The sequence below is a fragment of the Somniosus microcephalus genome, chromosome 16 (genome assembly GCF_052327205.1).
Source record: "Somniosus microcephalus isolate GS21.2 chromosome 16, FLI_Smic_1.0, whole genome shotgun sequence".
In the NCBI taxonomy this organism is placed as follows: Eukaryota; Metazoa; Chordata; class Chondrichthyes; order Squaliformes; family Somniosidae; genus Somniosus; species Somniosus microcephalus.
In genome coordinates, this window is record NC_141002.1 from 88,548,406 (window position 1) to 88,836,763 (window position 288,358).

Below are 288,358 nucleotides of genomic sequence, written 5' to 3' on the forward strand. Positions count from 1 at the left end.
AATGTAGCCGGGCAGGTGGTAGAAGTGTCTGTAGGAGAGCATTTTGGCGATAGTGACCACAATTCGGTGAGATTTAAGGTGGTCATGGAAAAAGACAAAGACGGCCCGGAAATCAGGGTTCTAAATTGGGGGAAGGCCGATTTTAATAAGATAAGACAGGATCTGGCAAAAGTGGACTGGGAGCAGCTACTTATAGGAAAATCCACATCAAAACAGTGGGAGGCTTTCAGAAGGGAAATAGAGAGAGTACAACACCAACATGTTCCTGTAAAGGTCAAGGGTGGGACCAACAAGCAAAGGGAACCATGGATGACAAAGGATATACAAAAATGCATTAGGAAAAAAAGGGGGGCTTTTGGCAGTTACAAAAGACAAAAGATGGTGGAAGCCCTAGAGGAGTATAAGAGGTGCAGGGGCATACTTAAAAAGGAAATTAGGAGGGCGAGGAGGGGCCATGAAATAACACTGGCGAGCAAAATAAAGGAAAATCCTAAGATGTTTTATAAGTATATTAAGGGCAAGAGGATAACCAGGGAAAGGGTAGGGCCCATTAGGGACCAAAGTGGCAAGCTGTGTGTAGAGCCAGATGAAGTAGGTGGGGTTTTAAATGAATTTTTTGCCTCAGTGTTTACTATGGAGAAAGACGATGTAGACATAGAAGTCGGGCAAGGGGACTGTGACATACTTGAACATATTAGCATCGAGAGGGAGGAGGTACTAGCGGTTTTAGCAGGCCAAAAAGTGGATAAATCCCCAGGCCCGGACGAGATGTATCCCAGGCTGTTGTGTGAGGCAAAGGAGGAGATTGCAGGGGCTCTGACACAAATTTTCAGAACCTCTCTGGCCACAGGGGATGTACCAGAGGACTGGAGAACAGCTAACGTAGTACCATTATTCAAGAAGGGTAGCAGGGATAAACCAGGGAATTACAGGCCAGTGAGCCTAACATCTGTGGTAGGAAATTATTGGAAAAAATTCTGAGGGACAAAATTAGTCTCCACTTGGAGAGGCAAGGATTAATCGGGGATAGTCAGCATGGCTTTGTCAAGGGTAAATCATGTCTGACCAATCTGATTGAATTTTTCGAGGGGGTGACTAGGTGTGTGGATGAGGGAAATGCTGTGGATGTGGTTTACATGGACTTCAGTAAAGCTTTTGACAAGGTCCCGCATAGGAGACTGGTCAAGAAGGTAAGAGCCCATGGGATCCAGGGGGCCTTGGCGCGTTGGATCCTAAACTGGCTGAGTGGCAGGAGGCAGAGGGTGATGGTCGAAGGTTGCTTTTGTGACTGGAAGCCTGTGTCCAGTGGGGTACCTCAGGGATCGGTGCTGGGTCCCTTGCTGTTTGTGATCTACATTAATGATTTGGATGAGAATGTAAAGGGTATGATCAGTAAGTTCGCGGATGACACGAAAATTGGTGGGGTGGTAAATTGCGAGGAGAAAAGCCTCAGGCTACAGGACGATATTAACGGGTTGGTCAGATGGGCGGAAAAGTGGCAAATGGAATTTAACCCGGAAAAGTGCGAGGTGATGCATTTTGGACGGACAAATAAGGCAAGGGAGTACACAATGAGTGGTAGGACCCTAGGAAGTACAGAGGGTCAGAGGGGCCTTGGTGTACATGTACATAGATCCCTGAAGACAGCGGAACAGGTAGATAAGGTGGTTAAAAAGGCTTATGGGATACTTGCCTTCATTAGCAGAGGCATAGAATATAAGAGCAGGGAGGTTATGATGGAGCTGTACAAAACGCTGGTGAGGCCACAGCTGGAGTACTGTGTGCAGTTCTGGTCGCCTCACTATAGGAAGGATGTGATTGCTTTGGAGAGGGTGCAGAGAAGATTCACCAGGATGTTACCTGGGATGGAGCGCCTCAGCTATGAAGAAAGACTCAACAGGCTGGGGTTGTTTTCCTTGGAGCAAAGGAGGCTGAGGGGGGACCTGATTGAGGTGTACAAAATGATGAGGGGCATAGATAGGGTAGACAAAGAGGAACTTTTCCCCTTAGTAGGGGGGTCAATAACAAGGGGGCACAGATTCAGGGTAAGGGGCAGGAGATTTAGGGGGGATTTGAGGAGGAACTTTTTCACCCAGAGGGTGGTTGGAATGTGGAACTCACTGCCTGAAAGGGTGGTAGAGGCAGGAACCCTCACAACATTCAAGAAGCATTTGGATGAGCACTTGAAATGCCATTGCATACAAGGCTATGGACCAAATGCTGGAAAATGGGATTAGATTGGACAGGGATGGATAGGCGGCGCAGACACGATGGGCCGAAGGGCCTCTTTCTGTGCTGTAAAACTCTGACTCTATGACTCTAAGACCATGCGTCTGAAGTGCCTTTTTAAAAATGGTGGTCCTGGTGGAACATTAGACACAGAAGCCATGGGAGATTCAACAAAGTCTCTTCAGCACTGCACCGTCAGCTGTAGGACCCAGGAAGAAAAGCAGCTCACCAGGACCTCTGCCATTCAGGGAATTGGTTAAACACTTGAAGGGAAAACATTTACAGGGCTACGGGGACAAAACCGGGGAGTGGGACACAGGCACGATGGGCTGAATGGCCTCCTTTTGTGCTGTATCATTGTATGATTCCCCCTTGCATTTCTTCAAGCTAGCTTTTGGTCACCTCGCCTTGCCTGGCTCAGTAGCTACTTTCTTCAAGCCTAGTTTTGAAGCCCCCAGGAACCTCAGTCTGCAGGACGATATAGACGGGTTGGTCAGATGGGCGGAACAGTGGCAAATGGAATTTAACCCTGAAAAGTGTGAGGTGATGCATTTTGGGAGGACTAACAAGGCAAAGGAATACACAATGAATGGTAAGACCCTAGGAAAGACAGAGGATCAGAGGGACCTTGGTGTGCATGTACATAGATCCCTGAAGGCAGCAGAACAGATGGATAAGGTGGTTAAAAAGGCATATGGGATACTTGCCTTCATTAGCCGAGGCATAGAATATAAGAGCAGGGAGGTTATGATGGAGCTGTACAAAATGCTAGTTAGGCCACAGCTGGAATACTGTGTGCAGTTCTGGTCGCCACACTATAGGAAGGATGTGATTGCTTTGGAGAGGGTGCAGAGGAGATTCACCAGGATGTTACCTGGGCTGGAGTGCTTCAGCTATGAAGAGAGACTGGACAGGCTGGGGTTGTTTTCCTTACAGCAGAGAAGGCTGAGGGGGGACCTGATTGAGGTGTACAAAATTATGAGGGGCATAGATAGGGTAGATAGAAAGGAACTTTTCCCCTTACTAGAGGGGTCAATAACCAGGGGGCATAGATTCAAGGTAAGGGGCAGGAGGTTTAGAGGGGATTTGAGGAAGAACTTTTTCACCCAGAGGGTGGTTGGAATCTGGAACTCACTGCCTGAAAGGGTGGTAGAGGCAGGAACCCTCACAACATTCAAGAAGCATTTGGATGAGCACTTGAAACGCCATAGCATACAAGGCTACGGACCAAATGCTGGAAAATGGGATTAGATTAGACAGGGCTTGATGGCCGGCGCGGACACGATGGGCCGAAGGGCCTCTTTCTGTGCTGTATGACTCTATTTCTTTGCATTAAGGTTTGTTACGGAAATACAAGACGCTGTTATGTAACAACATTGAGAAGGTGTCTTCTGAGGTTAGGAAATGGCACTCCTGATTGGTCAGTACTATCAGGAGTATTTGCAGTGTTCTTTACAGAGCAATTTCGCTGCTGAAGTTCAATGAAGAAAATAAAATTGGTTATTGAAACTAAATTAAATAAAATCTTAAGGTAGGGAAAAATGAAATAAGATGTTGCATTTCATGAAGGATTGGCCAGCTCTCAGCTTGTGTGATTATGCAAGTGATTCATTGTTGCATTTTGCAAGCCTTGCGCAAATATCAATCACATGTTCCATCCCATCACTTTTTGAGAATAGTCTGTTTTTTTCTTGTAAGGCCACTGAAACTCGCCATCAGGAAGCCCTGGGGCTCAAACTCAAGTCAATTTGCATTTGAAGCCAGAACCGGCATCGTCGAGCTACAAGAACAGCCAACACCTTTTCTTTTCTTTATTTCCTCTCTTCATTTTCCTCCTTTGCGGAATTCTGGTATCCGCTGGCCAGAAGACCATGTCAGTCTTGAGCCACGGGCTTGTACCAATGATCACTATCAATGTCACTGGCCTTGACGTTCGGTGGCAGGCCTCCCTGCCCCCACTGGAAAATTCAGTTCACTTGGGAGTTGGGACCAATACTGCCAACAGAGAAAGAGGAAAATTTCAACCCAGCACTCTGGACTGAATTCAAACCTATGTTGCGGAGGTAAATGCATAGTGCGCCTCCCAGACCTGCATTTACATTTCTTTAATAAAACACAATTTACAAGATGCAGATAACATACGTGCACTTTTTACACTAAGTGCATACTTCATAGTTTGCCAGGAGTTAAATGTGTCACTTAACAGTATATTGGAGCACTTTACACAACCTTACATAATCAGATTGTCCAGCCAGGCAAATAGCTTTCTATGAATAACTTTGCCAAATGTAATTAACTTCAGTATCAGATAACTCTCTTTGGAAAAGCAATTATTGACATTAAACCAACTATTTGTCTTGTGAACAAATTGTCTGCCATGTTTGCCTGCAGTGTCCACAGTTCAAAAATATCCTATTGCTTGTAAAGCACTTTGGGATGTCCTGAGAACATGATACACTGTTAGGCACATGCAAGTTCTTTTCTTCTATACCTCTGGGCTTCATTTTATAATTCACTGAATTATTGTTAGTATAAATGTAAGAAGGTAGGTCATTATTAATTCTTTTTTGAAACATGCAATCAAAACTCGCTGGATTTTTTGGACCTGAAAATCATGTTTCTCAATATCACATTCCTAAGTATCTTGTTTTGAAAATGCTGTCACACAGGGCTCTATGAGCTTCACTTTCATTGCAGTATTTGTGTGTTCATAGGTTTCAACGTTCATAAACAAAACGCTGAAATATAGGTTATTTTCCGCTTTCTAGTCACACTATGGTTCTTTTTGCCTCGACTCTGCCCTGTATGTTGGCTGAGAGAATAATCTGGGCTGTAGACATCTCTATGGGTGCCATCAATGCTGTTCTGTATCCGCTGATACAGGTATGACGTGCAGGGGAAGACCAATTTTCTGAATACTTTGCCTACTTACAGGGTAGATCACTCTCACTGTGAGATACTGAGGCTAATTTTTCCAAGTGTGTGCTTGGAAGTGGAGAATCATGTCCACTGCCAGGCCGAATTGGAAAATCATGGGAAACCCATCCACAATTTTCCGACGGGCGTTAGCAGCTGGTGAGGGCTTCTGCCACAAGAGCATGCTCATAAAATGAGCCCTGCTGTGCCTTACAGCATGTGCAATAAATAAGTGGTGAAACATGCTCATGATTGGTAGTAGAGCTTGTCCCATTCCAACACATTGGCCCAGAAATTCGGGTCCCCACGGGTGAGTACGCTCTGGGTACTCTCGCGTAGGCCCAACGAAAGTGCCAGTCTCATGTGTGCACTGCGCATGCGCGGGAATGCGGAACTTCTACGATAGCAAAATACTGCAGATGTTGGAAATCCGAAATAACAACAGAAAATGCTGGAAAAACTCAGCAGGTCAGGCAACATCCGTGGAGAGAAATTTGAGTTGACGTTTCGGGTTTGACCCTTCTTCAAAACTGGAGAGAAAAGGAACTAGATCGAAGGCAGGGCTGCGATCGGACAAAAGAATAAAAGAACCAAAAGAAGTAAAAGAGATTAGAAGCTAGACGAGATGGTAATAGGCTGGGATTAGGTGTAAAGTGTACTGGCAGGGCAAAAGATAGCTGCCAGGTGTGAGAGAGAAACAAAAGGAAAGGGGGGGGGGAGGAAAGGAGTGGAAAAATATAAGTAAAAATGAAATAGGGGCCGAGGTTATGATCTGAAATTGTTGAACTCGATATTGAGACCGGAAGGCTGCAGAGTGCCTAATCGGAAGATGAGGTGCTGTTCCTCAAGTTTACGTTGAGCTTCCGTGGAACAGTACAAGAGGCCAAGGACGGTGAGGTCCGAGTGGGAATGGAGCGGTGAATTGAAATGACAGGCGACCGGAAGCTCGGGGTCACCCTTACGGGCTGAACGGAGGTGTATTGTATTTTGTATACTGTATTCGCTGCTCACGATGCGGTCTCCTCTACATTGGGGAGACCAAACGCAGATTGGGTGACCGCTTTGCGGAACACCTCCGTTCAGCCCGTAAGGGTGACCCCGAGCTTCCGGTCGCCTGTCATTTCAATTCACCGCTCCATTCCCACTCGGACCTCACCGTCCTTGGCCTCTTGTACTGTTCCACGGAAGCTCAACGTAAACTCGAGGAACAGCACCTCATCTTCCGATTAGGCACTCTGCAGCCTTCCGGTCTCAATATCGAGTTCAACAATTTCAGATCATAACCTCGGCCCCTATTTCATTTTTACTTATATTTTTCCACTCCTTTCCTCCCCCCCCCACTTTCCTTTTGTTTCTCTCTCACACCTGGCAGCTATCTTTTGCCCTGCCAGTACACTTTACACCTAATCCCAGCCTATTACCATCTCGTCTAGCTTCTAATCTCTTTTACTTCTTTTGGTTCTTTTATTCTTTTGTCCGATCGCAGCCCTGCCTTCGATCTAGTTCCTTTTCTCTCCAGTTTTGAAGAAGGGTCAAACCCGAAACGTCAACTCAAATTTCTCTCCACGGATGTTGCCTGACCTGCTGAGTTTTTCCAGCATTTTCTGTTGTTAATCCGGAACTTCTGTTCCCTTATAGGAAGGGGTTGACAGGTGGAACGCGCGTGCCGGAGAGGCAGCGCGTGCACATCGAACTTACGTTTTTTTTGCAGCTTTCTCCGGGAAGGTAAGTCTCCAGGAGTTACACTTTTAAAAAGCAGTCGCAAGGCCTGCTTTTAACAAGGTAAGTGGTAAATTAAGTTAAATTAAAACATTTTTTCCACAAGTTTATTATTTTTAAATACTTTAAAGAAAGGTAAGTTTATTTTTAGCCCCGTTAGAAGCTGTAATTAATTTTTTCAAAAATGTAATTTATTGTTTAAATTAGTTATTTTATGTAATTTATAGTTATTTTAAAAATGTGATATTTAAAAAAAAATGTATTTGAAGATTTAGTGATGTTTTGGGGCTCAATTATATTCATAGATTTGACAGCTCTTCCTGTCAAATCTATGAATACAGATTCCCTGCTACCATTGGCTCTCCGTGGCCCACGTGATCCCAGGGGACGCTTCGAACTAACTGCGCCCCTGGGATACGCAAGCACTGCGCGCCGGCAGTTGGAGGAGGCCCAGGATCGGAATCCCACGCGGGCCCACAGCTCAATGGCCAGCCCGCTCGGTAAGTGCAGGTCGGAGGCTTGCACCCGCGGGAAGCCCCCAACCCGAATTTCTGGACCAATGTTTACAAGGCTAACCTAGATCTTATTTAGCTTAATGTGCAGGTGCCTTTGTGATGATGTCAGCCGTGGTTCAGCGGCAGCATTCCCACCTATGCGTTAGAATGGTTGTGGGTTCAAGTCCAACTTCATGAGACTTGAGTACAAAATCTAGGCTGACTCCTCAGTGCAGTACTGAGGGAGTCCTGCATTATTGGAGGTGCTGTCTTTCAGATGAGATGTTAAGCAGTGGGCCCTATTTCAAAAAAGAGCTGGGGAGTTCTTCCTGGTGTTCTGATCAATATCTATCCCTCAACTAACATCACTAAAACCAGATTATCTGGTCATTATTTCTTTGCTGTTTGTAGGACCTTGCTGTGTGCAATTAACTGCCGTGTTTCCAACATTACAACAGTGACTACAATTCAAAAGTACTTAATGAGACACTCTGGTCCACTCTTCAATCACCCCCAACACCTGCTCCCCTTGCAAGCACAGGAGATGCAACACCTGCCCTTTCACCTCCTCCCTTCCCACTGTTCATGGCCCCAAACACTCCTTCCAAGTGAAACAGATTTATTTGTGCTTCTTTCAATTTAGTATACTGTATTTGCTCTCACGATACAGTCTCCTCTACTTTGGGGAGACCCAACGCAGATTGGGTGACCGCTTTGCAGAACACCTCCGTTCAGTCCGCAAGCGTGACCCCGAGCTTCCGTTTGCTTGCCATTTTAATTCTCCTCCCCACTCCCACTCTGACTTCTCTGGCCTCGACCTCTTACACTGTTCCAATGAAGCTCAACATAAGCTCAAGGAACAGCACCTCATCTTTTGATTAGGCGCTTTACAACCTTCTGGACTCAACATTGAGTTCAATAACTTCAGACCATAACCACAGCACCTATTTTTTCGGACAGCAGCTGTTGTTGATGATTCTGCTGCTGCCATTTACACCCATCATTTGTTTCTTTACTTTTCCCATTACCACACCCTTTTGCCTTGCGCCATCATCCCTTTTGTCATTTAATCTCTTCTGCCTTCCATCGTATCACAGACCTTCCCTTTTGTTGTTTCCTCCCCTCCCCCCTTTTCCTGCCTCTGCACTTGCTTAAAATCTGTGTCTTTTGCCAGTTCTGAGGAAAGGTCATCGACCTGAAACGTTAACTCTGTTTCTCTCTCCACAGATGCTGCCTGACCTGCTGAGTGTTTCCAGCATTTTCTGTTTTTATTTCAGATTTCCAGCATCCGCAGTATTCTGCTTTTGCTAGGATAGTCACTATGCTGCATTCATTACACTATTGGATTTATCTAGAGCTACAAGAAGCAGGCTTCATGAACAAATAATTGGTAAACCATCCTTATTACTTCTTTCAAACAAAAGGAGAAAATAACTTGAGTCGTGTCAAAACGCATCATTGTGTCGTTTGTGATGCACGGCATTTTTTAAAAACAAGAGACATTGCCAAGCCTTTTTTCTTTTCATTTCATTGCAGAAGTACCAATCTGGGCCGCCTCTGCTTCCCACATGAGCTCATCCACATAAAATTGAAAAGACATTTTATTGCACAAGGGTATTAGAATAGCTACATTCTCAACTGAGTCGAATCCAGGCTAAATAGACCTCTGGCACCATGAAGAAAGTAGAACAAGTAAGTACTCAGTTTCTCATTCTTTGGGAAAAGGCAGCTGGTGCCTAAGATCATAAGAAAAGTGAGGAAAGGGCATTCGATCCAATGAAGCTCATCTCACTAATGTATTAGGGATGATTTTCTTGATCCTTGCCCTCGGGGATCATCCATTGCCCTGGGCACAGAGTTCATGAAAAAGGGGAAGAGAACTATTTCTCTAGGTCTCCAACCCTTTTTTTTGACAGGGAGTGAGCCTTTGGCGCAGTGTTAACATTCCCACCGCTGGGCCAGAAGGTGCAGGGTTCGAACCCCACTCCAGACAGTCCCGGCGATGGAGTTGGAGCTCTGGCTTTTCATTCTGGGTTGACATCCAGCGGGATACTTGCGTCCAGTGGGTGGGTGTGGGTGGCCCACTCCCCCCCTCATTGTATGTGTTGTGGGAGCCCATAAAACCCTCTCGCCGTATAGCACTAACCGCCCTATTGGCTGGTATAAAGATGGTAAGGGCCATGGAAGGAGGGTTAACCTGGCAAATCAGACTGTTAATCAGCCTGTGACTCCTTCCACTACTTCACACTGATCCCCAAAGGGAACAGCAAAAAGAAGATGACCCTTTTACATTGCTCTGGCATTTAGGAAGCTTTCCTAGGGCAGCAGAGCTGGGCCTGAGCCTGCACTAGGCACAAGCCAGATCATCCCATTCAAATAAGACAGGAGGGGGTGTTCCCAGCCTCCCACTTCATTTTTCTTGCCCTATAAGGGTGCAGTTAGTTGCCTGCCTTCAGACCCTTTGCTGACCAGAGGACCTTCCCAGGGTCCCAGCGAGGAAGCGTTCTTTAACACCCCCCGCACCCCCCCCCCCCACCCCTGCTCTGCTGACAACACCTCAGGCCACTCTTCATCAGCAAGGCCCTGTTTTTGGAGTCCCAAAATGCAGCTAAATCATTTTCCAGCTCCTTCTGCCAGTGCTAGAACTTGGCCTGTTAATGATCCAGGATAGAAACTCCTTGTGCTCCCGGGCCCAGACACAAGCAATGTACTTTGGGTGTACTGTTCCTGTCTAGTGCTGGGATGGGACAGGACGGGAGGGGGAGGCAGGGGATGGAGGGGAGTAAAACTGCCCTATTAACTGCCCCATCATGGCATATTATAATATTTTCAATAACTAGGTTGGTTTTGCCTCTATTATCTTGCTTGGTAGGCAAGGATTGACTTTCAGAATGCACACTCCCAGTACAGAACCTCGTCAGAAATGCGTATCGAGAAATCATGGGTACACTCACTGCATGCAATACCCCATTTGTGAAGTGGGGGGTCTCAGAAAGGTTTGCCCATATTTTACTGCTCTTATTAGCTTTTTAAATTGCTTTATCACATTGTCTAAGCATTCAAAGTCTTACTATACGTGTCAGCCATGGCTTAGTTGGAAGCACCCTCAACTCTGAGTCAGAATGGTTGTGGATTCAAGTCCCACTCCAGAGACTTGAGCACAAAAATCTAGGCTGCCAGTCTGACTGAGGGAATGCTGCACTGTCAGGGTTGCCTTCTTTTAGGTGAGATGTTAAACTGAGGCCCCGTCTGCTCTCTCAGGTGGACATAAAAGATCCCCTGGCACTATTACAAAGAACAGCAGGGGAGTTCTCCCCGGTGTCCTGGCCAATATTTATCCCTCAATCAACATCACTAAAACAGATTATCTGGTCATTATCACATTGCTGTTTGTGGGAGCTTGCTGTGCGCAAATTGGCTGCCGTGTTTCCTACATTACAACAGTGACCCCATTTCAAAAAGTACTTCATTGGCTGTAACTCTCTTTGGGATATCTGGTGGTTGTGAAAAATGCTATATCAATGCAAGTCTTTCTTTCTTTTACTGCCAGCAGTAGATGTTAGCTCAATTAATCATTTTAAATCGCTAGATTTTTGCTAGATTAAGAGATATGGGGGGGAAAATTCAGTTGTTTGTGACTCCCGTTAGCACCTTAAGAGGGCGCTAATGGGGCGCAAAGCAACTAGGGCGCGGCGAAGTTTGCGCCGCTCACGAAATTAACTAGACATTTTGCGGCGGCGCTAAACACTACCGCCACAGATTGTGACGTCAGTCGAGTGCGCAACGCCCCGTTAGCGCCCCGGACCGGATATTGAGTGGCGCCCCCTGTCTTACCGCCTGCCGCTAGCAACGACAGGTTGAGGGGGCGTTTTGCAGTCAGAAAGGGACTGGGGGGGCGCTATTTAAAGGCGACCGCTTCCTGACTTTTTTTGGCGGTGACATTTTTGCACCACACATTCTGAGAGAGAGAGAGAGAGACTTCTGGAGAGATTCAACGCTGTGTGAAGGAGTTTTGAGTACTGAGCAGCACTTTGCAGGTTTATTTTGATTTGCCCTTCCTTGCTTCGCCAGCGCTCTGAGGTAGCGCCTCGCTCCTCGGCCTTTGTGCCTTAGGACAGGTGTGAAGCGCCTGATTTAGTGCTCCAATCACCTCCAGGGGCGATAAAAGCCAAGTTTGCTGTCGGAGGCGATAATTAGTGCCAGGCGCTAAACTTTGCGCACGGCTGATAATGGTGCCCCAAACGGGGCGATACTGAATTTTTCCCCCATGGGGTGCTAACTTCGCCGGGGTTAGCGCCCTGCCTCCCTCTTGGAGCGCCACAAGGGAATATCGCGACGCTACATGCCGCAGGTACTGCAGGCCTTCCTCCCCTTCTTAAAGGGGAGGGGCTTTGAGTAGCACGTCCCAGCGCCCAGCTGGGCCACCAGGGATCGGAGTGCCGGCAAAAGAGCACAGCACTGAAGAGAAGTGCCGGGCTCATGGAGCGCAGGTGGCACTCCATGGGGGGGCTGCAGAGGAGGCAGAGGACGGCAACGGGGTCAGGTGCTGGCAGGCGGCCGGCAACAAAAATGGCCGCCCGGCACCTCGCCTTTAATTAGCGCCGCCCCGGCCGCAGGTAGGCCCCCCTGACCCCGTCGGACATAGCATCCGGCGGTAAGTCGGGGGCGCTACTGAAGATCGCGGCCGGGGCACGAGTGGGGTGCTGCGCATGGCAATGATGTCATCGCCGGCGGCGCAGCGCCACGGAGCGCTAACGGTTATCACCGCCACTAACCTCCCGCTGAATTTCGCGGGAGGCGTTGGCGGCGCCGCATCCGGGCGCTAGTTGCTTTGTGCCCCATTAGCAACCGAATTTTATCCCCCATGGAGTCAAAGCGGGCAGATGGAGTTAAGATACAGATCAGCCATGATCTCACTGAATGGCAGAACAGGCTCGAGGGGCTGAATGGCCTACTCCTGTTCCTATGCTCCTATGTTTTCTAATTCCTTCCATACAAATGCAATTCCATTAATTGTACATTTTTGTCCCATATTTTTGCAGTCTAAGTGTAATATTTTTAATTTACCTCTGTTAAATTCCATTAGGCCTGTACTTGTACTTAATAGTATTACCTCTATATTACTGAAATGCTATTCCAATGTCTGTATCATGTAATCAGCATACATGTTTCCTGTTTAAATTTCATTTTTATTTTATTTTAAATAAATGTCACTCAAAACACACGTTAATACCTTTATTACACCAGAATTTGTTTAAAACATCATAAATGGGTTTCAAGCAATTGTTGCCAGAGAGACAGCTAGGGTTAAAATTACATTGAATTCTGCAATTAGGTTTGTTGGAATAAATCTCATCATTTTCACGAAATACTAGTGGGAAGCCTAGATTCCCAGAGTGCTTTTTAATTATGTTTTTTCAACAGAAGAGCTTTTAGTCTCAAGGAACATGAGAGTAGATTTGAATGCGTGCATCTTTGCACATTTCATCTTCTGGGAGTGAGGGATGGACCTTGTGTTACTTTCCAAGAGTCAGTTTATTTAAATAATAATCCGAAAGCAAAATACTGCGGATGCTGTAAATCTGAAAAAACAGAAAATGCTGGAAGCACTCAGCAGGCCAGGCGGCATCTGTGGAGCGAGGAACGGAGTCAGTGTTGCAGGTCACTTCAATTCAGGTCTAGCTTCTTATCCATTTATCTGCAGCATAAATGTTGGCTCGAAGGAGTCATTTTCACAACTTTGAGCTCTTGGCTGGACTCATGTATCAGAAATTCGGGTGCACGCCCGACTTTTCCAAATGCAATCCTTCCAGGTGAGGCTCCGTGTTGGGAGCGCAAAGCTGGAAAGTTACCACAACACCACTGTCACCATGTCACAGGAACAGTTTGGATGCACATAACTGAATTCAGAAGTAAAATCAAATTATATCCAAGGGTTGTCTCGCAAGTTCTCACTCCTACTTCAAGTACAGAACATTGTGTTCGTTGGTGGGAGGCTGTGATCCCAATTTCATTCAGGGCTTGTAAGTGAAGGAGCGTTTTCTGTGTTTTATTTTCGTACAGTGCACTTGTATAATTACCAACAGGCATCACAGATTCAAAATATCATGCGACTGATTCTCAGGAATTTTGCAATGTTTGCTTATTTGTCTGGATCTGGTGGTTACAATCTGCTGTGAACATAACCCTCAATTCAAAAGGTTCTGCTAATTGAAAAGCATCAATGGGAAGCGTCTGTCAAAGGAGACCTATCTTCATGAAGAAGGTTTTGCAAACCTTTTTTGGTTGTTAACAAACGTGATGTAAATTACATTGAAAGGCATCAATGCCTCACTTAATTATCACACTATGATGATGGAAAGAATAAACAGCTCTTCCTCCCCGCCAAACAAATATCGTCCCATGATGGTAGTGTTTTGTTTCAATGTCTAGCTTTTACATTACATTAAAAGGTAACTCTTGCAAGGATCTGCTCCAGGAGTGAAGCCTCACTCAATGGGAGCACAGGTCAGACAATTGTGGGTCCCCGATTTGCTGTGCATCTGATTTACAACTTGCATTTATATAGCACCTTTAAAGTAGTAAAACGTCCCAAGGCGCTTCACAGGAGCGTTATGAATCAAAATTTGACACCGAGCCACACAAGGGGATATTAGGGCAGATGACCAAAAGCTTGATCAAAGAGTTAGGTTTTAAGGAGTGTCTTAAAGGAGGAAAGAGAGGTAGCGAGGCGGAGAGGTTTAGGGAGGGAATTCCAGAGCTTATGGCCTTGGCAGCTGAAGGCACAGCCGCCAATGGTGGAGCGATTAAAATCGGGGATGCTCCAGAGGCCAGAATTAGAGGAGCCCAGATATCTCGGAGGGTTGTAGGGCTGGAGGAGATTACAGTGATAGGGAGGGGCGAGGTCTGCAGGACTCCAGGATACTGTTCATAAACAACCAGCCAACCTGACTCACTAATGGACACTAGAAGGGTAGGCCTGTCACTGGGGACTGAGATTCTTTCCACTCTGCTTCAGACAACACTGCAAGCCAAAGCTGCGATGGGTAGGGCAGTCCTAGTTGAACATACAACAGGAAGACTACCAGTGACCTGCTCTGGTTAAACCCCAACAAAACTTGTGCGCATACTTTGGGAACCCTAAACCAATCTACAAAGAAGTTCAAAAGCAAAATACTGTGAATGCTGGAAATCTGAAATAAAAACAGAAAATGCTAGAAATACTCAGCAGGTCAGGCAGCATCTGTGGAGTTCTGACGAAAGGTCATTGACCTGAAACGTTAACTCTGTTTCTCTCTCCACAGATGCTGCCGGACCGGCTGAGTATTTCTAACATTTTCTGTTTTTAACAAGAAACGAAAGACTTGCATTTATATGGTGCCTTTCACGACCACTGGACGTCTCAAAACACTTTACAGCCAGTGCAGTACTGTCACAATGTGGCAGCCAATTTGCACACAGTAAGCTCCCACAAACAGCAATGTGATAATGACCAGATAATCTGTTTCAGTGATGTTGGTTGAGGGATAAATATTGGCCAGGACACCAGGGATAACTCCGCTGCTCTTCTTCGAAATAATACCATGGGATCTTTTACATCCACCTGAGAGAGCCTCAGTTTAACATCTCATCCGAAAGATGGCACCTCTGACAGTGCCGCACTCCCCTGGAGTGTCAGCCTAGCTTTTATGTGCTTAAAGTCCCTGGAGTGGGACTTTGAACCCACAACCTTCTGATGTCAGAGGCAAGTGTGCTACCCACTGAGCCACAGCTCACACTACAAATAAGTTCTCTGGACTTGAGTAAGTAAGATGTGCTTCTACGGGGAGAACATTCTGCACTCCACATTGAGAAAGTAGAAACCCTACTGGTGGATGTCGATTTCTCAATAGTTTGAGTTGCAAAGTTTTAAAAGTGGTGATGGATTTTCAGCTGACAAAAAAAAATCAGATCTGTTGTTGCATTCCTCGTATGTAGTTTAGGTCTGGAGCATAATTGTGATATTTAGTTGTGTTTTTTTTTAATATTCATTCTCGGGATGTGGGCATCACTGGCAAGGCTGGCATGTATTGCCCATCCCGAGTTTGATACAACTGAGTGGGTTGCTAGGCCACGTCAGAGGGCACTTAAGACTCAACCACAGTGGTGTGAGACTGGAGTCACAGGTAGGCCAGACTGGGTAAGGACAGCATATATCCTGGCCTAAAACACATTAGTGAACCAGTTGGGTTTTTATGACAATCCAGCAGGAATCCCGCCCCAACCGCGGTTTTGCCATGCGTGGATTTCAAGAATACACGGTTTCCTCTCTGCGAGAGCTTTTGCCAACCGCGGCAGTGAATTTTGCGTATACGCGATTTTTAATTTAGGAGTAAAGTAAATCATAGCCCAGAAATTTGGGTCAGGGGCTTCCCGCGGGTGCAAGCCTCTGACCTGCACTTACCTAGCGCGCCGGCCGTTGAGCTGTGGGCCCGCGTGGGATTCCGATCCTGGGCCTGCTCCAACTGCCGGCACACAGTGCTTGCGTATCCCAGGGGCGCAGTTAGTTCGAAGCATCCCCTGGGATCACGTGGGCCATGGAGAGCCAATGGTAGCAGGGAATCTGTATTCATAGATTTGACAGGAAGACCTGTCAAATCTATGAATACAATTCAGCCCCAAAACATAACTAAAACTTCAAATACATTTTTTTTTAAATCACATTTTAAAAATAACTATAAATTACATAAAATAACTATTTTAAACAATAATTTAAATTTTTGAAAAAATTAATTACAGTTTCTAACGGGGCTAAAAATAAACTTACCTTTCTTTAAAGTATTTAAAAATAATAAACCTGTGGAAAAAATGTTTTAATTTTACTTAATTCACCACTTACCTTGTTAAAAGCAGGCCTTGCGACTGCTTTTTAGAAGCGTAGCTCCTGGAGACTTACCCTCCCGGAGAAACCTGCAAAGAAAACAGAAGTTCCAGGCGTATGCGCTGCCTCTCCGACGCACGCGTTCGACCTGTGAACCCCTTCCCGTAAGGGAACGGAAGTTCCGGTTTCCCCCGCACGCACAGTGCATGCACGAAACTGGCACTTTCGTTGGGCCTACGCGTGAGTACCCAGAGCGCACTCACCCGTGGGGACCCGAAGTTCTGGCCCTATATATAAATATAATATGATTTTATTGCTTTTAATATAGTTTTTTATTGTGTTATTTGAACATTTATACTGTATTTGCCAACCGCGGTTTTACTAACCACAGGGGTCTTCAGGGACGTATCCCCCGCAGTTGGGGAGGGATTACTGTACCAGCTTTTTAGTTCCAGATTTCTTAAACTGAATTAAAATTCTCAAACTGCCATGGCATTATTTGAACTCACATGTTCCAGATTATTAGCCCAGACCTCTGGATTACTAGTTCAGTAACATAACTGGCCTGTCCCTTGGAGGACATTGCAAGAATACAGTTAGTTGTAGCTGCTTATACATTTCTAGGGCGAATTAAAGGTCTGTAAATTGGCTGTAAACCTCAGCGTTTAGGTCAGAAGAACTCAGGCTATCAGGTGTCATCTGTGGCTCAGTGGGCAGCACTCTTGTCTTTGGGTTAGAAGGTTGTGGGTTCAAGTCCTACTCCAGAGACTTGAGCCCATAATCTAGGCTGATACTCCAGTACAGTGCCGAGCATTTGATGCACTGTCGGAGGTTGCAGTCTTTCAGATGAGACAGTAAACTTAGGCTCTGACTGGGGGATGTAAAAGATCCCATGGCACTATTTCGAAGAGCAGGAGAGCTCTCTTAATGTCATACCCAACATTAATGCCTCAATCAACATCGAAAACAGAAAGAGGGCTAAATTTGGTTGATTTGTGCCTCCCATTAGTGCCCTAAATCAACTAGCGCCTGGGCGCGGCGCTGCTAACGCCTCCCACGAAATTCAGCAGGAGGTTAGCGACGACGCTAACCATTAGCGTCGCGCTGCGCTGCTGGTGATGATGTCATCGCCGCTCACGCCCCGGCTGTAATATTGGGTGGGGCCCCCCCGACTTACCGCCGGACGCTATGTCAGGGGGGGCCTGCCTGCGGCCGGGGCGGCGCTAGTTAAAGGGGAGGTGCCGGACGGCCATTTTTGTTGCTGGCCGCCTGCCAGCACCTGCCCCCGTTGCTGTCCCCGGCCCCCGTGAAGCCCCCACTCGCGCGGTGCCGGCTGCTCTCTGTGAGCCCGGCACTCCTCTTGAGTGCCGGGCTCATTTGCCGGCACTCCCGATCCCTGGTGACCCAGCTGGGCACCGGGACATGCTGCGCCAAGCCCCTCCCCTTTAATAAGGGGAGGAAGGCCTGCAGTACCGCGGCCCAAAAGGGGGCACTACCCAATTTTTACCCCATAATCTGGAAATCTATTTGTTTGTGCGAGCTTGTTGTGCACAAATTAGCTGCCTACATTACAACAGTGCTTCAAAAGTAATTCATTGGCTGTAAAGTGCTTTGGGACATCCTGAGACCATAAAAGGTGCTATATAAATGCAAATCTTTCTCTTTTCTTTTTCAAGATGAAATGTTTGGCTTTCTTTTCCTGTTTTATGTAACAAAAGGTGACATTTGCAGTGTGACAGGGGAAAGCTAGACCCAAGACCCCAAACCTTTATACAGATAGATATATGGGCAGGATATTTAAGTTGAAAAAAATTTCACAAAGTAATTTCATGCGCTTGGAGGGTATTTAGCATTGGCTGAAAGCCAAGAAAAAGGAACAGAAGTTATAAAAGAAACAAACCCATTCTGAAGTTGATCGCGCCACTTTAGTTTGTTAACTGACCATGTAATGGAATTTACTTTGAGACCTTCGTCTCAAAGTGAAACTATTTAATTAATTTATTATTTGACTTTAGTAGCCAATAGATGTAAAATAAAACAGAATTTCACTCCAAGGCTCCACATTTTAATCCAATCAGTGAGATTTGGAACAAAATATAATTGATTAATACGTCTTTCCATTTACTCCTGAGTCACAATAATCAAGAAAGTAAAATCAAACTCCATAAGTCAAGCTGAGATGAAGAAATTAAGCACGAGTGTGCAGACTCTGTATCGAATCAGTGAAAATAAATTGCTTCCACAGTTGATTGATTACTTTAAATTATTCATTTATTAATCCATATTTATATAGATTATACTGATTTCGGATATGTGACCCTTACTTAGTGAGTCGTGCTTACGGTTCATAAATTTAATTGGACCTAGTATTTAAATGATGTTATAAAAATAGCCATAGACTTCTTTGAATTTCGAGGAAGATCGCTCAAAACCGATACCAAACACTCTACATTTGGCCGAAAAGTAAGACTTTTTGAGATAAGCTCGTACTCTGTACTTGTTGTTTTAACTCCTGGAGAAAAACCATCACAGATACACAGCTAAAGTAGTGATTGAATGTATTTCATCAAATATTTAACATGTGTACAAGACAATCTAAAGTTCCATCAACATGTCAAATTCTTTATCTAAAATGAGGCTTACATAATGGGGTAGAATAATAAAAGTTCAGAGTGTGATTACAAAGGAGTGTACAGTTGATTTCACAAATGTGCAACCACTTTTGCATGTAAACCAGGGGCCAACACCTCGGTTAGAAATGCATTCCTGACTTGGTATAGTTCTACTCTTCTCTTGTCATTAATATTCCAGAAATAACTGGTCCATTCTCAATGGGCAGAAATGAATGTGTGATGTAGCATTGTATGAAGTGTGTCAAGTAGAACAATCAACCATGCCAACAAGATGACAACAGGACAGTTTGACTGAGAAAATGGCTACAATCATTTATTTTGCCTTTATGCATGGGCTATTTTATAAGCACTTGGGAAGTGTGCATAGGACAGCAGGAAGTGAATATACCTTTTTGGAGACCTTTCTTTCACCATATCTTGGTTACCTTTCGTAACAAAGACCAATCTGAGAAAAGGAGCAGGCTATGACTTGAATATTCTTATCCTTGCTGTCCCTATTTTGAGCTTTTGCTTACTATCTTCTTGATTGAGATCTTTATGATTACTTAATTCCAAATATATAAATGCAAGTTCTTTCTCTTCTAATATGAAACAAACTTTTAAGGGCTGGATTTTTTCAATGGAGACGTGTTGGAGGCGGGACTGCTGCTTGCCTGGTTTCAGTCCCACCTCCATCAGCCTCTGGCCAACCAGCAGGGTCTTTCCCTGATTGAACTTGTTAAGCCCGCCCGACGGGCTCAGCAGGCCAATTAGGGGGAAGTCAGTGATAGAGCACGTCAACGTCTGACGTGTCATCTGTCAAGAATTTTTGAAAGAAGAAATGTCATCGTTTGACAGCTCTGTGAAGCTGTCAAACACTGACATTCTGTGCAGTTTGATGAGTCCTTGTGTTGAGGACTCATCAAACCTTTCTACTTTGTAGAAATCAGATGACTGTTGGATCGGAGAATCCAACAGCCAGTCTGTGATCTCTACAATAGAGATGTTGGGGATTCTGGCTCCACAGCAGCTGAAGGCTGTAGGTAGAAACAAAGGTAAGTGAACATTTTCTAACACTTTACACTCATCTCACATACTTACCACTCCACACTTGCACCCATCACTCACCTCTACATCGCACTTTCAGACCCCTCCGACCCCCGCAGACCTCCTACTCGGCTCCTACACCCTGGCGGGGTTTCCCCAGGTCGGGAAGCCTGCACTTCGGAACGAAAGATGGGGATAATCCTATTTTCTGCCTGTTAACTACCTGTTAACAGGCAGTTAATAGGCTTTAATCCCTTTCCTGCTATGAGGAGATGGGACCCGGGGTAGGACAGCTTCCCGCCTCCTGGCAAGAGGGCACGGAGACGGGTTGGGGACTGGTTTGCCACCCGCCCCCAAATTCTGCAACTTTCCCGGCAGTCCCGCCTCGATACCCGCCTCCTCGAGGCTGAGAAAATCCAGCCCTTAGTCTTTATATTGGGCTAAATAGCTTTTTCTTGTTCCTGTTCTCTTTTGTTTTATGTTTGCTGCTCTGATTGCTGTTGTCATCTCTCATTCATACCTAAGTGACCAAAATGTAAAGATACATTTAATAACCATTGGTTTGTGGCGGAGCCACTGAATGACTCTGGGCAACTGTACATAATTCCCTTTAACGATGTTCTAACACCAGCCTAAGCCTGTACCATTGTGTTAGACATTACTTTGTTTTGTATATAGTATTTGTATGCACGGGGCGTGGCCTCTTTAAGAGAGCAGGAAAACGCGGGCAAACGCGATGACGTCACGTCGCAAACCACGTGACTGCCCAGGCAGTCCTCGTGGAATCTCCATCTTGTTAAGACCTGTTTTCGTGGCTCTCCTGTATCGATCTCATCAAACTGTTTGAACTCATTTAGTTTTACATTAAAGACCTGTTTGATTGATCTCCTGAGTTGACCTCAGTTATTAGTTAGGAATTCCTACATTGTTGACCCCGTTTTTTGTGAACGTTTTTCACAAAAAGGACACAGCATGGAGGCCAGCGCTGTTTCGCTGAAGCTACCGCAGTTCTGGGAGCAGCAAGTGACCTCGTGGTTCATTCAGGTCGAGGCCCAATTCGCCCTGAGGGACATCGCTGCGGATCAGACCAAATATCTCTATGTGGTCTCCGCACTCGACAGCTCTACCGCCTCGCGGATCGTCAGCCTCCTCGAGAACCCTCCAACGGAGCGCAAGTATGAAACCGTCAAGGTGCGGTTGCTGCAAGTTTGTCGGGCTCACTAAAGCGGAGCGCGCCCGTCGATTGCTCGCTATGCCCGGGCTCGGGGACTCCAAGCCTTCGGAGTTAATGAGCCAAATGATCACACTCCTTGGCTCCGAACCGGAATGTTTTCCTATTCCGTGAAATATTCCTCAGCCAGCTACCGGAACAGGTGCAAGCCGCCCTGGCCAGATCCGAAGTTGAGGACTGTGCAGCACTCGCGGCAGAGGCGAACAAAATTTTCGCGGTTTCTCAGCATTACTGTGCCGCCACAAGGCGCCCATCCCCCACAGACGCCACCCCAGCTCGTCAGCCTGCTGGGCTGTGTTTCTACCACGCGCAGTTTGGCGTGAAAGCGAGATGTTGCCGCCCTCCCTGCAGCTTCCCCCAAATAAAAACAACTACGACCACCAAGGAACGGGTCTAACGGGCGGCCGCGATGGCGATTGGCAACGCGGGCAAGTTGCTGTTTATCACCGATACTCTCTCCAGTCGTTGTTTTCTGTGTGACACTGGAGCGCAGTGCAGCATATTACCTGTGTCCGCCCTCGATGTGCAGACCAGGATTCACGGCCTCGCCCTTGAAGCGGCCAATGGCGGAGCGATTCGGACCTTCGGCAGACGGCGGGTGCAGTTGTGTTCGGGGGCCAACGTTTTTACTGGGAGTTTGTGACGGCCAAGGGTTCGCAACCCATTCTCGGCGTGGATTCCCTGTGCGCCAACAGCTTCCTGGTTGACGTGAGGAACCGGCGGTTGATCAACGCAGCAACTTTTCATTCTATCCCTTGTTACCGCAGTAACACTAGGTCGCGCACCGTTCCCTGTGCTTTTCAGGCTCCGGATGAGTTTGCTCGCCTGCTCGACGAATTCCCCGACCTGACCAGACCCACGTTCTCCTCCACAGCCACGAAACATGGTGTGGAACACCACATCACCACCAACGGCCCCCCGGTCTACGCGCGGGCCCGGCGCCTGGAACCTGGCAAGCTGGCAGTCGCAAAAGCGGATTTCGCGACCATGGAACGGTTAGGGATTATTCACCGGTCAAATAGTCCCTGGTCTTCACCCCTCCACATCATCCTGAAGCTTGGCGGCGGATGGCGGCCATGCGGCGGCTATCGACGCCTAAATGACGCCACCACTCCTGATCGGTACCCGATCGCCCACATACAGGATTTCTCCGCCCAGTTGGCAGGGAACACTGTCTTCTCAAAAGTCGAACTCGTCCAGGGCTACCACCAGGTCCCCGTTCATCCCCAAGACGTCCAGAAGACTGCAGTCATCACCCCATTCGGCCTTTTCGAGTTTTTAAGAATGCCGTTTGGGTTAAAGAACGCCGCCCAGGCTTTCCAACGCCTGATGGGCTCCGTGCTGCGGGACCTCAAGTTCCTCTTCGTCTACCTCGACGATATTCTCATTGCCAGTCCCACTAAAGAAGAACACATCTGTCACCTTCGCTCCCTTTTTCGACGTCTCAGCCAACACGGCCTGATTATCAACCTGGCCAAGTGTCAGTTTGGCCTGCACCAAATTGATTTCTTGGGGCATCACATCACTTCAGAGGGAGCGGTTCCTTTACAAGCAAAGGTAGAGGCGGTGACGTCCTTTCTATGCCCGCAAACCATTATTGCCCTGCAGGAATTCCTAGGCATGGTAAACTTTTACCACCGTTTCGTGCCAAAGGCAGCACTACTCATGCAGCCCCTGTATGAGGCCCTCAAGGGCAAGACTGGCAAAGATACGGTAGACTGGACGGTTGACATGGCCCGGGCTTTCGCCGACACCATAAGCACCTTGGCCAATGCGACTATGCTGGCGCACCTGCTGCCAGGAGCCACCATCGCCCTCACCACCGACGCGTCAGACTACACAATCGGTGCCGTGCAAGAGCAGTGGGTGAACGGGACGTGGCAGCCGTTGGCATTCTTCAGCCATCAACTACAGCGGAACGAGAGAGCGTATAGCACGTTCGACCGGGAGTTGCTCGCTCTTTTTCTGGCCATCCGCCATTTTCGCTTCCTCCTGGAAGGACATCCCTTCACTGCCTTCGTGGCCCATAAGCCACTCACCTTCGCCATGGCCAAGACCGCCGAACCGTGGTCATCCCGACAGCAGCGTCAACTGAACTACATATCCGAGTTCACCACGGATATACAGCACGTGGCCGGTAAGGACAACCTGGTGGCCGACTGCCTCTCCCGCGCGACTGTCAATACGGTTCATTTAGGCATTGATTACGCCCTCATGGCAGCGGATCAAGCCTCGGACCCAGAAGTCCAGGCCTACAGAACCACCATCACTGGCCTCCAGTTGGCCGACGTCAAGTTCCATGCGGCAGGTACCATGCTCTTGTGTGACGTATCCGTACGGGACCCTCGCCCTGTCGTACCGGCCGTCTGGCGCCACAAAGTGTTCGACACCATACATGGGTTGTCACACCCAGGAATGAAGGCCTCTCAGAAGCTGATGTCAGCGAAATTCGTATGGCACGGCATGCACAAGGATGTCCGCGAATGGACCAACACCTGCGTGGTCTACCAAAAAGCCAAAGTACAGCGTCACATCAAAGCTCCATTGGCCACCTTCACAGTTCCGGAGCGACGGTTTGACCATGTCAATGTGGACCTGGTGGGTCCACTCCCACCCTCCCATGGTTTTTCACACATCCTGGCCATGGTTGACCGCACCACCAGATGGCCAGACGCGGTTCCCCTATCATCCACTACTTCGGCGGACGTGGCCAGGGCATTCATTTCCACCTGGGTCGCCCGTTTCGGAGTGCCCGCTGATATTTCTTCAGACAGGGGACCACAGTTTTCCCCTGAACTCTGGAATGCAGTGGCCCAAGGACTCGGTGTCAAATTACACTGCACCACAGCCTACCACCCACAGGTGAATGGTCTCTGTGAACGTTTCCACCGGTCACTGAAAGCCGCCCTGAGGGCCAGCCTCCAGGACGCTGGATGGGCCAACAAGCTACTGTGGGTCCTGTTGGGCCTTCGCACGGCCCCCAAAGAAGACCTTCACTCGTCATCCGCGGAGCTGGTGTACGGTCAACCACTGCGAGTCCCAGGGGATTTCCTACCAGAATCGACGAAGCCTTGGTCCGCGTCTGACCAGCTTACAAGTCACCAAGAGGCGGCCAGATGTTTCGCGCCGGTGCCCACTTCGCACCACGGGCTGCAGAGTTCGCACATTCCAACGGAGCTTCGCAAGGCAGAATATGTCTTTATTCGCCACGATGCTCATAGAGATCCACTCAAGGCCCCAAATACTGGTCCCTTCCGTGTGTTGGAGGCAGGCGACAAAACCTTCAAGGTAGATGTCGGTGGTAAATCGGACCACATTTCAGTCGATCGATTAAAGCCGGCACATCTGGACCTCGACCGCCCCGTTGAGACAGCACAACCACCGAGACGAGGTCGGCCACCCATTGCCTTTACGGCACATCAAGCGCAACCGCCCGCCAGACCGCCAGCCGCCCAGCAGCCTCCACCTCAGGAGTACAGGAGTCATTCCGACAGGCTCGTCAGACCCCCTCACCGTTTGGCTTTGTCCATTAAAGCAAATTCTGGGGGGGGCGCATGTGGCGGAGCCACTGAATGACTCTGGGCAACTGTATATAATTCCCTTTAACGATGTTCTAACACCAGCCTAAGCCTGTACCATTGTGTTAGACATTACTTTGTTTTGTATATAGTGTTTGTATGCACAGGGCGTGGCCCCTTTAAGAGAGCGGGAAAACGCGGGCAAACACGATGACGTCACATCACAAACCACGTGACTGCCCAGGCAGTCCTCGTGGAATCTCCATCTTGTTAAGACCTGTTTTCGTGGCTCTCCTGTATCGATCTCATCAAACTGTTTGAACTCGTTTAGTTTTACATTAAGGACCTGTTTGATTGATCTCCTGAGTCGACCTCAGTTATTAGTTAGGAATTCGTCAATTCCTACAGGTTCACCGTTTATTGATGTTCACAGTGAACTCTTATTTTGAACATTTTCTTTTAAAACTGACTGATGCAATGTTAGGGTGAGAACTCCACATAAGTGCACTTTGTAATTGAGAAAATAGATGAATATTATTCGAGGTGCAAATTAATGAGTTGCACTGACATCAGAATGTGCAAAAACACAGGACAGAATAGGGTAATTGAAAAGAAAAAAAGAAAGGTGAAAAGAAAGGAAGAAAGAGTGGATTTAGTATGCTTGTGCATTTTTATTTTTTTTAATGTTTTTTTATTCATTCATGGGGTGTGGGCGTCGCTGGCAAGGCCAGCATTTATTGCCCATCCCTAACTGAGAAGGTGGTGAGCCGCCTTCTTGAACCGCTGCAGTCCGTGTGGTGAAGGTACTCCCACATTGCTGTTAGGGAGGGAGTTCCAGGATTTTGACCCAGCGACGATGAAGGATCGGCGATATACTTCCAAGTCAGGATGGTGTGTGACTTGGAGGGGAACTTGGAGGTGGTGGTGTTCCCATGCGCCTGCTGCCCTTGTCCTTCTAGGTGGAAGAGGTTGCGGGTGTCTTTATTTGAACCAGTACCGAAATGCACAATTTAATTCAGGCTACAGGAAATAAAGAGACAGAATGGAACAACAGATTAAAAATGGAAGAGAGTGAGAATTAGGCCTTCCAAAAAATGAGTTTTGGGAACAGTCCTTCATAGAAAAGAAACATAGAAATTGCTAGACTACAAAAGACCAAGGTCCATCTAGTTTGCCTTCTACCATTCTGGTAGTTGCGTGCTACAACGATGATGGAGCTGTTGACTAATCACAGCAATCAATCTCCATCAGTTAGTCTACAACAAACCCAGGCATGAGGTGCTGAAAGCCCTCAGTGTTGGAGAGCTTTGGGGAATCACGTCTCCAAAGTCGCCTGTTCCTCCCAAGCATGTTATGTCTCAAATTTTTCGTATACTGTATCCCAAAATGTTACTTTCTGAAAGAAAACACAGTGGGCTTTTAAAAAAAAAAGACACACTGTGGAAGGGTTGGGCATTAAAGAAAAAGTGAGAAAAGAAAACCCTGGACAGAATGGGGTCATTGAAAAGAAAGAAATGAAAGAAGAAAGAAAAGAGAGAAAAGAAAGTAAAAGAACTTGCATTTCTATAGCGCCTTTCATGACCTCAGGACGTCCCAAAGCACTTTACAGTCAATGAAGCACTTTTGAATTGTAGTCACTGTTGTAATGTAGGAAACGTGGCAGGTAATTTGTGCACAGCAAGCTCCCACAAACAGCAATGAAATAAATGACCAGATCATCTGTTCTTTGTACGATAGCAAAATACTGCAGATGTTGGAAATCCGAAATAACAACAGAAAATGCTGGAAAAACTCAGCAAGTCAGGCAACATCCGTGGAGAGAAATTTGAGTTGACGTTTCGGGTTTGACCCTTCTTCTTTGTGTTGCTTGAAGAATAACTGTTGGCCAGGATACTGGGAGAACTTTCCTGCTCTTCTTTGAATAGTGCCGTGGGATCTTTTACGTCCACCTGAGAGGGTAGATGGGGCCTTGGTTTAACGTCTCATCCAAAAGACTGCATCTACAACAGTGCAGAAGTCCCTCAGTACTGCACTGGAGTGCCAGCCTACATTATGTGCTCAAGTCCCAAGAGTGGGGCTTGAACCCATAACCTCCTGACTCAAGCAAGAGTTCCATCACTGAGCCAAGCCTGACACCATAGGAACAGAGTCATTAAAAAGTACAGCAAGCGGCAGCGGGCAGGTAGCCTAGAACATGCGTGGAAAATGGCTCCACCCTGGGAAAACCAGAAGTGTTGAGAGTGACTGGGAAAATAGGAAGACTAAAAATATGGGGATGAGCGGACATTCTGAGCCACAGGTAGCAAATGAACAATTGTCAGGAAGCCAGAACCTCAAACATGGGGAAAAGCAAGGGAACAAATGAAAAGAAAAACGTTCAGTGAACAATGGCCTGTAATTTGCGGTTAGTGGCGAAGCAAAGGCGCTCACTGCTGGCCCCGAAGAAAGCTGCCCATCTCGCCATCTCTGTGGCGAGAAGTTTGCCTTTTTCGACGTTCAAATTTCAGCGCTCTGTAATGGGAATTCCTAGTGCGATGCTGCAGTCACAGCAACAAGCTGCCTAAGCAGCCAATCACATTGCAGAATTCTCAGACAGGAAACCAGGAAATGAGAAGCTGCTTTTATCTGGACTTTTTAAAAATGTTAGAGAGCGAAACAAAGGTTGGGGCTCTCACATGGGGGTAAGGTAGAAGCTGAAATATCATGAACAAACTTTAAAAACATTTTTAATTTTTATAAAATTGTAATTTTTATCAAAATGGAGAAATTTGACACTCCACAAATATAAAAAAAGTTTTCCAGGGCCAGAACATTTGTTTACCAGTCAATAGGCTGTTAAAACCCCAGTTACACCTATTCCAACAAGGCTTAACATTTAATGGAGTATTTAACAGCGATATTACCGAGGAAAAGGCCAAGTTTTCGCCAGTTTCACTGATTTCCCTGATTACACTCATTGCCAGCTATGGAGGGTGGGTGGAGGGGGTTCCACAGCGCAGCCTGTGTCGGAGCAGTGAATGACTGACCGCAACTTCAGGAATTCTACGTTTAGATGCGCATGCGCTACCTCCTGAAGTTACGGTCAGTTTCAGAGGGGTAATAATGGCGAACGCTGTTAGTTCATCATTATTACCCACCGCATATTCTGGGCCAATGTATTTATTACATTATTTACATAATAACTAGATTTAGATACACTTATTTAGATATGGTTGTCGACCACCACAGGGAAACTTCAATGAAGCTGGGAGCTGGACATAGGAAGACTGAGGAGCGGCTTTGTGGGTGTGGGGGTTAAAAGTTTCTCTTTTGTGCTCCTGGCACATATTGTGAAATTGTGCACACCCAGTCCGTGACTGCCCATTAAAGAAGTGCAGAAGTGGAATTTTCATCCCTTGGTTATGTAGACAGAAGAGAAGTGAAGATTCTAAAGAGGTTGCAAAAGAGATTGATTTATAGGGTGAGAAGAGGGATAACATTTACTGTTGACACAGAACCATGACTCAAAATTGTGACCGAGGAAATTAAGTGTGAAATGGAGAAAAAGCACTTGCTCTACACAAGACTTTTAATATATTATGTAAAGAAAGAACTTGCACTTATATACAGTGCCTTTCATGTCCCAAAGAACTTCATAGCCAATGAATCACTTTTGAAATATAGTCACTGTTATACAGGCAACCGCACCAGCCAAACTGCTCACATCAAGGTCACACAAACAACAATGAGATAAATTACCAGATAATCTGTTTTGATGATTCTTTTTGAGGGCTAAAGATTGGCCAGGACGCCTCCAGGGACCCTCAAATAATGCCATGGAACTTTTTACATTCATCTGAACAGGTAGAAAGGGCTTCAGTTTAACATCCGATGTGAAAGACAACAGCTCTGAGAATTCAATGCTCCCGCAGTACGCTACTGAAGTGGAAGCCTAGATTACATGCTCAAATCCTGGAGTAAGACTTGAATCAATGACCATCAGACTCAGAAGTGAAAGTGCTACCTCCCAAGTCAAACTTAAGATTAAAGGTATAACAGTGTATATTTGGCTTAGTTTTAGCACTAGAATTACACCAGGGATGAGGGACTTTAGTTATGTGGAGAGACTAGAGAAACCGGGATTGTTCTCCTTAGAGCAGAGAAGGTTAAGGGGAGATTTAATTGAAGTGTTCAACATGCCAAAGGGTTTAGATTGAGTAAATAAGGAGAAACTGTTTCCACTAGCTGGAGGGTTGGTAACATAGAAACATAGAAGATAGGAGCAGGAATAGGCCATTCGGCCCCTCGAGCCTGTTCCGCCATTTAATGAGATCATGGCTGATCATCCAAACTCAGTACCCTGTCCCTGCTTTCTCCCCATATCCCTTGATCCCTTTAGCCTTAAGTACCCAGAGGACACAGATTTAAGATCATTTGCAAAAGAACCAGAGGGGAGATGAGAATTTTTTTTACTCAACGAGTTGTTCTGATCTGGAATGCACTACCTGAAAGGGCAGTGGAAGCAGATTCAATGGCAAAGTTCTAAAGGGAATTGGATATATACTTGAAAATGAAAACATTTGAATGACTATGGAGAAAGAGCAGGGGAGTGGGACTAATTGGATAGCTCTTGCAAAGAGCCAGCACAAGCACGATGGGCTGAACGCCCGTCTTCTTTGCTGTATGATTCTATGTCCTGCACATCATTTCATTTGCTGCTTGTGGGATCTTGCTGGGTTGACCTACATAACAACAGCCAGGACACTTGGAAAGTGGATTAATTGGATGTGAAGTGTTATGGGGTGTCTTGAAGCGACACGGCTGTAAATAACAGCACGCTCTCAGATGCTTGTGCACACAAATGAATCTGTCACTTAAAGTGTAATAAATTGACGTTTTCCAATGATGTGTTTGTGCACAGGGCTGCCTGGTTTGGGCTGGGGCTGGGGCAACATTTGTGTGTTCCCCTTAATCTGTGGCATTCTTGTGCTTGAAACATTGAAGGCAGGAGGAGGGGATGGTGGGGGACACAAATAAGAAGTAAAAAAAATAGTGCCGGGTTGCCGAGACAGCCATCATCCTAGCGTCACCGCTTCTCTAAGCACTGATCAAATCAATCAGGGTAGCGGAAAAAAGGGCACACACGCGGAAAAGGGACGGCGGCTGACATCACCGCTCATCGTCTTTCTGCGGCTCAGGTAAGGGCTGGGAATAGGGAGCAGGCTTGGGCAGCAGTGGTATAGGGAGGGAGGGAGAGAGAGCAGGGGGCGACACTGTCAGGCTCTGTAGGTCACCATGGGTTCCCCCAACTGCTTGCAATATCAATGAAGGTCGAGGGGGCAGCGCCACAGCCTAGCCGGAGCATCAGTGCTGGGGCGGGGGGTGGAATCTCTCGCATCTTTGTTTTAGCAAACCTGTTTTATGGTGGGAGGAATATCCTGACATTAGGTCCCGAGGGGGGTGAAGAGGGGGGATAATTAACCATTGCCAGTGACATACGATTGATGATTCGGTCTGTGTTACATACAGAGACCTTGAGAGCATCTGCAGGTTAGTATTTCCCCAGCTCCAGATTAATTATTCAAACTGTGTGTGTGTGAGATGAGCACAATGTCTATTTCATTGGGTCGGCTGTGTGAGAGCTCAGGTTACATCTATATATATATATATATATATGTATATGGAGAAGCCCCCTGATGCTGTGATACATTGGAAAGTGTTACAATTTCCTTCCCCCACCCAGCCGGTGTGTGTGTGTGTGGTGTTTGGGAATGAATGGACGGGGCGGAGCCCGCTTTGTACAAGAGTGTGCATTCGCTGCCAGCCCAGAGCGTCAGAGTGGGACGGGCTGCAGCCCGGAGATCTGGGGTGTCGGTCCTGGATGAGATCATGTGGCTCTGTTTTCCCTTTCCCTGGTGTTTCTCCATCCTCTCATCTCACAGCCCCACCAGCCTGGCTGAGCAGATAGACGCCTTGCTGTTTTTTTTAATGGGGACTGGCGGAGCTTTACAAATTATGCTTAAAATGTGTAATATAAATAGCAGTGTAAAAAAAAAATACATAGCTCCATCTTTTCAGATAACTTACGTGTGGTGTTTCTTGTATGTGAGTTGTCCCCCACCCAACGGCACTTTAATAAAAAAATAATACCACTGTTAACTGTGAATTCTATCCCACCTGTTCTTCCATTGACCCAGTTTTTCTAGTGTCGGTAACAATGTACTTTGTTGACAATGATGACTTGGTTGTACTTTCCCGTGTCTTCCACCCAACAGCAAATTGCAAAATCTGTTAACTATGAGCTGCTGCAACCCCTGAACCACAGCAACAACTTGCATTATATAGCGCATTTAACGGAGTAAAACATCCCAAAGCGTTTCACAGGAGCAATTATCAAACACAATTTGACACAAGGAAATATTAGGGCAGATGACCAAAAGCTCTGCATCCTCCTCACAGCACACACGCCCACCCATCTGCAAACTTGGAGATATTACATCTAGTTCCCTCGTCTAGATCATCATTAATATATATTGTGAATAACTGGGGTCCTAACACCGATCCATGTGGTACCCCACGAGTCACTGCCTTCCACTCGGAAAAAGACCCGTTTATTCCAACTCTTTGCTTCCTGTCTGCCAACCAGTTTTCTATCCAAGTCAGTACCTTACCCCCAATCCCATGTGCTTTAACTTTGCACGATAGTCTCTAATGCCGGACCTTATCGAAAGCCTTCTGAAAGTCCAAATACACCACATCCACTGGTTCTCCCTTATCTATTCTACCAGTTACATCCTCAAAAAATTCTAGTAGATTAGTCAAGCATGATTTACCTTTTGTAAATCCATGTTGACTTTGTCCGATCCTGTCACTGTTTTCCAAGTGCTCTGCTATTACATCTTTTATAATGGACTCTAGCATTTTCCCCACGACCGATGTCAGGCTTACCGGTCTGTAATTCCCCATTTTCTCTACCACCTTTTTTAAATAGTGGGGTTCCATTAGCTACCCTCCAATCCATGGGAACTGTTCCAGAGTCAATAGAATTTTGGAAGATGACCAGCAATGCATCTGCTATTTCTAGCGCCACTTACTTAAGTACCCTAGGATATAGATTATCAGGCCCTGGGGATTTATAGTAACATAAACATAGAAGATAGGAGCAGGAGTAGGAAATTCCGCCCCTCGAGCCTGCTCTGCCATTCAATGAGATCATGGCTGATCATCCAAATTCAGTACCCTGTCCCTGCCTTCTCCCCATATCCCTTGATCCCTTTAGTCTTAAGAAATATATCTAACTCCTTCTTGAATATATTTAATGAATTGGCCTCAACTGCCTTCTGTGGTAGGGAATTCCACAGGTTCACCACTCTCTGGGTGAAGAAATTCCTCCTCATCTCTGTCCTAAATGGTTTACCCCTTATCCTTAGACTGTAACACCTGGTTCTGGACTCCCCGGCCATCGGGAACATCCTTCCTGCATCTAGTCTGTCTAGTCCTGTTAGAATGTTATAAGTTTCAATGAAATCCCCTCTCATTCTTCTAAACTCCAGTGAGTATAAGCCCAATCGACCAAATCTCTCCTCATATGTCATTCCTGCCATCCCAGGTATCAGTCTGGTGAATCTTCGCTGCACTCCCTCCATGGCAAGAACATCTTTCCTCAGATAAGGCAACCAAAATCGCACACAATACTCAAGGTGTGGTCTCACCAAGGCCCTGTACAACTGCAGCAAGACATCCTTGTTCCTGTACTCGAACCCTCTCGCTACGAAGGCCAACATACCATTTGCCTTCTTAACCGCCTGCTGCACCTGCATGCTTACCTTCAGCGACTGGTGCACAAGGACACCCAGGTCTCGTTGCACTTCCCCTTCTCCCAATCTATTGCTGTTCAGATAATAATCTGCCTTCCTCTTTTTGCCACCAAAGTGGATAACCTCGCATTTATCCACATTATACTACATCTGCCATGCATCTGCCCAATCACCCAACCTGTCCAAATCATACTGGAGTTTCTCGGCATCCTCCTCACAGCACACACGCCCACCCAGCTTTGTGTCGTCTGCAAACTTGGAGATATTACATCCAGTTCCCTCGTCTAGATCATTAATATAGATTGTGAATAGCTGGGGTCCTAGGACCGATCCCTGCGTACCCCACTAGTCACTGCCCGCCACTCGGAAAAAGACCCGTTTATTCCAACTCTTTGCTTCCTGTCTGCCAACCAGTTCTCTATCCAAGTCAGTACCTTGCCCCCAATCCCATGTGCCTTAACTTTACATGCTAATCTCTTATGCGGGACCTTATCGAAAGCCTTCTGAAAGTCCAAATACACCACATCCACTGGTTCTCCCTTATCTATTTTACCAGTTACATCCTCAAAAAATTCCAGTAGATTAGTCAAGCACACTTTACCTTTTGTAAATCCATGTTGACTTTGTCCGATCCTGTCACTGTTTTCCAAGTGCTCTGCTTTTCCATCTTTTATAATGGACTCTAGCATTTTCCCCACTATTGATGTCAGACTTACCGGTCTATAATTCCCCATTTTCTCTCTACCACCTTTTTTGAATAGTGGGGTAACATTAGCTATCCTCTAATCCATGGTAATTGTTCCAGAGTGCATAGAATTTTGGAAGATGACCAGCAATGTATCTATTATTTCTAGGGCCACTTCCTTAAGTACCCTGGGATGTAGATTATCCGGCCCTGGGGATTTATCGGCCTTTAATCCTGTCAATTTCTCCAACACCATTTCCCTACAAATACTAATTTCTTTCAGTTCATCCCTCTCATTAGACCCTATGTTCCCCGACATCTCTGGGAGGTTATTTGTGTCCTCCTTTGTGAAGACAGAACCAAAGTATGTATTTAATTGGTCTGCCATTTTTTTGTTCCCCATTATAAATTCCCCTGATTCTGACTGCAAGGGACCTACTCTTGACTTCACCAATCTTTTTCTCTTCACATATCTATAGAAGCTTTTACATTCAGTTTTTATGTTCCCTGCAAGCTTACTCTCATACTCTATTTTCGCCCTCTTAATTAATCCCTTTGTCCTCCTTTGTTGAATCCTAAACTGCTCCCAATCCTCAGGTTTGCTGCTTTTTCTGGCCAATTTATATGTCCTCTCCTTGGATCTTATGCTATCCCTAATTTCCCTTGTTAGCCACGGTTGATTCACCTTTTTTGTTTTTTTTTATGCCAAACAGGGATGAACAAATTCTGTAGTTCATCCATGCGATTTTTAAATGTTTGCCATTGCCTATCCACCATCAACCCTTTGAGTAACATTCCCCAATCAATCCTACCCAACTCGCGCATCATACCATCGTAGTTTCCTTTATTTAAATTCAGGACCCTAGTCTCTGAGTCAAATACTTCACTCTCCATCTTAATGAAGAATTCTATTAAATTATGATCGCTCCGCCCCAAGGGGCCTCGCACAACAAGATTGCTAATTAATCCTTTCTCATTACATAATACCCAGTCTAAGATGGCCTGATCTCTAGTTGGTTCCTTGACATATTGGTCCAGGAAACCATCCAGTATACACTCCAGGAATTTCTCCTCCACAGTATTGTTACTAATTTGGTTAGCCCAATCTATATGTAGATTAAAGTCACCCATGATAACTGCTGTGCCCTTATTGCACGCATCTCTAATTTCCCGTTTAATGCCATCCCCAACATCCGCATTACTGTTTGGGGGTCTGTATACAAGTCCCACTAATGTTTTCTGCCCCTTGGTGTTTCTCAGCTCTACCCATACAGATTCCACATCATCAGAGATAATATCCTTCCTTACTATTGTGTTAATCTCCTCTTTAGCCAGCAGTGCTATCCCACCACCTTTTCCTTTTTGCCTGTCCTTCCTGAATATTGAATACCCCTGGATGTTGAATTCCCAGCCTTGTTCAACCTGGAGCCATGTCTCCGTAATCCTATTTATATCATATCCGTTTACATCTATTTGCGCAGCGAATTCATCCACCTTATTACGAATGCTCCTCGCATTAAGACACAAAGCCTTCAGGCTTGTTTTTTTAACACTCTTAGACCTTTTAGAATTATTGTTTACTGCGGCCATGTTTGATTTACACCCTTGATTTCTCTGACTTCCAGTTTTGCTTTTCTCCTTCCTGTCTTTTGCTTCTATCCTTGCTTCCCTTTCCTCTGTCTCCCTGCACAGGTTCCCAACCCCCTGCCATTTTAGTTTAAACCCTCCCCAACAGCACTAGCAAGCACTCCCCCTAGGACATCGGTCCCGGTCCTGCCCAGGTTCAAACCGTCCAGTTTGTACTGGTCCCACCTCCCCCAGAACCGATTCCAATGTCCCAGGAATTTGAATCCCTCCCCCTTGCACCATTCCTCTAGCCACGTATTCAGCTGAAATATCCTTCTATTTCTACTCTGACTAGCACGTGGCACTGGTAGCAATCCTGAGATTACTAACTTTGAGGTCCTACTTTTTAATTTACCTCCTAACTCCCTATATTCAGCTTTTAGGACCTCATCCCGTTTTTTACCTATATCTTTGGTACCTATATGCACCACGACAACTGGCTGTTCACCCTCTCCCTCCAGAATACCCTGCAGCCGCTCTGATACATCCTTGACCCTTGCACCAGGGAGGCAACATACCATCCTGGAGTTTCATTTGCGGCCGCAGAAACGCCTATCTATTCCCCTTACAATGGAATCCCCTATCACTATAGCTCCCGTGTAGCAGCACCTCCCATGGTGCCAGGAAGTTGGTTGCTGCTGCCTTCCCCCGATAAGCCATCCTCTCCAACAATATCCAAAGCGGTATATCTGTTTGAGAGGGGGATGGCCACAGGGGGCCCCTGCACTACCTGCCCGTGCCTACTACTCTGCCTGGTGGTCACCCATTCCCTTCCTGCCTGTGCAGCCTTTACCTGCCGTTTGACCAACTGATTAAGCGTGATATTCACGATGTCCTCAGCATCACGAATGCTCCAGTATGTATCCATTCGCAGCTCCAGCGCTGCAATGCAGTCTGCCAGTAGCTGCAGCTGGATACGCTTCCCGCACACATGGTTGTCAGGGACACAAGAAGTATCCCTGATTTCCCACATAGTGCAGGCGGAGCATGCCACGGGGCCGAGCTTTGCTGCCATGACTTACCCTTTAATTAATTTAAATTAAATCAATACCACCAATTATACTACAATTAAATGATATATTCAAGGGCCCTTGTTTCCTAGCACTCCCCGCTACTCAGCAGAGACCTTAGAAACTATAACCACAAAATTAAGTGTTTCCCCCCCTTGCCACAGTACCGAAACGGTTCTCATCAAAGTCACAAATGACATCCTTTGTGACTGTGACAAAGGTAAATTATCCCTCCTCTTCCTTCTTGACCTGTCTGCAGCTTTTGACACGGTTGAACGCTCCATCCTTCTCCAACGCCTCCCCACCGTCATCCAGCTGGGCGGGACTGCACTCGCCTGGTTCCATTCTTAACTATCCAATTGTAGCCAGAGAATCACCTGCAATGGCCTCTCTTCCCACTCCCGCATCATTACCTCTGGAGGCCCCCAAGGATCTATCCTTGGCCCCCTCCTATTTCTTATCTACATGCTGCCCCTTGGCGACATCATCTGAAAACACAGCGTCAGTTTCCATATGTACGCTGATGACACCCAGCTCTACCTCACCACGACTTCTCTCGACCCCTCCACGGTCTCTAAATTGTCAGACTGCTTGTCCGACATCCAATTCTGGATGAGCAGAAATTTTCTCCAATTAAATATTGGGAAGACCAAAGTCATTGTTTTCGGTCCCTGCCTCAAACTCCGTTCCCTAGCCACTGACTCCATCCCTCTCCCTAACATCTGTCTGAGGCTGAACCACACTGTTCGCAACCTTGGTGTTATATTTGACCCTGAAATGAGCTTCCGACCACATATCCGCAGCATGATTAAGACCGCCTATTTCCGCCTCCGCAACATCGCCCATCTCCGCTCTTGCCTTAGCTCATCTGCTGCTGAAACCCTCATCCATGCCTTTGTTACCTCTAGACTTGACTATTCCAACGCACTCCTGGCTGGCCTCCCACGTTCTACCCTACGTAAACTTGAGGTCATCCAAAACTCGGCTGCCCGTGTCCTAACTCGCACCAAGTCCCGTTCACCCATCACCCCTGTGCTCACTGACCTACATTGGCTCCTGGTTAAGTAACGCCTTGATTTCAAAATTCTCATCCTTGTTTTCAAATCCCTCCATGGCCTCTCCCCTTCCTATCTCTGTAATCTACTTCTGCCCCCCCACCGAGATATCTGCGCTCCTCTAATTCTGCCCTCTTGAGCATCCCTGATTATAATCACTCAACCATTGGTGGCCGTGCCTTCTGTTGCCTGGGCCCTAAGCTCTGGAATTCCCTTCCTAAACCTCTCCGCCTCGCTACCTCTCTTTCCTCCTTTAAGACACTCCTTAAAACCTGCCTCTTTGACCAAGCTTTTGGTCACCTGCCTAATTTCTCCTTATGTGGCCTGGTGTCAAACTCTTGTCTTAATAATACTCCCACGAAGCGCTTTGGGACGTTTTACGATGTCAAAAGCGCTATATAATTACAAGTTGTTGTTGTTTCAGCTCGATGACCTTTCGTCAGAACTGGAAAAGGTTTACTTGTTGGTTTGTGTTGGTGTTTGATTTCTGTGTAAATGTGGCATTGATTGGCATTCATCCAGTTTAAATGTTTCAGATGATTGGATAAACAGGTTGCGTATTTTAAAGCAAAGTACTTACCTTTAAAGGAAATGGTTTTCCATCAGGGTGATTGGAAAGTTGCAGGCTGTGGGGCTCTTACTGCCCACTGACAGTGCAGCTCTGTGATTGGTCAGAGCGTTCGATAGAATGTACTGGTCTGTGGGCCGGGTGATCCTGCTAGTTTTTATTTTGGTTTAGAAATGTTTGTTATCAACAAGTACATAACTAACAAAAATACAACTGTTTTAGAACATTACCAAAGAAGGACAATACAGATGATATAAAAAAAACCTGATTATTATTTGTAAGTAATGTAGTAAAGAAAGAAAGACTTGCATTTATATAGCACCTTTCACGACCTTCGGATGTCCCAGAGTGCTTTACAGGCAATGTTTTGAAGTGTAATCACTGCTGCATTGTGGGAAATGTGGCAACAAATTTGCGCACGGCAAACTGCAATGTGATAATGACCAGATAATCTGTTACAGCAATGTTGGTTGGAGGATGGATAAATATTGGCCAGGTAGGATTTAATCAGCTGAAGGCACTGCCGCCAATTTGAGGGTGGATGGGGCGGTGGGTGGTGTTGCAGGAAGTGGGGGATGCAAAAGAGACCCGAGTAGGAGGAACGCAGAGTGCTTGGAAGGTTGTAGGGCTGGGAGAGGTTACATAGCTAGGGACGGGTGAGGCCGTGGAAGGATTTGAGCATGAGGATGAGATATCTCGGTGGGGGGTGGGGCAGGGGTTGTGGGGTTGGAGGAGATTACAGAGATAGGAAGGGACGAGGACATGGAGGGATTTGAGCATGAGGATGAGATATCTCGGGGGGGTGGGGGGGTGGGGGTTGTGGGGCTGGAGGAGATTACAGAGGTAGGAAGGGACGAGGACATGGAGGGATTTGAGCATGAGGATGAGATATCTCGGGAGGGTGGGGGGCAGGGGTTGTGGGGTTGGAGGAGATTACAGAGATAGGAAGGGACGAGGACATGGAGGGATTTGAGCATGAGGATGAGATATCTCGGGAGGGTGGGGGGCAGGGGTTGTGGGGTTGGAGGAGATTACAGAGATAGGAAGGGACGAGGACATGGAGGGATTTGAGCATGAGGATGAGATATCTCGGGAGGGTGGGGGGGCGGGGGTTGTGGGGCTGGAGGAGATTACAGAGATAGGAAGGGATGAGGACATGGAGGGATTTGAGTATGAGGATGAGATATCTTGGGGGGGGTTGTGGGACTGAAGGAGATTACAGAGATAGGAAGGGGCGAGGACATGGGATTTGAGCATGAGGATGAGATATCTCGGGGGGGTGGGGGGGCGGGGGTTGTGGGGCTGGAGGAGATTACAGAGATAGGAAGGGACGAGGACATGGAGGGATTTGAGCATGAGGATGAGATATCTCGGGGGGTGGGGTGTTGTGGGACTGAAGGAGATTACAGAGATAGGAAGGGGCGAGGACATGGAGAGATTTGAGCATGAGGATGAGATATCTCGGGGGGTGTGGTGTTGTGGGGCTGGAGGAGATTACAGAGATAGGAAGGGATGAGGACATGGAGGGATTTGAGCATGAGGATGAGATATCTCGGGGGGTGTGGTGTTGTGGGGCTGGAGGAGATTACAGAGATAGGAAGGGGCGAGGACATGGGATTTGAGCATGAGGATGAGATATCTTGGGGGGGTGGGGGGGCGGGGGTTGTGGGGCTGGAGGAGATTACAGAGATAGGAAGGGACGAGGACATGGAGGGATTTGAGCATGAGGATGAGATATCTCGGGGGGTGGGGTGTTGTGGGGCTGGAGGAGATTACAGAGATAGGAAGGGACGAGGACATGGAGGGATTTGAGCATGAGGATGAGATATCTCGGGGGGTGTGGTTGTGGGACTGAAGGAGATTACAGAGATAGGAAGGGGCGAGGACATGGAGAGATTTGAAAACAAGGATGAGAATTTTGAAATCAAGGCATTTCTTAACCGTGAACCAATGTAGGTCAGTGAGCACAGGGGTGATGGGTGAATGGGATTTGGTGCGAGTTAGGACACGGGCAGCCAAGATTTGGATGACCTCAAAAGAAAGACTTGCATTTCTATAGCACCTTTCATGACCTCAGGACGTCCCAAAGTGCTTTACAGCCAATGAAGTACTTTTGGAAGTGGAGTCACTGTTGTAATGTGGGAAACGTGGCAGCCAATTTGTGCACAGCAAGCTCCCGCAAACAGCAATGTGATAATGACCAGATAATCTGTTTTAGTGATGTTGATTGAGGGATTGTATATGTACCACACTGCCACTGTATTAATGTGAATATCATGCTTCTAATATACTAGTTTCCTGAAAAGATGCTGGGTTTTCTTACTAGATCTGTTTTGTTAATTTTTCTATGCCAGCTGTCGCTGTTGCTGCATACTGGTAATATGCTGTTGGGTGACCAGGATGGCTATATGCATAATACACTCTCTGTACCACACTGTGGTAATGCACATAGTCTTAAAACAAATATGTGGCCAGGTGTCTTCAGTAGTCAGTACAGTAAAAAGGATGTGAATTCCTTCATAATGAAAATGATTGTACAAATATTGTAGGCTTCACTTGCAGAAACGTGTGCTGTTTTCCAGTGCATGTATTGTGTTGGTCTGAGTCACTTTATGCAAAGTGCAGATTTAGTCAGAGTCGGGCAGTGTCGCTCCACCCTCACTCACCCTCCCTATACCACTGCTACCCAAGCTTGCTCCGTATTCCCTTACCTGAGCCGCGAAAGGAAGATGACCAGTGACGTCAGCCTCCATCCCTTTTCCGTGTGTGTGCCCTTTTTTTCACTACCCTGATTGATTTGATCAAGGCTTAGAGAAGCTTTGACGCTAGGATGACGGCTGTCTCGGCAACCCGGCACTATTTTTTTCTTATTTGTGTTCCGCGCATCATCCCTTCCTCCTCCTTCCTTTTCGACAACAACAACAACTTGTATTTATATAGCACCTTTAATGTAGTAAAACGTCCCAAAGCGCTTCACAGCAGTATTTTAAGACAAAAAATTGACACCGAGCCACATAAGAAATTAGGGCAGGTGACCAAAAGCTCGGTCAAAGAGGTAGGTTTTAGGGAGCGTCTTAAAGGAGGAAAGCGAGGTAGCGAGGCGGAGAGGTTTCGGGAGGGAATTCCAGAGCTTAGGGCCTAGGCAACAGAAGGCACAGCCACCAATGGTTGAGCGATTATAATCAGGGATGCTCAAGAGGGCAGAGTTAGAGGAGCGCAGATATCTCGAGGGGTTGTGGGGCTGAAGGAGATTACAGAGATAGGGAGGGGCCATGGAGGGATTTGAAAAAAAGGATGAGAATTTTAAAATCGAGGCGTGGTTTGACCGGGAGCCAATGTAGGTCAGCGAGCACAGGGGTGATGGGTGAACGGGACTTGGTGCGAGTCAAGACACAGGCAGCTGAGTTTTGGATGACCTCAAGTTTACCTAGGGTGGAATGTGGGAGGCCAGCCAGGAGTGCGTTGGAATAGTCAGCAGCAGATGAGCTGAGGCAGGGGTGGAGACGGGCAATGTTACGGCGGTGGAAATAGGTGGTCTTAGTTATGCCACATATATGTGATCGGAAGCTCATTTCAGGGTCAAATACGACACCAAGGTTGCGAACAGTCTTGATCAGTCTCAGACAGAAGTTAGGGAGAGGGATGGAGTCGGTGGCTAGTGAACGGAGTTTGTGGCGAACCCGAAGACAATGGCTTTGGTCTTTCCAATATTTAATTGGAGAAAATTTCTGCTCATCCAGTACTGGATGTTGGACAAAGCAGTCTGACAATTATAGACCGTGGAGGGGTCGAGAGAAGTGATGGTGAGGTAGAGCTGGGTGTCGTCAGTGTACATGTGAAAACTGATGCTGTGTTTTCGGATGATGTCGCCAAGGGGCAGCATTTAGATGAGAAATAGGAGGGGGCCAAGGATAGATCTTTGGGGGACACCAGAGGTAACGATGCAGGAGCGGGAAGAGAAGCTGTTGCAGGTGATTCTCTGGCTACGATTAGATAGCTAAGAATGGAACCAGGCGAGTGCAGTCCCACCCAGCTGGACGATGGTGGAGAGGCGTTGGAGAAGGATGGAGTGGTCAACCGTATCAAAGACTGCAGACAGGTCGAGAAGGACGAGGAGGGATAGTTTACCTTTGTCACAGTCACAAAGGATATCATTTGTGACTTTGACGAGAGCCGTTTCGTTACTGTGGCAGAGGCTGAAAGCGGATTGCAAGGATTAAAACATGGAGTTCTGGGAAAGATGGGCACGGATTTGGGAGGTGACGACACGTTCAAGGATTTTGGAGAGGATGGTCTCCATCTTAGAGACAAAGAAGTCCATGTGCTCCTCACACTTGTTGGAGGTGAGTGTGGAGGAGACAGGGGAGAGGGTTTAAGAAGACGGCTAGCAGTAGAAAATAGTGGCTGGGGGTTATCTTTGCATTCCAGAATGATCCTGGAATTGTGAACAGTTTTTGCAGACAAGAGCAGGGCCCGATAGTGCTTTATGTGGCCCAGCCAGATCTGGCGGTGAATGGCTAAACCAGTTGTCCGCCATATCTGTTCAAGTCTGCATCCCTTGGACTTGAGGGAGCAAGGATGTGGGCAGAACCACGGGGAACGGCCAGGGTGAGAGAGAGTAATGGGTTTATTAGGGACTAGGGCATCAAAGGATGTGGTGAGGGTGTGGTTGAGCAGATCGGTAGCTGCAGAAATGTCGTGGTGAATGGAGGGCCAAAGGCTGGACAGTTGGGATTTTGTAAGTGCAGTTGTAAGAGAGTTGGGAGAGTGTTTTTTCCAGGGGCGGACACAAAAGGAAGTAGGGTTGGGTGGGGAAGGGGGATGTAGGTGGAAAACGATACAAGGAAGTGGTCAGAGATGGCCTTTTTTCTAGAATCTGGCTTCATTGTTTTAAGTACAAGAATGCCATAGATTAAGGAGAACACACAAATATTGCCCAACCCCAGCCCAAACAAGGAGCTCTGTGCACAAACCTGCCAATGCACCAAACGTTTCATTGTGCATATCCATCAGCGTTCTTCTGTAGGTCGCCCCATTGAAGTCCTCATCTGAGTCCTCTGCAAAACTCGTGTGCTTGTAGATTTATATGTAATTTGAGACACTTAACAAAATTAGTACTGCTGTCACAAATTTCAGAGCCATTAATCCAACCAGAGGCTCAATGGAAGAAAGCACTGTCAGATTTCCACTTCATTCTTTCCAGGTATTACGGCGTCTCGGGGTATGAATCTCCTCTGGGACCTCGCTCAGTCTAGTGATTAAATGTAAGTTTCTATCTGGCACTTTTCCCAAAGTCATTGAATCACACGCCTGTCAGGTTCTTTTAGTGCAGTACATCATGTTCAACTGCTCACACATCTTCTGTGAAGTCATTAAAAAAGGGTTCTGCACTCTGGTAACTTCTTAATAGCACACAAGATGGAAGCCTCCTCCTCAGCATCCCCTTCTGCTCCTTGAATATTGTGTCCATTGACTTCTTGGATACACTCATCTATTTCTACCGCCTTATGCAAATTTGAACTCTGTTGCATCGCTTAAGAACATAAATGTTGAGTCTGTGTGTCCCAGTTGTGTTTAGGATCAATCACTGGACACAGACAACAAGAATAACTTTTAACAGGTCTTTACTATTCGGAGGTCAGGGCTGAACTGCCCAGCAAATCCTTACACAACACTTATATACCGGTGTGGTCACCACCGGTATTACAGTATACAGCAGCCAAGAGAAAGTAGTACATCTCTTAAAGTAGTTCTCTTAAGGTGGAACAGGTTACATACACCACAATCCTCCCTTTTTAGCTTAACAGTTATATCCCCATTTAACATAACATAATAACATATATACAACTTCATGCAAAACAGTTCAAAGATTCAGTCTCTGAGGAGGCCTCCTGATTCGAGTTGGATAACGCCTTTCAGGGGTCTCTGATTCTCGTTGTTGGGGTGACTCATCTAGTTGGTCTCTTATGGATTGGACATCATCATCAGGTACATTCACTTCTGAGGTAGATGCTTCAGGTTCACTAACTTCTTCCACGGTTGTCTCTGCCGTAACCATGGGTTCGACCCTTGTTCTCGATTCTGTGGTGTATGTGCCTTTAAGAGCAATTGTGGTGTATGTGCCTTTAAGAGCCCCAGGTGTACGTAATGCCGGTAATTGCCACTTGGGCTATATAAGCCTGTGTATTGTGTATATCCTTTAGAACCCCCCCCCTCCAGACTTGCTTAGTAAATACCTATGAACCAACTCCTGTCTTCAGTGTCTTTATCTACACACGGACACTACAGTGGCGACGAGGATGGGATTCGAACCCACGCGTGCAAGCTGGTGGCAGGTACTGCGCTAATCCTTCCTGGGCGTCAGGCTGGGGCTCCAGCGTCGGGCTCTACAGCTGAGACAGGCAGCGAAATCGGAGGCAAGCAATAACGGACTGGGAGGGTGCACTCGGGAGACGGCCGGCGCGGCAAGCAGGTCAGCGTTTAGACCTCCGTCGGGAACGCATCTCCAACAGTGAATAAACGGAAACCACAGTAAAACAGCGTTGTTATCGGTAGCAACGGCGGGAAAGCGCAGGAAGCGCCATATCGTTGCTACAGAGAGAAAAAAAAAAGCGCGGGAAGTGCCATATCTTTTTTGAAATGCCTAAGTCTGGCAATATTGATGCTTTTGATAACGAAACAGAGCCTAACTTTGGCAATATTGATGTTTTTGATAACAAGATAGAGGATTGGACCACACATGTAGAAAGAGTGGAGGTGTTTTGCACCGCAAATGGAATAGAAGATGAAAAAAAAGCTTCAGTGCTTCTGGATCTAATGGGCGCAGAAACATACAAGCTGTTACGCAACTTAATCACTCCAGCCGAACCGATGGACAAGAATTTTGAGGAGATTGTTGATACCCTACACTGCCAATTCGAGGCAGGACTGGCAGATTCTCTGCAAGACAAATTCATCTGCGATCCCCTAAGTGTAGAAACACAAAAAAAGGTATCTTCTGGAAAAGATTTAACACTGGACAAGGCTTTCAGTGCAATAGGAGCGGCAAAGATACAGCAAAGGCCACAGGACTTCGGCACCCATGAAATGACACGGGGTTTCGAGAGATGTTATCGCTGCGGCAGATCCAACCATGACCAGAGGGATTGCTGGTTCAAAGAAAAAGCATGCAGGCGATGCGGGAAGATGGGACACATTCCACGTGTATGCCGATCTGAAAATAAAAAATCCACTAACGGGAAAAGAATCAATAAGGAAAAGCACAGAAAGGTACAAATGATGACGGACCATAGCTCCAAAGACCAGAAGAGCGATAGCGACTCCGGGAACAAGAGACTAAGCTCTCTCAAATTACATAATGTAATTGCCAATGAAGATTACCAGACCATTTGGGTTACCCTCATAATAGCAGGGTCCCCAGTTAAAATGGAGCTAGATACAGGATCAGCTCTAACCGTAATAAATCGACGAGATTACGAGAGGCTATTTTCGCATATACCTCTAAAAGACACATCCATTATCTTAAAAACATATACGGGGCAGAAAGTATACCCCAAAGGAAAAATAAAGGTGCCTGTGGTATACAACGGCAAAGAAATACAAAAGTTGTATTTATACATTCTACAAGATGGTGGTCCACCGTTGTTGGGACGTGAATGGATAAGGAAGATACGTTTAGACTGGCACTCCATTCAGGCACTGACGGTGACCAGTAAGGAAAAAAACAATGATGACATCATACCTGAACGATTAAAAGACATCTTGGCCAACGCCAAAGAAGTGTTTCAAGAGAAACTAGGAACCTTGAAAGGCATCACCGCCTCAATAAAAGTGGAAGATGCAGCAATTCCAAAATTTTTTAAGGCAAGACCGGTGCCATACGCAATACGTCCGGCAGTCGAAGCAGAGCTGGAGAATTTGGAAAAGGCAGGCGTATTATCCAAAATAGATTGGAGCGAATGGGCAACACCCATCGTTCCAGTCATGAAAAAAGCATTGAAAAATAACTCTGAGGAACAGAGAAAAACTCGCATCTGTGGGGACTTTAAGGTGACTGTAAACCCGGTCCTTCACACGGTACAGTATCCTCTTCCGAGGATAGAAGATATTTTCGCCTCACTATCCGGAGGAAAACGTTTCACAAAAATTGACTTGGCACAGGCATATCTACAGATGGAGGTTGAGGAGACCTCTAAAAAGTTTCTCACAATAAACACACACAAAGGCCTGTACCAGTACAATCGACTGGTTTTTGGAGTAGCATCAGCTCCAGCTATCTGGCAAAGAGCTATGGAGCAAGTCCTGCAAGGGATTCCGGGGATTCAGTGTTACCTAGACGACATCCTTATAACAGGAGAAAACGACAACGAGCACCTTGCCAATTTGGAGCAGGTGCTCACTAGGCTGAAAGAACGGGGCCTACGAGCAAATCGCCCCAAGTGCGAATTTTTCCAAAATCAGATATCATATTGTGGCCACATAATTAATAAGGAAGGGTTGCATAAGTCACCTGAAAAAATTGAAGCAGTTATAAAAGCCCCAGCACCTGAAAATGTTTCACAATTGAGGTCATTCCTGGGATTAATAAATTACTATCATAAATTTTTACCGAACTTATCAACTATTCTACACCCTCTTAATGATCTTCTACACACAGGAGTGATTTGGAAATGGAACGAAGACTGTAAACGTGCCTTCCATAAATGTAAAGACTTAATCACATCCGAGAAAGTTTTGGCTCATTACAACCCACCACTACCAATCAGACTGGCGTGCGATGCATCCCCTTACGGCATAGGAGCAGTATTGTCCCATAGATTCCCTGATGGCTCGGAACGGCCGATAGCTTTTGCGTCACGCTCATTGAACTCAGCTGAGCGTAACTATTCCCAGATAGACAGGGAAGCACTCAGCCTGGTATGGGGAGTGAAGAAATTCAACCATTACCTACACGGACAAAAATTTACCTTGCTGACTGACCATCAACCCCTCATCTCCATATTCAACCCTAAAAAAGGTGCCCCCATTATGACGGCACAAAGACTACAGAGGTGGTCCCTTTTTCTAGGGGCACACCAATACAACATTGAATACAAAGGGTCAAAACAGCATGGGAATGCTGACGGTTTATCGCGCCTGCCGTTGCCAACGATAGAAGAGGCACCTACAGTAGACCCAGTAGAGATATTCCACGCTACCATAGTGGAATGTCTACCGGTGACAAATTCTGCCATTGAAAGGGAGACCAGAAATGACCCTACTCTCTCACGGGTCTATGATTTAACAATGAAGGGATGGCCAGCACATGGCGAACCACTGTTGCCAGCATTCTCGCAAAGAAGAGAACAGCTGTCAGTGTGCCGAGGAACCTTGATGTGTGGATCCAGAGTGGTGATTCCACCCAAACTCCAGGATAAAGTGCTAAAGGAGCTTCACGAGGGGCATCTGGGTGGAGTGAAAATGAAGAACCTAGCTAGGGCGTTTGTATGGTGGCCAGGTATCGATGGAGACATCGAAGACATGACCAAGAGCTGCCTAGGATGCCAGAAGGTCCAAAATGCTCCGCCACAGGCCCCTCTACATCCATGGGAGTGGCCCTCATCTCCCTGGCAAAGGGTGCACATCGACTTTGCTGGTCCATTTATGGACTCAATGTTCTTAATCGCAGTTGATGCACACTCCAAGTGGCCGGAGGTAATAAAGATGTCCTCCACCACCACGGAAAAAACCATCACAGTATTAAGGACCATATTTGCCAGGAATGGGCTGCCGGAACAGATATGTTCTGATAATGGACCGCAATTTGTGTCCGAAGAATTCAGAAAGTTCTTAAAGAACAATGGGGTAAAGCACTACACGTCCGCCCCATACCATCCCGCCACCAATGGATTGGCTGAAAGGTTTGTCCAGACCTTTAAGAAGGCCATAAAGGCCATGGGTAATGAAGACATAAAACTTCAGCACAAGGTGGATAACTTCTTATTTGCATATAGGAATGCAACACATATGGTTACAAACCAGACTCCCGCCATGATGTTGTACAATAGAAACCTAAGGTGCCGGCTGGATTTGGTCAAGCCCAACATCCGAAGTGACGTGGAGAACCGGCAGTTTCAGGGCATGAATGAAAGGCCAACTAGGGCCTTCCAGATAGGCCAACCGGTTTTGGCCCGGGACTACCGTACCGAGAAATGGCAGCCTGGAACTATCTGCACACGACTAGGACCACTGATGTATACCGTGGACATCGGAGAAAGCATAATAAGGCACCATGCTGACCAAATCATCAAGTCATCCGAAAAGGGACAACCTACACCACCACGCTATACATCTAACGATGAAGTAGAGATACCCATATCTACCTCCGATCCGGTGATACTGGAACCCAATGAACCTGACACTGGCCTTCAAGCCGAATCAGCCTTGCCAGAAGAACCTACTACACCACCAGAAACTACTACACCCCCGAGGCGTTATCCGGACCGAGTCAGGAAGCCTCCTGAGAGACTAACTTATAATTAATTAATACAGCAATGTATATTATTTTGCATATAACATGTAATTAATAATTACTTAAAATATGATGTACTAGTTAGCTAGAAGGGGAGGAATTGTGGTGTATGTGCCTTTAAGAGCCCCAGGTGTGTGTAATGCCGGTAATTGCCACTTGGGCTATATAAGCCTGTGTATTGTGTATATCCTTTAGAACCCCCCCCCTCCAGACTTGCTTAGTAAATACCTATGAACCAACTCCTGTCTTCAGTGTCTTTATCTACACACGGACACTACAGATTCTACCAGTTGGTCAGCATGACGCCGTATTACATTTTCACCAACATCTACCGTGTACATCAGGGGTCCTTGTCTGGCCCGAATTGTTCCAGATTGCCATTTCTCGTTTTTATAATCCCGGGCTAACACTGGTTGTCCTATTTCGAAACTCCGAGTGGTCTTGTTATTTATATGCTGGAACTGTTTGTTTTCAACTTCCCTCCGCACATTTGGTTTTAACAAGTCCAACCTGGACCGCAACCTCCTGTTATAGAACATCATGGCAGGACTTTGGTTTGTCACTGCATGGGTGGCGTTTCGATATGCCAGTAGGAATTTGTCCACCTTGTGTTGTAGTGGAATCTGATCTTCGCTCATGGCCTTTATCGCTTTTTTGAACGTTTGTACAAATCTCTCGGCCAACCCGTTTGTAGCCGGATGATATGGGGCAGAGGTATAATGTTTCACCCCATTCTTCTTCATGAATCTCTGGAATTCTTCTGACACGAACTGCGGTCCATTGTCTGAACATATTTGTTCTGGCAATCCATTTCTTGCAAATATCGTTCTTAACACCGCGATCATCTTTTCCGAGGTAGTGGTAGTCATCTTAATCACTTCTGGCCATTTAGAATGTGCGTCCACCGCAATTAAAAACATGGAGTCCATGAAAGGACCAGCAAAGTCAATATGTACACGTTGCCATGGGGTTGAAGGCCATTCCCATGGATGCAGCGGTGCAATCGGAGGTGCATTTTGCACTTTTTGGCACCCTGAGCAGCTTTTCGTCAGCTCCTCTATCTGTTGGTCGATACCCGGCCACCACACAAAAGCCCTAGCAAGGCTTTTCATCTTGACTCCCCCCAGATGACCTTCATGCAGTTCCTTTAGAACTCTCTCTCTTAACTGAGGAGGAATAATCACCCTTGTTCCATACATCAATGTTCCTTGACAGATGGACAGCTGTTCTCGTCTTGCTGAGAATGCCGGTAACAGTGGATCACCATGTGCTGGCCATCCCTTCACTGTCACTTCGTAGACCCTGGACAGTGTCGGGTCGTCCCTGGTTTCTCTTTCAATACTTGCATTGGTGACTGGTAAACATTCGATGATGGTCGAGTGAAATAACTCAACAGGGTCAACCGTCGGTGCCTCCTCCTCTGTAGGTAGTGGCAGGCGCGACAGCCCATCAGCATTACCATGCTGCTTTGTACCTTTGAATTCTATCTGATATTGATGTGCCCCTAGGAAAAGGGACCATCTCTGGAGTCTCTGTGCTGTCATCACCGAAACACCCTTCTTAGGGTTAAAAATGGATACCAACGGCTGGTGGTCTGTCAGAAGCGTAAACTTTTGGCCCTGCAGGTAATGATTAAACTTCTTTACTCCCCACACAAGGCTGAGAGCCTCCCTATCTATCTGAGCATAGTTGCGCTCAGCGGAGGTCAATGATCTGGATGCGAACGCAACTGGCCTCTCCTGGCCATTTGGCAACTTGTGTGAGAGCACTGCTCCAATACCATATGGAGAAGCATCACAAGCCAAACGAATAGGCAGCGTTGGGTTGAAGTGAGCCAACACTTCCTCTGAGGTGATCAATGCCTTGCTTTCGCGAAAGGCCCTCTTACAGTCCTCGCTCCACTTCCATGGTACTCCCTTCTGCAAAAGAGCGTTCAGCGGGTGCAGCACCGTGGATAAATTTGGCAGAAACTTATGGTAATAGTTAATCAACCCTAGAAACGACCTCAATTGGGATACATTATCCGGAGCGGGAGCCTTCACAACAGCTTCGATCTTGTCAGGAGACTTATGAAGCCCCTCCTGGTCAATGACATGACCACAGTACGAGATCCGCTTCTGAAAGAATTCACATTTCTGGCGATTAACTCGAAAACCATATTCTTTCAATCTGGTGAGCACCAGTTCCAAGTTTGCAAGGTGTTCCTCGTCATCATCTCCTGTAATCAGAATATCGTCCAAGTAACATTGTGTACCTGGAATTCCCTGTAATACCTGCTCCATGGCCCTCTGCCAAATTGCCGGAGCCGATGCCACTCCAAAAACCAGTCTATTATACTGGTACAAGCCTCTATGCGTGTTGATCGTGAGATACTGGCGTGACTCTTCCTCAACTTCCATCTGTAAGTACGCCTGCGCCAGGTCTATCTTGGTGAAGTGTTTCCCGCCAGACAACGAAGCGAAGATATCCTCAATCCGCGGAAGCGGATACTGCACCGTGTGAAGCACCGGATTAACAGTGATCTTGAAATCTGCACAGATGCGAACCTTCCCCGGTTCCCCCGGCTTGTTGCTCGATGAATGCTTCATGACGGGGACAATGGGCGTGGCCCACTCACTCCAGTCTACCTTAGACAGTACTCCTGAATGTTCTAGCCCTTCCAGCTCAGCTTCCACAGCAGGTCATATTGCATAAGGTACCGGTCTGGCTTTGAAAAATTTCGGGTTTGCATGTTCTTCAACCTTGATGTTTGCTGTAATTCCTCTCAGTGTTCCCAGTCCCTGTTGGAACACCTCTTTAGCATCGTCCAATATTCTGGACAATCGTTTAGGTTTGACATCTTTTGTACCGGAATCTACCGTTAGTGCTTTTAAGGAATGCCAGTCCATATTCATTTTCCTAATCCACTCCCGTCCCAGTAGTGGTGGACCTCCCTCAGGTAGCACATATAAGTCCATTCCTCGGCTTTCTTTGCCCTTGTGGACCACCTTTACCTCTATCTTCCCGATGGGGTATACTCTTTGCCCCGTGTATGTTTTCAATACAATCTCCGTATCCCGTAGGGGAATATGTGGGAATAACCTTTTGTAATCTTTCTTATTCATGACCGTCAATGCCGATCCAGTGTCCAATTCCATCTTCACTTGGACTCCTGCTATCTGAAGTGTGACCCAAATTGTTTGGAGGTCTGCTTCCTTACCAACATTGTGTACTCTTAGACTACCCAGTTCATTACTGCTGGAGTCTGAATCTGACTTCTGTTCGTTCGAACTGTTCTCTGTCACCTTGTGTACCTTTCTGTACTTTTCCTGCGGTGACTTTTTGTTGCTGGTCTTCTTTCCTGACCGGCATACTTTAGCTATGTGACCAAGCCTGCCACATTTTCTGCATTCCTGATTTTTGAACCAGCACTGGTTCTGATCGTGCGTTGTCTAACCACAATGATAACATTTTACTGTACTCAAGACCATTTGATTGGTGCTGAGTTCCGGTGACCGTAGCTGCATTTCCGCAGTGCCTCTCGCTGCGGCTTCGTGCGATGCTGCAATAGTGACAGCTTTATCAAGCGTAAGCTCACTCTCCTCAAGCAGTCGCTTTTGTGTTCCTTTTAACAATCCACACACAAATTTATCTCTCAGCGCATCTGCTAGTCCCGTTCCAAACTGACAGTACTTTGCTAGCTTACGCAGTTCAATTAAAAATTCAGCGTTGCTTTCGTCTTTCAGCTGTGTTCTTCTGTAAAATTTAAATCGTTCCGCTATCATCAGCGGCGTGGGGTTTAAATGATCTTTCAGGACAGTAACAATATTCGTGAAAGTCTGATCCGCCGGTTTATTTGGTGATAGAAGGTGCTTCAATAGCCCGTATGTTTTCGCACCCATTGAGCTTAATAAGGTTAGTGCTTTCTCATCATTTGGTACCTTATTTGCTTTACAATACACTTCCATGCGTTCTACATACGTGGTCCAATCTTCGATATCGCTATCAAAGGTATTAATGCTCCCATGTTTAGGCATCCTTGCAATTTTTTTAATTTTTTTTTCTTTTTCTCAAAATGGCGGCGTCCCGCGCTTGTCTTCTTCCCCCGCCTACTAAAATGGCGGCTTCCCGCACTTGGCGGTCTTTCCCGCGCTCGTCTTCTTCCCCCGCCGACTACAATGGCGGATTCCCGCGTTTGCCTTCTTCCCCCGCTGGCTGCAATGGTGATTGCCTTGCTGCTGCCGTTCTTGCCTCCCCAGCGGTTCTCACTCCCCGACGCTGCTTTGCCTCGCAGCCCCGCTTGCAGCCCGGTCCTTTACACCGGCTGCGTTTGAATTCTCCGTGGCTCTCGAGCCTTAAGCTGCCCCAGTCGCTGCGCCTCTCGGCCTCGATTGCAGCCCGGCCCTTTCTACCGGCCGTGGTCGATCTCTCCGCCCTTATTCCTCCGTTTTCCCTCCCCTACTCCACAGCCAACGCGGCCGACTTTCTGCTCGTGTCGCTGATCGGCTTACCCACCACCGTGGTAGAAGGGATGATCACTGCCTGTCGCTGATGGAGGGCTTCGTGGTCAGGATTCTTTTTCTTTTTAACCCGGGTTCTCGATGCCTCCCGTGCGATGGTGCTCAGCAGGATGATGAGGGCGGATGCCTCTTCTCGACGCCCGTTCTGAGGACGAAGCTGCCTTGGATGTAAAACTGCCGCAGGGTAAGATCGGACTCGTCGCTACTGTTGAGTCTGTGTGTCCCAGTTGTGTTTAGGATCAATCACTGGACACAGACAATAAGAATAACTTTTAACAGGTCTTTACTATTCGGAGGTCAGGGCTGAACTGCCCAGCAAATCCTTACACAACACTTATATACCGGTGTGGTCACCACTGGTATTACAGTATACAGCAGCCAAGAGAAAGTAGTACACCTCTTAAAGTAGTTCTCTTAAGGTGGAACAGGTTACATACACCACAATAAGAACATAAGAAATAGGAGCAGGAGTAGGCCAATCGGCCCCTCGAGCCTGCTCCGCCATTTAATAAGATCATGGCTGATCTGATGCTAACCGCCAATCTACTATCACAGAACCATCTCCTGAATCTAACAGAATTAGACACACGAAATAGGAGCAGGATCAGGCTACACAGCCCCTGGGCCCGCTCCGCTACCCACAGGGCCATGTCCGATCCGAACCTAGACTCATGTCCAAATTCCTGCCTGCTCCCCATAACCCTTAATTCCCTTTACTTCTAGGAAACTGTCTATTTCTGTTTTAAATTTATGTAATGATGTAGCTTCTACAGCTTTTTGGGGCAGCATATTCCATGGACCTACCACCCTCTGAGTGAAGTAGTTCCTCCTCATCTCAGTTTTGAAAGAGCAGCCCCTTATTCTAAGACTATGCCCCCTAGTTCTAGTTTCACCCATCATCGGGAACATCCTCCCCGCATCCACCCGATCCAACCCCTTCACAATCTTATATGTTTCAATAAGATCGCCTCTCATTCTTCTGAACTCCAATGAGTAGAGTCCCAATCTACTCAACCTCTCCTCATATGTCCATCCCCTCATCCCCGGGATTAACCGAGTGAACCTTCTTTGTACTGACTCGAGAGCAAGTATGTCTTTTCTTAAGTATGGACACCAAAACTGTATGCAGTATTCCAGGTGCGGTCTCACCAATACCTTGTACAACTGAAGCAATACCTCCCTATTTTTATATTCTATCCCCCTAGCAATGAAAGCCAACATTCCATTGGCCTTCTTAATCACTTGCTGCACCTGCACACTAACCTTTTGAGTTTCGTGCACCAGGACCCCCAGATCCATTTGTACTTCAGTACTTTCCAGTTTCTTGCCATTAAGATAATAACTTGCTCTACGATTTTTCCTGCCAAAGTGCATAACCTCACACTTTCCAGTATTGTATTCCATCTGCCAAATCTCTGCCCACTTACTTAGCCTGTCTATGTCCCCTTGCAGGTTTTTTATGTCCTCCTCACTCACTACTTTCCCTCCCATCTTAGTATCATCTGCAAACTTTGATATGTTACACTCGGTCCCCTCCTCCAAATCGTTAATATAGATTGTAAAGAGTTGGGGACCCAGCACTGACCCCTGCGGAACACCACTAGTTACTGATTGCCAGTCTGAGAATGAACCATTTATCCCAACTCTCTGCCTTCTGTTAGACAGCCAATCCTCCATCCATGCCAGAATATTACCCCCAATCCCGTGATTTTTTATCTTAAGCAATAATCTTTTGTGTGGCACCTTGTCAAATGCCTTTTGGAAGTCTAAATACACTAGGTCCACTGGTTCCCCTTTATCCACCCTATATGTTACTTCCTCAAAGGACTCCAGCAAATTTCTCAAACATGACTTCCCCTTCATAAAAGCATGCTGACTTTGTCCTATTAAATTATGATTATCCAAATGTCCTGTTACTGTCTCCTTAATAATGGACTCCAAAATTTTACCTACCACAGATGTTAGGCTAACCGGTCTATAGTTTCCAGCCTTCTGTCTACTGCCCTTTTTAAATAAGGGTGTTACATTAGCAGTTTTCCAGTTTGTCGGGACCTTTGCTGAGTCCAGGGAGTTTTGGAAAATTATTACTAATGCATCCACAATCCCTACCGCCACTTCCCTCAAGACCCTAGGATGTAAGCCATCAGGTCCAGGTGATTTATCCCCCTTGAGTCCCATTATTTTACCAAGTACCACTTCCTTAGTGATTTTGATCGTGTTTAGCTCCTCCCCCCCTATAGCCCCCTGTTTGTCCAGTGTTGGGATATTCTTAGTGTCCTCTACTGTAAAGACTGATACAAAATATTCATTCAGTGTTTTTGCCATCTCCATATTTCCCACCATTAATTTCCCGGTCTCATCCTCTAAGGGACCAACATTTACTTTAGCCACCCTTTTTCTTTTTATATAACTATAAAAACTCTTACTATCTGTTTTGATATTTTTTGCTAATTTACTTTCATAATCTATCTTCCCTTTCTTAATCAATCTTTTTGTTATTTTTTGCTGTCTTTTAAAGTTTCCCCAATCCTCTATCCTCCCACTAGATTTGGCTACCTTATATGCCCTTGTTTTTAGTCGAATACTATCCTTAATTTCTTTACTTAGCCACGGATGGCTGTCTTTTCTTTTACACCCTTTTCTTCTCAGTGGAATATATATTTTTTGGAAGTTGTAAAATAACTCCTTAAATGTACACCACTGATCATGTATCGTCTTATCCTTTAATCTATTTTCCCAATCCACTCTACTCAATTCCGCTCTCATACCTTCATAGTCTCCTTTATTCAAGCTTAGCACGCTTGTTTGAGATCCAACCTTCTCACCCTCTAATTGAATATGGAATTCATCCATGTTATGGTCACTCATTCCAAGGGGATCCTTTACTAGGACATTTTTAATTAATCCTGTCTCGTTACACAGGACCAGATCTAAGGTTGCTTGCCCCTGGTCGGTTCAGTTACATACTGCTCAAGAAACCCATCCCTAATACACTCAATGAACTCATCCTCAAGGCAGCCCTGCCCAATTTGATTTGTCCAATTAATATGATAGTTAAAATCCCCCATAATTATAGATGTTCCCTTATTACAAGCCTCAACTATTTCCTGATTGATACTCCGTCCAACAGAGTTGCCACTGTTTGGAGGCCTATAGACTACGCCCACTAGTGTTTTTTCCCCCTTATTATTCCTTACCTCCACCCAAACTGTTTCATTATCCTAATCTTTTGACCCAATATCATTTCTCTGTATCACAGTGATTCCTTCCTTTATTGACATAGCCACCCCACCTCCCCTTCCTTCCTGCCTGTCCTTCCTGATCGTTAAATAACCTGGTATGTTTAATTCCCAGGCATTGTCACCCATGTTTCTGTAATGGCCACAAGATCATACCCATATGTAGTTATTTGTGCCATTAACTCATCTATTTTGTTACGAATGCTATGTGCATTCAGATAGAGAACTTTCAAATATGTTTTGTGACACTTAGTTCCTGCTTTTGCCCTTTTTATTACTTTACCTTTTACTCCATACCTTCTGCCCCTTCCTGAGACGCTCTGGTTTTTAATTTCCCCACTGCTACCTAAGTCTATGACCTTCTCTGTTGTCATTTTTATTATTTGCTCTCTAGGAACCTCCCCCCCACTAGTTAGTTTAAAGCCCTCTCTACAGCCCTTGTTATATGATCCACCAGGACTCTAGTCGCAGCGCTGGCCAAGTGAAGCCTGTCCCAATGGAACAGCTCCCTCCTGCCCCAGTACTGGTGCCAGTGTCCCAGGAAGCAAAACCCATTTCTCCCACACCAGTCTTTGAGCCACGCATTTAACTCTCTAATTTTATTTGTCCTAGCCAAATTCGCTCGTGGCTCAGGTAATAATCCATTATTACCCTTGAGGTTCTGTTTTTTCATTTGACCCCTAGCTGCTCATACTCCTTTAACAGAACCGGCTTCCTAGTCCTATCTACGTCGTTTGTACCAACATGGACCACGACAACTGGATCCACCCCCTCCCACTGCAAGTTTCTTTCCAGCCCAGAGGAGATGTCCTTAACCCTGGCACCGGGTAGGCAACACAGCCTTCGGGACTCTCGCTCTCAGCTGCAGAGAACTCTATCTATCCCCCGAATAATACTATCCCCTACCACTACAACATTTCTATTTACTCCCCCCACTTGAATGGCCCCCCGTTCCACGGTGCTGTGGTCAGGTTGCTCATCTTCCCTGCAGTCCCTGCTCCTGTCCCCACAGGGAGTAAGAACCTCGAACCTGTTGGACAAGAGCAAGGGCTGCGGCTCCTCCAGCTCTACCTCCTGGATCCCCGTACCTGCCTCACTCGTAGTCACACCGTCCTGTCCCTGACCATGGGCTACATCTGAATTAATTAACTTCATAGGTGTGACCACCTCCTGATACACAGAGTCCAGGTACTTCTCCCCCTCCCTGATGTGTCGCAGTGTCTGAAGCTCAGACTCCAGCTCATCAACACGGAGCTGGAGTTCCTGTAGCAGCAGACACTTGTCACAGACATAATCACCGTGAGCCTCAATGGGGTCCACCGGCTCCCACATCTCGCAACAGTAACACATCACCTGCTCCATTCTATGTAATTAATTAAATTTTTTATTGTTAGTTATGGACACCCTCTGCCCGATTTTAGATGCTAGTATCCCCTTTAATTAATTGGATTTAAATTAAATCAATCCCTCTAATTACACCAGTTAAATGGTTTACCAACAGTCACTCTGCACCAGAAAGGCCTTATTAACTGCAACCCACAGAGTTAAAGTTTGAAAAGAGCACCTAACACCCCACTTACCCTAACTCACACTTACCCAAACTCACAGCACTCTCTGCTGACTCGCACTCAGATATAAGACCATAAAGATCTTTAGAAACATAGAAGATAGGCGCAGGAGTAGGCCATTCGGCCCCTCGAGCCTGCTCCGCCATTTAATGCCATCATGGCTGATCATCCAATTAGGAATAAGAAAAGGCCCAAATATGAATGGGCTTTCTCATTCATAGATTGAGCCCCCTCCTGGTCTTTCACCATATCCCTCATTGTCTTCCCTCTCCGAAAATGATCCGCATGAAAATTATTTCAACATCGGAGTGACTGCTGCCAATGACTGGAAGCTGCGCAGAGGCGCCCTGTGTATTAATCTGGAACTGGAAGCATGATGTTTCTATTTTTTTTTTTACAGGAGCCCGCTCCCTCCCCGGCATTTTCAATTTTTTTTAACCAGCCCGCTCCCGTAACGAGCCAGGAGCGCACACGCGCAGAACGCTTCTACGCGGCTTCCGGTTCGCTGGCAGCAGTCGCGTCCTTTAAACATTGTGTTCTACATTTTGGATTCATTGATTACTAGCCAGGCATCAAATTTAAATTAGCTGACATCACGACCTAAACATAGAAACATAGAAACATAGAAGATAGGAGCAGGAGTAGGCCATTCGGCCCCTCGAGCCTGCTCCGTCATTCAATGAGATCATGACTGATCATCCAAATTCAGTACCCTGTCCCTGCTTTCTCCCCATATCCCTTGATCCCTTTAGCCTTAAGAAATATATCTAACTCCTTCTTGAATATATTTAATGAATTGGCCTCAACTGCCTTCTGTGGTAGAGAATTCCACAGGTTCACCACTCTCTGGGTGAAGAAATTCCTCCTCATCTCTGTCCTAAATAGCTTACCCCTTATCCTTAGACTGTGACCCCTGGTTCTGGACAACCCCTGCCATCGGGAACATCCTTCCTGCATCTATTCTGTCTAGTCCTGTTAGAATGTTATAAGTTTCAATGAGATCCTCTCTCATTCTTCTAAACTCCGGCGAGTACAAGCCCAATCGACCCAATCTCTCCTCATACGTCATTCCTGCCATCCCAGGTATCAGTCTGGTGAATCTTCGCTGCACTCCCTCCATGGCAAGAACATCCTTCCTCAGATAAGGCGACCAAAACTGCACACAATACTCAAGATGTGGTCTCACCAAGGCCCTGTACAACTGCAGCAAGATATCCTTGTTCCTGTACTCAAACCCTCTCGCTACGAAGGCCAACATACCATTTGCCTTCTTAACCGCCTGCTGCACCTGCATGCTTACCTTCAGTGACTGGTGCACAAGGACATCCAGGTCTCGCTGCACTACCCCTTCTCCCAATCTATTGCCGTTCAGATAATAATCTGCCTTCCTGTTTTTGCCACCAAAGTGGATAACCTCGCATTTATCCACATTATACTGCATCTGCCATGCATCTGCCCAATCACCCAACCTGTCCAAATCATATTGGAGTTTCTCGGCATCCTCCTCACAGCACACACGCCCACCCAGCTTTGTGTCGTCTGCAAAGCAGGAAGCCCATTGATTAAAGAGTCCGCTCTGTGGCTGTGGCAGGGAAATCGGAATTAGTTCAACCGTTTTGACATAGTCCGCAATATAGCATCCATTTGACTGGCTAAGCATATTTATAGTAAAGGTTCTAATTTCATCATAGGTACATTTTATAGAAGATATGCTTTGTAAGTACAGCATCATTTCAACGCAAGTGATTTGCACTAAGTGGGACTAAATTGAGTTATTAATGTCTAAAAATATTTACATTGCAAAGAAGTAAGTGATTCAATTAGTTTTCTAAAACGGCTGTTATCAGCTGCTATGTGCGTGATTAAACTGAAACATTGTTCGCAAATAAGTAGAATAGGAATGTTACAACCAGGCTGATACTAAACAAACACGGTTATGTGTTGTATTACATGAGGACACTGTGGAACGAGTGTTGGCACTGTTATTGGTGATCACACAGCTGTAAAACCTTGATATAGTCTCCAGAGCATTGATTACAGAATTCATCCTGTAACTACAGTATAGAATTCTCTAAAGAAAGAACGTGCATTTATATAGCAACATCAGGACGCCCCAAAGTACTTGACAGCCAATCAAGTGCTTTTACAGTGTAGTCACTGTTGTAATGTAGGCAAACGCGACGGCCAATTTGCGCACAGCAAGACCCCACACACAGCAGTGAAATAAACAACCTGATAATCTGTTTTAGTGATGTTGAAGGATAAATGTTGGCCAGAAACTAGGTCAACTCCCATGCTCTTCTTCAAATAGCACCGTGGGATCTTTTATGGGCACCTTAGAGGGTAGACGAGGGCCTCGGCTTAAGGTCTCATCTGGAAGACTGCACCTCAGTGCTGCACTGAAGTGTTAGCCCAGATTATGTGCTCAAGTCTCTGGGCTTGAACTCACGACCTTCTGCCTTAGAGACGAGAGTGTTACTATTGAGCCAAGGCTGACAGCTGCTATGGAGTAAATTGGCTTAACCCACACTTGCAGTGGGATGCTATGCTCAAAGGGAGTGTAGGTTGGACAATCAGCGTTGCAGCATTGTAGCCCTGTCTCTGACCTGCCCTTCCTTCAAATGTATCTAGCTGCTGGGGGTGCAGAATTGGGGAATTTACCCTTTTATATTTACTACGACGCAAGTTTTGACATGTGAGTTTAAAAAAAAATTGTGGACAAGCTATTTGTTAATGGATGGGGAGTATCACAGTTAGGACAGATCCTGCCCACACATCAGGGTCACTGGCTGATTTTAACCTCCCTTAGCCTGAGGCCAGTTTTAATGCCAACTCCAAGCATAGAACAGAACTGAGATCACACTGAGTGCATTTACTCGTTGAACGATTGGGGAAGCTCCTCCCTCTACCACTGGAAAGTGATTTTTTTTGTGATATGTGAATTTGGATCGTATCAACGCCCTTCGGCCCCAGTTTCAGTATACTTACTCTATTTATATTATTATGTGGATATAACTTCCACTGTTTACAGAACCAAAGCCATGATAAAGAAAGAAAGAAAGATTTGCATTTACACAGAACCTTTCACGATTGCAGGACGTCCCAAAGCGCTTTACAGCCAATTGAGTACTTTTGAAGTGTCGTCACTGTTGCAGTGCAGAAATTGTGGCAGCAAATAGGCGCACAGCAAGATCTCACAAACAGCAATGTGATAATCACCAGATAATCTGCTATAGTAATGTTGGTTGAGGGATAAATATTGGCCAGGACACTGGGGAGAACTCCCCTGTTCTTCTTTGAATAGTGCCGTGGGATCTTTTACATCCACCCGAGAGGGCAGACAGGGCCTCGTTTTGATGTCTCATCCAAAAGGTACCTCCGACCATGCAGCACTCCCTCAGCACTCCATTGAAGTGTCAGCCTTGATTATGCGCTCACGTCTCTGGAGTGGGACTTGAACCAACGATCTTCTGACTCAGAGATGTGAGCGCTACCCACTGAGCTATAGTTGATACTAATTAATGCTTAGCATCATCATGCAATGTTTTATAATCACTGGAAGATAGACTTAAGGTTCTGCCAAGAGTTGCACACACATAAATAATCAATATCTAATTAGTGGTAAGTGCTAGGTCCTCTTTACCTTGTGTGAAAACCATCACAATTCACTCATGACTGCACCTTGTGTCAGACTTTCAAAGGATCTGTTGCATTACATTATCGATGGTGAACTACCTATGGTAGATCAGAGATCTGTCTTGTTTAGATTCATAAAAGGCTCTGGGGATGAAAATCCCGTGATGAAACGGGCACCGGCGACCTCTGCTCCTGATCCAGCTGGAGTGTCCAGGGTCGGGGCGAGGTCACGTCAATGTTTGGCTTCGGCCTCTTGGGCACTCGCAGAGGAGGGGAGAGTAGAAAGTACAGGACCAGATGGCCATGTGGAGTGGCAGTAGGAGGACCCCCCCCCACCGCAAGTGCAGGCATCGCGCCTCATCGGATCAGGAGGACCAATCCGGGCAGTTACACCCATGATTCCTGGAGTTTTGTGCAGGTCATGATCTCGGCCTGGCAACTGCGGTGGCCTCATTTATGCCTTTGGCAGCCACTGAGTGGTAGAGAGGCCAGCGCCAAGAAAATTGCTAGAGGGGGAATTACCCCTCCATCCTACCCCTTATGACATCGTGGGCAATGTTTAGGCCAGACACAGGTTTGACCTACCTCAGATCCTTTAGGGAATTGGCCGCAAGTGGGATTCTAAGTGGAGATCGGGGGGTGGTTACTGGGTTCTGCCAGAGATCCTGTCCTCACTGGGCTTGTTACAGCAACTTGTGCCATGAATTCGCCTTTGTGGCTGAGGATATTGGGCCCCTCTATTTCTTTATGGGAATTTGTAGAAATGACAGCACAGGGAATGGATTCAGCCCCTCGTCCTCTGCCAGTTTATGTCTGGTTTGTATGGTGATCGGTTCATTTTGATTACTGCTTACAGGAAACAACATGCCCGTGTGTACATGAGATACATATTATCTGCCTGATGTGCTGAAGCCACTTCAATGGGCAGATAAATCGCCTCTGTGAACCTGAACTGATTGGGTGTTAGATGCAAGGTTCATCCAGGTGTTAAAAATAGCTAATATTAATCACCGGACCATTAATCTGACCCCAGCCTTTGCAATAAAAACAGAAAATGCTGAAAATACTCAGCAGGTCAGGCAGCATCTGTGGAGAGAGAAACAGGGTCAACGTTTCAGGTCGATGACCTTTCGTTAGAACTGGAAGCAGTTTGAGATGTACAGAGGCAGGGAAAGCGGGGAGGGGAGGAAAGAACAAAAGGGAAGGTCTGCGATAGGATGGAAGGCAGGAAAGACTAAATGGCAAAAGGGATGATGGTGCGAGGCAAAAGGAGATGGCAATGGGGCAAGTAAAGAAACAATAGATGAGTCTAGAGGAGCTGTAATTGGGTAGCTCTTTCAGAGAGCCGGCACAGGCACGATGGGCCGAATGGCCTCCTTCTGTGGCTGTTTTCAAATCCCTCCATGGCCTCGCCCCTCCCTATCTCTGTAATCTCCTTCAACCCCACAACCCCCCGAGATATCTGCGCTCCTCTAATTCTGCCCTCTTGAGCATCCCTGATTCTAATCGCTCCACCATTGGCGGCTGTGCCTTCCGTTGCCGAGGCCCTAAGCTCTGGAATTCCCTCCCTCCGCCTCTCTACCTCTCTTTCCTCCTTTAAGACACTCCTTAAAACCTACCTCTTTGACCAAGCTTTTTGTCACCTGCCCTAATTTCTCCTTATGTGGCTCGGTGTCAAATCTTATGTCTTAAAATAATCCTGTGCAGCACCTTGGGACGTTTTACTACGTTAAAGGCGCTATATGAATACAAGTTGTTGTTGTGGCTGCGTAGGTGGAACTTCTCTCGGTATCGGGCCCACTGATGATGCTGAAGCACACCTTTGTCGTGTATACCGATATACATAGGATTAGCATTTGGGTTAATCTCATATGATTAAAGGTTTTTGATTTCTTTTTACTGAATGAAATGGTTAAAGTTGTTCATTCCCAAGATGCTTTAGAATTTGATGTGTCAAGGAGCTATTTTAGCTGACACTGTGTTTCAATTGTTTACTGAATCACAAAGATGTAAGATTCGTGACTTGTTTTATGGCCACTTAAGAGTTACCCGTGGTATGAAACAATCATTAACAGGATATAAACATGCGGCATCTATTGTTTTTGAAGGAAATATATCCCTTCTAGGAGTCTCGGTCAATAACACCAGTCATTGATGATTGCTTGTTACTGGCATTGTTTCGTGAGAATCCCACTATAAAGATTCCCAGCTTTGTGGAGAAAATCAGTATGGAAAGGAACAACAATGAGTTCTCTACCCAGGGAAAGATTACACGGGTGTGTTTTATTACTCTGTACGTCGAATGTTTAAATATATTGTGTTTATTTGGACTTGGTCTCATACAATAAAAGTATTTTTGCATCAACAACCTGGGGTTAGATATCGACCTTGTTGCAACACACCCCATGATAAGAAGGAAAGACAGACAAACATTTCTATAGCGCTTTTCATGACCTCAGGATGCCCCAAAGTGCTTTACAGCCAATGAAGTACTTTTTGGAGTGTAGTCACTGTTGTAAATGCAGGAAATGCAGCAGCCAATTTGCGCACAGCAAGGTCCCACAAACAGCAATGTGATAATGTCTAGATAATCTGTTTTAGTGATGTTGATTGAGGGATAAATATTGGCCGGGACACCGGGGAGAACTAGTGCCATGGGGTCTTTTACATCCACCTGAGAGAGCAGACGGGGCCTCGGTTTAACGTCTCATCCGAAAGACCACACCTCCGACACTGCAGCACTCAACATTAACGACTTGCTTCAATGTGCTAGGAGACGTGCACCAGACAGCCATGAGTGAGGGACTCGGAGACATTGTGACTGTAGTGTATGTGCCTTTAAGTCAGAACTACTTTTACAGCTCCTGTATACTGTAGTACCGGCAGTGACCACACTGGTATATAAGCTTTGCGCATGCCTCTGTACCCCCAGTCTAGAGACTACCCTCCTCCAGTAAAGACCTGTTTATTGTTAATGAACAGCATCTGTGTGATTATTTAATAATAGCATATCCACTGAACCACGGATCCAACAGTGGCGACGAGTGTCGATTCGAACCTACCTGCAACATAAAAAAAAAATAGTCGAGGCCAGGAACATGGGCGTCGACCACGAGCAACCGCCCAGCAGTCAGGCAGAGATTCAACTTTGCAGGGGAGGCTGTGGAGAGCCGGGCTTGGTTCCCCAGCCACGACGAGCAGTAAGAGACTGACGACAGGTCCAGCGCAGACCCTTCCCTAGCAGCGGCGGCTGGAGCCGACCGACGGCGGAGAGAAAGTCGAGCAGCGTCGACGGGGTAAGACAGAGGGTGAAGAGCGCAGGGCGCAGCCGGGGGTTGAACATCGAGCGGCGTCGAGAAAAAGAAAACAAACTGGAGCGAGAGAGGGTAAAGAAACAGCCGGGTTCTAGACTGAGCGGCGTCGAAAAATATAAAAAGAAGAACACGCAGAGCACAGCCAGGGCTCACGGGCTGAACAGGGTCCGCGGGGTGAAGAAAGGGGAGACGCCATTGAGCCGCGGAGAAGAAGGAAGAGCGCGGGAGGCGCCATTTTTAGAAGCCGCAGCGGAGAAGAAGGGCGAGCGCGGGAAGGAAGGAAAGCGCGGGAGATGCCATTTTGTCCCAGCGGAGAAGAAGGGGAAGCGCGGGAGGCGCCATTTGTGACAGTTAACTCACACCCTAGGATGCCGAAGAGTGGCAGTATCTCTATGTTCGACAATGAAGTCGAAGATTGGGCGACATATGTGGAACGTATTTGTAGTGTCCGTGTGTTGATAAAGACACTGAAGACAGGAGTTGGTTCATAGGTATTTACTAAGCAAAGTCTGGGGGGGGGTTCTAACGGATATATACAATATACAGGCTTATATAGCCCGAGTGGCAATTACCGGCATTACAGCACACCTGGGGCTCTTAACGGCACATACACCACAATTCCTCCCCTTTTAGCTAACCAGTACATCATATTTTAAGTAATTATTAATTACATGTTATAAGCAAAATAATATACATTGCTGTAGTTAATTAATTATAAGTTAGTCTCTCAGGAGGCTTCCTGACTCGGTCCGGATAACGCCTCGGGGGTGTAGTAGTTTCTGGTGGTGTAGTAGGTTCTTCTGGCAAGGCTGATTCGGCTTGAAGGCCAGTGTCGGGTTCATTGGGTTCCAGTATCACCGGATCGGAGGTAGATATGGGTATCTCTACTTCATCGTTAGATGTATAGAGTTGTGGTGTAGGTTGTCCCTTTTCGGATGACTTTATGATTTGGTCAGCATGGCGCCTTATTATGCTTTCTCCGATGTCCACGGTATACATCAGTGGTCCTAGTCGTGTGCAGATAGTTCCAGGCTGCCATTTCTCGGTACGGTAGTCCCGGGCCAAAACTTGTTGACCTATCTGGAAGGTTCTAGTTGGCCTTTCATTCATGCCTTGAAACTGCTGGTTCTCCACGTCCCTTCTGATGTTGGGCTTGACCAAATCCAGCCGGCATCTTAGGTTTCTATTGAAGAACATCATGGCGGGAGTTTGGTTGGTAACCATATGTGTTGCATTCCTGTATGCGAATAAGAAGTTATCCACCTTGTGCTGAAGTTTTATGTCTTCATTACCCATGGCCTTTATGGCCTTCTTGAAGGTCTGGACAAACCTTTCAGCCAATCCATTGGTGGCGGGATGGTATGGGGCGGACGTGTAGTGCTTAACCCCATTGTTTTTTAAGAACTTTCTGAATCCTTCGGACACAAATTGTGGTCCATTATCAGAACATATCTGTTCCGGCAGCCCATTCCTGGCAAATATGGTCCTTAATACTGTGATGGTTTTTTCCGTGGTGGTGGAGGACATCTTTATTACCTCCCGCCACTTGGAGTGTGCATCAACCGCGATTAAGAACATTGAGTCCATAAATGGACCAGCAAAGTCGATGTGCACCCTTTGCCAGGGAGATGAGGGCCACTCCCATGGATGTAGAGGGGCTTGTGGTGGAGCGTTTTGGACCTTCTGGCATCCTAGGCAGCTCTTGGTCATTTCTTCGATGTCTCCATCGATACCTGGCCACCATACAAACGCCCCAGCTACGTTCTTCATTTTCACTCCACCCAGATGCCCCTCGTGAAGCTCCTTTAGCACTTTATCCTGGAGTTTGGGTGGAATCACCACTCTGGATCCACACATCAAGGTTCCTCGGCACACTGACAGCTGTTCTCTTCTTTGCGAGAATGCTGGCAACAGTGGTTCGCCATGTGCTGGCCATCCCTTCACTGTTAAATCGTAGACCCGTGAGAGAGTCGGGTCATTTCTCGTCTCCCTTTCAATGGCAGAATTTGTCACTGGTAGACATTCCACTATGGTAGAGTGGAACATCTCTACTGGGTCTACTGTAGGTGCCTCTTCTACCGTTGGCAACGGTAGGCGCGATAAACCGTCAGCATTCCCATGCTGTTTTGACCCTTTGTATTCTATGTTGTATTGGTGTGCCCCTGGAAAAAGGGACCACCTCTGTAGCCTTTGCACTGTCATAATGGGAACACCTTTTTTAGGGTTGAATATGGAGATGAGGGGTTGATGGTCAGTCAACAAGGTAAATTTTTGTCCGTGTAGGTAATGGTTGAATTTCTTCACTCCCCATACCAGGCTGAGTGCTTCCCTGTCGATTTGGGCATAGTTACGCTCAGCTGAGTTTAATGAGCGTGACGCTAAAGCTATTGGCCATTCTGAGCCATCAGGGAATTTATGGGATAATACTGCTCCTATGCCGTAAGGGGATGCATCGCATGCCAGTCTGATTGGCAGTGATGGGTTGTAATGAGCCAAAACTTCTTCGGATGTGATTAAGTCTTTGCATTTATGGAAGGCACGTTTACAGTCTTCGTTCCATTTCGAAATCACTCCTGTTTGTAGAAGTTCATTAAGAGGGTGTAGAAGAGTTGATAAGTTCGGTAAAAATTTATGATAGTAATTTATTAATCCCAGGAACGACCTTAATTGTGAAACATTTTCAGGTGCTGGGGCTTTTATAACCGCTTCAATTTTTTCAGGTGACTTATGCAACCCTTCATTATTAATTATGTGGCCACAATATGATATCTGATTTTGGAAAAATTCGCACTTGGGGCGATTTGCTCGTAGGCCCCGTTCTTTCAGCCTAGTGAGCACCTGCTCCAAATTGGCAAGGTGCTCGTTGTCGTTTTCTCCTGTTACAAGGATGTCGTCTAGGTAGCATTGAGTCCCTGGAATCCCTTGCAGGACTTGCTCCATAGCTCTTTGCCAGATAGCTGGAGCTGATGCTACTCCAAAAACCAGTCGATTGTACTGGTACAGGCCTTTGTGTGTGTTTATCGTGAGATACTTTTTAGAGGCCTCCTCAACCTCCATCTGTAGATATGCCTGTGCCAAGTCAATTTTGGTGAAACGTTTCCCTCCGGATAGTGAGGCGAAAATATCTTCTATCCTCGGAAGAGGATACTGTACTGTGTGAAGGACCGGGTTTACAGTCACCTTGAAGTCACCACAGATGCAAATTTTTCGCTGTTCTTCAGATTTATCTTTATTCAATGATTTTTTCATGACTGGAACAATGGGTGTTGCCCATTCGCTCCAATCTATTTTGGATAATACGCCTGCTTTTTCCAAATTCTCCAGCTCTGCCTCGACTGCTGGACGTATTGCGTATGGCACCGGTCTTGCCTTAAAAAATTTGGGAATTGCTGCATCTTCCACTTTTATTGAGGCGGTGATGCCTTTCAAGGTTCCTAGTTTCTCTTGAAACACTTCTTTGGCGTTGGCCAAGATGTCTTTTAATCGTTCAGGTATGATGTCATCATTGTTTTTTTCCTTACTGGTCACCGTCGGTGCCTGAATGGAGTGCCAGTCTAAACGTACCTTCCTTTTCCATTCACATCCCAACAACGGTGGACCACCATCTTGTAGAATGTATAAATACAACTTTTGTATTTCTTTGCCATTGTACACAACAGGCACCCTTATTTTTCCTTTGGGGTATACTTTTTGCCCCGTATATGTTTTTAAGATAATGGATGTGGTATATGCGAAAATAGCCTCTCGTAATCTCGTCGATTTATTACGGTTAGAGCTGATCCTGTATCTAGCTCCATTTTAACTGGGGACCCTGCTATTGTGAGGGTAACCCAAATGGTTTGGTAATCATCTTTGGCAAATACATTATGTAATTTGAGACAGCTTAGTCTCTTGTTTTCGAAGTCGCTATCGCTCTTCTGATCTTCGGAGCTACTGTCCGTCGTCATTTGTACCTTCCTGTACTTTTCTTTATTGATTTTTTTTTTTCTGTCAGTGGGTTTATTTTGTCCAGATCGGCATACCCGTGCAATGTGTCCAATCTTTCCGCATTGCCTGCATGCTTTGTCCTTGAACCAGCAGTCCCTCTGGTTATGGGTGGATCTGCCGCAGCAATAACATCTTTCGAAACCCTGTGTCATTTCATGGGTGCCGAAGTCCTGTGTCTTTTGTTCTATCTCTGCAGCTCCTTTTGCTGCTGCTTCGTATGATACAGCCATACTGAAAGCTTTGTCCAATGTTAAATCTTTTTCAGAAAGCAGTCTTTTTTGTGTTCCTTCACTTAAGAGACCACAAACGAATTTGTCTCGAAGATAATCTGATAGTCCTGCCCTGAATTGGCAGTACTTTGATAGCTTTCTTAATTCGGTTAGGTAATCAGCGTTACTTTCATTCTTGTGTTGATTTCTCTTGAAGAACTTGAATCGTTCCGCTATTAGCAGCGGTGTTGGGTTTAAGTGCTCCTGCAGGGTATCAACAATTTCTTTAAAATTCTTGTCCTTTGGTTTGGCTGGAGTGATTAAATTTCGTAACAGCCCGTATGTCTTTGCGCCCATTAAGTTCAGAAGTACTGAAGCTTTTTTTTCATCTTCTATTCCATTTGCAGTGCAATATACCTCTACTCTTTCCATGTATGTGGTCCAATCCTCTATTTCGCTATCAAAAGCATCAATATTGCCAGACTTAGGCATTTCAGAAAAGATATGGCGCTTCCCGCGCTTTTTTTTCCTTTTCTGTAGCAAAGATATGGCGCTTCCCGCGCTTTCCTGCTGCTGCTGCCGATAACAATGCTGTTTACTGCGGTTTCCGTTCTCTTTTTTTAAAATTTACTGTTGGAGACTCGTTCCCGCCGGAGGTCTGAACGCTGACCTGCTTGCCGCGCCGGCCGTCTCCCGAGTGCTCCCTGCCAGTCCGTTATTGCTTGCCTCCGATTTCGCTGCCTGTCTCAGCTGTAGAGCCAGCCGCTGGAGCCCCAGCCTGACGCCCAGGAAGGATTAGCGCAGTACCTGCCACCAGCTTGGCCAGCTGGTGAAACCACAGCTACTCTCACTTCCTTGAGTCTTCTGGACGCCCGAGGAATCGATGTCCTTGAGGTGCTGCCGAATTGCAGGTAAGTCCGTTTCCACTTCGTCGCCACTGTAGTGTCCGTGTGTTGATAAAGACACTGAAGACAGGAGTTGGTTCATAGGTATTTACTAAGCAAAGTCTGGGGGGGGTTCTAACGGATATATACAATATACAGGCTTATATAGCCCAAGTGGCAATTACCGGCATTACAGCACACCTGGGGCTGTTAAAGGCACATACACCACAGTATTGAGGTGTACTGCAGGGCGAATTAAGTGCCAGATGCTAATAAAGCACTGGTTCTGTTAAATTCCATGGGTGCAAAAACTTATGGGTTACTGCGAAATCTAATAACCCCAGAGAAACCGGTAAACAAGAATTTTGAAAGCATAGTAGAAATCCTACAGGACCACTTAAACCCCACACCGCTGCTGATAGCAGAATGATTTAAGTTCCATAAAAGGAAAAAGGAACAAACACAAAGACGAAAGCAATGCTGAGTACCTAACGGAACTGCGCAAGCTATCGAAATGCTGCCAGTTTGGAGCGGGACTAGCAGATACGTTAAGGGACAAGTTTGTGTGTGGGCTACAAAGTGAAGGAACCCAGAAACGGCTTCTATCAGAAAAGGACCTTACGCTGGACAAAGCTTTCAGTATGGCAGTATCACACGAAGCAGCCGCAAGGGGCGCTGCAGAGATACAACGGAGACCGCAAGAATATGGCACCACCGAAATGTCCTATGGAACAGGGAAGTGCTATCGCTGTGGCAGAACAACACATGACCAGAAAGATTGTTGGTTCAAGGACCAAGTGTGCAGACAGTGTGGGAAAGCAGGACACATAGCAAGAGTCTGCAGGTCTGGGAAGAAAACCAACAGTAAGAAATCTCCACAGGAGAAGTACAAAAAGGTACACCAGGTGATGGACAGTGGTTCAGACGAACAGAAAAGTGACACAGACTCCGGAAGCAAGGCGCTGGGTTGTCTGAAACTACATAAGCTAACAGAAATGGAGGATCACCAGACTATCTGGATTACACTCAAGATAGACGGAGTTCAAGTGAAAATGGAATTGGACACAGGGTCAGCTCTAACAGTCATAAATCAAAGAGACTACAAGCGGCTATTTTCGCACATACCCTTGAAAGCTACAGAGATTGTCTTGAAGATGTATACGGGGCAAAAAGTCTACCCCAAAGGAAAAATAAGGGTGAAAGTGACATATAAAGGCCAGGAAATACCTAAAATGGATATATATGTATTGCCAAATGGAGGACCACCACTGCTAGGACGTGAATGGATCCGGAAGATACAATTAGATTGACATTCCATACAGGCACTGAAGGTTGAGGCCAAAAAGGATGACAACGTCACACCTGGACGACTGTCAAAAATGCTAACTGATGCAAAAGAAGTGTTCCAGGAGGGACTAGGAACACTAAAAGGAATAACAGCAACGATTAAAATAGAGGAAAATGCAAGCCCAAAGTTTCTGAAGGCCAGACCAGTGCCTTACGCGATCAGACCAGCTGTTGAAGCAGAGCTGGAAGGGTTGGAACGTTCAGGAGTACTGTCCAAAGTGGACTGGAGCGAGTGGGCTACACCCATCGTTCCTGTAATGAAGAGGTCGTTGAGTAATACGCCTGGGGAACCAAAGAAGGTCCGCATCTGTGGGGATTTTAAGGTGACAGTGAACCCAGTCCTTCACACGGTGCAATATCCGCTTCCACGAATTGAGGATATTTTCGCCTCGCTATCTGGAGGTAAATGCTTCACCAAAATTGATCTAGCCCAGGCGTACTTGCAAATGGAGGTAGAAGAAGCTTCGAAACATTACCTTACGATCAACACTCATAAAGGTCTCTATCAATGCAACCGGCTGGTGTTTGGAGTAGCCTCGGCTCCGGCTATCTGGCAAAGGGCGATGGAGCAGGTCCTGCAAGGGATTCCAGGGACCCAGTGTTATTTGGACGACATCTTGGTCACGGGCGAAAATGACGGTGATCACCTCGCCAACTTGGAGAAGGTGCTCACCAGATTAAAGGAGTATGGGCTACGAGCTAATCGCCACAAGTGCGAGTTTTTCCAGAAACAGATCTCGTATTGTGGCCACGTCATTGATGAAGAGGGGTTACATAAGTCCCCTGACAAGATTGAGGCAGTAGTCAAGGCTCCAGCACCGGAAAATGTGTCACAACTGAGGTCGTTCCTCAGGCTGGTAAACTACTACCACAAGTTCTTACCAAATTTGTCTACAGTATTACACCCGCTGAACACCCTACTGCAAACAGGGGTACCATGGAAGTGGGATGACAAACGTAGATGAGCTTTCCAGAAGTGTAAAGAATTGATCACATCAAAAGAGGTGTTGGCCCATTTCAACCCAGCACTACCAATTCGTTTGGCATGTGATGCATCACCCTATGGTATTGGAGTGGTGCTGTCGCACAAATTCCCAGATGGGTTGGAGAGGCCAGTAGCCTTTGCGTCTCGGTCACTAACCTCAGCCGAGCGCAACTACGCCCAGATTGACAGGGAGGCCCCCAGCCTAGTATGGGGAGTAAAAAAATTCAACCACTATCTGCATGGGCAGAAGTTCACCTTGCTGACTGACCACCAACCACTTGTCTCCATCTTTAATCCTAAGAAGGGCGTTCCAGTGATGACTGCACAGCGGTTACAAAGATGGTCCCTGTTTCTAGGGGCGAATCAATATGAAATAGAATATAAAGGCACAAAACAGCATGGGAACGCTGATGGGCTATCGCGGCTGCCACTGCCTACTGTGGAGGAAGCACCAGCAGTGGACCCTATCGAGATATTTTATTCGTCAATAATTGAACGATTGCCAGCAACAAACGCGGATATAGAGAAGGAGACCCGCAATGATCCGACGCTGTCGCGGGTATATGAATTGACGTTGAGGGGATGGCCAACACATGGCGACTCACTGTTGCCAGCATTCTTATCCAGAAGAGAACAGCTCTCAGTATGCCAGGGGACAGTGATGTGTGGATCCAGAGTGGTGATTCCACCCAAGTTAAGGGAGAGAGTGCTAAATGAGCTACATGAAGGTCATCTGGGGGGGAGTGAAAATGAAAAGCCTTGCTAGGGCTTAGGGCTTATGTGTGGTGGCCGGGAATCGATCAACAAATCGAAGACCTAACTAAGAGCTGCTTCGGATGCCAGAAGGTCCAAAATGCACCACCACATGCCCCTCTACACCCATGGGAGTGGCCCTCCTCTCCATGGCAACGGGTGCATATTGATTTTGCTGGTCCATTCATGGACTCAATGTTCTTAATAGCAGTGGATGCTCATTCAAAGTGGCCTGAGGTGATAAAAATGTCTTCAACCACTACAGAGAAAATGATTGCAGTCCTACGGACCATATTTGCCAGAAACGGTTTGCCAGAGCAGATTTGCTCTGATAATGGACCACAGTTTGTGTCCGACGAGTTCCAAAAATTTATGAGAAGGAATGGGGTAAGGCATTACACATCCGCCCCGTATCATCCAGCCACAAATGGATTGGCTGAGAGGTTCGTACAAACCTTTAAGAAGGCGATAAAGGCCATGTGCGACGATGAAATTCCACTACAGCATAAGATCGACAATTTCTTATTAGCCTACCGAAACGCGACACATGCAGTTAACAACCAGACCCCGGCCATGATGTTCTTTAACCGAAGGTTGAGATCTCGTCTGGACTTGCTCAGACCAAATGTGCGAAGAAATGTTGAGGACAAACAATTCCAGCACATCAATGAGAAGCCGACAAGGAACTTCAATGTAGGGCAACCAGTCTTGGCCCATGACGATCGAACAGAGAAATGGCAACCCGGAACGATATGTACAAGGCAGGGGCCATTAATGTACACAGTGGATGTCGGGGAGAACATTGTGAGACGCCACGTCGATCAGATCTTAGCGTCACAGGAACGCGTCAACCCCATGTCTCGAGTACCTGGGGATGAACCCGACATACCGGTAGCATCTACTTCAGACCCAGTAGCAGTTGAACCCGATGAACTACCCAATGAAAAGGGGTCAGAATCGCCTCTGCACCAAGAACAAGAACCTCCGGAAAGGCGCTATCCCGAAAGGGTCAGGAAGCCGCCCCAAAGACTGAATCTATAAATGGACTTTTGTTGTTTAATGTACATGTTGAAATGTTAATTGTTATTTGAATATTAGGGGTATTACTAATCTAAAAGGGGAGGAATTGTAGTGTATGTGCCTTTAAGTCAGAACTACTTTTACAGCTCCTGTATACTGTAGTACCGGCAGTGACCACACCGGTATATAAGCTTTGCGCATGCCTCTGTACCCCCAGTCTAGAGATTACCCTCCTCCAGTAAAGACCTGTTTATTGTTAATGTACAGCATCCGTGTGATTATTTAATAATAGCATATCCACTGAACCACGGATCCAACAGTGACAGTGCCGTGATCTCTATTATAACATGATGACAATGCACGACATGAGGACGCAGCCTTCAACAGAGGCAGGTGACCCGAAGCGCAGGAACGAGATGTCATGTCACTGCCAATCTCTTGTCTGCTGCTGTGTCAGGGTACCTGTTCATGTCCGTGAAGTAGCCTCCTGGCACCGGGAGGTCAGAATTACACAGTCACTTCATAGGGCCCTTGGCCTCCACTCAGCAGCAAGCTTCCACCTCTTGCTCCTTCCACAGCTGTGTCAGGTTATTTACCCTGTAATTCCTCCCTTCAATCTTTAAAACTCTCTGGCAGCTTATCTCTGGGCTGGTGTTTGTTTTTTGGCAGCCAGTTTCAACTGGTGAGTGCTGTGATAAGGCATGTTGGCAAGAGAGTCTGGCTTGCTGCTCTTGGCTTTATGGAATAGCGGTGACAAAAAGAAAGGGGCAGATAAATCAATATGCTAAGAATGCTGGAACAACAGTAGGCCATTCAGCCTCTCGAGCCTGTTCCGCCATTCAGTTAGATCATGCCTGATCTATATCTCAACTCCATCTAACCGCCTTGGTTCCATCTTCCTTAATACCCTTGTCTAACAAAAATCTGTCAATCTCAGTCTTGAAATGTTCAATTGACCCCCCAGCCTCAACAGCTTTTTGGGGGAGAGAGTTCCAGATTTCCACTACACTTTGTGTGAAGAAGTGCTTCCTGACATCACTCCTGAACGGCCTGGCTCTAATTTTAAGGTTGTGCCCCCTTGTTCTGGACTCTCCCACCAGAGGAACTAGTTTCTCTGTATCTACCCTATCAAATCTTAAAACAACTCATGTTAGGCACATTGTTGCTGCATTGACCGCACATGGAATATTTTTGCAGCATACCTTCGGGACCATGTTTGCACAGAGAAGATATGCGATGCTAATGTAGGTTTATACAACAAACAGAACTCATGACCGAAACTACAGCAAAGTCTCCCGATGAAAGCAGGCCCATTTCTCCAGCAAGATGCAGTGAGTGTGTTAGAACCGTGATTCTGAGAGTATGATGTTTTCCAATAACTACACGGAGGCTGTAACTTAACAATCAACAGGTGTTTACTGGAGTAGGGTAGTCTCAAGACTGGGGGTACAGAGGCATGCTCAAGGCTTATATACAGGTGTGGTCACTGCCGGTACTACAGTATACAGGAGCTGTAAAAGAAGTTCTCTCTTAAAGGTACATACACTACAATTCCTCCCCTTTTAGATTAGTAGTACCCATAATATTCAAATAACAATTAACACTTTAACATGCACATTAAACAAAAATAGTCCATTTATAGGTTCAGTCTTTGGGGCGGCTTCCTGATGCTTTCTGGATAGCGCCTTTCCTGAGGTTCTTGTTCTTGGTGCGGAGGCGATTCTGGCCCCTTTTCGTCGGTTAGTTCATCAGTTTCCACTGCTACTGGTTCTGAGGTATGTCGGGTTCATCCCCAGGTACTCGAGACATGGGGTTGACTCGTTCCTGTGACACAAACTGTGGTCCATTATCAGAGCAAATCTGCTCTGGCAAGCCATTCCTGGCAAATATGGTCCGTAGGACTGCAATCGTTTTCTCTGTAGTGGTTGAGGACATTTTTATCACCTCAGGCCATTTCGAGTGAGCATCCACTGCTATTAAGAACATTGAGTCCATGAATGGACCAGCAAAATCAATATGCACCCGTTGCCATGGAGAGGACGGCCACTCCCATGGGTGTAGAGGGGCATGTGGTGGTGCATTTTAGACCTTCTGGCATCCTGAGCAGCTCTTGGTTAGGTCCTCGATTTGTTGATCGAGCCCCGGCCACCACACATAAGCCCTAGCAAGGATTTTCATTTTCACCCCTCCCAGATGACCTTCATGAAGCTCATTTAGCATTCTCACCCTTAACTTGGGTGGAATCACCACTCTGGATCCACACATCACTGTCCCCTGGCATACTGACAGCTGTTCTCTTCTGGATGAGAATGCTGGCAACAGTGAGTCGCCATGTGTTGGCCATCCTCTCACCGTCAAATCATATACCCGAGACAGCGTCGGATCATTGCGGGTCTCCTTCTCTATATCCGTGTTAGTTACTGGCAATCGTTCAATTATTGATGAATAAAATATCTCGATAGGGTCCACTGCTGGTGCTTCCTCCACAGTAGGCAGTGGCAAGCGTGATAGCCCATCAGCGTTTCCATGCTGTTTCGTGCCTTTATATTCTATTTCATATTGGTTCGCCCCTAGAAAAAGGGACCATCTTTGTAACCGTTGTGCAGTCATCACCGGAACGCCCTTCTTTGGATTAAAGATGGAGACAAGTGGTTGGTGGTCAGTCAGCAAGGTGAACTTCTGCCCATGCAGATAGTGGTTGAATTTTTTTACTCCCCATACTAGGCTGAGGGCCTCCCTGTCAATCTGGGCATAGTTGCACTCGGCTGAGGTTAGTGACCGAGACACAAAGGCTACTGGCCTCTCCAACCTGTCTGGGAATTTGTGCGACAGCACCGCTCCAATACCGTAGGGTGATGCATCACATGCCAAACGAATTGGTAGTGCTGCGTTGAAATGAGCCAACACCTCTTTTGATGTGATCAATTCTTTGCACTTCTGGAAAGCTCATCTACGTTCGTCATTCCACTTCCATGGTACCCCTGTTTGCAGTAGGGTGTTCAGTGGGTGTAATACCGTAGACAAATTTGGCAAGAACTTATGGTAGTAGTTTACCAGCCGGAGGAACGACCTCAGTTGTGACACATTTTCCGGTGCTGGAGCCTTGACTACTGCCTCAATCTTTTCAGGGGACTTATGTAACCCCTCTTCATCAATAACGTGGCCACAATACGAGATCTGCTTCTGGAAAAACTCGCACTTGTGGCGATTAGCTCGTAGCCCATATTCCTTTAATCAAGTGAGCACCTTCTCCAGGTTGGCGAGGTGATCACTGTCATTTTCGCCCGTGACCAGGATGTCGTCCAAATAACACTGGGTCCCTGGAATCCCTTGCAGGACTTGATCCATCGCCCTTTGCCAAATAGCCGGAGCCGATGCTACCCCGAACACCAGCCGGTTGTATTGGTAGAGACCTTTATGAGTGTTGATCGTGAGGTATTGTTTCGAGGCTTCTTCTACCTCCATTTGCAAGTACGCCTGGGCTAGATCAATTTTGGTGAAGCGTTTACCTCCAGATAGCGAGGCGAAAATATCCTCAATTCGTGGAAGTGGATATTGTACCGTGTGAAGAACTGGGTTCACTGTCACCTTAAAATCCCCACAGATGCGGACCTTCTTTGGTTCCCCAGGCGTATTACTCAACGAGCTCTTCATTACAGGAATGATGGGTGTAGCCCACTCGCTCCAGTCTACTTTGGACAGTACTCCTGAACGTTCCAACCCGTCCAGCTCTGCTTCGACGGCTGGTCTGATCACATAAGGCACTGGTCTGGCTTGCATTTTCCTCTATTTTAATCATTGCTGTTATGCCTTTTAGTGTTCCTAGTCCCTCCTGGAACACTTCTTTTGCGTCAGTTAGCATTTTTGACAGTCGTCCAGGTGTGACGTCGTCATCCCTTTTGGCCTCAACCTTCAGTGCCTGTATGGAATGCCAATCTAATTGTATCTTCCGGATCCATTCATGTCCTAGTAGTGGTGGTCCTCCATCTGGCAATACATATAGGTCCATTTTAGGTATTTCCTGGCCTTTGTATATCACTTTCACCCTTATTTTTCCTTTGGGGTAGACTTTTTGCCCCATGTACGTCTTCAAGACAATCTCTGTAGCTTTCAAGGGTATGTGTGAAAATAGCCGCTTGTAGTCCCTTTGGTTTATGACTGTTAGGGCTGATCCTGTGTCCAATTCCATTTTCACTTGGACTCCGTCTATCTTGAGTGTGACCCAGATAGTCTGGTGATCCTCCATTTTGGTTACCTTATGTAGTTTCAGACAACCCAGCTCCTTGCTTCCGGAGTCTGTATCACTTTTCTGTTCGTCTGAACTTCTGTCCATCACCTTATGTACCTTTTTGTACTTCTCCTGTGGAGATTTCTTGCTGTTGGTTTTCTTCCCTGACCTGCAGACTCTTGCCATGTGTCCTGCTTTTCCACACTGTCTGCACACTTGGTCCTTGAACCAACAATCCTTCTGGTCGTGTGTTGTTCTGCCGCAGCGATAACACTTCCCTGTTGCATATGACATTTCATTGGTGCCATATTCTTGTGGTCTCCGTTGTATCTCTGCAGCGCCCCTTGTGGCTGCTTCATGTGATACTGCCATGCTGAAAGCCTTGTCCAGCGTAAGGTCCTTTTCTGATAGAAGCCGTTTCTGGGTTCCTTCACTTTGAAGCCCACACACAAACTTGTCCCTTAACGTACCTGCTAGTCCCACTCCAAACTGACAGTGTTTCGATAGCTTGCGCAGTTCCTTTAAGTACTCAGCATTACTTTCGTCTTTATGCTGGTTCCTTTTGTGGAACTTAAATCTTTCTGCTATCAGCAGCGGTGTGGGGTTTAAGTGGCCCTGTAGGATTTCTACTATGCTTTCGAAATTCTTATTCACGGGCTTCTCTGGGGTTATTGGGTTTTGCAGTAAGCCATACGTTTTTGCACCCATGGAATTTAACAAAACCAGTGCTTTCCTAGCATCTGGCACTTCATTCGCCCTGCAGTACTCCTCAATACGTTCCACATATGTCGCCCAATCTTCGACTTCATTGTCGAACCTAGAGATACTGCCACTCTTCGGCATCCCTGGGTGTGATTTAACTGTCAACAATGGTGTCTCCCGCGCTTCCCTTTCTTCCCGCGCTCGCCCTTCTTCTCCGCTGCGGCTTCTAAAAATGGCGTCTCCCGCGCTCTTCCTTCTCCGCAGCTCAATGGCGTCTCCCGTGCTCTCCCTTCTTCTCCCCGTGGACACTGTTCAGCCCTTGAGCCCTGGCTGTGCTCTGTGCATTTTTTTTTTGTGCGCCTTCCCCGTTTCCGCCGCTCGGTCCTGAACCCGGCTGCTGCTTTACCCTCTTTATCTCCGTTTTGTTTTTCCTCGACGCCGCTCGGTTTTCAACCCCCGGCTGCGCCCTGTGCGCTTCACCCTCTCTCTTACCCCGTCGACGCTGCTCGGCTTTTTCTCTGCCGTCGGTCGGCTCTAGCCGCCGCTGTCCGGGAAGGGTCTGCGCTGTACCTGTTGTCAGTCTGTTGCTGGATCGTCGTGGCTGGGGAACCAAGCCCGGCTCTCAACAGCCTCCCCTACGATGTTCACTCTCTGCCGGACGACTGGGCGGTTGCTCGTGGTTGACGCCCGTGCTTCTGGCCTCGACTTTCTTCCACCGCCCTCCCGGAGCGAATCCTTGAAGGGAAATGCAGAGTTGCAGGTAGATTCGAATCGACACTCGTCGCCACTGTTAGATCCGTGATTCTGAGAATATGATGTTTTCAAATAACTACACGGATGCTGTAACTTAACAATCAACAGGTGTGTACTGGAGTAGGGTAGTCTCAAGACTGGGGGTACAGAGGCATGCTCAAGGCTTATATACAGGTGTGGTCACTGCCGGTACTACATTATACAGGAGCTGTAAAAGTAGTTCTCTCTTAAAGGTACATACACTACAGAGTGGAGGATAGTTACATAATGCCAAGTATGCGCGTAAAGCCAATCCCAGTCACTTACAGCAGTGCGGTCTGCGGGCGTGATTGACGGAGTAATTACCTAATCATCTCCACACGGGGCTGTCACTACACGCAGCCTTATATTTTAGCAAAAGCATTTGTTGGGGAGGGGAGAGGGCTTGGTGTTGAAGCAAGAGTCAAACCAATGGGAAAAATGTTTTCAGGTAGACGTGCAGGTTAAAACAAAGTGGAAGTTGGGAAGATGAATGACTTGCTGTTTCCCTGCTTTGTGCATTTAATGCTGATACACCAGAAGCACTAATGGTGCAAGTTGAATTTAAATTCCACAAACATTCGTTGGCAACACTGAAACCATGAGTTCAGGCACAGCTTTTCGCAACTGCCTGAAAAGGGAACATAGATGACTTCATTTTTCATCATACAGAATTTGTTTAAAAATTGAAGCCATAATACTGCAATGTTCAAAGTTCAGGAGAGCTGTGCTTTTGGTTCTAAACTCTATCAGTAGAGTGAATAACATTGAGATCCTGTGCTCAGAAGTGCGCTTATCGGCAGCCACAAAAATATCACGAGGCTGGTGTTGCAGTCATATGTTTGTGGAAACGGTCATGAGATTTACAGTAAAGAAACTTTACAGGCTGTAATATTTAATTACAAGGTCACAAGATATTCGGATAAAGATTTGATAAAGGCCCATTTGATCTCATCCTTTCACTTTACCAACTCTATCATCTCCCCATTACAGCACAAATGAGCCCCATGTGCGGGTCTCAGCTAATTACCCTCTTTGTAAAAAAAAACTCCTCATGTCTGTCTTAAACTTACTCTTCACATCACTGAACTTGTAGCCTCTTAGGGGCAGGTTGAGAAAGCGGTTAAAAAGGCATACGGGATACTGGGCTTCATAAATAGAAGCATAGGGCTGGATTTTGATACTGGAGGCGTGTAGGAGGCGGGACTACAACTTTGGGCTTGTAGTCCCGCCTCCATCGAGTTGTGGCCTACCCACTCGATTTTCACTTGATTGACCTTGTTGAGCCTGCCCAGCGGGCTCTGCAGGTCAATTAAGGGCCACCCGGCAACAGGTGACGTCACAGATTGACATTTCATCTGTCAAGAGCTTTTGATAGATGAAATACCAGCGTTTGACAGCTCTTCGAAGCTGTCAAACACTGACAATCTGTACACAAAGTTAATTCCTTCCTCTCAGGCTGATTTAGAGATCTCTCCAGAACAGAAAGCTGAATGTTGCAACTTTTGACAGCTTGCGGCCATTCTGCTTTCTGTGCCGGTGAGATGAAGGACTCCCGAGACCTGAAGGAAGGAAGGCTGTAAAGGTAAGTAAAGGTAAGTAAAACTTCTTTAAACACTTTACACACACCAAACACACTTACCTCTGCACTCATGCACCCATCACTCGCCTGAACACCGGACATCTCGAACCCTTCAGCCCGACGGTCCGCCTCGCTAACTAGGCGTGGTTGGTAGCTGTCGGGAATCCCACACTTCAGGAATAAAAATAGGGATTAGGCTAAAAACTGCCTGTTAACTGCCTGTTAACAGGCAGTTAATTGGCACTAGTCCCCTTCCCACCTCGGGGAGGCGGCTCCCAGCACAGGTCGGGTACCCGCCTCCTTTGAAACAGGCATGGAGGCGGGATGGGGGCAGGATGGGTTCGTGCCCCCCGATTTCGTGATTTTAACCCCCCACACGCCTCCAATCCCGCCTCGACGGCCCAATGAAAATCCTGCCCATAGAGTACGAAAGCAAAGAAGATATGATGAACCTTTATGAAACACTGGTTCAGCCTCAACTGCGTATTGTGTCTAATTCTGGGCACCGCACTTTAGGAAGGATGTGAAGGCCTTAAAGAGGGTGCGGAAAAGATTTATGAGAATGATTCCAGGAATGAGGGACTTCAGTTACGTGGATAGACTGGAGAGCTGGGGATGTTCTCCTTAGAGCAGAGAAGGTTGAGGGAGATTTGATAAGGGAGTTCAAAATCATGAGGGGCCTAGACAGAGTAGATAGAGAGAAACTGTTCCTATTGGCAGAAGGGTTGAGAACCAGAGGACACAGATTTAAGGTGATTGGCAAAAGAACCAAAGGTGACATGAGGAAAAACTTTTTTACGCAGCGAGTGGTTAGGATCCGGAATGCACTGCCTGAAAGGGTGGTGGAGGCAGATTCAATTGTGGCTTTCAAAGGGGAATTGGATAAGTACCTGAAAGAAAAAAAATTGCAGGGCTAAATGGAAAGGGAGGGTGGGGGAGTGGGACTAGCTGAATGGCCTCCTTCTGTGCTGTAACCATTCTATGATTCTATATTTTATCCTGCTGCTTTTGTATGTCTGAAAGCATTGTTCCTGGTTTACTTTCTCTATCCTATTAACTATCTTAATTACCTCTATGAGGACTCCACTGAACTATCTCATTTCAAGGTTGAAGAGTCCTAGGGTGAGAAATTCCGTATTGCCCTGTTTGGGGGCTGTAACTTTTGAAAGCTGGGAAACTTAGTGTCCAGCGCTATTGATTCCCAGCATATAAAAAATTGGGTTTTAATGCTCCAGGAAGGAAGATCAAGCGCTCCACTTCCTTCCTGGAGTGCAACAGGCAGCAGGCGAGGCGAGGCAGCAATGGGCCATGCAGCGCTGCCGCGTTCAAAGGCTTCCTCCCTCCCTTAAAGGGAAGGGCCATCGCTGCAGGCTCTGCAAGGGGAAAAACTTGCCTAGTCCCCGCCGGCACCCGTGATCCGGCCCGATCAGCCCCAAGCACTGCAGCAGAAGACAAAAAAAGAGAAAGAGCATTTCAGATTTTTTTTTACTTACCTCGGCCACCTCGGCCTTTAAGTATCGCCCCCCCCCCCCCAGAAGCGCCCGGCCTCCTGATGAATGCCTCCTGCAGCTGTCGTGTCATCGCCCTGTGATGCTGCAGGGGGCAGAACCGAAGTTCGGGTCCGGGGCACTACCAGTGCGCAGGAGACCTTGGTGCTAGGGGTTACCGCCACTGCAAACTGCCAGGTGAATTTCGCGGGCAGCGGTAACATCGCCGCGCCTGGGCGGTAAGTCATTAGTGCCCCGTTATCACCCCCCGGATGCGCTAACAGGAGGCGCTATCCAGCCAAATTTCTCCCCCCTAGTTTAGGTAGGCATTCCTTGTAATGCATCCTTTTTAACTTCAAAGATAAGCCTTGTTGCTCTCGACACTATCCTTCATCTCTGGGTAGCCCTCCTCCCGCCCCCTCCCCCCCAACTTATGCTATAGTAATCAGAACTGTCCACAATTCTCCAGAGCACTGTACAACTTCAGTATAACTTCTGAGGATGTGAACTCAATTGATTTGATAATATAGCCCATCATCTTGTTCTCTGTTTATTGCCAACCTGTATTATGAATGACAAATCAACCAATGCCTTTAGGATCTTTGAACTTACCCTTTGGCTAGTTCTATCACACACATAAAGCTCATATGTATTTTTACTTCCCAATATCCGTTGCCTTGTACTTGTCCGTGTTGGTCATCAATTGCCACCGATTAGCCCAGTGCTACCAAACAGTTTGTTTGGCTGCTTCCTCTGAATATGCAGCTCCTACCCCCAACTTGGTGTCATCTGTTTATTTAAGCTACCTTGTGCTGAGACTGTGACTACAGACCATTTAGGTCGACTAGGAATAGCATGAGTCTCTGAGTCACCCCTTAATATTTCTTCCTCCCACCACCCCAATTTGACATAGCTCCACTTACCTATCATCTTAATAACAACAGAAAATGCTGGAAAAACTCAGCAGGCCAGGCAACATCCGTGGAGAGAAATTAGAGTTGACGTTTCGGGTTGAAACCCTTTTTCAAAACTGGAAAGGAAATAAAATAGATCGAAGGCAGGGCTGCGATAGAACAAAAGAAGTAAAAGAGACATTAAGAGGTATTCAAAACCAGACGAGATGGTAATAGGACAAGTGGAGACAAAAGACGGCTGAGATTAGGTGTGAAGTGTTCTGGCAGGATGAGTGACAGCTGCCATGTGGGAGAGAGAAAAAAAAGGAAAGGGGGGGGGGAGAGAAGGGAAGACCCAAAACAAAGGACCGCTTAATGTCTCTTTTACTTCTTTTGTTCTATCGCAGCCCTGCCTTCGATCTATTTTATTTCCTTTCCAGTTTTGAAAAAGGGTTTCGACCCGAAACGTCAACGCTAATTTCTCTCCACAGATGTTGCCTGGCCTGCTGAGTTTTTCCAGCATTTTCTGTTGTTATTTCAGATTTCCAGCATCTGCAGTATTTTGCTATCATACACCTATCATCTTCCTCCTTTTGTTTACCCAGTGATTTCTCCATCCCAATATCTACTGCTGTTGAATCTCTATTTATTCGATTACATTCATACAGCTGCACTTTCATCCTACTTAGTTGCCAGCTATTGAGGTCCAGCTATTGGGTCTGTACTTTTTAGGTATGGCCCTGTTGCCTTTCTTGAATATATGAGCTATACTTGTCCATTTCCAGTCTGTCGGAACCTACCCACTCTTCACTAACTCCCTTAACATGACCGTCAGTACTTTATAAATCTCCGTGCTTGTCTCCCTCAGTACCCTGGGTGTAGTTAATCCACTCTGGGGAATTAATTGACCTTCAGTCACCAGAACTTATCTGGAACATCTGTTTTGCTTATATGAAGGGTCACAGGACAGGTGTTTGATATGGACTGGTATATTGTTAACGGAATTTCTTGTCCCTGCTAAAGTTCTTCCCTCACCTATTTTCCTGACAGCATTGAACCTTTGGAAGGGTACGCAGTTATGTGTACCAGCTGCCCTCTGGCACGTGACCTCGGCCATTATTCATGTGTGATTTGGCAGATTCTAAATGTTCTTTGAAACAGAATAGCAACATGGAAGTTTATGAATTTATGAGCTAATAGATGTTTATCAGTGTGAAGTACAAAGTCAGGGTCAACTGGTGCAGGGTCACCTAGTTCAGTGCTTGTAGTACCGGTTTTGGCAAACTGATATATGATGAATTTGAATTGCTTAAAATGGGATGATCAGGTCAGTTTGCGAGATGAGAATCGGGTGCAGTTGGAGTACCAGCTTCTAACACACTGTAGACCTTGTATACCTGCATTTATTGTTTATACAGAGAATTCAAACAGCAAGGGGTTAACGAGTGCAATTTATGCTTGTAAATCCCTTTTTGACTAAAGCCTTACAGAATTAGGTCTAATATGTACATTTTCCAACATCAAGTGTCTCAGTGACATTCTAGCACCACCTATTTCTGTGGAAAGCCAAGTCTCAGATATTACCTTGCTGCTTCCCTGAATATAATGTAAGGCAGAAATGAAGATTGACTTTGTCGGGAGCTAATCCTGTTGCATACCTTGATATGTACGCTTGAAGGTACGATTTTTTTATTGGCTTGTTGTTGACTAGCTGGTGCTATTCCATCATAAAATGTAGCAACGAGGACAGAACCACCTGACAGCAATTTAGTCGCATGCTGCCACCTCTGTATAAAGGACTATTGAAGGTTAGGAATGAATGATTGTGTTAGTTGGCATGTGACTGTATGAGAGTTGCCAAGTGCCAGAAAAATGTCACCGAGATTAGCAGCCAACGTCAGCCAAGAAAACCCCACCCCTTACTCTTCGAAAAATGTCAAGAGGTCAAGTGCTAGGTTTTAGTTTAAATGCTTCCTCTGGGACAGGGCAATGCCATTTCAAAGGTTCTGACGATTTGCAAAACAGAACACTATGATTATGGTGTTGTGTGCTGAAGTATAAAGTTACTGCATCATTAACAGATTTGGAAAAGATTTCAGAAAACGCTGCATTAGGGTTAGAGTTAGCAAATCCATCAGCATTTGAAAACTGATGAGACAGGTTACTGTTTCGGGTGCAGATCCTTCAACACCTGAAACATTAAACTGTTTCTGTTTTCCCTTTTCAGATGCTGACAAACCTGCTGTGCAGTCCCAGAATTTTCTGTCTTCATTTCAAACCGGCAGCATTTGCAGTCTATCTTTATTTGAGATTTCAACTACTTTCAGTGGAAGTTGTGGGAGTACGTCACCAAGGGGTCGATTTTAACTCTGGGTGCGGGAATTGTCGGGTTCCCTGAATTTGGTGTTTCCCACACGAATCTAAATGGGTGTGTGAGATTGATGCAATTTTAACTGAATTGGCCAATTGATTTCCAACGTGTGGGAACCCTTGGCAAATGAGTATTTCCAGTCAGAAAGTCACAGAATATGACGTCATTATTGCTGCTGCATTTAGGGTCTGCAACAAGCCTTGCTTCTTCTGCAGGTTGCCAACCTTTTGGCATTTGCTGATACACTGAGCTGGAAGCAGAATGGCCAGAGAAAGACCGAGGTCTGCACCCTGTTTTGACGACATTGCCCTGCAGGCTTTAGTGGAGGGAGCAAGAGCTCACAAGGAGGTGCTCTCCCCTTCATCAGGGAGGAAGAAGCCTCCCCAGCAGATAAAGGCTGCGTGGCTGCAAGTGGCAGAGGAGGTCAACTCCTTATTGGCTACCCGCAGAACCTGGATACAGTGCAGGAAGAGATTTCATGACCTTCAGCACACTGGAAAAGTGAGTATGAATTTCCCATCACTCTCAATCTGATCTTCATTGCCTCTCCTCACCAGCACTCAGCTTTAGCAATCTCTTCCTCCACATCCCACTTGACACTGACCTCCATGCACCCTTACCCATTCCCTCTCTCTCTATGGTCACATTCACCTAACTATTCGACTATGCAGCCCTCACACTCCCTATCACTCTGATGCTATGAAAACAACTGACAACACACAGGGACGACCCTTGGTCTTGCCACCTCACTCCATCTTTGTCACCTTCTAAGCATCTATGCTATGGATTCTCTACACTCACTCCTTCATTCTCACTCAAACTCCACTTGTCTCCCTCATGGCAGGAAAAGAGAGCTCACAATAAAAGAGAACGAGCGAGGACAGGAGGAGGGCCACCATCAGTAGCCCACCTCACCCCCTGGGAGGAGGCGGTCCTGGAGATCGTAAGACTGGAGGATGAGGCGCAAGTGGGGGACGGACAGACGGGTGCATCACAGCAAGCTGGTGACAGAATAGTTTTCCATCTCATTGACATTGCATGAGTCGCTGATAATGATTCTGAAGCTATAACAGATGGACCTATGATCATCTGCAATATGCAATGTGCATGTAACCTTGACCTCACATCTCTAACTCTTTCCTTTATTCCCCCACAGGACCATCGAGAGCCCCCGTCCCCACTGTCCAGGAGGAAGAGCCTGAGCTTCCAGACTCCTCAGAGGAATCTGCAACCTCTGAGGGCGTAGCGTCAGCAGAATTCAGTGCACCCAGCCCCAGCGCAGACACTCACACCTCGGTGGGACCTTCGGGACATAGAGTAGTATTGTCACCTGGTGTATCACAGCTCACAAGTGAGCATCAGCAGATTGTGGAGACAGAGACAGCAGTGGAGAGTGCTAGTCGGAGGGCGCAGGACTCTGCCAGCTCGGCTCAGCTGCATGTCGACCCTCTGCCTCTGGGTCCATCCATAAGATCAGCGGGGCTGGAATCCAGGAACAGATGCAGGAGTCTCTGGCAGGTTTTGTCTCCAGGGTCGATGTGAGTGTGGAGCGAATGGAGGAGTCCATAGCGAACATGAGCAGAACCTTTGTGGAATCATTGGCGCATGAACGCATCACCATGGAAAGGATGGCAACCTCCATGGAGGAGATAAGTCGCCAGGGTATGGAAAACATGGTGAGTGTTCATAATAGAATGACATCTCTTGAGGAGCGATGGGCATCTATTGAACAGAGAAACCAGACCTTCATGGAAGTCATTCTGAGTAGGACTGCTGTATTGATTTCTTTGTGGGTTCAATGACGAGACATTTATGAAAGCGAATGTCTTTTAATCTAAAGCTTGTTCAACTATGTTAACAGCATTACAGGAGACACCATCTTAGAGATCCATCTAAAACGAAACTAAAACGAAACTGCTTGCCTCTCACATGCCCTCTGCTGGTCAGGCATAAATAATCAGGCAAATATGCTGGTAAGGCATAAATAATCAAACAGGCAAATACCATCACTATTTGCTGATATCATTACATCTCCCTTTCTTAAAACAAAAGTATTTTACTTTTATCTAACAACATGTTTTCTTTGTATTACTCTGCATTTTAACTGTAACACTTAATGAACTTACATTATCATTATCATGATCAAGGTTTTTTAACCTTGTTTTGTGAGTTCACATGAAATATATAAATACCTAGAACTTGAAAAGAGAATAAGATAACATTACTTCCTTCTATAACAATAGTCCTTAAATTTGCTCAATGAGTCTCTCAGGAGGCTTCACGCGTCTTGAGGATTTTCTGATTGATTGCCCTTGAATCTGAGTTGTTGCCTCAGATGATGATTTCTCAGCTGTGTGATCAGGTTGTTCAACAGTATCAGTCTTTTGACCTGCTGTGTGATCAGGTTGTTCAACAGTATCAGTCTTTTGACCTGCTGTGGCTGGTCCCATGAGAAGATCCCGACGATTTCTTCTCAGAACAGCACCCTCATCTGTCTGAATGGTGTATGATCTTGGTTGGACTTCACTCAGGACAGTTCCCTTCTGAGTCCATATGTTTGTTTTGTCTTTGAACCTTACTTGGTCACCAGTGTGGAGTTCAGGTAGGTTTTGTGTTCCTCTGTCATAGTAGTACTTTTGCTTTTCTTTCTGTTGTTCTTTGAACTTCCTCACTTTCTCCCCCTCTTTTGTTTTCAGGAGGTTCTCCAGGATGGGTAGGTTTGACCTTAGCAGACGTCCCATAAGGAGTTGGGCTGGTGACATACCACACTCGAGCGGCGTTGTGCGGTATACAAGCATGCTCTGGTAGAAGTCAGTTCCACTGTCTTTTGCCTTGTACATCAGTCTTTTCACTGTCTGGACCGATTTTTCCACTAGTCCATTGGACTGTGGAAAGTGAGGACTTGACATTGTGTGGACAAAGTCCCACTTTTTGGCAAAGTGTCGGAAACTTGCATTGTAAAACTGGGGTCCGTTGTCTGTGAAGACCTCGCTTGCCACGCCATGTCTGGAGAATATGGCTTTCATACATGTTATCACAGCATCTGCAGTGGTGGTGTACAGTCTACAAACCTCTGGATACAGGGAGTAATAGTCTGTGACTACAAGATAGTCCTTCCCTTGACATACGAATAGGTCAGCGCCTACCTTCTGGTAAGGTCTGTCTGGCCCTGGGTGTGGCTTTAGTGGTTCTACCGGATTGCTCGCTCGATATTTCAGGCATATTGTGCAGTTTGACACCTCATTTATCATATCTTGGTTGATTCGTGGCCAGTACACCACCTCTCGTGCTCTTTTCTTACACTTTTCGATTCCCAGATGTCCTCCATGGATCCTTTTTAGCATCTCTTTTCTCAGACTCTTTGGGATAACTATTTTACTTCCTTTGTAGATGATGTCTTCGACCACTGATAGTTCCGCCCTGCAGTTCCAGTACTCTGCCATGTCAGGTGAGCAGTCTTGCTTCATGTTGGGCCATCCATCCAAGATGCTTTTCCTCAGTCGTCTCATTGTTTCTTTTTTGTTTTCAGACACGACATCCACATAGAACTCCTCTATCTCGCTTTCATCTACTGTATGGACCTTGCTTTGTTGCGCTTGGTTCTTACAGCAATGGGCATAATGTTTGTTTTTGTTGCAACTATTGCATGTTTTACCATATGCTGGACACTTTTTTGGTGGATGCTGTGTACCGCATCGACTACGTGACTTTCGATTGCTCCTTTCATTTTTGTTCGCTGGCCACGCCTCTTTTTTCACATTGGCGCTCTTTTTGTTAAACGGTTTGTGTCCGTTCTTTCTCACTGCATCCATGTTGCAGCTACTGTCACTGAACAGCTCCTTTGCCTGCAACTTCACAGTCTCTGTAGCCCTATACAGTGCTATGGCTTTTCCCAGGCCTAGATTTTGCTCTCTTAGCAGTCTTTCCCTTAGACCATTATCTGGAATACCACACACCAGTCTGTCTTTTATCAGCGAGTCTGTCAGTCCCCCAAATTCACATGTTTTGCTTCGGTTTCTCAGTTCAGTCACATACTGATCAATAGTCTCACCCGTTTTCTGTACACGTGAAAAATCTGTGCCTCTCAAACGTCACGTTACGTTTAGGTATGCAGTAGGCCTCAAACTGTTCCATTATATTATCCAGCTTCATTTTGTCTCCATCAGCAGCGAATGTGAAGTTATTATACACCTCCAGCGCTTCATCACCCACGACATGTAAGAACACTGACGCTTTCATTTTATCACTTTTCTCGTCAGCTCCGATTGCCGCTAAATACAACTCCAAACATTGTTTGAACCTCCTCCAATTTTCAGCCACATTACCTGTCAACTGAAGTTTCGCCGGTGGGTGTAATCCTTCCATTTTTTCACTTCGTTAGCTATTCTCCAATGGTAAGTAACGATGTTATCTTTTGGCTTGCTAATATGTGGAGAGCTGATTTAACTTCAGATTTTTCCTCTTCATCTCTTTCAATCACTTCTGACACCATGTATTGATTTCTTTGTGGGTTCAATGACGAGACATTTATGAAAGAGAATGTCTTTTAATCTAAAGCTTGTTCAACTATGTTAACAGCATTACAGGAGACACCATCTTAGAGATCCATCTAAAATGAAACTAAAACTAAACTGCTTGTCTCTCACATGCCCTCTGCTGGTCAGGCATAAATAATCAATCAGGCAAATATGCTGGTAAGGCATAAATAATCAAACAGGCAAATACCATCACTATTTGCTGATATCATTACAACTGCCAGTGCAGATACGGGTCCCCATGGCCCCCTGATGTGCAGCAAGGTGCTCTCAAGGCACTTCCAAGCGCTGGCCCCTTCTGGCCTGTGCAGCTTCAGGTGGGTGAGCAGCAGCCTGGCACTCCTGTTGCTGCTGCTGCTGTTTCTGGTTCTGCTGGTGCCGCGGCTGGTGTTCGAGCTCATCTAATGCCCAGAAGGGAAGGAAATAAATGGCTCCCATGCTTCTGGTATATGCCTCCGTTGAGGAAGTGCTGAGTGAAGGTGGCGAGCGGGGTTTCCCAGGAGTTCACACTGGAGATGTGTGTGAGGCTCCAACCTTCCACAGGTGTGGTTAAGCCTGGTAAAAGTTGCCCCAGGCCTGAAACAACAAAGTCCTGCCACCTGCAAATGATGACTGATCAAATCTCCTCTTTAACGGTTGACCTGCATCTGATAGTCAGCAAGCCAATAGTGCTCCCGCCAGGTTTCACAGGCGTGATCCCCACCAGGTGTGTTTTACGTGGGAAAAGGGTTAAAAATGCAAGGGCCTGTTAAAATGGCATTATAAAGGCCAATTATTGCTGATTAAGGGCCTTAAAGACCAGTCCCGCCTGTTGGAGGCGGGACTGATTCGGGACCATCAGACACGCCTGGGTTAAAATGGCTCGGGGTCGGGAACCAGGCGGGGGGGGCGGGGTGTCCCGACCCCCAATTTTTGCGATTTTAAACCCCCACACGCCTCAAAGCCCACCTCACAGCTGAGTTAAAATCAACCTCCAAGTACCTGTGAAGTTTGGCGTGTCTGCTGTCACGCACGTGGGCTTGTAATATTTTTGCAAAGTCACAGTTAAGTAACCTTTAATGAACGGTGACTACTGCGACTGGCTTTTACCTGAAGGCATTTTGAACTGCCGGAAGGTGATCCTACATCTGTCATCGTCAGCATTGTGGTTGCGATCATCCAGATTGCACATACAGCAACGATCTGGCTCAATGTTGTTCCAGTTCTGTGGAGCTGGCCGTTGCAGACAGACTTTGTTGTGACAGCACGCAACAGGCAATGAGAGCCTGACAGTCACGAGAATTGCACCTTATCTACTCGCATGCACATTGGTGACATTGAGCGAATGATGAAGTGAATCCTTTAGAAAACTGGAGAAAAATACATTTACTTGAGAATTCTCTATTCTTGGTAAGTCATTCCGTGTGATTCCGACTTAATGACTATTTTTAAACTCTTAATAATCTAAGAGTATTTTTCTTACAGATTTCTTTATTATTTTACCTCTCCATGACAAAGCTGGAGTGAGACCAGAAAGACATGTGTTTGCGTTACTGATCTAAAGCGGTACTGCTTTTTTGTGGAAACAGTCTTTATATACAAATGTGCTCGATCTGATGACGTAAATTGTATTGAAATATATAAAAATCACCGCTGTGATGAAAAAGACTCTCTCCCTCCAAACGCCATTCCCTTCCCAAATTAATTGCACGCTAAAGATTTTTTTCATGAATGCAGCGCTCCTTGAAATCATTAGGAATTACTCTAAAGCTCCAATTTCACCCTCATGCACCCAGAAACAATGGGCCGTGTTCGGGGCAGATGCCCAATTTACCCTCCTCCTCTTCTTCTTCTTATGCAGTCCCTCGGAACCGAGGATGACTTGCTTCCACATTAAAAATGAGTTCTCGAGTGACTGATGAGTCCAATGCGGGACCTACAGTCTCTGTCACAGGTGGGGCAGACGGTGGTTGAAGGGGCGGGTGGGTGGGGTGTTTGGGTTGACGTGCGCTCCTTGCGCTGCCTGCGCTTGGCTTCCGCTTGCTCCCGGCGAAGAGACTCGAGGTGTTCGGTGCCTTCCCGGATGCTTCTCCTCCACTTTGTGCGGTCTTGGGCCAGGGATTCCCAGGTGTCGGTGGGGATGTTACACTTTTTCAAGGAGGCTTTGAGGGTGTCCTTGAAGCGTTTCCTCCGCCCGCCTGGGGCTCTCTTGCCGTGCCGGAGCTCCGAATAGAGCGCTTGTTTTGGGAGTCTCGTATCGGGCATGCGGACAATGTGACCCGCCCATCGGAGCTGATTGAGCATGGTCAGAGCTTCGATGCTGGGGATGTTGGCCTGAGCAAGAACACGGACGTTGCGCCACCCTCCTCTGAACGCAATGGAGCCAAACATTCGAGCGGGCTGTAAATAGGCCTTCCGACCTGAACCTGGCCCATTCCCGATGGCCGGGTCAGGTTAAGATCGGGGCTTTATAAGATTCCCGTGAGACAAAGACAATGCCGGTAGGTAGAGGTTATGTAATGTTCAGCAGAAATGAGAAACCTCTCCCCTCTTGTGCGTCAGATCCTGAGCAGTCCACTCCCAGGCGAGTCTCAGTCAAACACACCCACCTGTCACATTTCAGTCACCACGAAGCATTCAATGTATATTACATGTGTAAGGCAGTTCTTATTCTGCTGCTGACGTGGAACTGTATTCCTTTAAGGCTCGAGTCGAGTTGCTGCTAAATAAACAGGGGCTTAATTCAGTAAGAATTAAATGGCTGTTGGGTCAGGGAACTTTGCCGATTGACACGTGCTTGTCAGTTTTAGGCTGCAGTTCAGAAGTCACCAGCATTTTAAGATTGAAGCAGAGCAGCCGGGGAAAAAAAACTATTAGACATACCGGCCTAGAAATTGGACATGGCCTGAAAACCGGCAGTTTCATGGGCCAGCGCTATTTGGCTGCGTCCGTCCTGTGCAGTTTTGGTCGCCTTATCTGAGGAAGGATGTTCTTGCCATGGAGGGAGTGCAGCGAAGATTCACCAGGCTGATACCTGGGATGGCAGGAATGACGTATGAGGAGAGATTGGGTCGATTAGGCTTATACTCACTGGAGTTTAGAAGAATGAGAGGGGATCTCATTGAAACTTATAAAATTCTAACAGGACTAGACAGACTAGATGCAGGAAGGATGTTCCCGATGGCGGGGGAGTCCAGAACCAGGGGTCACAATCTAAAGATAAGGGGTAAGCCATTTAGGACTGAGATGAGGAGGAATTTCTTCACCCAGAGAGTGGTGAACCTGTGGAATTCTCTACCACAGAAGGCAGTTGAGGCCAATTCATTAAATATATTCAAGAAGGAGTTAGATATATTTCTTAAGGCTAAGGGGATCAAAGGATATGGGGAGAAAGCAGGGACAGGGTACTGAATTTGGATGATCTCATTAAATGGCAGAGCAGGTTTGAGGGGCCGAATGGCCTACTCCTGCTCCTATCTTCTATGTTTCTATGTTTAATGACCTCACACGGCAGGTCAAGGTGAGTGAAGGCTTCAGCAAATGCCACATCCCACCATCTGCACCACAAGCCTCACACACTGCTCAATGCACCACACCCACATCACTCACCTACCAACAATCTCTACCTATCACCACTCATACCTTTACCACTGCTGCAACACTCTCAGCCACATCTCACACCTTGCACACACTGACAGCTATTCAACTATGGCAGGCACGTTACCCAAACAAATTGCACTACACTCACTGACACACTTCCCTTTCTTTTGCAGGCCAAGGTGGCTCACAACCGCCGGGAGCAATGGGAGGCAGCCAAGCCACTTTAGAGACCTTGAGCCAACTGGAGGAGACAGTGCTCAACATCATTGGAGGGAGAAACGATAGCTCAGGGGCCAGCTCCATGCATGGAGGAGTCTGTCTCCAATTTTGGACAGTGGTTTGTGCATAGCTTGAAGCCCATGATTTCCAGGCTGGTAATGATGGATAACTCCAGGAGAGACCTTGTGGACCCAACCATGACACTGTGTGTGATGGGCGATGTCGCGGCTTCCATTGCAGCACAGGCGGAAATGACCCAAAGTCTCAGTGCTGCAGTGGAAGCACAGACTGCTCTCCTGCCGGCTCAGCTTGCTGCCATCCAAGCTCAGACTGCTGCCATCATGGCTGGGTTTACCAGTGTGGAATGGGGCTTGCAGGGTGTTGCAGCAGGCCAGCAATCTGTCCTCCAACAAATTGCTAGGAATGCTGAGGCGCCGCTCCGGGAGAGTGGCAGTGGGTCTGTGGAGCAGAAATCTGCTGTCCTCTTTTAGGATGACAGCATTCCTATTCCCATCACTGCCACTCCACCATTGCCTTTGCAGTTGCCTGTTAGCCAGCCAGCCCAGACTGCTGCTGTCTATGCCGAGGTGGTGCAGTCGAGGTCGTCCTGCAAGGCTATCTGGAGTCTCCCCCACAGAAACTCAACAGCCTTCCACCAACCACGCTACAGCCAATGGGAGAACACTGCTTCGGAGCACTAGTCTGGGAAAAGGCACACGACTGACAGGTACTAAGGGATTGCACAAGGGTGATTAGTTCATACTGTAATGTAAATTGAATGCATATAAATTTATTAATTTTGTTTGGAAGGTTTGTTTTGTGGTGGCTTTCATTTCAGCTTTATGCCCAGGAGGACTCTGTGATGTTTGGTGACAGAGGGATGGTATGATGGGGATGTGGTGAGCAACGGGGATCTGGGGCTTTATTCACTCAAATCGGAGTCTGATGAAGCATTCACAACAGCCTGTCTGGAACGGGGATTCCTGCCTCCTCCCTTCTTCCTCTTCCTCCTCTTCCTCTTGCTCCTTCTCCTTTCCCTCATCCTCCTCCTGAGGTGGTCCCGCAATCCCTGCTGGCAAGGGCTATGCCCTCATGATGGCCAAGTTGTGAAACATGTAGCAGACCACCACGAAATGGAACACCCGCTCCGGCTTGTACTGGAGGGCTCCTCCTGAACGGTCAAGGCAGCGGAACCGTTGCTTCAGTAGGCCGATGGTCTGCTTGATGATGTTCCTGGTGACAGCATGGCTCTCTTTATATGAGTGCTGGGCAGGAGTGGTGGGGTTACGGAGGGGAGTAATCGGCCAGGTGCAGAGCGGATAGCTCTTGTCTCTCAGCAGCCACACTCAGATTTGACATGGTGGCTGGAAGAGTGCTGGCACACCGGACTGGCGCAGGATGAACGCATCATGGCTGCTGCCAGGATAACAGGCATTGACATTGAGGATTTGCTGTGCGTGGTCGCACACCAGCTGCGCATTAAGTGAATGGTCGCCTTTGCGGTTACAGAACATCTCAGGATTGGTATATGGCACCTGCAAATCCAAGTGTGTGCAGTCGATGGCGCCCTGCACCATGGGGAAGCCCGCTATCCTGGCAACGGCACATTCATGCTCGTGCTGCTTCTCTCTGTTCACAGAGAAGACAATGTAGTCCCTTCTCCTGGTGTAGAAAGCCTCTATGACCTCCCAGATGCAGCGATGGACGGTGAACTGGGAGATGTTAATATGTCTCCTGCTGCACACTGGAAGGATCTGCTGGCGAAGAAATTGAGGGCCACGGTGACCCCGAGAGCTACTGGGAGAGCTGTGGTCACCCTGCTCTCAGGCTGCAGGTCTGGTTGCAGGAGGTGGCAGAGTTCTGTGACCACCTCCTAATACACTGCTCCTCGGTTAAGTGAAGATAATGGAAGTGCTTTTGGAATACCCTAGGTGGGTAAAGCCCCCTGTTGAGAGCACCCCCGGACCTCCTCCTCCCTCTGTGTGCATCTTCTCCTCTCAGTCACTGTTTCCACTCCCTTTCCTCAATCACGAGGTGGACTGCAAGTAGAGTCCCTATGACTGTGAGCAAGTGTTATGAGCAGAATCCTTTAAATAAGAATGAAGGTGTTCTCCACTTGTACTAACACTCCCAGTCACCTTAGGAACGTGAAACAAGTTTAGAAAGCTGCAAGACTGGCAAAAGATTTCCTAGAACAGTATGTAATGGAACCAACCAGGGAGTAGGCTACCTTGGATTTGGTACTGTGTAATGAGACAGAATTAATAAATGATTTCATAGTAAAGGATCCTCTAGGAAAGAGTGATCATAGTATGGTTGAATTTCAAATTCAGTTGGAGGGTGAGAAAGATGTATCTCAAACCAGTGTCCTGATCTTAAACAAAGGCAATTACAATGGCATGAGGGCAGAACTGGCTAAAGTGGACTGGAAAAATAAATTAAAGGGTAAGACAGTTGAAATGCAGTGGCAGACATTTAAGGAGATATTTCATAACTCTCAACAAAAATATATTCCAGTGAGAAAGAAAGATTTTAAGAGAAGGGAGCACCATCTGTGGCTAACTAAGGACGTAAAGGATGGTATCAAATTGAAAATGAAGGCATACAATGCTGCCAACATTGGTGGGAGACCAGAGGATTGGGAAATTTTTAAAAACCTGCAAAGGATGACTAAAAAAATAAAGAGAGAGAAGATGAATTATGAGTGAAAACTGGCAAGAGACATTAAAACAGAGAGTAAGAGCTTCTACAGGTATATAAAAAGGAAGAGGGTAGCTGTGGAAGACTGTCTGTGTGGAGTTTGCACGTTCTCCCCGTGTTTGCGTGGGTTTCCTCCGGGTGCTCCGGTTTCCTCCCACAGTCCAAAGATCTGCGGGTTAGGTTGATTGGCTGTGATAAATTGACCCTTAGTGTTAGGGGGATTAAATACGTGGGGTTACGGGGATAGGGTGGGCTATGTGTTGGTATAGGGGTTACGGGGATCGGGTGGGATATGTGTCGGTGCAGGCTTGATGGGCCGAAATGGCCTCTATCTGCACTGTGGGGTTTCTGTGATTTCTGTGATAAAGTAAACATTGGTCACTTAGAGGATGAGACTGGGGAATTAATGGAGAATGGAGAATTGGCAGAAACTCTGAACAAATATTTTGTATCTGTCTTCATGGTAGAAGATACTAACAACATCCCAAAAATGGATAATCAAGGGGCCACAGGGAGGGTGGAACTAAAGACAATCACAATCACTAGGGAAATAGTACCTGGTAAAATAATGGGACTAAAAGACGACAAGTCCCCTGGACCTGATGGCCTGCATCCCAGGGTCTTAAAAGAAGTGGCTGCAGAGATAGTGGATGCATTGGTTGCAATATACCAAAATTCCCTGGACACTGGAGAGATCACAGTGGATTGGAAAACTGCAAATGTAACACCCCTATTTAAGAAAGGAGGGAGACAGCAGGAAACTATAGACCAGTTAGCCTAACATCTGTCATTGGGAAAATGCTGGAGTCCTTCATTAAGGAAGCAGTAGCAGGGCATTTGGAAAATCATAATGCAGTCAAGCAGAGTCAGCATGGTTTTATGAGAGGGAAATCATGTTTAACAAATTTGCTGGAGTTCTTTGAGGATGTAACGAGCAGGGTGGACAAAGGTGAACCAGTAGATGTGGTATATTTGGATTTCCAGAAGGCATTCGATAAGGTGCCACATAAAAGGTTACTGCATAACCTCATGGAATTGGGGGTAATATATTAGCATGGATAGAGAATTGGCTAACTAACACAAAGCAGAGAGTCGGGATAAATGGGTCATTTTCCGGTTGGCAAACGGTAACTAGTGGGGTGCCACAGGGATCGGTGCTGGGGCCTCAACTATTTACAATCTACATTAATAAGTTGGATGAAGGGACCGAGTGTAATGTAGCCAAGTTTGCGGATGATACAAAGATGGGTGGGGAAGCAAGTTGTGCAGAGGACTCAAAGAATCTGCAAAGGGATATAGACAGGCTAAGTGAGTGGGCAAACATTTGGCAGATGGAGTATAATGTGGGAAAGTGTGAGGTTATCCACTTTGGCAGGAAAAATAAAAAAGCAAATTATTATTTAAATGGAGAGAGATTACAAAATGCTACAGTTCAGAGGGACCTGGGGGTCCTTGTGCATGAAACACAAAAAGTTAGCATGCAGGTACAGCAGGTAATCAAAAAGGGAAATGGAATGTTGGCCTTTATTTCCAAGGGGATTGGAGTCTAAAAGCAGGGAAGTCCTGCTACAACTGTACAGGGTATTGGTGAGACCACACCTTGAGTACTGCGTACAGTTTTGGTCTCCTTATTTAAGGAAGGATATACTTGGATTGGAGGCAGTTCAGAGACGATTCACTAGGTTAACTCCAGAGATGAGGGGGTCGACTTATGAGATAAGGTTCAGCAGGCTGGGCCTACACTCATTGGAATTTAGAAGAATGAGAGGTGATCTTATCGAAACATATAAGATACTGAGGGGGCTCGACAAGGTAGATGCAGAGAGGATGTTTCCCCTTGTGGAGAAATCTAGAACTCGGGGGCACAGTTTTAGAATAAAGGGTTGCCCTTTTAGAACTGAGATGAGGAGGAATTTCTTCTCTCAGAGGGTCGTAAATCTGTGGAATTCTCTGCCCCAAAGAGCTGTGGAGGCTGGGTCATTAAATACATTTAAGGTGGAGATAGACAGATTTTTGCATGATAAGGGAGTGAAGGGTTATGGGGAGCAGGCAGGGAAGTGGCTTTGAGCCCAAGATCAGCCATGATCTTATTCAATGGCGGAGCAGGCTCGTGGGGCCAAGTGGCCTATTCCTGCTCCTATTTCTTATGTTCTTATGTAAGGTTACACAGAACAAGTCAAAGTGAAAGGCTGTCTTAACTACAAGTTGTTGCTGATGATCCCGTTAAATAACGCTGCCGGTGGCTCCTTCCTGGTCAGCTGGTCGTGATTAACACAGGCTGGTAAGTTGAGCGGCGAGCTCCTAAATGGCATATCGGGCATCAGGTGTGCGTTGCACACTCACTGATGTCACGATTTGCATAATCTACATATCCCTAGCGAGCGCGGACATCGGCAGCGCTGCTGCCTAGCCAAAAATGGCAGCCGCCGAGGGACCCACTGGCAGCGGGCGGAAGCGAGGCGGTCACCATTTTCTTTTGCCAAAACGGGCCTTAACGGCCAGCGCTATCAGCTCCAATTTCTAGACAGATGTCTACCAAACTTTGTGCTGAGGGCATCACACTTCAGAGATGATTCTGTGATGCTGTGGCGGTATCACCGGGTGTCCCTTACTTATAATACATAATTCCCTTTAACTTAACGATATATATTGCTTATCTGTTTGGGCCGTTGCCCCTTTAAGAACGCGTACTAACGCACTGACGTCACGTCGCGTGTCACATGACTCACCTAGATGCGAGCCGGCCCAGCTCGGCCTTCCACTCCCACGACGGCCGCCGGCACAGCTTGGCCTCCCGCTCCTGCGGTGGCTGCCGGCCTGGTTCGGCCTCCCGCGCCCGCGACTTCAGCCGCAACGGCCAGCTACAGTGCCGTGTAGACGTGCCGACGTCACAACGTGGGTCACGTGACCGCCCAAGCGCGGGCAAACGCGCTGACGTCACGACGTGGTCACGTGACCACCCAAGCTAGGGAAAACACGGCCGAGCATGTTGACGTCATCACGCAATCCACAGGACTGCGGACTCAGTCCTTGTGGCGTCCCTGTTGGGTTAAGACCTACCTACTGGCTCTCCTGCATCCATCTATATTGTCGCTGTATTTCATCTGTTTCCTGCATTAAAGAACTTCTTGATTGTTCTCCTGAAGTCGAACTCGATTATTTAGTAGGCATTCGTCCCATACCTACTTAGGTGAACCCAAATACCTACAATTGGTGACCCAACGACGTGAGTACGGGAGCTCATCAATACCTACATTGGTGACCCCGTATCCGTGAACGATTTTCACGGAAGAAACGCGCAGCCTGAACCTGGTCTTCACAGAAGACGACCGACGATCAGCCGACGAACACCAGTTCCCACATTGGCGACTCCGCCTTTGCGAACGTATTCGCAAAGGAAGCGCAGCCTGGAGGTGAGCCCGTTTTTCACAAACGAAACGCAGCCGGACCCCGATTTTTGTGAACGATTTTCACAAAAGCACACCATGGAAGCATCAGCTGTTTCGCTGTCGCTACGGCACTTCAGGGAGCAGCAACCGCCCTCGTGCTTTCTTCAGGTAGAAGCCCTGTTCACCGAGAACATCGATGCGGCGCAGACCACGCACCTGCTTACGGTCTCCGTATTCGACATTTCTACCGCCACTCGGATCGTCCGCCTCCATGACAGCTCCCAACGCAACAGCAAGTATACATCCCTCCAAGCGCGGGTTCCGCAGGTTTTCGGGCCCTCAAGATCTGAACGTGCCCCCGCGGAGATGCCACGAGGACTTGCTCCTCACGAATCACGAGGACGCGCTCCTCACGAATCACGAGGACGCGCTCCTCGCGACCCACGAGGACCCGCTCCTCGCGACCCACGAGGACCCATCCCTCGCGAACCACGAGGACCCATCCCTCGCGAACCACGAGGACCCATCCCTCGCGAACCACGAGGACCCATCCCTCGCGAACCACGAGGACCCATCCCTCGCGAACCACGAGGACCCATCCCTCGCGAACCACGAGGACCCATCCCTCGCGAACCACGAGGACCCATCCCTCGTGAACCACGAGGACCCATCCCTCGCCGACGACGCACCAGCCCGTCAGCCTGCTGGTTGTGTTACCTACCACGCTTTTCGGCGAGACAGAGAAGCGTCGCCGCCCTCCCGGCAGTTTTCTCTCCATCGAAATCAACAACAACTCGAAGCATTGCCGCCCTCCCGGCAGTGTTCTACTTAAAGCAACAACAACTCGAAGCGTTACCGCCCTCTCTACAGTGTTCCCCTCAACAAACGCTAACATCTACTGACGCTGCAAACATCGACGACGGGTCCAACGGGCATTCCGCGGCCGCGATCGGCTACGCGAAAGTTGCTGTCATCACCGATCACTGATCAATGCAGCAACGGTTCGCTCACCTGTCGGCGAGTTCACCGACCTCGCCTGCCAATTCCTCCTGGATCGCCCGTTCGGTGTTCCTACAGATTTCGTCAGACTGGGGACTTTTTCCAACATCAACAGAGCCATGGTCCGCGTATACCCAACCTGCCAGTCAGCTGTTTCGCCCTGGCGCCCGCTTCGAACCACGGGCTGCAGAGGTCACACGTCGCCACGGTCTTTCGCATGGCTGAATGCGTTTTGTTCGCCATGACACCACGATCCTTCGCACGGCTGGATACGTATTATTCGCCACGACGCACACAAGGATCCGCTCACAACCAGCACCTTTTGAGCTCGCCCGCCAAGTCCAGACAGCACGACCGCCGAGACCACCGATCGTCGTTGCAGCACATCAGTTACGATCGTCCGCCTGACCACCGGCCACCCAACAGTCTCCGTCTCGAGACTGCAGGAGTCGTTCGGGCTGGCTCGTCGGACTGCCTCACCTTTGTCGTTCATTAAAGCAAATTCTGGGGGGGCATATGTGGCGGTACCACCGGGTGTCCCTTACTTATAATACATAATTCCCTTTAACTTAACTATGTGTATATATATTGCGTACCTGTTCGGGCCGTTGCCCCTTTAAGAACGCATACTTACGCACTGACGTCACGTTGCGTGTCACGTGACTCACCTAGATGCGAGCCGGCCCAGCTCAGCCTTCCACTCCTGCGACGGCCGCCGGCACAGCTTGGCCTCCTGCTCCTGCGGTGGCCGCCGGCCCGGTTCGGCCTCCCGCTCCCGCGATGGCTGCCGGCCCGGTTCGGCCTCCCGCGATGGCCGCCGGCCCGGTTCGGCCTCCCGCTCCCGCGATGGCCGCCGGCCCGGTTCGGCCTCCCGCTCTCGCGACTTCGGCCGCAACGGCCAGCTACAGTGCCGGGCAAACGCGCTGACGTCACGACGCGGTCACGTGACCACCCAAGCGTGGGAAAACGCGGCCGAGCGTGATGACGTCATCACGCCATCCACAGGACTGCGGACTCAGTCCTCATGGCGTCCCCGCTGGGTTAAGACCTACCTACTGGCTCTCCTGCATTCATCTATATTGTCGCTGTATTTCATCTGTTTCCTGCATTAAAAAACTTCTTGATTGTTCTCCTGAAGTCAAACTCGATTATTTAGTAGGCATTCGTCCCATACCTACTTAGGTGAACCCGAATACCTAGAATGCATACGAATTTATTTGTGACAATTTTTAAAAAAGTATTGAAAGAAAAAGCTTGTCTAACTGCTAATTAATCTGAAGATCCATTAAGATCAATTAGCCTGCAATTGACTTAAAGAAGACATAGTAATTACGCCTAGTGGCTATAAAGAAAAATCTATTTGCACACAGTTGCACTTTAGCACAATGATACATTGTGCATTATATGGTCTAATGCGCCTGTCCTTATAAAACAGTGTAGCCGCTAACTTACCATGAGCAGTACCATTGGAGATCTGCTCCACCATAGGTGGCATGAGAAGAATTAATCCGTAACAACGGTTTAGTGACTGGCATCTGGCAAGCTCCATTTTATTTTGAATCTGTTCAGTACCTGTCCAACTATCTCTTAATCTGTCCTGATTGTTTAATGTTGGCTTTGGGCACTCAAAGTAGTGCCTGTGCTTTTTTTCTTTACACACTTTTGGGCCGTGTGTGCTTTGAAACGTGCTACAATGAGCACTCGTTAAACGGCAAATCTTACAACAAAGGCCTGAATAGTTGCTGCTATTTTATAAATGTCCCCCCCCCCATGTGTTATCAGAATGACAGATGGAGCCAGTCATGCTGTAAATGGCTCGCTACACAGGGCAGAAAATGAAAATGAAATTGCAGGTGGAAGGGAGGAGATGAGAAATGGGAATAGCTGTTGTCAAAGTGAAGGTTTGTTTATCTATATGTGTGGGTGTGCGAAGGCCATATCCTATCCTGGTAATCCGCGAGGGGATGCCACGGGGTGGCGAGGCCATCAGATTTCTGTCCGTGTGGGGCCAGGTATTTTTCCAGTCTTCATTGACTTACGAGCACATTCCTGCTTCTGTAAACTAATATACAGTGAGATTACTGGTTTCCTCTGGGAAACTAATGCTGTCTTTGAGAAGTTGGGACAGGGGAATACCTGGGAATGTGTCAATATTTGCAGGGATTCGCCCACTCTGCCCAGTTGGAAAGCCATCAACTGGTGATTATCAGGTAATGCTATGAATGTAAGATAAAAGGGCTATGTCCTTTCTTGGTAATCAAGCACTGATCATCACTTGAGTGTTTATGTCCCAATTCTTAATTCTTCAGCCTAGATGTGATTGCACATTAATGACATGGCATTAATTATCTGTTAGTAAAAAGTAAATGACCTTACACTGATTAATGTATCTAATAAAGTTCCAAATCTTATATGCCCTGTCATGTTTTTAAAACTATCATGTTATATTTGGGTTCAGGTGACAGCTATAATTACTTTTATTAATATCTGGTAATCATGCCCAGGTATCTAGGATTCTCCATGTAACACACAGTAGTTTCTTCTTTATCCCTCAATGTTGTGTGAAATTCTTCCAGGGCATTTTGATTCAATACCTCATATTGTCTTCAGTTTTCCAACAGTACTGCCAGATTCAGTATCTCTATTGTCTCTCACTATACATAAGCATTTCTGCATGGCGTGTTATCCTATTTGGTTTCATTGTAAATGTGTTGCAAATTATTGGTCCTAAATATGGCATGAAGGTACTTTCATACAGGATGTCTTTTGGACTAATGGTGCTGGCTGTCACCTTGTTAGTCCTTGAGCATATATAAAATCACTCGTCTTCATCATAATCTGTCATTGATGCCTTTCGTAAGATCAACAAAAATGCAGTGCTGTATTGCCTCATGATATCAAGATGCAATATTCAATAAAGTGTAGATTTTTTTTTAGAGCTTTATGTTGTATTGTGAGTCCGGCCCAGATGTACAACACAACGTAAAGCTCTAAGAATTCTAGACTTTATTGAATATTGCATCTTGAGATCATGAGGCAATCTAAAGTAAAATCCCTACAGAGAAAAGAAGTTGAGACAGTCCGAGGGAGATGGAATGGACTGCAAAGGTGTGAGGTCAAAGTGGGGCCATGGGGTATTACCCATTAGACCATTGCTGCCTGTCACTTAAGACAAGAAAATAGCATGAGACCAAAAATAGAGACTAATATAGGCATTGCCAGGATTGTTCCTTCTCAGCAACTAAGCACCTGCCTGTTCTTCTTTCTGAGGCAGTCATGGAAAACTCGCTGAAGGCACAACCTAGATGCCATAACAAACTAGAGGAGCAAAACTAGATCGCCACTGAAGAGGATTGAACTTTGATCCAATGATGCAATGGTTTCCAAAGGAAGAGGTCATGAGACTTTCTTTTATTAATCTAAGACCTGAATAGAAATCATTGATTGCTCTTGGTTATGCTTCCATCCAAGCTATAAAAAAGACTACACGTGAGATCATTTTCTGACTTCACGTTGTGCTGGTAGCTCATATTGGAAATTTGGGCAAGTAACTTTAATTGAAAGTAACTTCAGTGGGAAATCGGGAGAACTCCTGCAGAAACTTTACTCCGACGTGTTTTGCATTGGTGTGACATAGTTTCAGCTTCACAACGACGCTAAACCTATATATAACTTGGGTGTGAGGGCCTGAACTGACTTGGAACCAAACTGACTCCTCCAGGGACTATTGCTCTGATACAGTATCGGGTCAGGCCCCGACTCTGGATTCAGGCAGCATCGAAACTGTAACTGCAGCCTTGGTTGTACCAGTGCTCATAGAGTCATAGGGCAGGATTTTCATTGTGCCGTGGAGTCGGGATTGGAGGCGTGTGGGGGGTTAAAATCCCAAAATCAGGGGTCCCGACCCCATCCCGCACCCAAAACTCACCTCCGTGTAAGTTTCAAAGGAGGCGGGTACCCGCCTCACACTGGGACCCGCCTACCCGAGGCGGGAAGGGATTAGTGCCAATTAATTGCCTGTTAACAGGTAGTTAACAGGCAGTTTTTAGCCTAATCCCTATTTTTAAGGCTGAAGTGTGGGATTCCCGATGGCTCCAATCCACGCCAAGTTAGAGGAGGCGGGCCGTCGGGTTGAAGGACTTGGAGGGGTCGAGATGTTGGTGTTCAGGTGAGTGATGTGTGCATGAGTGCAAAGGTAAGTGTGTTTGGTGTGTCTAAAGTGATTAATGAAGTTTAAATTACCTTTGCTTACCCTTTCAGCCTTCCTTCCTTTAGGTCCCAGGAGTCCCTCATCTCACTGGCACAGAAAGCAGAATGGCTGCGAAATGTCAAAAGTGACAGCCTGCAGCTTTCTGTGCAGGAGAGATTTCTAACTGAGTCTGTGGAGAAGGACTCAGGTTAGAAGTAAGACTGTCAGTGTTTGGTAGCTTTGAAATGCTGATATTTCATCTGTCAAAAGCTCTTGACAGATGAAATTTCAGTCTGTGACATCACCTGTTGCCGGGTGGCCCTTAATTGGCCTGCTGAGCCCGCTGGGTGGGCTCAACAAGGTCAATCAAGTTAAAATCATGTGGATTGGCCGCATCTCGATGGAGGCGGAACTACAACCCCGAAAGTTGTAGTCCCGCCTCCAACCCGACTACTGAGCCCATAGAGTTATACAGCACAGAAAGAGGCCCTTCGGCCCATCGTGTCCGCACCGGCCATCAAGCCCTGTCTATTCTAATCCCATTTTCCAGCACTTGGTCCGTAGCCTTGTATGCTATGGCGTTTCAAGTGCTCATCTAAATGCTTCTTGAATGTTGTGAGGGTTGCTGCCTCTGCCACCCTTTCAGGCAGTGAGTTCCAGATTCCAGCCACCCTCTGGGTGAAAAGGTTTCTCCTCAAATCCCCTCTAAACCTCCTGCCCCTTACCTTGAAACTATGCCCCCTGGTTATTGACCCCTCTACTAAGGGGAAAAGTTCCTTTCTATCTACGCCCCTCAATTTTGTACACCTCAATCAGGTCCCCCCTCAGCCTTCTCTGCTCTAAGGAAAACAACCCCAGCCTGTCCAGTCCCTTTTTAAAGCTGAAGCACTCCAGCCCAGGTAACATCCTGGTGAATCTCCTCTGCACACTCTCCAATGCAATCACATCCTTCCTATAGTGTGGCGACCAGAACTGCACACAGTATTCCAGCTGTGGCCTAACTAGCATTTTGTACAGCTCCATCATAACCTCCTTGCTCTTATATTCTATGCCTCGGCTAATGAAGGCAAGTATCCCATATGCCTTTTTAACCACCTTATCTACCTGTCCTGCTGCCTTCAGGGATCTATGTATATGTACACCAAGGTCCCTCTGATCCTCTGTCCTTCCTAGGGTCCTACCATTCATTGTGTATTCCCTTGCCTGGTTAGTCCTCCCAAACTGTATCACCTCACAGTTTTCAGGGTTAAATTCAATTTGCCACTGTTCTGCCCATCCAACCAACACGTCTATATTTAAAGCACATGGGATTGGGGGCAAGGTACTGACTTGGATAGAGAACTGGCTGGCAGACAGGAAGCAAAGAGTTGGAATAAACGGCTCTTTTTCCGAGTGGCAGGCTGTGACTAGTGGGGTACCGCAGGAATCGGTGCTAGGACCCCAGCTATTCACAATATATATTAATGATCCAGACGAAGGAACTAGATGTAATATCTCCAAGTTTGCAGACAACACAAAGCTGGGTGGGCATGTGTGCTGGGAGGAGGATGCCGAGAAACTCCAGTATAATTTGGACAGGTTGGGTGATTGGGCAGATGTATCACAGATGCAGTATAATGTGGATAAATGCAAGGTTATCCACTTTGGTGGCAAAAACAGGAAGGCAGATTATTATCTGAACGGCAATAGATTGGGAGAAGGGGAAGTGCAACGAGACCTGGGTGTCCTTGTGCACCAGTCGCTGAAGGAAGCATGCAGGTGCAGCAGGCAGTTAAGAAGGCAAATGGTATGTTGGCCTTCGTAGCGAGAGGATTCGAGTACAGGAACAAGGATGTCTTGCTGCAGTTGTACAGGGCCTTGGTGAGACCACATCTTGAGTATTGTGTGCAGTTTTGGTCGCCATCTGAGGAAGGATGTTCTTGCCATGGAGGGAGTGCAGTGAAGATTCACCAGACTGATACCTGGGATGGCAGGAATGACGTATGAGGAGAGATTGGGTCGATTGGGCTTATACTCGCTGGAGTTAAGAAGAATGAGAGAGGATCTCATTGAAACTTATAAAATTCTAACAGGACTAGACAGACTAGATACAGGAAGGATGTTCCCGATGGCGGGGGAGTGCAGAACCAGGGGTCACAGTCTAAAGATAAGGGGTAAGCCATTTAGGACAGAGATGAGGAGGAATTTTTTCACCCAGAGAGTGGTGAACCTGTGGAATTCTCTACCACAGAAGGCAGTTGAGGCCAATTCATTAAATATATTCAAGAAGGAGTTGGATATATTTCTTAAGGCTAAAGGGATCAAGGGATATGGGGAGAAGGCAGGGACAGGGTACTGAGTTTGGATGATCAGCCATGATCTCATTGAATGGCGGAGCATACTCGAGGGGCCGAATGGCCTACTCCTGCACCTATCTTGTATGTCTCTAGATCATCCTGTAGCCTGAGGCGTCCCTCCTCACTATTTACCACTCCACCAATTTTCATTTCATCTGCAAACTTACTGATCATATCTCGTACATTCATATCTAAATCATTAATGTACACTACAAACAGCAAAGGACCCAGCACCAATCCTTGCGGTACACCACTGGACATAGGCTTCCAGTCACAAAAAGAACCTTCGACCATCACCCTCTGCCTCCTGCCACTAAGCCAATTTTGGATCCAACGTGCCAAGTTGACCTGGATCCCATGGGCTCGTACCTTCTTGACCAGTTTCCCATGCGGGACTTTGTCAAAAGCCTTATTGAAGTCCGTGTAGACCACATCAACTGCACTACCCTCATCCACACACCTAGTCAACCCCTCAAAAAATTCAATCAAATTGGTCAGATATGATCTCCCCCTGACAAAGCTATGCTGACTATCCTCGATTAATTCTTGCCTCTCCAAGTGGAGACTAATTCTGTCCCGCAGAATTTTTTACAATAATTTCCCTGTCACTGATGTTAGGCTCACTGGCCTGTAATTCCCTGGCTTATCCCTACTACTCTTCTTGAATAATGATACTACATTAGCTGTCCTCTGGCACCTCCCCTGTGGCCAGAAAGGTTCTGAAAATTTGTGTCAGAGCCCCTGCAATCTCCTCCCTTGCCTCACACAGCAGCCTGGGATACATCTCATCTGGGCCTGGGGATTTATCCACTTTTAAGCCTGCTAAAACCACTAGTACCTCCTCCCTCTCAATACTAATTTGTTCAAGTATATCACAATCCCCCAGTCTGATTTCTATGCCTACATTGTCCTTCTCCATAGTGAACACAGATGCAAAGTATTAATTTAAAACCTCACCGACAACTTCCGGCTCTACACACAGATTGCCACTGGTCCCTAATGGGCCCACTCTTTCCCTGGTTATCTTCTTGCCCTTAATATACTTATAAAGCACCTTGGGATTTTCCTTTATTTTGCCCGCCAGTGTTTGTCATGACCCCGCTTTGCTCTCCTAATTTCTTTTTTAGTACCCCCCTGCACTTTCTATACTCCTCTAGGGCTTCCACTGTTTTTAGTCTTTTGTATCTGCCAAAAGCCTCCCTTTTTTTCCTAATCCATTCTTGTATATCTCTTGACATCCAGGCTTCCCTGGGCTTGTTGGTCCCACCCTTGACCTTTACAGGAACATGTTGGCGCTGTATTCTCTCTATTTCTCTTCTGAAAGATTCCCACGACTCTAATGTGGATTTTCCTACAAGTAGCTAATCCCAGTCCACTTTTGCCAGATCCTGCCTTATCATATTAAAATCGGCCTTCCTCCATCTTTGTCCTGTTCCATGACTACCTTAAATCTCACCGAATTATGGTCAATGCCACCAAAATGCTCTCCTACTGACACTTCTACCACTTGCCCGGCTACATTCCCTAGAATTAGGTCCAGTACCGCCCCCTCTCTTGTAGGACTGTCTACATACTGGCTCAAAAAGTCCACCTGGATGCACTTTAAGAATTCTGCACCCTCTAAACCTTTCACACTCTGACTATCCCAGTTAATATTGGGAAAGTTGAAATCCCCTACTATTATTACCCTATTATTTCTACACTTGTGAGATTTGCCTACATATCTGTTCCTCTACCTCCCCCTGACTGCTTGGGGGCCTATAGTACACTCCCAGCAAAGTGCCTGCCCCCTTTTTGTTTTTAAGTTCTACCCATATGGCCTCATTAGAGGAACCTGCTAAGATATCATCCCTCCTTACAGCAGTAATTAACTCCTTGATTAATATTGAGACACCCCTCCTCTTTTACACTCCCCTCTGTCTCACCTGAAGATTCTATACCCCAGAATATTGAGCTGCCAGTCCTGCCCCTCCCTCAGCCATGTCTCTGTGATAGCAACAATATCATACTCCCATGTGTTCATCAACACCTTCAATTCATCTGCCTTACTCGCAAGACCCCTTGCATTAAAATAAATGCCATCCAGCCTTGCCATACTCCCTTGTGCCGTTACATCACCCCCTACTATAGCTCCACTCCGTATCCCAGCCCCCTGCCAAGTTAGTTTAACCACCCCCCCCCCCGCACTACCTTCCTGGTTCTTTTACTCTGTCTGGCAGTCACCCATTTCCTGTCTGATTGTGCATTCTTTACTTGTGGCGTGACCACCTCGTTAAACGTGCTATCCACAAAGATCTCCGCTTCACAGATGCTCCACAGTGACTCCAGCCGCAGCTCCAGCTCCAGAACGCAGATTTCGAGTAGCTGCAGCAGGAGACATTTCCTGCACAGGTGTTCGCCCTGGACACCTAAAGCGTCCCTGACTTCCAACATAGCACAGGAGGCACACTCCACGCTGCCGAGCTGCCCTGCCATGTCCTACCCTTAATTTACTCCCTTTAAATTAAAGATTAAATACACTCGGGACTTTACTTCCCTTTAAAAACTACTTACTCTAAACTAGAGACCTTAATGACCGGAATGTAGAAATACTGACCGCTGGTTCTCTGTCCCCTCTTGTGCAGCTTTTTAGCTCCTGCTCTCCTGGAAGCTGAAAAAGTCACTCACCTTGCAGCTTAACACTCTGTTCCAATCTGCACTCTAGCCCCCCTTAATTATACTGCTGAGATTTAAATAAGTGAGCTCTCTGGCAGTTACAGAACCAGATTAGACCAGTTAATTAATTAATTACTCTCACCTGCTCTCCAGCACAGAGCTTGCTTAGCCCTGCCCAAGCCTAGAAGAAACTTAAAACTTGAAACTTTAAATTTAAGTTAAATGCTAATTGCAAGCACACAAGACTAGATTTTATTTAAAAAAAAGAGATTAACCTTTAAGATTCACTCCCTCACTCACCAAATTCGCAGCTTAACACTCCGTTCCGATCTGCACTCTGTGACCTGTTGGTTGTAGTGCAAATTCACCCTTAATTTGGATCAGGAATTTAAATTTCTGGTCTTATTGGAAATTGGGCCCAAGATTGGACCAGTTAATTAATTAATTGGGTCTAAAGGCGGAAGTCACACCCCCATCCACATCAATGGGGCTGTGGTGGAAAGGGTGGACAGCTTTAAGTTCCTCGGAGTCCACATCACGGAAGACCTCTCCTGGTCCCTCAATACCTCCTCTCTGGTGAAGAAGGCCCAGCAGCGCCTATATTTCCTAAGGAGGCTGAAGGGATGTAACCTGTCACCCCTGATCCTCTCTAACTTTTACCGCTGCACAATAGAGAGCATCCTGACAAACTGTATCACAGTATGGTATGGCAGCTGTAGCTACTATGACCGGAAAGCCCTGCAGCGGGTAGTCAAAACTGCCCAACGCATTACCGGCACCCGGCTACCGACCATAGAGCACATATATCAGAAACGCTGTTTACGGAGGTCACGGTCCATCATCAAAGACTCTACCCACCCCAGCCAAAGTCTGTTCGCCCTCCTGCCATCTGGGAGACGCTACAGATGCATTCGTACCCGTACGACCAGATTTAGGAACAGCTTCTTTCCCAGGGCTGTCATCCTACTGAACTCTACAAATAAACTCTAAAGCCTGCACATCTGCCAATGCACTTTATTATGGTTATGTTTATGTTAATGTATTACAAGCCAAATGTATGTTGAATGTTTAAATGTCTTAATCTAAATGTACACTCTCGGGAGCCGCAAGCCTACATTTCGTTGTACTGCACTTGTGCACTAACAATGACAATAATATCTTCGGGTAAGCATTCTCCAAGGCAGCCTTCGAGACACACGACAACGCAAAATCGTCGAGCAGAAACTGATAGCCAAGTTCCGCACCCATGAGGACGGCCTCAACCGAGATCTTGGGTTCATGTCACGCTACATGTAACCCCACCTGACGCAGGGTCATCCAGACTCGAGTCGACATTGGCTTGTTCTCTCTACACAGATGCGGCCGGACCTGCTGTGATTTCCAGCCAAAAAAAATGTTTTTTGTCTGTTTTTTTGTTTTTCATACAGACCCCAGCATCTGCAATATTTGACCCCTTGTGACCCCACCTCATTGTTCTTTGATGTAATGTTTCCCTGACTGACCTGTTTGGACACCATTCACACCTTTGACTGCTGTGATTATCTCTCTGCCGAGGTGTGATAAATGGCAGTTGGAAAGGTTACCTGTAAACATCTGACATGATTCACTGACTATATAAGCTGTGTCTTTATGCATTTCTCCACTTCACCTGAAGAAGGAGCAGCGCTCCGAAAGCCTGTGATTTCAAATAAAGCTGTTGGACTATAACCTGGTGTTGTGTGACTTCTTACAAATGACAATAAAAGTTGATTTGATTTGATTTTGATTTGATACATAATAATTTTTCCTACACTTGGTAAAGATCATGAAGTGTGGTCAGAAAATGAGTGCGTCCATTTGGATTCATATTTCTGAAGCACAAACTTGTGTCTTAATTTAATGGAAGCCTTCCTTTAAATCTGCTGTGCACATTCTCAGCCAGTGCAGGGATGGGTCTGTGGATACTGGTGAAAACACAAAGGACTTCGGGAAATGCAATACAAAGGGAGCAAGCATTATTTGGTCCTCAGCAGCAGTTGCTGCAGGAACATTGTAAATTGTAAATCTAATATAATTTAATATCCAGTGGTAACTTGAAGCCTTTGATGTGATTGACTAACTGTTACTGGATTTGGCGTTTGAAAAGTGCCGATGGCTAGAAAGTGAGAGCAGCAATTACATTCATTGGCACAATTAGTGCTTAACTTGGAGAAGTGCAACTTCAGCTGCTTCTGAGGCAAGTTAGAGAACATTTGCCTGCAGACTGTAAATCTCTCAAAGCTGGATGTGTTTGACTATTATAGATCTTAGGCAATGCCGGATAATCTTCAGGAATGGCTCCAAAGCACAGCTGTGACAGTACCATTGCAATCTTAACTACATTACAACAATGACTAATATTTATACTGGCCATTGAAGGAATAATAAGGTGCAGCAAATTGACATTTCACCCACCAAGTTACAAACAGAATTGCAGTTCAGCAATAATGGGTAGCTATGCTATACCTTGAAGTGATAAGTGGCAGGTAACATTTGCACCACAGAAGTGCAGGCAATGACTATCTTCAACAAGCAAGAGTCTAACCAATGCCCCTTTGACATTCAACGACATTACCATCGCCGAATCCCTCACCATCAATATCCTGAGGGTCACTATTGACCAGAAATGTAACTGGACCAGCCACATAAATATTGTGACAACAAGAGCTGGTCAGAGGCTAGGTATTCTGCGGCGAGTGTCTCACCTCCGACTCCCGAAAGCCTTTCCACCATCTACAAGGCACAAGTAAGGAGTGTGATGGAATACTCTCCACTTGCCTGGATGAGTGCAGCTCCAACAACACTCAAGAAGCTCGACACCATCCAGGACAAAGCAGCCCGCTTGATTGGCACCCCATCCACCACCTTAAACATTCACACCCTCCACCACTGGTGTACCGTGGCTGCAGTGTGTACCATCTACAAGATGCACTGCAGCAACTCGTCAAGGCTTCTTTGGCAGCACCTCCCAAACCCGCGACCTCTTCCACCTTCCCAGGACAAGGGCAGCAGGCGCATGGGAATACCATCACCTATAAATTTCCCTCCAAGTCACACACCATCCTGACTTGGAAGTATATCACCGATCTTTCATCGTCGCTGGGTCAAAATCCTGGAACTCCCTCCCTAACAGCACTGTGGGAGTACCTTCACCACTCAGACTGCAGCGGTTCAAGAAGGCGGCTCACCACCACCTTCTCAAGGGCAATTAGGGTTGGGCAATAAATGCTGGCCTTGCCAGCGATGCCCACATCCCATAAACGAATTTAAAAAAAAAGTGAAACGTGTGGTATAACTCCAGTGCTAGTTAGCCAAGTCGGATTTCACTATTGTCCGGATTTTGCGGTTGTAATGATGGCGAAATTGTTAGCGTTCACCGTCATTACTCTGTGAAACTGACAGCAACTCCTAGAATCCGCATACACGCAGTTAAATGTGGAAGTCCCACAGATGGTACTCTAATAGAAATCACTGAATTGGCGAGAACCTCCCCTTTTACGCTGTAATATCGCTGTAAAAAAAAGTTAAGCCTCTTTGAATGAGCTGCAACTGGGTTTTTAACGGTGTACTAAATCATAATTACAGCTGAACAACCTCTCTGGCCCTGAAAAACTAATTTTATATTTGTGGAATGTCAAATTTCTTCATTATGATAAACAGTACATGATTTTTAAAATAAAATACATTAAAAAAAAATTGTTTATAATATTTCAGCTTCTACCATAATCCCATGTGCATGTCCCAATCTTTATTTTGCTCTCTGTAAAATGATAAAAAATGTGAAGGAAAATCAGTGCTTTTTACTTCCTGGTTTGCTGGCTGTGAGAATTCTTCAATGTGATTGGCTGCTTAGCCTGCTAGATGACATCACTGTTGCTGGACGTTGAGTTGGCGCCATAATCAAATCAACATCGGGAAAGGTGAAATTGGTGCCACGGAGATCGTTGGATCTTTTGGACAGCTTTCTTCGAGGTCAGCGGCGAGTGCCACCACTTAGCCGCTGACCACAAAATCTGGGCCTTTATGTTTGCGTGATGTGAAGCTGAAATTGATATGCAGCAAACTTTTTAATAGTTTCCCGGGGCATTTTTGCAAACATTGAAATTTTGTCTGCTGTTTGAACAGTAATGGGAAGAGTTCTGTACGTGCATGCTCTACATTGTTCTAAACAAGTACCTGATGCCAAATCCATTGTGCAGTAAGGTGCTTTACATACATATATACATACATAAACACTTTTTTTATTCGTTCATGGGATGTGGACATCACTGGCAAGGCCAGCATTTATTGCCCATCCGTGGTTGCCCTTGAGAAGGTGGTGGTGAGCCGCCTTCTTGAACCGCTGCAGTCCGTGTGGTGAAGGTACTCCCACAGTGCTGTTAGGTAGGGAGTTCCAGGATTTTGACCCAGCGACGATGAAGGATTGACGGTATACTTCCAAGTCAGGATAGTATGTGACTTGGAGGGGAACTTGGAAGTGGTGGTGTTCCCATGCGCCTGCTGCCCTTGTCCTTCTAGGTGGAAGAGGTTGCGGGTTTGGGAGGTGCTGCCGAAGAAGCCTTGGTGAGTTGCTGCAGTGAATCTTGTAGATGGTGCACACTGCAGCCACGGTACGCCGGTGGTGGAGGGAGTGAATGTTTAATGTGGTGGATGGAGTGCCAATCAAATGGGCTGCTTTGTCCTGGATGGTGTCGAGCTTCTTGAGTGTAGTATATACATACATAATCACACACATACATTTATATACATATATGCACAAAGTAGATGCCAGTGCACTACTGCAAAATACAATACATCCTGTAATTGACAATACAAAGCTACTAGCGCACAAATAAATAATACTGGGCTCCCAAAAGGTTCAGCACTGTTATTTTGACTTTGAAATAACTTTAATAAGCCTCACCTCATGGCTTTGAATTAAAAGTCAAACTTATTGGTAAATGATTTCTCAGCCTCTTTGTAATTAACGTTGGGTGTGGTTATTGCAGCATCATGCTAAGCCCTTTGTGTCAGTCAATAAAAAATGATTACCTGCCAGGTAGTTTTCATTGGTCGATGCAGATACACCCCCAGCAGTTTCACCTCTTCAATCCTATGCACAAATGGCTTCTCTAATTATTGCTTTCAGGATAGAATTATTGTACTTTTACAAAACTGACTGGCATGTTTCCCGAGAATGAAATTGGATGTCCTTCAGGAACCGAGAGTCAGATCTGAACAGATTCGAGGGCATTAATTGCCTTCTCCGATTTTAAGTGACTGCAGCATTTGTTTTGATTCCGCTTATCTTTGCTGTGCATGAAAAAATAAAACCAGCTCTGCGTAACAAGCTGCAATCTAATCTGTGATCACGTTATACAGTAGATAGTTACTCAAAGCTGCGGTTTACACAGGAATTGTCTCTCCACCTGCTTGCTCGCTACCCCACTCCCACCTGTGCACAGCTTCCTCAAAAGCTACTTTCGCGACTCCAGCTTTGGCCCCCCTCCCTATTTCTTCTCCTGCTACCACTCAGCACCTGTTCCACCTCTGTGAATCAAATTGGGGCGTTTACTACGTTGAGGCACTGTACGAACACAGGAAGCTGGAGTGCAACACACCAGGATCCAGAGAAGCTGGGGTCGGCAGGTTTTCAAAGAAAAAGTCAGTCTGTTCAAATAGTCGGAGTTTTTCTTGCTGCATTGCGCCATTATTTGTATTGAACTTGTATTTGTAAATGTATATTTCACAACATATAGTTTGTGTACAGGGTAATTAGCACAGAAAAGATCTGTTGAAAGAATCTGATATGTTCTATATTACATTCAGATATTTGCTGCTGTACTGCACTGGCCTTTTATCGCCATTGTTTGAAAGAGGCAAACTCTCAGTTTTATCCTATCTGTGTCGTAATTCAAAAAAATTAGCTCACCTTACGAAATGGGGCAAATAAATGACATTTAGTTAAGAAATATTACCCGGTGTATTTCTGCTTAAAAATAAATTTTTGGCTGCCGAGGCAACTTATTTAGTAACTGGACCGTATAATAGTATGTGTACTAAGCTACAAAGACCAGGAAAGTTTCAGACTGGATCCCCACTCAGTCAGTTGATCTCAGCTGAAATGGTGGTGGGGGCGTTACAGTAGTCTTCAGTGTTCTCTGGACTAGTGGGGGTATATCTAGAGAACTAGAATACAAGGGGGGGGGGTGGGTAGAAGTTATCCTACAGCTATACAATGCCCTGCAGGACCACACCTGGAGTACTGTGTTCAGTTCTGGGCACCACACCTTAGGAGGGATATATTGACCCTTGAGGGAGTGCAGCATAGATGTACCAGAATGATACCTGGACTCCAAGGGATAAATTAGGAGGAGAGATTACACAACCTAGGGTTGTATTCCCTGGAATTTAGAAGGTTAAGGGGTGATTTGATTGAAGTTTTTCAGATATTAAGGGGAACTGAGGGTAGATAGAGAGAAACTATTTCTGCTGGTTGGGGAGTCTAGGACTAGGGGACATAGCCTAAAAATTAGAGCCAAACCTTTCAGGAGTGAAGTTAGGGAGTACTTCTACACACAAAGGCTAGTAGAAGTTTGGAACTCTCTTCCCCAAATAGCAATTGATGCTAGGCCAATTATTAATTTTAAATCTGAGATTGATAGATTTTTGTAAACCAAAGTTATAAAGGGATATGGGGCAAAGGCGGGGATATGGAGTTAGGTCACAGATCAGCCATGAATGGCAGAAGAACCTCTGAGGGGCTAAATGGCTTGCGTTATGGGGTAAAAAATAACAGTTGACCCCATTCGGAAAAATATGCCGTGTGGATGTGGCTGTGATCCCTCCTTTTCGTTTGGGCTTGCATTGATTGAGATGGCATCTGTGGAAGTATATAGCCCAGGAGGAGTCACTACCTTCAGGAAAAGGAGGAGACAAATCAAGCAGAGGAGGACGAAATGCAGTTTATTTGCATCGGCAAAATCTGTAACATTTCAAGTTTTGAGCGCAGCGATGGTTTGAGCCAAGTAAAACAATGTTGTCATGTCCGTGCAGTGGCACGTTTGACTCCCAAGGTGAATTCTGGCTCCTGCAGGATTGTCGGAGAACAAACTGCAGCGAGACCTTGAACATTACTGAGGAAGGTCACCTCTAGCAGGGCTTGATATCATTTGGCAACATGCAATTTTGTTAATGAGCACAAGCAGACAGCTGGTGACTGTAGAATATTCATAAGTGTGTGTGGGGTAATGAGATCAGCCAGAGCTGTATTGATTGGAGCCTCATGGAAATGAATGTGCTATTGCATTAAAACAATGTGTTGTCTTTTCTCCACTGGGCTTTCTCTCTGGCTGACCTTGCGACTAAGTTACTGTTCTGTCCTATCGAGTGTTAGATCACAGTTTATATTGAAACTCCAGCACATGTCACTCGGCTATGTGTCTTTATTTAACTTTGAAGTGAAAATCACACGTGTGTAAAGGTTTCATCTCAAGCCCCATTGCTCTAATTTACCTGGAGCTAAAAACGAGAGATTAAATTGTTTACCCAAAGCACTGATCAGTCCGAACAGGGCTGGTTTAAAGTGGCTGGCACTGCAGTTTTTATTCCTGTTGGATTTTCTCTTTAGGATCTCCTAAAGCCGTGGTCACAGTTTAATTTTTAGGACTGATTTCTTGAATGGGCCAAGATGTTGAGAATGCAATTACTTCAATGATTTAAGCCATGACATGTACGGTAAGATTATCCCTCGACTGACGTTTTACAACTCCTCCTACTCTGTGTGTGTTTATATTGAACTATGCTAAGCAGAAAATACCAGTCTGCTTTTCATGTTGTTATTATACTCCCTGCATTTAAACAGCATCAGATCAAGTATACAGTTAATAACACTTAACAAAAAAACTACCCCGGAAAAGGCTAATTCAAGGAAGCTTCTTGAACTTCTAGAAGTGCACACAGGTTTGACTTATAGACATGCTAATCAGGATTTAGTTTAACATTTTCTTTAATTACAATGTTAAAAAAAACTTTTTTTTTCACTTCTTCCAGTTGACCAAGAACAAGAAGAAGTCTAAGATGCCACCACCAAAACCACCCCCGGAATATGTTCCCCCAGACGGTGGTTGGGGATGGGCTGTGGTCGTTGGAGCTTTCGTCTCGATTGGATTTTCTTATGCTTTTCCCAAGGCCATAACTGTGTTCTTTAAGGAGATTCAGGGGGTCTTTGACACCTCATACAGCCAGATTGCATGGATCTCTTCAATGACGCTGGCTGTTATGTATGCTGGAGGTAGGATGATAAACTTCTACTACATTAAATGTTGCAATTATTTTGCACCAAGTGTTTCCACCATGAAAGGGAAAACTACTTGATATATGTGTAGCTGAAATACATATATGCATGTTCTGACATTCAACGACAACTTGCATTTATATAGCACCTTTAACGTAGTAATTCATTTAAAAAACAGAAAATAACACGGAGTGCATTTGAGCAAAGATAACGCCAATTATAACGCCCATCTTTGACGTGGATACAGTATATGTAGTTTTAAAGCAATTTTACATTTTGAGCATATTTAGCATTAATGATTGCAGAATGCTACTCCTGTGAGATTGGTCTAGGTTGTCCTTCATGCGTAATTAGTATCAGTATGAACCTGCAGCTTGTGTGACGAGAATGAGGGTAAGTGTGGGCACCTCTTCCATTTCCAAAGAGATTATCTGATTGCTTGGTTCAAGTTGATGCTTTCTGAATCACGAGTGCAATGACTTTTCGAATTGTACGGTGCATACGTTTTTGTTGGGCAACATTTTTCTGTTAGTTATCCCAGTAACTAATAATGTTGCTCTTGATCTGATTCACCTGACATTAATTCTGCATTTTGCTTTACTGCGTTGTCACCGGCAGCAGCCTAGACTCTGGTATGAGCAACATTGGGTAAATAAAGCAGCGTGGAGAACTTTCTCAGGAGGTGGCATTTATCCTGGCCACTGACGGCAACAAAGCTGGAGCTGGCATCACCAGCGGCTTGTCTCTCTGGTCATCACCAGCCTCTTGTCTCTCTGGCATCACCAGCAGCTTGTCTCTCTGGCCATCACCAGCGGCTTGTCTCACTGGCATCACCAGCAGCTTGTCCCACTGGCATCACCAGCAGCTTGTCTCTCTGGTCATCACCAGCGGCTTGTCTCTCTGGCCATCACCAGCAGCTTGTCCCACTGGCATCACCAGCAGCTTGTCTCTCTGGTCATCACCAGCAGCTTGTCTCTCTGGCCATCACCAGCGGCTTGTCCCACTGGCATCACCAGCAGCTTGTCCCACTGGCATCACCAGCGGCTTGTCCCACTGGCATCACCAGCAGCTTGTCCCACTGGCATCACCAGCAGCTTGTCCCACTGGCATCACCAGCGGCTTGTCCCACTGGCATCACCAGCGGCTTGTCCCACTGGCATCACCAGCGGCTTGTCTCTCTGGCCATCACCAGCGGCTTGTCTCTCTGGCCATCACCAGCGGCTTGTCTCTCTGGCCATCACCAGCGGCTTGTCTCTCTGGCGATCACCAGCCTCTTGTCTCTCTGGCCATCACCAGCGGCTTGTCTCTCTGGCCATCACCAGCGGCTTGTCTCTCTGGCCATCACCAGCGGCTTGTCTCTCTGGCCATCACCAGCGGCTTGTCTCTCTGGCCATCACCAGCGGCTTGTCTCTCTGGCCATCACCAGCGGCTTGTCTCTCTGGCCATCACCAGCCTCTTGTCTCTCTGGCCATCACCAGTGGCTTGTCTCACTGGCCATCACCAGCGGCTTGTCTCTCTGGCCATCACCAGCGGCTTGTCTCTCTGGCCATCACCAGTGGCTTGTCTCTCTGGTCATCACCAGCCTCTTGTCTCTCTGGCCATCACCAGCGGTTTGTCTCTCTGGCCATCACCAGTGGCTTGTCTCACTGGCCATCACCAGCGGCTTGTCTCTCTGGCCATCACCAGCAGCTTGTCTCTCTGGCCATCACCAGTGGCTTGTCTCACTGGCCATCACCAGCAGCTTGTCTCTCTGGCCATCACCAGCCTCTTGTCTCTCTGGTCATCACCAGCGGCTTGTCTCTCTGGCCATCACCAGCCTCTTGTCTCTCTGGCCATCACCAGTGGCTTGTCTCTCTGGCCATCACCAGCAGCTTGTCTCTCTGGCCATCACCAGCCTCTTGTCTCTCTGGCTATCACCAGCCTCTTGTCTCTCTGGCCATCACCAGCGACTTGTCTCTCTGGCCATCACCAGCCTCTTGTCTCTCTGGCTATCACCAGCCTCTTGTCTCTCTGGCCATCACCAGCCTCTTGTCTCTCTGGCCATCACCAGCGGCTTGTCTCTCTGGCCATCACCAGCCTCTTGTCTCTCTGGCCATCACCAGCCTCTTGTCTCTCTGGCCATCACCAGCGGCTTGTCTCTCTGGCCATCACCAGCGGCTTGTCTCTCTGGCCATCACCAGCGGCTTGTCTCTCTGGCCATCACCAGCGGCTTGTCTCACTGGCCATCACCAGTGACTTGTCTCTCTGGCTGTTACTTTTCCCAGCCCCGGCCAGGCTGAGTCTCCGTCCTAGCTGTCCAGGTACATTGTGGAGCTTTCACATTTCTGGCCTGCGTGGATCTTTCCCTGGCATCATGGCAAGTTTACAGAAGTTGCCAGAATTGTGCAATACCAATTGCCATGCTTGCTGCCTTTTTCAGAATATAGTCACTAGTGGGACACATGCCTCAATATACATTATCTTTCTAACCACACCTCGGGGATTGATTCCATTCAATATGCAACTGGAAACTATCTTGATGGTAAAAGCTGGGGTCTCTTAAACATGTCTTTTCCCCAAGGCCTATTTATTGTGCTCCCATTACATATAGCTACTCAGTGCAAAGATGCTATTATTTATCAGGCATTCTGTAATCATAGATGCATTTAAGGGGAAGCTAGATAAACACATGAGGGAGAAAGGAATAGAAGGTTATGTTGATGGGGTGAGATGAAGAGGGGTGGGAGGAGGCTCATGTGGAGCATAAACGCTGGCATAGACCAATTGGGCCGAATGGCCTGTTTCTGTGCTGTACATTCTATGTCTTTTTTTTTCCACAACATGGGAAGGAATTTCTGTCAGCTATCAGTTATATATAACCAGAGAAGAAAGGATTTAATTGACCCAGTTTTACTGCTGGCTTATGCGATGTGCGTTGGCGCTTTATTTGGTGCATGGGTTACATTTGAACTTGGGTGAAGTGTTTGCCAAGTCCATTCTTAAATTACCCATGGTGTCCAACTTTACCTGGCCCAGCTTTACATTTGTTCACAAGCCTACATCTACTGGTTGGATCCTGGGCAGAAGTGGGAAATAGTGGCAAGTGTATAATTAAACTTGTTTAATTTAGAGCCGAGTGCTGTAAACGCACAGCACAGTTTGAGAGGAGAGATCGGGAGTGGAGCACAGCTCGGAGATTATTTTTTTATGTGACACAGCTGGGAACACAGGCAGGAAAAGGGGTTGATTTGGGAATGCCGGCAGGTAAATCGGAAGTCCGCCGTTGTTGCAACATTTACATTGAGTAATGAATTCCCCATGGGTTAAATCCATTGCTATTTGTCCTTTATGACAGTGGCTCTCAAACTTTTTTGGTTGAAGAACCCTTTTCCAAATGGATAAGTAATCACGGACACCCCCCCCCCAACTAAATTAGAATACTGTATAATACTCATAATATGAAAATGCTCCTTGTAAAGAGTGTTTTAATAATGCTTTTAAGAAAACAGGTATTTACTTACAGATATCAGTGAGATGGGTGTGCCGTATGTCTATTTTGGGCTGTTGCTTGACTAGGCTGTGGTATAGCTCTCCCAAATGGTCACCAGTCCCAGATGTTAATAAGGAGAACTTTGCAGGGTTGACTGGGGTGAGAGATTGCCTAAGTCTTGTTTGATTTTGTTTCTTCCCCTCCTTACTTTTGAATCCGTTTGAATTGCTCACAACTGAGAGGTTGCTAGGCTGCTTCAAAGAGGGAGTGTGGGACTGGAGTCATGTGTAGGCCAGATCAGGCAGGTTCCCTTCCCTTGAAGGACATTAGTTGGGTTTTTACTACCATTCATAAGCTTTTGTTGTTATTTTTCCTGGTGCTAGTCCAGAAATGACCAGATTTATTAAATCATAATTCCATGGTGAGACTTGAGCTTACAACCGCCATCATACCATGCATAATAAATTACATAAAATAACAACAGAAACCCCACAGTGCAGATAGAGGCCATTTCTTTTAGCACTGTTGCCTCACAGCGCCAGGGACCCGGGTTCGAATCCGGCCTCGGGTGACTGTCTGTGTGGAGTTTGCACATTCTCCCCGTGTTTGCGTGGGTTTCCTCCGGGTGCTCCGGTTTCCTCCCACAGTCCAAAGATGTGCGGGTTAGGTTGATTGGCTCTGATTAATTGACCCTTAGTGTTAGGGGGATTTAATACGTGGGGTTACGGGGATAGGGTGGGATATGTGTTGGTGTAGGGGTTACGGGGATCGGGTAGGATATGTGTCGGTGCAGGCTCGATGGGCCGAAATGGCCTCTATCTGCACTGTGGGGTTTCTGTGATTCTGTGATTCTGTGAAAACGCTGGAAAAACTCAGCAGGTCAGGCAGCATCCGTGGAGAGAGAAACAGAGTTAACGTTTTGTCATGAATCTTATCATGACTCATGAAGTAACACTGGGCGGCCAGCTGGTGGTGCCTCCAAGGAGTATAAATACTCGGGCGTGGGCCCAGCTTGCTCAACATGTTTCTGTAACTAGGAACTAGTGCTGTAACTAGAATCTCATGGTTTTGAAACAGTTGGTTAAAGCCTTGTTTCAAACCAAGCGCTCAGTAGTCTGTTTACATCAGGTTTCAGGTCTGGGACCCTTCACCAGAACTAGAAAAAGATGGAGATGTAACAGATATTAAGCAGGTGCAGAGAACATACTATGTTCCTTCAATTCCTTCCTGTTATCTGTTACATCTCCAGCTTTTTCCAGTTCTGATGAAGGGTCTCAGACCTGAAACGTTAACTCTGTTTCTCTCTCCAAGGATGTTGCCTGGCCTGCTGAGTTTTTCCAGCGTTTTCTGTTGTTATTTCAGATTTCCAGCATCCGCAGTATTTTGCTATTATAATAAATTACATGCCTTTTCCGAAAGGGAAAGTGCGCCAAAACATCTGGAAAATCATATTTTTAAAAAATAGATATGGCTGAAAAACAGTTAATAAAATCTATTCATTATGAAATGTAAGTAAACGCCATTTACAGCGGTTCTGTTCTAACCTGTATTTTATCTGTTGTCTGCAGAACTTGATATGCATCTTTAGGACTTTTTCTGCAGGACATAAAGGAGTGGATTTTCAACTTGCCACCTGGGCATGTGAATGAAAAGCAGGCAGTTTCTATAACGGGCGGCTGCTCTTGCCAGGACAGCTGTACACCCGGGTGACTAAGTTGAAAATCTACCCCAAAGTATATTTGTCAGCCATGGCTCAGTGGGAAGCACCCTCACCTCTGAGTCATGAATGTTGTGGGTTCAAGTCCCACTCCAGAGACTCGAGCACAAAAGTCTAGGCTGACACTTCCACTCCAGTGCAGTGCTGAGGGAATGCTGCACTGTCAGAGGTGCCGTCTTTCAGGTGAGACGTAAAAGATCACTTGGCCCGATTTTGAAAATGAGCAGGGGTGTTATCCCTGGTGTCCTGGCCAGTATTGATCCCCCAATCAACGTCACTAAAAACAGACTATCTAATCATTATCACTGTTGCTGTTTGTGGGGGTTTGCTGTATGCAAAGTGGTTGCTGTGTTTCCTTCGTTTAAACAGTGACTACAATTCAAAAAATATTTCATTGGCTGTAAAGTGCTTTGTTATGTCTAGTGGTAGTGAAAGGTGCTATATAAATGTAAGTCTTTTTCTTAGTATGTTTTGAAGACGTCTGCACAAGAGCTATCTAGCTTTTATTTTGTAGGCTGTGTTTTCTTTTCTTTCTATATCTAAGCATTATAATAAACAACATGCCTTTTCCCAGAGTGTTTTTCTTTTAGAATTTGACTTTGAGCCTTTTAAAGTTGTATACAAATGACATTGTTAGGAATTCATTACATTTTGGAAGAGATTTCAGAGCAGAATTTTCTGTTCCAATTGCCTCTTTACATCCTAGCAGAACTACAGACCGAGAAGACCATGTCCCCCCAGCAAGCGCTATAGAATACAAACGCTACTTAGTGCTTCCATCGAGCTCCGCAGATTGCTTTCCTTTTGAGGTATTTTTCCAGAGAGCAATTGCAAAAGCAATAACGAGCTGAAGTTCTGCATGAATCAAATGCAAGGGGTAAACGGCAGAATTCAGTCTGTCAAGCACAGATTAGTCTGGAGACATTTGCCACCTTAAAAGTATAGGTGGTTGGCCAGGAGCTGGGATTCCTGCACAGTCCTACAGTCTTTCAATGCGCCTTGTTGGTAACAGACTGATGCTGGAAAATGAAAAGAAATAACTTGCATTTTTACAGCGCCTTTCATGAGCTCAGGATGTCCCTTAGCACTTTACAATCAATTAACTCATTTTTGAAGTGTTGTAATGTAGGAAACCCGGCAGCCAATTTGTGCACAGCAAGCTCCCACAAACAGCAATGTGATAATGACCACGTAATCTGTTTTAGTGGTGTTGATGGTTGATGGATACATATTGGCCCAGGACACTGGGGAGAACTCCCCAGCTCTTCAAAATGCTGCAATGGGACTTTTTACATCCATCCACCTGAGAGGGCAGACGGGGCCTCGGTTTAACGTCTTTTCCGAAAGGTGGCACCTCCGACAGTGCAGCACTCCCTCAGCACTGCACTGAAGTGCCTGCCGAGATTTTGTGCTCAAGTCTCTGAAGTGGAGCTTGAACCCACAACCTTCCGATCCAAGTGAGGTGAGAGTGCTTGCATTGAGCCACAGCTGACACCTGGACCTGGACTGATGTGACATTACAAACTAATATCAGAACCTGAAAGACTGCTTAAGGCTTGCCTGATTGGCTTTAAGGGGTTGGGGAGGAATTTCTGACAGAGGATTCCTGAATTGACTACAGGTCTCGTTACTTTTTTCCGCCGCTCCCAGAAGGTTGAGGGAAAGGGTGGACGGGCAGGTAAATGGGGATGAGTCTAGCCAGAAAATGGGGTGAGCACAGATGGGACTGATGACCTTTACTTGTCTTGGGCAGATAACACGATGGTCTAGATATACCTGCACTGGAATAGACAAACCTACACTGCAAATGACTTAAGTGTGCTTGGTGTCAAAGCATGGGGAAAATAATCCTATGGAATGGCGTTTGATAATCCTCATTTTAAACAAAAATCACCAAACTGTATTGCTCACATTTGCCGCTGCCTGAATATTTCTCAGCAATATCGAAGAATTGATTGACAGGAATTGCTAACTGTTTGTATTTGCTCCTTACCCTTGTCATTGACTCAATCAATGTCGGCTAAAAAAATGGTCAGGAAAAGCAAAGTGTCAGGGATTGAACTTTGAGCAAAACACTTGTGTCTGACTGATAGACAGCTTAGCTTCATCTGCTAGGTAATTCAGCTGCTCAGGGTCATTTCTTGATCAATTGATACATTTCCTGTGTGCTTAATTTCACCCCTGCCAATCTTCAAGAGCTGTTTCTTGTCTTCTGCAACAGGACTCATTACTCTCGTCACCATGGGATCCCCAGGTCAGACATTTTTAACCCTTGGTTTGTACGGCTGTTTACTATATAACGGACAGAACTTTAAGGTTCGGAGGCATAAAACGGGCAGTAGCAGATCGGCCGCCTGTTATCCACATCGCCCGATTTCCTTTTGATTGAAGTCAATGGAATTAGAGCTAGGATATTGAGGAGTGAAATCAGGAATCACTTTGTTTAACACAAAGGAGAGTGGAAGTCCAGAATTCTCTCACCCAAAGGGCTATGGAGGTTGGGTCAATTGAAATTTTCAAGAGTGTGATCGACAGATTTTTATTAATTAAGGGTATCAAGGGCTAGGGAGCAAAGGCGGTGAAATGGAGTTGAGATACAGATTCACCATGATCTAATTGAATGGCACAACAGGCTTGAGAGGCTGAATGGCCTTCTCCTGTTCCTATCTTCCTACGTTGCCTGCTATTCTTTTGGTCCATGTATTCATTCAACGTTCCGAGTTTGTCTCCTGTTGCTTGATTCACTAATTGATTGAGACAATTGCCAGATTTTGTTGTAGCAGTGCATCTAACAGCGTACTTACCTAATATTTACATGAATATCACTCCAAGTATCATCACCATGTTCACAATCATCTTGGTACACCATTACAACCTACTGTGCCTGGTATGCCGGTAGTTGGAAAAGTCCTCGCATGTTTAGATTTTTAAATTTTATGCGTGGTAAGTTGTTGAAAGTGTGAGCTGACAATGGAACAGTGAGGGAAACAGGGCAAGCAACTGTTTATCTCCTTAACCTAATCAGATTGAAGGATTGTGAAATAAACAGCACGAGGACTGAGAAGGAAGTGTAAAATGGAGTGGGTGAATTCAATGTCAAGTATAGAAGGAGAAATGGAGGGAAAGAAAGATTGGATTAAGAGAGAAAGGGAGTTCTCCCCGGTGTCCTGGCCAATATTTATCCCTCAACCAACATCACTAAATCAGATTATCTGGCCATTATCACATTGCTGTTTGTGGAACTTTGGAGTATGCAAATTGGCTGCCGCATTACAACAGTGACTATATTTCAAAAGTGAGTCATTGACTGTAAATAGAAACATAGAAACATAGAAGATAGGAGCAGGAGTAGGCCATTCGGCCCCTCGAGCCTACTCCGCCATTCAATGAGATCATGGCTGATCATCCAAATTCAGTACCCTGTCCCTGCCTTCTCCCCATATCCCTTGATCCCTTTAGCCTTAAGAAATATATCTAACTCCTTCTTGAATATATTTAATGAATTGGCCTCCACTGCCTTTTGTGGTAGAGAATTCCACAGGTTCACCACTCTCTGGGTGAAGAAATTCCTCCTCATCTCTGTCCTAAATGGCTTACCCCTTATCTTTAGACTGTGACCCCTGGTTTTGGACTCCCCGGCCATCGGGAACATCCTTCCTGCATCTAGTCTGTCTAGTCCTGTTAGAATTTTATAAGTTTCAATGAGATCCCCTCTCATCTAAACTCCAGCGAATATAAGCCCAATCGACCCAATCTCTCCTCATACGTCATTCCTGCCATCCCAGGTATCAGTCTGGTGAATCTTCGCTGCACTCCCTCCATGGCAAGAACATCCTTCCTCAGATACAGCGACCAAAACAGCACACAATACTCAAGGTGTAGTCTCACCAAGGCCCTGTACAACTGCAGCAAAACATCCTTGCTCCTGTACTCGAATCTTCTCGCTATGAAGGCCAACATACCATTTGCCTTCTTAACCGCCTGCTGCACCTGCATGCTTAACTTCAGCGACTGGTGCACAAGGACACCCAGGTCTCATTGCACTTCCCCTTCTCCCAATCTATTGCCGTTCAGATAATAATCTGCCTTCCTGTTTTTGCCACCAAAGTAGATAACCTCGCATTTATCCACATTATACTGCATCTGCCATGCATCTGCCCAATCACCCAACCTGTCCAAATCATACTGAAGATTCTCGGCATCCTCCTCACAGCACACACGCCCATCCAGCTTGGTGTTGTCTGCAAACTTGGTGATATTACATCTAGTTCCCTCGTCTAGATCATTAATATATATTGTGAATAGCTGGCGTCCTAGCACCGATCCTTGCGGTACCCCACTAGTCACTGCCTGCCACTCGGAAAAAGAGCCGTTTATTCCAACTCTTTGCGTCCTGTCTGCCAACCAGTTCTCTATCCAAGTCAGTACCTTACCCCCAATCCCATGTGCTTTAACTTTACACGCTAATCTCTTTTGCGGGACCTTATCGAAAGCCTTCTGAAAGTCCAAATACACTACATCCACTGGTTCTCCCTTATCTATTCTGCCAATTACATCCTCAAAAATTCCAGTAGATTAGTCAAGCACGATTTACCTTTTGTAAATCCATGTTGACTTTGCCCGATCCTGTCACTGTTTTCCAAGGGCTCTGCTATTACATCTTTTATAATGGACTCAAGCATTTTCCCCACTACCGATGTCAGGCTTACCGGTCTATAATTCCCCGTTTTCTCTCTACCACCTTTTTTGAATAGTGGGGTTACATTAGCTACCCTCCAATCCATGGTAACTGTTCCAGAGTCTATAGAATTTTGGAAGATGACCAGCAATGCATCTCCTATTTCTAGGGCTGCTTCCTTAAGTACCCTAGGATGTAGATTATCAGGCCCTGGGGATTTATCGGCCTTCAATCCCGTCAATTTCGCTAACACCATTTCCCTGCAAATACTGATTTCATTCAATTCCTCCCTTACATTAGACCCTATGTTCCCCGACATCTCTGGAAGGTTATTAGTGTCCTCCTTTGTGAAGACAGAACCAAAGCATGTATTTAATTGGTCTGCCATTTCTTTGTTCCCCATTATATATTCCCCTGATTCTGACTGCAAGGGACCTACTCTTGACTTCACCAATCTTTTTCTCCACATATCTATAGAAGCTTTTACAGTCAGTTTTTATGTTCCCCGCAAGCTTACTCTCATACTCTATTTTCCCCCTCTTGATTAATCCCTTTGTCCTCCTTTGCTGATTCCTAAACTGCTCCCAATCCTCAGATTTGCTGCTTTTTCTGGCCAATTTATATGTCCTCTCCTTGGATCTTATGCTATTCCCTAATTTCCCCTGTTAGCCACGGTTGAGTCACCTTCTTTGTTTTATTTTTATGCCAAACAGGGATGAACAAATTCTGTAGTTCATCCATGCGATCTTTAAATGTTTGCCATTGCCTATCCACCGTCAACCTTTAAGTAACATTCCCCAATCCATCCTAGCCAACTTGCGCCTCATACCATCGTAGTTTCCTTTATTTAAATTCAGGACCCTAGTCTCTGAGTGAAATACTTCACTCTCCTTAATGAAGAATTCTATCATATTATGATCGCTCCGCCCAAGGGGCCTCACACAACAAGATTGCTAATTAATCCTTTCTCATTACATAATAACCAGTCTAAGATGGCCTGATCTCTAGTTGGTTCCTCGACATATTGGTCCAGGAAACCATCCCGTATACACTCCAGGAATTCCTCCTCCACAGTATTGTTACTAATTTGGTTAGCCCAATCTATATGTAGATTAAAGTCACCCATGATAACTGCTGTGCCCTTATTGCACACGTCTCTAATTTCCCATTTAGTGCCATCCCCAACCTCAGCATTACTGTTTGGGGGTCTGTATACAACTCCCACTAACGTTTTCTGCCCCTTGGTATTTCTCAGCTCTACCCATACAGATTCCACATCATCAGAGCTAATATCCTTCCTTACTATTGTGTTAATCTCCTCTTTAACTAGCAATGCTACCCCACTCCTTTTATAGGACATCCTGAGGTCATGAAAGGCGCTATTTAAGTGCACTTCTTTTTTTCTTCTTAACCCAGCAAAATTAAAACCACTTTGAAGGGCTATGGGGAAAAAGCAGAGGAATTGGAGAGCTCTTTCAAAGAGCTGGCACAGGCATGATGGCCTCCTTCTGTGCTGTATGTCCTGCAGATCTTGAGGACATCATCTCATTTGCTCTTTGTGGGATCTTGCTGTGTTGACCTACATAATAACAGAGAGGACATTCAGAAAGTGGATTCATTGGATGTGAAGTACTATGGGGTGCTTGAGGATGTGATAAAAGTTTGAAAGAGCTACCCAATTAGTCCCACTCCCCTACTCGTTCCCCATAGCCCTTCAAATGTTTCCCTTCTCAAGTATATATCCAATTCCCTTTTGAAAGTTACTATTGATGTTCAGAGAAAAGAGAATTCTACTAACTAGCCAAAGCCATATCCGTTCTCTTCCAGGTTTAAGTCTGCAGCTCAGTTTAATATCCTTGGAGTAACTTGTTGTCTTCATTGCTTCCAGTAAAGACCTTTACACACTGCACATGTACATTGGAAATTCGGGTCTCCTTCCTCGAGATGTTCTGTCCATCGAATTTAATAGAATGTACAGCATTTGACCCAACTGGTCCACACCGGTGTTTATGCTCCACACGAGCCACCTCTCTTCATCTAAATCTATCAGCATATTCCGAGAATTGTGATGTGCATGCCCAAGTTCCTGAAACAAGCTCCCAGCACATGAAACCCTGAGCTCGGGACACCGATGGTGAAAATGTACCCCGGATTTGGTCCACTCTGCTCACAATCACAATCTCCCTGTCAGGACCAGTACAGGAAACTTCGCGATATCCGGCACCGACGGGACCAAGCTGCTGCCGATCTATCAAAACTTCTGGATAGACCAGCGCTAATGTTGAAGGATACGGAGGTTTTCATCTCCGTATCTGACAACAAACACTGTTGCTTAGCAACAGCTTGTAAACACTCGGCCCGTACCTTGGAAGCGTCTCTGAAGCTGTTGCTAAGCTGCAGAGACGCTTTCCAGAGCCTGACTGTTAAAAAAAATGCTAGGAGAAGAAAAAAAACCTAACCAAAACGGCTGCTGATTTCTGCCGTTAGATCAAGGTTTCCGGACATACAACCTCCGGATAAACCAAAGTTTCCTGTAGCAGGATATGAAAGAGCAGTTTATGCTTCTTGAGGTCAAAAGAGGGGGACGAATGGCGAAATTAGAGAGGGCAGAGAAGAGATTTAATAACAGATTTTATTTGGAAAGTGGCAAGTTAGGAACAGGGCACTTGCTGCAATTTGTCGTTCCAGACATGATACCTGCTGGAATGGAAAGCTTGGGTTTGCTACAAAACCTGAAGGATGAAAGATTGAAAAATCTCCTAATGTCACCTTCTCAGCTATGTATAGAGCTATGTATAGAACTTTTAGTTTATTTTCTCCTTTCATATTACAAATTTAGGAGCAAACTTTGAAATCTGAAAGAGATCTGAGTGCCTTGATTGAAAGTAAATTGAAGCTATCACAAAAATGGCCGGTGGCAGTGAGTAAAGCAAATCGGATGTTGGGAAGAATTAAAAGGTCAATGTTGAGCCGAAATCATTGGTGCAACTGCCCTTGAAATATGGTGTATGGCTCTGGTCGCCACAATACGCCTCCAAGTCACACACCATCCTGACTTGGAGATATATCACCGTGACCTTCATCATCGCTGGGTCAAAATCCTGGAACTCCCATCCTAACACTGTGTGGGAGTACCTTCACTATACGGACTGCAGCAGTTCAAGGAGGTGGCTCACCACCACCTTCTCAAGGGCAATTAGGGACGGGCAATAAATGCTGGTCTTGCCAGTGACGCCCACATCCCGTGAATGAATAAGAAAAAAACTAAAAGTATATTGCTGCTATTGAAAGGACACAGAAGAGGTCAGCCATTTGATTGAGGGGATGGAGGAATTGGATTATTATGAGCGATTATGTATTGGGCATGTTCTCACTGGGAAAGAGAAGGATGAGATGTGATATGATTGCTATTTTTAGGACACTAAAGCAGTTAGATAATGTAGACCATGACAAGCTATTTCACCTTGTTCAGCACAGTAGAACTGGGGACATGGCCTGCGCTTGAAGGGGGCAAAGTTGTGGAAACAATACTTCAGTGAGCGACTGGTCAATCTTTGGAACAGACTCCCTCGGGAGACAGTGGAAGCAGTTAGTATTGATTCATTAAAATGCAAATTAGATGGATTTCTTTCAGAAAATAACATTGTGGGATACAGTATACAAGTAATTTGTGACATGACATGCTTAGGAGGAAAAAGGTGACTTTGGACCTATGGGCCTAGAAATCCAGTTGCGTGCGCCAGCCGTTAGCGCCTTAAGAGGAGTAGACTTTGAGCGCTAGGCACTTAGCGGCCGGGCGCAGCGCGATCTGCGCCTACGCCCAACTTCAGTAGACATTTAGCGCCGGCGCAAAGTGTTTGCGCGCGCTCAGCTGCGCGTGCAGCTTATGACGTCATTTTGTCGTGCAACGCCCTTTGTGCGCCCCAAACCGGAACTTCAGTCACGCCCGCCCAATGTGGGCGTGGCGGTGCTAAGAACTGTGAAGTGGAACGCAGCAGAGGCCCTGCGGGCCTCGGGGAGCGCTAATTAAAGGGCACTTACACTGAACTATAAAGGCCAGCCATTTTGCTGCAATGACTTTTGTGCAACGGATTTCTGGACAGAGACCAAGGAAGAGACCTTACTGATTTGGCCCAACATAGGAGAGGTATTTTTGGCTTCTGGCCAGAGCTTGGCAATTTGCCTCATTGTGATTTCATTGTTTGCCAGTATATTATGGGGGCTGCATGGGGTGCCAACCCTCAGTTCCAGCATTATGTGCGAAGGGCTCGCAGACGCTGTGTGAGAGGGGCAGCCATGCCTAGACGCAGAGGGGGCATCAGGCGTCGGCAACGTAGGCCTTACCCACTCAGGGAATACCGCCAGCAGGTGTCCTATCTCACCATGACTGCCGCGCAGTGTGTTAAGAGGCTGCGCTTCAGAAGGGAGGTGGTTGCAGAGATCTGCCAGCTGCTTCACAGAGATCTGCGTCCACAGCTGATGTGCAGGACGTCTCTGTCGATGGAAGTGAAGGTCACGGTGGCTCTGAACTTTTATGCAAGCGGCTCCTCCCAAGCCGCTGCTGGGGACATAGCTAACATATCCCAGTTCGCCGTGCATCGCTGCATCCGGCAGGTCACCGATGCCCTTTTCACAAGGAGACACCAATTCATCTCCTTCCCCATGACCCTGGAGAGGCAGGAGCAGCGTGCAGTCGGATTTGCGAGGATCGCGGACTTCCCCATGGTGCAGGGCGCCATTGACTGCACGCATGTGGCTTTGTGGGCACCTATCGACAATGCCGAGGATTACCGCAACCGGAAGGGCTACCATTCCCTCAATGTACAGCTGGTGTGTGACAACAGGCAGCGCATCCTAGCTGTCAATGCCCGCTTTCCAGGCAGCAGCCATGATGCATTTATCCTGCGCCAGACTACTGTGGCTGACATGTTCCAGGCACAGCCTCCCCCAAGAGGATGGCTTATCGGGGACAAAGGCTATCCTTTGTGTACATGGCTCATGACCCCGCTCCGCGCGCCCAGGACCCCTGCTGAGGAGGCATACAACGAAAGCCATCAAGCCACAAGGAACATCATAGAGCAAACGATTGGCGTCCTCAAGCAACGGTTCCGCTGCCTGGATCGCTCCGGCGGATCTCTGCAGTATTCGCCGGATAGAGTCTCCCAGTTCGTCGTCGTTTGCTGCATGCTGCACAACCTGGCTATCCGCAGGACTCAGGCACTGCCACCTCACGTTGGACCACCACCTCAGGAGGAGGAGCAGGAGGACCATGAGGAGGAGGAGGAGGAGGAGTACCAGCCCAGGAGGGAGCCACAAGGTCCAAGGGCCGTCTGTCGGCGGCTTATTGAACGACACTTCTAGGCCCCCTGTCAGGGAATGGCTTGTGGCAATGAAGGGACATGAATGCAGCCGCTCCGCAAGCCCTCAGCCGGTTAACGCAACAACCACTTCAAACATCAAACATGGACAAGCTGAATAAAGAAAAAGCTTTATTGAACAAACTCAGGGCCCTTCCCACATGAAACCCAAAAACAGACAACACCCCCAAAAAACAGTCAAACACATGACTCACTCCCACAACCTGGGGAGGAATAACAAAACTTTTCCATCCAAATGGCCTTCATCCTCGGCCTTACCAAAACAACCACCCCCATAGACAACACAACCACCCCCATATAAAAAAACATTTGGCAACACCCTCTACTTTGTGTGCCGAGAGGGCGAGTCCTTGTCCAGCCTTTTCCGGCCCCTGGCCGACCTGCTGCTCCACCTCAACCTGGGCCCTGTGGGTGCTGCAAGGCTGGGGGAAGGCTCCTGAGGGGCACATGGCGTGACGGCAGATGCCCTTGGGGGTCGGCCTAGACGAGCTCTGGCCCTCGAGGGGCCAGCTGCTGACTGCTGCAGCTGTGGCTGGGCAGCATCAGTCTCTCCAGCAGCTCGTGGCAGCTTCACTGGGGGAGTGGCAGTGGCGGCTGCAGCAATGGGGGTAAGCTGGCTGATGCCAGGCGCTCGCTGCTCGCCTGAGACACTGGCACTCGGCCGGGCTGGCACTGCAGCATGCGCAGCAATCTGCTGAAGGCCAGACCGCTGTGCTGCTGCAGCGCGGCGGGTGCCCTGGCGATGCCTGGCTGACACAGCGAGTGTGGCAGCAGTGAGTGCCCGTACTGCCCTGGTCTGTGCCCGCATCAGACCAGCCAGTGACTGCACGGCACCACTGATCAACTGGCCACTCGCTGCCTGTGCTGCCCTGAAGTCGTCCCGACTCGCGTCCTGTGCTGCCCTGAATTCGGCCCGACTCGCGTCCTGTGCTGCCCCGAATTGCTCGAAACCCCTGGCCTGTGCTGCCCCGAGTTGCTCGAAACCCCTGGCCTGTGAGGCCCCGAAATCGGACACACTATGAGCCAGGGACTCGATGGCCTCAGGCAACCGTGCCACAACCCCCATGAACTCGGTGTGCCGGCGATCCGAGTCTGCGGACATTTGATCGAGGAGGCGCACCTCCTGGGCGAGGACCGTCTCCGGACTGGAGGCCGGACTCTCCCTCTGGGGAGAAGGCCGCCGAGCTGCCCGACCCTTCCCGCGTGGCTGGACGCCACTGGGCCCAGCAACTACACTCCCCTGCAACACTTCCCCCCTCTGGGGAGAAGGCCGCCGAGCTGGCTGACCCTTCCTGCGTTGCTGGACGCCACTGGGCACAGGAGCTACACCCCCCTCCGACACTTCCCCCTGGCTCTCCTCCAGGGAAGACGTGTCCCCTCCATTGCCATCCCCTGGCGTGGATGAGGGTTCCCCCGATGGGCCGCCTTCCTCTTGCTCCTCCTCGTCCTCCTCTTCCGAGGGACTGTCACTGGCAGCTTCAGGGACCTCCTCCTCACCAGCTGAAAGCAGGAAGGCACAAGAGTAGCTTTAGAGTGAGGACAGGGCGTCAGCGAGGGAGGCATGAGTGGTGGCATTCAGCGCATTGGTCGGACAGTGGCAAAGGATGTAGATCTGAAGCGCAAGGGGAACGAGAGAGGTCCAAAAGGTGATGTCCTTACCATTGGGGCCCAGCACAGGGTCAGCATCTCCACATGCAACGGGGCCAATCAGCCGGCCACCCATGAGTCGACCCACGCACTCCTCCAGGTCACTGAGCTGCTGGAACTGGGGACGGCCTCCCCCGGTGTCAGTCCGGCTCCTCAGATTCTGGGCCAGCTTGGCCTGCAAGAGAAAGGACGGCCTCTAAGTACAGTGTGGTGCCCTGTTGTTGTGTGCACTGCCTCCCATGGTCGAATAGCTTGGCCAGTGTGGTGCCCTGTTGCTGTATGCACTGCTTCCCATGGTCGAATAGCTTGGCCAGTGTGGTGCCCTGTTGCTGTATGCACTGCCTCCCATGGTCGAATAGCTTGGCCAGTGTGGTGCCCTGTTGCTGTATGCACTGCCTCCCATGGTCGAATAGCTTGGCCAGTGTGTAAAGTGCAGAAAGTGCAATTGATGTTCATGCCAGTGCCATAGCTGCTGGATGAGGGCTGGCCATTAGGGCTTTGAGGTCCCTTTGCCCATAATGTGAGGTGCACATGCAAGAATGAGGAGGACACTGGAAAGGGTACTCACCCTGACAATCCGAGTGAGGTCGTTAAACTTTTTCCGGCATTGGACACCAGTCCTGGGGACATCGCAGGTGGCTGTGACCCTCTGGGCGATATCCCTCCAGGCTCTCCTGTACACCCTGGTGGCAGGCTTCTTGCCACTGTCCGGGAACAAGATATGGCGTCTCCTCTCCAAAGCCCTAACCAGCACCTTTAAATCATGGGCAGAGAAGCGCTGTGCTCGCTCACGGGCCCTCTGCATCCTTCCTGGCGCTATTTCTCTCCAGCAGCAGTGTTTAGGCCTAGCTGGAGGGCTGCAGTATCCAGGGCGTGGCAGCAGACGAACTCGACCCTTCCCCCTTTAAGAGCTGGCCGGCGCCAGGGTGTCTGCTGTCAATCAAGAAATGACCGCACCTGCACTGCGCCCGGCCTCGGCGGTATCACTCTGCACCGCCGGCTTAGCGCCTAAAGATAGCCGTGCATCGCCAGTTTTAGCGCTCGAGCAAACTCCTTGGCCAAAGCTACTGAATATCGGCGAAGTGGCCTCCACTTTGCGCCGGGCGCAAACTTTAGCGGCCGCCCGACTTTACCGCCCCAAAAGTGGCTATACTGAATTTCTAGGCCACGGTTCCCAAAGCTCTCCACCACTGGGGTTTTCCTTGCGTCATGTCTGGGTCTGTTGTAGACTGATTGATAGAGACTGATTCCTATGATTAGTCAACAACTCCATTACAACAAGTGACTACACTTCAAAGGGTACTTCATTGTCTGTAAAGCGCTTTGGGATGTCCGGTGGTCAAGAAAGACGCTATATAAATGCAATTCTTTCTTAACATTGTATCATGCAACTACCAGGATGATAGAAGGCAAACTAGATGAACCTTGGTCTTTTTTTGTCTAGCTATGTTCCTGTGACCTCAGTGTTATTTACAGCACAATTGTAAAGCAAATGGATTGAGTATTAACCAATGTTCCCCCTATTTTTTTTGCATGCGCGGCCCCTTTAAGGGGCTGCACGGCCCATTAACAGTTCTGCACATTGAAAGAGCTGGCCCCGGGACCATTGGTATTAACCTATCTGTTTACTTGTATAAATGAGGTGGTGGAACACAAGGTAAACTGAGTTGAATTTAGCCACCATTTGATGGCTAAATAATTGCCACAGTTAATATACCATTTCAGCATCTACTAGTCTGTAATCTCCCACCTGTGGCACCAACCATTCCATGAGGGTGACGGGTGGTTAGTGCATCTCCCAACTCCTCCCTAAAATATTACACTTGGGTGTGGTGTGTGCGCATGGAAGTGTGTGTGTGTGTGTGTGTGTGTGTGTGTGTGGCGGGGGGGGTTTGGAGGTGGGGGTGGGGTGGGGGGCGGTGTCCTTCTTGGCAGCAGATCGGGCCTCGGGTGAGCAAGATGGAGGCGAGTGGAGGGGGCCATGCTGAGTCAGAACCAGAATTAGAGGGCTGGAGGGAGAGGGAGGCCTGGGCTGTGAAATTAGAGGGAGGGAGGGAGAGGAAGGCCTGGGCTGTGAAATTAGAGGGAGGGAGGGAGATTTACGCATCAGGATGCACGAGTTGACTTCGCCACAATGATTATTGGCGCCCTCTCTTCCCATTTGTTCACCGGTTCCCTTCGTACTCTTTTCTTTGACCTTGCTTTATTATAATGAAAGATCACCACGGACAAGAAAATAAAACACATTGCGTATGTGCGAAGAGCCGGTTGCCCTGGTAACACGCTGGTTTTGTTAGGCACGTACAGCTGTGCCCCACCTGTCAAAAAGGTCACCAGCCACCACTACTTTCTGCATTCCGATGTTGTTAGGGCCTCAACCATTTGGGATATTTGGGAGGGAGGTAATGGTGCAAGTTCTCCATTGACAGGAGGAGTAGAGCCCCTTAGGAAGGCCATATGCAATTCGCATTAACTTTCTAAATCGCACAGTACAGTTACAGTACTTTTTTCCATGCCTTTGCTACCTCAAGTCTTGACTATTCCAACGCACTCATGGCCGGCCTCCCATGTTCTACTCTACGTAAACTTGAGGTCATCCAAAACTCAGCTGCCTGTGTCCTAACTCGCACCAAGTCCCGTTCGCCCATCGCCCCTGTGCTCACTGACCTACACTGGCTCCCGGTTAAGCAATGCCTTGATTTTAAAATTCTCATCCTTGTTTTCAAATCCCTCCATGGCCTCACCTCTCCCTATCTCTGTAATCTCCTCCAGCCCCACAACCCACCAAGATATCTGAACTCCTCTAATTCTGCCCTCTTGAGCATCCCTGACTATAATCGCTCAACCATTGGTGGCCGTGCCTTCAGCTGCCTAGGCCCTAAGCTCTGGAATTCCCTCCCTAAACCTCGCTGCCTCGCTACCTCTCTTTCCTCCTTTAAGACGCTCCTTAAAACTTACCTCTTTGACCAAGCTTTTGTTCATCTGCCCTAATTTTTTATGTGGCTTGGTGTCAAATTTTTGTTTGATAACACTCCTGTGAAGCACCTTGAGACGTTTTACTACGTCAGCGGCGGCGGCGGGAAACGCGAGCGGCGAGGCTTTAAAAGGCCCCCAGAGACCAGGTAGGCCTCATAGCGTCAGCGGCAGCGGCGGCGGGGGGAAACGCGAGCGGCGAGGCTTTAAAAGGCCCCCAGAGACCAGGTAGGCCTCAGTGCGGCACGAGCGGCAGCGGGAAACGCGAGCGGCGAGGCTTTAAAAGGCCCCCAGAGACCAGGTAGGCCTCAGTGCGGCACGAGCGGTGGCGGGAAACGCGAGCGGCGAGGCTATAAAAGGCGGCTGAGAGCAGGTAGGCTTACCAATCTCAGAGAGGGAGAGAAGTAAAAAGTAATCGAAGTGTGACGTCACCAGAAAGCAGGTAAGTGATTGGTTGGTGAGTATTTCTTTCTTTTTAAACTCTAACTCTGTGGTTTATAGTTTCTAGGGTCTCTGTGGTGTAGCGGGGACTGTTGGTAAACCAGGGCCCTAAAATATATCATTTATCTGTAGTGTAATTGGTGGGATTGATTTGATTTAATTTAATTTCAATTAATTAAAGGGTAAATCATGGCAGGACAGCCCGGCCCCGTGGTATGCTCCTCCTGCGCTATGTGGGAACTCAGGGACACTTCCTGTGTCCCTGACAACTACGTGTGCAGGAAGTGTGTCCAGCTACAGCTACTGGCAGACTGCATTGCAGTGCTGGAGCAGCGATTGGATACATACTGGACCATTCACGATGCTGAGGACGTTGTGAAAAGCACGTTTAATCAGTTGGTCACACCGCAGATAAAGGTGGCACAGGCAGAAAGGGAACGGGTGACCAACAGGCAGAGTAGTAGGCGCAGGCAGGTAGTGCAGGGGTCCGCTGTGGCCATCCCCCTCTCAAACAGATATACCGCTTTCTGGCACCAGGGGTGGCTCTGCTGCACAGGACGGGAGGAAAAAGAGGGGGAGAGCTATAGTAATAGGGGATTCTATTGTAAGGGGAATAGATAGGCATTTCTGCGGCCGTAAACGAGACTCCCGAATGGTGTGTTGCCTCCCTGGTGCAAGGGTCAAGGATGTCTTGGAGCGGCTGCAAGGCATTCTGGAGGGGGAGGGTGAACAGCCAGTTGTCGTGGTGCATATAGGTACCAACGATATAGGTAAAAACCGGGATGAAGTCCTAAAAGCTGAATATAGGGAGTTAGGAGGTAAATTAAAAAATAGGACCTCAAAGGTAGTAATCTCAGGATTGCTACCAGTGTCACGTGCTAGTCAGAGTAGAAATAGAAGGATATTTCAGATGAATACGTGGCTAGAGGAATGGTGCCAGGGGGAGGGATTCAAATTCCTGTGACATTGGAACCAGTTCTGGGGGAGGTGGAACCAGTTCAAACTGGACGGTTTGCACCTGGGCAGGGCCGGGACCGATGTCCTAGGGGGAGTGTTTGCTAGTGCTCTGGGGGAGGGTTTAAGCTAAAATGGTAGGGGGTTGGGAACCTGAGTGGGCAAACAGAGGAAAGGGAAACAAGGATAAAAGCAAAAGACAGGAAGGAGAGAAACAAAAGTGACAGGCAGAGAAATCAAGGGTTTAAATCAAACATGGCCACAGTAAATAATAATTCTAAAAGATCTAAGAGCATTAAAAAAACAAGCCTGAAGGCTTTGTGTCTTAATACGAGGAGAATTCATAATAAGGTGGATGAATTAGCTGCACAAATAGAGGCAAGCAAATATGATATGATTGGGATTACGGAAACATGGCTCCAGGGTGGCCAAGGCTGGGAACTCAACATCCAGGGGTATTCAATATTCAGGAAAGATAGGCAGAAAGGAAAAGGAGGTGGGGTAGCATTGAAACATAGAAACATAGAAGCAGGAGTAGGCCATTCGGCCCTTCGAGCCTGCTCCGCCATTCAACGAGATCATGGCTGATCATCCAAACCCTAGCACCTGGTCCCTACACCGACAGCCATCCCACCCAAGCCCTATCCCCGTAACCCCGTAACCCCACGTATTTAATCCCCCCTAACACTAAGGGCCAATTTTTATCATGGCCAAGCAACCTAACCCGCACATCTTTGGACTGTGGGAGGAAACCGGAGCACCCGGAGAAAACCCACGCAAACACGGGGAGAATGTGCAAACTCCACACAGACAGTCACCCGAGGCCGGATTTGAACCTGGGTCCCTGGCGCTGTGAGACAACAGTGCTAACCACTATGCCACCGTTAAAGAGGGGACTAACACAATTGAAAGGAATGATATTAGCTCTGATGATGTGGAATCTGTATGGGTAGAACTGAGAAATACCAAGGGGCAGAAAACGTTAGTGGGAGTGGTATATAGACCTCCAAACAGTAATGTGGAGGTCGGGGATGGCATTAAACGGGAAATTAGAGAAGCGTGCAATAAGGGCACAGCAGTTATCATGGGTGACTTTAATCTACATATAGATTGGGCTAACCAAATTAGTAACAATACTGTGGAGGAGGAATTCCTGGAGTGTATACGGAATGGTTTCCTAGACCAATATGTCGAGGAACCAACTAGAGATCAGGCCATCTTAGACTGGTTATTATGTAATGAGAAAGGATTAATTAGCAATCTTGTTGTGCGAGGCCCCTTGGGTTGGAGCAATCATAATATGATCGAATTCTTCATTAAGATGGAGAGTGAAATAGTTGACTCAGAGACTACAGTCCTGAATTTAAATAAAGGAGACTACGATGGTATGAGGTGCGAGTTGGGTAGGATTGATTGGGGAATGTCACTCAAAGGGTTGACGGTGGATGGGCAATGGCAAACATTCAAAGATCGCATGGATGAACTACAGAATTTGTTCATCCCAGTTTGGCATAAAAATAAAACAAAAAAGATGACTCAACCGTGGCTAACAAGGGAAATTAAGGATAGCATAAGATCCAAGGAGAGGACATATAAATTGGCCAGAAAAAGCAGTAAACCTGAGGATTGGGAGCAGTTTAGGATCCAACAAAGGAGGACAAAGGGATTAATTAAGAGGGGGGAAATAGAGTGAGAGTAAGCTTGCAGGGAACATACAAACTGACTGTAAAAGCTTTTATAGATATGTGAAGAGAAAAAGATTGGTGAAGTCAAGCGTAGGTCCCTTGCAGTCAGAATCAGGGGAATTTATAATGGGGAACAAAGAAATGGAAGACCAATTAAATACATAATTTGGTTCTGTCTTCACAAAGGAGGACACAAATAACCTCCCAAAGATGTCGGGGAACATAGGGTCTAATGAGAGGGGGGAACTGATAGAAATCAGTATTTGTAGGGAAATGGTGTTAGGGAAATTGATGGGATTGAGGGCCGATAAATCCCCAGGGCCTGATAATCTACATCCTAGGCTACTTAAGGAAGTGGCCCTAGAAATAGTAGATGCATTGCTGGTCATCTTCCAAAATTCGATAGACTCTGGAACAGTACCCATGGATTGGCGGGTAGCTAATGTTACCCCATTGTTCAGAAAGGGTGGTAGAGAGAAAACGGGGAATTACAGACCAGTAAGCCTGACATCGGTAGTGGGGAAAATGCGAGAGTCCATTATAAAGGATGTAATAGCAGAGCACTTGGAAAAAAGTGACCGGATCAGACAAAGTCAACATGGATTTACAAAAGGTAAATCGTGCTTGACTAATCTACTGGAATTTTTTGAGGATGTAACTGGTAAAATAGATAAGGGAGAACCAGTGGATGTGGTGTATTTGGATTTTCAAAAGGCTTTCGATAAGGTCCCGCATAAGAGATTAGCGTGTAAAATTAAGGCACATGGGATTGGGGGCAAGGTATTGACTTGGATAGAGAACTGGTTGGCAGACAGAAAGCAAAGAGTTGGAATAAACGGCTCTTTTTCCGAGTGGCAGGCAGTGACTAGTGGGGTACCGCAGGGATCAGTCCTTGTACCCCAGCTATTCACAATATATATTAATGATCTGGACGAGGGAACTAGATGTAATATCTCCAAGTTTGCAGATGACACAAAGCTGGATGGGCATGTGTGCTGTGAGGAGGATGCCAAGAAACTCCAGTATGATTTGGACAGGTTGGGTGATTGGGCAGAAGCATGGCAGATGCAATATAATGCGAGGTTATCCACTTTGGTGTCAAAAACAGGAAGGCAGATTATTATCTAAATGGCAATAGATTGGGAGAAGGGGAAGTGCAACGAGACCTGGGCGTCCTTGTGCATCAGTCGCTGAAAGTAAGCATGCAGGTGCAGCAGGCAGTTAAGAAGGCAAATGGTATGTTGGCCTTCGTAGCGAGAGGGTTTGAGTACAGGAACAAGGATGTCTTGCTGCAGTTGTACAGGGCCTTGGTGAGGCCACATCTTGAGTATTGTGTGCAGTTTTGTTCGCCTTATCTGAGGAAGGATGTACTTGCCATGGAAGGAGTGCAGCGAAGATTCACCAGGCTGATACCTGGGATGGCAGGAATGACATATGAGGAGAGATTGGGTCGATTGGGCTTGTACTCGCTGGAGTTTAGAAGAATGAGAGGGGATTTCATTGAAACTTATAAAATTCTAACAGGACTAGACAGACTAGATGCTGGAAGGATGTTCCCGATGGTCGGGGAGTCCAGAACCAGGGGTCACATTCTAAGGATAAGGGGTAAGACATTTAGGACAGAGATGAGGAGGAATTTCTTCACCCAGAGAGTGGTGAACCTGTGGAATTCTCTGCCAAAGAAGGCAGTAGAGGCCAATTCATTAAATATATTCAAGAAGGAGTTGGATATATTTCTTAAGGCTAAAGGGATCAAGGGATATGGAGAGAAGGCGGGAACAGGGTACTGAATTTGGATGATCAGCCATGATCTCATTGAATGGCGGAGCAGGCTTGAGGGGCCGAATGGCCTACTCCAGCTCCTATCTTCTATGTTTCTATGTTAAAGGCGCTATATAAATACAAGTTGTTGTTGTTTCACTTTTGCCTTGTTTTTGCTTCTTCCAATGTCCTAACAATGAGTTATTCATGTAATGATGCAGTGGGGCGGGTGGGGTGGAGGAACAACAAATGGCCACATTATCGGCACATTTCATGTTCTCCTGCAACCTTGTTCACCGAAGTACTGAAGTTTGTGCCAGAAGTCACTGTCAATTATTGAGGTTATACAGTGTCCAGATTCACTGGTGAGGTTTCACTAATTGATACTTTAAAGGCCCTTCTTTTTTATATATATATATATACACATACAGTATATATTATATATATATATATGTTGAGGCCTGCAGTAAAATCCCAGTTTGTATTTTCTTCCTCCTGTTTTAGGTGACTGTCAGACTCTAAGTTGGATTTTCTGGGACACACAGTCTCGATGGGTGTGCTTACTTGTGGAGTTGTATTAACTTATATTTTACAAGCTGTCTTGATCTCTCTCAGCAGATGTGTTGGGATCCTAGTTTAAATTATTATGCTCACAGTTTAAAAGTACGCCGTGTCTGCACGAGAAACCTGATTTTATCTACTTCAGGCCCACAGGATAGATTGTTTTCAGCAAATTTACACTTTGTATTTTTTCGTCTGGCAAAGTCTGCATTGTAAGCTAATTTTTTAAAGGGGCAATGATCTCTTGGGGGGAAAAAACTGCCTGGCAAACTTTTTCTTGTTTGACAAGTGAGAAGAGCCAGCCAAGTGGAGCGCCATTTACATCATCACGTCACATAGTGAGTGCCAGCTGTGGCTCAGTTGGCAGCACGTTCGCCTCTAAGGCAGAAGGTTGTTGATTCAATTCCCACTCCAGAGACTTGAACACATGATCCCAAGCTGACACTCCAGAGCATGTACTGAGGGAGTGCTGCACTATCAGAGGCGCCGTCTTTCGGTTGAGATGTTAAAGCGAGGCCCCGTCTGTCTTCTGAAGGGGACTTAAAAGATCCCATGGCACTATTAGAAGAAGAGCAGGTGAGTTCTCCCCAGTACGATAGCAAAATACTGCAGATGCTGGAAATCCGAAATAACAACAGAAAATGCTGGAAAAACTCAGCAGGCCAGGCAACATCCGTGGAGAGAAATTAGAGTCAACGTTTCGGGTCAAAACCCTTTATCAAGACTCCCCAGTGTCCTGGCCAACATCACTGATACAGATTATCTGGTCATTATCACATTACTGTTTGTGGCAGCTTGCTGTGCGCAAATTGGTTGCTGCATTTCTTACATTACAACAGTGACTACACTTCAAAAGTACTGCATTGGCTGTGAAGCACTTTGAGACGTCCTGAGGTGGTAAAAGGTGTTATATAAATGCAAGTCTTTTGTGTGACTATGTGTTTCAATATTTTTTATATCATTGCATTTTACTTTGTAAGGTTTCTGAAACACTTATTCATGGAGATGTTGTTGTTTAATTATGCTGTGAAAGTTGAGCTGGGTGGCACGATGTGTGAGCACACTATCCTTTCACCGTAGTGACCTGCCACTTATTGTTTTGAGTTAAGCTCAACTTGACAGTGTAGATGCAGAGAGGATGTTTCCCCTCGTGGGGGAATCTAGAACTGGGGGGCATAGTTTCAGAATAAGGGGTCGCCCATTTAAGACGGAGATGAGGAGGAATTTCTTCTCTCAGAGGGTCGTGAATCTTTGGAATTCTCTACCCCAGAGAGCTGTGGAGGCGGAGTCATTGAATATATTCAAGGCGGAGATGGACAGACGTTTGAGCTACAGGGGAGTCGAGGGTTATGGGGAGAGAGCAGGAAAGTGGAGTTGAGGCCAAGATCAGATCAGCCCTGATCTTATTGAATGGCGGAGCAGGCTCGAGGAGCTACTCCTGCTCTTGTTTCTTATGTTCTTATGCTGAGGTGAATTTCATTTTCATATTGTGAATTGCTTCCGTTGACAATGGCTCTGTGATAGGTAAGTTATCCTTGCTGCTGAAGTCTGCCTCATCTCTACCCTAATGGCATGTTGCAGGCATGGATCCTGTGCTTGCAACAGTTGACGATATTTGCGACTTCAGGTTTGCCGGGTCTAGTCACAGACCATCCCTGATGCCAGGGAAAGGTCCTTGCAGGCCAGCAATCTTGAGATTGTTGTTCTTGACCTGCGCAATCTGTTTATGGGGCAACATAAGACGGCGGATCCTACCTTACTGTCAACCACCCCTGTGGTCAGAAGCACCCTGGGACATCCCATCTTAAGGGGCTTCTGATCGCACGTGCCTGGCCACATGTACAGTGTAGAGTTGCCTCTGATGGACCTAAATGGGGTCCCCAGTGAAATGAGCTGAGGCACTTTCTGCTCGTCTTCGAGTGAGTATAAGACCACAAAAGTAAAAATAATAGCAATAACATAAAGTGTCAGCTATGGCTCCAAGTTTTGGTAAATTTAAATGGGTGTCAATTTTCACTGGAGGTTTTATAAATAGATTTTTAAATAGCAGACAATACCATTAGAGACTAACAAGCTATTATTCATTGTGAACACCCTCAATATACATAGCTCTCTTAATCCTTGGAAGCCTAATTGGTTTTGAGAGTTTGGACATTGAATAAAATCTTGCAGGCAGTACTTATCAAGTCAATGTTTGCTATTTATAAATATTGTTGCTATTGTACTGCGTTTGGTTGTACTAGAACTATTTCATGTAAAACTTGTGAGCATGGCACCGAGTAGATGAGCAATACCGTTAATCCCTAATAAAAACAGAAAAAGCAGGTCAGGCAGCATCTGTGGAGAGAGAAACAGAGTTAACGTTTCAGGTCGATGACCCTTCATCAAAACTGGAAAAAGTTGGAGATGGAACAGGTTTAAGCAAGTGTAGGGGCAGGGAGAGGGGGGAGGGGAGGAAAGAACAAAAGAGAAGGTCTGTGATAGGATGGAAGGCAGGAGAGATTAAGAGACAAAAGGGATGATGGTGCAAGGCAAAAGGAGATGATAATAGGACAAGTTAAGAAACAAAAGATGACTTTAGATGGTGTAAATGGCAATGGCAGGATGATCAATAGCTGCCATGTGAGAGAGAGAGAAAAAGATAGGGGCAGAGGTTATGGTCTGAAATTGTTGAACTCGACATTGAGTCCAACCATTAATCCCTATCCTGGAATAATAATGGCCCAGATTTTCCTGCAGTAGTGAGATTTAGACTGCGGTTTAGACTGTAAAATTAGCCGTCTGGCACACCGATCTCAGGACACGGTGGATGTCTTGAAGAATCTGTATAGGAAAAAACTTGTCAACCTCCTAGTTGCTATTTCAGCTGCCTCCCTGAAGAACAATGAATTAATTTGTTCAGTGTGGTGTTGTGAGATATTTCATTTCAATGTCAGCTTTAGTGAATCTTCTTCCCATATGGCGAAGACCATGACAGCACTAAATCTGACATATTTCAGTGCCGATGGGCACTAATTGGATCATGTGAGTATGGGAAATATCAGTGCCACACTGGCGAGTGATGCTCCCCTGAAGCTGGGGTTTACGCATATGTATTAGGGCAGTCCTTGCTCTTTGCGCTCACCAGTGTATAGTTGACCAGCGATTGCCTGATATTGCCATTCAACAGAGGAAAAAATGTTCCTTTTCTTCATTTCCATCCTACTTCACCTCGTCCCATCCAGAAAGCTATCATTGTGCCAAGTTGTTTCCATAATGAGATGTGACTTTTATTATGTCAGCAACAGAACACTAGGACCACGTCAGGTTACCAGGCTAAAGAGATCATTAACAATACTGCTCACTTGAGATGTGATGTAACAGCAAATTCTACACTAAATATCTATTGCCCGCCATTCTTTAATCAGCAGTTTTAAATCATAGAACCAGGGAATGAGGGAGGCCCAAGAGGCTGCCTATAACATAGAAACATAGAAACATAGAAGATAGGAGCAGGAGTAGGCCATTCGGCCCTTCGAGCCTGCTCCGCCATTCAATGAGATCACGGCTGATCATCCAAATTCAGTACCTTTAGGATTGTCTGTCAATTCAGAACCCTGCAATTCCCTTTGAATTTTTTGAGGAAGGAACAAAGTCTGAGTTGTCGAAGCACTTGCTTAGCAGTAATTCCACAATTGTGGTGTCAGCCTTGGCTGTAGTGAGCAGTACTCTTGCTTCTGAGTCAGAAGGTCGTGGGTTCACAGTCCCACTCCAGGGACCTGAGCACAAAATCGAGGCTGACACTCCAGTGCAGTGCTGAGGGAGTGCTGCACTGTCGAAGGTGCCATCTTTCGGATGAGACGTTAAACCGAGGGCCTGTCTGTCCTCTCAGGTGGATGCGAAAGATCCTATAGCACTATTTGGAAGCGGAGCAGGGATGTTGGTCTGGTGTCCTGGCCAATATTGATCCCTCAAACAGATTATCTGGACATTTTCTCATTGCTGTTTGTGGGACCTTGCTGTGCGCAATTGATTGCCACGGCCCTACATTACAACACTTCAAAAGAACTTCATTTGCTGTAAAGTGCTTTGGGACGTCCTGAGGTTATGAAAGGCACTTATATAAATGCAAATACTTTCTTAATCGCATTAGCTGCATTTATAAAGACCCCCTGCAGATAGTTGCCTTGGCAACTGGTGTATGTGTGCCTACAGATATATTAAACATTACTTCACATATCTAATTCTTAATATTCATAAATGCAATGCCTCAATCCTGTAGGTACTAAAATGAACTGTAATTGTCCTCAAATAATATACATTGTTTTACATTGCTTGTACATATTAGGGATAGCATTATTTTTTACAATGGGTCAACTTCATTTTTGAAACTGTAATTGTTTTATAATCTTATGATTATTCTTGCCGTTAAATGAATAAAACTGCATCAATATTTATAGGCTTTCAGATTCTGTTGTTTATAGTGCACAGAACACATAATTGCTTCTGATGTTGTCGAAGCAATTTATTTTTTAATAGTGTAGCACTTAACTCTATTCATTACAACAAAATTCACTTGACAGAATAAGTAGCAATATAGTTCTGCAATCCCTCCTGTTTACAGCCAACTTTATTTAGTAACTGCACTTGAAGAACTGAATACTGCTCTTCCTTGACTAATGAAGTACATTGTAATATAGGCACACACATGCAGGACCCACTATTTTAGATTGAAAAGCACGTGTGTCGAATCAGCGAGCTTTCCTCAGCAAGTTGACGTTGAGCAATAAATCGTGGACACTGATAATAGCAGCCCTAAGCGCAGTCCATTCAATGGGTCGCTTTTCAGAACACTGCCACATCAAGGCTTTGTCAGACAGTGTACTCTTCCAACTAGCGGCTATTTCAAAAACTTGGCTGGGTTGGTGGAAAAACCAGCAGGTGTCAGTCCTATGTATAGCCAGCAGTACCTGTTTAGCTTGGTTTTCGCTGGCAGGTGCTGTCAGAGACACCCAGTGAAACTCCCGTAAATCTCTCACAGCCATGGGCAATTGATTAGAATTGATTTTATCAATTGATGCTACCTGTATTTTTACAGTGTTTAGACCCTGTTAAAAAAAAAAGATATCCACCTAAATTCTTCAGTGTATATGCAGAGTATATTGTAGTTCTGCCACCAAAGTGAGCTCCAACAGGTGCGTACCCCAAAGGGCGCCTCTGGTGGCAAAAACCTGTTAACTGCAGTATTATTGCATGGTTCTTTTTGGTTCTTGAAGGCTTCCTTGTAAAATTGCTGGGGACTTTAAAGTTTTGAATGTACTGGTGTACCACAAATGCATTTTCTTGATCGCTGAATGTATTTGGCTGAAATTTATTCACGTGATACAGATTCACAGCTACGTCTTACTGACCCAAGTGGAAAAAAGCTAAAATCTTCAGGAAATTGTGATGTCAAATCGTAATAATGGAGTAAACAAGAAATGTTACTATGTAGTGACTGTTGGCCTGAGGTAGACATGAGCCTAAACTTGCTTCAGATTTTCATGCCTATTTGACCAGAGTTGGATGTAATCTGTCCAGCCTGAAGGCAGTTCTCATCAAAGTGAGATTGAAGAGTTGAACTCAATTATGCAGACGAAACCTTGGCTGAGCTTCATGCTTTTGTTGTTGTTTGATGTGAGTTTATATTTCTTGATGAACAATGTAGTTAAAGCCAAACTAATTGAAGACCTCATCTGTGGGCCTGAACCAACTGAAAGGACTATCTTTGAATGGGTTCTTGATTTCATCCCAACACTGCACTCACCCTTAATCTTTGGCATTGCAGCGAAGATTATTGCAGGCAGACGCACTCATTGACCTGCTTTATGTTGTGTGGCTGAAACACTGGAGCAAACTTTAATTATAGTTGCCGAGAGCCTAGGCCCGCAGCATTAATTTCATATACTCCCTTGACAAAATATATGGAGCAATGTCATTACTTTAAGAGGCACAGAATTTTGCACTGGTAGTAATAAATCGCTGGATTTACTTACAAGCATATCTTTCTCATGGGTACACTAAAATTGGGAATATAGCAAAGCTTGTGTGATGCTCTGCTTGTTTTATGGATATTTATTTTGTGCGACAAATGATTTTAAAAAATATAAATGTTGCTGATTCAGGGCAAAAGCCCACACCGCCCATGCATGATGTGGCCTGAACATAGCCACATTTATATTGATTGCCTATTGTGCTGCCTCTCCCTCTAACTTAACCTCACTGTATGTATTTAACTTACTTATATATGTATAACCTACCTGTTGGGGCCGTTGCCCCTTTAACTTACCTTTTAGGGCCATTGCCCCTTTAAGACGCGCCTTAGCGTGCTGACGTCACGTCACGTACGACGTAGCGTGCTGACGTCACGGCACGTACGACGTGACGTGCGTGAGGCGGCTGCCGGCCCGACTCGGCCTTCCAGAAAGGCCGCCGGCACAGCCCGGCCTAGCGTCTTCGGCCGCATCTACCAGCCGCCGGGAGCGACGCGATCTTCCGCTCCCGCGGCAAGCACCGGCTCAGCCTGGCCTCCAGCTCCCGCTCCCGACTTTGGCCTCAACGGCCAGAAACGCGACCACGCGCATCACGTGACGCCCCAAGCGCGGACAACGCGACCGAGTGTGATGAGGTCATCACGCTCCCCACAGGACTGCTACGTAGTCCTCGTGGAGTCCTCGCTGGGACACAGACCTACACCACGATGCTCCTACAGCAGCACAGGCTCCGGGCAGTTGTATTGTCCCGATGCTTGAGTCTTGGAAATTGTTTGTCTGTAAGTATTTTAGAATGCTATAGATGATTAGTGTGCACTGCATGTTGTAGAAAATGTTTAGTTGTAACTTTTCTCTGTCTAGCTGGTTAACTAGTAGCTGTATTTTGATACACCATGTACAGGGCTAATTTAAAGAGAATGCCTCCCAGTTTGCTAAATGTATATTTACAGTAAGCTGTGTTTCCACGCGTTTGGTAATTTACATGCTAAATGTACTGTGTTGCTCAGGCGTACCTAAATTTGTGTATACATATCAGTTATGCGCTTGTATACTAATGTGTGCTTCCATTTCTGTGTTGTATTTCAGTTTTACAATAATAAGAATCTTTCAGTAAAGCGTTACAAGAAAAGTCAAGCCTTGTGATTTATTGGAAGATATCAAGTTGTTCGCTATCTGTCTAGCTCTGCATAGGATCGCGTTGCGAGGGCAGAATACCTATCATTCTGATCATGTCTCTGGGGTGTTGCATGTGTTAGTTCATATTTTAACTTGTGCAAAGTATTATTTTGGGCAACTGTGGAAAATAACACTCAAATGATCCTTTGTGGTACGTGACTCCTAAGTTGCAATATTTGTAGTTAAGACACAATGTTCAATTCAATTCAATTTTATTTGCCATATGTAACTAGTACTAGTACAAGTACAATGGAATGCTTGCTCCCCGTAGGGACACGTCAGCTATTCTTACAGCGCCGTGTTCAGAAAGTCAATTCAATGGCATCCAGTGGCAGTGGGAGCACGATGTCCCTCAGACGCTCCATCCTCCTCGTCACCGCGGCCTCCTCCTCACTGTTGCCGGCTCCACGTGTGGTGGCCTGCTTCTCCCGCTCACAATCCGACCTCTGGCCACCATGCCCGGCTCTCCCCTCCTCCCAGTCGGACTGCGAGCTTCCCGCCAAGGAGCTGCCAGCCGACGTGCTGTAGCGGGTCGTCGTGGCTGCTGCTGCTGCTCATTGCGCTGCGCTGCCTCCGCCTGACTCGCCGAACACATCATCGGGATGTAAATGCTCCGGTCGCCGCGGCCTCCTCCTCACCGTCGCCGGCTCCACGGTCCGACGGCCCGGGACCTGCTTCTCCCGCTTACGTGCGAAGGTGTCAATGGTAAGATTTAGCAGAATTCTGGCAAGTTTACTAAAGCGTTAAATGTTAGTGTCATGATTGCTGCGCCCTCGTGCAACTCTTATTTATGGAAACAAACTCCTGTTCATACATTGAGTGCTAACATTGGCACCATGATGAGCTGGAGCAGGGTTGCCAACTATGCAGAACCAGGACAGACTCCCACATATCGTCGACTGACTATCACAAGACTAGTTTTTTCTACTTTACCTTTCAGCAAATGCTGACTCTTGTTAGCCTAAATTAGAATGCCCTTGAAATGAAGTTCAAGTTGGCGTGACCGTTTCTAAAACAAATAAACAATAGGTCAGTTATGTTGCACTGTTATCAGCTCTTTAGAGCTCATTATATATCAGATTGCTAGTTCGTGCTTTAAAAATGAACGTAACTGTTTTTAATAAAGCTGTGTCTATTTCTTATCTGCTTGAATTTTAAAACATTCCTTTTAATTGATCTAGACACCGAAAAGGATTATATATTTTTAGGCTCAGTTGTGGAAGTGGCTAATGTAGATATTCTGCTGCCTTTAGCTCTTCCAAAGCACAGTTTACACATAAACTGAAAGAAAGACTTGCATTTATATAGCGCCTTAAATGGCCACCAGACATCTCAAAGCACTTTACAGCCAATGAAGTAGAGTCACTGTTGTAATGTGGGAAATATGGCAGCCAATTTGCACACAGCAAGCTTCCACAAACAGCAATGTGCTAATGACCAAATCATCTGTTTTTGTTATGGTGGTTGAGGGATAAATATTGGCCTGGACATCAGGGATAACTCCCCTGCTCTTCTTTGAAATAGTGCCATGGCATCACCTGAGAGAGCAGATGGGGCCTCGGTTTAACATCTCATCCGAAAGACAGCACCTCCGACAGTGCAGCACTCCCTCAGCACTGCACTGGAGTGTCAGCCTAACTTTTATGTGCTCAGGTCGCTGGAGTGGGACTTGAACCCACAACCTTCTGACCCAAAGGTGAGTGTGCTGCCCACTGAGCCACAGCTGAAGTTACATGAAGTATTTTAATCAAGGAGGATGGGATTATTTCTATCTGTCAAACTTAAAAATCAAATGTACTTCTGACAATGCTTGAAGACAGTCAAGCAGTCAAGGTAATAAAAGCAAAAGAAGGGAAGGCTAAGTGGGTTGCAAAATCTCAGCATTCGGTGCACTGGAAGAAAGACTTTCATTTATATAGCGCCTTTCACGACCTCAAGACGTCCCAAAGCGCTTTACAGCCAATGAAGTTCTTTTGAAGTGTAGTCATTGCTGTAGGAAACGCGGCAGCCAATTCGTGCACAGCAAGCTCCTGTTTAGGACACCTCTCCTAAATTGGACTGCACTGAACGGAGCACAATCCGGGCCTGCTTCGCTTAGGATTCTTCAGTGGTCAATGCAGCTTAAGCAGCAGGCGCCAGCAAAAAAAAAGAAGTAATTTCTCAGTTTGATGTGGAGTCACGAGAGGCACAACAGGCCCCGGCAGCTCGCCCAAATTATTAAATTGAGGCCCGAGGTCCAATTTAGGGTGAGTCTCGGGCCTCCCCGTTCAGACGCACGCTGTCTGACCCACAGGCCATAACCAGTTTCTACCCCTGTATCTCGAGCAAACCATCTGTATTTCTCAGCAGCATTGTTTTGGGGGTCTTTTGAGCGTGACGATGAGGTAGCGGGAGCAGTTACAGGGGAAGAGAGCTTGGCGAAGGACCAAGAAGACGGTGGAGCAAGCCGAAAGCAAGGTGTAGGAATAAACCGGCAACATGCGGAATGGGAACCCGTGAAGAGCCTTGGGCAGTAACTGCACAATGGAGCCAACACCGGGCATGAACAGGGTTGGACATTGTGGAGATGTATATCACGGAGCCAGCTTTAGTGACTGAGCCAGAGTCAAGTTTGGATTCTTGTTAGGGGGTGTGTATGATGTGTTGCCAACTAGGGGGGGTAGGATTGTCAAGGTGAGTGGTATGGGTGGGGAGGGTAGCTAATTTGAAGCACATCCTATTGTGCTTTATGGGAGATGTACGCATGGTGGCAGAAGCAGAGATTGGAGCTTGTTAAGAATGCCGTGCAGCATCATATGGAGCAGATAAACAGTGGTAATCTAAAAGGACAGTGTAACTGAGCTTGTGAAGGAGGGAGGGAAGGGAAGTTGGATTGACGATTGGCATGAAAATCTGCAAACTGACGTCAGACTTTGGGGGACACAATTCTTTCCTGGTGCGGACAAAGAGGACCGATCTGAAATAAAAACAGAAAATGCTGGAAGGACTCAGCCGGTCAGGCGGCATCTGTGGAGCGAGAAACCGGAGTTAACGTTTCAGGTCGAAGGCCTTTCGTCAGAGTCGAGGTTGAACATCCAATCTGAGGTTGGATATGGTGTTACATGTTATAGTTAGAGCATGCACAGGCTTCATTTGATTGCTTTGTGGGAGGCAACGTCAGTGGAGGCATGCTACCGAAAGCTGCTGAATGGTGTCTGAATGCAGAGATGTGGAAGTGTGAAGTGCATGTGTTGGGGGCAGGGATCAGCATAATGTATTTGTACAACCCTTTACCCTGGATAACCTTTAAATCGGCTATATATTTGCCTCTTCTGAGATACAGAGGGATTCTCGCTCCCTATTTTAAGATATTTGTCAAAGGGATGGTGAAGATACTGAATGAAGAACTTTAATCTCATAGGCCTAGAAATTCAGTTAAGGCCCGCCAGCAGGCTAACGCCCAAAAGTTAGCGCTGCGCGCGGAGCCAGGTGCGCCCGTCCGATATTCGGCTTTTGCGCCCCAAGTCGGAACCGGGCGCTATTCCAGGGTGTGCCCGCCCCCGCTTGGGGTGCTGAAACTGAATTTCTGCGCTGTAGGCCCCGCTGCGCCACCCGCTCCGGAGCGGCAGGCTGCGGTACTGCAGGCCTCCTCTTTCTCTTAAGGGGGAGGTGCCTGCAACAGCGAGATCGCCGCTGGATTGTGCCGGCAAATGAGCCCGGCACCACGGAGAAGTGCCGGGCTCGTGGAAAGCAGCCGGCAATGTCGCGGGGGGGGGGTGGAGGAGGCCGGGGAAGGAGGTGCGGGCAGGCGGCCGCCGAAAAAGCGGCCGGCCGCACCTCCACCTTAAAGCGCCCCAGTAGCGCAGCAGTACGGCCCCGTTTTTCAATCGCTGTTTGCGGCCGCTGCAGAAGAGGCGGCCGCAACTAAATATGGGGTTTGGGCCGGAAGCGGGGCGGAACCGGGGCACTGCGCACACCGATGACGTCATCGGTGTCGGCGCAGCGCTACCGGCTACCGCCGCCATTACCGCAGTGCTGAATATCAGCGCACCCTCTTACACTGGCGCAGAAACCCTATTTGGGCGGTAACTGGGCGCAAAGCCCACTGAATTTCTAGCCCATAGAGTCATAGAACTTTATCATACAATAGAAGGCCATTTAGCACATTGTGCTTGGGCCGACTCTTAGAAAGCACTATCAATTTAGTCCCATTCCCCTGCCCTTTTCCTACATCCTTTATTTTTTTTGGAACATTTATCCACTTCCCTTTTAAAAGCTGAGAGATTGTGCTGTCACCACACCCTAACAGCTTTTTGTGTAAACAGTAAATTCTCCTAATTTCTCCCTTTGTTCTTTTGGTGATGAACTAAAATTTATGCCCTCTACTTACCGATTCACTGACTGATGGAAATTCCGAAGAATTTATCAGAACTCTTGATTTTGAACATCTCTATTGAATCTCCTCTTAACCTTTGTTCCAATGAGTTGCTCCCGGTAGATGTACTGCAAAATGGTGGGCGTACCTTGAAGGATAGTTTGTTCTACAAGTTGCTTTCCCACCTTCCTTCCTCCCGCCATATGGATCTAGTGGGAATGGACTCCACCCTCAAGATGAGTAATCGCATTTTTTTCCCCTGAATCCAAAGTTTGGATCGCTTACATGGCTTTCTAGCCCATGGAGGGGGCTGGAATGACCCATTCTCACGTATCCGGCAGTGGACACCTGAAGACTAGCTTTGGCAGTTGCTTGTGCTTTCAGGGCATTCCGCAAGGCTCACGGAGATGAGCAGAACATGGGAAGAAGAATTTTAAAAAAAGAATGGATAAAGTAAAACTGTGGACTTACCAATTAAGCTGCTGAATGGTTTTGGATAGCACATAACTGGGGTTAAACGATATTTCTCTCTGTAAATTGGACTGTGCTGTGAACAGCTTTAGCTGAAATTGCGGTGTTGGTGTTTAATTTGTTGCTGCACAACAGGGCTGATATATGGGACTTTATAAAGGTCACTGTAATTGAATTGTATTCCAATAACTGCAATCATTGATTTGTGAGGTATTACATTACAAGCATTCTAAGTACACTTGCATTTTCGTAGAAAGTGATCTTCCTTCTTAGGCAGTCCCTCGGAACCGAGGATGACTTGCTTCCACATTAAAAATGAGTTCTCAGGTGACTGATGAGTCCAATGCGGGACCTACAGTCTCTGTCACAGGTGGGGCAGACGGTGGTTGAAGGGGCGGGTGGGTGGGGTGCTTGGGTTGATGTGTGCTCCTTGCGCTGCCTGCGCTTGGCTTCCGCTTGCTCCCGGCGAAGAGACTCGAGGTGTTTGGCGCCTTCCCGGATGCTTCTCCTCCACTTTGTGCGGTCTTGGGCCAGGGATTCCCAGATGTCAGTGGGGATGTTACACTTTTTCAAGGAGGCTTTGAGGGTATCCTTGAAGTGTTTCCTCTGCCCACCTGGGGCTCTCTTGCCGTGTCGGAGCTCCGAGTAGAGCGCTTGTTTTGGGAGTCTCGTATCGGGCATGCGGACAATGTGACCCGTCCATCAGAGCTCATCAAGCGTGGTCAAAGCTTCGATGCTGGGGATGTTGGCCTGAGCAAGAACACAGACGTTGGTGCGCCTATCCTGCCAATGGATTTGCAGAAGCTTGTGGAGGCAGCGTTGGTGGTACCTCGCCAGTGCTTTGATCACATTAAATGTGGCAGGTATGAAATGTTCTCTCGTGACTTGCTCTGCTGTTTCACAGTTCCTTAGACTGTGCAGGTGTGTATGCTGTCATGGCAACTGGGACTGACAGTGAGGTGTACTTCGCATTAGGGATTTGTACTTTGAATCGTGTTAACTCAGAACTTTGAGAATGGTTCATAGCCTAGAACAGTTTATGTGATGGTCATGCTGTTTTCTGAACCAACACAACTATTTTCCTAGTAATCTCGTTAATCTAAAGGAATTCGCACTAGGAATGCTCGATAGTTACAGCTTTGCTTATTTTTCCATATTTTTCTTCATTCTAAAGAATTGGCCAGTGAGCTTAATAATTGACTGCTAAACAACTGTTCTGGCCCAGAGAAACTAATTTTTATATTTGTGGAATGTCAGACTTCTCCATTATAATAATTACAATTTTTAAAAAAAATATGGGGGAGAAATTGGGTATAGTACTGGCGAAGCACAAAGCCTAGCGCCAGTTGCGATTTAGCGCCACCTGGCGCGATATTGGGTTGCAGCGCCCCTAAAGGTGATTGCGGCGCTAAATCAGGCGCTGCACGCCACTCTTAAGGCGCTAATCCGGTGGTGCAACCCAATTTCGCGGCGGCGGGGCGCAGCGAGGGTGCTGTCAATAATCATTTTCCCTGAGACACAGTGGCGCCGGCCAGCTCTTAAAGGGGCAGGTCAATTGGCATCACCAGACACACTCACTGCCTTGTAGGCCTTCAAAGCGGTGGGAGCCTACCTGTGGCGCACCAGCCTAGCAAGACATGGAAAGGGTGAGGCAGAGGGCGGAACGACTCACTGATGGGGCATTGGATGCTTTGGTTGGCGCAGTGGAATCAAGGCCAAGGAAGATGGTCGGAATGTGATTTATGCTTTGGACAGTCTCCCGGGTGTGAGAGGCAGTTATGTGTCAGTGTATTAGTTTTGCTTTCTGTTGCCATAGCTTTCTCATGTTTGAAGGAACTGTATCTGAATAATTGCAGTTCGACTCAGTAAATCAAAACAACAAAGTTTAATAACAACGAAGTTGACTAGTAAACTACAGGAGAAAATGTATACAGGTCTGTTCAGGCTGCGAGGCACTCGAAGACTACTGGAAGGTTCTGGAAACTGACGTCATGACGTCATTGCGTTCTTCGCGCCACTGGCGGTCACGTGATCGGCGTCATGACGTCATCACGCAGAGTATAGGAAGGTACATACAGTATAGTTAACAAACAGTTTAAAGGTGCAGTACGTGGCTGCACTACAATGCAGTTAAAGAGATTATTCTCAAATGTTCTGAGTCTCTTAGTGGCTCCGCCACAGGCGCCCCCCCAGAATGCTCTTTAACAGACAGTGTCAAACGAACAGGAGGCTTGATAAGCCTGGTCGAGCGACGACGAAACTCAGGCAGCGGGAATGGAGCGTTGAAGGACGAGTCGGTTCTTGGCTGCGTCTGGAGCGGCACGACAGGCGTGGAGGGAACAATAGGTGCTAGTGTAGGCGACATGGAAACCGATGCAGGCGGTTCACTGGCGGGCTGGTGCCGAGCTGGTCCGGCGGTCAACGGAGGTCAGCCACGGCGAGGCGGTTGAGCAGCAACGACTGGTTCACTCCGATCGAGATGGGCCGGTTTAAGTCGGTCGATAGAGATGGTATCTGGTTTGCCACCGACATCCACCGTGAAAACATTTTCACCCGATGAGATGACACGAAACGGTCCAGCATAAGGTGGTTTTAACAGGCCTCTGTGAGCGTCCTGCTGAATAAAAACATACTCAGAGCTCTGCCGGGACGTGAGGCCTCTGTAGGTTGTGATTCGAGGTTGGAATAGGCAGGAAATTCTTGGCCACCTCCTGATGCTGGAGGAGCTGCTGAGCTGCAGACCATGATTCCGTGTGTGAAGGGATAAAGTCACCTGGTACCCGAAGTGGCTGGCCGTAGACTAACTCAGCCGATGAAGACTGGAGATCATCCTTGGGGGCTGTTAGAAGGCCTAGTAACACCCAAGGGAGCCTGTCCACCCAGTTGGAACCACGCAAGCTGACCCGGAGTGACGCCTTGAGCGACCGATGGAACTGCTCGCACAGGCCATTCGCTTGCGGGTGGTATGCGGTGGTGCGGTGCAGCTTGGCACCCAAACCTTGCGTGACTGCTGTCCACAACTCTGACGTAAATTGTGGGCCTCTGTCAGAGGAGATGTCGGATGGTACCCCGAACCGAGCTACCCACGATGAAACGAACGCCCTGGAGACGTCTGATGCAGCAGTAGCACTCAATGGGATCGCCTCTGGCCACCTGGTGGTACGGTCCACTACCGTCAGGAGATGTGTGAAACATCGCGAAACGGGAAGAGGACCCACTAAGTCAACGTGTACGTGGTCGAAACGGTGTTCTGGCACCGGAAATTCGGCCAGTGGAGCTTTGACATGGCGATTAACTTTTGCTTTTTGACAATCCACGCAATGGTTTGTCCAGTCCCGGACATCCAAATGCATTCCTTTCCAGACAAATTTACGGGACATTAGCCGTTGTGAAGCACGCATCCCTGGGTGCGATAAACCATGTATGGCCTGGAAAATTTTCTTACGCCATTCCAACGGCACGATGGGCCTGGGCACTCCCATGGATGTGTCACACAAAAGCGTGGTTCCCGCCGCCTGGAACTTAACATCGGCCACCCGCCAACTGGAAGGCGTGGTCCGGTATGCCTGTACTTCGGGATCTGCCAGTTGCTCTTCTGCCAACCCAACGAAATCGATACCCAGGTGGACTGCCTGGACTGGAGAACGGGAGAGACAATCGGCCACGAGATTATCTTTGCCGGACACGCGCCTTAGATCCGTCATAAACTCGGATATAAAGGTGAGGTGGCGCTGCTGGCGGGCTGACCAAGGCTCTGTCGTTTTTGCCATTGCGAACGTAAGTGGCTTGTGGTCCACGAATGCAGTAAACGGACGCCCTTCTAGGAGAAAACGGAAGTGTCGGACGGTTAAAAACAGGGCCAACAACTCCCTGTCGAAAGTGCTATATTTTTGCTCGTTCTTGCGAAGCTGACGGCTGAAGAATGCTAACGGCTGCCACGCACCATCGACCCATTGCTCTTGAACCGCCCCGATAGCTTAATCGGAGGCATCTGTAGTGAGGGCGATGGTCGCGCCCGGTAATGGGTGAGCAAGCATGGTTGCGTCTGCCAACGCCGCCTTGGTGTTAAGGAACGCCTGGTCCATCGGCGGCGTCCAAGTGATAGCGTCCTTTCCCGACTTCCCTTTGAGCGCTTCGTACAGCGGCTGCATCAACTGGGCTGCCTTGGGGACGAACCGGTGATAGAAGTTCACCATCCCCAGAAACTCCTGCAGGGATTTGACTGTGTGAGGCCGTGGGAATGCTGTAACTGCTTCTACCTTGGTAGCTATTGGGACGGCGCCGTCCGAAGTGATCTTGTGTCCCAGGAAATCGATGCTGGATAATCCAAACTGGCATTTGGTGGGGTTGATGATGAGGCCGTGCTGGCTGAGACGGGCAAACAGTGTGCGCAAATGCTGTAGGTGTTCCTGCGAATCTCTACTGGCGATGAGAATGTCATCCAAGTAAACAAAAAGAAAGGGCAAATCTCGTAACACAGAGTACATGAGCCGTTGGAAGGCCTGCGCTGCATTTTTCAACCCGAAAGGCATTTGGAGGAATTCGAAAAGTCCGAACGGTATGATGACCGCCGTTTTGGGGACATCTTGTGGGTGTACCGGGACTTGGTGGTAACCGCGGACGAGATCCACCTTGGAGAAAACGGAGTTGCCGGCCAGATGGGCCGAAAAGTCCTGAATATGAGGTATTGGATACCTGTCCGGTGTAGTGGCTTCATTTAGACGTCGGTAATCCCCGCAAGGTCGCCAGCCACCGCCTGGTTTGGGGACGATATGCAGTGGGGAGGACCAAGGGCTATTGGAGCGTTGGACGATCCCGAGGCATTCCATGGTGCGAAACTCGGCTTTTGCCGCTGCAAGCTTGCCTGGTCCCAACCGACGTGCGCGGGCATAAACCGGCGGTCCCTTCATCGTGATGCGATGCACCACTCCGTGCCTCGTGACTGCTGCCGAAAAAGTAGGCCTGGTGAGCTCTGGAAACTCCCCGAGCAGGCGCGTAAACCCGTCCTGTGCTGCAAGCGTACAGGCAATCGACCAGGACATGGTGGTGCTGCGATGGCACGGCAGTGGGTGGAAAGTGGACGCATTTATGAATCGGCAGCGTTGGACGTCAACCAGAAAGCCGTTGGAGCAGAAAAAATCGGCCCCCAGGATAGCCTGCGAAACTTTAGCAACAATAAAGTCCCAAACAAATCTCTGACCGCTGAAGGTTAAATTGACTGTCCGTTTTCCGAACGTGCGGATATCCGCGCCATTAGCTGCCTCAAGGGGTGGACCGCGCCCGCCGGATTGCAGATCGAGCCTTGAAGCTGGCAGAATACTACACTGGGATCCAGTGTCGCACAAAAATCGTCGCCCTGTCATGGAATCCGTGATGTACAGCAGCTTTCCCGCCGAACCAACCGCCATGGTGAAGTGGACGTTTTTTTTAGACCCAGTCAGTTTTGCCGAAGGACGCGGGCTTGGTGAAGTTTTTTTTTTTTTTTGGCGAGTAACTGCAGAGCGGGCGGCAGCATCGAGCTTTGGCGCCAAAACGGGCGCGGTATGCACACCAGCCTGCAGGAGGAGGGCTGGGCTGCGCCCGCGTGGGGGAATGGCACCTCGTGGCTGCACAATACTGCTGCGCAACAGTAAAAAACTTGTCTGCCTCAGCCGCAAGTTCTACACAGTGCGTGATCGGAGAATTGGCCAGGGCCGTCTGAACCGGTTCTGGTAGCTGGTTAAGGAAAAGTTCGCGGAACAAAAAACATTGGGGCTCCGAACCCAAAAGAGTGAGCATCTGGCTCATCAGTTCAGAAGGTTTTGAGTCCCCGAGGCCGGGCATAGCAATAAGCCTGCGTGCGCGCTCTGACTTATTGAGACCAAACACCTGTAGCAAACGAGTTTTAAGAGCCTCATACTTGTCCTCTTCTGGTGGATTGCCCAGGAGGCCGACGACCCGTGAGGCCGTGGTGCTGTCGAGAGCGGAGACCACGTGAAAATAACGGGTCGAATCCGCTGTAATCTCTCGGAGTGAGAACTGGGCTTCTGCCTGGAAGAACCATGCTGATGGCTGTTGTTCCCAGAACTGTGGAGGTTTGAGGGCGACGGCGTTCGTGTTCATTCTTGAATCTCAACGAAAGTTGTTCGACGAGATCGGGGTCACCAATGTAGGTAGTTCCTATCTGAATAATTGCAGTTCGACTCAGTAAATCAAAACAACAAAGTTTAATAACAACGAAGTTAACTAGTAAACCACAGGAGAAGATGTATACAGGTCTGTTCAGGCTGCGAGGCACTCGAAGACTACTGGAAGGTTCTGGAAACTGATGTCATGACGTCATCGCGTTCTTCGCGCCACTGGCGGTCACGTGATCGGCGTCATGACATCATCACGCAGAGTATAGGAAGGTACATACAGTATAGTTAACAAACAGTTTAAAGGTGCAGTACGTGGCTGCACTACAATGCAGTTAAAGAGATTATTCTCAAATGTTCTGAGTCTCTTAGTGGCTCCGCCACAGAATCACATTTTGTTTAATGAAACACTTTCTTCATTTACAATGGCCATGCCTGCTATTTACATGCATCTTGCCCTTCACAGGCTTGGGGGTATCAGACCGGTTCCATTCCTGTTCTTGGAATGGCAGCAAGCATTCCGTGAGAGGGGCCTAGAAGCTACTTCTGATCAGCCTCTGACGCGCAGCCTGAGAAGAGCCGCTCGCGTAGAAGTTCAGGCCAGCAGGCATCTTCTCAGCCACCGACAGAGATGTCCTGCACCTTATCTGAGGCTGCAGATCTGGCTGAAGCAGCTGGCACAGCTCAGTCACCACCTCCTTTCTAAATCGCAGCCTTCTGACACACTGCTCCTCCGGCATGTTCATGTAGGAAAACTGCTGTCGGAAAACCCTGCCAGCGTAAGGTCTGCTGTGGCGACGTCTGTTGGCCCTCCTCCGTCTGGCCATGCCCGCCCCCCTCTCCCAGCGTCTCAGTGCCCTTTCCAGATGATTCAGCAGCAGGACGTTCCCCTCCAATGCAGCCCCCATAATAAGTGCCCACAGGAAGGTTCCCCATTGTCAAGGCTCACCAACAGCAAGGTGATGGTCAGAAGGCTGAAGATCATCTGCCTGCGCTGGCTCAGTGGTCAAATGGCTCTCAGTGTGCAGCTCAGCAACTCTTTGTAGCTCTCGAGGAAGTTGTGCTCCAAAAATGGCTGCCGCTTTTAAACCACGCCAGTCCCCTTTAAATAACGCTCCTCCAGCCCGAGAGCGACTTGGTAAGGTCCAGGTAAGCTGTCACTATTAGCGCCAGGCACTACGGAGGGGGGCGCCACTGAATTTCCGGTCCGGGGCACCCAAAAGGCGTTGCACACTCAAGTAACGTCATAATCAGCCTGCGCCCATGAGCGGGCGTTAAGATTTAGCGCCGGCACCAAATGCATGCTCAACATGGGGCGAGGCGCTAGGCGTCTTGCACCCCCCAGAAATTGGCTAGCGCCCCACTTCTCGGCCTCTTTAGGCGTTAATTGGTGGCGCTAACAACCGAATTTCTCCCCCTATATATTTTTAAAGTTTGTTCATGATATTTCAGCTTCTACCTTATCCCCATGTGAGAGTCCCAATCTTTATTTCACTCTCTAACATTTTTTTAAAGTATGGATAAAAGCTGCTTTTTATTTCCTGGTTTGCTGTCTGTGAGAATTCTTTAATGTGATGAAATCACTGCTGCACTATGCTAGGAATCTCCTACTCACAGTGCTACAATCAATTACACATTGAGAATCTTTAAGTTTTCACCACAGTGATCGTGAGGCCAATATCTATCTGTTGATATAATATGTTAAAAATCTTGGTCCCCCAAGTTCCTCGGGAGTTTCACTGGACTCCCGCCATAACTCTGCCAGAATCCATTGGTTGTACCTGGTACCCTCTAACTCTGGGGTTCCCCTGCCGGTAGGGTCCCGAACCCTCCCGCTTTGGGTGGGAGTCTACCGAGATGGGAGTTTGGTCTCCCGAGTACAGCTGCTGGTGAATCGGAAGAAACAGTTCCTGTATGTGCGGCTCATGCATGCGCAGTATCCCGGCTGTCGTGGCTTGCCACCGAACCCAGTTGTCTGAGACCTGCTCGTCCTCCCGCTATTCAGAAACGCACCGTTTCTTTGTCGGTTGTGAGGATGGCAGCATTTGGACCATCAAGAATCGTCTGGAAACTCCATGAGTCCTGAGAGTGCAATACGGGCGAGAGAAACATAAACTGGGAGAGGCAGGGAGAGAGACACAAACTGTAGGGAGGGAGAGAGAGAGAGGAACACAAACTGGAGGGAAGGAGGGAGAGAGAGAGAGGAACACAAACTGGATGAAGGAAGAGAGAGCTACACAAACTGGAGGGAGGGAGAGAGAGACAGTAACGCCAGCTGTATGGAGGGAGAGTTGATGTTGGCTTGTGATGTGCACTGTTGTATAATGGCCCAAAGATTGCGGTCATAGCTATAGAGTCCACCGCCAGCCTACGGAAAGAATATGGACTTACCTTGTGTGAGACCCCACATGTGGACTTCCTCTTCGGCGCTGCAGAGTTGTGCGCAGCGTATGACATCAGGGAGGCCAGGAGCGCAGCGTACAGCCTATGCATAAGGGAAGACAAGCCCACAGAATCTGTCAACTCTAAACCACACCCACAGAAGCTTCTTGTAGTCTCTTCCATTGAAATTACATTTTAAAAACTTTTAATTAAACTGGTACTTGGACTTATTTCATAATCAGCATTTTGTTAACATTATGTAACAAAATACCAATTTGGCATCTGTTTTCCACTTGAAGGTTAAAAAAGATAATTTAAGGTCTGTTGACCCTTTACTAAAGTGAAATAAATCAATGAGCTGCTCAACCTTTTATTAGCTGGTTTGTGCTGCCAATTCTGGCTTTTAGTTTGTGTGCACGGTCCTGCCAGGCAGGCTCCACTCTACCACAAGCCTTCCTATAAGAGATTTAAACCAGACCAGACCGGCATTTACTGCCCTTTGCTAATTGCCCTTGAGAAGGTGGTGGTGAGTTGCCTTCTTGAACCACAGAGGGCAGTTAAGAGTCAACCACATTGCTATGGGCCTGGAGTCACATATAGACCAGACCAGACCAGGTATGGACATCAGATTTCCTTCCCGAAAAGACATTAGTGAACCAGATGGGTTTTTACAACAATCTGATAGTTTCCATGGTCATCATTACTGATACTAGATTTTTTACTCCAGATTTATTAATGAACTGAATTTAAATTCCCCAGCTGCTGTGGTGGAGATTTGAATTCACATCTCTGGATCATTAAGTCCAGGCCGCTGGATTACTAGTCCAGTAACATAACCACTATGCTAACGTACCCCTATCTGTATAAAGAAGTACCTGGTTAAGGTTCGGACACAATGACCACACTTAACAGACACTTTGCATATTGAAGATTGGGGTTAGGTGCATGAATGTGTGTGTGAAAACTTAGTTTACGTATCATTTCTTTTCCTTTGTAGCATCACGTAACCTGGATTCGTGCTCTTAATAGTAGGTTACTGGAAGCATATACACTGGTTAATCAATGTACCATTTAACCTGCTGTTGTCAGGTCACCTCACTAACTCTTTTCTCAATAAACACATACAAACAGCACAGTTTCTATCACTTGGGAAGTATGTTAAATGTTACATTATTTATATTTCATACTAAGAATCATACAATTGGAGTGCAGAAAACATTGATGATTTTAAATATTAATAGTCATATTTTTAAAAATGTTGCCACTAGGTATTTTAATGTGAAGTGATACCAGAATGGTTAACAATCCTTTCCGAAGCACTCAAATGGGTTCCTTTCACACAGAAACAGGCTCTTGCGCCTGCTTTCACTAACCGTAAAATTTTTGGATGTAATTGCTGGGCAGTTGGTAGGCAATTAGCCCAACTCTGCACCAGCAATTACTGGCCCTGAATTTCCGATGGGAATGCTTCCTGCGGGCAGTTGCCTCCGATCGGAAAAAAATCTAGGAACCTACCTGCTGGTTCCGTAGATCCCGAGGCTTGCAATCCTGGGCCTCTCCACTTGGAAATGCGCAGAGGTCCAGGTATCCCTGGGATCATGTGGGCCAGGTAAACCAATCAAAGAAGGGAATCCCCATTCATACTTTTGATAGGTCTGTAGGGACAGAACTGTCAAAAGTATGAATGGGGATCACATTTAAAAACAGACTAAAACATTAAATACATTTAAAAAAATTACATCATTAAAATTAATTAAAATTCCATTTAATTAAATATTTCAAACAAAAATTTAATTTTTTGAAATAAAAAAATGTTTTTATGGGGCTGGTTAAAAATAAACTTACCTTTTTGAAGAGTATATTTAATTTATAAATGAATTATAAAATTTCATTTTTCTATTTTTTAACACTCTTAAGCTGGTAAAAGCAGGCCTTACGTCTGCTTTTACCAGGCGTAAGAATTCTACGGCCTTTCAGCGGGCGGGCGTTGTGCAGAAAGCGAAGCTCTCCACCCGCAGAGGCACTTTTCCCGGGCAGGCGGATGATCTGTCAAGAGAATTCTTGACAGATCGCAAGTGCCGGGTTTTAGCGCATGTGCTTCGCATGCCTGAAACCGGCACTTGCGCGGCCCCTACGGATGCAGACACCCCTCGTACGCACCCGTGGGGGTCAGAACATCCAGCCCAATATTTCCCATCGGTACGGATCTTCTGTCAAGACGTACCTTGACAGATTGCAAGTTCGGGATTAACTGTTGATATATTTCAAAGGCGGTATGATGACGTACTCTCAGTACAGGAAACTTTCGATTTACCGGCATCTAAATAACCGGAAATCTCGGTTAACCGGCAAAATTCAGGAGTAGGTTCAGGTAACTTTTATTACTTTTTTTACTCCATTTGTTGCTGTGCAAGGGTGTGGCTGCAGCTGTTGCTAAGCTACAGAGACACTTGCAACTTGTGCCCATTGTTCTGAAGCTGTTGCTAAGCAACAGGGTTTGTTGCTTTATACGGAGCTCTCAACTCCGTATCTTTTACCATAGCGTTCGATTATCCGGAATTTTTGATGAACCGGCACCACGTCGGTCCCGTCTGTGCCGGATAAAAAAAAGTTTCCTGTATGTAGTCATATCCACCGCAAAATCTGCCCCAGTGTGTTCTGTTCCGGGAGCCAGGCAGCATTGATGCTTCTCCCTGAGCACTGAGTCTCAGCTCCCTGAAGCCGGGCTTCAGTGGTGGGCTGTGGGAGTCAGTGAATTGAATTAGGTTTGGTTTTGGTTCATTTCTTACTTTTATAAATTGCTGTATATTGTAAAAAGGTATAAACTTGTACGAAAACTTGAGTTAAAAGTTATTTATATCGATGATCCTGTTGAATCAGTGGTATTTACTTGGTGTTTCTCATTATGGTTGATACTGTAAAAACATCACAGAAGTAGTTTTTATTTAAACATTACTTATCCGTAAATCTTTCTATTCTTTTGTGTTCTTTCATTGATTTAAAAATGATGTTATTCATCTCATTATAAAACACAAAGTCAAAAGTATTATTTGGGGCTTGGTGATACGGAGGCACTCAACTAATCTAGAAGCAATAACATTTGCAAACAGTGGGAAATGTCACGTGATCAAATGTCGCGTTTAAGTGTCACATGAGCTGTGTCACGTGATCGAATGCCATGTGATCAAATCTCCAGGAATACGTCAAACTAGAGTTAGAAACCCTATCTGTAATCGCTGTTGTAATGTAGGAAACACGGCAGCCAATTTGCACACAGCAAGCGCCCACAAGCAGCAATATGATAATGACCAGATAATCTGTTGTGGTGAGGTTGGGGGATAAATATTGGCCATGACATGTGTGTGTCTAGGAGCTGATTGTGATGTCACCCACAGTCCATTGAGCCTGCCAACACTCACTATCTAAGCTTGCACACCGGTAATGAGCTGTTGGGTGAGGTACCGGATGTTAGCTGGCACTCATGAAACCACGCCTAATCGATGGATCGTCAGGAGAGGAAGAGAGAATATTGGAAATAAATATAAGGGGAAAAAAACAACTTAATGATGGGTTGAGCAGGCACGAACCTCTCCCGTTGCCAGATATATTCAAAGAAAATGTATTTAAAAAGTTTGCACCTGGTTCAAAAAGGAACGCATTCACACCAAGATTTAAGCATCTGAAACAGTGCCCTGCCTGCCTGGCTCAGTTCCACCAATACAACGGCCCATGTCACTAGAAGCCCAGAACTAATGGAAGCAATCCTTTTATATACTATCGTTCACAAACTTGCAGAGGCTGAGAAACCTGAATTAGTTAAGACATTCACTCCTTTGGTAAGCTTTTAACTCATTGATTACCATGATGCTATCAACAGCTTCATTCATCAATCTTAACTGGGCCTGGAATTCCCTAATCTGTTCACTTGTCCATCCCAGCACTGCTTGCATATTGGACATTTTTGTGTAATCTTGTATTCTCCTTTTGCCTTACTTTGCTTGCGGTGCAGTATATTAGGCTCACCTAAGTTCTTCCGTAATCCGTTATGATCCAAACCAGGCCCATCGCCCAAGTAACGAAAGCACATTAGCAGGTTGGCCTGCATGTGCTCAGCTCTCCCAAGGAACACCTGGAGCCTCCCAGCATGCATGCAGCCTGGTCCATGTGCGAATAGATAGCCGACACCTAATCCGACTGCCACTGAATCAAACTTAAGCGTAAAATAAAGGAAGTACTTTTGAAGTGTAGTCATTGTTGTAATGTAGCAAACGTGGCAGCCAATTTGTGCACAGTACTTAATTGGATGTAAAGCGCTTTGGGATGTCCTGAGGTCGTGAAAAGCGCTATATAAATGCAAGTCTTTCTTTCTATCTCTGTAAGTTACTCTAGCCTCACAACCCACTGCCCCCCTGAACTCTGATTCCAGCGTCTTGTGTGTCTACATCCTTCTTGCATCAGCCAGGGCTCAGTGGGTAGCACACTCACCTCTGAATCAGCAGGTTGTGGGTTCAAGTCCCACTCCAGGGACTTGAGCACAAAGATCTAGGCTGACACTCCAGTGCAGTGCTGAGGGAGAGCTGCACTGTCAGAGGTGCTGTCTTTTGGATGAGACATTAAACTGAGGCCTCGTCTGCTCTCAGGTGGACGTAAAAGATCCCATGGCACTAATTCGAAGAAGAGCAGTGGAGTTATTCCCGGTGTCCTGGCCAATGTTTGTCCCTCAATCAACATAACAAAAACAGATTATATGGTCGTTACCACATTGCTGTTTGTGGGAGCTTGCTGTGCACAAAATTGGCCCCCGCGTTTCCTACATTACAACAGTGACTACACTCCAAAAGTACTTCATTGGCTGTAAAGTGCTTTGAGACGTCCGTTGGTCATGCAAGGCGCTGTATAAACGTGTCTTTCCTTCTTTCCTTTTTTCTTTCCCTCATCATTGGCAGTCGTGCCCTCTGGAACTCCCTTCCTAACTCCTCTTCCCCTCCTCCTTTAAAACCCTCCTTAAAACCCATTTCTTTGACCAAGCTTTCAGTCACTCTTCGTAACCACTTCTTCTGCTTTGACTCGGCCTTTGTGAAGTGCCTCGGTATATTTTTCTATGTTAAACGCGAAAGCACATGCACTGACAAGTTATTGTATAAATTGAAGTCAATGGAAAAGAAAATCAGGCACGGTTTAACCGGGCTGCTGATTCGCTATGAGCCCATTTGGGCACGACTGGCATAGACCAGCTTCTCTCCCTGTGTCTGGAACTGATGTTGATTCCACTGCCTCACCCAGGCCAAGGATCAAGACAGAGAATTGGGAGGAGGTGCTTAGTGATTGACAGCAATCCTAAGGAATAAACAGACCTGCCCAAGGTTAAGAAATAATTTAATGATGTGATAAAGACAAGGAAATTACATTCAACTCTAAAGCCAGTAGATAAACTTTAGGCGAGCGCATAACACTTCCTGTCAATACTTCTTTTCTACTGATCTGATTGAGGATCTTGTACGCTTCTCTCCAGAGATGAACCCAGACCATCCAGATTTGTATCATGTCCTGAAGGCAAATGTATAGGAACAATAGTACATGTGTCTTCAGCACATGCTGCAGCTCCAGCTGGCCCAGGTTCATCTATGTTATAATTCCAGTGTTCAGCCCCAGAATATAAAAACTCTGAGGTTACATATTTTCCTAGGCTTGATCTCCGGTAAATACTGTGCCAGATGATGGGACAGGTCAGACCACACTTGGAGTACGGTGAACAGTTCTGGTCTCCATGTTACAAAAAAAAACAGATTTAGAGGCATTGGAGAAAGTGCAAAAAATATTTACTAGAACAATACCAGAACTGAGAGGTTATACCTATTAGAAAAGATTGAACAGGGTGGGGCTCTTTTCTCTAGAAAACAGAAGACTGAGGGGTGACCTGTTAGAGGTTGTTAAGATTATGAAAAAGTTTGATAGGGTAGACGTAGAGAAGATGTTTCCACTTGTGGGGAGACCAGATCTAGGGGCCTTAAATTCGAGAGAGCCACTGATAAATCCAATAGGGAATTCAGGAGAAACTTCTTTACCCAGAGAGTGGTTAGAATGTGAATGTCGCTACTACAAGGAGTAGTTGAGGCGACTAGCATAGATGCATTTAAGGGGAAGCTATATACGAGAGAGAAAGGAATAGAAGGATATGTTGATGGGGTTAGATGAAAAAAGGTGAGAGAAGGCTCGTGTGCAGCATAAACACCGACATGGACTTGTTGGGCCGAATGGCCTGTTTCTGTGCTGTAAATACTAACAACTGTATTCAAGTCCACCATATGGAGGTTGTTAATCTAACATAGTGGTTGCAGTGGAAATCCTCAATGAATTGTGAGTGTAGCATTGCCGGGGATAGAACTGTATTGTGGGGTTGTAGGAGGGGTCAGCTCTCCAGGTGTGAGCAGGACTGGCTGATATTGGGGCATAGAACGCCCCCAAGGCACTTCACAGGAGCGTTATCAAACATAGTAAGGGAAGGCTTGGCGGAGGTGAGGGATTTCTTTCAGTGTGATCTCAGCCAGCTTCAAGACAGCACTCAGGATTTGCAAACCATGCAAAGTCTGTGACATGATGGGATGTTGGGCTGTACTGTCAGTGAACTGTATTATCACATAGCAGTTACACAAATTATCCATGGCTATTCCCCCACTCCAGAAGCTACTGAGCTTTCCATTCAAGCTATGCTGTGTGCGGACATCGGAATGCTGCTAACTCCTCCATCATACCCATGCACAAAACTACACAGAACCTTTTGTGTGTCACTTCTTCTATCAATATTACTGCTACTACAAGGGAATCATGACGCATATTATTGGTTTTGAAAGAAAGAAAGGACTTGCATTTCTGTAGCGCCTTTCATGACCTCAGGATGCTTTACAGCCAATGAAGTACATTTGAAGTGTAGTCACTGTTGTAATGTAGGAAATGTGGCGGCCAATTTGCGCACAGCAAGCTCTCACAAACAGCAATGAGATAATGGGGGCGAAATTTGGTTGCTTTGCGCCTCCCGTTAGCTCCCCCAGGGGGCGTTAACAAGGCGCAAAGCTCCTAGCGCCCGGGCGCAGCGCCGCTAACACCTCCCACAAAATTCAGCCCCGCTTGTGCCCCGGCCGCAAATATCTGTTGCACCCCCGACCTATCGCCAGACGATATGTCCGACAGGGTCAGGGTGGCGTTTTTGCAGTCACGGCGGCACAAGTTAAAAGGCAGGTGTTGAGCAGCCATTTTTTTTGGCCGACTGCCAGCACCTGTCCCGTTCCACATTTTTCTTCGGGGTGCCGGCCGTGATCGCTTTCCTGGTGGTCCAGCAGGGCCCCGGTGCGCGCAGCGCTGGGCCCCTCCCCTTTAATCGGGGGAGGAGGCTTGCAGTACCGCGGCGCTACGTGCCAACGCACGTGGCGCTGTTGCACGTAGCGCCACGAAATTCACTGGTAGCGCCCCAAGAAGGAGCGGGAGCGCTGTGAAGGAATAAGCCATATTTCAGAAAAATACACCATCATATAAACAGAATTCTGATTTTATTAATATATGATATACTGGTTTTAAAAATCTAAAGTCTCAACGACCAAGCTGTGCAAACAGGCTTCTGAGATAAGATGAAGTGTTAACACACAAGCTTTTGAAATGGGAATTGGTTAAAAATACTAAAACAATGGCCCTATTGAAATAGCAGTTTGGCCCTTCCAGAAGGTCTGGAATTTGGGAGAAACACAATGGAATGACCCAAGTAAAGTGTTAAAAACTAACACTTTGAACAGGAACACAGAATATTAAAAACCATGTGCCTTTGTAAAAGTAACATCAAATGAAACAGGAAACACGATTATAATATAACCAACTAAGATGGCTAGGAAAACAAACACCCTAGCTGAAGTGTCTTTAATTTATATGTTGTAAATATGATACCAACAGAACACTTTGAAGATATGACTTCAATAGATGCACCAAGCAATCATATGGTTTTTGTATTGAACTTGGAACATCACGGAGACAGGAGTCTGTGGTTGTAACCAGTGGTTTTAGAATTGAATGGAAGTCCTTCGATAAGAATGGCATCAAAGAGATAAATCTGTAATAACAATTTTATGTGATAGGTTTTTGGAACACCTAAAGGTAGAGACATAATTATGCATGCAGCAGCTAAATTGACAGTAATAATAGAAAAAAAGTCAACAGGAAGATGACTAGAGATATTTAGCTTACATCAGCAGAAAAGTTCAAAGGATAAACCACTAAAAAAAGGTATAAAAATAGAGCTTTTCAGATAGGCAGTCAGAAGTTGCTGGAAAGGGGCAAAGTGATTCTCTCACTCTTCAGAGGCATCTCTGTAAGGTTTTTAACTCTGAGCCTCGGGGATCAAGGTACTTTTAATTTGATTTTGGTGGATATTCTGGATTAGAATTAAGAATAAGAAATGTGAGCTATTTGTTTTTGAACTGTTAAAGTTGCGATTGATTCACAAGTTGTTAACTGTATGTCGGCTCTTAAATAAATCTATATATTTTTAGAATTGTCTGAAGTAGTATTTCCGTATCAAACTCACAAACTCAATTTCTGTGCATTCTTTTCTGAGGAGTTGCAGAATTCTGGGGAGTATTCCGGACCCTCATAATATCCGGAAGGTTACAGTCTAGTTAAACTTATTAAAAGTGCTATCTGGAGGATGGTAATATCTTCACGTCGTTCCTTTCCTTTAGGGAGAGATAGTCTGAACCTTTAGACCCAATTAAGCGTCTTATAGAATTCAGCTATCTTTAACTTTACGCCTGATCTGGAGTAGCCCGAAAAGGGCTAGGTCTAGTAATTATCCCTTCAGTGCTTCCAGTAGCGCCCTGCATCCTGCTTGGGGCTCTACCACTGAATTTACGTCATAGGGGTGCTAACTTTTTTGGGGCGCTAAAAGTAGCACCTCGGCAAAGCTAGTGCCCCAAAGGGGGCGCCACCGAATTTCTTCCCCAATGACTAGATCTGTTTCAGTGATGTCGATTGAGTGATAAACCTCCTTTGCAAGGAGTAACTGTAGTCTGCCTTCAGTCAGCTATCCTGTTCAAGTAACTATGCAAGCACTTGACTAATCCTAGCTGACCAAGCCATGTGCTGAGATTGGATACTTCAGTCACCTGAAGAGCCATTTTCCATGCAACGCAGACCACATGCATGTTGAAGAGATAAAATCTTCATGGTTGATGCATAGGATTGAATTGGGGTAAGCCATTTAGGACTGAGATGAGGTGGAATTTCTTCACCCAGAGAGTGGTGAACCTATGGAATTCTCTACCACACAAGGCAGTTGAGGCCAATTTATATATATTCAAGAAGAAGTTAGATATATTTCTTAAGTCTAAAGGTTCAAAGGATATGGGGAGAAAGCAGGGACAGGGTACTGAATTTGGATGATCAGCCATGATCTCATTAAATGGCGGAACAGGCTCGAGGGGCCGAATGGCCTACTCCTGCTCCTATCTTCTATGTTTCTATGTTTCTAATTGATTAATGGTGCCAATATCTTCACTTGGAAAGATCCCCATACCCAGAATTCCAGTGAACTCAGCAGCATCTTGAGATCCCAATGGCTTAGTGAGTTCCTCCAATGAGTTACCGAATGCCACAGAACAGGAAGGTCCCACGTTTTAGCCCCAGTTTGTGCTGAGTTAGTTGATCACAGTCAGAGCAGCATTTATGGCCACTAGCATTGACCTCAGTGCCACTGAGTCAGAGTGTGGAGGATCAGTTAGGATTCCCACTTCTGTTTGCAATCCAATGATCCAGTTGAAAGTGCATATGTTGGACAAAGACAGGATCAAGGTTTTCAAGATATTAAAGGAAACTGATAGGGTAGATAGAGAGAAACTATTTCCGCTGGTTGGGGATTCTAGGACTAGGGGGCATAGTCTAAAAAATAGAGGCAGACCTTTTCAGGAGTGAAATTAGGAAACACTTCTACACAAAAGGGGTGGTAGAAGTTTGGAACTCTCTTCCGCAAACAGCAATTGATGCTAGATCAATTGTTAATTTTAAATCTCAGATTGTTAGATTTTTGTTAACCAAAGGTATTAAGGGAATATGAGGTAAAGGCAGCAAATATGGAGTTAGGTCGCAGGTCAGCCATGATCTCATTGAATGGCGAAGGAGGCTCGAGGGGCTGAATGGCCTCCTCCTTGTTCCTATGTTCCTCTGTTCCTAGGATTTGCTGTGATGCTGTCTGTGGTCGAACAGCTTTCTGACAGGAACTGTGAAGCCTCTGACATGAATAATGGCCATCTGGGTGATGGACTTAAAGACAACCAGGGACTGTAGATCACACATCAGCCTTCAATAAATGGAAATAATTGTGACAAAACTGAGGGAAAAAGACAACATGGGGTAGATTTTCCACGCTTGGGGATTCGAGCAGGGTCAATAACGGGCAGCCAATCCGCCGCTACCCATTTACCGGCACAACTGGAACTGAAAATTTACCCCAATATCTTTACTGTGTGGTCACATTTATCTGCATTCAGGAACAATATATCAGTCACTTGTTGCATGTAGTGGGATGTGGTACCCTGGCACATATCACCAAATGAAATCCTCCATTTTTATGAGCAGGAGATCTTTTCTTTTTAAAAAAAAAGGAGTAAAATGACCACTTGGTTTAAAGTCCCAGAAGCATTCTGCCACCAAGTATAGCTGTTCCCCAGCATAAGAACATAAGAAATAGGAGCAGGAGTAGGCCAATCGGCCCCTCGAGCCTGCTCCGCCATTCAATAAGATCATGGCTGATCTGATCCTAACCGCCAATCCACTATCACAGAACCATCTCCTGAATCTAACAGAATTAGACACACAAAATAGGAGCAGGATCAGGCTACACGGCCCCTGGGCCCGCTCCGCTACCCACAGGGCCATGACCATTCCGAACCTAGACTCATGTCCAAATTCCTGCCCGCTCCCCGTAACCCTTAATTCCCTTCACTTCTAGGAAACTGTCTATTTCTGTTTTAAATTTATGTAATGATGTAGCTTCTACAGCTTTTTGGGGCAGCATATTCCATGGACCTACCACCCTCTGAGTGAAGTAGTTCCTCCTCATCTCAGTTTTGAAAGAGCAGCCCCTTATTCTAAGACTATGCCCCCTAGTTCTAGTTTCACCCATCATCGGGAACATCCTCCCCGCATCCACCCGATCCAACCCCTTCACAATCTTATATGTTTCAATAAGATCGCCTCTCATTCTTCTGAACTCCAATGAGTAGAGTCCCAATCTACTCAACCTCTCCTCATATGTCCATCCCCTCATCCCCGGGATTAACCGAGTGAACCTTCTTTGTACTGACTCGAGAGCAAGTATGTCCTTTCTTAAGTATGGACACCAAAACTGTACGCAGTATTCCAGGTGCGGTCTCACCAATACCCTGTACAACTGAAGCAATACCTCCCTATTTTTATATTCTATCCCCCTAGCAATGAAAGCCAACATTCCATTGGCCTTCTTAATCACTTGCTGCACCTGCATACTAACCTTTTGAGTTTCGTGCACCAGGACCCCCAGATCCCTTTGTACTTCAGTACTTTCCAGTTTCTTGCCATTAAGATAATAACTTGCTCTACGATTTTTCCTGCCAAAGTGCATAACCTCACACTTTCCAGTATTGTATTCCATCTGCCAAATCTCTGCCCACTTACTTAGCCTGTCTATGTCCCCTTGCAGGTTTTTTATGTCCTCCTCACTCACTACTTTCCCTCCCATCTTAGTATCATCTGCAAACTTTGATATGTTACACTCGGTCCCCTCCTCCAAATCGTTAATATAGATTGTAAAGAGTTGGGGACCCAGCACTGACCCCTGTGGAACACCACTGGTTACTGATTGCCAGTCCGAGAATGAACCATTTATCCCAACTCTCTGCCTTCTGTTAGATAGCCAATCCTCTATCCATGCCAGAATATTACCCCCAATCCCGTGAATTTTTATCTTAAGCAATAATCTTTTGTGTGGCACCTTGTCAAATGCCTTTTGGAAGTCTAAATACATTACGTCCACTGGTTCCCCTTTATCCACCCTATATGTTACTTCCTCAAAGAACTCCCGCAAATTTGTCAAACATGACTTCCCCTTCATAAAACCATGCTGACTTTGTCCTATTAAATTATGAGTATCCAAATGTCCTGTTACTGTCTCCTTAATAATGGACTCCAATATTTTACCTACCACAGATGTTAGGCTAACCGGTCTATAGTTTCCAGCCTTCTGTCTACTGCCCTTTTTAAATAAGGGCGTTACATTAGCAGTTTTCCAGTCTGCCGGGACCTTTGCTGAGTCCAGGGAATTATGGAAAATTATTACCAATGCATCCACAATCCCTACCGCCACTTCCCTCAAGACCCTAGGATGTAAGCCATCAGGTCCAGGTGATTTATCCGCCTTGAGTCCCATTATTTTACCGAGTACCACTTCCTTAGTGATTTTGATCGTGTTTAGCTCCTACCCCCCTATAGCCCCCTGTTTGTCCAGTGTTGGGATATTCTTAGTGTCTTCTACTGTAAAGACTGATACAAAATATTAATTCAGTGTTTTTGCCATCTCCATATTTCCCACCATTAATTTCCCGGTCTCATCCTCTAAGGGACCAACATTTACTTTAGCCACCCTTTTTCTTTTTATATAACTATAAAAACTCTTACTATCTGTTTTTATATTTTTTGCTAATTTACTTTCATAATCTACCTTCCCTTTCTTAATCAATCTTTTTGTTATTTTTTGCTGTCTTTTAAAGTTTTCCCAATCCTGTATCCTCCCACTAGATTTGGCTACCTTATATGCCCTTGTTTTTAGTCGAATACTATCCTTAATTTCTTTACTTAGCCACGGATGGCTGTCTTTTCTTTTACACCCTTTTCTTCTCAGTGGAATATATATTTTTTGGAAGTTGTAAAATAACTCCTTAAATGTACACCACTGATCATGTATCGTCTTACCCTTTAATCTATTTTCCCAATCCATTCTACTCAATTCCGCTCTCATACCTTCATAGTCTCCTTTATTCAAGCTTAGCATGCTTGTTTGAGATCCAACCTTCTCACCCTCTAATTGAATATGGAATTCAACCATGTTATGGTCACTCATTCCAAGGGGATCCTTTACTAGGACATTTTTAATTAATCCTGTCTCGTTACACAGGACCAGATCTAAGGTTGCTTGCCCCCTGGTCGGTTCAGTTACATACTGCTCAAGAAACCCATCCCTAATGCACTCAATGAACTCATCCTCAAGGCAGCCCTGCCCAATTTGATTTGTCCAATTAATATGATAGTTAAAATCCCCCATAATTATAGATGCTCCCTTATTACAAGCCTCAACTATTTCCTGATTGATACTCCGTCCAACAGAGTTGCAACTGTTCGGAGGCCTATAGACTATGCCCACTAGTGTTTTTTTCCCCTTATTATTCCTTACCTCCACCCAAACTGTTTCATTATCCTGATCTTTTGACCCAATATCATTTCTCTGTATTACAGTGATTCCTTCCTTTATTAACATAGCCACCCCACCTCCCCTTCCTTCCTGCCTGTCCTTCCTGATCGTTAAATAACCTGGTATGTTTAATTCCCAGGCATTGTCACCCTGCAGCCATGTTTCTGTAATGGCCGCAAGATCATACCCATATGTAGTTATTTGTGCCATTAACTCGTCTATTTTGTTACGAATGCTACGTTACATATTGAGGGCTGGAGTGGGGGCAGGATGAGAAGAGCGGGGGCAGTGAAAAGAAGGTTAATGGAGAAAATCTGACCAAAAATTGAATGAGGAGGAAACAGATGGTACAGAAGCATAGGTCAGGTATTGAGGCACGAGCTGTACTTAAAGCAAGGAGATCTGCTAAGCTGTTCTGCTCTTCGAAAGAACCGGCGCAGTCTCGATGGGCCGAATAGCCTCTTTCTATGCTGTACTATTCTATTCTACAAGGAATTGATACTTTGCCCCCTTCAATCCACTCTTTTTGCTAGTGTCTCCTTCCCTTGTTCCCCGTCCCTCCGGTCCCACACACACACACACACCTCAGTTATCAGTAGAGTGCATCTCCAGGAACTGCACAAGTGAGAATTCCAGCCTACGACAGCACCTCCCCCCAAACCCGCCACCTCCACCACCTACAAGGACAAGGGCAGCAGGCGCTTGGGAACACCACCACCTCCAATTTCCCCTTCAAGTCACACACCATCCCGACTTGGGCATATATCACCGTTCCTCCATCATTCCTGGGCCAAAATCCTGGAACTGCCTCCCTAACAGCACTGTGGGCGTATATTCACCACACGGACCGCAGCGGTTCAAGAAGAAGGCCCATGATCACCTTCTCAAGGGCAACTAGGGATGGGCAATAAATGCTGGCCTTGCCAGCAACGCCCACATTCCAAGAATGAATACAAATAAATTATATGATTGTGTAGGTTGAAATATCCTCCTGCCAGACACTCCCCCCCCCCCCACCCCACCCTCTGCCCTACCTTGCCACCAGTTTAATTGGTGCTAAATTGCTTAAATAACAGCTTGCATTTATATAGTGCCTTTAACGTAGTAAAATGTCCCAAGGCTTTTCACAGGAGTGTTACCAATAAAATTTGACACCGAGCCACATAAGGAGATAATAGCACAAAAAAGAGGTAGGTTTTATAGAGCCTCGTAAAGAAGGAAAGAGAGGCAGAAACGTTTAGGGAGGGAATTTTTTATTCGTTGATGGGATGTGGGCGTCGCTGGCAAGGCCAGCATTTATTGCCCATCCCTAATTGCCCTTGAGAAAATGGTGGTGAGCCGCCTTCTTGAACCACTGCAGTCCGTGTGGTGAAGGTTAGGGAGGGAGTTCCAGGATTTTGACCCAGCGACGACGAAGGGTCGGCGATATACTTCCAAGTCAGGATGGTGTGTGACTTGGAGGGGAACTTGGAGGTGGTGGTGTTCCCATGCGCCTGCTGCCCTTGTCCTTCTAGGTGGAAGAGGTTGTGGGTTTGAGAGGTGCTGCTGAAGAAGCCTTGGCGAGTTGCTGCAGTGCATCTTCTAAATGGTACACACTGCAGTCACGGTGCGCCGGTGGTGGAGGGAGTGAATGTTTAAGGTGGTGGATGGGGTGCCAATCAAACAGGCTGCTTTGTCCTGGATGGTGTTGAGCTTCTTGAATGTTGTTGGAGCTGCACTCATCCAGGCAAGTGGAGAGTATTCCATCACACTCCTTACTTGTGCTTTGTAGATGGTAGAAAGGCTTTGGGGAGACAGGAGGTGAGACACTCACTGCAGAATACCTAGCCTCTGACCTGCTCTTGTTGCCACCGTATTTATGTGGCTGATCCAGTTAAGTTTCTGGTCAATGGTGACCCCCAGGATGTTGATGGTGGGTGATTCGGTGACAGTCGTGCCATTGAATGTCAAGGGGCAGTGGTTAGACTCTTGCGTGTTGGAGATAGTCATTGCCTGGCACTTCTGTGGCGCGAATGTTACCTGCCACTGATCAGCCCAAGCCTGAACGTCGTCTGCAGGCATGGACTGCTTCATTATCTGAGGAGTTGTGAATGGCACTGAACACTGTGCAGTCATCAGCGAACATCCCCATTTCTGACCTTATGTTGGAGGGAAGGTCATTGATGAAGCAGCTGAGGATGGTTGGGCCTAGGACACTGCCCTGAGGAACTCCAGCAGCGATGTACTGGAGCTGGGATGATTGACCTTCAATCACCACAACCATCTTCCTTTGTGCAAGGTATGACTCCAGCCAGTGGCGAGTTTCCCCCCCGATTCCCATTGGCTTCAGTTTTACTAGGGCTCCTTGATGCCACACTCGGTCAAATGCTGCCTTGATGTCAAGGGCAGTCACTCTCACCGCACCTCTGGAATTCAGCTACTTTGTCCATGTTTGGACCAAGTCTGTAATGAGGTCGGGAGCAGAGTGGTCCTAGCGGAACCCAAACTGGGCATCAGTGAGCAGGTTATTGGTGAATAAGTGCTGCTTGATGGCACTGTCCATGACACCTTCCATCACTTTGCTGATGATTGAGAGTAGACTGATGGAGCGGTAATTGGCTGGATTGGATTTGTCCTGCTTTCTGTGGACAGGACATGCCTGGGCAGTTTTTCACATTGTCAGATAGATGCCAGTGTTGTAGCTGTACTGGAACAGTTTGGCTAGAGGCGCGGCTAGTTCTGGAGCACAAGTCTTCAGCACGATAGCTGGGATGTTGTCTGGGCCCACAGCCTTTGCTGTATCCAGTGCGCTCAGCCATTTCTTGATATCACGTGGAGTGAATCGAATTGGCTGAAGACTTGCTTCTGTGATGGTGGGGATCTCAGGAGGAGGCCGATATGGATCATCCAGTCGGCACTTCTGGCTGAAGATGGTTGCAAATGTTTCAGCCTTGTCTTTTGCACTCACATGCTGGGCTCCAGAGCTTAGGGCCTAGGCAGCTGACTGCATGGCCGCCAATGGTGGAGCAATTAAAATCAGGGATGCTGAAAAGGTCAGAATTGGAGGTGCGCAGAGATCTCGGAGGGTTGTAAGGCTGGAGGTGATTACAGAGATAGGGAGGGGCGAGGAGGGATTTGAAAACAAGTTTGAGAACTTTAAAATGGAGGCGTTGCTTAACCGGAAGCTATTGTAGGTCAGCGAGCACAGCGGTGATGGCTGAACGGGGCTTGGTGCGAGTTTGGACACGGGCAGCCGAGTTTTGGAAAAGCGGGACAGCTGCCAGGAGCCTCTGTTCTTTGGCACTTGCTCAGTGTTAATGAGTTCAAATTCTTTCCACAGACACATACGCATGTTGCTGAAATTCTATGAGCTCACAGCCTGCAGAAACTTGCTGTTGAAAGCACTAAATCACAGCCTCACTGGAAACAATTTGTTTTCCCAGAATTGCCCCTACTTTTAAATTGGATTTAAAACTTATGAAGTGCTAGGCTGTAAGTCAGGAGAATACCTGCTCCTGACTTATAGCCTAGGACTGTACAAGTTTTAAATCCAAAATAGCATGAAAGCACTTCACCATTAACCTTTCATCACATTGCTGAGTGCTTCCATTCTGCCTTTGAGTAGGCAATGAGGAATCGAATGCAAAAATTGGACTCGGAATCTATTCTTTTGTGATCCACAGTGTATCTTTGGTGTATCTCAGCATTAGGAACTTGTACAAAAATAATGGTTTGCCGATATCAGCTGATTTGAAAATACTTGCAGCTTAAAAGCTGCAAAGGAGAATCAATATGCAGAATTACAGGGAATTTCAAGGCCACATTACAACAAATTGTATTTATATAGCGCCTTTAATGCAGTAAAACGTCGCAAGGCGCTTCACAGGAGTGTTTTAAGACAGAATTTTACACCGAGCCACATAAAGAGATATTAGGACAGTTGGCCAAAGGTTTTAAGGAGTGACTTAGCGAGAGTAAGCATGGCGGAGAGGTTTAGTGAAGGAGTTCCAGGGCTTGGGGCCAAGGCGGCTGAAGGCACGGCAGCCAATGGTGGAGCGATTAAAATCAGGGATGTGCAAAAGGCAAGAATTGGAGGAGTGCAGGGCTCTCAGAGGGTTGTAGAGCTGGAGGAGGCTACAGAGATAAAGAGGGACAAGACCATGGAGGGCTTTGAACATAAGCATGAGAATTTTGAAATCGAGGCATTGCCAGACTGCGAGCCAATGTAGGTCAGTGAGCAGAGGGGTGATGGGTGAACGGGACTTGGAGCGAGTTAGGTAGGACACGGGCAGTTTTGTATTGTTTTCAATCCTAAATAGTTCCTTAGCCTGCAAAAGTTACCTGAGCAGCTTTGAATACTGTCTGATGTTGCTTTATTATATTATTATAGAATTGGAAAAGAATACATTTTTTAAGGAATTAAATCTGCCTTCAGACCATTCCATTTTTGCAATGAATGCAGCATTTGATTCGCCCACCTTTAAAATGGTGACAGAAATGGTTCTCGCTGCTCTGCTCTGTAAAAAACTTAAAGCTACCCTGTTTTGTAGCATTTACTGGCTTAATTTGTACTCCATCCATTGTTGCCTCTAAACCCAAAGGTTCTGGATTCAAGGCCCTTGTGAGTGGATCAACAGCTTGCATGAGAAAATAAGAAAATACAGAATGACGAAAGCCATTCGGTCCATGGTGAGCACTCCTCTCACAGGCTATGTTTCAATGATCCGATCATGGCCCCACTTACACTCCCGGGCGAAAGTTGCGATTTGCTTTCTCCATGTATACCGACCACGCTTACTGTTTAAACTCCTTTGAACCATGTACCTGTACCACAAAAATAAAATCAAACATTATACAACAAAATCTTGTTCAAGCAACTATACTGCCACCAATGAACAGGAGACCGAGACTAATCAATGGTAGCAGTCTCTGGTCTGCAGGTATTTTTTTTGATGTTTTGAAAGATTTGGAAGAAGAGAAATTTGTGTCCGATGATCCATTGTCCAGTAAACCCATGACTTACTAAAATACAACAATGGACTTTCAACTCTGAAAAATTAATTGACAAAATGGTACAATTTTATCTTGGTGATTTTTGCTTCAAAATGTTTTTTACTTCTCTTACTGCTGACCTACATTGGCTCCTGGTTAAGCAATACCTCGATTTTAAAATTCTCATCCTTCTTTTCAAATCCCTCCTCGCCCCCTCCCTATCTCTGTAATCTCCTTCAGCCCCACAACCCCCCGAGATATCTGCGCTCCTCTAATTCTGCACTCTTGAGCATCCCTAATTATAATCGCTCAACCATTGGCGGCCGTGCCTTCTGTTGCCTGGGCCCTAAGCTCTGGAATTCCCTGCCTAAACCTCTCCGCCTCACTACCTCTCTTTCCTACTTTAAGACTCTCCTTAAAACCTGCCTCTTTGAACAAGCTTTTGGTCACCTATCCTAATATCTCCCTGTGTGGCTCGGTGTCAAATTTTGTTTCATAATGCTGCTGTGAAGCACCTTGGGCTGTTTTACCACGTTAAAAGCGCTATATAAATACAAGTTGTTGTTGTACAGGGAAAAAATAGCTATTTATAGCCAAATGGTTAAAAACTGCATTTACCACATCAGGGACATCACCAAGTGACTTATGGACATGGATCTAGACGTAGGAACAAATCCAGAGTGACTATCTAAGCACAGAGAGAAGGCTGAAGAACTCCTTCTTGAATTACAAAGGATTTGAGTCAGGGATGCATCCCTTTCCTACCCATACGAAAGGCCAGGTGTTGCATTCCGTCCACATCTGGTTGCTTCACTGACATTTTGAAAAATACAGAAGTGAAAGACTGTAGCCCCGGGAATTCTGTTAGTAGGAAGCGATGTGCCTGCGGAACACAAGTGATGTTCGTTGCGTGCTGCCAGGATCGATTGCTAGCAGGATCTGTGGCTCCGCTGGGGTAGTTATTTACTTTCTCCGCTCTTATACCAGGTGAAAGGAATGATCAACAAGTAAGAGCTACACTATAACATTTTTACAACGTTTGCACCCACATTCTCTAGTTCATTCTTGATGATTTTAGCGTTCAAAGTTGTTCAGCTGTGACAAGCGATTAAGAGGTGGGTCAGCGTTGGTGTGGTCTTTTGTTGTGCAGTCGTTGTAAGCTTATCGACTCTTTTGGGGGAATTTTGCCAGCCCTGGGGAGGCGGGTATGGAGGCGGGACTGCCGGGGAAATGGCAGAAACTGTGAGCGGGTACCGAACCCGCTCCCAACCCGCCTCCGCGCCATCTTCCCGGGAAGCGGGTCCCCGAGTCACGCAGGGACCCATCTCCTCGAGGCGGGAAGGGGATTACAGCAAGTAACTGCCTGTTAACAGCTAGTTAACAGCTAGTTAAGCGGCTTATCCCCATTTTACCCCTGTAAGTGTGGGCTCCCCAACGGCTGCGAACCTCGCCAGGGTCAGCGAGGCGAGCAGTGGGTCTGCGGGGGGTGAGAGGGATCGAAAAGTCCGCTGTGGGGGTGAGTGATGGGTGCAAGTGTGGAGAGGTAAGTGTGAGAGGTGAGTGTAAAGTGTTAGAAAAAGTTTACTTACCTTTGCTTCTTTCTGCAGGCTTCAACCCTTGGGGATCCGGAGGTGCCTCATCTCAACGGCAGAGATGACAGAATGGCTGCTACATTCTCCGATGCAACAGCCATCTGATTTCTGCTAAGGAGAGAGGTTTGGTGAGTCTTCCGTTCAAGGGCTAACCTTCGAACAGAGTTTGTCAGTGTTTGACAGCTTCTCAAAGCTGTCAAATAATGACAATTCATCTGTCATACGCTGACATCCTCTTTCACCGGCTTTCCCTTAATTGGCTGGCTAAGCCCGCAGGGCGGGCTTAACAAGGTCAATCAAGGGAAAATAGCGTGGGTTGGCCAGACGTCGTTGGGGGTGGGACTAAAACCCGACAACCAGCAGTCCCGCTCCCAACGCGCCCCCATTGAGAAATTCCAGCCCTTTATTCCCCCTCAGTATCAGGCAGGCAGGTGATCCACACCCACTCCTCTGCAAGTTCCGTTACCTAGCGTCTCCTGTCATCACAGCCTAGCTGCATGGCCAGTGTAGCTAGTACGGTCATGAGGTAAGCAAGGGTTCAGATGAAGTCACAGATGTCGGGAGTAAAGTTGAGGTGGTTTGTAACTGCTGACTGCCAGCTGAACCGAGACCAGATTACTTCTAAGCATCACCTTCTCCTCTTTTCAAACAAATTATATACAGGCTGACACTCCAGTGCAGTGCTGACGGAGTGCTGCACTGTCGGGGGGGCCGTCTTTTGGATGAGATGTTAAACTGAGGCCCCGTCTGCTCTCAGGTGGATGTAAAAGATCCAATGGCACTATTTTGAAGAAGAGCAGGGGAGTTATCCCCAGTGTCCTAGCCAATATTTATTTCATTCTGTTTTGGGTTTGTTTTTTGTGCGGGTTCTGACCAGTAGTGTTGGCTCCATGCCATCAGGACAGCGATGTCGCTGGGACAGTCAGAATGCTCACACATGAATATTAACGAATTTAGCATCAAAAGCCCAAAGATATCAGGAAATAATCTGCAACTGATGACTGGGGACATGTAATGTCCTACATATTGAAGATAATATAAAATGTGCAATTATTTTTCAAATGGCAAGCTCTTAAAGGAATGCTATCTTCCATAGGCAGAAAAAAGTATTTGGCACTTTTCTTTGTTTGCAAACACACCATATGATGATCTTTAGTCATGTCCACACTCCAAAGACAATGGCCCAGAACTTCAGGTCTCCACGGGTGAGTACACACAGGGTACTCACCCGTAAGCCCAATGGAAGTGCCGGTTTCCTGCATGCACTGCGCATGCGCGGGAAACCGGCACTTCCGTTCCCCTGAACGAAGGGGTTCAGAGTTTGAACGCGTGTGCGGGAGAGGCAGCGCGTGCGCATCGAACTTACGTTTTTTTTGCAGGTTTTCCCGAGAAGGTAAGTCTCCAGAAGTTAGACATGTAAAAAGCAGGCACAAGGCCTGCTTTTTACAAGGTAAGTGGTGAATTAATTAAAATTAAAACATTTTTTCCACAGGTTTATTATTTTTAAATATTTAAAGAAAGGTAAGTTTATTTTTAGCCCCGTTAGAAAATAAAATTATTTTTTTCAAAAATTTAAATTATTGTTTAAAATAGTTATTTCATGTAATTTACAGTTTATTTAAAAATGTGATGTTTTTTTAAAATTTATTTGAAGATTTAGTGATGTTTTGGGGCCCGTAGTATTTATAAGTTTTGACAGCCCTTCCTGTCAAACTTATGAATGGAGCATTCCCTGCTCCGATTGGCTCCCCTTGGCTCACGTGATCCCAGGGGACGCATCGAACTAACTGCGCCCCTGGGATACGCAAGCACTGTGTGCCGGCAGTTGGAGCAGGCCCAGGATCGGAATCCCACGGGGGCCCACAGTTCAACGGCCGGCGCGCTAGGTAAGTGCAGGTCGGGGGCTTGCACCCGCAGGAAGCCCCCGACCTGAATTTCTGGGCCATTACTACTTGAATGCAATGAGAAACATGATGTATAGGTCTCCTGGCTACTTCTCCAAACAAGATTAAAAATGTTTGGCAGCAATAGCCAAGCAGAGAATTCCCTTTCAAATGATAGAGATTTAAACCTCCCATAACCTGACACTTTTCCGTCATATGTGGTATTAAGTGACACCACTTTAGATTAGCTGTGCAAATGAAGGATATATGAGTCTGTATCAATATTATGGTGCGGTTACATTGCTAGTACAGGTTTCAGACCAATAACTGCTTGGAGCCAGCTCTCCATCACTCTCTGGCCAGACAAAGAGAGCTGCTCCAACCACTGATGTCCAAATGCTGGTTCTTTTTTTAATGTTAGCTAAGAGCTGACAGGATAGTTGTCCTATGGCCAATATTAAAGAGGTTAAAAATGAAGTTTGAGAAGTGTCAGGGTTTGCATTTGAAAGTGGATTTTATATTTTCACTAATGTACAACAAAATATCACACAAGTATGATCGCAATCTATCACCAAATTTCATTTTATACAACTGGCAGCAAAGAACTTTTGCCCCTGTGAGGTCAGGAGCTTCTCAAGCCAGCTGTTGTAACACAGGATAAGGGTGACTTTTCCTGATCCCCAAGTCAAAGTAGCAGGAACAAAAGTGTGTCGGACTTTGTGCCTGCCACTTTAACTGGATGCCAACCCAACTGTACAGGATTTCCTGTGGTCAGCCCAGTTCATTTACGAGGCTGCGCTCGCAGCCAACAATTGGCCTGGCACTGAGCTCGCTGGGTCCGGAGGGAGGAGTCGATTCTTGTCATGTGGGAGAATTAAACAGCTTAACACCAAATGGCCGTACATTTGAGACATAAATTGGATAGGCTTTAAAAAGACAGTCTTACTGCCCAGATATTGGAAAAAATCTTTCTAATATCTGCACTGGGAAAAGAAGTGACTGCCAACATATATGTGGAAAGAAAGACTTGCATTTCTATAGCGCCTTTCATGACCTTAACATATCCCCAAAGCACTTTACAGCCAAAGAAGTATTTTGAAGTGTAGTCACTGTTGTAATGTAGCAAATGCGGCAGCCAATTTGCGCACAGCAAGCTCCCACTTTCTTTTCCTTCCTTCCTTCCTTTCTTTTCCTTCCTTTCTTTTCCTTTCTTTTCCTTTCTTTTCTTTTTTTTTCTTTCTTTCTCAAAAAGCGGTTCGGTGATACGCTGCAATCTCGCTTTGTGCTATTTTGTTATGCCCTAGCTAAGGCAGGAGTAGCCTGAGTGCAGGGTAAACAATTCTAACGTCCCTGTTTCTTCTGGAACTGCTGATCCACCGCAGAATATTGAGTCCAATCTGACATGTTATTTGCGACACATTTTGTGATGAATATTCAGTTTAGCACAATAGCATCAAAAACCTACTTTGCTTTGAAAATTTAGCAACAAAATCAAACCTGAAAGCCATGCAGTCGTGATCCAGTTTCTGACATTTGTAGATCGGGATTACAGCGGGATTAGGGATTCTGTAAGGGCTCATTTGAAAATCTTTGTACTGCAGCCCTGTTAAGCTATTCATTCACAAAATAATCGGAGAGAAAGTAACAGGAAACCACTTATACAAAAACGATTAGCCTACTAAAATGTGCTATTGTATCTCGGTGAAATTTGGCACTGGGCTGGGTATGTTCAGCCGGCTGAGCCTCACAAATGGTAAATTTCAAGGAGTTAAATCTGCTTGGATAGGAATTCTGTCGGATTGCCTCTCAGTCATTGGACTCAGAAACATAGCAGTTTACAACACAGGAGGAGGCCATTTGGCCCATTGTGCCGGTGCCTGCTACTGCAATCCAAAACTAATCCCACTGCCCTGCTCTTTCCTCGTAGCCCCACATCTGCTTCAAATATTTGTCCTGCTTTCCCTTAAAGGATGCAATAGTCTCTGCCTCACCCACTCCCTGTGGCAAAGCATTTTATGCGGTAGCAGCCTGAACGTGGCGTGGACGAACTCTCCGCCCCGTTGCTGCAGTCATCTCCATTTTCCTGGGGTCTTTCGAATAGGCAGCCGGGATGGCCACCTAAAGAGGGCGAACAGCTAATTCAGATATTTAAATAGGGGGGCCTATGCCATCAGTAGGTCCCCGATACCATTTTAGGACTGAACTGGATGGCGTGTGCGCCAGGCACCCTCTGTATTATCGTCCAGATGTTAATGAGACACGGCCCTCATCACCAGGACCGGGACTATCAGTCAGTCACCTGACACATTCTGCCGGCCAACCATCCGATGTCCATTCGGGGGGTGTGGGGGGTGGGGGTGGGGGAATATTCCGCACAGTCTTTTCCTATCCACGCTATCAAAGTTCTCTTCATGGATAGGAATAATGCCCTAGTCAGAAGGTTGTGGGTTAAAGTCCCAATCCAGAGACTTGAGCACAGGATCTAGGCTGACACTTCACATGCAGCACTGAGGAAGTGCTGCACTGTCGGAGGTGCCATCTTTCGGGTGAAACGTTAAACCGAGGCTCCGTCTGCCCTCCTCGGGTGGGTGTGAAAGATCCCATGGTACTACTCGAAGAAGAACGGGAGAGTTCTTCCTGGTGTCCTGGCCAGTATTTCTCTTCTTCTCAGGCAGTTCCTCGGAACCGAGGATGACTTGCTTCCACATTAAAAATGAGTTCTCAGGTGACTGATGAGTCCAATGCGGGATCTACAGTCTCTGTCACAGGTGGGGCAGATGGTGGCTGAAGGGGCGGGTGGGTGGGGTGCTTGGGTTGACGTGCGCTCCTTCCACTGTTTGCGCTTGACTTCCGCTTGCTCCCAGCGAAGAGACTCAAGGTTTTCGGTACCTTCCCGGATGCTTCTCCTCCACTTTGTGCGGTCTTGGGCCAGGGATTCCCAGGTGTCGGTGGGGATGTTGCACTTTTTCAAGGAGGCTTTGAGGGTGTCCTTGAAGCGTTTCCTCTGCCCACCTAGGGCTCTCTTGCCGTGTTGGAGCTCCAAGTAGAGCGCTTGCTTTGGGAGTCTCGTATCGGGCATGCAGATGATGTGGCCTGTCCATCGGAGCTGATCGAGCGTGGTCAAAGCTTCGATGCTGGGGATGTTGGCTTGAGCGAGAACACTGATGTTGGTGCGCCTATCCTGCCAATGGATTTGCAGGATCTTGCGAAGGCAGCGTTGGTGGTACCTCTCCAGTGCTTTGCTGTACATGGTCCATGTCTCTGAAGCATACAGGAGGGCGGGTATCACTACTGCTCTGTAGACCATGAGCTTGGTGCTGGGTTTGAGGTCCTGGTCTTCCTCGGGCGACCGAAAGCTGCACTAGTCATCGACGTCTGCCCTTGTTGACAGTAGGCTCCTGAGGTATGAAAAGTGGTCCACGTTGTCCAAGGCCTCGTCATGGATTTTGATAATCGGGGAGCAGTACTGTGTGGTGGGGGCAGGTTGGTAGAGGATCTTTGTCTTACAGATGTTTAGTGAAAGGCCCATGCTCTTGTATGCTTCGGTGAAGGTGTTGACGATGGTTTGGAGTTCGGCCGCAGAGTGTGTGTAAACGCAAGCGTCATCTGCATACTGTAATTCGATGACAGAGGAAGGGACAACCTTGGATCTGGACTGGAGGCGACAGAGGTTGAACAGTTTTCCGTTTGTTCTGTAGGTTAGCTCCACTCCAGCGGGGAGCTTACTGAGGGTGAGATGGAGCACTGCAGCCAGGAAGATCAAGCAGGCCAGTATTGATCCCTCAACCAACATCACTAAAACAAATGATGTGTTCATTATCACATTGCTGTTTGTGGGAGCTTGCTGTGCACAAATTGCCTGCCAGGTTTCCCACATTACCACAATGACTACACTTCAAAAGTACTTAATTGACTGTAAAGGGCTTTGGGATGTCCTGAGGTTGTGAAAGGCGTTATATAAATGCAAGTTCTTTCTTTTCTTTTGATCAGATATGCAGTTATCTGGAGTCAACTGTGGTTATCAAAAAGCCTTTTTTATTACTTGAGGTCATTTTTCATTATAACTTATCCCTCATTACCAGGATTGACCTAGACACTTCTCCAGCCAATTGATCTTGTGCACAACTTCCTCCTGGTCAGTCGGTGTCCCTCTCCAGGCCTGGCACTCACAGTTTTCTTTCCCTCCCTCCCGCCTCCCACAGGGACATGCCACTGCCTCTTCTCCGTATGCCCCTCCCTGGCTGGGCTCTAATTAGGAACTGGATGGAGGTAAACAGAACCTATGTTGTTCTAAATATGTTCGTCTTACTTCTTGGCACTCACTAGAGCTCCAACTCAAAAGCACAATTTTTAAAATGCATTTTTCCATCAACAAGATCCCCCCCATTTTATTGATCTGGACAAAACATTCATACATTGGATACTGCAGGTTACATAGAATTGCATATTACATTGAATTACACAGAAAAAGGCCATTCAGCCCAGCTGGTCTATGCCGGTGTTTATGCTCCACACAAGCCTCCTCCCACCCCTCTTCATCTCACCCTATCAGCATATCCTTCTATTCATTTCCTCCTCATGTGTTTATCTAGCTTCCCCTTAAATGCATTAGTTTCCTACATTACAACAGTGGCTACACTTCAAAAGTATTTCATTGGTTGTAAAGCGCTTTGGGATGTCAGGTGGTCATGTTGAGGGTGACTATGAGGGAGAGACGTGACATTGCATTAAGATGAGTGTCAGTGGTGGGTGGTCAGATGGGGATGTGAGGAAGTGCTTAGACTGAGAGAGATGGGTGCACCTGCAAGGTACGTTGGTGTGAGGAGTGATGTGCAGGAGTAGGCTTGGGAAGGCAGAGTGAGGGAGTTGGGGTGACACATTCAGGATGTAGTTGAATGTGCCGTAGTGCTCACCTTTCCTGCCCTCATGAAGTCACTAAATCGCTTTCTGCACTGTATCCAAGGGCGCGGCACCACATTCCTGCTGCTAACCTCCTCTGCTATCTCCAGCTATGCCTTCTTTGTCGGTGAGGCTGGCTTTTTCCTCCCATCAGCAGGGAATAAAATCTCCCTGCGGGCCCTTACACCTCGCAGCTTGAGGTCCAGGGAGGCATCAGTATAGCGAGGGGCAGCTTTGGAATGTTGAAACTCCATTGCATGCAGCTCGCTATCTTTCTCCCACCTCCACAATCCATCAACTGTCACCTTTGCAGTGTTCCTTCAAACACCTCAGCTGAAATAGACCCATGCGTGTTGTCATCATGCCCGCTCGCGTTAATTGGCCGGGAAACCCGGCGGTCAGATGCAAATGCAGTGGCTGGGTGAACAAGCCACTGACCGATGCGCTGCAGCTACTTCAGGGTTTCTCGCGCATTACCGACCCCCCAACGCCCCCCCGCCCGCCACCAGCCCCGCTCCCAGCGCGTCGCCAGGTAAATATTATGATAGAATCATAGAAATTTACAGCACAGAAGGAGGCCATTTCGGCCCATTGTGTCCGCGCCGGCCAACAAAGAGCTATCCAGCCTAATCCCACCTTCCAGCTCTTGGTCCGTAGCCCTGTAGGTTACGGCACTTCGAGTGCACACCCAAGCACCGGATGTCTGAAATTTAACTGATGAAGCTCTACATCCAGCCACTTGCTGCAAGATCAGGCGAACATGAGATGAGCAGCTTTGTGATAGTGGAAGCAAGAGATAAATGCTAACAGCCTGCATCCTGCAAGTTTCACAATGCCTGGATTGTGCCTCCTATATCAGGGTTTTATATATTTGTAGTTCAGACAGTTTAGTAGATCTTGTGCCACTCATGCAGGGCGCACCTTTAAAAACTGGTGACTGAACTCTGTCCTTATTTTTTAAAGGTTTATTGTCTGCCGGTTCAGTGCAATTTATTCCTTTTAATTGTTAGTTTGGATTCCATCTTAAGCCAGTTGCAATTGGGCGATGGGTAGTGTAGTGGTTATGTTACTGGGCTAATAATCAAGAGCTCCTAGCCGAATCAATCCACAGAATAGGAATTCAAATTCCACCATGGAAGATTGAGAATCTCATTTTAAAAATCTGGAAATAAAAAGCTGGTATCAGTAAAAGTGATCATGAAGCTGTCGGATTGTCGTAAACACCCAACTGGTCCACCAATATCCTTTAAGCCATCATTGCCTGGTCTGGCCTCCATGTGATTCCTGTCCCACACCAAAGTGGTTGACTGCCTTCTGAAGGGGCCTAGCAAGCCTTTCAAACTGCAACCCAGTGGTTCAAGAAGGTGGCCCACCACCACCTTCTTGTGGGCCTTGCCAGCGACACCCACATCACGAGAGTGGATAAAAAAGTAGATGCCATCGTCAGTGCGATTACCTCATCGCGCACCAATCGTATTGCTGCATTTTACTAGGTGTAGCATCTCGCAGGACATCACCAAGGCCCCTCAATGTTATTGTAGGATTGTAATACACTGTACCATACCCCGACTATTCATCTGTATATCAGAAGCAGACCGGGAACGTGTGAAGGCTTTAATTGGAGCAGCTTTATTTTTTCTGTTTTAAATTCACTAAGGGAAAAACAATCCCAAAAAAGTAAATCCGAGGGAAAGCTATTTTAAGCCTAGATTCTAGCAGTTATACAGTTGATGAATGGTCATAGTCTAGTCATCAAAAAGACCTTTTCTTCTGGAAGTATTTCCACACATCAGCTAAAATAAGGCTTTTGTGTTCATTAATATTCGAACTGCCTCAGCATAAGTCAATGTAGTGACAGTGCGCAGCACTCCTGAGACAGTGATGGTATGCGGGTCACCGCACTGCCAGATTTCACTTTTAAATAATGCAACTTGACTTTCATTCATAACATCAGAGAGGGAAGCACAATCTCACTCCTTCCCGAATGGCCACAGAGTGTGCACCGTTGTGTTAAATCCATGTTTGCTGCAGTTCTGATACAGGGAAGTTCCTGGCACTGTTCTGATGCACACACATGGCTTCCAGTCTCATTGTCCGCAAACAAAATGGACACTCAGAGCTGGAGTTTCCTCATCAGCGCATTGGAGCTCTTCTTAAACTCACTGGGGCCATTGCCCATCCAATTTTCCTCTGTACTTTATTTGGGTAAGGGTATCCAGCGATGTGGAGCAAAGGCCGGTAAATGGAATAGAGATACAGATCAGCCATCATCTAACTAAATGGCAGGACAGGCTCGAGGGGCTGAATGGCCTCCTCCTGTTCCTATGTACCGCAGCTCCCAGGTGGGTGGCCTGCACGCGGCCCAGCCAGCTTTCCGCCTGAGAGTCAAGATGGCCCCCCGTAGTAAAACGTTTCTGTCCTTCCCGTTGGGCAGGAACGGAGGTGGTTACGCAATGAAAATGGCAGCACAGCACGCACTTCCCCGTTCCCGCTGGCGTCCAGGTCTCCGGCATTTTGGGGGGTGGCTTTGAAATGGTTGGTGCTGGAAACACGTGGGAGCCTCATTAGCCCATGCCAGTGACGTCAATAGGACCCCAGTGCAATTTTGAAGTCCCAATGGACAGAGTGTGTGCCTTGCCCATTGGGAATTGGCGCTGAGCGGCCTGACCAGTAGCTTCTTAAACTGCAAGCCACTCAGGAAAAAAAGTTTCAAAATGATTCCTGCGGGACCAGGAGGAGCACAACAGGTCTACGGCCCTCCGCCGTGATCAATCTCAACCTGCCCCCCCCCCCCTTAACTTACCTGCACGGGCTGGGCTCCGCGGTGGACATGCCAAGGATTTCCCGCCCCGGCCAACAGGTGAGTAGCTGCAAAAGGTGCGGGCGGCTCACAGATAGAAGGCAAACGAGACCCGACCCCTTCCATCAGGCGGGTGGGGGGTGGGTGTGCTTGCCCTGCCTATGTCACACCCGAAGGAAAGATGGTTACTTGATAATCAACCATGTCAGCTTCAATATGCAATGGATATGAAAGCAAAACTACACCAAAAACAATGCAATAAAACGCATACGGTGGTCTAAAGGGTTGATTTGATTCCAGTGCTGTAATTCTCCAGTGGATGTGATAGAAAGTGCAACTGTTTTCTCCAAAAACTAACATTAAAAGACATCCTATGTTGACGCAATGTGGGATACATCTTTGAAAGCTGCTTAACCACCCCAATATTACTGAAGATCTGGATGAGAACTAATTGAAGGCATTTGGTTTGATGTACTTTTCTTTTACATTTTCTTGAGTGATCATCAAGACTATGAATGCTTTGCACTGGCTTTGAGCAGAAAAGTAACCTGTTTTGTAATGGAATATGACAGCCTTTCCCCTTTCTCTTTGTTCCTTGTAGGGCCTATAAGCAGCATCTTGGTAAACAAGTACGGATCCCGTCCCGTGATGATGGGGGGAGGCCTGCTATGTGCAGTTGGAATGATAAGTGCTTCATTTTGCACCAGTATTATTGGGCTTTATTTGTGCATAGGCTGCATTGCAGGTGAGTACTGTGCCCAGCTACATTAGCTAGAAGATGTGCCTTGTGCACTCTGATAATGTTACTGTCTCCACATCCTGCTTGCATTGATAACAGATTGGTACTTGCAATCTGAAGTGTTGGGCTAGGAGCCTTGAGTATGAATCGCAGTCATGATTAATATTTACACTTGGCAGCCTTCACGTTACCTCTGGGAGGGAGAGGGAGAAAACCTGCTGGGATACCTCTGCCAATACCCAAGCATGACACTTAGCAAGTTGGCTAGCCACCATTGATAGCATATGTGGAGTAGCCATGGTTTAAGTGGGGCTGCCTTCCTGAGCAAAGGATAGTACCATTGTAGAGAGTTAAATTAGTGAGTGGAATTTGAAGAGAATAGGGAAAAAAGGAATAATTTAATGAAACAATTAACTAAATACAAATGGATAACAAATACCTGAATTAATTTTAACATTGTAGGAGTCTGTGCACTCCTAACAAAAACACTGTGAACTAAACTGGTAGTTAACAAACTTAGTTTAATGCACTGAAAGTATTACAAAACAAGAAACGCAGGAGAAACTCCAAACAGGTCTGTACATTAGCTCACTCCACGAGGACTAACTGGAAACGCCCTCCAACCCTGACATCATGACGTCATCACGTTTCCCGCCGTTGGGAACGTCACGTGACCCACGTGATGACGTCATCGCGTCAGATCGTGATTTTATCGATCCCGCGCTGTTTAAACAGGGCAAACATTAAAAGGTAACAATAATGATTAAAGACAATTGTACAAGTTACTGTGAGAGTCTCTTTGGTGGCTTTGCCACAACATTGTACTTATTGGCATATAAGAACATAAGAAATCGGAGTAGGAGTAGGCAATATCTGCACTGTGGGGTTTCTGTGATTCTGTGAATATGCCCCTCGAGCCTGCTCCACCATTCAATAAGATCATGGCTGAACTTCTACATCAACTCCAATTTCCCATCCTATCCCCATAACCCTTGATTCCTTTAGTACCCAACATTTCTCATCAAGAAATGTTGCAGTGCCTATTTTTAGTTCGTAGAGGTACCTTGCTTTTGAATGGAAATGTCGCAGTGTCATTCAGACTGATGGCCAGTGCGGGAAGAAAAGTCATGTTGATGCAATGGGGCACTGCAGTCCTGAGGTTGGGGGTTAAAGCACGGCTTCGGGGCTGTGCACCTGTAGTTTTATTCTGCACCTGCCCTATGCTGTACCTGACCTGTGCTTAATGCTGACACCGAGTGCAGAAAATGAACAAACCATTTCATTCTGCAAAACTCACATCCTTCTCCTTGATGAATGCAGAATTTCACCCCCCAAAAAATCTAAATGTAAAAGTAAAATGCTACAGGGCATGAAGTGACACCAGCAGTGCAATTCTCTAATTGATACTTCTTCTAAAGCTGCTATATGCAGTGACAGCACAATTCTTCCTATTGTATTGAATTCTGGAGGGTTACAATGGGAGGATTGTAATGTTGGTGGAAGAGATGAAGCATTAGAATGTCTTCATAGCTGTACAATATAGCATTAATTTTTAAACAATTTAGTTACAAAAGCAAGCCAAAATGATATTGGGAGTGCAAATGTGAAATACTGTAAAATATCACAAATTAACTGACGTGTGGATTATATGACTTGGAAGTGATGATTTATGGAATAGAGACATAGCAGTTCCTGATGTCCTGGTCTTTCTCCATTCATACCTGTGTGCATTTTTAATTCCAACCCGCTCCCTTTTGGTTACTCCATATATATTTTACTGATCTTTATTCCCAATTTACAGATTAACAAATATATTGTTCTCCTTAACTTTTTCAGGCCTAGGATTGGCTTTCAACCTGCAACCATCCTTAACTATGATTGGAAAGTACTTTTACAAGAAGCGCCCCATTGCCAATGGACTGTCTATGGCTGGTAGCCCAGTGGTCCTGAGTACTTTGGCACCTCTGAATCAGTACTTAATTAATGTCTTCGGTTGGAGAGGCAGTTTCTTTATCCTAGGAGCAGTACTGTTGAACTGCTGTGTGGCAGGGTCCTTGATGAGGCCGCTGCAACCCACAAGATCCAGCGACGTAAAAGAAGTGCAGTTTTCCGCTTTAAAGACGGATGAGAGCAGAGATGTGGGAGATGGTCTGTTGCAGACAAAGAAGAAGAGGATGAGTGTCTTTGAAGTACTTAATAAGCATCTGGATCTCACCCTCTTCAAACATCGGGGATTCCTGATCTATTTATCAGGAAACGTCATCATGTTTTTTGGTTTCTTTTCCCCTATTGTGTTCTTGACTCCTTATGCCAAGCACATGGGCATAGATGACTACTCTGCAGCATTCCTGCTCTCCATTCTAGCTTTCGTAGACATGTTCGCAAGACCCAGCATGGGGCTTCTTGCAAACTCTAGATGGGTGAGACCAAAGATCCAGTATTTCTTTAGCTTTGCTGTCTTCTACAATGGCTTCTGTCACATCATGTGCCCACTGGCCAGCAACTTTACAGGCCTGGTGATCTATGCCATCTTCTTCGGCTTTGCCTTTGGAATGGTGAGTGCTGTTCTCTTCGAAACGCTGATGGACCTAGTTGGCGCCAAGAGGTTCTCCAATGCAGTGGGACTCGTCACCATTATAGAGTGTTGTCCTGTACTTGTGGGACCACCGCTAGCAGGTAAGAAGCAGATATTCTGAAGTCTTCTGGAAAGTCACGTGTAGTGCGGTGCTTACAGCCCACACCTGCTGGGTTTGTCCAATGTTTTCAGTAAGAGAATTATTTAGTCTTGGCAGAAATATTTACTCTTAGGTGTTTTAGGATGTATAAAACTGAAGGGGTGGGGTAGGAAGAAACACAAAACTGGATGATACAGGTCGAAGAAGGTAAATAAAATAAGAGAAATTAAATATAGGGAAACGGCCAACAGAAATGAAAGGACGGAAAGAAAGCAGGTCCAGGAACAAAGGGAGGCAGAGGAAGGAAACGGGAAGAATTGGATATAAACACACTTTTCTACTCAGTTAAATCAAGATGTTGTGTCAATCTCCAAAGTTGGCTGCCAGCTCACCGGTGCTATTTCATTCCAGACATACACAGATAGGAAAAGAAAGAGACAAAGGAAGAAAAAATGAGCAGGGACAGGCTGTCCCATTTACTTGCAATTGCCTAGCTCATTCTGATGTCTGTTATTGAAATATGTTAAAGATACTTAAGTCGTTTCCCAGATGGACCGCCTTGTCACTTACACACACTTCCAAATTGTAAATATGTATTCCAAGTATTGGAATGTGGCAGAATGGTAAAATTTGAATGCATTTAATAACGCTTTCATATTTCAAGTTGATTATAGTTTCAAATTCAGGTCCTGTGGAAACGATGCTGCCTGTAAGGTATATTACTGCAAACTATCTGCTGTCTGAGATCTAACTTCACTCACTGATCCCGACTGGTCTGTGTTCGTGAAATCCATCAGGTTGTCGAAAAATTGCATTCTTTTGGTACGATATAGCACCCAACCCTTTAAAGTAGCAGCCCACCTGGGGAACATTTGTGATTTAATCTGCATGGTTTGGAGATAAAAGGGCATTAGTATCATTAAATAACTTCTTTTAACAAATGCTTGAGCTAGTGGCAGAAGTACCATCGAAATTAGACATTGCATTATTTACATGTGATATTGTGGTGAAATGATGCACGGCTCACTTCCCTCAATGAATCGAAATTGATTGACGACGAGTTTTTCATGAAAGCGGTATGCCTTTAAAAAGCCCTGAGGAAGCGCTATATTTAATATTTTTGGAGCTCCGCTACCACCTTCGGCCTCTGTTGCTGAGAACGCCCATTACTAAAGTACCTGCTTCAGCTGTTGTGAGAAGTCACCCTGCTTCTCACCTGCTCAGTGGAATAACATAGGAAATTTAAGTGCAGTGAAGAAGACTGTTTATGCAACAAAGCTTATTCATTCGTATCTTAACACAGCAATATTCCGAAGGTCACCTTCAGTTCGACGTCACACCATTTTCACTGCAGCGATGTTCCTGATCTCAGCAGTTCATTGTACAACCACTTTCTCTCCAGTAAAATTGAGTGGACGTCGACAGTTTTGAATGACAATTGACACAGCTTAACACTTGCACGCTCAACGTTACAGCACCAACTGCTGAATGTTATCAAGTTGAGCATTGCGTATGGAGCAGTCAATTTAATGCACCCATAAAGATAAACCTTTAAAAATATTACCAGTTCAGGCATCTTATAGCGTTTCCTGTGTGTGTGCGTGTGTTAGCAGTCTTGTAGATCATACACCAGGTCCCCTAACTTAGTACTGCAGGAATAATGGCTCCATTTCAACACCTCACAGCAAGCATCCGTGCAGATGTTTCATGTCTCCCCATCTCACCCCCAAGCACATACAGTTAGAACTGGCCAAATTGATCGTGCATTGACTGCACGAAATACTTTGTGGATATGAAAAGACTTGCATTTCTGTAGCGCCTTTCACGACCTCAGGACGTCCCAAAGTGCTTTATAGCCAATGAAGTGCTTTTGAAGTGTAGTCACTGTTGTAATGTACTATGTACAAAGTCCCAATCCCAACATCAATTTTACATTTTATGTTTAATGCAACATACATCATTGCACGTGTGTATAAAATGCCGTTAGTGTGCCATCACCAGCCTCTTGTCAAACGGAAACCGGACAGGTATGGATTTTAATTATGGGATCTAGCCCTTATGTTTAGTTTGCATAAAGGCTGAATCAATTTTTAAAGAAAGGCTTATTTTTAAAATGTAATTTTTCTTCCTGCAAATTATAACCCCCCCCCCCCCCACCCATCTCCGAGCCAACTGGCCTTCACGCCTGTGCTGTGGAGAGGTTAGGTAGGCAGCCTGGCTCGCGAACCGCTGCCAATGCCTCCTATAGCTAAGGCCAGCCCAAGTGTGACCCTTCCCCTTTGACTTTTCCTTCCATCTCCGTGGAAATGCTGTAGCTTCTGCTTGGCCACACTTGCCGTGCCTAGATTGGGAGGCTGACAAAAGAGGGGTTGATTCTACATTCATTCTACTCTGTGCGGTTCCGGTTTTCAGAAATGCTCAGCACCACATGGGGTTAACCCATCTATCAGGTGCAAATGCTTTAAACATCAAAAACGCATTTCAGCACATCAAGCTCAGTGTCGCACTGGAAGCATTTTATTGCTGCCAGTGCCATAAATGTAATTTTTGTGTAATCGTTAAAAACATTTTACCAGCATCATCTCCCTAAATAGTTTTAGTTAATGAACGCTAAGCCTAATTATAAATTGAATCCTTTTTTTGATGTATACTGTATATTGCTGTGCTTTGAAATAATATACAATCTGACATGAATCTTGTCATTCACGTGGAAATGGCTTATGAAATGATACTGGGCGGCCTGCTGGTGGCGCTGTCCAGGGAGAGTATAAATACTCGGGCATGGGCCCAGCTTGCTCAGGACATTCTTTAACAGGAACTAGTGAAGGACACAACTAGATCTCCATGTGAAAAACAGTTGATTAAAGCCTTAATACTCAGACCAAGTGCCTAGTCGTTTTCTTACGTCACAATCTTTTTGCAAACTGAAGACACACAGCAAGTGGTCGCTTCTTCATTGGTGTCTGGTACAATGTGAGAAGATGTTGGGGCAGGGATTTTCCCTTCATATTGTTAGAACATAACATAAGAACATAAGTAGGCCATACGGCCCCTCGGGCCTGCTCCGCCATTCAATAGGATCATGGCTGATCCGAACTTAGACTCACGTCCACTTCCCTGCCCACTCCCCGTAACCCCTAATTCCCTTATCAGCTAGGAAACTGTCTATCTCTGTTTTAAATTTATTTAATGTCGCAGCTTCCACAGCTCTCTGAGGTAGCAAATTTCATAGATTTACTACCCTCTGAGTGAAGAAGTTTCTCCTCATCTCAGTTTTGAAACGGCAGCCCCTTATTCTAAGATTATGCCCCCTAGTTCTAGTCTCACCCATCAGTGGAAACATCCTCACCGCATCCACCCGATCAAGCCCCCTCACAATCTTATACGTTTCGATAAGATCGCCACTCATTCTTCTGAACTCCAATGAGTAGAGGCCCAACCTACTCAACCTTTCCTCATAAGTCAACCCCCTCATCTCCGGAATCAACCGAGTGAACCTTCTCTGAACTGCCTCGAGAGCAAGTATATCTTTGTTTAAATATGGAAACCAAAACTGTACGCAGTATTCCAGGTGTGGCCTCACCAGTACTCTGTATAACTGAAGCAAGACTTCCCTGTTTTTATACTCCATCCCCCTTGTGCTAGATAATCCATACCAGATCTATAAAAAGAAAGAACTTGTATTTATATAGCACCTTTCACCTCCTCAGGACATCCCAAAGCGCTTTCCAACTAATGACGTACCTTTTGAAGTGTAGTCACTGTTGTAATGTAGGAAACGCAGCAGCCAATTTGCGCACAGCAAGCTCCCACAAACAGCAATGAGATAATAATCAGATAAACTGCTTTTTTGGGGGAGAAATATTGGCCAGGACACTGAGGAGAATTCTTCATCTTGCCATGGGATCTTTTATGTTCACCTGAGAAATGGATGGGACCTTAGTTTAACATCTCATCCGAAAGACGGCACCCCCACTACAGTGCAGCACTCCCTCAGTGCTGCACGAGAGAATCAGCCTGGATCATGTGCTCGAGGATCTGGACAATGCTGCATAAGACGGTCCGCTAGCAAGCACATGAGAGCATTTCCCATTTTCCCCTTTCCCTCCCACTGTGATGAGGTGCCTAAGCCTTCAACTTGCACCTCCCCTGGAACCTATAATTCATTATGCAGGAAATGTGACAGTGAGCTAGCATCCTACCACTGTATAGAGTAGTGCACTGAAGCTCCAACACACAGTGTCACCTTCAAAACTTTAGAATATGAATGGAGGCCAGCCCTCCTGACTCAAGCATGTGAATTATTTTGCCCATGTCTCCCACAGTAAAGGTGTTCTCTTACTACCCACCAATTTGCCCCTCTGGTCACAAATCTCTTGTACCAGGGCAAAGTCTGTGTAGGTATGCAATGCTGAAAGTGCCAGATTGCAAAATGGCACACCTGACCTACCTATTGCTGGGGCACGATGATGTATTCATCTGACATTTTTCAGGCCAAAGTCATGAATTCTCTGTGACTGTGACCATAATTGACTATCCCTCCTTGTCCTCCTCGACCTCTCTGCAGCATTATCTACCGTTAATTATGCCATCCTTCTCCATTGCCTCTCCTTTGATCTCTAGCTCCATGCACTGCCCTTGAGCGCTGCCTTTCCAACCATTCCGAACGGGACCAGTGCATCTCCAGCAATGGATTTTCTTTCTGCCCACACACCATCAGCTCCAGAACCCCCACGGAGCTATCTTTGCCACCCATCCCTCTACCCCACCCCCACCTCCCGACCCTTTCCTTGTCTACATGCTGCTTCTCGATGACATCTCATGCAGACACAGGCTCAGTTTCCATATGAATGCTGACAACACCCAGCTCCACCTCTCCACCACCTCCCTCGGTCCTGTGACCACTTCTGGGTTGACTGACTGTTCTGCTGCCTGTACTACTTCATGAAGTCAAAAGTTCCAACAATTGAACTACAGAAAGATCAATGCTATTGTTTTTGGCCCCATCGTATACTCCACATGGATTCCCTCCACCTCCCTGGCCAGTTGTTCTGGTTGAATCTAACTACAGGAAACTTTTTTTTATCCGGCACCGATGGGACCGACGTGGTGCCGGTTCATCAAAAATTCCGGATAACCGAAAGCTATAGTAAAAGATACGGAGAGCTGAGAGCTCCATATAAAGCAACAAACCCTGTTGCTTAGCAACAAGTGCAGAACAATGGCCACAAGTTCCAAGTGTCTCTGTAGCTTAGCAACAGCTGCAGCCACACCCTTGCACAGCAACAGATCGAGGAAGGCAAGTACAATATGAAGTAAAACTTACCTGAACCTACTCCTGAATTTTGCCGGTTAACCGAGATTTCCGGTTATTTAGGTGCCGGTAAATCGAAAGTTTCCTGTATGTGAAATCTTAGCATCAAAACTGAGCTTCAAATCCACATTTTACCCTTTGTCAAAGCTGTTTGTTTTCATCGCTGTGTCTTTGCCTGCCTCTGCTTCAACCTCAGCCCCTGTACCACTGAAACCCTTAACGCTGCTTTTGTCACCTCTAGATATGTTCTCTCCAGTGTCCTATTTACTGACCTTCCACATTCCACCCTCCATAAACTGCAGTTTTTCCAAAATTCAGCTGCCAAAATTCTGCCCCACTTCCTCATCCTCACTGGCCAACACTGACTCCTTGTCATGCAATAAATTAAATTATCCTCATCTTCGAATCCCTCCATGGCCTTGCACCCTCTTAAGTCTGCAGCTCCATATTTTCTCAAGCCGTGGTCTTCCACCTCTTTCATTCACTCCACCATTGAAGGCCAAACCTTCAGCTGCCTCCACCCTATGCTGTGGAATTCTCTTTCCAGACCTCTGCTTTACAACCCCTCCCTGCCCCCCTCCATCCGCACCTTTGAAAAAATCTTCTCAAAACCCATCTTTTCAACCAAGCTTCTGGTCACCCCTCCTCATCTCTCCCGCCGTGGTTCGGCAGCTGTTTCCTTATTCTTCGTGAAGTGTCTTGGGACATTTTATATATTAAAGGAGCTATTGAAGTGCAATTTGCTCTTGTTCTCATCATCATCATCACCGCCGGTAGTTTTGGTTGTCACTGCTTCCAACAGCAAAACCTTGGGTTGCTTATTCTACAGGGTTGCCACCAACTGCACTTTTGTCTGTGGCGACAGCAAACCAGCAAAGAAATAGGCATGGAGATTGGGTAGGAGAGGGATAGGAAGGCATATCTGGCTGGAATCATGTAGGTTCTGTTGTTTTTTTTCTTCACTTTCCTTGCTAGATCTTACACTTGGGGTTGAAACTCTGTAAACAGGGGTAGGGCTAAAAAGAAAATGAATAGTTTGAAATCTTATCTACAGGACCATTAAAGGCTGCCATGACAGAGTGTCCTTTCAGATGCCTCCTGCTTCCACATTCTGACCCAGTTGAATAATGATGACTGAACTGGTCAGAGGGTGTCACGTTGACACAACCATACGTTAGAGTGCTGGTTTATTCAAACTCTGCAGCAGCTGGGAAATTCACAACGTCCCACAGCTCAGGCAAACGTTGTCTGATCCAGCACTCAAGACAATTGACAGAAGAAACAGGACTAAAGTCCCTAAGAATTCCAGCAAATTATCTTAAATGTGCGCATTCATTTGCACATGTTATTAAGTCAGGTACCAGATGGGACAGTAGCTTTATTTTTTATATTAGTTCCTGGGATGTGGGCGTCGCTGGCAAGGCCAGCATTTATTGCCCATCCCTAATTGCCCCTTGAGAAGGTGGTGGTGAGCCGCCTTCTTGAACCGCTGCAGTCCGTGTGGTGAAGGTACTCCCACAGTGCTGTTAGGGAGGGAGTTCCAGGATTTTGAACCAGCGACGATGAAGGAATGGCAATATTTCCAAGTCAGGATGGTGTATAACTTGAAGGGGAACTTGCAGGTGATGGTGTTCCCATGTGCCTGCTGCCCTTGTCGTTCTAGGTGGTAGAGGTGCTGCTGAAGAAGCCTTGGCGAGTTGCTGCAGTGCATCTTGCAGCTGGTTCTACTCTTTAGCCTCCATTCACAGGCTTGTACACCTGAAAGCATTAAGCCCAGTTTAGGCAATCTTCAAATCCATGCTATCACTTTATATTTGTAGAACTGTGCGAACCTTCAATTGCTCATCTGAGGAATGATTTCCTATGTATGTCCCTTCCTAATTTGCAGCAAAATTGTAAAGGGTTAAGAACATGTTTACAATGTCACTGCAGATAATGACCAGAGGAGACACTTCCCTAGGTACAAAAGTAAAATACTAGTGTATTTACATTTATTTCAGCAAATGTCACATGGGTTCTAAGAATGCCATCTTGTGGTTATATTGTATTAATCTGTTCTTTGCCATGCTGAACATTTTCCCTATAAATGTTAATTCATTTTTCCCTCAAATTTCAAACCATAAATTAGTTCGAGCCTGCAGATAGAAGGGTTAAATCCACAGAATGATATATTACGGGATTGGGGGTAATATTCTGGCATGAGTGGAGGATTGGCTCTCTAACAGAAGGCAGAGAGTTGGGATAAATGGTTCATTCTCAGACTGGCAATCAGTAACTAGTGGTGTTCCGCAGGGGTCAGTGCTGGGTCCCCAACTCTTTACAATCTATATTAACGATTTGGAGGAGGGGACCGAGTGTAACATATCAAAGTTTGCAGATGATACTAAGATGAGAGGGAAAGTAGTGAGTGAGGAGGACATAAAAAACCTGCAAGGGGACATAGACAGGCTAAGTAAGTGGGCAGAGATTTGGCAGATGGAATACAATACTGGAAAGTGTGAGGTTATGCACTTTGGCAGGAAAAATCGTAGAGCAAGTTATTATCTTAATGGCAAGAAACTGGAAAGTACTGAAGTACAAAGGGATCTGGGGGTCCTGGTGCACAAAACTCAAAAGGTTAGTATGCAGGTGCAGCAAGTGATTAAGAAGGCCAATGGAATGTTGGCTTTCATTGCTAGGGGGATAGAATATAAAAATAGGGAGGTATTGCTTCAGTTGTACAAGGTATTGGTGAGACCGCACCTGGAATACTGCATACAGTTTTGGTGTCCATACTTAAGAAAAGACATACTTGCTCTCGAGTCAGTACAAAGAAGGTTCACTCAGTTAATCCCGGGGATGAGGGGATGGACATATGAGGAGAGGTTGAGTAGATTGGGACTCTACTCATTGGAGTTCAGAAGAATGAGAGGCGATCTTATTGAAACATATAAGATTGTGAAGGGGTTGGATCAGGTGGATGCGGGGAGGATGTTCCCGATGATGGGTGAAACTAGAACTAGGGGGCATAGTCTTAGAATAAGGGGCTGCTCTTTCAAAACTGAGATGAGGAGGAACTACTTCACTCAGAGGGTGGTAGGTCCATGGAATATGCTGCCCCAAAAAGCTGTAGAAGCTACATCATTACATAAATTTAAAACAGAAATAGACAGTTTCCTAGAAGTAAAGGGAATTAAGGGTTACGGGGAGCAGGCAGGAATTTGGACATGAGTCTAGGTTTGGATCGGACATGGCCCTGTGGGTAGCGGAGCGGGCCCAGGAACCGTGTAGCCTGATCCTGCTCCTATTTTGTGTGTCTAATTCTGTTAGATTCAGGAGATGGTTCTGTGATAGTAGATTGGCGGTTAGGATCGGATCAGCCATGATCTTGTTGAGTGGCGGAGCAGGCTCGAGGGGCCGATTGGCCTACTCCTGCTCCTATTTCTTATTTTCTTATGTTCTTAAACTATATAATTATTCAATATGAAGAAACAGAGGGTAATTTTATTACCTATTAAGAATTGAAACTATGTGACCATTTAGTCAAACGTGCTACCGTCGCCGAGGAGCCACTCTCAGCTGCTATTGTTGCCTTCTCCAAAACTCTGCATCACCTCAGTAGCAGTGTTGCAACAGTATGTTTTACCAATGTAACAGGTCCTACCATAACTGAGATATGCATTATTATAAAAAAATGACGAGCAGTGGAGGGAAAATATCCTACCTTCTCGCAAAAAGAATGAACCAACTCTCCCAGACACACAATCAATATTTTTGTATTTGTTACATCACAATACTTGCACCTCAATTTTAAAATTCTCATCCTTGATTTCAAATCCCTCCCTGACCTCACCTCTCACTATCTCTGTAACCTCCTCCAGCCCTAGATCCAGCTCCAAGATCTCGGCGCTCCTCCAATTCTGGCCTCTTGCGCATCCTCGATTTTCACCGCTCCAACATTGGCGGCTGTGCCTTCAACTGCCTAGGCTCTAACCTCTGGAATTCTCTCCCTAAACCTCTCCACCACTCTCTCCTCCTTTAAGATGTTCCTTAAAACCTACTTCCACCTGTCTTAATATATCTCCTTATGTGGCTCGGTGTCACAGTTTGTTTGATAACGCTCCTGTGAAGTTTCTTGGAAAGTTTTACTTCATTAAAGGCGCTATATAAATGCACGTTGAGACCTGCACTTGCTAATACCTTGCCACAAACATGTACGGTAGCTTTACCTACAAGTAGCTTTATATATTTTCCATAAAAAAGCAAACCAAGCACTAGGGTTTATTTCTAGGGGGATAGAATTGAAAAGTAGTGAAGTTATGCTAAGCTTGTATCGAACCTTGGTTAGACCACACTTGGAGCACTGCGTACAGTTCTGGTCACCATATTATAAAAAGCATGTAGAAGCACTGGAGAAGGTGCAGAGAAAATTTACAAGGATGATACCAGAAATGCGAGGGTGTACATATCAGGAAAGGATCAACAGGCTGGGTCTCTTATCGCTTGAAAGAAGAAGGCTGAGGGGTGACCTAATAGAGGTCTTTAAAATTATGAAAGGTTTTGATAGAGTGGATGCAGAAAGAGTGTTTCCACTTATGGGGAAGAGCATAACTAGAGGCCGTCAATATAAGATAGTCACCAAGAAATCCAATAGGGAATTCAGAAGAAACTTCTTTACCCAGAGAGTGGTGAGAATGTGGAACTCGCTACCACAGGGAGTGGTTGAAGCAAATAGAATAGGTGCATTTAATGGGAGGCTGGACAAGCATATGAGGGAGAAGGGAATAGAGGGTTACGCTGATAGATTTAGATGAGGAAAGACAGGAGGAGGCTCATGTTGAGCATAAACGCCGGCATGGACTGGTTGGGCCGAATGGCCTGTTTCTGTGCCGTATATCCTATGTAATCCTAAGTAAGTTATTGGGAATTTATAACTCCCAGTAATCAAAATTATACATATCGTAGTAAGAGGAGACAGACAGGAGGATGTTTAACACAGTGGCAGGCTCAGCAAGCGTATAATGTATAAATAACGTGCCCTTCCCTTTCCTGTCCTAAGGCGACCTCTAAACCTCTCACTCGCCCTACTTTCTGCGTCTTATGTTGCTTGGACTTGTGAGAACTTTGAAGAACAGCTGAGGTGGGCCAAAGGGAGCTGATCTCTTTACTAATTAAAAGCACTATCTTTTCTGGTCGTGAACCAGCACTTGGTCCAAGTTGTTACATTGCTCATGAAACTGATATGAAGCACAAAGGCTAATAGCACTAGTTCAGCTTCTGTCAGTGCTTGCCCCCGTACACCACCTAGTTTAGGCGCTGTACACATTCATACTGAAGAGTTCAGCCGCCGCTCTTCAGGCTGCTGTTCAACAATCTGGCAACACATTTCAGCTTTTTGAAAATGTGTTCTTCGGATGTGGATGCCACTGGCAACAGGGCATTTGTTGCGCACACCTAGTTGTCCTGAGGGCATCAGGGCTCAACCACATAACATGAGACTGGCGTCATGTGTATGCCAGATTCAATTTCACCACATACCATGACGGGGTTTGAACTCATGACCTCCGGGTTGTTGGTCCAGTACCATAACCACCCCACTACCATCACCACCTCACTACCATAACCACCCCACTACCCATCACCACCCCACTACCATAACCACCCCACTACCCATCACCACCCCACTACCATCACCACCTCACTACCATAACCACCCCACTACCCATCACCACCCCACTACCATAACCACCCCACTACCATCACCACCCCACTACCATAACCACCCCACTACCCATCACCACCCCACTACCATAACCACCCCACTACCATCGCCACCCCACTACCATAACCACCCCACTACCATAACCACCCCACTACCATAACCACCCCACTACCATCACCATTTTAAAAAAATGAGTTCAAGGATTTTTTTTCTTCAATTTTTTCCCCTTATTTCTTCCTCTCCTTGGTGTTCAATCTCCACCACCTGGGAAGAGGGAGCACTTTGGATTTTTTCTTTTAATAACTGATCAGTGACGAATACGACTGCAGAGAGGGATAAGCTCGACCCTATCCTTTCCCAATAGACTTCAGCTCACAGAAGAAGGATGCAAGTCTTCCTTCTGTCGTATTCCCCATGTGGTGCACTCCCAGCTTCATTCTTAGGGGAGAAGCTAAGATGTGACCCTTCCCTAGAGAAATGGAAAACAAAAGTCAACCTGATGTAAAAAGACTACTGAGCTTGGTGTGAGTATAAAACAAGGCATAATCAACTGCTTCACAACCATGAGATTCTAGTTACATCACTAGTTCCTGGTTACAGAAACATCCTGAGCAAGCTGGGCCCACGCCCGAGTATTTATACTCCTTGGACGGCACCACCAGCTGGCCGCCCAGTGTTACATCATGAGTCATGATAAGATTCATGACACAACCCGTTCAAATTTCCAGTACATAATTCAAGAATAAAGCATTTATATTGCAGAACCATGATTCTCCAATGCTAGATACAGAGTCCGGTGCTGTTAAACCATCCGTTGCCTGGCCTGCTGAGTTTTTCCAGCGTTTTCTGTTGTTATTTCAGATTTCCAGCATCCGCAGTATTTTGCTATCGTATTAGTGTTTGGTTCACTGCCACCACTCTTCTAGGAATGCCCACCTTGAAGAAGTTCTGCTCCTCTCTTCGACGGGATCTCCGTTTGGCTCTTCAACCTTGTTCTTAATCTGTTTCATTTCCTGCTTTTTTTTCTCAGTCCTGACGAAGGGTCTTCAACCTGAAACGTTGACTCTGTTTCTCTCTCCACGGATGTTGCCCGGCCTGCTGAGTTTTTTCAGCATTTTCTGTTGTTGTTTTGGATTTCCAGCCTCATTTATATTCAAGTGTGGTTCCCACAGCATCAGATCAACATTTAAGCTACAAGTGATTTTTTTTTTGGTCAGCCAGGTGTTTGACTCATGTAGAACCCATCATCAGTCTCTAAACTAAACCCCTGAGAAATCTGCACCTGTAGGATTCTCTTTGCCCGAAATGGAGACTACATTCTCTGCCAATAGGGATATGCTCCACTTACCTAAGTCCAGAGAAACGTTTAAAAATTAGCACCCCAAATGGGGCGATAGTGGATTTCTCCCCCAAGAAGTCCTAGCAAATCCTTTCATAGAAGATAGGAGCAGGAGTAGGCCATTCGGCCCCTCGAGCCTGCTCCGCCATTCAATGAGATCATGGCTGATCATCCAAATTCAGTACCCTGTCCCTGCCTTCTCCCCATATCCCTTGATCCCTTTAGCCTTAAGAAATATATTTAACTCCTTCTTGAATATATTTAATGAATTGGCCTCAACTGCCTTCTGTGGTAGAGAATTCCACAGGTTCACCATTCTCTGGGTGAAAAAATTCCTCCTCATCTCTGTCCTAAATGGCTTACCGCTTATCCTTAGACTGTGACCCCTGGTTCTGGACTCCCCCGCCATCGGGAACATCCTTCCTGCATCTAGTCTGTCTAGTCCTATTAGAATTTTATAAGTTTCAATGAGATTCCCTCTCATTCTTCTAAACTCCAGCGAGTATAAGCCCAGTCGACCCAATCTCTCCTCATATGTCATTCCTGCCATCCCAGGTAACAGTCTGGTGAATCTTCGCTGCACTCCCTCCATGGCAAGAACATCCTTCCTCAGATAAGGCGACCAAAACTGCACACAATACTCAAGGTGTGGTCTCACCAAGGCCCTGTACAACTGCAGCAAGACATCCTTGTTCCTGTGCTCAAACCCTCTCGCTACGAAGGCCAACATACCATTTGCCTTCTTAACCGCCTGCTGCACCTGCATGCTTACCTTCAGCGACTGGTGCACAAGGACACCCAGGTCTCGTTGCACATCCCTTTCTCCCAATCTATTACCGTTCAGATAATAATCTGCCTTCCTGTTTTTGCCACCAAAGTGGATAACCTCGCATTTATCCACATTATACTGCATCTGCCATGCATCTGCCCAATCACCCAACCTGTCCAAATCATACTGGAGTTTCTCGGCATCCTCCTCACAGCACACACGCCCACCCAGCTTTGTGTCGTCTGCAAACTAGATACAGTCGCTTCATTTCCTTCAACGTGGTAATTACAGACCCAGTCACAACACGGTATTACATGCTTGAGCATCTCTTTTGCTCGCAGAGTAAAGTATGTCTGTCATTTGAGTATGTGTGAGCACTTGCCAAACTCCTTGGACTCAGATGATGAGACATGCACTGAAGTGCCAGGCAATGACCTCGGAATGACTAAGCACTCGCGTTGTCAGTAAAGGAGAGGTTATCATTTCACAGATTGTCAGCAGTTCTCGTTGCTTGCCAGGATTGTTAGGTTGTTTACCTCCAAAGATAGCCATGCTTCCTATTAGTGCTACTTCTATCCTCTGTATCAAGCATTTTGTTTGAGCCCAATGCAAAAGGCGTTTTTTTTTTTACGGGAATTGTGTGCTCAACGAGGTGAGGGATGTTAGTGCTGAGCAATGGAACACTTTCCATTTCAGGCACCCAGTGTCAGTATCAAGTACTCCCAGGTCAAGTACAGCACTAATTGCGGAGCTATGCTCCATCTACTGTGTCCGAACAATATAGCTATTTAGTGGAAGTTAGTGGCAGTTTTGTTCTGTGTGCTAATACTTAGAGTGAAGTGGATTGAGAGTATCCAAGCTAATTTCACATAGGAACGCCTTATAGTCAGCAGGTGTCAGCCATGGCTCACTGGAGCACTCTCGCCTCTGAGTCAGAAGGTTGTGGGTTCAAGTCCCACTCCAGAGACTTGAGCACAAAAATCCAGGCTGACACTCCGGTGCAGTACTGAGGAAGTGCTGCACTGTTGGAGGTGCCGTCTTTCGGATGAGACGTTAAACCGAGCCCCCGTCTGCTCTGTCAGGTGGATGTAAAAGATCCCACGGCACTATTTTGAAGAAGAGCAGGGGAGTTCTGCCCGGTGTTCTGGCCAATATTTATCTCTTAACAAATATAATTGAAACAGATTATCTTGTCATTATCACATTGCTGTTTGTGGAACCTTGCTGTGCGCAAATTGGCTGCCGCGTTTTCTACATTACAACAGTCATTAACTACACTTAAAAAAAACTTAATTGGCTGTATCTTGGCTGCTCGTGTCCTAACTTGCACCAAGTCCCATTCGCCCATCTCCCCTGTGCTCGCTGACCTATATTGGCTCCCGGTTAAGCAGCGCCTCGATTTCAAAATTCTCATCCTTGTTTTCAAATCCCTCCATGGCCTCGCCCCCCCATCTCTGTAATCTCCTTCAGCCCCACAACACCACCCCCCACCCGGGATATCTGCGCTCCTCTAATTCTGCCCTCTTGAGGATCCCTGATTATAATCGCTCAACCATTGGTGGCCGTGCCTTCTGTTGCTTAGGCCCTAAGCTCTGGAATTCCCCCCCTAAACCTCTCCGCCTCTCTACCTCTTTCCTCCTTTAAGACGCTCCTTAAAACCTACCTCTTTGACCAGGCTTTTGGTCACCTACCCTAATTTATCCTTATACGGCTCAGTGTCAAATTTGTTGTCTTAAAACACTCCTGTGCAGCGCCTTGGGACGTTTTACTATGTTAAAGGCTCTATATAAATACACATTGTTGTTGTTGTTGTAAAGTGCTTTGGGATGTCCTGAGGGAACGAAAGGTTTCTTCCCTCCTTCCCGCCCTCCTTCCCAAATGTTTGTAATTTCTCTAGCAACAAATAAAAGCATAGACAATATTTGTATTGGATAGTTCCACAGCACGAAGAGCTGAAAGGGGATCTCCAAACGATGTGTGTTGTAGTCTGGGGAGGAGGTAATAGTCTTTCAGAGACTGTTGTGATTAGATACTTCCTGTATCTTAATAAAGTTGCAGTGTCAGCTTTCCACTGCACTGAGGTCGAACTCTAAGCCAGCTACTAGTGTTTCAAACAGCAGGTTAGATGACAGCTTTAGGACTGATTGGCAGCTTTGAGATGACGAACGATGGTGACTCTTCACTCATCTACTTGCAGTGAGATGTTCTAGGATCAGGTAACATCAAGGGTGAGAGTGAGTCTATTGGTCCTGATGCTGCCTGGAAAATAGGACCAGGCTGCAGCTGAGTATGAACACCCAATTATAGTGATCTCAACACGTCCACTTAGAGGGTGATCATTTTTATTTCAAAGTTTGAAATTTTATTTAAATATCACTAGGCTACAGAGGGCCTTTGATATTTTACTGATTCATTGGTTTGTTTACTTTTTCACTCATCCTTTGATATATATGGCCTGGTTTATGCACCACTAGTGTATTGTCACAGAAACATGCATTTCTATTGCGTCTTTCACATTCTTGGGATGTCCCAAAGCACTTTACAGCCAATGACCTACTTTCTGAAATATAGTCACTGATGTAAGAAAACTACTAGACACTTGGTCTGAGTATTAAACAAGACTTTAATCAACTGTTTTTCAACATGGAGAGCTAGTTGTGTCCTTCATTAGTTCCTGTTAAAGAATGTCCTGAGCAAGCTGGGCCCATGCCCGAGTATTTATACTCTCCCTGGACAGCGCCACCAGCAGGCCGCCCAGTATCATTTCAGAAGTCATTTCCACGTGAATGACAAGATTCATGTCAGTCACTGTTGTAATTTAGGCAGGTGATTTGCACACAGCATGGTCCCACAAACAGCAATAAGATCAACAATCAGATAAGTTGTTTTAACAATATTGGTGAGGGATAAATATTTGGCCAGGACACCAGAACAACTCCCCCGCTCCACTTCGAAATAGTGCCATGGGATCTTTTACGTCCATCTGATAGTTTATCGTTTCATCTGAAAAGCGACACTTCCGACAGTGCAGCACTCTGTCAGTATTGCACTGAAGTGTCAGATTATATCGAAAGACTACGGCCGAGAAATTCGGATTGTTTGCGCCTCCCGTTAGCGCCTGGTGGGTGCGCTAACGGGGTGCTAAGGGGTTGGCGCCTGGGCGCGGCGAATGCAGTGACACCCGCGAACCTCAGTGCTGGTTTAGCGCTAGCGCGAACTCTTACCGTCTGGACCTCTAGCATCTCGTAGATCATGACATCATCAAGTGCGCCGTTTGTGCCCCGGATATGAAAATTACTTTCGCCCCCTGCATTATCGCCTCGCGCTGACAACGCCAGCAAGAGGAGGTGTTCTGAAGTCGGATGGCCACTTCAGGAGCAGTAATTAAAGGGAATGCTTTTCAGACCGCTGAACCGTTATGATTTGCACCAGTCTGGTGCCTGCGCAAAGTTTTCACTCTTTCATTCGTGATGGTGTTTGGGGCTGTATTGGCAGTCACCTTGCAAGACTGCAGTGCCGACAAATAGCTTCTGGTGCAGTATTGTCCCTTCCCTTTAAGCGAGGGAAGCAGCCTCTGTGATTGAAGAGTGCCGTCTGGAATGCGCTGCAAATTGACTCGCGCTCGACCGGTACCGCCCCGCTCTCCGGCTTTAGTGCCCTATGAGAAGTGGTTAGCGCTTGATTCAGCAATCCACTTCCTTCTTGGAGCGCTACAGCTGAATTCCACGGGAGCCTATCATCATTAATGCCTGGCGATAATTTTTCAGCTTTCGAAGTTTTAGCGCCCCAAATGGGACTATAATGAATTTCTCCCCCTTGCATTTAATATATCTCCTTGCATGTACACATTACACCCCAAAACAATTCAAATCCTATTCATTACTTTTTGAACGGTAGTTACTGTTGTTTTGAAGACAACGTGTCCACCAATTTGCAGATAGCAAGGTCCCACAAACAGCGAATGACCAGATGATCTGTTTTGATGGTGTTGGTTGGGGTTTGGGATCTTTCACGTCCACCTGAACAGACAGACGAGGCCACGGTTTAATGTCGCTTCTGAAAGACGGCTCCTCCGACAATGCAGGATTCTCTCAGTACTGCACTGAAGTAACAGGATGGATTGGGTGCTCAAATCCTGGAGTGGGCTTGAACCCACAACCTCCTGACTGAGGTGAAAGCGCTGCCACTGATCAAAGCTGATACTAAGTGGGAGTTTGAAAAATAATGTTGCTAAGCTATGATCTCCTTTAACCAACATTCGAATTTCCCTCCAGTTTAAGTGTCAATATGCCATATGCCAATAAATTAGCAAATAATCTTCCCTCATGTTTCAGAATTTCCATGTAACTCAAAATTTAATCATGTCATCTAGATCCTCTCAATGTTACAGCGCCAAGGCTGCACAGTAATAGGACTCTGTCTGTATTTCTGCTCACTAAAGAGAAAGGGGCCAAAATTCGGTTGCTTTGTGCCTCCCGTTAGCACCTTAAGAGGGCGCTAACGGGGCGCAAAGCAACTAGCGCCCGGGCGCGGCGCTGCTGATGCCTCCCACAAGGTTCAGCGGGAAGTTAGCGGCGGCGGTAGTCGGTAGCGCCCCACGCCGCTACACCTCTGGTGATTACATCATCGCCGTGCGCAGCGCCCCGCTCGCACACTTTGGTTACGCCCCCTGACTTACCGCCAGACGCTATGTCCAACAGGGTCAGGGGGGCGTATGTGTGGCTGGGGCGGCGATATTTAAAGGGGAGGTGCCGGGCAGCCATTTTTTCTGCTGGCCACCTGCCAGCACCTGCCCCTCTGCCATCCCCCCGCAGGGTGCCGGCCGCGATCAGGCAGCCCGGCACTCTTTTTGAGTGCCGGGCTCTTTTGCTGGCACCCCGATCCCTAGTGGCCCAGCTGAGCCCTGGGTTGCGCTGAGCAAGGCCCCTCCCCTTTAATCAGGTGAGGAAGACCTGCAGTACCGCGGCGTGGCGCTGCGGCACATAGCGCCGTGATATTACCTGGGAGCACCCCAAGAGGGAGGGGGAGCGCTTCCAGTATTGCCCCGCCTCCTTCTTGGGGCACTACCATTGAACTTCAGGCACGGGGGCCACGTGCCCCGGCAAAGTTAGTACCCCAAAGGGGGCGCGACCGAATTTTTGCCCCAGAGTTATTCATCAAGGGGTGTAGTTTCGCCTCAAATTGGCCAAACTAGCGCAAAAGATCGAGGAATTTCAAGCCCAAATTACGTCCAGTGCAAATCGAGATTCTGTGATCTTTTGCACTGGTTTCAAAAACATCGTACTGGAATGCGGCCCTGCCCACAAAACTGACCACGCCCCCTCCCATCTAATTAACTACAATGGCGACTTGCCGCCAACTGCGGCCATTTGTGGGCCTTCGATGAGGCTCTTACAATTAAGCTGTTTTTTTCAGGCACCTTTTGAAAGCTTTTAAAGCTACTGTGCACCAATGAAACTAGTAAATGGTTCGGTACAGTTTTTTTAAAGTCATTTTCACTTATATAAAATCGGGTTACTCATAGGTGGTGGACTAGACACTCTGATTAAAAATGCTTATTTTTTTTTGTGATAAACCCATTTTCAGCTGTATTAATAAACCTGCAGCAGGTTACCGCTCCTTGGAAGATGTTAATTAGGTCTTTCTAAATTAAATTTCACTGACACACTGACCTTTCAATTTAACTTTCCCAGTATGAGTGTGTAGGGAGGTGAGAACAGCCGAATGGAGCAGGTAAGCGCTTTTCCAGCTCTGCTTGCGGCCCAGGAGGAGCAGGAGTGCTTCTTGATGCCGGGCCCCCCGAGCTTACCTGTAAACCACCCCGCGATCTAACCACCTCGATCAGCCGACCCCAACCCCAACCCCACCAACCGCCGCCCCCGCCGCGATCTAATCCCCTCGATCGGCTGACCCCAATCCCCGCCCCCCCCGCCGTGATCTAACCCCTCGATCAGCCAACCCCAACCCCCCCTCCCCCACCCCGTCGCGATCTAACCCCTTCGATCGACCAACCCCAACCCCCCTCCCCCACCCCGCCGCGATCTAACCCCCTCGATCGACCAACCCCAACCACCCCCGCCACGATCTAACCCCCTCGATCGACCAACCCCAACCACACCCCCACCCCGCCGCGATCTAACCCCTTCGATCGACCAACCCCAACCCCCCCTCCTCCCCCCGCCACGATCTAACCCCCTCGATCGACCAACCCCAACCCCCCTCCCCCCGCCGCGATCTAACCCCCTCGATCGACCAACCCCAACCACACCAACCCCCCCACCGCGATCTAACCCCCTCGATCAACCAACCCCAACCCCCCCGCCGCGATCTAACCCTCTCGATCGACCAACCCCAACCCCCCCTCCCCCAGCCACGATCTAACCCCCTCGATCGAACAACCCCCCCCACCGCGATCTAACCCCCTCAATCGACCAACCCCAACCCCCCCTCCCCCAGCCACGATCTAACCCCCTCGATCGACCAACCCCAACCCCCCCTCCCCCCGCCGCGACCTAACCCCCTCGATCGACCAACCCCAACCCCCCCTCCGCGATCTAACCCTCTCGATCGAACAACCCCCCACCGCGATCTAACCCCCTCGATCGACCAACCCCAACCCCCCCTACCCCCACCCCGCGGCGATCTAACCCCCTCGATCGGCCGACCCCAACCCCACCAACCGCCCCCCTGCCCCGCCGCGATCTAATCCCCTCGATCGGCCAACCCCAACCCCCCCCCCACCGCCGCGATCTAACCCCCTCGATCGACCAACCCCAACACCCCCCCCCCCGCCCCGCCGTGATTGGACCCCCGACGTCCAACTCACCCCCTCACCTCCCCCCACCCCCCTGCCCAACTCACCTCCGCGGCTGCCGTAGCAAGTATTAGGGAGTATTTAGCAAACCTTTTATGTCTGATTAAAGCTAAAAGCCAGAGGAGCTCTGTGGCAATGTTATTGCCATGATACACTTTGATATCATGTACGTCAACAGACTAACTTAACTGAGTCACTGCTGACGTTAAATATAATGCCAATCATAAGAAATAGGAGCAGGAGTAGGCCGTTCGGCCCCTCGAGCCTGCTCCGCCATTCAATGAGATCATAGCTGATCTCCTACCTCATCAACACTTTCCTGCACTATCCCCATATCCCTTGATTCCCTTAATATCCAAATGGATCTCTGCCTTGAATATACTCAATGACTGAGCCTCCACAGCCCTCTGAGGTAGAGAATTCCAAAGATTGTGTGTGAAGAAATTTCTCCTCATCTCAGTGCTAAATGGCCGACCCCGTATTCTAAGACTGTGAGCCCTGGTTCTAGACTCCCCAGCCAGGGGAAACATCCTCCCTGCATCTACCCTGTCAAGCCCTGTGAGAATTTTGTATGTTTCAATGAGATCACCTCTCATTCTTCTAAACTCCAGAGAATATAGGCCTAGTCTACTCAATCTCTCCTCATAGGACAATCCCCCTTCCCAGGAATCAGTCTGGTGAACCTTCGCTGCACTCCCTCTATGGCAAGTATATCCTTCCTTAGGTAAGGAGACCAAAACTGTACACAATACTTCAGGTGTGGTCTCAACAATCAGAAAATTCAGGCCTGGGTTTGTAAATCGGCTTTCCGAGCACTTTCCTCGTGAAAGTAGCGGCCATTAATCTATTTGATTTGTTCAGAGCCTTGTTTTGGATGCTTTTCAGTGGCGACAATTCATTTGTTAAACACAAAGATAATCATTTTTGTCTTTCAGGCTTGTTGGTGGACATAACTCAGGATTACAAGTACATGTACTTTGTGTGTGGAAGCATCGTGATTGTCGCGAGTATCTATTTATTTATTGCAAATGCCATCAACTACCGTCTCCTAGAGAAGGAGAAGAGGATGGAGGAGGAGGAGAACAAGAAGGCACCACCGGACGATGCAGAACTAAACGACGTCTGCAATAGTGTGGCAGACAGTGGCACTGATGATATTGAAGTCAATCCCCAGATGCTTTTGGGAAATGCCTCCGAGAAGGAAACTAACATTTAACACCAAGCGCTGACCTGCTTTTGCTCCCAGCGTGCACTTGGAACTGAGTTGTCAGAATTTTCATTTCACTTCAGAAGATATATATGTCAATCTCCAGGTAGATATCCAGGGCTCCAACAGGGGTCAGTATTTTCAGCTGCATAAACTCCATGTCATTCATTAAACCTTTGAATCCTAAGGGTAACCCTTCAAGTCACAGGTGTTACCCTAGTTTAAAGTTCTTCGGGCGGGGGGTCACAGACGATTCTGCTTTTGCCCTGTATTGTTAATGAAATATGCCGTTAGTTAGCAGGGTGCAGGGGAATGAAGTCTTCAAAAGGGTTAATATGCAGGAGGAGAAATTCTCCTGCAACATTTTCCGTCCAAATGCTCACCTCTGTTACCTGCTGTTATGCAGACATTTTAAATCCATACCATAATTGTAGCCAAGCAATTTTAATACATAGTATGTCAGCAAAACATTGGAGCCAGTAGTTCGTCCCTGATCGAGCTCAATTTGATGTTATGCACTAAATATTTTTTTAGTTTATAAACGGTCTAAGGTATCTGTGCTCGGAACTGCATAAGTTATAATGATAGGGCACTGCAACAGCAGCAGAATCAGACTGCAAACTGCCTGCGAAAGAGTCAGCAGTATATTCTTAGCTCAGAAGAGGGCACTAGACTAAGACTAATCGAAGATAAGCTCCCATCCATCTTGACGAAGAGATGACCCTTCCTAATCAAGTCTCTACAGATGCGAAAGCAACCTTTCATTAAGTTTGACTTTCAGGAAACCTAATGAAGAGCGAAAGGGCCTTGCCTTCACCATTCTCTTGTTTCTAGATTAAATAGATTAAGGTCTGGTAAACGAACTAAATTGAGCTCTGCCACTCAAGAAGATTTTAACTAGATATAAGAGAGAGCTTGAGGGACAGGGAGCCCTTAAGCCTAGATTTTCTAATCAATGTTGTTTTAACACTGGCGGTAACCTATTTATTTTTAAAATAATGCCAATCAGAAAATCTAAGCTTGAGTATTCATCTGCAAATGAAATCAACGTTGAATTAACCCTAGAGTTTAAAGCTCCAGAGTGAAATGTATTTGGGCAGTCACCATCCAATTCTTAGCGCCAGTCAGCCCACAGCACCACACTGCCTCATATTTTGGCAACAATTGACACTGTGTCAAATTTTGTTTGATAATCACTCCTGTGAAGTGTCTTGGGACGTTTTACTACGTTAAAGGTGCTATATAAATGCAAGTTGTTGTTATTGTAAATTGGCAATCTCACTCACAGGGTGGCTGGCATCAGAAATGGATAATAACAACAGAAAATGCAGGAAAAACTCAGCAGGCCAGGCAACATCCATGGAGAGAGAGACAGAGACAACGTTTCAGGTCAAAACCCTTCGTCAGGACTGAGAGAAAACACAGGAAATGAAACAAATTAAAAGGCCAGTTTGGGGGCTGGAAAATGGGGATGAAAGAACAAAAGAGAAGTGAAGAGACATTAAGAGATATTCAAGGCGAGACGAGATGGTGATAGGACCAGTAAAGAGACAAAAGACGGCTCTAGATTAGGTGTGAAATGCACTGGCAGAATGAGAGACAGCTGCCATGTGGGAGAGAAAAAAAGGGGGAAGGGCACAAAACAAAGGTGTGGATAAAAAATATATATAAAAATGTAATAGGGGCCGAGGTTATGATCTGAAATTGTTGAACTCGATATTGAGACCGGAAGGCTGTAAAGTGCCTAATCGGAAGATGAGGTGCTGTTCCTCGAGCTTACGCTGGGTTTCCGTGGAACAATGCAAGAGCCCGAGTACAGTGAGGTCTGAGTGGGAATGGGGCGGTGAATTAAAATGACAGGCGACCAGGAGCTTGGGGTCACCCTTACGGACTGAACGGAGGTGTTCTGCAAAGCGGTCGCCCAATCTGCATTTGGTCTCCCCAATGTAGAGGAGACCAGTGCCATTTGTCCATCAGAAATGGCTAAGTGGCACTGGCGCACTCTTCCCTGGTTGGTGTCGGGGTGTTTTAGTGCGGCAGGGTAAAGTGAGCTTTAAACTACATTCACCTGCACCATTTCTGACCTGGAGGTGCTAATTGGAGACACTGGGTGGCTGATAACCAAAATGTTCCATTACCTCGCACCAAAGCCTCTCTCAACTTCAGTACATAAGTCACACGAGAAAAACGTTAGCGTTTTCTTAAAGATGTTTGTATTATAATTCTATTAAATCTAGGTCGGTGTCATTAGTTTTGATTTTAACGAAGGTTTTTTAGTTTGTATTTAAATGGTTATATTGTGGTATTTTTATGACACGGGACAGCATTTATGGTGCAACAGTTTTTTTTTCCAATAGAAATGTATCGTGTAATAAAGTCCGCATTCTGAGCAAGCAAATGGAGTAAGTGGAAGGCCTCGGTGCAGAGTAAGCTTAGCTCATGTTGATGTAAAGAGTTGCAAGAGCAACCTGATGCAACTCTCCTTGAATTCTGCTCCTTCCCAGTGGGGAAGTGTCTAAACCATGCTCAGCCTCTCCTTACAGCAATACAACTGGGACTCCCCATGCACAACTTGGAGATAAGTGGGCACGGTCACACCCTACCACGTCATTCTTACTTCAGTTATTAAATTTACGCACTGATCAATGGTTATAATGGGATTAGGGCTGGGGTGAGCCTTGGCTACTTCCTAAAGTTAACACTCGCTCTTTAATTCTTTGGTAACAGTATAACTAATGGCCAGGAAAGTTCTCAGAAGTACCTGCATTACTCGTTAGTTGATCTAATTACAGGCAATCTCTTTCAGTTTCTACCATAATATAATGACACACGTGGGGGTAATTTTAAACATACTTGCCTGGCGGGAAACCCAAGGGATTAGGTGGAATGCCGGTTTTACACTCCGCCCAATATTACTCCCAATTGACTTCAAAAGTCGGGCGAGGTGTAAAACCGATATTGCTCTTTTCTTCGATGGGATCTCCGTTTGGCTCTTCAACCTTGTTCATCTTCATTACTTTCAGTTTACCTCTCAATGTCTCTTTACTTCTTTTGTTCTATTGCAGCCCTGCCTTCGATCTATTTCATTTCCTTTCCAGTTTTGAAAAAGGGTTTCGACCCGAAACGTCGACTCTAATTTCTCTCCACGGATGTTGCCTGGCCCGCTGAGTTTTTCCAGCATTTTCTGTTGTTATTTCAGATTTCCAGCATCTGCAGTATTTTGCTATCGTACTAGTGTTTGGTTCACTGCCACACCTCTTCTAGGAATGCCTACCTTGAAGAAGTTCTGCTCTTCTCTTCGACGGGATCTCCGTTTGGCTCTTCAACTTTGTTCATCTTCATTACTTTCAGTTTACCTCTTAATGTCTCTTTACTCCTTTTGTTCTATCGCAGCCTTGCCTTCGATCTATTTTATTTCCTTTCCAGTTTTGAAAAAGGGTTTCGACCCGAAACGTCGACTCTAATTTCTCTCCACGGATGTTGCCTGGCCTGCTGAGTTTTTCCAGCATTTTCTGTTGTTATTTCAGATTTCCAGCATCTGCAGTATTTTGCTATTGCACCCGATCCCGTCAGTCTACCAATGGGCTAATTAGATTAAAATTACCCCCAAATGTGATTTATTTTTCCAGTCTCAAAATGTTTTTCAAATACAAGCGCTATCTTAATAATTGAAGATATGATCAAAATCGAGAAACATGATAATCTGGTCATTTCCTTATCATACGATATTGTAGTCCAAAGCATCACTCTTGGAATGTGCCTCATGACCCTTACTGCTGGGCTCGGGTAAGGCAGTCCGTGCCATTCGGTTAAAAGAGGAAATAATTCATGGAGGTAAATCTAGCCAGTGGTAAACATTTTGCTTAAAAAAACATTCCTACATAAGCGGCTGCTCAACGGAGTCCAGTATGTCCTCTATTTTTCAGTAACCGAAAGCAGCGACCATGCTGAAGTGAGCGTGAGCCATGAAGAGCCTCTTGGAGAAGGTCTGCTGACTGGTGCTTGTGCCTCTTGGTTCGCTCTCGCACGAATAGGGAACCAGCTTTAATCCCCCTCACTCTCTGGTCAGCTTTTACTGAAACCTAGTAAAAACATGTTGAAAACTGAGGAACAGAAAAGATTGGCCAAAATCAAAGGACCATTTTGGCAGTTCGCCAGCACATGCGCTTCAAAACCAAGGACGCACCGAGCTCGACTTCTCTGTGCCTTGTAATTTGGATTTTCTTTTGTGTGAAAACAGCTATTTGCAGCATATCAAAGGAATAATTTCTTACCTTTCATAGTACTTGCTCTTAGATTCATCACTCTTCCAACAAGATTTACCTATTAGTTAAATCTTCTAGTAATGTGCGGTCAATGAAGCCTTTAAACTCTTGAGTTTTTGTGGGAATGGGTTGCTTTGAATCGCATTAGTTTGTCTTTATTTAGAGGCATCGATTGCGGAACAGTTTGAAGAGGTAGTTTCGTACATTCATAAATGTTTCCACTCTAAAGCCTGGAGAGTTGGTTATGTGACAATTGTGTAAGCCTAAAATAAGAAGTTCAGTTGCAGCAGAGCTGAATGTTGTCAGCATTAGAAATGTTCAATATCGATGGACCAACGTGTTAACCTACTTTGCAGGCACAAACCTAGACTCCCCCCGGTGGCATTAACCTCTGTTTCAACTTGGGCAGTTAGCCTCATTTTGCTTTGAAGCAACATCAGTTCGCGGCTGGGCTTAATTTTGGGAATGGGATAGATGCGGCTTAATAATATTTATCACTAATTATGAGACGAATGATGAGTTTACTCCAAGCGGAGCCGAATGTGATTGGCTGGCTAATGGTTGGCATGGCATTCAATGCAATTTGGGAGGAGGCAAGGGTACAATGGTGTCCATGAGTTGAGGCGAGTGTTACAAGTCTTCATGTGCTCGCAATTCAAGGAGATTTGCACAGAGAGGATGCACAATGATGACATAATGGTGTAATATGTGAAATAGCTATTCCAAAAGTTCAGATTAAAATGCAAATAATCTTTTAACATTAACATGCAGTGTTTTCTATGATTTTAATTGTTGAAATGTGCAGTGTGTTCATTTGCTGTTCATACGTGTTGGAGTTACACAAACCGGCACTGAGCTTTGAACTTGCAATGGTTTCAGATAGAGGGTGTAAATGTGCAATTTATTCTCGACTCCATGGTAAAGTGCAGAGGATGCACAGTATGTCTGCTGTGTATTAATTAGACCAGCACAACAGTATTGGAAAGGCTCTCTTTATTCATAGAGTGCCCCAGCTGAATACGTAAAAAAAATGGGGTCAAACTTAGCAAAAGCAGACAAGAGAAGCCCACTTAAGATCGACTCTAATAAAATGTTTTTTTTCCCCTCGTTACAAATGTATTTTCATTTCCTGCAAAGAAAAGTATTACTGCTTTAAGATCGAATCAAGCTTAAGACCACCATTTTAGCCCATTGGTGAAGTCCTCCACCACAATAGCTTACCGGGGCCCGCTCCCCCCCGCCATGTCTTCCAGCTGCCAGTATGGGCCGACAATGACCCCACCCCAATTCCCACAGCCAGGGTCATTAGTATAAAGGTAGGCACCCACACTGCTTACCGCAATCTCTTGACGTCCACCTTGCTGGATGGAGACCAAGAATATTGGGGCCAGGCCTTTGAGCAACAAAAGCAATTGCAGACTTTCGAATACATTTTAAAATCGCCACATTATTGGTGGCAATCTGGGATTGAATTGCTGTTAGGGAAACAGCACTGTGGACCACAAGGCCATTGGATTTTTTTCATGTATGTCTGCATCCGGAGTATATGCTATCCATGGGGTGGAAGAGGAGGCACAATGAGACCTCTTGCTCCCCCCACCCCCACTCCGGGTCAGAATTTCTCCTCTCCAAGAAAATGGAGCAGAAACACAGCAGATCTGGGTCCCACTACAAATTCGGCCCGTCCCCACCCCACCCCCATTCAGGGTTCACCGCCCTCCCAGGCCCAGGGATTTCAGTCACCAATGCTTCGTTTTTATTCATAGCTAACGTAGATGCTTTAAATACACTTGAGAAAGTGCCTTACAATATTTGCTAAATGAGCAAGTAGTTGAAAGCAGGTTCTGTAACAACTGATGCCCACAGTACGCTACAGGGTCGCCTCTGACAGCAAGAGGCAGCTCTCTTGGGACATAAAGGACCCAACACTCTTACCATGGAAGGCGGTGAATCCCTCTTCCACCGGAGGTTCCTCTGGGTTCCTCTGACAACCATGTCCCCAGTAGCAAAACGAAATAGCTCCTCCCAGCAAAACGTGGCGTTGGGTTTACAATCGTGGATCTTGTTGCGGTCGGGTCGGGTCGGGTCGGCACAGCCCAGCAAGGTGCTATTACCATTGCTGGATGGCACAAAGCTTCTCCCTTACGCCCCTAACTTGGGGTAAGGATTCAGCCAGTCTGGTAAAGTTATACTTGCAACTTTGAGCAAACATGCTTTAAGGTCGCATTCGTGACTTCCAAGTAATTGCATGTGCAGGAATCCTCCACATCTGTCCTGCAGTATAAACAGGACACTGTGGCAGTGAAGGAAAGAACTCAAGTCACCCAGTTCCACAATATAAAAGCAGCGCCAGTGAAAAGCATAACGTGAACTGCTGACGGAAAACAGTGTATTCAAACCTTTTATTCGGAGTTTGCCAATCACCGTGAAACAGTGATGCATTCAACATTAGCCACTAAAACACTTCACTGAGGCGTGCATTTACGACGCGCTTGAAACGACACATGATTGCTCCTCACCCTGTCGTATAAACCACAGGTGGAACTTTCAGCTTCGGTGGGGAATATGAGGGACGGCCGATCCACTGCGCCCCACCCCGGCCAAGGCTGAAAGTTCTAACACAAACCTCTGCAAGATCAAATTCTGCTTAAGATGTGACCCAGCAACAAGATCTACTCATGCACTTGTAGCAAAGGTTCTCACCTGCGCGTCTCCCTGTAGTGAATTCCCAACTGCTCCTGGGCCATCTGCTTACGTGTCAAGTAGAGATGAACGAGTTTCCCTGAGTGAAAGAGGAAGGCTCCCAGAACGAGCGGACATAGATATACGATTAAGTAGATGAGATTTGGGACTTAGAGCAGAAAAAAACCTCTTTTTACACAGTGAGGCAGTGGAATGGACGTCTGGAGTTAATGATTGAAGCAGAGACCTTGTCAACAATTAAGAATTGAGTCGTTAGGTGGTTGAGGGAAAGGGAATAAAGGGATATGGGGACAGGGTGGGCACATGGGGTTAGGACCACTGGTCATGTGCAGGATAAACATCAACATGGACTGGGTTGGCCTGTTTCCTTGTTGTAATCTCTATGTAATTCTAAAGATGACTCAATGCATGCATGTCTTCTATACTTTCTAGCAGCCATTTTAGAGTGGCATGGGTCTCAAAGGAGCGCTTCAGGCTGTTGAAATAACAAAAAGAAAGGCGATCTTTTTTGTTAACGTTCTCACCATTAGTTTTCTCTGTACCTTAAACTTGAAGGCCCGTTGCCAATTACTCAGGGTGTTTAGGAATAAGCAATAAATGCAGGCTTGCCAGCAACTCCCACATCCCAAGAACAATTTTTAAATGAATTACTTCGCGCACTGTATTGTAGTTCTAATTATTTCATCACAAATAGCACCTTTTTGGAAGTTAAATCTTAACTACCAACTGCAGAACTATACCTGTGAGGTAGATAATGGAGCCCTACACCTCTCTATAAAGCTGCGGCTGCTGCATTGCTGTACACAGTGGGTTGGTAGAGGCAATTTGTTCAATGGCTACTCTTCCAGCTTTCAAAACGAACTGTTTTTATGAAAATGCCGACATTTTGTGTTTTTTCTTAGAAAACGAAAAACTGCTGAAAAGAAATCCTTGTAAATAATTAAGTGCCGTGGCTCAGAGAAATTTCCGCAATGTATATTATGCTTCCTTCCAAAGACACTGCAAACAGACCTTTGTGTGTGTGTGTGTTAAAACTATAACATTATCTGTGCACATTCATATCTAAGCACGAGACTACATGTAGTGTGTTTTTTGTGAGGCTAGTGTATTGTTTTTTTTCCCAGAACTGTGCAGGTAAAATCTTTCCTTCTAAGCTCTTTGAGTGTGACTCCCCAGGATGACACTTTCAAAGTGTTTATCATTTCTTGTTTCATGTCAGCACACTTGTGACATTAGTGTATGAATTTGTAACAGATTCCACTCTCACACACTCTTAAGATTAAACACCTCTTGCATCACGAGAAGCATCAACATTTGTTTCGAGAGAAACCTATCTTTAAAGAGTTAGATGAAATGTAACTGGTCGCCTTATCTGAGGAAGGATGTTCTTGCCATGGAGGGAGTGCAGTGAAGATTCACCAGACTGATACCTGGGATGTCAGGAATGACGTATGAGGAGAGATTGGGTCGATTAGGCTTATATTTGCTAGAGTTTAGAAGAATGAGAGGCGATCTCATTGAAACTTATAACATTTTAACAGGACTAGACAGACTAGATGCAGGAAGGATGTTCCCGATGGCGGGGGAGTCCAGAACCAGGGGTCACAGTCTAAGGATAAGGGGTAAGCCATTTAGGACAGAGATGAGGAGGAATTTCTTCACCCAGAGAGTGGTGAACCTGTGGAATTCTCTACCACAGAAGGCAGTTGAGGCCAATTCATTAAATATATTCAAGAAGGAGTTAGATATATTTCTTGAGGCTAAAGGGATCAAGGGATATGGGGAGAAGGCAGGGACAGGGTACTGAATTTGGATGATCAGCCATGATCTCATTAAATGGCGGAGCAGGCTCGAGGGGCCGAATGGCCTACTCCTGCTCCTATCTTCTATGTGTCTATGTTTCTATGTAATTCCTTTAGCCGTTTTGGGATAGCTGGCAAGAACTCTCTCTCTCTGGTCATTCAGGTGCTCGACTCAGGTTGTTGTGAGCCTCAGTCCACCAATCAAATGTGGTACAGTTGGCATTGACGTAATAATTGGACTTAGATGGATCATCAGGATAAACTATGGGAAATTCCATCAGGACAAACTGTATTGGTAAATGACCATCAGGATAAATTATGTGTGTAAATCCCTTCAGGAAAACTGTATGTGTAAATACCTTCAGGATAAACTGTACAAGTGAATTGACGTGTTATGGTGTTACAATTCGTCATACTGTTCTAAGGTTAGGGTTTAGTCCCATTGTCTGGGTAACACATGGGACAATAAGGGGTTTTGCTGATTCCGCTGTCCTTGAGAATATTGGATGTTGGTATTGGGGCCCAATGTTGGGGAAACAATTCCCAGTATGATTTTCCCTCATGTCGAAATCAAATGTACAAGATTTAACAAAGATTGACATTACTTTGTTACATAGTTCTGTACATCTGTTTAGTTTTACTTATAAAGTCCAGTATTAGAAAGTGGAGTTGGGTACAAGATACAGAACAGACTCGTGAACTTTTTAAAGAGGGAATGGAACATCCAGCACCGCAAGGCCTATTGCTATTTATTAAAAAGTATTGATATTAATGTTTAGTTTAAGTACAGTCATAAAACTATCGGTCTGGAATAAATTTCTAACGACTGTTCTTGTGGCAAATTGGGGCCTGACATTGTAATTGCTGTTTTGCATGGATGCATTCAGTGCAGTGCTCACTGCATCACACAAGAACACACATATATTTTTAATCTCTTTTTGTTGTGGCAACAGTAAATATGAAACACTGAAGCTTTTGTTTCTTTTGGCTATACTAGGAAGGAATGTGTGGCGAAAAGTGTCGATAAATCCAGAAGTCATTCCTGTCCCTGGTGTATATATATATATACTATATCTATTAATGTTTTGTAAAGGTTTAGTTAACGTTAAGGACTCCGTCCATTACTTTTTTTCTAAATACAATTATTTGATGGCATAGCACTACGAATGGGTTGCTCAATGTGTTCCCATTCCCAAAAGCGCAGACAAATATAAATTGAAACCCAAGTAATAGGGACCAGTCGTGTATGTATTCATATAGTGAGGAATCTAAAAACAAAGACCTTTTTGAGTCAAATGGACACAACTGACAATTTCCAAGAGCGTTGTCCCGATCTCCCGCCATCATTTCGGAAACTTGGTGGAAACCCCGGATCTCAGGTCTGTTTACACCCTATCTCCGGGATCTCAGCCACCTTCTGACAAAGTTGCGGGAGGAGATTGGGAGAACCCCCTCCCCACAGGAACTCTACCCCGAGATGCTTTACGGGTAGGAGGGAGAAAAGAAAGCTGGAAAGAAAGCTGGCTTGTCTGATTAAATTGATCTTGCTGCTGCCAGATCACAGAGCAGCCCACCTTCTGATCTGGCGCTGCTCTATCTGCTGGGACTAGGAATGGCATGACATGCATTTATTTATGAAAGCTAATAGTAAACACTTGTTTGGTTTAATAATTAGTCTAGGACACCTAAATTAGTTTTGATAGGAATCCTTAGGAGTTGGACGTCCCATGTATGTTTACCACGGTTCTGGTGACAATATTCAAAGTAAATCTTCGTGCATCCGTATAACCTTTTTGCTATCGGAGGGATAGTTTTCTGACTTCACGTCACCGACAGCAAGTATCGGAAACTGAGCTACATTAGTGGTCGGAAAATCGTGCGCGCCGCATTTCTAAAACTGGCGACTGGTGGGCGATTGTTAAGGGGGGGGGGTCAAAGAACGAGGGGCCATTGACACAAAATTAAACGGAAGGGATTTAGAACCGAGGGCAGAAGAAACTTCTTCACACAAGAGAGTTGTGATGCTCTGTACCATAGCAAAATACTGTGGATGCTGGAAATCCGAAATAACAACAGAAAATGCCGGAAAAATTCAGCAGGCCAGGCAACATCCGTGGAGAGAGAAACAGAGTCAACCTTTCGGGTCGAAACCCTTTGTCAAGACTGTGACGCTCTGTGATTCACTTCCAAAATTAGTGATTGAGGCAGAAACTGTGTCAACATTCAAGATTAGATTGGGGTGAAGGAGAAAGGGGTTGAAGGGATATGGGACCAGGGTGGGTAAATGTCGGTTGGGTCGAATGGCCTGTTTCCATGTTGTAACTTTTATGTATTTCTATGATTTCCCCTGTCAGGAACGTGAAGTCAGGAAATTACCCCTCAGGTGTAGATATAAATCTGTTAAGAAATAATGGTAGCTGTGCAGTTTCTTGTCACAGTAACACTATAATTCAAACATATTTTTGTGCACTTAGAGTAGTCAGAGCACATATCTCTATTAAATCATGTATAAATTATGCTGAAATAAAGCACATTACCAAAATATATCTATTCTGTAAAATAAAACGTGTGGTGATAAAACTTTCCTTGCTTACGTGCTGCAGTCTGTGAGGGATCTGTGGGAATATTAAGAGTAGAAAGCTGTGCACCAACAACGGAGCCAAGGCCTGTGGATGGTCTGGTAGTGCAAGCGGTCAAGTCTTTGCCTCCCTGTCAGAAGTGGATACGTTTTGAGTTGGCCTGTCCCCAGAACTGGGGCTTGGCCTCCACGGGGGAGGAGTTTATTCCATTCTCCGTGAGCCACCAGAATAAGAGTCGCACAGACATGAGACCCTTCCTCTCATGGCGGGCGGGGGGCAGAGAGAAAGAGAAAAAGGGTCAGTACTCTGCTCGAGCTGTTCATGTTGCCAGATCGATGGGTGGCATTGTTGGCGGTTGGGGAGAAATCTGCTGCCCAGTCTGTGTGCGTGGTGGCAAATGGCTAGCAAAGCATGGGGAAGAAGGAATCTTTAAAAAAAAACATTAACATGCATTTATTTGTGAAATAATTTTGTCTAGTGTATTATTAATGTTGGAGCTGTGTCCTGAAACAGTTGTGATTTGCACTTGTTACCAGAAATATCAGATCTTGTAATGCAAGACTGTGAAGACCCTTTCATGCTTGTTAATTTGACCTCAGAAAGTGAGTCTTGTCTGTGCAAATGTACAATGCATGAGGCCATTTCTGTCTCAAGATTTTTTATTTCCAGGTTTGTTTCCCACTTTGCACAGCAAATTGTGTTCTTCCTTTTTTAAAATTTCGTATTGCCTTTCAATATTTTTGCCTTTAGCAATACTCTAATGTACGGATTATGTGCCAGGTCTCAAGGGGCACTGAAAATGTAATTTAAAAAAGTGAGCAAAGCTGTGCAGTCACACGAAAGAACTGATCTGTATTGCTTTATGATTTTCATTGTTTTATGTATCAGTTATATTACTGTTAGCTTTTATCATTAATGGTTCTATACTTTAGTTGTGCTTTTTGTGCATTGAGTGAAATATTATTTGGTTTTCTATATTAAAACAATATCGTCTGTTGTCTTTTCAGTTATAAATCATTTTAGCTCAGGGGCCTCTTGAACAACATGTAAGAATATTCTTGTTATTTGCAAAATCCAATATTTTAATAAATATTTTGATTTTCTGCATTATCTTGTGCTGCGCTTTTATTTCCAATGACGAGAGGAAGAGCTTGTATTTAAATAACAACTTTCATATCCTCAGGATGTCCCGAAGCACTTCACAGCCGAAAAATTGCTCTCAAAGTGCAGTCAGTGTTGTTTGCTTGGTAAAAATGAAGTTGTGATTAAGGTGAAAAGATGGAAATCTGAAATAAAGCTGGAATACTTCACGGCAAGATGGGGGAAAAATTGAGTCGCGCCCCCTTTGAGGCGTTAACTTCGCTAGGGTGCTACTTCTAGCGCCCTGAAAAGATTAGCGCCCCCGCGGCCGAAATGCATTGGTAGCGCCCCAAGCGGGAAGCGGGGCGCTACTGGAAGCACCCCGCCTCCCTCTTGGAGTGCTGTGAGGGAATATCGCGGCGCTACGTGCCACGGTACTGCAGGCCTTCATCCCCTTCTTAAATGGGAGGGGCCTGGCGCAGCGCGACCCGGGGCCCAGCTGGGCCACCAGGGATTGGACTGCTGGCAAAAGAGCCTGGCACTCAAGAGAAGTGCCGGGCTCACGGAGAGCAGCCGGCACTCTGCGGGGGGGCTTCACGGGGGCTGGGGAGGGCAACGGGAGCAGGTGCTGGCAGGCGGCCAACAATAAGAATGGCCGCCCAGCACCTCGCCTTTAATTAGCGCCGCCCCAGCCGCAGATAGGCCTCCCTGACCCCGTCGGACATAGCGTCCGGCAGTAACTCAGGGGGCGCTACCGAAGATCGCAGCTGGGGCGCGAGCGGGGCGGTGAGCACGGCGATGATGTCATCGCTGGTGGTGCAGCGCCGTGGGGCGCTAACGGTTACCACCGCCACTAACTTCCCGCTGAATAACGGGAGGCATTGGCGGCGCCGCACCCGGGCGTTAGTTGCTCTGCGTCCCATTAGCGCCCTCTTAGAGCGCTAACGGGAGGTGCAAAGCAACTGAATTTTTCCCCCATAGCATATAAAAGTTGAGGTGTAAAATGCTGAATCTATACAAAGCCTTCATAAGACCACACTTGGAGTACTGTGTGCAGTGTTAGCCGTGGCGCAGTGGGAGGCACTCTTGCCTCTGTGTCCGAAGGTGGTGGTTTCAAGTCCCACCCCACGAGTCTTGAGCGCAATAAATCTGAACTAACATTCCACTGCTGCACTGTCGGCAGTGCCGTCTTTCGGATGAAGATGTTAAGCCAAGTCTGTCCTCTCAGGTGGAGGTAAAAGATCCCATGGCACTGTTTCGAAGACGAGCAGGGGAGTTCTCCCTGCTGTCCTGGCCATTGTTTATCCCTCAATCAACATTACTAAAATGGATTATCTGGTCATTATCACATTGCTGCCTGTGGGAGCTTGCTGTGCACAAATTAGCTGCTGCATTTCCCACATTACAACACTTCAAACATACTTAATTGGCTATAAAGTGCGTTGGGATGGCCGGTGGTCGTGAAAGGTGCTATATAAATGTAAGTCCTTTTTTTTAGTACTGGCCTCCACACTATAGGAAGGATGTTGAGGCAAGAGAGAGGGTACAGCACGGATTGACAAGCATGCTGTCTGGTATGAGAAAATACAAATTTGAAGAAAGACTTAAAAAACGTTCTGCTTTCATTACACCACAGAGGAAATTATCCACTTCACCTGAAGAAGGAGCAGCGCTCCGAAAGCTTGTGATTTCAAATAAAGCTGTTGGACTATAACCTGGTGTTGTGTGACTTCTTACAAAATTAAGAAAGAATGGGATAGAGTAGATGGAAACAGACTGTTTCCATGGGCTAGAATGAGGGGACATAGATTTAAGATTAAATGTAAGAGATCTAGGATAGAGAGCAGAAGAAACTCTTTTATTTTAAGCAGACGATTGTGAGACTGTGGAATTCACTAGCAGAGTTAGTGATTGAAGCAGAGACCATGGCAACATTTAAAAATCGGTTAGATAGGTGTTTGAAGGAAAGGGGAATAAAAGAATATGGGAACAGAGCAGGCACAGGATAAGGACTCATCTAGAGCCATCTTTTGTCTCTTTATTAGTCCTATCACCATCTCGTCTGGTTTTGAATACCTCTTAATGTCTGTTCGCTTCTCTTTTGTTCTTTTATCCCCATTGCCCAGCCCCCCAAACTGGCCTTTTAATCTGATTCATTTCCTGTGTTTTTTCAGTCCTGACGAAGGGTTTCGACCTGAAACGTTGACTTTATTTCTCTCTCCACGGATGTTGCCTGGCCTGCTGAGTTTTTCCAGCATTTTCTGTTGTTATACAGGATAAGGACTGTTGCTCATATAGAGGATAAACACCAACACGGATTGATTGCTCTGAAGGTGCTGTTCCTGTGCTGTAATTTCAACGTAATTCTATGAAAAGGACTGCCCTTTGCGTCATTGGTGGACCAATCCTAAATCAGTGCACCAAGACAACTTAGTATCAGTAAGGTCAGAGAATGCGGAGTCAGGGGACAAGCAGTAGAATGGATAGCTAGCTGGCTTCAAGACAGAAAGCAGAGAGTAGGGGTAAAGGGTAGCTATTCAGAGTGGCAGAAGGTGGGAAGTGGATCCCACAAGGATCAGTGCTGGGACCACAGTTGTTCACAATTTAAATTAACAATTTAGACTTTGGAATCAAAAACACAGGCCGCGATTTTGCTGACCTCAGTGGATCTGTGGCTCCAACCCGCTGTCTGAAATGAATTTACCGTGACTGGGCTTGTTAAGCCCGCCCAGCATGTTTCCTCGGCCAATTAGAGGAAGCAGGTCCGGTGACATCATTTGATGATGCGTCATCAGCCAGTTTCCTTAAAGGGACCATGGCCAAATTTATTTTGACAGTTGAGCTGTCAGTGTTCTGTAGCATTGAGGAGCTGCAAACACTGACAAGCACTGCACAAAGGCACAGGGCTGCAACCAGGCTCTCCCATGACTCCCTCCATATGCTTATGGGGGGAGTCACAGCACGCAGGGAGGTCCTCTTCCCTTCCGCTAGGCGGAAGAGACCTCCCCAGGAGATCAGCACAGTCTGGTTGCACATTGCAGAGGAGGGCACAAGTAGGGATGTGGTCAGGATGATCTGGGTGCAGTCCCACAAACCTTTCAATTATCTCAGTAGATCACAAAACCACACTCAACCTCATCCTGCTGTACCTCTCATCACATCTCCATCACTCTGCCTTCCCTACCCTACTCCTGCACATCCTTACTCACACCAACTTATCTTGCCCCTCCACCCATCCCTCTCTATCTACATTATCACTTCCCCATCTCACTAGCCACCCCTCACACTCACCCTCATCCTACTGCAACCATACCAACTAACAACACACAAGGGTAGGTAGGCACTTGGGTGTTTTATGCAATGTTCATGTAAAGTTTCTGTTAATGTGTTGTCAAACATTGATACTTTTATTTTCAACGCTTTGTGTTCTTGGACAGATTTGTGTGCACTTTTGGAAGTGGCTTAGTTAGTGGCAGTGAATGGTGAAACATAACGATACCCCCCACAATGATGTTGGTGTGAAAGGGATGGCTTGGGCATTGTAGGGATGCTTTATGGTGTTGGTGTGAGGTGGTGCCAACCTGGCACATCATGTGGCAGCCAGGGTGTACAATGTCAAGAGAAGTAAATCTGGCCATGGCGAGGCCATCCCTGGTGTCCTGGGCAGCAATGTGGTCGGGTGCTGATGTCCTGTGTCCTGTGCAGCATCAGTTGATTGCGGAGCAGGTTGATGTTGTTGTGGGTGCTGCTGGTGTTGGGGCTGATCATGGTCAGATTCTGAGCACCAAGGTGAGAGAGTATAAATGGTAGCCATACTGATGGAATAGATGGCAGGTGAAGTAGAGATGATAGAAGCAATCTGTCAATGGTGAAAGAGGTTGTTCAAATGAGGTGACACTGGATAGAGAGTTTGCTCCAAACTCTTGCAACCTGCATAAAGCTCAATCTGTCTTCTAAATGCAATAAGCAACAGCTTCTGAGCTTGGAAAATGAAGAGCTGTAAGGTGGGAGCTTTTGTAGCAAATTTCAAGCTGTCAAGTAATCAGCTGATTCAATGGCCATTCATCTCCCACCTCAGCTTAACAGACGTTTCCTCCGACCAGCGTGGATCCTGTGGGTGAGCACGTAAAATCAAAAGGTGAGCTCAAATGTATTCTTAATGATCTCTAAACAAGGTCAACATTACCTAAATTGGGTCCCCTGCCGCTGCATGTCGGGTCTGCTCAGCGCTGACAGACCCGACACCAGGGAAAGGCGCGTGGTGGCGGGTTCACAGCGGAGTCCTGAACCGCTGGGGAAAAAAACACTTTCCCACCCGACCCGCCACCAATCACGCCTGCTGACCTCCCCCCCCCGAAAAATCTCGGCTACAATTTCTAAATTTGCAGATGATACCAAATTGGGGGGGATAATCAATACTGAGGAGGACTGCAACATATTACAGGAGGACATTAATGAACTTGCAGAATGAGCATATAATTGGCAAATGAATTTCAACACAGATAAATGTGAGGTATTACGTTTTAGTAGGAAGAATAGGGAGGTCACTTATTACTTGGAGGGGTGAGTCTAGGCGGGATAGAGGAACAAAGGGATCTAGGAGTACAAATACACAAATCACTAAAACTAGCGACACAGGTTAACAAGGCCATAAAAAGGCAAACCAAGCACTAGGGTTTATTTCTAGAGGGATAGAATTGAAAAGCAGTGAAGTTATGCTAAACTTGTATCAAACCTTGGTTAGACCACACTTGGAGTATTGCGTACAATTCTGGTTGCCATACTATAAAAAGGATATAGAGGCACTGGAGAGGGTGCAGAGAAAATTTACAAGGATGATAACAGAAATGCGAGGGTATACCTATCAGGAAAGGATGAACAGGCTGGATCTCTTTTCTCTTGAAAATAGAAGGGTGACCTAATAGAGGTCATTAAAATTATGAAAGGTTTTGATAGAGCAGATACAGAGAGAATGTTTCCGCTTGTGGGGAAGAGCATAACTAAAGGCCATCAATACAAGATAGTCACCAAGAAATCAAATTAGGAATTCAGAAGAAACTTCTTTACCCAGAGAGTGGTGAGAATGTGGAACTCGCTACCACAGGGAGTGGTTGACGTGAGTAGTATAGATGTCTTTAAGGGGAGGCTGGATAAGTATATGAGGGAGACGGGAATAGAGGTTTATGCTAATAGGGTCAGATGAGGAAAGACGGGAGGCGGCTCAAGTGGAGCATAAACATGGACTGGTTGGGCCGAATGACCTGTTTCTGTGCCGTATATCCTATGTAATCCTGTGTAATTTCAGATATACGCAAATTAATGGAAACCTTGATGAGAACTTCATATGCGGCTTTTGAGGCTCCATCGTACTCCCATGAAGAACAACAACTTGGCCATACCAGTAGATTATGAGTGAAACTACATAAGACAATTTGCCTCTGGCACTACCATCTCTCTGCTTCTGTTGATTAAAACTTTAACGTGACTTACACAGTATTTACAGCACAGAAACGGGCCATTCTGTCATTTTTGGTAGAGTAATAACTCAAAGTAAAATCTCCACACAATCCTGAACAAACAAGCATTCTCTGATATATAAACCCAAGATGCCACATGAGGTCCATCAGGTTAATCTTGCAGGTACGACCCATTTGATGATGTGTCTCACTCAAAACAATTTTTTGCGATACTGATTGACTTCAATACATTTTTATTATTTATTTTGGAGTTCTAACAGTCATATTTTTCTTCTTATCTCTACTATTTGAGTTACAATACATGAGGACAAGAAATCATGAAGCATCCAAACGCGCTGAAATGCACGCCGCTCCTCTCCCACTCTGACCTCTCCGTCCTTGGCCTCCTACACTGTTCCAATGAAGCTCAACATAAGCCCGAGGAACAGCACCTTATCTTTCAATTAGGCACTTTACACCCTTCGGGACTCAACATCGAGTTCAACAATTTCAGACCATAACCTCTGCCCCCATTTTTTCGGACTGCAGCTATTGGTAATGATTCTCGCTTACACCTCCTCTAGACCCATCTTTTGTTTCTTTACTTGTCCCATTACCATCTCCTTTTGCCTTGCACCATCATCCCTTTTGTCATTTAATCACTCCTGCCTTCCATCCTATCACAGACCTTCCCTTTTGTTCTTTCCTTCCCCTCCCTGCTTTCCCAGCCTCTGTACTAGCTTAAAACCTGTTATATCTCAACTTTTTCCAGTCTTTATGAAAGGTCATCGATCTGAAACGTTAACTCTGTTTCTCTCTCTACAGATGCCGTCTGACCTGCTGAGTATTTCCAGCATTTTCTGTTTTTGCTTCACTTTCTAATTTGGTAAAGCTAGTTTGAATTGGGGGGAGAGGGAATTTTTCAAGTGCGATTTTTTTTTAAAAGGATGGTGACAGACATTCAGTCTGGAGTGTGTTTCCTGGAACTGGTTTAAAGTCAGGACCTCATCATAATGACTCTTCTGAAAATTCAATGGTTGCAAATAATTCTTATTTAAAAATAGAACAAAATATGAACACGTTAAAAAATGTTCTCCCCTTCTCAGGGTACAACATCCCTGTTCCTGGGTTTTTGCCAGTACAACTCTGCAGCCAGAAACTAGAAATTGGAGAGTGGTCTGAGCTGGTGAATGGCCCTCTGATTTTTCCCTACCTCCTACGAGGAAGCAACTATCCTTCACTCGTCTAGCATCGTCTAGCTATGGTGTCATAGAATCATAGAATCGCACAGCTCAGAAGGAGGTCATTCAGCCCATCGTGCCTGTGCCGCCTCTCTGAAAGAGCTACTAATTAGTCCCGCTTCCCTGCTCTTTCCCCATAGCCTTGTATATTTTTCTTCTTCAAGCATATATCGAATTCCCTTGAAAGTTATTAATGAATCTGCTTCTACCACCCTTTCAGACAGTGCATTCCAGATCATAACAATTCGCTGCGTAAAAAAAATTCTCATCATCTCCCCCAGCATTTCTGCCAGTTATCTTAAATCTGTGACCTCTGGTTACTACCAGTGAAAACAGTTTTTCTCTATCTACTCTATCAAAACCCCTCATAATTTTGAACACCTATTATATTACAGTACAGTTGTGTGGGGAAATCACAAGCACAATCTAGGAGAAGAATTATTTTAGTCATGATGTGTAACTGCATCGTAAACATATTCTTTTTTTAAGTGCTTTTACAACCTTGCTGCACACAGGGACAAATGAATCTTTCCTCCCCCCTCCCATTTGCCCTATCACCCAAGGGACAACATGTTAAAGAAAGTATTTGGATTTGTGTAGTACTTCACCATACATTCAGGACTTCCCAAAACACTTCACATTCAATGAGTTACTTTGCAGTGCATTTATTGTTTCTATGTAGGTGAAAGTGGAAGCCATTTTATGCACAGTAGTGTGGCACAAACAGCAGTATGTTGCATCACGAGTTAATCTAATTTTGCTGGTTGAGGGAAGAATGTTTGCCAAGAATTGAATCTTTAACATCCATCATTGGCTGTAAAGCGCTTTGGGACATCCTGAGTTCACGAAAGGTGCTTTATAAATGCAAGTCTTTCTAAAGTGCTATACCATCATGGCACACCTTCCATTTGACTCTTCCTGTTAGTGTGTTGATAATATTGTTGTTTAACCAAATATATGCAAATGATATCATCCAGCGGAACTGGCCTGGACTAGTTACTGAGCCCAACAGTTTAATAAACTGTTTAGTAGAAGCAAGTTTAATTAACATCAAAGTAGAAATGATCTACTCACTGGTGTATCTTGTGTCGGATGTGTTATTTGCTAGTTGGAAGCCATCCTGTCACTTTCTGAGGGTTCGAGTTTTCAATCATATGGCCACGTTCCCTGCTCATTGTCATGTTCTCACTATAACATTCTGTTTGCTTCCACAGGCCTTCATGCTTTATTGGGTAGAAGACTAAAACTGAGATGGTGGTACTGTATACAAGAAGCCCTAAATGGAAGAGTAACATAAGATGGCAGAGAGGAGAGTGCAATAGGAACATAGGAACTGGAGTAGGCCATTCAATTAGATCATGGCTGATCTGTATCTTAACTGCATCTACCTGCCTTGGTTCTGTAACCCTTAATACCCTTGCCTAACAAAAATCTATTAATCTCAGTTTTGAAAATGTTGAGGTTTTAAACACATTGGCCGGATTTTCCGATTGGAGGCTTCCTACATGAGGATGCCTCCGATCGGGAAAAATCTACGCACTTACCTGCTGGCTACGTGGGTCCCGAGACTTCCGATCCTGGGCCTCTCCTGGTCCGGGTGGACAGAGGCCCAGGTATCCCAGGGGCGCAGGCGGTTTGCAAGCGTCCCTGGGATCACGTAGGCCATGGGGAACCAATCAAAGAAGGGAATCCCCCTGCACACTTTTGATAGGTCTCTTCACGTAGACCTTTCACATGTATGAATGGGGATCACATTTAAAAATACAGTTAAATATTAAATACATTAAAAAAATCACATATTTAAAATTAGTTAAAATTACATTAAATTAAATATTTTAAACAAAAATTTAATTTTAAAAAATTCAAGTTTTTTACAGGGCTAAAAATAAACTTACCTTTTTTAAAAGAATTTTTACATTATAAATGAGTGAAAAAAAATATTTTTTTATTTTTTAAAACTTATGCTGGTAAAAGTAGGCCTTACACATGCTTTTACCAGGCGTAAGATTTTGAAAGGTTTTCAGCGCATCTCTCTGCTCCCGGGCAGGCGGATGATCTGTCAAGAGGGCTCTTGACAGATCGGAAGCGCCGGGTTTTAGTGCATGCGCTTCACATGCCTGAAACCGGCACTTGCGAGACCCCTACCTTGTACGCACCTGTGGGGGTCAAAATATCCGGCCCATTGATGACTGTCTCTGGGTACCTTTGTTTTGTAGTTCCAGACTCGGGAGGTGAAGACAACATTGGACATATTTTCGGGTGTAACGTCCGGGTTGCTCCTAAGGAGAAAACTCCAGATCAACATATTCATTACTGCAGGCATTTTAAAAGAGTTTCCAGTGGTTTAGAAAATGACCTTTAAATGAGTCAGTACTTAACACAGTCTGAGCTGCAATGTAACTACATTTTAGATTCTGTTGCATTACGTTGTAAAAAAAAAATATATCTACCTAAAAATAAAATTCAAGGAATGATATGGCCCGTGCTGATTGTTTGTAGTGGACTGAAAATAACGAATTTGCACTTGTGAAACTGTAACGCTTTAATTACCTGTTGCTACATGGATAGCATCTAGCAGGGGGCTGATTGATCCTGTGTCAGCCTATTTCCAGCTAATCACAGGACAATGGGATTCACTTGCTCCTGTCTGTGATGCTGATGCCTTGATTAAACTAATTACCAGTTCTGGAACCTGGGTTCATTCCCTTGCTGAGCTCACAGACGCAGCTTTCAAAAATGTGAGAGATATTATGGTAAGAAGGAACAAAGTTGCAGTTAGAGTGTAAGCTCGGCTCAAGGCTTCAACTCGCCAAGGCTTCTTTGGCAGCATCTCCCAAAACTGCGACCTCTGCCACCTAGAAGGACAAGGGCAGCAGGTGCCTGGGAAAACACCATCACCTGCAAGTTCCCCTCCAAGTCACACACCATCCTGACTTGGAAATACATCGTACCGTTCCTTCATCGTCACTGGGACAAAATCCTGGAACTCCCTCCCTAACAGCACTGTGGGAGTACCATCGCCACACAGACTGCAGCGGTTCAAGAAGGTGGCTCACCACCATCTTCTCGAGGGCAATTAGGGATGGGCAATAAATGCTGGCCTTGCCAGTGACGCCCACATCCCAGGAACGAATTTAGAAAAAGGATGAGAGTTCAAACCGTATGCTAGAATTTGAGCGTGTAATCTAGGCCTATCACTGTTTTTGCATAGATATATCTACCTAATTTTTCATATAAATTTTGATATACATACAGGCCTAGAAATTCATTATAGCCACTTTTGGGGCGGTAAAGTCGGGCGGCCGCTAAAGTTTGCGCCCGGTGCAAATTCGGGGCCACTTCTCCGATATTCATTAGCTTCGCCCTAAGAGTTTGCTCGAGCGCTAAAACTGGCGATGCACGCCTCTCTTTAGGCGCTAAGCCGGAGGTGCTGAGCGAGAGCGCCGAGGCCGGGCGCAGTGCAGGTGCGGCCATTTCTTGATTGACAGCAGACACCCTGGCGCCGGCCAGCTCTTAAGGGGGAAGGGTCGACTTGGTCTGCTGCCACGCCCTGGATAGTGGAGCCCTCCAGCTAGGCCTGAACACTGCTGCTGGACCCAAATAGCGCCTGAAGCCATGGAGAAGGCCCGTGAACGAGCGCAGCACTTCTCAGAGCATGATCTGAGGGTGCTGGTTGGTGCTGTGGAGAAGAGACGCCATATTTTGTTTCCGGACAATGGCAGGAAGCCGCCGGCCCGCGTCTACCGGAGAGCCTGGAGGCATGTCGCCACCAAGGTGTCATCCAACAGCGAGGTCCCCAGGAGCGGTGTCCAATGCCGCAAAAAGCTAAATGACCTCGCCAGGATTGTCAGGGTGAGTACCCTTTCCAGTGTCCTCCTCATCCTTGCATGTGCACCTCACATTATGGGCAAAGGGACCTGAACGCCCTAATGGCCAGCCCTCATGCAGCAGCTATGGGACACTCATGAACATCAATTGCACATTGTGCACTTAACACACTGGCCAGGCTATTCGACCATGGGAGGCAGTGCACACAAGATCAGGGCTACACACTGTACTTAGAGGCCGTCCTTTCTCTTGCAGGCCAAGCTGGCCAATAATAAGAGGAGCCGGACTGCGACCGGGGGAGGCGGACCCCAGATCCAGCCGCTCACCGAGCTGCAACATCGCGTGGAGCGCACCATGGGTGCCCGGGTGATTGGCCCCGTTGCATCTGGAGATGCCGACCCTGTTCTGGGCACCAATGGTAAGGATATCACCTTTTGGACCTCTCTCGTCCCACTTGCGCATCAGATCTACATCCTTTGCCACTGTCCGACCAATGGGCTGAATGCCACCACTCATGCATCCCTCGCTGACGCCCTCTCCTCACTCTAAAGCTACTCTTGTGCCTTCCTGCTTTCAGATGGTGAGGAGGAGGTCCCTGATGTTGCCAGTGACAGCTCCTCAGAAGAGGAGGAGGAGGAGGAGCAAGAGGAAGGCGGCCCATCAGGGGAACCCTCAGCCGCGGCAACCCATGCCAATGTAGGGGACACGTCTTCCCTGGAGGGGAGCGTGGGGGAAGTGTCGGAGGGGAGGGTAGCTCCTGGGACCAGCGGCCTGCAGAAACGCGGGAGGGGGGTGGAAGCTCAGCGGCCTTCTCCCCAGAGGGGGGAAGGGTCGGAGGGGAGTCCAATTGCTGGGCCCAGCGGCGTCCTGCAACGCAGGAAGAGTCGGCCAGCTCGGCGGCCTTCTCCCCAGAGGGAGAGTCCGGGCTCCAGTCCGGAGACGGCCAACGCCGAGGAGATGCGCCGCCTCGAGGACTTGTCCACGGACTCGGAGTGCCGGCACACGGAGTTCATGGGGGTAGTGGCACGGTTGCCTGAGGCCATCGAGTCCCTGTCTCGGAGTGTGACCGAGTTCGGGGCCTCACAAGCCACCAGTCGGGCGGAATTCAGGGCAGCTCAGGCAGCGAGTGGCCAGGTGATCAGTGGTGCCATGCAGTCACTGGGTGCTCTGATGCGGTCACTGAACAGGTCAACACGGGCACTCACTGCTGCCACACTCGCTGTGTCAGCCAGGCATCGCCAGGGCAGCCGGCGCGCTGCAGCAGCACAGCGGTCTGTCCCTCGGCAGATTGGTGCGCATGCTGCAGTGCTGGCCCGGCCGAGTGCCAGTGTCTCAGGCGACCAGCAAGCACCTGCCATCCGCCAGCTTGCCCCCATTCCTCCAGCTGCCACTGCCACTCCCCCAGTGGAGCTGCCAGGAGCTGCTGCAGCGACTGATGCTGGCCAGCCACAGCTGCAGCATTCACCAGCCGGCCCCTCGACGGCCAGACCTCGTCTAGGCCGACCCCCAAGGGCATCTGCCGTCACGACATGTGCCCCTCAGGAGCCTGCCCCCAGCCTTGCAGCAGCCAATGGCCTCACTTTGAGGAGGAGCAGCAGGGCGTGCAGGGGCCGCCAAAGTTGGCAGAAGGCATCGCCCTCGCGGGCCACTAATTAGAGGGTGTGTTCAAATGTTGTGTTTTCTGGAATGTGTGTTTTGTGAAGGCCGAGGATGAAGGCCATTTTTGTTTACATCTTTTGTTAATGCTCCCCAGGTTGTGGGAGTGAGTCATGTGTGTGAGTGTTTTTTGGGGGTTTCGTCTGTTTTTGATTTTCATGTGGGAAGGGCCCTGAGTTTGTACAATAAACCATTTTATTTATTCACATTGTCCATGTTTGATCTTTGAAGCGTTTGTTGCCTTAACCGGCTGACGGCTTGCGGAGCGGCTGCAATCATGTTCTTTCATTGGCACAAGCCATTCCCTGACAGGGGGCCTAGAAGTGACGGTCAATAAGCCGCCGACGGGCGGCCCTTGGACCTTCTGCCTCCCTCCTGGGCTGGTACTCCTCATCCTCCTCCTCCTCCTGCTCCTCCTCCTGAGGTGGTGGTCCAACGTGAGGTGGCAGTGCCTGAGTCCTGCGGATAGCCAGGTTGTGCAGCATGCAGCAAACGACGACGAATTGGGAGACTCGCTCCTGCGAATACTGGAGGGCTCCCCCGGAGCGATCCAGACAGCGGAACCGTTGCTTGAGGACGCCGATTGTTTGTTCTATGATGTTCCTAGTCGCTTGATGGCTCTCGTTGTATGCCTCTTCAGCAGGGGTCGTGGGCGCGCGGAGTGGGGTCATGAGCCAGGTACACAAAGGATAGCCTTTGTCCCCGATAAGCCATCCTCTTGGGTGAGGCTGTGCCTGGAACATGTCAGCCACAGTTGTCTGTCGCAGGATAAAGGCATCGTGGCTGCTGCCTGGAAAGCGGGCATTGACAGCTAGGATGCGCTGCCTGTTGTCACACACCAGCTGTACATTGAGGGAATGGTAGCCCTTCCGGTTGCGGTAATCCTCGGCATGCTCCAGAGGTGCCCGCAAAGCCACATGCGTGCAGTCAATGGCGCCCTGCACCATGGGGAAGCCCGCTATTCTTGCAAATCCCACTGCACGCTGCTGCTGCTTGTCCAGGGTCATGGGGAAGGAGATGAATTGATGTCTCCTTCTGAAAAGGGCATTGGTCACCTGGTGGATGCAGCAATGCACGGCGAACTGGGAGATGTTAGCGATGTCCCCAGCAGCGGATTGGAAGGAGCCGGTGGCATAGAAGTTGAGAGCCACCGTCACCTTCACTGCCACCGACAGAGACGTCCTGCGCATCAGCTGTGGACGCAGATCTCTGTGCAGCAGCTGGCAGACGTCTGCAACCACCTCCCTTCTGAATCGCAGCCTCCTAACACACTGTGCGGCAGACATGGTCAGATAGGAGGACTGCTGGCGGTATACCCTGGGTGGGTAAGGCCTCACTTGGCGACGCCTGTTGCCCCCTCTGCGTCTAGCCAGGGCTGCCACTCTCTCACGGCGTCTGTAAGCCCTTCCGGCATAAGGCTGAAACTCAGCGTTGGCACCCAATGCAGCCCCCATTATATGCTGGCAAACACTGAGATCTCAATGAAGGCAAAGAGAATTGCACAGCTTTGGCCTGAGCCAAAAATACCTGTCCTAGTGTTGGGCCAAAGCAGTAAGCTCTCTTCCTTGGTCTCTCTCCAAAAATCCGTTGCACAAGAGTGAATGCAGCAAAATGGCTGCCATTTATAGTGCAGGGTAAGTGCCCTTTAATTTGCGCTCCCCGCGGCCCGCCTCGGCTGTGTACCGTTCCACTTCACAGTCGTTAGGGCCGGCCGGCGCACAATGGGGCGGCGCGAGTGAAGTTCCGGTTCCGGGTGCACAAAGGGCGTTGCACGACGAAATGACGTCATGATCTGCGCGCGCAGCAGGGCGCGCGCTAAGACTTTGCGCTGGCGCTAAATGTCTACTGAAGTTGGGGCGAGACGCAGATCGCGCTGCGCCCGGGCGCTAAGCGCCTAGCGCTCGAGATCTACTCCTCCTAAGGCGCTAACGGCTGGCGCGCCCAACTGAATTTCTAGGCCTCATACTTCTGCCATTGCCATTTACACTTCATCAAGAGTCATCTTTTGTTTCTTAACTTGTCCCATTACCATCTCCTTTTGCCTTGGACCATCATCCCTTTTGTCTCTTAATCTCTGCTGCCTTCCACCCTATCACAGACCATCCCTTTTGTTCTTTCCTCCCCTCCCCCCTCTCCCTGCCCCTGCACTTGCTTAAAAACCTGTTCCATCTCCAGCTTTTTCCAGTTCTGATGAAGGGTCATCGACCTGAAACGTTAACTCTGTTTCTCTCTCCACAGATGCTGCCTGACCAGCATTTTCTCTTTTTATTTCAGCTTTCCAGCATCCGCAGTATTTTGCTTTTGTACATATATACCAGTTTTAACAACAGCAACAACTTGCATTTATATAGCGCCTGTGATGTAGTAAAACATCCCAAGGCGCTGCACAGGAACGTTATCAAATAAAATTGGACACCGAGCCACATAAGGAGATATTAGGGCAGGTGACCATACGTATCATCTGGTACATAGAAAGAAAGAAAGAACTTGCATTTATGTAGCACCTTTCACAGCCTCAGGACATCCCAAAGCGCTTTTACAGCCAATGAGTTACTGTTGAAGCGCAGTCTCTGTTATAATGTAGGGAGACTCGGCAGCCAATTTGCGCACAGCAAGCTCCCACAAACAGCAATGTGACAACGAGCAGGCAAGCTGTTTAATGATGTGGAGTGTGGGCTAAATGCTGGCCAGGACACTGGGGAGAACCCCCCTGCTTAGCAAAAGGGCCAAAGCCATTGCAAGCTGCAATGAAATTAAGGTGCAGCCCTCATCTGATAACCTGCACTGGCTGGGTTGGGATAATTAGCCTTCAGCCAAGTACAAAGACATAAAACATGATTGTGATAAATAACCAAAGTGAACTAACAAGGCAAAATATTAGTACGAAGCACTTTTTGAATAGCAAACCTAAACAGATTAAAAAATGTACTGTGTAACTTAATAATGTGCCAGTGATAAATAAGAATTATAAAAAACAAGCAAAGTTACAACCCTACAGGTAAACTAATCAAATAAATGAACAGCATAATTCATACTAAAGAACAGCAGAAATTAATCACTTATCCTTATATGGACAAGGTTAACCTCGGCAGGGGTCAAAGAAAAACTACAACATACAGACTGCAGCTGGTGAGTGTCCACACATGTTCTAGTAACTAGTTCAGGGGAGGCGGACTGCCTTTGGCTGCTACAGCTTAAAAAGGGGAATGCCAGACTTTATATCGATGTGTACCTCAGCTCAGTGAGAATATTTTACGTCTTAAATAAAAGATATCACTTTTAGGACCTTTTTCTAAAGTTCCCTTCGCAGTGACCCTGTAACTACATTGAAATGTTTCCCACACATTTTTCTTGTGCAATCATGTATTGAAATGCACCAAAACAAAGTACAAAGGACACACGATGCAATTTTATTTCTATTTTGCTAAATATGCACAATGGACCAGAAATTCGGGTCCCCACGGGTGAGTATGCACTGTGTGCTCACCCGTAAGGCCAACGGAAGTGCCGGTTTCGCTCATGCACTGCGCACGCACTGGAAACCGGAACTTCCGTTCCCTTGAAGGAAGGTGTTCGGAGGTCAAACGCGTGCGCCGGAGAGGCATCGCGTAGACCTGGAACTTCCGATTTTTTTACAGGTTTCTTCATGCGGGCAAGTCCCTAGCAGCTGTGCGTGAAAAAAGCAGCCGCAAGACCTGCTTTTAACAAGGTAAGAGGTTAATTAAGTAAAATTAAAACATTTTTTCCACAGGTTCATCATTTTAAAATACTTTAAAGAAAGGTAAGTTTATTTTTAGCCCCGTTAAAAACTTTAATAATTTTTAAAAAAAATTTAAATTTTTGTTTAAAATAGTTAATTTATGTAATTTATAGTTATTTTAAAAATGTGATTTAAAAAAAAAATGGAAGTTTTACTTAGGTTTTGGGGCTGATCTCTATTCATAGATTTGACAGGTCTTCCTGTCAAATCTATGAATGGAGATTCCCTGCTCCAATTGGCTCCTCATGGCCCACATGATCCCAGGGGACGCTGCGAACTAACTGCGCGAGCACTGCACACCAGCAGCTGGAGGAGGCCCAGGATCGGAATCCTAAGCTGGCCCACAACACAACGGCAGGCACGCTATATAAGTGCAGGTCGGGAGCTTGCGCCCGCGGGAAGCCTCCGACCCGAATTTCTGGCCCAATGTTATCACAGTCTGGCAACGCCTTGATTTTAAAATTATCCTCTTTGTTTTCAAATCCCACCATGGCCTCGCTGTTCCCTATCTCTGTAACCTCCTCCAGCCCGACAACCCTCCGAGATCTCTGTGCTCCTCCAATTCTGGCCTCTTGCGTACCCCCGAATTTCATTGATCCGCTATTGGCAGCCGTGCCTTCAGTTGCCCAGGCCCAAAACTCTGGAATTCCCTCCCTAAACCTCTCCGCCTCTCCCTCCTCCTTTAAGACACTCCTTAAAACCTATCCCTTTGACCAAGCTTTTGGTCACCTGCCCTATTATCTCCTTATATGGCTCAGTATCAAACTTTTTCTGTGAAGTCCCTGGGGACGTTTTACTACATTAAAGGTGCTATATGAATACAAGTTGTTGCTGTTGCTGTTGTTGAATCTGAAGTCAGGACCTGACCTGACCAGAGCGAAGTAGAGTGAGACTCCCGGAGTTAACTTAATTCCTAAAATCAGTGCTAGTGCGACATCAAAATGGGGTTGGTAGACTTACCACCTTAGTTAACAGTCCTTTATGTAGGACTTTATCGAATGCCTTCTGGAAGTCCATATAAATAACATCCATAGACATTCTCCTGCCCACTACTTTAGTCACCTCTTCAAAAAATTCAATCAAGTTTGTCAGGCATGACCTACCTTTCACAAATCCATGCTGGCTCTCTCTGATCAACTGAACATTTTTGAGGTGTTCAGTCACCCTATCCCTTAATTATAGACTCTAGCAATTTCCTGACTACAGATGTTAGGCTAATTGGTCTATAATTCCTTGGTTTCCCTCTCTCACCATTCTTAAAAAGCAGAGTGACATGCGCAATTTTCCAATTTAAAGGGACGGTTCCTGAGTCAAGAGAATTTTGGAAGATTATAGTTAGGGCATCTGCAATGTGCTCACCTACTTCCTTTAAAACCCTGGGATGGAAACCGTCTGGCCCTGGGGATTTGTCATTCGTTAGTGTCACTATTTTCTTCATTACTGTTATTTTACTTATGTTAATTTTACTGAGTTCCTGTCCCTGATTCAATATTAGTTTCTTTGGGATTTCTGGCATGCTATCCTCTTCTTCTGTTGTAAACACTGACGGAAAGTAATTATTCAACATGTCTGCCATTTCCCCATTGTCATTGACAACATCATCACTTTCAGTTTTTAAGGGGCCAACATTGCTCCTGACCACCTTCTTTTTCCTAATGTAACTATAAAAATTCTTTGTAATGATTTTGATATCCCTTGCAAGTTTCTTTTCATACTCCCTTTTTGTAACATAGAAACATAGAAACATAGAAGATAGGAGCAGGAGTAGGCCATTCGGCCCCTCGAGCCTGCTCCGCCATTCAATGAGATCATGGCTGATCATCCAAATTCAGTACCCTGTCCCTGCCTTCTCCCCATATCCCTTGATCCCTTTAGCCTTAAGAAATATATCCAACTCCTTCTTGAATATATTTAATGAACTGGCCTCCACCGTCCTCTGTGGCAGAGAATTCCACAGGTTCACCACTCTCTGGGTGAAGAAATTCCTCCTCATTTCAGTCCTAAATGGCTTACCCCTTATCCTTAGACTATGACCCCTGGTTCTGGACTCCCCGGCCATCCGAAACATCCTTCCTGCATGTAGTCTGTCCAGGCCTGACAGAATTTTATAGGTTTCGATGAGATCCCCTCTCAATCTTCTAAACCCCAGTGAGTATAAGCCCAATCGACACAATCTCTCCTCATACGTCATTCTTGCCATCCCAGGTATCAACCTGGTGAATCTTCGCTGCACTCCCTCCATGGCAAGAACGTCCTTCCTCAGATAAGGCGACCAAAACTGCACACAATACTCAAGGTGCAGTCTCACCAAGGCCCTGTACAACTGCAGCAAGACATCCTTGTTCCTGTACTCGAACCCTCTTGCTTCGAAGGCCAACATACCATTTGCCTTCTTAACCACCTGCTGCACCTGCATGCTTACCTTCAGCGACTGGTGCACAAGGACACCCAGGTCTCATTGCACTTCCCCTTCTCCCAATCTATTGCCATTCAAATAATAGTCTGCCTTACAGTAGAAGACACTAAGAATATCCCAACACTGGACAAACAGGGGGCTAAAGGGGGGGAGGAGCTAAACACAATCAAAATCCCTAAGGAAGTGGTACTCGGTAAAATAATGGGACTCAAGGCGGATAAATCACCTGGACCTGATGGCTTACATCCCAGGGTCTTGAGGGAAGTGGCGGTAGGGATTGTGGATGCATTGGTAATAATTTTCCAAAACTCCCTGGACTCGGCAAAGGTCCCGGCAGACTGGAAAACTGCTAATGTAACACCCTTATTTAAAAAGGGCAGTAGACAGAAGGCTGGAAACTATAGACCGGTTAGCCTAACATCTGTGGTTGGTAAAATTTTGGAGTCCATTATTAAGGAGACAGTAACAGGACATTTGGATAATCATAATTTAATAGGACAAAGTCAGCATGGTTTTATGAAGGGGAAGTCATGTTTGACAAATTTGCTGGAGTTCTTTGAGGAAGTAACGTATAGGGTGGATAAAGGGGAACCAGTGGACGTAGTGTATTTAGACTTCCAAAAGGCATTTGACAAGGTGCCACACAAAAGATTATTGCTTAAGATAAAAAATCACGGGATTGGGGGTAATATTCTGGCATGGATAGAGGATTGGCTATCTAACAGAAGGCAGAGAGTTGGGATAAATGGTTCATTCTCAGACTGGCAATCAGTAACTAGTGGTGTTCCGCAGGGGTCAGTGCTGGGTCCCCAACTCTTTACAATCTATATTAACGATTTGGAGGAGGGGACCGAGTGTAACATATCAAAGTTTGCAGATGATACTAAGATGGGAGGGAAAGTAGTGAGTGAGGAGGACATAAAAAACCTGCAAGGGGACATCGACAGGCTAAGTAAGTGGGCAGAGATTTGGCAGATGGAATACAATACTGGAAAGTGTGAGGTTATGCACTTTGGCAGGAAAAATCGTAGAGCAAGTTATTATCTTAATGGCAAGAAACTGGAAAGTACTGAAGTACAAAGGGATCTGGGGGTCCTGGTGCACGAAACTCAGAAGGTTAGTATGCAGGTGCAGCAAGTGATTAAGAAGGCCAATGGAATGTTGGCTTTCATTGCTGGGGGGATAGAATATAAAAATAGGGAGGTATTGCTTCAGTTGTACAAGGTATTGGTGAGGCCGCACCTGGAATATTGCGTACAGTTTTGGTGTCCATACTTAAGAAAGGACATACTTGCTCTCGAGTCAGTACAAAGAAGGTTCACTCGGTTAATCCCAGGGATGAGGGGATGGACATATGAGGAGAGGTTGAGTAGATTGGGACTCTACTCATTGGAGTTCAGAAGAATGAGAGGCGATCTTATTGAAACATATAAGATTGTGAAGGGGTTGGATCGGGTGGATGCGGGGAAGATGTTCCCGATGATGGGTGAAACTAGAACTAGGGGGCATAGTCTTAGAATAAGGGGCTGCTCTTTCAAAACTGAGATGAGGAGGAACTACTTCACTCAGAGGGTGGTAGGTCCATGGAATATGCTGCCCCAAAAAGCTATAGAAGCTACACCATTACATAAATTTAAAACAGAAATAGACAGTTTCCTAGAAGTAAAGGGAATTAAGGGTTACGGGGAGCAGGCAGGAATTTGGACATGAGTCTAGGTTCGGATCGGTCATGGCCCTGTGGGTAGCGGAGCGGGCCCAGGGGCCGTGTAGCCTGATCCTGCTCCTATTTCGTGTGTCTAATTCTGTTAGATTCAGGAGATGGTTCTGTGATAGTGGATTGGCGGTTAGGATCAGATCAGCCATGATCTTATTGAATGGCGGAGCAGGCTCGAGGGGCCGATTGGCCTACTCCTGCTCCTATTTCTTATGTTCTTATGTTCTTATGCCTTCCTGTTTTTGCCACCAAAGTGGATAACCTCACATTTATCCACATTATAGTGCATTTGCCATGTTTCTGCCCAATCACCCAACCTGTCCAAATCATACTTGTAGCTCTTACTATCTGTTTTGTGACCCTTTGCTGTTCTTTGTATCTTTCCCATTCGCCAGGATCTGTGCTAGTCTGTATGCCCTGTCCTTTAGTTTGATGCTGTGTCTGTTACCTTTTTAGTTGTCCATGGCTGGGTTTTTGGCAAGTGGAGCTCTTGCCCCTCAGGGGTATAAACTGGTTCTGTATCACCTTAAATTCTTGTTTTAAACATCTCCCACTGATCTTCTGTTGTTTTACCCATTAACAGATTTGTCCAGTTTATTGAGGACAGTCTCTGCCTCATCCCGTTGAAGTCGGCCTTACATAAGTCTAGAATCTTAGTCGCTGTTTCGCGTTTCTCCCTTTCAAACGCTATGTTGAACTCAATCATGTTATGATCACTACTAGATAACTGTTCACGCGGTTAGGCTGGTGACTAAATCTGGCTCATTACTCATGACTAAATCTAATATGGCTTGCCCCTTTGTTGCCTCTACGCCATATTGTTGTATTTTCACAGAAATCACAGAAATCACAGAAACCTCACAGTACAGATAGAGGCCATTTCGGCCCATCGAGCCTGCACCGACACATATCCCACCCGATCCCCGTAACCCCTACACCAACACATATCCCACCCTATCCCCGTAACCCCACGTATTTAATCCCACATTTCCCCAGTTGGTGTTATGCAGCAAGCACTTAGAAAGAACATATGGGGGATAATATAACAGAAAAGGTACACAGAAAGAAGTCTGGTCACAATGGTACCCATTGCCACCAGAATGATAGCACTAGATTCTCCCCTCATTTGTACCACACCCCTGCAGTAACATTTCCAGGGTAATCCCAACCCTCTTAGCTGGAGGAGGACGCGAATTGCCTACATAATTGGATGAGGAAAAGACAAAGCAGCTTCCTACTCGTTCAGTGCGTTTCTCTACACTGCAACGCTGACTACACTTCTAACGTACTTCTAAAATGCTTTTGAATGCCCAGAGGTCCTGAAAGGCGTTTTATAGAGAAGTTTTTTTCCTAACATGGTATTGTTGTGAGCCATCTGGACCAAGAGGTTGCCAAATTCAGCCTCTGCTTTATACAGGACTAGCTGGGGGAGCCTGGCTTTGCCAGGGCTGTTTTGGGCCGGGCGGTTTAAATCGAGTGCGAGGCTTTGGGGCCTCTCTGTGTCCCTCTGTGAATCTGCTGCCGGGCAACATTTTAAATCGAGTCCCAGGCTTTTGGGCCCTGTCTGTGTCCCTCTCTCAATCTGCTGCCGGGCAACATTTCTACCTTTTAATACCTTGAAAGATGAACGTGAAAGTACTTATAAAACGTTTTTGGTAAATCTTATGTTATTTTTAAAAGAGATACTAACTTTTTCAAAGCTGGATGATCAAAGTAGTTTGAGCTGGAAGCTGAAGTAATGGCAGTGAAACAATGGCTGCCAGATCCCTGAGAGGAAAGCGATTAGTCCCGCCCACACACACACACACCGATTGGCCAACCATCAGGGGACTGTACTGTAGGATTGGTCAATCGTGACAGCACAGGATTGGTGGAACCTTGACGTCAGTCAATCAATGCTAAGTAGCAGATAATGAGTTTAATTTTGAAGGTTTGTTGCATAAGGCGCGAACAATTTTCGTGCGACCGAAAAGTAAATATGCTTACGACTGTCCCAGAAGCGTAAGCTTTCTTCGGAGGTAACGCGCGCGTAGGTACGCTCTATAACTTTCGAGCGCATAGCCGGACAGACGCACACCCGAGGACAGAAGGACAGACAGACAGATAGACAGAAGTATCCGTTTATATATATAGATTAATTCACCTGAGCTAGGGCGGTGGTGTGGATATGTCCACAAACTATGGAAGCCTTAAAGGCATTAAAACCTATCTCTTGGAGCAAGCTTTCAGTCACCGAATATCTCTTCATGTGGCTGGGTGTCAAGGTTTGTCTGATTGCACTCCTGCAAAGTGGCTTGGGATGTTTCTACTACATCAAATGTGCTATATAAATGCAAGTTGTTGTTGAAAGGAAAAATCAGTCGGGGTTCTTGCTCTTGATCACTGTCCAGTGACCCTTGAGGAATGATCTTCCAGAGACGAAGGGAGGAAATTAATAGGAGCAAGGCAGCATGCGTTTTGGTAGGCTTTGTTTTTTAAGTTATACCGGTGTTAGCAACACTTTGAATTGCCGTGAACAAGTCTGTAATAGCAGTGTTAGCTGTATTTTTGAAGATCACCTCTGAAGATGTGGCATTACCAATTCCAAAGGCGGCTGAGCTGAGAAGTGCAGCTATCTGTTGACATACACTTCAATCCATCTTAAAATTGAACACAGTAAAGGGAATTACAGTAAATGACTGCTCACTGGGACAACAAGGAAAGTGCGGCAGCTCCTTTTCTCTCGGGAAGTGTGAGACAATTTAACGCATTTGTTTGGCTTTGAGTGGGTGCTGTCGCCCTGCAGTAGGTCCTCAGGATGGCACAATGCATCCTGATTAACTAGAAGAGGCAAACCACTTTGTAAATATGCCCCAGTTCTATCCTGCTGTTTTTTTTTACCATTATCATCTCTTGCATGCAGCACACACTGTAAAAATGAGCCCTCTCACTGAGGCTTTATATTTCTTGTTTCTGCATACCATTTAGATTAGGCTTTCAGCTTCATACTATGTTGGGGCTTTGCAAGCTAATACTGTGATTATGAAGTTCAGAGTTCCAGGGTAGATTTGTTCTTCGGGTTTTGTGTTTGAGAGGATGTTTGGAGGTCAGTTTGCAGTGAGACACACAGTTCTTTCAATGGCTCCTTAATGAATTGTTGCCTCCTTAAGCAGATCTCTTCTTATACATCCTTGAGGGAGCGCTGTGGTCAGCAACTAGTGTATCTCATAAGAACATAAGAAATAAGAGCAGGAGTGGGCCATTCGGCCCCTCGAGCCTGCTCCGCCATTCAATAAGATCATGGCTGATCATAGACCTCAACCCCACCTTCCCGCCTGATCGCCATATCCCTTGATTCCCCTAAAGTCCAATAATCTATCTATCTCAGCCTTGAATATACTCAAAGACTCAGCATTCACAGCCCTCTGTGGTAGAAAATTCCAAAGATTCACAACCTTCTGAGTGAAGAAATTCCTCCTCATATCAGTCCTAAATGGTCGACCCCTTATCCTGAGACTATGCCTCCTAGTTCTAGACACTCCAGCCATCTCCTAGTTCTTCTTCCTCTCCATTGTTTTGACCTTACCCGCATGCCTCAGTTATTTACCTCTTCCTCCTGCTCCCGTTCTGCCTCCATTACAAGGATATATATGGGATTGGCCTTGGTGAACCCTATGCTTAAGGGATCCACGACAGAAGGATGGAAAGGAAAAGATTTTCCTGCCTGAATTTGTGGCAAGGCAGTTTGCAGAATCCTTTCTTAGCAGCACAGCTGAGGAATACGCTGGGCACATGCTCCATTCAGTGCTGACCAATTTTGCAGGGGATCATTAAATAGGCACGAGGCCCCTCCTTAGCATATGCAAGGGGCCTAGCACCTGTTTAAGGCAGCCATCTGGTATACCTGACCATCGTCCGATGCCAATGTGGGACATAGCCCCGCTAACATTGCTAATTTTTTACCCCGTTTTAAGCTCACAAAACCAGGCCCAATTTCTCGGCCTAGATGTCCTCAAGACTTTTGGCATTTTACAGTATCAGTTTATAGTAAATCATATCTAACTTGCAGTCCACAAACCTATCTTGAAAGGTGCAAAGTAAATTCCTCAGCCGATCTGTCATGCGCTGCAAAATTTGTACGGTATCCATCTATTTAGAAATGAGTTTCTGTAGTTTGGAAGAGAATACATTTCATTTATGATGAAATTTCAGCTCTGATTTGCGATCAATAAGCGAACAGATTATTTATTGATCTACAGCTGACTCGGGTATTTGGCCAATACAGGTGTCACTTACTAATCATGGATTTAATGGGAAAACATGTTCATTATATGTATTATACTGATAAACGAAGAATAATTTCAGGCAACGTGCTGTCTGTTTGAGTGGCCAGCTTTGCAGGCTGCAGTAATGGATGTTAGTCAGTGTTCCTGCCCGGCCTATACTGCTGAATTCTGCAGCTCGGCGCAAAGCCCAGCAGTTGTCTTTAAACTTGCTTTTCATTATTTTGTTTCACTTCAGCTCAGTAGGGTCTTGAATTACCACGCTGTGAGCAGGAATAAATTAGTCAGGCAGACATTGAAAGTAGAACTAAGCTCGGCCGATATAGGCGTAACTCTTCCCCTTTGTTCTTTCATCCCCTCCCCCATTTCCCAAACCCCTAAACTTGCTTTAAAATCTGTTCCGTTTCCTGCTTTTTTCCAGTTCTGACGAAAGGTCTTCGACCTGAAACATTAACTCTGTTTCTCTCTCTCCACGGATGCTGCCTGACCCGCTGAGTATTTCCAGCGTTTTCTGTTGTTATTTCAGATTTCCAGCATCCACAGTATTTTGCTATTGTATAGGTGTAACTCAACTCAGTTAGATCTCTGGCTCTTCACACTAAAGAAAGACTTGCATTTGCATTACCTTTCGTGACCACCGGACGTCCCAAAGCGCTTTACAGCCATGAAGTGCTATGTGATTGAAGTGTAGTCCCTGTTGTAATGTAGGAAATCCAACAGCCAAATTGCGCACAGCAAGCTCCCACAAACAGCAATGAGATAATGACCAAATATCTGTTTTTTAATGATGTTGATTGAGAGATAAATATTGACCAGGGCACCGGGGATAACACTGGACTTGAACCCACAACCTTCTGACTCAGAGGCGAGTGTGCTACCCACTTTTTTTTAATATACTTTATTGAACATTAAGAACATTTACAACATCGTGCTCATTTCATTGTATCATAAGAACATAAGAACATAAGAACATAAGAAATAAGAGCAGGAGTAGGCCAATCGGCCCCTCGAGCCTGCTCCACCATTCAATAAGATCATGGCTGATCTGATCCTAACCTCAAATCTTCTATCACTCTGCATCCACCCGAACCCATGTGATCTCCCGGGAGAGGCAAAAAACCAGATAAAGACCCAATGGCCAATTTGGGAGAAAAAAATCTGGGAAATTCCTCTCTGACCCACCTAGGCGATCGAAATTCTTCCAGGAGATCACTCTGTCCCTATATTTTCTACAGTACTTACCTTCTGTAAAGGCGATCTCCACCCCAGCCAGGAACAGGAATAAAACCATCTCCTGAAATCTAACAGAATTAGAACACAGTAGGAGCAGAACAAGGCTACACGGCCCCTGGGCCCACTCCACTACCCACAGGGCCATGACCATTCTGAACCCAGACTCATGTCCAATTTCCTGCCCGCTCCCCGTAACCCTTAATTCCCTTTACTTCTAGGAAACTATCTATTTCTGTTTTAAATTTATTTAATGATGTAGCTTCCACAGCTTTCTGGGGCAGCAAATTCCACAAACCTACCACCCTCTGAGTGAAGAAGTTTCTCCTCATCTCAGTTTTGAATGAGCAGCCCCTTATTTTAAGATTATGCCCCCTAGTTCTAGTTTCACCCATCATTGGGAACATCCTCACCGCATCCACCCGATCAAGCCCCTTCACAATCTTATATGTTTCAATAAGATCGCCTCTCATTCTTCTGAACTCCAATGAGTAGAGTCCCAATCTACTCAACCTCTCCTCATATGACCACCCCCTCATCCCCGGGATTAACCGAGTGAACCTTCTTTGTACTGACTCGAGAGCAAGTATGTCTTTTCTTAAGTATGGACACCAAAACTGTATGCAGTATTCCAGGTGCGGCCTCACCAATACCTTGTACAACTGCAGCAATACCTCCCTGTTTTTATATTCCAACCCCCTAGCAATAAAAGCCAACATTCCATTGGCCTTCTTAATCACTTGCTGCACCTGCATACTAACTTTTTGAGTTTCGTGCACCAGGACCCCCAGATCCCTTTGTACTACAGTACTTTCCAGTTTCTTGCCATTAAGATAATAACTTGCTCTATGATTTTTCCTGCCAAAGTGCATAACCTCACACTTTCCAGTATTGTATTCCATCTGCCAAATCTCTGCCCACTTGCTTAGCCTGTCTATGTCCCCTTGCAGGTTTTTTATGTCCTCCTCACTCACTACTTTCCGTCCCATCTTTGTATCATCTGCAAACTTTGATATGTTACACTCGGTCCCCTCCTCCAAATCGTTAATATAGATTGTAAAGAGTTGGGGACCCAGCACTGACCCCTGCGGAACACCACTAGTTACTGGTTGCCAATCTGAGAACGAACCATTTATCCCAACTCTCTGCTTTCTGTTAGAGAGCCAATCCTCCACCCACGCCAGAATATTACCCCCAATCCCGTGATTTTTTATCTTGAGCAATAATCTTTTGTGTGGCACCTTGTCAAATGCCTTTTGGAAGTCTAAATACACTACGTCCACTGGTTCCCCTTTATCCACCCTGTATGTTACTTCCTCAAAAAACTCAAGCAAATTTGTTAAACATGACTTCCCCTTCATGAAATCATGCTGAGTTTGCCCTATTAAATTATGTTTATCCAAATGTCCCGTTACTGTCTCCTTAATAATGGACTCTAACATTTTACCAACCACAGATGTTAGGCTAACAGGTCTATAGTTTCCAGCCTTCTGCCTACTACCCTTTTTAAATAAGGGTGTTACATTAGCAGTTTTCCAATCTGCCGGGACCTTTGCTGAGTCCAGTGAGTTTTGGAAAATTATTACCAATGCATCCACAATCCCTACCGCTACTTCCCTCAAGACCCTGGGATGCAAGCCATCAGGTCCAGGGGATTTATCCGCCTTGAGTCCCATTATTTTACCAAGTACCACTTCCTTAGTGATTTTAATTGTATTTAGTTCCTCCCCCCCTAGAGCCCCCTGTTTGTCCAATGTTGGGATATTCTTAGTGTCCTCTACTGTAAAGACTGATACAAAATAATTGTTCAGTGTTTTTGCCATCTCCATGTTTCCCACCATTAATTTCCCGGTCTCATCCTCTAAGGGACCAACATTTACTTTAGCCACCCTTTTTCTTTTTATATAACTATAGAAACTTTTACTGTCTGTTTTTATGTTTTTTGCTAATTTACTTTCATAATCTATCTTCCCTTTCTTAATCAATCTTTTTGTTATTTTTTGCTGTCTTTTAAAGACTTCCCAATCTTCCATCCTCCCACTAGATTTGGCTACCTTATATGCCCTTGTTTTTAGTCGGATACTATCCTTAATTACTTTACTTAGCCACGGATGGCTATCTTTTCTTTTACACCCTTTTTTCCTCAGTGGAATATATTTTTTTTGGAAGTTGTAAAATAACTCCTTAAATGTACACCACTGGTCATGTACCGTCTTACCCTTTAATCTATTTTCCCAGTCCACTCTAATTAATTCCGCTCTCATACCTTCATAGTCTCCTTTATTCAAGCTCAGCACGCTTGTTTGAGATCCAACCTTCTCACCCTCTAATTGAATATGGAACTCAACCATGTTATGGTCACTCATTCCAAGGGGATCCTTTACTAGGACATTTTTAATTAATCCTGTCTCATTACATAGGACCAAATCTAAGGTTGCTTGCCCCCTGGTCGGTTCAGTTACATACTGCTCAAGAAACCCATCCCTAATACACTCAATGAACTCTTCCTCAAGGCTGCTCTGCCCAATTTGATTTGTCCAGTTAATATGATAATTAAAATCCCCCATAATTATAGCTGTTCCCTTATTACAAGCCTCAACTATTTCCTGATTAATACTCCGTCCAACAGAGTTGCAACTGTTCGGAGGCCTATAGACTACACCCACTAGTGTTTTTTCCCCTTATTATTCCTTACCTCCACCCAAACTGTTTCACTATCCTGCTCCTTTGACCCAATATCATTTCTCTGTATTATAGTGATTCCTTCCTTTATTAACATAGCCACCCCACCTCCTCTCCCTTCCTGCCTGTCCTTCCTGATTGTTAAATAACCTGGTATGTTTAATTCCCAGTCATGGTCACCCTGCAGCCATGTTTCTGTAATGGCCACAAGATCATACCCATATGTCATTATTTGTGCCGTTAACTCATTCATTTTGTTACGAATGCTACGTGCATTCAGATAAAGGACTTTCAAATATGTTTTGTAACACTTAGTTCCTGTTTTTTCCCTTTTTAGTACTTTACTTTTTACTCCATACCTTCTGTCCCTTCCTGACACATTCTGTTTTTTAATTCCCCCACTGCTACCTAAGTCTATGACCTTCTCTGTTGTCATTTCTATTATTTGCTCTCTAGAAACCTCCCCCCCACTAATTAGTTTAAAGCCCTCTCTACAGCCCTAGTTATATGATTCGCCAGGACTCTAGTCCCAGCACTGGCCAAGTGGAGTCCGTCCCAACAGAACAGCTCCCTCCTGTCCCAGTACTGGTGCCAGTGTCCCAAGAAGCAAAACCCATTTCTCCCACACCAGTCTTTGAGCCACGCATTTAACTCTTTAATTTTATTTATCCTAGCCAAATTCGCTCGTGGCTCAGGTAATAACCCAGAGATTATTACCCTTGAGGTTCTGTTTTTTAATTTGACCCCTAGCTGCTCATACTCCTTTAACAGAACCATCTTCCTTGTCCTATCTATGTCGTTTGTACCAACATGGACCACGACAACTGGATCCTCCCCCTCCCACTGCAAGTTTCTTTCCAGCCCAGAAGAGATGTCCTTAACCCTGGCACCAGGCAGGCAACACAGCCTTCGGGACTCCCGCTCTTGACTGCAGAGAACCCTATCTATCCCCCTAATGATACTATCCCCTACCACTACAACATTTCTTTTTACTCCCTCCACTTGAATGGCCCCCTGTACCACGGTGCTGTGGCCAGGTTGCTCATCCTCCCTGCAGTCCCCGCTCCTGCCCTCACAGGGAGTAAGAACCTCGATCCTGCTGGACAAGAACAAGGGCTGCGTCTCCTTCAACACTACATCCTGGATCCCTGTACCTTCCTCACTCGTAGTCACACCGTCCTGTCCCTGACCACGGACTACATCTGCAGTAATTAACTTCATAGGTGTGACCATCTCCTGAAACATAGAGTCCAGGAACTTCTCCCCCTCCCTGATGTGTCGCAGTGTCCGAAGCTCGGTCTCAAGCTCCATAACATGGAACTTGAGTTCCTCTAGCAGCAAACACTTGTCGCAGATGTAATCACCGTTAGCCTCAATGAGGCTCACCGGCTCCCACATCTCGCTACAGTAACACATCACCTGCTCCATTCTATATAATTAATTAAATTTGTTATTATTAGTTATGAAGACCCTGCCCAGATATATATGATAATATCACACCACTATTCAATAGGACTTACCAACTTAAAGGTATGAAAGAGAAGAGAAGGAAGAAAACCAACCAACCAGCTGATCACCAACCTCCTCCTTGAATACTGTCTGTGGAGCCTGTTTGGTTGACTCGTCTCGCTGCTCCGCCTCCGCAGTGCTGTCTAAGCCTGGGAGTGGGGAATAAAACAGAGCAAAAAACACACCCTCACCTCCCACTTATCCGAACTCTCCCACTTAGCAAAACTCCAACAGCACTCAATGCACAAAGCACTCCGTGCACTGCACTAGCCCCTCCCCTTTTATACCTGGATTCTACTTCCTGTTTAAACTGCCCAAGAGTTTAAAAAACCCTTAAAAAATTAAACTTACTTCAAATAATTGACTTCTTAACACACTAAAATTCACAAAATACACTTAAATGATTTTTCTCCCACTTAGCAAAACTCCAACAGCACTCAATGCACAAATCAATTCTGCCACTCTGCACAGCCATTCCGCCACCACATTTTAACATCAAAACCTGAAGTTTAATTGGTCTCCTGTAACATATCTTAATCGATTGTACTTTAAAAATTGGTTGTAAAATACTATTTTTAAATTCCTTTCCGAATAAAACATCCACAGAGCCTTATAATTATCTTTTAGCTTATATTTAAAATACTCTTTTAGATTGATTCTCCTCCCCTTAAAAAACAGAGCATTCCTTCTTTGCACAATCACGAATCTAGCCAAACTGAACATTAAATTAATTGCCGCACCGCTAGACTCAGGCAGACTCTCCTGCAATCCCCATCTCAAAATTGAGTCCCACAGGATTCCCATTCTCGCTCTTCGGTCACCACCCAGCAAAAAAACTTCACACAACTGTCGAACATAGTACTTAAAATCATTTAACTGCGGACATAACACCAGTAAATGGGACAGAGTTTCATCCCATGTCCCACACACTGGGCAAGTTGTCCCCTCCACTCGTCCAATCTTGCACAAGACCGTCATGGTAAAAATCCGGTTATGTGCCAATTTGAAATCCAGTTCAATCCACTCTGGACATTTAAAATTCGCCCACATTCCCTTCCAAATCCTGTTGAAGTCCAGCTGTGGGTATATACTCTGCCAAAACTCCTGATCAGCAGGTGTCTTGAATCTCTATTCTCCAAATACCTCATAGAAATCTCGAGTATTACAGTTGTCAAATTGGACCAACTCTCCTCCTTTCTCCAGCAGAAAGCTTGGTAAAGCAGGACGCATTTTACTTCCTTTGGAGATTTCCGCATTTATTTCTTCCATCCAATCCTGTGGCGTTGCCCTCACAATCTTTTCATACATGATCCCTATTGCTTTTTCCTCTACCTCCTCCCACACCATGTCCCTCACTATCGCTTCCGGCAACCAACCTGGAATTACCTCGTATAATACATCTTTCACACATATAATACCAGCTTTTATAAAAGCTTGATTAAATAATACCTCTCCTTCAATGTTGACCCACCTGTTCAAAAATAAGGGCTGTTCTAAAAATTCCTCAGCCCCCTTGGGCATAAACTGCACACTTTTTAAAAATTGGGCCCAAGTCTCTACAACCCCCTTATAAAACCTAGGGAGAAGTTTAATCGATTTCAAAAACATTTTATTGTATTCCATATACAAAACCCCCTGCCCTCCTATCCCACTTCGTTTAAAAAAATGCTCAAAACAACTCTTCCAAAAACTTGTATTTGACTTCTGAAGAAATCTCTTCACCCATTTGATTCTAAAGGATTTCTTCTTCAAATCAATATCTGGGAAATTGAGTCCTCCCTGATTTCTCCGTCCAATGATGGTATTGTAAGCCACCAAGGCTGGTTTCCCGTCCCATAAAAACCTCACACAAGCCTCTCGGATGGACTTTTCCGCCCACTCAGGAACATCCTCCACCATCAATAAGTACCATAGCTTAGATAGCAGGAGAGCGGACACCACTGTCACCCTTCCTTGCACTTTCAACCACCTTCTTTCCCATCTTCCCAGAATCTTTTTAATTTTCATAACCTTCGGTTCCCAATTTAATCGATCCACTTCATCCCTGTCTTTCTTGCACCCCATATGCGCCCCCAGAACTTCCAAAACTTCCACCACCTTAAAAGGACTTTCCCCCAACCATTCCCCCCTACCCCTTCCTGCAACCAGGCATTGGGACTTACTATAATTCACTCTTGCTCCTGAAGCTCTACAATACTCCTCCACTACATCCATAGCCTTCCTCACTGACTCCCCATTTCTCAATGTTAAGGTTGTGTCATCTGCATATTGGTGTATCACCAACACCAGCCCAGAACTGGGGACCACAATCCCAACTACACCTTGTTTCTTTCGCATCATGTAACCTAATGGTTCTGCTATCAATGTGTACAACAATGGGGACAGGGGACAACCCTGTCTCACTGACTTCTGTATCGGAAAATACTTGGATAAAAAACCATTACATTTAACACAGCTAAATATGTTTGAATAAAAAATCCTTATCCACTCAATGAAATTTTCCCCAAAACCAAATGCTTCCAAAACCTTCAATAAAAACTCATGAGAGACCCTATCAACGGCTTTCTCTTGAACTATCTTTAATACATAAGCCTCCCTCCCACTCTCTTCCATGAGCTCTATCGCATCTCGGATTGAGACCACAGAGTCTGCGATGTCCCGGCCTATGACTCCATAGGGCCGAGAGGGCAAAACTGTCTGTGGCAACACCTCCTTCATACGATTTGCCATAACCCTCGCCAAGATCTTATAATCCACATTTAATAATGTGATGGGCCTCCAATTCTTCAGATCCCGTCTATCCCCTTTATTTTTATATAAGCTAAGCTTATGACACCTCTCCTCATAGATGGAGCCAGGCTTCCCTCAATTTTAATTTCCTTAAAAACTTCTAAGAGCAATGGACTTAAAATCTCAAAAAATTCTTTATAAAATTCTGCACTTAGTCCATTGGACCCTGGGTTCCCCCCCCCCCCTTCATTCCACTTATTGCTACTTTTATTTCTGCTAATCCTATTTCTTTGTCACATATGCTTCTCTCATCCTCCTTTAAACCCTCTTCAATAAAAGCACTAACCTTCTCCATCGCCAAATTGGAAATGTTTTCTTTTGTATATAACTCTTGATAAAAGCTGCTAGCTGCCTCTAAAATCTCCTCACTTTCATGAATGATCTTCTCCCCAACCTTCAACTCTCCAATTAATGATAATCTCTGTCGCAGTTTCTCTTGCTCTAGAAAATATCTAGTGCATCTTTCGCCCTCCAATGCATCTCTAGCCTTTGCACGGAGAATGGCCCCCTTGCATTTTTCAGCTTGCAATAATTTCCACTCTTCCTTTAGCACCCGGAACTTATTCTCAGCTCCCTTATCCCCTCCGTCAGCTGCTTTACAGACATCCGTAAACTTTTTGTTTATATTCTCTCCTCGACGCCAGTTAGCTGCAGCTCTATTTTTCCCATAATGTACCGAAAAAACTTTTACCTCATATTTGAAATTGTCCCACCAAACTCTTCTTTCTTTGAAGAGCAAAGGTTCCTTCTGAGCATTCTTTATTATATTTAAAATCCCTTCTTTATAAGCAATTTCTTTCAGGTATTGATTGTTTAAAATCCACACCCCTGAACCGATCTTAACTTTGCTGTTCCTAATTCTAAGAACCAAAGCCGAGTGATCACTAAAAAATACTTTTTTATAATAAATCTCCATCACCTCAGAACTTAACCCTTCCCGCATTAACACAAAATCTATTCAGCTCTGTTTTAAAACATCACCCACCCAACCTGTTATGGAGAACTCCCTTTTTATGGGGTTCCGGTCCCTCCATAAGTCTCTCAAATTTAAATTTGCCATCATTTTTACAATCATCCCTTTGGAGTTATCATCCTTAAAGGTCATCTGGGCTGAAATGTCCATCCGAGATAAAAATACATTCAAATCCCCCACTATACAAGGATTTTCCACCTCTGCCACTTTAGTGAATAACCCCCGAAAAAACTTGCAACGCTTGCAATGGTCGTTTGGTGCATAGATATTAAAGAGATCACAATTAAATTCCTCCATTTTTACCCTTAGCCGTAAAAATCTCCCCTCAGTGTCCTTGTTCACCAAGGCAACGCTCTCTTTTATGGACGGACTCACCAAAACAGCCACCCCTCTACGGTTATTGTTTGCACAACTTGCAAACACCTCTCCCTTTAAAACCTTCTGAACTCTTTCTAGGATATCCTCATCCCAAAAGGTTTCTTGCAGACACAACAAGTCCGTGCCTTTAAAACCCTGCAACAACTGCTGCAATTTCTTCTCACCCCTCAGTCCGTTCACATTAATCGAGACCAATGTAATCATGGCTCCGAAGAAGTGAAGTATGCCTGATAATCTCCCCATCATTTAATCTCTGGCCCTTCCCTCCTCTCATGCTCCTTCCCAACTTTTTGGCCAGCTGTTGCTTTTTCCTGCAGCCTCCGACTCTTTTTCACCTCATGTTTGCACCTTCCCTGCTGTTTCAGCCTCTTCCTTGCATTAAGTTTGCGCCCCCTGAGGAGCTGCCCTTTCTCCCTCCTTCTGCCCCTCACTAACCTTTCCCTTTCCACATGATGCCACCCCACCCCCCACTTTCATGTCTCTGTCCCCCTCTAATTCCTCACTCTCAAGCTCTTCTGTAACCCTCTGTGCCTGCTCCCCATCAGATACATAATCCTGCTCCCCGTCTGATACATCATCTCCCATAGAGAGTCTTCCTGCTATCGCGGTTTCTCCAACAGTGCCGCTCCCTTCGACCTCATCTCCACCTCTGACCCTTGCTCCCTGATCCTTCTCTCTCTGGGACAATGGTGCACCTATATTGTTCCCTTCTGGCGTCTTTGTCTCACCGCTCCCGTCCTGCTGCCCCTTTAAGGCTCCTGCCTCCTTTTCTTGCCCCCTCCTGCTCACTGAGATGTCCGACTCCCCATCTTTCTTTGGAGTACTTACATTTACCATGCACCCCGCTCCCGCCTCCTCTCCCCCCACGGACTCCAGCTTCTTTAGGGAGAGCTGAACCATATTAAGGCTCGAGTCTGCACTCAACCCGTGCTGCCCTCTGCTGTCTTTGTTCTTTTCCACTGTACTTGGTGTGTTTTCCACCATCTCCATCCTGTTCTCTGCTCTGCAATTTTCTGCCTCTTCCTGTGCTCTTTTCTCCTTCAATTTACCAGCTGTGTCCTCCGACTGCTCCGCTCCTCCGGTCATTCCTCTCACACCTCCTGCTCCTTCTCCCATCTCCTCATCACTCATAGAGCTTCCTTCTGCCTCACACTCACAGCGGGTGGGGTCTTTGTGACACACCCCACAGTTCTCCACCTTGCAGCTCCGAGCGATGTGTCCAGACTCGCCGCAATTATAACAGTACAAGTCTGGACAGTTTCTTACAAGATGGTCGTGTCCAAGACAATAATAACAAACCTTCACTTGGTTATCATACAGTACTCGGAAGTACTGCACTCCTTCCATTTTCTCGAATTTCATGCTGTACGGTAATGACTTCACACCCTCTGGGAACCACACCTTTACATAACGGGTTCCATCTGGTACCTGTGTTCCTGGTATCTCCTCTTTATTGCTGAGCAAATTTTAATGTCCCACGACTCCAACATTTTGATTAGCACATTGTCCGCAATATAAACTGGCAAGTTTAAGAAGGAGGCAACCACCTCTTTCGAATATAGCAGAGATACCTCCAAGAACTTATTGCCAGCTTTCAAACTGGGTAAAAGTCTTTCCATCTCCTTTCAGCCACTGACCGTCACCTCGAACCCAACATTCGGCTTTGGTCGGCAGGCAAAGCAGCTTCCCTCATCACAGTCCTCATGTACCAGTTGGATAATATCCCAAGCTCGTATCTCCTTATCCTCGCACTGAACCACTACCGTGTTTTCTTTTCCAAACCTCCTGGGGTCCCGGCCCAAATCTTTGGGCCTTTTTCTTTCCCTTCCAACCACAGTTCCTCCCCTAATTAAATTAATCTTGGGAACACTGTCCTCTGAGGGGCTCGGCACTCCGGACTCCTCAGCAGCCATCTGGCTGCTGTTTATGGGCCAAAAAGACCCTAAAACCTGAAAAAATGACACCACCAACTTTTTACACTCCAACTCCCTGCAGTAATCAGGCAACCAGTAACACCTGCTCACTCCTAGCCCCTCCCACCTAGAGAGTGCTACCCACTGAGCCATGGCTGACACTAAAGAAGGATGGTATTTGGGGGTGCAAGGGAGGTAAGATACCTTGGAGATTCCTGAGGGATAACAAGGTTAAACATTGAACATCCTGCTTTACCTTCCACTCCTTTGACACCAAATCGCTTCTTCCCCACTTGGTCTGTTTCAAAACGGGGGCTGTTTTTGGAATTTCCTTCCCAATATTTTCTCATTTGCCACCTTCCAATCTGCCATCTTTTTTCTTTAACCTCCCACGTTATTTTTGCCTCCATTTTTCTTGCTTAGTGTCCTCTCATGGTGTGTCAGTTGTGGCTCGGTGGGTAGCACTCTCACCTCTGAGTCAGAAGGTTGTGGGTTTAAGTCCCACTCCAGAGACTTGAGCACAAAATCTAGGCTGACACTCCAGTGTAGTGCTGAGGGAGTGCTGCACTGTTGAAGGTGCCATCTTTCGGATGAGATGTGAAGCTGAGGCCCTGTCTGCCCTTTCAGGTGGATGTAAACGATCCTATGGCACTATTTTGAAGAGCAAGGGAGTTGAGCAAGAAAGGAATGTTGGTGTTATAGATTTCTTAAGTTTCCCGATCAGTGCTGCAAAAGCATATGTAGTCTTAGGATGCATTGCTAGGACAATCTAATACAAAACAAAAAGCAATCTACTGTCCTTGTATAAGACCCTGATTTGGCCTCATCTGAAATACTGTGTTCAGTTTTGGTCCCTGCACATTGTAAAGTCCGCGCCTCAATAACACACGGACTTCGGGAGAACAGTTTAACAGGTACTTTACTGAACAAGAGGCAGCTTGAAACTGAAACTACAGAAGCCTGCTAGGGCCTTTTATACAGGGGTGGTCACTGTTATGTTCATTAATAAATAGACATTCTTATTATGAACACAGCTAGCTTTTGCTAGTTACTTTATTGAGCACATGTGGACTTGTACAGCATCTTGTAGAGGCTTCCATCTTGACTGCTGCCTTGTGGGTAGCCTAGCCTCATGGGTAATGTAGTCTTAATATAATATATAGCTGGGTAGTGTAGTCTTATACATACAGCTATATACAGCTCTACGGCTCCACCTAGTGTCCACTATAGAATGACATGCTATTGATCACTACATCCCCCTTTCTTTGAGGTTTAACAAAATCAATATCAATCAACTTTCAAGAAAACAATAAAGATAATATCAGTAACACTTTTGTTAGTGTTCTATAAACATAAACATTTTCAAAACAGTCAACACATTTTCAAAGCTTTACATTGTACTCAAAGATTAAGTCTATCAGGCTCTTTTACTTCACGTGTAGATCTTCTCAACACGGGTAAGTCTGATGTGTCTTCATGAGATTGTTCTGGTGGTGAATGACAAGATGCAGTTGCGGCATTGTCATCAATCTGGTCTTGAATAGTCTCTTGTGTTTTTAGGAGGGAACGGCGGTTCCTCCTGAGAATCTGTCCTTCCTCAGTTCTAACAGTGTATGACCTTGGTCCTACTTCCTCAAGAACTGTAGCTTTCCTGTTCCATGCATCTGGATCCTCAATCCTGACAACATCATCCTTTGTCAATGGTTTTAGAGTTTTGGATGACTTGTCATAGTATGATTTCTGTTTCAGCTTTAACAGTTGAAGTCTCTGTCTCAGTTCCTCACTTTGCTGTTCTTTTGCACAGCAGGGTAGCGTGGTGCGCAACTTGCGACCCATTAGTAGTTCAGCAGGTGAAGAACCACAGTCTAAAGGTGAGGCTCGGTAGCTCAGCAGGGCGAGATAAGGATCAGACTTGCTTTCTGTCGCTTTCTTCAGCAGCTGCTTGAGAACTTGAACACCTTTCTCTGCCTTACCATTTGACTGAGCATACAAAGGACTGGATGTGATGTGCTGAAAGTCATAATGTGCTGCAAACTGTTGCCACTCCTTACAGTTGAAGCACGGACCATTGTCGCTAACGGCAATCCTGGGAATTCCATGTCTGGCGAAGATGGATTTCACATGCATTATGACACTGCTTGCTGTGGTGCTTGAGAGCAGCGCCATCTCAGGATAGTTAGAATAGTAGTCAATCACTATTAGATAGTCTTTACCATTTAAATGAAAAAGGTCCATACCAACCTTTTGCCATGCTGCTGTTGGTATGTCAGCTACTATCATTGGTTCCTTTGCTTGTTTGTTTTGGTGTTTCTGACATGTCTCACATTTGCCTATCATGTTCTCAATGTCCTTATTTATGCCAGGCCAATAAACAGTGTCTCTTGCTCTCCTTTTGCATTTTTCAATTCCGAGGTGTCCCTCATGAATCCTTTTGAGCATGTCTTGACGTAAAGCCTGTGGAATGACTATTCTGTTCTGTTTTAGTAATAGTCCACTTGCGACACTCAATTCTGACCTTATGTGAAAATATTTTGGACAGGAACCTTTTGGCCAACCATGATGAATGTTCTCTATTACGGTTTGTAATACTGTATCTTTTATTGTTTCTTCTGCTATTTGCTTTGATTTTGTGTCTGACACGGGCAGCGCAGCAGTGACCATACTCACATGAACATCCACGTCTTCTTCAGTAGAGCTCACATGACTCATTGTGGGTACTTGGGATAGTGCATCTGCTAACACTATGTATTTGCCTGGTGTGTAGATCAGTTCAAAGTCATATCTTTGCAGCTTCATCATGAGTCGTTGAATCCTTGGAGACATCTCATTCAGGTTTTTTTTTATGATGGCAACCAGAGGGCTGTGGTCTGTCTCAACTGTGAAGGTGGGAAGTCCATATATGTAGCCATGAAACTTTTCTAGTCCAACTACCAAGCCTAGACATTCCTTTTCAATCTGGGCGTATCGACACTCAGTATCAGTTATAGACCTGGAGGCATAGGCAACAGGCTTCCAATCTTCACCCTCTGCTTGTAGCAAGACCGCACCTAGGCCATCTTTTGATGCATCCGTTGACACTTTGATTCTTTTGGTTGGGTCAAAGAAGGTGAGTACAGGTGTGGTTGTCAGCACTGTTTTGAGGATTATCCACTCTTGTTCATGTCTTTCTGTCCATGCGAACTCATTTGTTTTATGTAGCAGGTCTCGCAGACAGGCTGTCTTGGCTGGCAAGTTAGGAATGAACTTTCCAATGAAGTTTATCATCCCCATGATGCGTAGCACTCCTTTTTTGCCAGTGGGTCGGGGCATTTTGAGTATGGCGTTACTTTTTCCATATCTGGCTCTATTCCTTTACCAGATAGATTATCTCCTAGGAAAGTGACTTCCTGGACGCCAAACTGACACTTGGCTTTGTTGAGCTTCAGTCCATTCCGGCGTATGCTCTGTAGCACTTTAGTCAGTCTCTCATTGTGTTCTTTCAGTGTGGAGCCCCAGATGATGATGTCATCAACATAGACCCGAACTCCTTCCAGGCCTTCAATTATGTGTTCCATCGCTCTATGAAAGATTTCAGATGCAGATATTATTCCGAAAGGCATTCTGAGGAAACAATACCTGCCAAATGGTGTGTTGAAGGTACAGTATTTGGTGCTCTCTTCATCCAGTTTTAGTTGCCAAAATCCTTGTGAGGCATCGAGCTTTGTAAAGTATCTGGCACCTGACATTTCACTGGTAATTTCTTCTCGCTTGGGAATCTGGTAGTGTTCACGTTTTATGTTTGCATTTAAGTCCTTTGGATCCATGCATATTCTTAGATCATTGTTCTTTTTCTTTACACATACCATGGAGTTAACCCAGTCTGTTGGCTCTTCGACTTTCCTGATGACTCCTAGTGTGGTCATTCTGTCCAGTTCATTCTTGAGCCGGTCACGCAGGGGTGCTGGAACTCTTCGTGGAGCATTTACCACTGGCTGAGCATCCTGCTTTAGCTGGATCTTGTAAGTGAATGGTAGAACTCCAAATCCTTTGAACACATCCTGGAAATTATTCACTACAGAATCCACTGAGTCATCTGGTCTGCTTATGGCACAGTTTATACGGTAGACTCTTTTGACCAGTTCTAAGTCCTCACAAGCTTTGTCACCCAGTAGTGAATCAAGTCTTTCAGCCACAACAGAAAACATGAGATGATGCACTTTGTCTTTGACTGTCACTTTAAGTCTGCATACACCTAAGCTATCTATTTTCTGTCCATTATAGTCCTTCAGTACTACTGACTTTTTCCTGTATTTTGGGCTTTTCTTTCATATTATTAATGTCACTCATACTGATTAAGTTTGCTTTTGCCCCAGTGTCTAGTTTCAAGGTAACTAATGCTCCATTTACCTGCAGTGGGATCATCCATTTGTCCTCTTTTACTGCATTAACTTTATGTTCAGCATTGTCCATTTCTGAGGGCTGCACAATTTCTGTATCCTTTTTGATATTGTCACATGACACCATTCCTACAAAAAATGTCTCACTTAAATCAGTGTCCTCAATTACATTAACTCGTTGCCCTTTCTTAGTTTGTACTTTTGAAAAGCATTGTTTGGCAAAGTGATTCTTTCCATTACACTTTGTGCACATTTTTCCAAACGCTGGGCATTGTCTTAACTGGTGTTTGTAACCACAGCATTTACAATTAAAAATTTCATCCTCCGATTGCTTTTCATTTCTGTTCTGCCCATGTTTCTTCCCCTTATAGGACACAGCACCGACAGCAGCATTATCACTCATTACAATCGCATCATTATTGATTTCACTGAAAGTCTGCGCGTGCTTTCGAGCTAGCTCGCTGGCTTGGCATATTTTCACCGCATTTTCCAAAATTAGTTCGGTTTCTCTCAACAGACGTTCCCTGACTTTTTTATCATGAATACCAAACACAATCTGGTCACGAATCATGGATGCTTTTAGCTCAGAGAAATTACATGTCTGTGCTTTCAGTTTCAGATCAGTTATAAAGCTATCAAAAGTCTCATTTTGTTGCTGTGTCCGAGAACGGAAGACGTATCTTTCATACGTCTCATTCTTTTTGGGAGAACAATGTGCATCAAATTTCTGTAGCACATCATCTAATTTGTCTCTGTTCTCCGCTGGATTAAATACAAATGTATTAAATACCTCTATCGCCTGTGGGCCTGCAACCGTAAGCAGCAACGCTATCTTCCTTGCGTCTGGCTTCGTACCGAATCCGATGGCTGCAATGTAGAGTTTGAATTGCTGTTTAAAAGTCTGCCAATTGTAGTCGATTTTTTCTGTGAGTTTCAAACGCTCTGGTGTCTTCAAATTCTCCATGTCGCTTTTCACAATTTTCAGCAGATCTTCACCACCCTGGTACCATGTTATGTTCATTAATAAATAGACATTCTTATTATGAACACAGCTAGCTTTTGCTAGTTACTTTATTGAGCACATGTGGACTTGTACAGCATCTTTTAGAGGCTTCCATCTTGACTGCTGCCTTTTGGGTAGCCTAGCCTCATGGGTAATGTAGTCTTAATATAATATATAGCTGGGTAGTGTAGTCTTATACATACTGCTATATACAGCTCTACGGCTCCACCTAGTGTCCACTATAGAATGACATGCTATTGATCACTACAGTCACTGCCGGTACTGCAGTCTAAGACCAGTTATTCCCTTAAAGGTACATACACAACAATTCCTCCCCTTTTAGATAAACAGCACATAACATTCATTTAACAACTAAATAATAACTAATTACAATTACAATTTTCTCAGTAATATAGGCATCAACTGAAATAGTCATTTATAAGTTCAGTCTTTGAGGAGGCTTCCTGATCCAGACTGGATAGCGCCTTTCTCGAGTATCCTGTTCTGGCGGTGGAGTCAATTCTGGCTCATTGTCATTGGTTGGTTCATCAGCTTCCAATACGCCTGCTTCTGAGGTAGATGCAATCTGTACTTCGGGCTCATTACCAGGTGCACATGCTTGTGGTACAGGTTTGGCTTGTTCCTGTGACTCTAGAATCTGGTCAGCATGGCGTCTCATGATGCTCTCTCCAACGTCCACTGTGTACATTAGTGGTCCCTGCTGTGTGCACATCGTGCCTGGCTGCCATTTTTCTGTTCGGTAGTCGCGGGCCAAGACTGGTTGCCCTATCTTGAAGCTCCTGGTTGGCTTCTCATTTATGTGCTGGAACTGCTTATCCTCAACATCTCGTCTTATGTTTGGTTTGAGCAAATCCAAGCGACACCTTAGTCTCCGGTTAAAAAACAGTACGGCTGGAGTTTGGTTGGTTACTGCATGTGTTGCATTCCGGTAAGCAAACAGTAAGTTATCCACCTTGTGTTGCAGTGGTATGTCGTCATTATACATTGCCTTTATGGCCTTTATAAAGGTCTGAACAAACCTCTCAGCCAATCCAATTGTAGTCTTCGGATCCATTCACGTCCCAATAATGGTGGTCCTCCATCTCGTAGTATATACATGTATAGTTTCTGTGTTTCCTTTCCGTTATATTCAACTGGCACCCTTATTTTTCCTCTGGGGTAGACCTTTTGCCCCGTGTATGTCTTCAATACAATGGACGTGTCCTTTAAGGGTATGTGTGAAAATAGCCGCTCATAGTCTCGTCGATTCATGACAGTTAGGGCTGATCCTGTGTCTAATTCCATCTTCACTGGGGACCCGGCTATCATGAGGGTGACCCAAATGGTTCGGTGATCTTCTTTTGTGATCGCGTTGTGTAACTTTAAACAACTTAGTTGCCTGCTCCCGGAATCCTTATCACTCTCCTGATCTTCTGAACTACTATTTGTCAGTTTCTTTACTTTCCTGTACTGTTCCTTAGTAGTTCTTGTCATGTTGGTCTTCTTTCCCGACCTGCAGACTTTTGCTATATGTCCCATTTTCCCGCATTGCCTGCATATTTTGTCTTTAAACCAGCAGCCCTTCTGCTCATGGGTTGTTCTGCCGCAGTGATAGCACTTTTCGGCTCCATACGCCATTTCGTTAGCGCTGTATTCTTGTGGTTTCTGTTGTATTTCCGCAGCTCCCCGTGCTGCTGCTTCGTAGGATACTGCCACGCTGAAAGCCTGTTCTAGCGTCAGGTCCTTTTTTGAAAGTAGTGATTTCTAGGTTCCTTCACTCTGGAGCCCGCAGACAAACTTATCCCGTAAGGTGTCTGCCAGTCCTGCTCCGAACTGGCAGTGCTTCGATAACTTGCGTAGTTCCGTAAGATAGTCAGCATTGCTCTCATCTTTGTGCTGGTTTCTTTTATGGAACTTGAATCTTTCTGCTATCAGCAGTGGTGTAGGGCTTAGGTGTTCCTGTAAGATATGAACAATCTCCTCAAAACTTTTCTCCATTGGTTTAGCTGGGGTAATTAAATTCCGCAATAGGCCATACGCACTCGCACCCATCAGATTTAATAATACCGATGCCCTCTTTCCATCAGCCACCTCATTTGCCTTGCAGTACACTTCAATTCTTTCCACATACGTGGTCCAGTCTTCTACCTCATTGTCAAAAGCAGTGATACTGCCACTTTTCGGCATCTTGGGCGATTTAAAATGGCGCCTCCCGCGCTTTTGCTTCTTCCCCAGTGGAATAAAATGGCGCCTCCTGCGCTTTTGCTTCTTCCCCAACGGGATAAAATGGCGCCTCCCGTGCTTTTGCTTCTTCCCCTTACTGCCACGCTGCTCCTAGCGTTCTACGGGGTAATACGGTGGCATAGTGGTTAGCACTGTTGCCTCACAGCGCCAGGGACCCGTGTTCGAATCCGGCCTCGGGCGACTGTCTGTGTGGAGTTTGCACATTCTCCCCGTGTTTGCGTGGGTTTCCTCCGGGTGCTCCAGTTTCCTCCCAGAGTCCAAAGATGTGCAGGTTAGGTTGATTGGCTATGATAAATTGACCCTTAGTGTTAGGGGGATTAAATATGTGGGGTTACAGGGATAGGGTGGGATATGTGTTGGTGTAGGGGTTACGGGGATCGGGTGGGATATGTGTCGGTGCAAGCTCGATGGGCCGAAATGGCCTCTATCTGCACTGTGAGGTTTCTGTGATTCTGTGATAATGGCGGCGACCCGCAGCTTTGGCGTGTCTCGCTTTCCTTCCCCCCCCGTTTAGTTTCTCTCCGCTGTCCTGTTCTCGAGCACCGACCGTGCCCTGTGTGCTCCACCCTCTCTCTCTTGTTTTCTTTTCCCGGCGACGCTGCGCGGCCCGATTTGTAGAGCCGCTTGATCGAGCTTGAGCCCGCTGCAGTCCGGAAGGGTCAGCGCGCTACCTGCTACCAGCACGATTCACTGGAACCACAGTCTCTCCCGCAATTCTCCAAACACCGATGGATTCTTTGGGTGGTTGCCCTCGGTCGACGCCCGTTGCTCAGACTACGACCTTCCAGGACCTTCCTTTCAGGCGAGATCCCCGTGAGATGATGCCACACTGCAGGTGAGTTCGAACTTACTCGTCGCCACTGTAAAGTCCGCGCCTCAATAATACATGGACTTCGGGAGAACAGTTTAACAGGTACTTTACTGAACAAGAGGCAGCTTGAAACTGAAACTACAGAAGCCTGCTAGGGCCTTTTATACAGGGGTGGTGACTGCCGGTACTGCAGTCTAAGACCAGTTATTCCCTTAAAGGTACATGCACAACACACATGCTAGGTGATATAGAGGCCCTGGAAAAGGTTCAGAGGAGGTCTACGAGACTGATACCAGCTTAAGGGCCCTTAGTTACCAAAGCAGGTTTAGAGAGCTGGGTCTTTTTACTTTAGAAATGCATAAATTGATAGGGGAGTCAATTGAGGTCTTTGAGCAATGAAAGGACTAGATTCTGTCCGTGTGGACAAACTACTTTCGTTAGAAAGGTTAGGGAGGGCGGAGGGATGGAGGAATGGGCCCTTATGCTCTTCTCCAGGCATACCAAGAAAACAGCTAATAAGATGGGACCAGGCATGAAATGTTAAGCTGCATAATTTCACAGCAATCGGGCAGGCAGGGGCCAGAGTTTCGGGAAGGCAGGTGCCAGATGAATTTCCAAAGTGGCACTTGAGCCTCTGCTGACCCATGGCAATGAGGTCCCTCCCACTGACCCCAGAAACTATGGCAGGGCCAACGTTCCAGGGCGCGTGATCCTGGCGCAATCGCTGGGATCACAACACTTCTTGGGAACAATATTCTTAACGTTTCCATCTCAATTTGCATCAGTTATCTTGCTGTTATAGTATTCCCACATAGCTCACTCAAGCTGAATCGCCTCTGCTGTATTGCTGGAAAATTGATTTAGAAGGATTCAAGTAAATGTCACTTGCAGTTAACCAACATACTTTTTTTTTAAATTATTTATTTTAGGACAGAAATGCCTCTTGCCTGTTAGCACACTTTTCTGATGTGCTATCCCAATAACTGAATGAATGAGCGATGGAGATGAATTGAACCTCCAGAGGCCAGATTTGGATGCGACAGAAGAGCCTTTTCAATGAATCTTTGTGGCAGCACCAAAAATAGACAATGGCCCAAAGTGCAAAGACCATTGAACAACAAGTCGCAGGAGTTACGTGATTAAGGTCTTCCTGAAGGTGATTCTCAACCCAGAACAGAAAACGATTGATGACAAACTTAGTGAACAACAAAATGGCTTTCACAAAGGAAAGAGAACCAGAATAGACATCAACTTCTGAATGTTCTTTCAGCAAACAGTAGAAGATCAACACAACATTTGGATATACTTCACTGACATTTGAAAGGCGGTAGAGAAAGTATAGCGCCTTTCATAACCTCAGCATGTCCCAAAGTGCTTTACAGCCAATGAAGTACTTTTTGAAGTGTAGTCACTGTTGTAATGTAGGAAACACGGCAGCCAATTTGCGCACAGCAAGCTCCCATAAACAGCAATGAGATACTGAACAGATTAATTGTTTTTAAGTTTTGATTGAAAGATAAATATTGGCAAAAAAAAACCAGGGAGAACTCACCTGCTTTTCTTCTAAATAGTGCTGTGGTATCTTTTACATAAGAACATAAGAAATAGGAGCAGGAGTGGGCCATTCGGCCCTTTGAGCCTGCTCCGCCATTCAATGAGATCATGGCTGATCTTCTGCCTCAACTCCATTCACCGGCCCTATCGCCATATCCCTTGATGCCTTTACTAGTCAGAAATCTATCGACTTCTGTTTTAAATATACCCAATGACTGAGACTCCACAGCCCTCTGGGGTAGAGAATTCCAAAGATTCACCACCCTCTGTGTGAAGAAATTTCTTCTCATCTCAGTCCTGAATGGCCTACCCTTTATCCTGAGGCTGTGGCCCCTGGTTCTAGACTCCCCAGCTAAGGGAAACATTCTCCCAGCATCCACCCTATTAAGCCCTGTAATAATTTTGTATGCTTCAATGAGATCCCCTCTCATTCTTCTGAATTCAAGAGAATACAGGCCTAGTTTACTCAATCTCTTCTCATACGACAGTCCCGCCATCCCAGGAATCAATCTCGTGAGCCTTCGTTAGACTCCCTCTATGTCAAGAATATCCTTCCTTAGGTAAGGAGACCAAAATTGTACACAGTATTCCAGGTGTGGTCTCACCATGGCCCTATATAATTGGAGATTTCTTTACTCCTGTACTCAAATCCTCTTGTAATGAAGGCCAGCATACTATTTGCCTTCCTAATGGCTTGCTGCACCTGCACATTCACTTTCAGTGACTCATGTACAAGGACACCCAGGTCCCTTTGAACATCTGCAGTCCCCAATCTTTCACCATTTAGGAAATACTCTGCCTTTCTCTTTTTTCTACCAAAGTGGATAACTTCACATTTATCCACATTATATTCCATCTGCCATGTTCTCGCCCACTCACTGAGCCTGTCGAGATCCCCTTGAAGCCTCTACACATTCTTTTCACAACTGACACTGCCACCTAGCTTTTTATCATCAGCAAATTTGGAAATGTTACATTTAGTCCCCTCATCCAAATCATTGATATAGATTGTGAATAGCTGGGGCCCAAGCACCGATCCTTGCGGTACCCCACTAACCACAGCCTGCCATCCTGAAAAAGATCCATTTATCCCTACTCTTTGTTTTCTGTCTGTTAACTAATTCTCAATCCATGCTAGTATATTACCCCCAATTCCATGTGCCCTAATTTTGTTCACCAACCTCTTGTGTGGGACCTTATCAAAGGCCTTCTGAAAATCCAGATACACCACATCTACCAGTTCCCCTTTGTCTACTCCACTAGCTACATCCTCAAAGAACTCCAATAGGTTTGTCAAACAGGATTTTCCTTTCATAAATCCATGTTGACTCTGCCCAATCTTACTTTTAGTTTCTAAGTGCCCAGTTATTGCATCCTTTATAATAGATTCCAGCATTTTCCCAACTACTGATGTCAGGCTAACAGGTCTGTAGTTCCCCATTTTCTCTTTCCCTCCTTTCTTAAATAGCGGGGTTACATTTGCTATCCTCCAATCTGCAGGAACCATTCAAGAATCTATAGAATTTTGGAAGATGACAACCAATGCGTCCACTATTCCAATGGCCACGTCTTTCAAAGCCCTTGGATGTAGCTCATCCGGTCCTTGGGATTTATCGACTTTTAGTCCCATTAATTTTGCTAGTACGTTTTTTTTTACTAATAATAATTTCTTTAAGTCCCTCATTCTCACCACACCCTTGGTTTTCTTGTATTTCTGGGAGGTTTTTTGTGTCTTCCTCCGTGAAGACAGAAACAAAGTATTTATTTAATTTCTCTGCCATTTCCTCATTCCCCATTATAAATTCTCCCATCTCTGAATGTAAAGGACCTACATTTATCTTTGCCAGTCTTTTCCTTTTCACATACCTAAAGAAGTTTTTACAATCCGTTTTTATATTTTTCGCTAGTTTATGCTCATATTCCATTTTCCCTTTTTTTAACCAATTTCTTGGTGCCCCTTTGCTGATTTCTAAAAAGATCCCAATCCTCAGGCTGGCCGCTTTTTCTGGCAACTTTATAAGCTTCCTCCTTTGACTTAATACTCGCTTTAATTTCTTTTGTTTAGCCACGGTTGAATCACTTTTCCTTTTGAGTTTTTATGCCCTAGAGGAATATATGTTTGTTGCAAATGATGTATTATTTCCTTGAATGTTAGCCATTGTATGTCCACCTTCATACCTTTTAGTGTAGTCTCCCAATCTACCATGGCCAACTTGTCCCTCACACCCTTGTAGTTTCCTCTGTTTAGATTGAAGACCTTAGTTTCAGATTGGACTACTTCACTCTTAAACTTAATGGCCCAGAAATTCAGGTCGGGGGCTTCCCGTGGGTGCAAGCCCCCGATCTGCACTTACCTTGCATGCCAGCCGGTGAGCTCTGGGCCCCCGTGGAATTCCGATCCGGGGCCTGGTCCAGCTGCCGGCGTTCAGTGCTTGCATATCCCAGGGGCGCAGTTAGTTCGATGCATCCCCTGGGATCACGTGGGCCATGGGGAGCCAATCGGAGCAGGGAATGCTCCATTCATAAGTCTGACAGGAAGAGCTGTCAAGACTTATAAATACTACGGCCCCAAAATAGCACTAAATCTTCAAATAATTTTTTTTTTAAATCACATTTTTTAAATAAACTATAAATTACATGAAATAACTATTTTAAACAATTTAAATTTTTGAAAAAAATAATTTTATTTTCTAACGGGGCTAAAAATAAACTTACCTTGCTTTAAAGTATTTAAAAATAATAAACCTGTGGAAAAAATGTTTTAATTTTAATTAATTCACCACTTACCTTGTAAAAAGCAGGCCTTACGACTGATTTTTACATTTCTAACTTCTGGAGGCTTACCCTCGCGGGAAAACCTGTAAAAAAAAACAAAGTTTGATGCGCACGCGCAGCCTCTCCCGTGCACGCGTTCGACCTCTGAACCTCTTCGTTCAGAGGAACGGAAGTGCCGGTTTCCCACGCATGCACAGTGCATGCAGGAAACCGGCACTTCCATTAGGCCTACGGGTGAGTACCCCGTGCGTACTCACCCGTGGAGACCCGAATTTCTGGGCCAGTGTAAAATTCAATCATATTATGGTCACTTGTCCCTAAAGGCCCCTTTAGCACAAGATTATTGATTAGCCCTTTCTCATTACACAGTACCAGATCCAGAATAGCCTGTTCCCTGGTTGGTTTCTCCACATACTGATCCAGGAAACCATCTCGCATGCATTTCAAGAATTCATCCACCACACCATTAGTGGTAATTTGATTTGCCCAGTCAATATGTAGATTAAAGTCCCCCATGATTACCATATTACCCTTGTTACATGCACTTCTAATCCCTTGATTGATACTGTGCCCTACATTACCATTACTGTTTGGTGGCCTATACACAACTCCCACCAATGTTTTCCGCCCTTTGCTGTTTCTTAGCTCCAACCAAACTGATTCCAGTTCTACATCACGATCTGCCAAGCCAAGATCTTTTATCTCTACCGTACCGATCTCATCCCTTATTAACAGCGCTACGCCAACTCCTTTTCATTTTTGTCTGTCCTTCCTAAATGTTGAGTACCCTGGAACACTCAGTTCCCAGCTTTGGTTACCCGACAACCATGTCTCTGTAATGGCAATTACATCATACCCATTTACTTCTATTAGTGCCGTCAATTCATCCACCTTGTTGCGAATGCTACGTGCATTTAGGTAAAGTGCCTTCAACTTTGCCTGTTTAATATTTTTCTGCACTTTGACCCTCTTCACTGTTGGTCTTTGTTTCTGCTCCCTACTAGTTTTGCTGACTACTTTTCTAACTTGCACTTCCAGCTTTGTTTCTCTCCATTCTGGGCCCACACTTAGGTTCCCAGCCCCCTAAAAAAACTAGTTTAAATCCTTCCCAACAGCACCAGCAAACCCCCCTGCAAGGATGTTGGTCCCGTTTCTGCCGAGGTGTAACCTGTCCAGCTTGGACAGGTCCCACCTTCCCCAGAATCGGTCCCAATGCCTCAGGAATCCCTCCTACACCATCTCTCCAGCCACGCATTCATCTGGTCTATTCTCCTATTTCTGCTCTCGCTAGCACGTGGCACTGGGAGTAATCCTGAGATTACTACCTTTGAGGTCCTGCTTTTTAATTTATTTCCTAGCTCCCTATATTCTGCTTGCAGGACCTCGTCCCTCTTTCTACCTATGTCGTTGGTATCGATATGAACCACGACCTCTGACTGCTCACCCTCCCCCTTCAGAATGTCTTGCAGCCGCTCAGTGACATCCTTGACCCTGGCACCAGGGAGGCAACATAGCATCCTGGAGTCTTGTCTGCGGCCACAGAAACATCTATCTGTTCCCCTTACAATAGAATCCCCTATCACTATTGCTCTCTCACTCTTTTTCCTCCCCTCCTGTGCAGCTGAGCCACTCGTAGTGCCACGGACTTGGCTCTTGCTGCATTCCTCTGAGAAACCATCTCCCCCAGCAGTGTCCAAAATGGAAAATCTGTTGGCGATGGAACCAGGGGACTCCTGCACTACCTTCCTAGTTCTTTTACTCTGTCGGGCGGTCACCCATTCCCTGTCTGCCTGTGCACTCTTTACCTGCGGTGTGACCACCTCGTTAAACGTGCTATCCACGAGGATCTCAGCCTCGCGGATGCTCCACAGTGACTCCAGCTGCAGCTCCAGCTCCGAAACGCGGATTTCGAGTAGCTGCAGCTGGAGACACTTCCTGCACGTGTTCACCCTGGACACCAAAAGTGTCCCTGAATTCCCACATAGCACAGGAGGAGCAGTCCACACTGCTGAGCTGCCCTGCCATGTCCTACCCTTCATTTACTCCCTTTACTTCCTTTAAATTAAAGAATATTAAATACACTAGGGACCTTACTTCACTTTAAACACTACTTACTCTAAACTAGAGACCTTACCTTTATTTTAATGACTGGACTGTAGAAATACTCACCAGGTCCTACTTACCAATCAGCTCCTTCCCTTGTGCCGACGTCACTTTTAATCACTGACGTAACTTTCAAATGTTGCCTGTTGAGGTCCGCTCTCGCTGCTGCTCCCAATACCTCGGTCTGGGCCTTGAACCTCGGGCTTTATTTCCTCGCTCCTCCTTCGCCTGTTCCCTCACAGGTCGGTCCGCTCTCGCTGCTGCTCCCAATAGCTCGGTCTGGGCCTCGAGCCTCGGCCTTTATTTCCTCGCTCCTCCTTCACCTGTTCCCTCACAGGTTGGTCCATCCTGCTGCTGCTCCCAACCTGAGAGGTAGACAGGGCTTTGGTTTAACATCTCACCTGAAAGACAGCACCTCTGACAGCGAAGCACTCCTTCAGTCTGAACTGTCAGCCTCAATTATCGCTCAGGTCCTCAGAATAGGACTTGAACCCATAACCTTCTGACTCAAGAGATGGGAGTGCTACCACTGAGCATGTGTACGAATTGGTAATTCAGCCATAGAATGGTTAAGAGTCAAACGTGGGATGCAAACATCTACTTGGAAAATCGTTATGTATGAGGCACTGACAGACACCAACAATGGTACTAAGGTGAACAGCATCTGATATACACTGACGATGCAGTGATAATTGCAGAGTTAGTGAAAGGCCTACGATTGATGTTACAATCAATAGGGACGAGAGGTTAGGATATGAGCAAAAACATCAACGGCGGCAAAAAAAACCTTCAAAGTGGAGATAAAAGCTATCATAACAGTTGATGGCACTCCAGCTGAAAATGTTGACTAGCTCATATACCTGGGAAGTTAAGTGGAATAGGGTGATAATTGCAATCATGAACAGACGAGTAATGACAGCAAAACAAGCATTTAACAGCACGTGAGACTGCTTGATGTATCAATGTTTGCCTGACAACATACATCAAGATGGTGAAATGCTTATATTTGCTCGCCAGCTTTATATGAGCGCAAAAGCAGAAGTGATCATGTATCACGGGATGATTAACCGGGAGTTGAACTCGGCAGGATAAGAAAAAGAGAGCTTCTGAGATCAGTAGCCCCCCCAAAAAAAGACAGCAGCACCCTGCGCACAGAATTTGAGGAACACAGCGGGAGCAAATGTGCCAACTGTTGTTGAGGAGGGAAATGGAAGGAAAGCGAGCAAGAGGGAGGCTCACTGATGTCAAGCAGTGGTTGGAGCCATCAACCAAAGGCAGCACCTAATGATGAAGAGGCGAACTAAGTATCAACTTAACGAATGTAATAGTATTTGCTAACTGCGCTGTGCATCTCTGCAACAAAGATGCTAACACCAACTGCAAAGCAAAGTATGGTGGAGCCTTTGTACTTTCTCAGATGTGGCACTAGCTTTATATTGCTCTTTTATTATTCTGCCTTATGTTAAAGTCTGCAATGAGGCCAAGTACTGAATTAAAGAACAATTACATGGATTTTGATTAGCTGAATAATATATTTTTTAAAAAGTGTCATGGAATTCTTCATTTACTTTTTTGTTTTGGACGGAAGTAAATTTTCCTTTGGATTTTTTATTAACATCGCTTAATTTTTGACGTGATCCAACTTTGATTCGAACCAAACTAAAACAGTACGTACCTGGAATTTAGTTCTGAGATGGGCTAGGGCATGAACATTTCAATATGGTGGTTTCTGTGAATCGACATCGCATACTTTAAGTAGGCATCTCTAAGCTTCAGACTGCCAGTCCTGGATGAGCAGAAATTTCCTCCAACTAAATATTGAAAAGACCAAAGCCACTGTCTTCGGTCCCTAGCCACCGACTCCATCCCTCTCCCTGATCACTGTCTGAGGCTGAACCAGACCCTTCCCAACCTTGGCGTCCTAGTTGACCCTGAGGTGAGCTTCGACCACATATCCGCTCCATTACCAGGACCGCCTACTTCCACCTTCGTAACATCGCCCGTCTCCGCCCTGCCTCAGCTCATCTGCTGCTAAAACCCTCATCCATGCCTTTGTTACCTCCAGACTCGACGATTCCAATGCACTCCTGGCCAGCCTCCCACCTTGCATCCTCCATGAACGTGTATTTATTCAAAATTCTGCTGCCCGTACCCTAACTCACACCAAGTCCCTGTACTCGCTGACCTACATTGGCTCCAATGCTCCTTGTAAGGTGCGTGGGTACGCGGCTGATCTGTAAGGTCCCGTGCACTTAAATTCACAGGCTGGAGAGCTGGAGTGGGAGTGGGGGTGGGGGGGCGGGGGAGGGGGGGGGGGGGCGATGCTGGGGCCCAATACCCAACGGCAAAGCGCGAGAGGCAAAAAGTCATAGAGATGAGAGAATAGCTCGGGAATCCTCACAGGGCGAGCCATATGTGACCTCACAGAGCCAATCCAAATTGGAACGGCGTTTGCTAAGATACGGAGCCCTGGAACTAGAGGAGAATTGTCTCAGGATTCTGTCAGTACTTTTTCCGCGGCGGTGCATGTAGTCGGTTCCCGGGGACTGAGCGGCGGCCGCACTTTGGAACAGCCGGTTATTGATCGGAGAAAGTGGAGGAAAAGGCTTCCGCAGTAACCAGGGCGACGGGTGTTGCATTTTGGGGTTTGTTCCTCTTGCAATGGTTTCTTGGGGTTAAAACTGGGTTCAGCTCAAGAAATGAGCCCCCTGCTGGCGACTGCACAACAGGCACTGGGTCCAAAGGTGCCGTGGCTACAAGTAGCTGCGATGGAGCCAGGTGCCTTGATAATATGGTTAACTAGCCAAGAAATTCAATTCAAACTACTAATCCACAGGAGGTCCCAGGACTGCAGGAACGGTCTGTATTTGACTAGTCTTCATGGCCGCCCATCTGCTGTAGTTATGAGAGAAGAAGGTTTAATCTCCTTCGTTCTGGTCTGTTTGCAGAGTTATTATGGTATGTCTCGGGTTGACTTTGCACCAGGAATGTATCGGTGTGAGAATTTACACCGAGACTGACCTAAAATCAGTACACAATTCTTTTATCCTTTGTTTTTAAAAAAAGCTTCGAATTCAAAAATATTTTCTAGCTCGAAGGTTAATTATTTATACCGAACCTCTATTTGTTAACTGTTTTTACATAGCCTGTTCATTAATGAGCAGATCGTTCATTTGTGAATGTTCCATTATTGTGAAATGGTTGTATCTGGACCGTTAAAAATACCAGGTCCATTCTTAAATAGATCCACAGAAGTCGTTGCACCGAACCGCTCCGATACCTCAATGTGCGCGGCCGGCAGGATATTTTCATTATCTTAGATTTGGAATATAAAAAAATTCTCACATATTTAACGTCGATATATTTATTTAAGGTAAATGTTTATTTTTAAGTAAACAAACATTCACATCCAAAAGGTTTTTTTTAAAACATCGCTCGGGTTTTAAAGCCTTAAAAATGTCCAACGTTTTTGAAACTGAAGCCAAGAGGACGACACCGACATGTTGCGGCTTTGCGAAAGGTGGACGATTGACAAACTGATCGCCCCTCGATGTTTCAGAACTTTCCCGATTTCTAGACAGTGAGTGTCCTGGTCAACCTCTTCAGGCAAGCTTTTTTAAAAAATGTTTCACGTTTCAATTTATGTGGTGAAATGCAGACAAAGTTGTAAAACGCTGTTGTTGTTGAGACAGTCCTCGGCTGGAAATGTTGATGTGAATGATGAGTGTCTGATTAAAGCTGAACAATACCAAGGCGGGAGGAGGGAAGCACATTTTAATCTTAAATTAGGCTGCAGTTCTGCAAGTATTTTTGCTCCCACGGAAAGTGGTTTTGGCTGCACTTCAATGAAAAAGTGTTGGTATAACCTAAGAGATAATTGAGGGTACTAAAGGTGTGAGGCATGAGTCTCATCTGGGTTTATGTTTGCACTAAGTGCATGTTAACTCCAGCTTTAGTTTCTCACCACCTCCCCACAAATGTTGGAAACAAAGTTATTGCTAATGTCTGGTGTAATAATATGAGAAATTAACAGAACAAGTCATTTGGCCCAACAAGTGTTTTCATTCCACCAACAATATCCAGTCTATTTGTTCTTGGGATGAGACATCAAATCTGCTCCTGTGGTGCAGATGGATTAATAAGGGACAGCCAGCACAGATTTGTTAAAGTCAAATCGTGTCTGACTAACTTGATTGAGTTCCTTGATGAAGTAACAGAGAGAATGATGAAGGTAGTGTAGTAGATGTTGTATATATGGACTTTCAAAAGGCATTTGATGAAGTATCACATAACAGACTTATTCAGAAAATAGAAGCACATGGTATTAAAGGGACGGTGGTAACTTGAGTACATAATTGGCAATGGGATAGGAGGCAGAGAGTAGTGGCGAATGGATGTTTTTCTGACTGGAGACAAGAATGCAGTGTGATCCCCCAGGGTTCGGTATTACGACCATTGCTTTACTTGTTATATATAAATGACCTTAACTTGGGTATAGGGAGTACAATTTTGAAGTTTGCAGATGATACAAAACATGGCAATGTAGTAAATAGTGCACAGGATAGTAGCAGACTAAAGGTAGAATGGGACATGTGAGGAGAGGTAGAATGAGACCAGTGAGTGGAGAGGTAGAATGGGATGTGTGAGGAAAGGTAGAGTGGGATGTGTGAGTGGAGGTAGAGTGGGATGTGAGGAGAGGTAGAAATGGATGTGAGGAGAGGTAGAATGGGATGTGAAAGTAGAGGTAGAATGGGATGTGAGGAGAGGTAGAAATGGATGTGAGGAGAGGTAGAATGGAATGTGAAAGTAGAGGTAGAATGGGATGTGAGGAGAGGTAGAATGGGATGTGAGGAGAGGTAGAATGGGATGTGAGGAGAGGTAGAATGGGATGTGTGAGGAGAGGTAGAATGGGATGTGAGGAGAGGTAGAATGGGATGTGAGGAGAGGTAGAATGGGATGTGAGGAGAGGTAGAATGGGATGTGCGAGGAGAGGTAGAATGGGATGTGAGGAGAGGTAGAATGGGATGTGAGGAGAGGTAGAATGGGATGTGAGGAGAGGTAGAATGGGATGTGAGGAGAGGTAGAATGGGATGTGAGGAGAGGTAGAATGGGATGTGAGAGGAGAGGGAGAATGGGATGTGAGGAGAGGTAGAATGGGATGTGAGGAGAGGTAGAATGGGATGTGAGGAGAGGTAGAATGGGATGTGAGGAGAGGTAGAATGGGATGTGTGAGGAGAGGTAGAATGGGATGTGAGGAGAGGTAGAATGGGATGTGAGGAGAGGTAGAATGGGATGTGTGAGGAGAGGTAGAATGGGACGTGAGGAGAGGTAGAATGGGATGTGAGGAGAGGGAGAATGGGATGTGAGGAGAGGTAGAATGGGATGTGAGGAGAGGTAGAATGGGATGTGTGAGGAGAGGTAGAATGGGATGTGAGGAGAGGTAGAATGGGATGTGAGGAGAGGTAGAATGGGATGTGAGGAGAGGTAGAATAGGATGTGAGGAGAGGTAGAATGGGATGTGAGGAGAGGTAGAATGGGATGTGAGGAGAGGTAGAATGGGATGTGAGGGGAGGTAGAATGGGATGTGTGAGGAGAGGTAGAATGGGATGTGTGAGGAGAGGTAGAATGGGATGTGAGGAGAGGTAGAATGGGATGTGAGGAGAGGTAGAATGGGATGTGAGGAGAGGTAGAATAGGATGTGAGGAGAGGTAGAATGGGATGTGAGGAGAGGTAGAATGGGATGTGAGGAGAGGTAGAATGGGATGTGAGGGGAGGTAGAATGGGACGTGAGGAGAGGTAGAATGGGATGTGAGGAGAGGTAGAATGGGATGTGAGGAGAGGTAGAATGGGATGTGAGGAGAGGTAGAATGGGATGTGAGGAGAGGTAGAATGGGATGTGAGGAGAGGTAGAATGGGATGTGAGGAGAGGTAGAATGGGATGTGAGGAGAGGTAGAATAGGATGTGAGGAGAGGTAGAATGGGATGTGAGGAGAGGTAGAATGGGATGTGAGGAGAGGTAGAATGGGATGTGAGGGGAGGTAGAATGGGACGTGAGGAGAGGTAGAATGGGATGTGAGGAGAGGTAGAATGGGATGTGAGGAGAGGTAGAATGGGATGTGAGGAGAGGTAGAATGGGATGTGTGAGGAGAGGTAGAATGGGATGTGAGGAGAGGTAGAATGGGATGTGAGGAGAGGTAGAATGGGATGTGAGGGGAGGGAGAATGGGATGTGAGGAGAGGTAGAATGGGATGTGAGGAGAGGTAGAATGGGATGTGAGGAGAGGTAGAATGGGATGTGAGGAGAGGTAGAATGGGATGTGAGGAGAGGTAGAATGGGATGTGAGGAGAGGTAGAATGGGATGTGAGGAGAGGTAGAATGGGATGTGAGGAGAGGTAGAACGGGATGTGTGAGGAGAGGTAGAATGGGATGTGAGGAGAGGTAGAATGGGATGTGTGAGGAGAGGTAGAATGGGATGTGAGGAGAGGTAGAATGGGATGTGAGGAGAGGTAGAATGGGATGTGTGAGGAGAGGTAGAATGGGATGTGAGGAGAGGTAGAATGGGATGTGAGGAGAGGTAGAATGGGATGTGAGGAGAGGTAGAATGGGGTGTGAGAGGAGAGGGAGAATGGGATGTGAGGAGAGGGAGAATGGGATGTGAGGAGAGGGAGAATGGGATGTGAGGAAAGGTAGAATGGGATGTGAGGAGAGGTAGAATGGGATGTGAGGAGAGGTAGAATGGGATGTGAGGAGAGGTAGAATGGGATGTGTGAGGGGAGGGAGAATGGGATGTGAGGAGAGGTAAAATGGGATGTGAGGAGAGGTAGAATGGGATGTGAGGAGAGGTAGAATGGGATGTGAGGAGAGGTAGAATGGGATGTGTGAGGAGAGGTAGAATGGGATGTGAGGAGAGGTAGAATGGGATGTGTGGAGAGGTAGAATGGGATGTGTGAGGAGAGGTAGAATGGGATGTGTGAGGAGAGGTAGAATGGGATGTGAGGAGAGGTAGAATGGGATGTGTGAGGAGAGGTAGAATGGGATGTGTGAGGAGAGGTA

At 46.2% G+C, this 288,358-nt stretch overlaps 1 protein-coding gene across 3 annotated transcripts; it reads left to right on the plus strand.

The window, feature by feature from the left end:
- Positions 1-29,735: 29,735 nt before the first annotated feature.
- On the plus strand, positions 29,736-230,658 carry LOC147106368 (monocarboxylate transporter 2). 3 transcript variants are annotated; one of them, XM_086009417.1, is made up of 5 exons: positions 29,736-29,803; positions 118,002-118,242; positions 194,246-194,389; positions 196,220-197,059; positions 217,931-230,658. In XM_086009417.1, the coding sequence occupies exons 2-5, from the start codon at positions 118,029-118,031 to the stop codon at positions 218,209-218,211; spliced, it is 1,479 nt and encodes a 492-aa protein (XP_085865543.1). In that variant the 5' UTR covers positions 29,736-29,803; positions 118,002-118,028; the 3' UTR covers positions 218,212-230,658. The 3 variants fall into 3 exon arrangements, with proteins under 3 accessions (XP_085865543.1, XP_085865541.1, XP_085865542.1); XM_086009415.1 differs by lacking the exon at positions 29,736-29,803 and adding an exon at positions 117,376-117,686; XM_086009416.1 differs by lacking the exon at positions 29,736-29,803 and adding an exon at positions 117,723-117,911.
- The last annotated feature ends 57,700 nt before the right edge of the window (positions 230,659-288,358 follow it).

Coding starts and splice junctions, on each gene's coding strand:
- LOC147106368 (XM_086009415.1), top strand. Junction 194,390..196,219: donor GTGCATAGGCTGCATTGCAG/GTGAGTACTGTG, acceptor TAACTTTTTCAG/GCCTAGGATTGGCTTTCAAC. Junction 197,060..217,930: donor TGTGGGACCACCGCTAGCAG/GTAAGAAGCAGA, acceptor TTTGTCTTTCAG/GCTTGTTGGTGGACATAACT.